The following is a 288358-nucleotide window of genomic DNA, read 5'->3' on the forward strand; positions in this document are numbered from 1 at the left end:
TACTTACATTGTCTGATGACTCTTTCAAAGATTGTGGTGGGGCTTTAAGCATAATGCAATGGATTTTTATATGGACCTGTAGCTCAGAAGGAATTGCTTAAGAATTGAGATGTACCTCAAGCAAGGTGCTGTTAGTTGAGGCCTTGCACTTTACTCTGTTCTTAAAATTGTTGGTAGAACTGTTCTTAAGTGGAGAGATGAAGTGTCCTTTTCCTAAACAGTTTCAGTTTGAACTTTCCTGGCTTTTGGTATTCCAGGACTACCAAATCGTTTTTTAAAAATGAACTGTTCTAACATAAGGCATAAAGTATGTTCAGCTCATCTAGAGAGCAGTGTCTATGTTAGACTTGAGGATCAACACAAACTGCTTCAGAAATCTTACACATACAAAATTTGCCTGTGCAGATTTATATTTAAATAAAAGTCACTGGTGGCAGGCGGAACTGGGATAGTTCTGTACAATCAGTCTTTGACTGAGTTTCACAACTTCTGATACTGCACTTGGCTTAGTATGTTACTAAGGGAAGATGAAATTTAGAATGGGGATGAAAATAAAGGGAATAGTGTATTAGTCTAAGACGACAATCATAATGAGTTAATATTGCCATGTTGTTTTTTCCTTGTCTCCCGTTTCATTGTCTCAACTTATGATGTGTATTTTTAATGTACATGTGCCCTCTCACCAGGGCAGTGTGCATATACAAATGAAATTAGACATACATTATTTGCCTCTATAGAGAGAACTAACGCTATATACCAATAAACCTCCACCAATATAAACAAACGTTCCTTTGCCACTAATCCTTCCACAGCCCCACCAAGCTATGTTTGAGAAATAGGCCTTGTCGTAATCTTCCTAAAGATCCACCCTCGCACCAGTGGGGGAAATAAGTTCCATAGCTGAGGGCCACCCACTGAGCATGGCTGGCCCACAGGGATTGTTAGCTTGAAGTCAGCTACCACTGCAGAATTTGAGAGGCTCTACTTCAGCTACGCTAGGCTTTATGGGACAAAGCCTTGAATTGAACCCAGGAGCCAATACTGTTGTTTTAGAACGGGTGCCATAAGTTCCCTCCATCTGTCACCAGCTGATATAGCAGCAGGGAGTAACTAATGATCTCAGCTATCATAGATGAACTTGATAGCTCCCCTCTTTACAAGTCAGCAGAGGGGAGAGAGTCCAACGTGTAAGGTCACAGGCCAAGATTCTCTAGAACCTTAGTCAGTGAGATTGGTCAAAGCATGTTTGTCTCCATGTCCCAGTCTCTGTTATCAATCTTATCCTGGAAAATCCCTCATGGTCTGAAGATCAGATGGTTTCCAAGTGGGAGCTAGCCAGGGTCGACTGTTCAATACTAGAGCTGTGCAAATAATTGAGCGTTTTTGGTGGTTCTCTGGCAATTCTGAAAAAAATTAATTTTGGGTTGATCCAAAATGAAACATTGTCAGTGAATTGAAAAGTTGAAGAAAACCTTTGTTTTGGGTCAAAAGAAATGTTCTGTTTGATCCGCAGCAAAATGTTTTATTTCAGCTTCGAGCATTTTTTTACTTTAAAAAACCCCAACCCATTTTAAATTGAAAAATCAAATTGTTTTTGTTTCAAAGAGGTTGACACAAGATATTCTGATCTCCCCTCCTCCCAAAATTGTTTAAAGGCTCTTTCAATCAATTTGGCACAATCTACAGGAATTCATGAAAAGTTGACCCACCTTTTTCATTTATTTTTTTTTTGGCAACAGAAAATGGCTGAGAAACTTCACTTGGCTGTACTTGGCACCGTCCTTCTGGACATGACAGAGCATGTGAAGAAATATGGGCTTCACGGCTGCTGTGCCACAGGTCTTCAAGAACTCGCATAGAAAAATCCTGAAGTATTTAAAAATAAATAATAATCCAAGCCATTTCTATTTCCTGCCCAATATCCTGGGCAGAGTGGCAGCCACCATCTTTTTCAATAACTTATTAACCAGTGTGGAAAAGGGGGTTGAGGGTGAAAGACACTGGTCCTTCTCTCGCCTTTTTCTTTGTGCTCTGATTTTTCTCTTCAGGCAACCAGGCTGCCTCCGAACGCCTCTTTAACTAGGGCTTGTCAGTAAGAAAATGAGCTATTTTAACTGTGCAATTACAGTGCCTGCTGAATGCTTGTCATCACAGCGGTAGGAACCTGCTCTGAAGTGTATATCTGCTGGAGAGGGAATTACAGCAACCAGGGCAGAAGTTATAAATATGCAGTGAGACTCGCATACCAAACCCCATCTGTTTGTGTAAGTATCCAAAACACTGACAATAAGACTTGGATTTTTTGGCCAGCCAAGGAAATAAATGCTCATAAGACTCCATGCTTCTGATGGAGTTATACTCAGGAGAAATAAATAGCTGTGTTCATAAAAGTGGGTAGGATCAAAGAAGTAATAAGTATGTACTGTATAGTGTAGGCAGAGGTATGTAAATACATATGTATACTGTCTGAATAAGGTCTCCAGTGACCTCTTCATGAGCAAATCTGAGGTCGTCTACACCATCCCCATCCTCCTCAATCTCCTCCTCTTGACATTGTGACCTCACTGAGTTTGAAATCCTCTCCTCTCTACCTGTTTTTTCAACATGTTTGGTGACTTAGGGCAGTATCTATAGCAGTGTGTGGTGGTAGAGAGAGTAGTACAAATCAGAGAGTGAGGGAAACGAGATAAGGAGCCTAAAAAGGTTGGGAATAACAAATGGTGAGGAAGCCAGGGAAAATGAAAACAGATCTAGATGGTAAGTGAGATTATGTTGGGCCTTATGAGGCTGAGACATGAAACCCACTTCTGGCACCCTCAATAGCTCAGGCTATCACTTCTGCTTTTCTTCTGCCTGCCTTCTCAGTTGCCTTCTCTCAGAAGTGTCTCGCTGTGCTAATCTCCAACATCACCTATAACCTATAGTTAGACAAACAATGCAGTAAACTTAACTCACTAGGTCTGGCTATTTAGTTACAATCGAGCAGGAAAAACTTTCATGCCCTCGACTCAGACTGACAGTGCATGATTTCATCCTCTTTTTTTTGTCATGCCCTAGCATCATGTCGGTCCCTCTGTGAGCTTCACTTAATTGCCCCTATCTCCATGTGTTAGCAATGATCATTTTTGCCCCTCGCCCCTATTTATAATCTCTTGGTCAGCTCAAGGTATTAAGTCTTGATTAGCATTGTGCACTTTGCTGCTTCTGTTAGCTCAAGACTCAGCACCTTGCATTGTCAAGTTACAGTCTGTGCTTTACATCAATTATCCTCATGAAATGAAATATTTAATTCATGGCCTCCTAATTTCACACAGGTGTATATTGAACCGTGCAATGGGCTTTTTATACACTTCAAAGAATTCTTCTGAGTCTATGTAAAGGGCTCTTGAATAAACAGACCTTGCACATCACAACCAATTCGGTGTTTTGTAGGAGTTACCTCTGACACTCAGAGCCGGCTCCAGGCACCAGTGAAGGAAGCAGGTTCCTGGGGCTGCCAATAGAAAAAAGCAGCACTCTGTCCATTATTGGGGCAGCACGTCCGGGTCTTCGGCGGCAACTCGGCGGCGGGTCCTTCACTCCGACTCTGCCTCTTCGGCGGCAGCTCAATCGGGTTTTTCTTTTTTCCTTTTTTTTTTCTTTGCCGCGTGGGGTGCCAAAAAAGCTGGAGCCAGCCCTGCTGACACTGGATCTTTTCAAAAGATCTCTATACACCCGTTCTCCTCTCCAGTGTCTCTGGGTAAACATCCCGCTTTAGGAGAACCTTTGTAGGATGTTAATGGCTCCTACTACTCCTCAGGTTTTTCAGGCTCAATTGTCAGATAAAGTATCAGAGGGCTAGCCGTGTTAGTCTGGATCTGTAAAAAGTGACAGAGTCCTGCGGCACCTTATAGACTAACAGAAGTATTGGAGCATAAGCTTTCGTCAGATAAAATCACTTCTTTAGACTCAGTATTATTTTTTTCTTACCTATTTATAGCAAATAGTTTATAGCAGTTTGTCAGGGCTCTGAATGTCACAACTTGTTTGACTTTCCTTAAGCAACCCTCACTAACTTTGGGTCTGATACTGAAAATTGAGATTTTAACGAACAGAGAAGGAGTGTAGGACGGGTAAGTATTTCCAGATGTACTGCCGTGGTCCCAGTTCGTAACACTGACACCAGCTTCAAGCCGGAATGCTAAAGGTTTAGGTGCTACCCCAGGAATGGGATGATATACTAAAGCTGACCCTTCTATGCTGTTCCAGTAGGTTGTTGTTACATTACAAGTCTCCTCTTTTGGAATAAGGCTTAAAACCTTTCCACCAGCTTTGGTGGATATCCAAGTGGAAGTAACGAATAGGCGCTGCTGCAAATAAGTACAGAAGTTATTGGCAACAACCCCCCAAAAGCCCAGCTGAGTTTCAGGCCAGAGTGTAGAATGGAGATGATCAAAAAAAATTTCTTAAACAGCTGCTTTCCTTGTCTCGAATCACCCTGGCTGGCTCTGGAAATCGGAAACCGAGCAAGCAAATAAATAAATTAATCCTGAAGTAGTGTGGACTGACAACCAGATAAGCAGGGCAGACTGGACTTGATCCAAAAGCTTCTAACAGCAAAGGTTGCTTCTTGAGCCTCCTCATTTAACAGATGGTGTTGAAGCGTATTTCAAGAACAAAGAAGATTTTAGACTGATGTTGCACAGTGAAATAATGTTTTGGCATCTAGGAGGAAAATCTTGTACTTTTCATTGTGAAACAAAAAACGAAGACCAATATGCTTCACATTTGCTCAAGGCTCCTGCAGTCCAGACAAGCTAGTTGTTTTAAATGCATGAGAAGCAAGTGATAAACTAAACTGATTATTCTTCCTAGTCTTGTTTTGTTTATTTGTTTCCAGAAGATGTCACTGTTATGCAGCTACACACGCACTTTCTGTCTGTTAAAAGCTAATGACGATATAAAGAGATTTGTTAGTGTTAGATTCTCCATATTAGTAGCAAGACTCTGGCCCTTCTTCACAGCCTTACTGGAAGAAGTTTGGTGAGGTAAGCTTTAACAGGGAATTGCTTTTAAAAAACATTGATGAGCAATTTTTTGCTCATGCTAAAGTATAGTGTTGTCCAGTGGTATGAAGCAGAATGACTATCAAGGCTCTTTTACTAACTTTTTATGTGGCCTTGGGCAAATTCTGTTAATTCCTCTGTGCCTCAGTTTCCCTATCTTTAGCAGTAGTATTAATATACCTTCCTTTCTTTCAGGCTTCATTAGTGTTTCTAAAACTTTGAGATCCCCTGAAAAGTGCTATAAACATGCAAATTATTATGGCTGCATTACCTAAAGCCATCACAGATTGGATGAAATCCCAAATTGTGCATAGATTTCAGCAATCTAAAAATAAACTCAACACTGAAAATAGATTTCCTCTTTCTCTGTAGTCCTCTCCAAAGTGACACAAATGTGACTTGATTTCCCCTCATCAGGTGCCCATCTTAGAAGATTCAAGGAAAACTCCAAAAGCAACAATCTTTTACATGGGTCCTGCCAAAAACTAAATTAACATCACCGGGGGCAGCGTGGGAGGCCTGCTCTAATGAAGGCAAGAAACCAACCCCTCCTATGTGAACTGTGGGTCTGTAATGTGGGTACTTGACCAATTTATGTCTGATAAAAGTTAGTGACAAGATAAAGGGATTTGTTAATGTGTTAGATTCCCCGTATTATCAACAAAACTTTGGGATGACTTTGCCTTACTGTGAGAATGGGGGTTAGGCAAGCTTTAACAGGGAATAGCATAAACCAAATCATGAGCACCAACTTCTTGCTGCCTTACAACGGCATTAAATGTTTGCACTTAATTCCTCCTGTGCCTGGTTTATCTCTGTCCTTCAAACTTGATTTGGTAGGATGCTCCGTTTTCAGAGTTGTTAGCCAGCATTAAACCCTAGCTTTTACTTTGCCCTCTTTTCCCCCCCCCCCGCCCTTTTCCTTCCGCCTCTAGCCTTAGGCCTGGTCTACACTTTGAAATTAGGGCAGTATAACTATATTGCTTAGGGGTGTGAAAAATCCACACCCCTGACACGCAGTAAAACGAACCTAACCCCTGGTATAGACAGCGCTAGGCCTGTGGGAAAATTCTCCCGTTGGCCTAGCTGCCACCTCTTGGGGAAACCCTCCTGTCGGTGTAGGTAGCATCTTTACTGAAGTGCTACAGCGTTTTAAGTGTAGACATGTCCTTAGCAACTGTCTTCTCACATTGCTTTTGGTAAATTGTTGAAAGATTTCTTCAAACACTGTGAAATAATATATCATTAGTGGTATACTATAACTGTTAGTAGTTCTAGTTTGAAAGGCTATGGGAAAGATGGTAGTACTACTGGATCTGATATTTATACCATTATACGCTTCTTAGCTGGAGCAATAGGCCCACTCGCCATTGAATCAAGTCTGTGGCAAAAAAATACATGGGCACTGATTAGCAGTTCTTAATCAAGGGGGACTGGATTATCTTCTGTCACTTTAAACTTCAGGCCTGTAACTCCAGTCATTCATCATTTTAAAGGACTCTCCCATCCACAACAGACATGCTTTAGAGGCAGAAGGGCTATCTTCAGATTCCATGTAAAGGTAGGGGTGTGTGTGTGTGTGTGTGTGTGTGTGTAATTTCTGGGGAGGAGGGGGTTTCACTTTCTAATCTGGAGGTTGTTTCAGCTGTTGGGACCCCATTGTGACATCAGGCCTGAGCATGCAATGATGTCATCAGCATTCAGCTGTGAGCAATCTTGAGGCACTTCTGAATCCAACAGAGAAGGAGAATTTTCTCTCTCATTCCCCCTCAACACCAAATGAACCAGTTGGGAAGTCGCTGCTTCAGTGTGACTGAGGAGGCCCCATTGCCTGAGATCCAAGCGCCGCTTATCCTTTCCCTGATAACACCTGAAGATGGGACCTTTTTTCTTTCTGCTCTACGGTAAGAAATAAATTGAGGTGCTTGCCTTTCACTTCATAGTTGGCATTACAAATAAATGGTGTGTAAATATATATATATATTACAGATGATGAGAAATGTATGCTTGCTGCAGTATAGTGCTGTGTACAGGATTCAGTTTGGCACAAGTCTTAGAGATGATTCCCTGTTGTTCAGTCCTGTGTGGATTTCAGCTGAGAAGCTGATTGTTCCTTTTAAGGCCTTCATGGCCACTGAAAAGAGAACCAGTGACTGCATGGGGCACCAACAAAGCACCCAGAATCCAAATTTTGTTTAAACCACACCTGGATATATTTCAGTAGTGTCTTACTGGGCTAGCAAGATCGTTTGACCTTTGCTGGATTTATTCTCCACTGAGATTAGGAACAACATGAAATCATCAACTAAATGTTAATGAGACACACAAAGCAGCTGCTGAGTAGGAAAGGAATCCCCTTTAGGAAACAGCCATGAGTGAGCACATTTACAAATACTCAATTTTTATGTAGTGCTGTGCACTTACATGTGGCTGTACGTTAATATTGACCAACTCTCAAATTTCCTGTGTGGGATAGATAAGCATTATCCCCATTTTACAGCAGAGGAAATGATGGCATGATATGCTGCGGTTGAGTCTTGCCTGAGAAGCATCCGTGCAAAACCGGGATTACAGCTCCAGGCATGGATTGGTCCTTGAGCCACATGGAGAGGAACTTCCCCCTTGTATGCACGTGTGCTAATTGCTTCCACAGCACCTTCCTTGTGCTTCCATGGGGCTGGGAATGAGACTGAGAGTGGGCTTCCCTCTCGCAACCCCCAGGCCTCCCTCTAGCAACTCTGCAGAGAATTCACTACTCAGGCACTGATATAGCCAACATCTATATTACTTCATGAACCAGAGCTGCTCTGTACTGACGGAAGGTACAAGAGTTTTTGGCAACATGGAAGGAGTGGATCCCAAATCCAGTGTGGAGGCACAAGGCCTCCATGCAGATAAATCTCATTCTCCAGCAGATCCCTGATTTCTACAGAGTTTGGCTTGCCACAGGACACTTTCCTGTGGGACTTTCTATGGAAGAGGGTGGCTGGGCCCCAGGAGTTCTTGGCTCTTAGGTCCATGTCAACTAGACCTTGCTGCCATTTCTAATTTAAGTGCGTGTTGTCCCATATGGTCAAAATATTGACCAAATCATCATCGGATTGTTGTGTGTTCTCAAAGAATAACATTAAGAAATGCTGAGGATTGATACAGGCTCCCTCATGAGTTATAAAGTTTAATAGCAGAACCTATTGATATTGGCGTGAAGGACAGCTTCCCTGATTTAGCAGCAGCGAGACTGCTGTGTTCTTCCACTGCAGGAGAAAGGGGGTGGAAAAAATAGTTCCCATAGGATACTATAGTGGAAATTTAACTGTTGTGATTTACTGAGGTTTGCAGTTTCAATTTCAAAGCAAGTGGAACGACGTTATTGAATGTAGGGAAAATTAATTACTGTGTGGAGCATTTTAATAAATAATTTTAAAAAATCCATGCAGGTCTGTTGCTGCCAACTCTTGGTTTTTAAATGGGGATTGAACCACTCTGGTTTGATTCTCCATTTGTATGAAATAAACCTGAGACCTGGAAGCCAGATTCTGGTCCCCACTCTGGCCTCTGCTTGTGCTGCTACCATGCCATGTAGGCTGGGGCTGTAAAGGTGCCACCTAAGCCCTACAGCGATTCCCCCAATGCTGGAGCTGCTTAATGCTAGTTTACATGGTCCTATTTTCATTGATTTCATAGAGTTTAAGTCCAGAAAGGACCATTATAGATCATCTAGTCTGACCTCCTGTTTAACACAGTCCATGAATGTTCACCCAGATACCCTTATATAAAGGCTAATATTTTGCTGAGTATTAACGGGGAGTGTTTTATATAAGACATGGGAGGTAATTGTCCCGCTCCACTGGGCACTGGTGAGGCCAGACACATTAGGAAAGAGGCAAAACAAAAATGATAAAAGGTTTAGAAAATCCTACCTATGAGGAAAGGTTAAAAAACCTGGGCCTGTTTAGTCTTGAGAAATGACGATTGAGGCGAGACCTGCTAACGGTCTTCAGATACGTCAATGGCTGTTATAAGGAGGATAGTGGTCAGTTCTCCAGGTCCACTGAAAATAAGATAAGAAGTAATGGGCATAATCTTTAGCAAGGGAGATTTAGGGTAGGTATTAGAAAAAACATTCCAACTATAAGGGTAGGTAAGCTCTGGACTAGGTTTCCAAGGGAGGCTGTGGAATCCCCGTCATTGGAGGTTTTTAAGAACAGGTTGGATAAACACCTATCAGGGATGGTCTAGGTTTACTTGGCCCTGCCTCAGCGCTGGAGCTGGGCTTTGATGACCTCTCCGGGTCCATTCTATCCCTACATTTCTATGATCTGATGCATTGAGATTGAGCCTAATGATTTTAGTTAGACAAAAGCATTTCAGTCCTCAGGAAACAAAACCATTGAGTGCCATAGGCAGAGAACAGGAGAGACCGAGGTACCACTGCCCGAGGCCCCTGCAATGGCAGGAAATAAAATAGGTAAGACATGCCCAGTTGATCTATGAGCCTTGCTGAAGAGAGAGGCAAAACTTCCCCAAAGTCCCAGCCAGTCTGACATGGGGGGAAAACTCTTTCCTGATTCTAAATCTGAGGATCTGTATGACTTTGAGCATGTCAGCAAGAAACACGAGCCAGGCATCTGAAAAAGGATTCTCCATGCCACCTGAGAGCACTGCTCCTTCCCATTTGTCATCGTCGCTCCAGCTGTGGCCAGTCTCAGGTGCTTCAGAAGAAGGCAAAAAATAAATAAAATTTCAACAACCCTAGAATACATCTGGCCAATTGTGTATCAGAGAAAAAATTCCTTCCTGATCCTGCAGGCAATTGAATGAATCTCTGACGCATGAGATCTGATTTGTTGCTCCTCTCCCTGTATTTCAGCCTCCCTGCTGTAAGAAACAGGGCCGGGAGCATGGCATGGGTGAGGCAAGGGTGTTGGCAAAAGGAAGGGGAGTGGATATAGCATTGAGCACTTCTACCATTCTAGGCTGCAAAGATCCCTGCAGATAACTGTGAAAATGCTGCCATAATTTGGGGTTTGCATCATTGGCTGCAGGCACAGCCTGGGTGGTACAAAAGGGGATTAAAGGTACTTTGGCACGCCCTACACCCCTTGGGGGCATCTTCTGGGCTGCACCTCTTGGAAGATGCAGCACTGAATTCAGCCTTAGATATTCCACCAGAAGAATTGTTCACAATGCTACTTTAGAAAGAGGCTGGGTCTGGCTCAGAAACCAAGTTTCTTCTTCGAGTGCTTGCTCATATCGATTCCAAGTAGGTGTGCGCGCGCTGCGTGCACGCTCGTCGGAAGATTTTTACCCTAGCAACACTTGGCGGGTCGGCTGGGTCGCCCCCTGGAGTGGCGCTGTTACGGCACCGGATATATACCCATGCTGACCCAACGGCCCCTCAGTTCCTTCTTACCGCCCGTGACAGTCGTTGGAACTGTGGAGCGCGGCTTTGCTGATCTCCACTTCCCTAGCTTACTCATTGGTTCTTTACTGTTAATTGTGTTTATAGTTCGAGTTTTACAGTTGTAGTTAGTGTTAGTTGTGTGTGTATATATATAGTTAGTGTATATAGTTGAAGTGGGGATCGGGGATTAGCCCCTTTCCTCCACCCCGGTGCCGGGCTCATGCCCAGGTCACCGGGATTCAAACTGTGCTTGGCGTGCCAAAAGCCAATGCCAATAGGGGATCCCCACGACGCATGCCTCAAGTGCCTAGGGGAATCCCACCTTCCTGAAAAGTGCCGCATCTGTAAGTCGTTTAAACCAAGGACGAAGAAAGAGCGGGACTTTCAACTGAAACAGCGCCTCATGGAGGCAGCACTTAGTCCTACAACGTTGGTACTGAGAGCTCAACAGCCTGCATCTGTGAGGAGTGCTCCTTCGGCTCCGGACTGCTCCGGTACCACGAAGGGGCCACGGCACTGACCCTCACCGGCACCAACGTCTGCTCGGCACTGCTCCCTGTCCCCACGGCCCAGGAAGCAACACAGCACTCCGGCGGCTTTGGCACCACCTGCACCACAGAAGGAGCGTCCGTTGACAACGGATCGCTCGGCACTGTCATCTGCCGCGGCACCCCCGAGTGCGGCACAGCAGAGTGTGGCATCGTCGATTCCGGTCCCGCAAGGACCATTGAGTTGGTGCCCGAAAGCTCCCCGGCTCACGCCGTGGTCGAGCTCGCTCTCCCATCCACGCCGGAGACCACCTCCACGGCACAGGAGTTGATCGAGATGACGGAGACCGTGTTGCCTCAACTCCCGGCACCACCAGTGTGGATCATCCAATCTATTGGCAAGCCTGCTTTGCTGAGGCCGCCCTCTGTGGGAGCCGCCGAGAGGTGTCGTTCAAGATCCCGGTCCCACTGACAATCCTGGTCCCGACGCCGCTCGCAGTCCCAGCACCGCTCTCCATCGCGGTACCGGTCGCACTCGCAGCACCGCTCGGCCTCCTGTTCGCCTACCAGATACTCATGGTACCGATCCGACTCCCGGCACCATTCCCGGCACGGCGCATCTCGCAGCCATTCCAGGCGAAGGGACTTGAGATCCCGGTCGACCTCCCGGCACTGCTACGGTCGCAGGTCCCCAGTCTCGCTCGCGGTACCGTTATAACTCCTGGTACCACTCTCTGGTACCGCCCTGGGAAAGAACAACCAGAACTGGGGCTCCCTCTCCGGGTCTGTCAGCACCACTGTGGCTGTCGAGACACACATCGGTGTCATCACAGGCTGGTAGCGCTTCCTATCCACAGGAGCGTGACTTGGATGTCCCCAGCCATATATTTCCAGAGAGCCAGAGCCACAAGCAAGGACCCCATCACTGGTCCTTCTGGACACCGTGGGCATACCACCAAGCACAAGGTGCTCCTTCAGTGGTTCCACGATTGGCCCCGTCAGAACACCGGGTGCCAGAGGCGACAGTAAGCCGCTCCCCCCCCGTGGGCACGGATGAGGCTCCGATACCACCTGCAGATGCCCAGGTCCCACCTGATGCAAATGATGATGCTCAAGAACAGGAGCCCCCACAGGACCCTTTGGTCCCTGGCCTCTCCTCTTCCTCCTCGCCAGACGAGGCGGTGGCGGGAACATCCTCCTCAGGCCCTCCGCCAATTGATCTAAGGGCCCATCAGGACCTCTTGAGATGAGTGGCTCAAAATATGAACTTACAGGTGGAGGAGGTCCCTGACATAGAGGACCCTGTAGTGGACATCCTTTCGGCTGATGCACCTACTAGAGTGGCTCTCCCATTTATCCGCACCATACAAGCAAATGCGGACACCATTTGATAATCCCCAGCCTCGATTTCCACCACAGCCAGGGGAGTAGAGAGAAAATACATGGTCCCCTCAAAGGGGTATGAATATCTCTACACTCACCCACCTCCTTGCTCTCTAGTAGTGCAATTGATGAATGAAAGGGAGCGTCATGGCCAGCAAGCCCCTGCTCCTAAGTCGAAGGAGGCTAGGCACATGGACCTCCTAGGCCGTAAAATATACTTGGCCGGGGGCCTTCAACTTAAGGTGGCAAACCAACAAGCCCTCCTAAGCAGGTATAACTTTAACACGTGGACGTCCTTGGGAAAGTTTACGGAGCTTCTCCCCCAGGAGTCCCGTCAAGAATTTACGGTCCTACTTGAGGAGAATAAAAAGGTGGCAAGAACCTCCCTCTAAGCCTCTCTGGATGCAGCGGACTCTGCAGCCAGAACTCTGGCGTCAGGAGTGACAATGAGGCGTATCTCCTGGCTCCGGGTCTCTGACCTTCCTCCTGAATTACAACAAACTATTCAGGACTTGCCCTTTGAAGGCCAAGGCCTTTTCTCAGACAAGACTGACCCCAGATTGCAAAGTCTGAAGGACAATCGCGTCATAATGCGCTCGCTGGGAATGCACATGCCAATGACCCAATGCAGGACATTCTGGCCACAGCCACACCGACCTTACGCCCCGCCTAGGCCGCATCAGGACTTTAGCAGAAGGCATGGTAGAGGGAATCATCGGAGGCAGTCTGGCCCCCAAGGGGGTCAAAATCAGGACCCCCTAAACCACCAGCGGGGCCCAAGCAGAACTTTTGATGGGATGCCCGAGGATGGCCCATCAGTTACTTTCCTGGATCCTTTTCCTCCATTTGTCAACCGCCTCTCCCATTTCCTCCCGGCTTGGTCCCAGCTAACTTCCGATTGCTGGGTCCTGTGCACGGTGGAATTGGGATACCACCTCCAGTTTATTTCAACCCCACCTTCCCACCCTCCCTCCCCGTCCCTCTTCAGGGACCCCTCTCACGAGCAATTCCTCTTACAAGAGGTCCAGTCGCTCCTAGCCATGGGAGCCATAGAGGAGGTGCCAAAAGACATGAGGGGCAAGAGGTTTTATTCCCGCTACTTCCTAATCCCCAAGGCAAAGGGAGGTCTACAACTGATCCTAGACCTGCGAGAACTCAACAAATTCATGATAAAGTTGAAGTTCCGCACGGTAACCCTGGGGACCATTATCCCGTCCCTCGATCCGGAAGACTGGTATGCCGCCCTCGATATGAAGGACACATATTTCTACATCACAATTTACCCACCGCACAGACGGTACCTCCGTTTTGTGGTCAACCATCAACACTTTCAGTTCACTGTACTTCCGTTCGGCCTTTCTACGGCCCCACGAGTGTTCATTAAATGCATGGCCATAGTCGCCGCCTCCCTCTGGTGTCGTCTGGTACACGTCTACCTGTATCTCGACGACTGGCTCATTCGAGGGACCTCCCAGTTACAAGTGTCACGTCACCTGTGCATCATCCAAGACCTCTTCAGGAGCCTAGGCCTGCTGATCAACACAGAGAAGTCTACTCTGACACCCTCTCAGAGAATAGACTTCATCGGAGCAGTTCTGAACTCCAATCTGGCCAGATTCTGCCTCCCACAGTCGCGTTTTCAAGCAAGGGCTACAATTATTCGAGGTCTTCAAACGTTCCTGACAACGTCGGTGTGCAACTGCCTCAGTCTAGTAGGTCACATGGCCTCCTGCACCTTCGTGACCAAACACGCCAGGCTACGTCTCCGTCCCCGTCCCTTTCAAACCTGGCTTGCTTCAGTATACCGGCCACGCAGGGACAGCCTGGACTCGGTGCTCACTATTCCCCAGAAGGTTCTGGGCTCCCTAACCTGGTGGCTAGACCCCACTCTAGTCTGTGCAGGGATGCCATTCCACCCGCCTCAACCCTCGATGGCCCTAACCACGGACGCATCATCTCTGGGTTGGGGTGCTCACCTCAAAGGCCTACACACTCAAGGCCTCTGGTCAACTCAAGAGTTAGCCTTACACATCAATGTGCGGGAACTGAGGGCAATGCGTCTAGCATGCTAGGTGTTTCGAGAACATCTCCAAGGCCATCGTGTATCAGTATTCATGGACAACACAACGGCCATGTTTTACATAAACAAGCAGGGAGGAGCACGCTTATCCCTCCTTTGTCAAGAAGCCTTCCACCTCTGGGACTTTTGCATAGCCCACTCGATCGATTTGGTAGCATCCTTTCTCCCAGGAGTCCAGAACACTCTGGCGGATCACCTCAGCAGATCCTTCCTGTCTCATGAGTGGTTGATTTGTCCGGATGTCATCCATTCTGTTTTCTGGAAGTGGGGGTTTCCCCACATAGACCTTTTTGCCTCCCGAGAGAACAGGAAATGCCAGGTGTTCTGCTCCTTCCAGGGACGCTCTCTGGGCTCCCTATCAGATGCTTTCCTCATCCCGTGGAAGAAGCACCTACTCTACGCCTTTCCACCATTCCCGCTGATCCACAGAGGCCTACTCAAGCTTCGCAGGGACAGCGCCCACCTGATCCTGATTGCTTCAGCGTGGCCGAGGCAGCACTGGTACACCATGTTGTTCGACCTCTCAGTGGCAGACCCGATCCCCCTGCCACTCTGGCCGGATCTCATAACACAGGACTTCGGCAGACTTCACCATCCGGACTTGCAGTCTCTTCACCTCACAGCATGGTTGCTGCGTGGTTGAGCCAGTCTGAGTTGCGTTGCTCTGCCTCGGTCCAACAGGTGCTCTTGGGCAGTAGGAAGCCTTCCACTAGGATGACATATCTGGCCAAGTGGAAGCTTTTCTCCTGCTGGTGCGCTCAACATAACTCAGTCCCCACACAGGTGTCAGTTTCCACTGTCCTGGACTACCTCTGGTCCCTGAAAGAACAAGGCCTAGCGGTTTCTTCCATAAAGGTGCATCTGGCAGCCATCTCCGCCTTCCACCCAGGGGAAAATGGCCAATCAGTCTTTTCTCACCCCATAGTTTCAAGGTTCCTCAAGGGATTGGAACGTTTGTACCCACAAATTAGACGCCCGACCCCTACCTGGGATCTCAACCTGGTGCTAGCCAAGCTTATGGGTGCTCCTTTCGAACCACTAGCCACCTGCTCGCTGCTGTACCTTTCCTGGAAGACAGCCTTCCTCGTCGCTATTACTTCGGCAAGATGAGTATCTGAGCTTCGGGCCCTGACAGCGGACCCCCGTATACGGTGTTCCATAAGGACAAGGTACAGCTGCAACCACACCCCTCCTTCCTCCCTAAGGTGGTGTCCTCCTTTCATGTCAATGAAGACATCTTCCTTCCAGTCTTTTTCCCGAAGCCGCACCTATCGCGTCTGGAACAACAGCTGCACACGCTAGACGTTCGCAGGGCTCTCACCTTTTATATTGAGAGAACAAAACCCTTCCAAAGGTCGCCTCAGCTCTTTGTAGCTGTGGCAGACTGGATGAAAGGCCCTACCGGTCTCATCCCAACAAATTTCATCTTGGGTAACGTCCTGCATCTGTACATGCTATGATTTGGCTCACGTTCCGGCTAGTCACCTCACCGCCCATTCTACTCAGGCTCAAGCTTCATCTGCCGCCTTCCTGGCCCATGTTCCCATCCAGGAAATATGTCGGGCAGCTATCTGGTCATCGATTCACACCTTTGCCTCACATTACGCATTGGTTCAACAGTCCAGAGATGATGCAGCCTTTGGCTCAGCAGTTCTGCATTCTGCAACATCTCACTCCAACCCCACCGCCTAGGTAAGGCTTGGGAATCACCTAATTGGAATTGATATGAGCAAGCACTCGAAGAAGAAAAGACGGTTACTCACCTTTGTAACTGTTGTTCTTTGAGATGTGTTGCTCATATCCATTCCAAACCCGCCCTCCTTCCCCTCTGTCGGAGTAGCTGGCAAGAAGGAACTGAGGGGCCGTTGGGTCGGCAGGGGTATATATCCAGTGCCATAACGGCGCCACTCCAGGGGGCGACCCAGCCGACCCGCCGAGTGTTGCTAGGGTAAAAATCTTCCGACGAGCATGCACGCGGCGCGCGCACACCTAATTGGAATGGATATGAGCAACACATCTCAAAGAACAACAGTTACAAAGGTGAGTAACCGTCTTTTCATGCTATATCCGAAAAGGAAAGAATGCAATTTCAGCATGCAAATGAAATCATTCCACTCAGAAAAAAATCACTATCAGTAGCTCAGCCCTTGAAAACCCCCTCTGGTGAAATGATGAATGATTTGATACATTCATCATAAGGATGAAAGGTCTGTGCTAGGAACAGATTTCTAGCGTTAACATTCAAGAGGTAAATTGCAGTGATTTGGCTGGTGGATGCTGAAACTTGTATGGATATTGTATATTTGCACTTGAAGTACTTGGTTTCTGATCATTTCTTTGTTTGCTAGAGACTGAAGGGCACTGGTGATCAGCTATATTTTCTGCTGCACTCTGAGAGGATAGAGAGCAGCAGCAACAGAAGCAGAGAGAAACGAAACTGCAAAAGAGGCTAGCCATAAAGCAAATTGGTAGCACTAAAATAATGAACTCCACTTTTTTTTTTCTGTCAAACTCAGGATTGCTTCGTTTATGAGCAACCTTGGTGGTAAAAGCCCAGCCTCCCTTTTTTATTTTATTGTTTTTTTTCAATCAGGAACAAAAAGCCAACAGAGCCTGTGACAACTCAGCCGACTCGTGGGGTTGGCCTGTCCACCGTCGCAACAGTCATACAGACCGGAGGAGATTGGACCACTGGCCTCTTTGGTATCTGCAGTGACAAGAGTGTTTGTAAGAGTTTGCAGTGTTTTATCATTGCTTTAATTCCTCCTTTGGGGATGAATTCAAGTAATACGGGGAGGAAAACAAAATGAGACTTTTATAGACCAGTTACCAGACACCGGAGCTTGAAGATCAGACCATCCATCATGGCTGGTTTAGGGGTAATGAAATTAATATAACCGAGACTCCCAATAAATCAATAGTCAAATCATAAAAACACATAACACATGTGGAAGCCTCTTTCATGGATTCTAAAGGTTGGGTGTATTTTATTGTCCCATTTTGTCAGTGGGGAAACTGAGGCATCGGACGATTAAGTGTCTTACTGAGGCTAACACAGTGAATCAGTGGTAAAGTCAGGAATAGACCAATTCTTCTGACTCCAATTCAGGCGCTGAAAGCTGCAGAATGTCTGTCACAGGGGCTTAGTTGTTCCATGTTTTTGTTGCTTTCTGGTGCTCCATGTAAATGGGTGGCTAACAGAACAAAGTATTAGCCTGCGTAATGCAGGAACTCATTAAGGACTTTATCAATAGTTACAAAGAATCTTTCACACACGCTTTCCCCTTTGGTTTATCTGGTGTGTCCTGCAAGCTTCCTCTCCACAGCCCTGCTAATGAACTCCATTGCTGACTTACGTATTGTTTGTTGAAGTAGTTTGTAGTTTCTGGTGCCAACTCACTCAGTACCAAAGGACCCCCGAACCAAGACCCCCCCCCCCATCTACTTTTCTTCCATAGTTGCAAAATAGCTTTAAATATTGGATCAGTTCTTGAAGATAGTTTCTGGAATATTGAGAACAATCCTTGTCAAAAGAGAATTGATTCTGAAAGTTATCATTTTAAGAGGAGTTACTCTCACCAATAGGAAGGCATGATATTCCATCAGATGACTAGAATGCCCCATTTTGTAAGATAGGGTATGTACCATGAGAGATGCATGTTACTGGATTACCTGTGTGTTAAACACATTTTGAACAGACGTTCAGAGAGGAAGGATGGTCTAGTGGTTAAGGCACTAGCCAGAGACTTGAGTTCAAGTCCCAGCTTCTCTTCTCCCCTGCCCCCCCGCTGCATTCCTGTGTGATCTTGCACTAGTCAGTGTATGTCTGTGCTGCAAAAAGAACAACCACCCAAGGCACTGAATTCTGGCGCCTTGGGTCAGTAGACTCTGGCTCAGGTTGTGGGGCTAAAAATAAAAGTGTAGATGTTTGAGCTGGAGCCAGGGCTCTGAGACCTTCCTCCCGCACCAGGCTCCAGCCTGAGCCTGAACATCTACACCGCTATTTTGAGCACCTTAACTTGAGTCTTGCAAGCCTAAGTCAATTGGCCTGGGCGCCAAGACTTCGTGCTGTGGGTCGCAGTGTAGACGTGTCCTTAGTCTCCCTGGGTATGTCTGCATTGCAGTTGAGAGCAGGTCTCCCAACCAGGTAGACAGTTGAGCTAGTGCGCTGAAAATAGGAGAGTGGCTGTTGCAGCATGGGGAGTAGTTTGGGCCAACTGCCAGAGTCCAAGCTCACCCGAATCCCTGGGTCCAAGCTTGGGTGTCTAGCCTGAGCTGCTGCCTGTGCCACAATGTCCACACTGCTCTTTTTAGCACGCTAACTTGAGTGGAGCTTGTCTGTCTACCTGGCTGGGGTACATGCTCCCAGTTGCTGTGTAGAGGTATCTTTTGTGCCTCAGTTCCCCATCTGTAAAATGGGGATAATAGCACTGCCATTCTTTGGGAGGGTAAATACGTTACAAACTGTGAGGTGCCCAGATACTCCGGGGATCGGGGCCAGACAAGTACTTTTAATTAGATAGAACTTGATTTAAAAAACCCGATGAATTGGAAAAGGTCCGTTCTCCTGAAAAGCTAGTTTAATTGTGTGATTTTTCCCTGAAGGAAGGAGGCAGGGACTGTTGAGTGGTTCAGGTGCAGCACTCGTGGATCATGAGTTCTTCTCCTGGCTCTTCTAAAGACATGCGGTAGCATGATCCTAAGCTCGGGCAAGTCGCTTACCTTCTCTGTCCCTCAGGTTCCCCATTTGCAAAGCGGGGATGATATCTTTGCCTCAGGTTAGACTAAATTCCTGTATGTCTATCAAGGGCTTTGGGGGCCTCATTTAGGAGGAGTGGAAAGTATTCATTTCTATTTGACAACCGATCCTTGAACTGGCCCAATATTAAATTAGCTTAATGCTGCCATTCTTTTCAATGAGTGAGAATAAATTTACGTACATGGCGGTGCATTGACATATAGCGCTTGGAGCACCTGGTGCTACCGAGGGGTTGAAATGATAGGCGCTAAAGGCAGAAATACAGCCCCTTTCCTCCTCCTCCCTTATTTCAGTTTAATTACATAACAGAAAAGTAAAAACTCATTATTTTCAACTTTCCATTTTCTTTAGACTTGAGTCCCCCTTCCAACCAACCGGATAATGGTAGGATAACCCAGAGCTGTAATTTGTGTGTGCCTATGGGCTTGCATGTGGTGGGCGGAAGACACATACTCTCTTTACTCTCTTATTTAATTTGGTCATAAATTATGTTAAGCGCGCAATAGAGTAGATAAGCCCCTCTCTACTGCAGTTGTGTTAAATCTTGGCTGCCGAATGAACTCCTTTTGCTACAGCCGCTCATAATGTCACAGTTATTAGCCGTCATGCGGGAACATTTAAATCTAGTTGGGCTAGATCCCTGAACAGCGTTCAGCACTGACGTCATCCATGGAAGTCAGCTGGAGTCAGGGATGTCAGCATCAAAAAGGATTTGGCCAGCTAGTAGTTCTCCTGTCATCCTCATCTCCTGTGTTACAGTGAGAGTTTGCATTATCCCCACGGCTTATAGCACTAACTAGGTGCCATTAATCAATGGCTTCCTGCCATCCCTGACAAAGAGAGAGACGGTTTGTTCGTAAACACAGATTTTTTTTTTAAAAACCAAACTCTTTTGTATATAAGCAGTTGCTAAAAATTAAAAAAGGCAATGAACCTGCCTTCTGTATCTTAGTCTGACACACCATGGAATCCTAAACATGCATTATTTTCCCTCTGATCTTTAAAAAGAAATTGTTTCTTTGCCTTAACTAAAAAAAAAGAAGAAGAAGAAGAAAAGAAAAGAAATTGTTGTGGAAATTTCTAATCCTTTAAACAGAAGGTAAACAACTAATAGCAATGTTTTTTCTTTGTTTCTTTTGATGTTTTGTTTCCTTAATAGCACTTCAGGTTTTCTTGTCTTTATTTTCTCTCGCTTATTATTTTCTTCTGGTTTCTTTTGTCTTTTTATCTCTTTCATAATATGTCAACAGTAGCAAATCATCACTCTTAATTTGCAGTAAGAATACAATCTGGAGCAAAGCCAGATTCAAAGGCACAAGGTGCTTCATATTGCTATTGTGAACTAGTTCTCTGAATTTTTTTCTGAACACAACTCTAAAGGCCAGGGCTGCTTATTTTATGGAAAAAGTATTTATAATGCCAGTTGGAGGAATAAACTGGCATATGTATGTGTTTGCAATTGTTCAATAGATCAATGACCTTAAATTCATAGTGGAGCAGCTGAAACAATTCAGCTGATATGCATGTTCTCAGAAAACTGCTACTGCTTTGACTTATTTGTCTGAAGGTAGCTCAGCTGAACTTTGGATGCAGGTATGAGGTCAAACTATGCCCTCGTTTACACCTGTCAACTCTACTAAAATCAGTGGAGTTCTACGCTGAGGGGGCAGGGCTTTTTAATTCCAATTTCTGGCTGGGTTGATTGGGCCATAAAAATGGTTGCAAGACCTGGTTGGCATCACTAGTCAGCTGAAGATAGAACTGAGGATTCAGTTTTGGCTTTCAAGTTTTGCTCTCAGCCACATGGAGAAAATACTGGAGAAAATATCCTTCTGGATGAAGAACTCTGTATAGTTTCTCCTGCTGTGTCACCTGGGATCATTTGCATTGACTTTGTTGTCTTAGCCAGTACCCTGCTCCCAGATTAGGTGAGTTGAGGGCTGTGGCTATACTATTTCTTTCAGCTTTTGTCATCTTCAGAACATAATATTTAAAGTAATTACAGATTTAGGCTTCCACTGAGATTAATGTGACGATTTCCCGAAAAGGGGACTATGGACCACTATTAACAGAACAGGAACTAATATATTTTATTGAAAAATACTGTATCTACTGTCACTAGGGTGACCAGACAGCAAATGTGAAAAATCGAGACGGGGGTGGGGGTAATAGGAGCCTATATAAGAAAAGACCCCAAAATCGGGACTGTCCCTGTAAAATCAGGACATCTGGTCACCCTAATTGTCACCAAAGAAATTAAATGAATGATTCCCTGCAATAGGCACTTGTGCTATAATTCTGCTGTAGACAACTGCTATCCTAGGTGCTTTTACTCCTGATTTGAGAACAAAAGGCATTTAAATGAATTGCATGAAACTGTGATAACAATGCTGTTGAATTTACCTTTTTCAAGCATTTTAAAAAGAAAAGCAAATGAAGCCAAATGGGATTCAGTGCTCTCTGGAAAGATATTTTGAACACAATGCATTTTAAGCTTCGCTGTCAGTTCATCCCCCTTGTTGTTCATAGAGTGACACTTCTGGAGAGTTAGGGCCCATTTGCACTAATGGGGAGCTGTATCTTCTGACTTGGTTGGAACAGTAGTATAAAAAGGCCGTTAGTGTTAGAAAAGTGTTATATAGACTACTTTTATGGGGGTGGGTGATCCATTGTATACCTGTGTTGGTTATTTTAGCTCAAAGATTAAAATCCCTATCCACGCTGATCAGCAAAACCATAGCAGCATCCTGCTAGCAATGGTTGGTTGAAGATAGCATAGTTCATAGATCCATAGACGTTAGAACCAAAAATGACCACCTGGGCCCAGTAGAGTAGTGGTTATCAAACTGTGACTTCTGAAACCCTACCTGGTGTTCTGCAGAAAGCTACATGTTGAGAACTAAGCACTAGGGGATTGGGAAGAGGAGATGGGACACATTGGAAAGCCGCCACCTCCCTGCTAGCGTAGGGTTCGCTAGAATTCTGTGAAGTCCAGTTTAAAACGTTCTTATCCCAGAGGGGGACAAGGTTATTAGAATAAAATGAATGTTCCAGGTTATTTTCGAAGTGCCGTTTGCCTCTTGTTAAGTGTGAACCTACAGCACTCCTGTGATTATGGTTACTGGCAGGTGTCTGTGGGGCCTTGTGTAGTTCGTGTCTAGAATGCAGCCTTGCAAGGCACTATGGGGAGTGCCTCTGTTTCCCACTGCTGCCAGGTTCCACCTTAGCGATGAGAGTCGGCGCCAGAGAGAAATACAAGATACGAGTAAGTCTGTGTGTGTGTGTGTGTGTGTGTGTGTGTTTGGGAGGGTAGAGGTGGGAGACTGTTTTGTGCAGCTTACATAATGTTAAGAGGCATGTTCCTCCTGTTCCCAAAAGAGAGACTGCAGAACAAGCTTAATATCTGTAGACGTGGTCAAATGGGATTAGTGTGCTAGAGTGTGCTACTGAATATTGATGATCTAGAAATTATGCAAATGTAAAAAGTTCATTTGGGGCCTGATCCTGAGAACAGAGAGCTCAGCACCTCACTGGCTTTCCTCCTCCCTTATTTTCAGCTAAGGTTTGAACAGGGTCCTCTAGCCAAACTCCTTTGTGATCTGCGAATCTGTTGTTCAGATGCCTTAATGCATTTTTAAAGCAGAAATAATGCATTAAACCTCAAGAATGCCCTTTCTCTTTGCACGGAGGCAAAGGCAGCATTTGATTTATAATAGAATGCCAACTCCAAGCAACTACTCGTGCTTTTTAAAGTACTTTGGAAGAACTGTGGGGCTAGGTGAGTGGGGATTGTTGTTTTTGTTGCTGTATATTTACATAGCCCAGAGCTGATGCTGTAAAATATTCATTGCTATGTAATCAGGATGGCAGGGAACAAAGAACATTGTTCAAACCATGTGTAGAGTCACTTTAAAGGCTTATGAGGTACTGAGTATCCTCAAATCTCATTGGCTTTAATGGGAGTCATGGGCACCTTGCAAGATCAGAGCCTAAGGTTATATCCGCACTGCCATGCGGGGGTGTAACTGCCGCTCGTGTAGACATACCCAAGTTAGCTTCAGTCTAGTTAGCTCGGGTACTGACAGCAGCGAAGCTACAGCAGCTTGGGCTTCAATATGGTCTGTACAAGCTTGCCCAGGACCCTCAGCAATTACCTGGGCAGCTAGCCTGTGCTGAAGTCTATGCTGCCGTGGCTTCACTGCTATCCAGTACCTGAGCTAGCTGGATTAATGGTACGCTGCTTGCAGTGTAGACAGATCCTAAATCTTCTGTAGGCCAGTAGATTAGAAAAGATCCTGTTAGACACTGGGCCCAAATCAGAGCTCATTTATCCCAATGTAAATCCAAGGTAACTTGTTGATTTAGGTCCGAATCAGGCCCAACAACTTCTTCTTACTGTAGGGTGATTAGAATAGGAAACACATAGCGAGGTGGAAAAGCTGCTTCGTGATCATTCCATTTGCATGAAATGATTTTCCTGCTTTCCCCAGGGAACCCTGTGTGAAGACTGGATGGCAGTTCATTGTTGCTGGCCTTTTGCTGTTTGCCAAGTGGCCCGAGAGCTGAAGAGGAGGGCTACGACCCAGATCTATGAAATAAACACTGCTCCTACAGCTAAAGATACCCTAGTTTAAAAATTCCTATACAGAAAGCTTGACTCATGATACTTCCCCTCCTGCCACTGTAAAATACCTTATTTTTAGAAATAAAATGCATTTGTGTCTTACAGCAAAGGCTTTCTAATACTCCTGCAAGGCTGTATATGTTAAACTGTGATATAACACCTAGTCGCCTCAGCTGCAAATTTCCACAGTGCAACCATATTATGTGGTTCAATGATCTCTAGGGCCTGCTCTGAAGTATGGCACTGTTGACCTCTCTCTCTCTCTCTGGGTACAGGGATCTGGAATCTTGATGCAAAGTATTTTGCATGCAATTCCTTAGCAAACAGGGGCGGCTCTAGGTATTTTGCCGCCCCAAACACGGCAGGCCGGCTGCCTTTGGCGGCTTGCCTGCGGGAGGTCCCCGGTCCCGTCGATTCAGCGGCACACCTGCGGGAGGTCCGCCGAAGCCGCAGGACCAGCGCACCCTCCGCAGGCATGCTCCTGCCTGCTGCCCTCGTGGCGACCGGCAGAGCGCCTCCCGTGGCTTGCCGCCCCAGGCACGCGCTTGGCGTGCTGGTGCCTGGAGCCACCCCTGTTAGCAAAGCAGCAGTGGCAAAATCACTGCAACTGAAAAGGCTATAGGGAAATAGGAGCACATTTAAGGGAGGAAGCACAGTGCCATGAATAGGGCATGAATCTGGAAGTGGAAGGAAATGGATTCTTTCTCCTGCAACTCACAATGTGACCTAAGCAGCTCACTTAGTCTCTCTGATTCCATTTCCTAAACATGAGACTAATGATACTCACCCTCCTTTGAAAAGCACTTTGAGATCCTTGGAGGAAAACTCTCTTAGTACTAAGTATTATTAATACAGTCCTTGGTAGATTACTGCAGTTTTGCTGGAGGCAAAGACTGGAGATAGATCTCCCTTTAATCGGGTGTCAAAATGGTGGTGGGTAGAGGGGGACAGCCATGGTAGTCCTAGCCAGAGTTCCAAACTCAAACCACAGTCCCAGAGTAGCTGGGAAAGGAATGGCTGAATTTGGAGTAGATCTGCTAAGTCCCCTGAAACCAGCACTAAAATAATTCTCCTGTACAAAGTAATTCCTTTCATGCAGGCAACTGGAAAGACTAGAAGTAGAATTCAGTTCAAATAAATGAAAATAAACATTGTTTTATTGTTTCATGCAAAAACAAATTTCATGGCAACACAAAATCTTTTACAGAATGGAATCATATACATATTTGGCATTGAAAACTTGACCAACATCTATACTTTCCATCTGCTGACCTCCACCATCTAATGAGCTAATTTTTGCAGTGCACTCATTCTGAAACCCAGTCTGTCAATTACATTTCCAGTGTATAAGGTGCTGTAGTCCACTCAAGTCAAGGTAACCTTTTTTTTTTAATTGGTCTATAGACAACAAACCTAAACATTAGAGATATAAACTTAAACAAGTACATTTGTAGTAACGTAGAGCATTCTAAAACCAGAGCCTTTCAACTGATGAAATACAAAATAAATACCTCAGTGGTTAATACAAAACAGAAGATGAAGATACATTTTGTTCATCTACTTTTCACTTCCTCCGCTGGAGGAAAGTGAGTTAAATCGAAAAACCTTTTAAAAATGAACTTCACATAACTGAATTTATATAACAGTTATTTTTAAACAATCGACGAAAATTATATGTTCTGTCCACCTCCCCAAAGCTCTCCCCCCATCACAAAATTAGGGAAGAAAATATATTCTACTATCTCTATTAAAAAAAACAAACAAAAAATGTTTCTATTCTATTCATTTATAACACAATGCAATGTTATGCCATATTAACGGCTATTGGGTTCAATACAGGAACAACTGGATGAAATTCTCTGGCCTCTGCTATGCAGGAGGTCAGACTAGATTATCTAATGGTTCCTTTTGACCTTAAAATATATGAATTTTGGGCTGAAACTTGGCCTAGATATACTATTTTTTCCCATGTTTATATTTTTACCAAGTTTGATCATTTTTATGGCTATCAGGAGCCACTCCAAATAGTGGTTTCTGCCATCAGTAAAATTTAAAAACCAACCACACAAAAGACCAGTCTCATTTACAAAGTGGAATTCAGAGTAAATGACTTGTGTATGGTCTCACTGAAGTTTCTGGCTAACCTCTCATTGGCTTTAGCTGGGCAGGGTCAAGCCCTGAACATGGACTACTTTGGGTGTTCTAAACTGTTACTTTTTAAACAGCTGAGATATTGATAGAAAACAAACATTTTAAAAAGCCACTGTGCATGAAGGAGAAAACACTTTCTATGGATTTTATTACATTTAAATATTTATTTACACAATAAACGGTAATGACTCTATTTAATAAATGATTCATATTATGAAATCACTTGTGTGTATAATCTGTGGGCCAAGCCCTGCATTACTGCTTTTCTGTACTAGGCATGGAATAGGGGGAGAGAGAGAAGGGGGAGCATAAAACCCACCATCGTGCTCCCAAAATTCTGGGCCCTGTTGGGCCTTGAGCAATTTAGAGCAGCCCAATGGCTTCTGTAATTTACAATTGCTTTCCATGTGGTAACTCCTGTGGGTGGTTTCATCACTGAGAAGAGTTGAAGGGTACCATGCTGTGGACACATCCCCTGCACCTCCACAGTGGGAGCTGTGAGGAGAGGTAGTGTGTCCTGTGCTACCAGAAAATCCTCCTTATAGTGGGGGTATTTCCAGGGCAGGAGCGGTTGTCTCAGTAGTTTGCAGTCCCTTTGTGCCACCCTAGAAGACTAAAGGGGCCACAGAGGATTCAGGAAGCTGGTCCGGTATCTATAACACTACAGTGACACATTTACCTATAGCAACATCAAGAGATTTTATACAATTGGCATGTGGTGTTGATTTGGCCTCACTCCTCATACTCTCTCCTATTTCTTCTTACTCTTCAACTATATATTTGATGCCTCTGATGAGTTTTCATTTAAAAAAAATACTTGCTATAAAGCTAACAAACAAAAAAGAGCTACAGAGCCCCAGGTTGAAGTAACCCCTCAAAGCAATGACAGGTCAGAGGCCAGAATGAAAAACATAGGCTGACACCAGTCTTATTTTGCATTATGCCTCTTTCTATTTGCCACATAGTAAATAACTGCTATGTAAGGTAAGGGCTGTCTATCCTCCCAGACTTTTAGCCTTTAACCTGGATTTTGTGGATTTAGGTCAGACCCATTAGTGTTTTAACTTCTTTTTTGTAGTTTATGAAAAATTAACAGGATCAGGGCAGAACATGAAACACTGGGAAACAAGTGACCTATTTAAAATACCTCATGACTAAAATTACAGAACGGATTTGATGTCTAAATGCGCTAAAGCTAATTGCTCTTCCTAATGCTAGTTTTAGAAAATGACCTTGCCTATTCAGGGCAAAATATTTGGAGCAGGAGAAGAAGGGTGCATGGCTTGTCATTTGATCATGACATGTAAATAGACTGTATGCACACGTTAGATAAGATCACTGCTGTGGATATATCATGCTAAGTGATGAGGGATGATGGTAAACTTTGTTGCTTGTTCTGATGCAAACACAAGATTCTTCCCAGTTTTTCTCTGAGCACTCTTGAGATGGATCCAACAAACGTTTCCTAACGTCATCCTATATTTGCAACACTGCTCTACCTATCATGGAAATTGGTCACTAGTCACAACCTAATTCTCCTTAGCATCTGATGCTATTTCTTCTGCACGCTGTTTTCCTGGATGCTAGCCTGCCTTTCCAGTATCAAGACACCTGGATTGTGTCTGAAAGGAGGAACCAAGCATGAGAGGGAAAGAAACCAGGGTTTGGTATTGTACACCTTATTCTCAACTTTGACTAATTTATCACAAGATTTATGATATCTGGTGTCTTTTCACAAAGCCCCAGCTTCTGGAGTCAAGTGATTAAGTGACACTAAGCTTTCATTTCCAGAACGTTTCCAGCGCTACTGGTTGTGGAGCAAATATGAACACTGAAGGCTCAAAAAGAAGAAGGCAAATAAAAGGAATCCCAACTTATGTAGCCCGTGATCTGCATATATACCTCATTTGCATGTCTCAGCTCTTCTCAGCTCCCAGTAAGCCTATAATTCTGAATCTACTTTCCATATGATTGGCCATCCTCCTTGAATGTGACCCATTTATAATCCCAGCCCATCCATCTCATCGAGTGATAAAACTCTCTATTAGGCACCCCCTTCATGGGGCAGATGCTGTCCCTCTGCAACTTCTCTCCCTTGTCCCAACTTCAGTTGAGAACCTCATACTAGAAGGGACCGTGACAGCAACAGAGTAAAGGTGGGGTTGCCTCTAAAGTAGCCTTGCAAAATGTGGCAGATAATGTTTTGATCAGGAGATTTTAATTTCACTGCTTTTGAAGGGGCACGTTTTGTACCTCTGCCACAGCCCTGGGGCTGGAGGAGCTGTCAGCTCCCACTGCAGCCCCTAGGCTGGAGGAGTTCTGGGCCTCCACTGGTTAGCAGGGGCCGCCTTTGTCCCTGCCTGTCCTCCTTTGTGCCTGCCTTTGGTTTTGATGGGTCAGAGACTCCTTTTTTTCATTATTCTCCTCCTTGTGGTAACAGGTGGAAGAGCAGATTTTGGCCCTGGACTGGTAAATTCTCCCATCAGTATTACAAAGCTGTTTGGTTGCCTCTCTGCAGTCACTTCTAGCTAGGGCCATAGTTGTATTCTGCAAGAGAAACTGGTGGAAACGATTGGTTAAAATGTTCTGGTTCTCGCCTTTGCTCTCTCTTCTCTTTTCTTTTCTCATCAGGAAACATGACTGCAGTTCAAGCTCAAGGGGTTAGGTTACTTATTGAAGGACTTCCAGGTCCTTGAGCAGCTAGGCAGGCAATTAAAACAGGGCTGATGAATGATCTGATCTGAACTCCAATTCATTAACTAATCATACAAAATGAGCTGATACTGTGAGCTGAGGAGAAGCCCTGTTCACAAACTTGAGAGAGGTTCATTAACGGTCCCTTTGTCCCCAATGTACTACTTTATTCACTATCCCAGGGCTCCTTTCTGTGCACTTCAGACAATCAAGGCACTCTATTGATGGGGGAGGCTCTGTGCGACCAGCCTGCTCTTTTACATTCAGCTTGTTAGATAAAGAGCAATATATTTTCATTATCCAAACCCCTTATGCTGCACTGCATCGGGAATGATATTCTGACGTTGCTAACTTTTTTTTCTTTGTACTTTTTACATTGTCTGATAATCTGTGACCAAAATGAAAGGCAACGGAGTTATCAATACAGCAAGTTTTGGTCTTGCTATTTCAATTTGCAAGAACTGAGTGCTACAGAGACATCATGAGGGACTGCCAGCTGGGATCTGTTGTGGTGCACCTACATCCAGTATACTGCCTATGACCGCACCAGATGCTTCAGAAAATGGAGCAAGAAACTCCACGGCGAGATAATCTGCCTCTCCTACCCCACCCTCAGAAGCTCTCATCCTAAACCCTATTAGTTGAGATGAGGCTAAGGACTGAAACGTAAGAGTTTCTCTTTTCCTATGCTCTTAAGCACTAATTATCATGTCTCTATCATTGTATATAGCAGGGCTACATGGGAATGTTGTGTATATGTTTGAACAAGCCAGGTTTAGTCATAGGTGCTGGGGGTGCTGCCACACCCGCTGGCTTGAAGTGATTTCTATTATTTACAGGGTTTATGGTTTGGTTCAATGGCTCTCAGCACCCCCACTATACAAATTGTTCCAGCTCCCTTGGGTTTAGTAGCTCATCATCACATTGCACAAGTGCTAGCAGCTGGCATCTGCTTTCACAAATTAAAAAAAACGCATTCAGTGGCCAGAGGCCACCAATGGCATAGACAAAAGGCCTGATCTCCACTGCCTTGTACGGTGTGCTGTCATTTAGGGTATGTCTACTCTTGGAGCTGGGGGCACGAGTCTCAGCTCGTGGAGACATACATGTTCTCTCTCTGATCAAGCTACCACACAAACAATAGAGTCTAGCCACATTGGCGACCCGGGCTAGCCACCTGAAGTATGTACCTATCTGAGACAATAGGCACGTACATGGGGGCGAGTAGCCCCTCCTGCCACCCACGCTGTTGTGGCTATGCTCTGTTTTTAACATGCTAGCTGCATCAGAGCTAGCGTGGGAGGGTTCCTTGAGCTGGGAATTGCACTCCCCGTAAAAAGTGGAGACATTGCCTAAGACTTGTGCAAAGGGGATGTACAATGCTACCAAATGAGAAGTAGCAATGTACCCTCAATTTGCACAGACAAAAACGACAACACAAGGTGCAAACGAGTGGAAAAATCAAGTTGTTTGGTTTTGCTAAAAAATGTCACTCCAATGACTAATGAACATTTTAGAGACAATATCCCTTAGCTAAAGATTCATAACCCCTTTTAAAAAAAACGGCACCAAAAAGCACTAGGTTTCCCCAAATGCATTCAAGGAGACAGAAGAGCCTAACAGACATGGCCTGGATCAGATCTTTTAATAGTTTATACCTATAGCTGGGCAGGTTTGCTTGCTTATGCCCTACCTCCGAATGATGATTTACAGCATACTGATGAAAGGCTAGGTGGCTTTCTATGACCCAGTCTGAAATCTGCTGATATACTAACCAACAGCTGGCTCATCTAAAGCAGCTATGTCAGAGCACCGGGGGAGGGCAGGGGGAAGCCACCCAGGAGAATTAATTATACAGATAGTCACTGGCAAATGCTGCAGGTGTGGAAAACAGTAGAAAGTGGAACCTTGGGTTCAAAATAGAGAGGCTATGGGGGAAAAAGCCATTTTACCCATTCATATGAGCACACTAGAACCAAGCCTAGTGTGATTGTCTTGATTAGGCCATTTGTAGAGCCAGAAGTGTAGTTGCTCTGAACTGTATGTGACCCATGGGCCTGACGTCCGTGATGAAGTGGGTTTTAGCCCACGAAAGCTTATGCCCAAATACATTTGTTAGTCTCTAAGGTGACACAAGTACTTCTGTTCTTTGCTGATACAGACTAACACAACTACCACTCTGAAACGATATGCAATGGCAGCTATTCTTTGTAAGGTGGGGAGTTAAACTTCCGCTTCCTTGCCAGTACGGCAGGACTTGGAGCAGGCATTTCAGTTCTCTTCCAATGCATGCATTTGACTCAACGCTTCCTCAAGTCCATAGGAGGAAGTTAAAGAGAGAGAGAGAGAGAGAGCGCTATGTCCACTGAAGATAGAGAGATAAGGTTCCTAAGGTGCTGAATGCAAGTGCTGGAACAAAATGGAATATTGTAAAGGAGACGCTCTATTTAGACTTAAAAGCTTGTTGCATCATGAACTAGTGGGATCAAGGTGTTTTGTTCATGCACACACATTATGTCTCTGCACTAGATGGACAGAATGATTCTATATAGGATGTTACTGATGGCTGATGCCTTTCCCAGCATTTCAGCTAAAAAACCCCAGTCAGGTTTGAGGCTGTCAATTCCAATTTTGCCTGGAGCATGATTCATGACACCCCACATTTATCAACAGCCAAGCCTGATGTGATAGACTGGGAAGCCTCAGGCAGCTCCAATAAAGATCCTCTCGGATTACTGGCAATTAACCCCTGGCTTAGAAGGCTATGGTACTGTAATGCAAAAGAGCAGGGTGAAAGAGCAAAGGAGAGCCCAGCAGTAGTTATGTAAACTCAACAGGTACTTTAGAACTGTCTGCGTGCAAAGAGAGATTTAAAGAAGGAGAACAGAAAGGAAGCAACACACTAATTCACCAGTGTCTTCAGACTGAAACATATGTTGAGGTAAAGTCACCTTGTAAGGTTAATCTGTAGCTGGGGCAGATTTTCCCACAAGAGACTCCATTCAGGCAGAAAGAGGTTATGGGAATGATTAATTATTAATAACAGAACGCTGTTCATTCTGGGGATACAACGTTAGGTTCCCAGCTAGAAATCTGTGCAATTGTGGTGAAGCTATATTCTCTTCTTCCTTTCCTGAGACCTGCCATCCATGCAAAGGCATGAACATTGGTAACATGAATTTTTTTGTGGCCTGGTTTTTCAGAGATGTGGAGCATCTGCAGTGCCCATGGATATATCAGTGAGAGCTGCAGGTGCTCGGCAGCACTTCTGAAAATCAGACCATTACAATTGAATAAACCACTAAAGTCCTTCCTCAAAACTATACCTATACTAGCCAGATCCAGCTTGTATTAGCATACTGCTAATCAGCTTCCCTTTCATGAAGAAACCACCTCTCTCCATGTGGATGATAAGATACAGTGAGATGAGTGAGGTTTCATATCACCTGTGGAAAACACGAGTTTGCAAAGCCACACAACTATCCATTATATGATACTGAATATGGAATGATGCATACACCCAAACAAGTGCCACATATTCAACGTGATCGAAACACTTATGAACTTGGACCTTGTTCCCATTGCATCGTGACAGCGCTAGCAGAATCAGGCTGATCGAAAAGAAGGGGGCTTTTTGCTTACACACACACACACATGCTTTGAGTCCTGAGCAGTGACAGGGAAAGGAAATACTGACAGTGAAATTGGCACTTTGGTAAAATAGCATGTAGTTATTTTGGGCCAGGAGATATCTCAATCAGAGTTTTTGCGCACAGTGTTTCAGTGCTTTGATGCCATGGTGATAGGTATCCTAAATATACCCAAGATATATAGAGAGATACTGATGTGAGGAGATCAAAGTGGGGGTGGATGTACTTTAAAGTGACAGCTCTAAAGACTGGTTCTGTTGTCTTTGTCCAACCCCTTCCAGTTACTAAATACACCCACCTTCCTGTTTAACACCAAACCCTGTTATGGTGAAAGGGTTGCAAAATATATTATATGTATCCTTAGTCACCTAGCCCTTCACATTTGGGTCTTTGCTGCATACCTAGACATCACAAACCTCAACATGGACCCGGAATTTTAAAAATCCATTTAGGATTTAAATAGGGGGAAATAGCATTGCAGCTGAATCACAGGCATCTAGTAGGTGCTGCCTATACTGTCCAAAAATCAGAAAAAAAACAACCAATCAGCAGAAGCAAGATCCAAATCACATGACTGCAAGGACTCAATGACTGTCGTAAACAGCTGCAGCTTAGTGCTGATTGCAGGGCAGGGTTATCTCCCCAGAAAATTACCTCTACTCTCAGGCTCAAAAACTGAAGCAAAAACCCATCAAAGGGGAACTTGAAAATTCATCCACGAACTGCCTGAATTTGATTTATGGTTTCTTTATCCTGTAGAGCTGAGAAAGGTAATGAACCAGAGTTTTGATCTCTATGGGCTTTCATAGCAGAGAGGAGACCAAAAAGGTTTAACTATTTCTGATATATTCACACTTCTTCCCTCTTCCACTTTTCTGTAAGGCTGGCTGCAAGCTATCGGAGGATACCAGAGAACACTGGTTTTGCGGGGACCACAGACCCATTCCATGTTGATCTGTGGTGCTTGCATCTACTCACTGGGGCAGTGTGGGCTGATGACATTGGATGCATTGCCATGACATACAGATGGATGTGGATCATATGCATTTAAAATGAGACTCTACCATAAGATTATAGAGAGTTGCTGACCCCATCCCAGTTCCATAGAGACCCCCCCACAAGTTACTGGCTGGCCACCTGCTGCTGCAGATATCGTGAGTGCCTGAAGGAGGCCTTGCTCCCCATGGAACTGGGGTCTGGTAAGTTCCTGACTGGATCTGTAGCTCCTGTAAGGAGAAGCGGGAGTGGTGGCAGGTTGGTGTGAGGTCTGTGGGGGGCTTGTTTTATCACAGAGGGGAAAACCCCATTTGAAAAGGAAAGCAATTAAATGGAAAAAACCTGTCAGTTCTCAGAAACGCTGCTGTAGTTCTTTTTGGTAGGGAAGGTCAGTTGCCCCGCCTGGGCGGAAAGATCCAGCGATGATGTCTTTGGGTGCAGCGTCCTCCTCGGATGCACTGGGCTGGAGCTGACTCGGTGTGAATAGAGAGCTGTCATGTCAGGGCCCAGGGTGTTTGCTTCTGGCTGGGCTGCCTCTGTGGCTGCGCCCTGCTCAGTTTTGCCACCTGGATGGTTTGGTGATGGCTGTGAGCTGTGTCGCTTGGACGGAGGTGGGCTGTAGTTCTGAAATCTCACTGTTTTCACTTGCTGAAATGTGAACAGAACCAAGAGTTACTACTGCTGAAACACAATGAGTCTCTGCCTTTGCTTTGATCTGCTGTGGCATTGTGCTGCTAGGATGGAGCACAGATACTTTCCCTGCAGGGGACTAGGTACACAACAGAGGGTGTGTTAGGGTGCCCCACGCCTGGGATGGTGTGCAGCAATGGAGTGGTTAGAGGCTTTACAATGTGTACTGTACCAGGCGGGAAACATCAGAAGAGCATAGAGGGTACCAGAATAATTGGATACCACACAATGGGGGCGATATGAGAACCTAGAGAGGCAGGATTGGATACAGTATGAGTTAAAATGGAGGAGAATATAGGCTATGGAATGGTGGGGAGACCTCTGAGAGAGGCTGACCTCTATCCCGCTGTGCCATTCACCCAGAATACATGGGTGTGTTCAGAACCTGATTTCCATCCTCTGGCTCTCTTTTACCTGGGACTCTGGAAAGATGAATCTCTAGCTAATATGCTACCCAGAAACCTCTGGGCTGGCCTCATTTTGTGGGACTTGGGTGGCTTTTACAAAGTTATTCTGCAGGTGCCACCTCTGGGGAAAGTTGTCACCAGGGTAGTTTCACTCCTCGAATGGAATGATTTGAGGTTTTTTACTACAGATGTCAACCAGAAAACACCCAACCTATTCCACAGAGAAGCAATTAACACACAAGCAAAGGAAGCCAGCCAGGAGTCTCAGAAGCCCTGGCAGGACAAGCCTGAGTTCTAATACCCAGATTCGGAGGTTCTTACTCATTTCTCACTCAAGCCCTCATGGACTCTTGCCTGGATTAAGGTCTGGGTAAATTTGTGAGGATTTGGCCATAAGTGAGCAGGGGCTTTTGCAGACAGAAGAGTCCACAATATCTGTGCCCTGTGAATGGTTTCATTCCAACAACAATAAACTTGGGGTGGGGTTGGGTGTAGAAGGGGGGCAAAATCCTGAGAACTTGGGCACAAATCTCAATGAATCACATTAGGAGTCTTGCCTGAGTATGGACTCACTGAAGTAAGAACCTCCTGGGATCTGAACCATGGTGAATAGTCAGCTGAAACCTAAGGTCGGTCCCAGCAGGATTTTCTGGACTTTCCAGAGGTGGAGGGTCAGTGTACCGCTCCTTGCAATGACTCAGCCTTACTCTACCTTTTCGGTGCTGTTCCGGGAGGTATCTGGTTTCACCAGGATGGAGGGCGGAGCTGATGGAGGTGGCTTTGGAGCTGGTTCACTTTTTGCTGGGGATTCTTTGGCATCCAGGATCACTGAGCTACATACAGAAGGAGATCTGCTTTCACCCGCTCTGGGCACAAGCAGCAATGAAGCATCGTGGGAGGCGCTTGGCCTGGCTCCTGGGTCCACCATGCCAGGGGTGCCATGGGGCTGAGAGGAGACATGCTGGTAAAGCTGAAGTTGCTGGGGCCGCACCGTGGCAGCTGGAGCGCGACTGAGGGAACCGACAGCCTGAGTGAGAGCTCCGGGCTGCACAGGTCTCTGCAATGATCCATCTGCAGAGAAAGATCGTTTTGAAGTCAATAGGTGATGAAGGTTAAAATAAACAGGTGCCAATGGGCAAATATGAAAATTTAAAAAGAATCAGAAAAGAGAAAAACTCTCATGTTTCATCCCCTTCCACCAGCTCTTGTTGGTTGCTGAGACTCTGCTGTCTGAGGCAGGCTCGGACTGAATTCCTACAGGTCTGCAGGGGCCTTTGCAAAGTTGGGGGCCCAATATAAATGACAGGTGAGCAAAAATGACTTCTTCCACTCCCCGCAATTCCACAGGGATTCCCTAAGCAGGCTTTGCAGGTAACGGATCGTGCCTTTTATCTGAGAATTTCAAAGCTTAATGAATTCATTTTCCCAGCACTTCTTTTTATTTGTACAGCACCTAGCACAATGGGGCCTCAGTCTGATTGAGGCCTCAGCATGCTGGGGCAATACAAACAATAAGGTGTGGTATTAGATAAGTACTGTTGTCATCATTTTCCAAATGTAAGGAAATGAGGCACAGAGACAATGCGATTTGCACTAGGCAACGCAATAAGTCTGTGATGGAGTCAGAAATAGAACTGAGGAGCCTGAGTCTGGAGTCCCCTGCTCTAACCACTGGACTTTACTCCCCTCCTCTTTGTCAGTTAATGTAGGCTGAACTCAATCCATGGACTTTAAAAATAAAAAAGTTCTTAATTCTTCTGCCTTCTATATGGCAATGGGCAGGACAGGCTTGACGTTCTTCAATCTGCCTGTATGCTGCAGGACCATTAAGGTGACCAGACAGCAAATGTGAAAAATCGGGATGGGGATGGGGGGTAATAGGAGCCTATATAAGAAAAAGACCCAAAATCGAGACTGTCCTTATAAAATCAGGACATCTGGTCACTCTAAAGACTACAACTATCTCAGGCTTTGAGCCATGTTAACACAGCATAAAAATACTGAATTTCCATGTTGACTCTTGCATCAATGACACGTCGCACACTGATTCACCACAAAATTCTTCTACTCCCCCCACTCCCCTCGCCCTGGACAAATTGAAGTAGGTGGGTAGAACCCCAACCTAGAAGGATCTGATCCTGCCAGGTGCTAAGGTCCTTGGGCGAAGACCTTGCTTGCTGTGTGCCCTCAACTACCACTGACTTCACAGAGGTGGGCTGTTTTTTGCTAGTCAGCTACTAATCCCAAGCATGAGCCCTATACTTAGGGTGACCAGATGTCCCGATTTTATAGGGACAGTCCTGATTTTTGGGTCTTTTTCTCATACAGGCACCTATTACCCCCACCTCCTGTCCCGATTTTTTTGACATTTGCTATCTAGTCAGCCTACCTATACTGAGCCCTCACTAGCAGGTCTCTCAGCTGTGTGACATTTGTTGTTTACACATCACAGCCTATTCCATTTGAATGTTTACTTTACAGGTGATGCATGCTTTATTCCTTCTGCAATTTCCCACTGCTTGAAAGATTGATTTGAAACAGAACCACAGTGGGGGAACGAGTCCTTTAAGGTAAAACAACTTTTAAGATAAATCCAATTTTGAGCCTAAAAACATTGCCTGTGTTCTTTGCAAATGAACCTCACCCCCTGCCAGTGACTCTGCATAGCTCAAGTAGCAGTTCAGGCTGAAACAACTGAAAAATGCATTGCTTAGTTGCTTAAATATAGCTGGAGATTTATTCCATGACAGTCTGTGCTGTCTGAAATAAACCTTGCCAACCTCATGGAAAGAATGCAGCACACTGAGCTCTGCATAAGCCCCTGGAAAGGATCCTTTTGTGTGTCAAGTCAGGAATTTGGAATAGCAGGAGAAGGGAGAAAGGATGGTCTTGTGGTTAAGCCAGGACTAAGAACAGGAGCGTTGGGTTTGATTGCCAGCTCTGCTATAGACTTCCACTATGACCTTATTCATTCTGTGCTTGTTTCCCCATCTTTAAAATGGGTGCAATAATACTTTCTTATCTCCTGCAGGCTTCTCTGAGGCCTGATTTGGTGATATTTGAGGCGCTCAGCTATTACAGTTATGCCAATAAATAGATCATACACTTCATCCTGATGAAGTGTGAGTATGCCCTCTGGACTGAAATGCAGCCACTTCTGGAGTAGAAGGCGGCAATCAACCAACATATAGAGCAGTAAGGGAAGATTAGGGTCAAGGACATGGGTCAAACACCTACTCGGACTCAGAAAGTGACATCTAAGCCCTTGTTTGCACCCAAAAATCCAGTAGTGAGATGTCTAAGTGCTGTCAAATGGACCCACAATTATGTCTGTTCACAAAATTTCACCTGCAGTTCTTTGCAGGTACAAAATCAGAGGTCATGTTGAAGCTCTTTGAAAGATCAAAGCTTTACATTCTGGAAGAGCCAAATTGATCCCTCTGTAACTCCCAGGACTCCAGCCTTAGGGTCTCAGTATTTAAGGACTCCTGCAAACCCCACCTTCTCTTACTTTAAGCAGCCTGGAGATCAGTTAATTTAACAAGGAGGAACAAGGAGTGGGAAATGACAGTGCAGATCTAGTCAGTCTATATGTTTTAATCAGGACATATTTGACCGTCAAACCCTCTCTCCTGACTGACCCCCCAGTCCATCCATCTGCAGGTTTTACACAAGACTAAGGCCTGGCCTACACGTAAAGGTTAAGCTGACAGAGCTATGGCATTCAGGCATGTGAAATATCCACCCACCAGACCATCAGGGGAGGTGCAGCTGGTCACCAGACGAATGCTTCTGTTGACTTAGCTACTGTCACTTGGGGAGGTGGAGTTCCTACAGCAATGGGAAAAACTCCTTCCATAGCTGTAGGTTGTGTCTATGCTATGGGGTTACAGCAGTATAGCTCTAGCACCGTGGCTATGCCACTGTAGTGCCAATCATGTAGACATTGCCCCCGTAGGCTTCCATCCCAGCTGGATGCATTCTGTAAACTCGTCGCACACTCTAGGAACTGTAGCATGTTATTTATCACCTCATTCCTGAGTGTGTGTGTTAATTAAGGGCTCCCAGTACCACTTGCCCAGCTGGGAACACACTCACAGGCCTGTCTTCACCCTCCCACCAGAACTTACTCTTCCTAGTACTGCCACGTCCTCGCCTCAGTGACGTTTGTCCTGAGGTGGCTGGCACAGCTACGTTTCTCTGTGGCGAGTTCAGCACAGTGGGCGTGAAGGCCGATTTCAAAGGCCTGCTTTGCCTTGGGCCATTCTCTGAGATGCTCCCCTGGGAGGAGAGTGAGGCAGTGGATAACGTCCAAGTGGCATACAGGGAAGGCATCCTGGATTCAGAGAAATTGGGTGACTTCCTGCTTGTATACATTGGAAAAAAGGTGGGGGGAAGGAGGAGAAAGAGAGAGAGAGTTAATTAAATATAGCTACGGAGAGGCACACCTCAAATCCAAATCTTCAGTTCCACACACACACGGTGTCTTTTTGTTTTGGTTCAGCCCATTATAAAGAAAAGGACTGTTTGCAAAACTGTGGAGCCAGAGCGGAATTTTTAACAGCCCACCCCTCCCTAAGGTTCATCAGTTTTTTAATAAAACCCTTCTGGAATCCCTGCAGGGTTCCATTAGAACAAGCGTTCTCAGCCCTATTGCTCCCACCACTCACACATGCCCACTTTGTACCTGGGCCTTCTCAGACACGACCTAGACTCCTTTGCAACCATTCCCATGGGGTGCCAAAAGGAAGGGGGGCTTTTAGGTGCCAGTGTTCTACCATAATGCCGCAGGGGACATGCCAGGTAATTGCTGTGTGGAGCTGCAGCATTTGTCCTACTTATTAATGTGTTAGGCAGCACAGAAGCCATCAAAATCTTGCAGACGCTGTTAGGAGTCACATGTAAATAAATACTCCTTATTAGGTTTGCACTCCGCCCATGGAGTTAGGGAAGGAAAGCTATTGTGCTGTAGTTAGCTTAACATGCTCTGAAGCGAGCTTGGTGAATTAACCTCACCCGGTGTTCTGGTCTGATCTGTGCCTCTCCAAAGGCACATTTTTCATTTCAGTGTTACTGTAAAAATTCCATGCCGCTAAAAGATGCTGGTTTTGTTCATTCGGCCTGTCCCCGACCCCTTGTCTTGCACTGAATGAGCTGGGCAAGAGAGCCCGTTGGCTCGCTGACATCCCACCTTGGCTCTCGGTACAGCTCTCACCAGAAAGCACGAAGGGAGCGCAATGATCCTTAAGGAAAAGGCTGTGGCAGCTTTCGCACTCCTGGCCCTTCTGACTCCAGTTGCCTAGCTGCTGTTCGGGCCCCATTGTGAGCAGCCGCCACTTCCCATTATTCCTCTCCTCATCTGTTTTCCTTGGAGAGGGCATGTTGGGCTTTTCACCTAAATCCGTTAAATTGCCATAAAGGCCTTCGATCTCCCACATCAGCCTGATGCTTAAATAACCCTCTCAAATGCTCCTAATTCAATGGAAAAGTCAGCCAGGGTAAAGGCTGTCTGCTAACTCCTCTGAAAGGGGGAAGACGGTTCCTTCTGACTTTTCTCTTTCCCTTCCCATGGCTTTCTCGGACAGTAGAAGAATGATTTATGGTTTAATAACAGGTGATTCATCAAAATAACTGGCGCGTCAATTTAGTATGATGAACTGTCCAAAGGAGGATACAGAAGAGCAGCTCCAAAATTGGTGCTTCTGGCTGAGGCGACTTTAGGGTAGCTGGGGTTTGTGTTGGACTGTTTGTTTGCTCTGTTTAGCGGGAAGGTGGGACCATGGTATTATCAGAGGCTGTATCGCAGCGAAATGAGCCAGAGAGACAAAGAATAATCACTGGCTCCCTTTAAATCAGGGAGGATGTTTGGAGGGCTAATGCTGGGATCAAAGCGGCAGCATCGCCTTCAGTCTGAAGTGAGAATTTAACACAGTGAAATATAAGCAGGAAAAGAAAAAAGGAGCCAGAGTCTATCTGTCAATGTCAGAGATAATGTGGCGTGAGTTAGGCCACCATTAGGCTATTTCAGCGGGTCAAAGCCTGAGTTTCTTGATAAGTTTTCACATAGTCCAAACTCAGGCACACTTCCATAGCTGAGCGGCTGCTCGCTCCTTCATCAAAAAGGCATCACTCCTTTGTACCATCCTGGGGCACTGGCTCAGCAGTGACTCGCTGGGTAGGGAGCCACTTGCAAATCCCAGTACCTGCTTCTGACACCACCCTGGAGTTTGTAATGTGTCTGTGGCTTTCCAGGACTTTGCAGTTTCTAGGGCATGCTAGCTGCACAGGACTTCATGGCCATAGATTAGCATAGAACTAAGCTTCTGCTGTTGTTAAAGCACAGGCATCTTGGGCAGGAGCCGGAGGAGAAGCTCACGTTATCAGTGTATCAGAATTCTGGCTTGTCTCTGCTCTGCCACTAGAGGGCAACACACATCTTGAGCTGGTCTGACCTTCCCTCAGTGGTGAGGTACTCCGTTCCTGGCAAGGTTTCTGAGGTAGGGCATGCTATCTTTTTGGAACTGGGAAGTCCCGGGCAGTTGGGTGGGTGGCTCTAGCTAGGATTAAGTCCCCAGGCCTCATTTTCCCTGTCATGTGTGCAGAGTTTTTGAACTAGGCATGAAGGATTTAAGCAGTTGGGAAGCAGATCCAGATAGGGCTTGGGAACCTTCCAGGCCTGGCTGCTGCATCTCAAAAGTGGGTGCAACAGTGAGGGAAAGTCTAGAGGACAGAGGGTCATTCCCCATTGCTCTGCACCACATAGGACTGTTTACACCAGTGTGAAATGCTCCTAGATCAGGATGGGAGTGTTTTACTTCACTTTGCAGTTTGTAAGGGACTGTGCACAGTGCAGGGCAATGGAGAATCAGGCCCTACGTTACGCTGCTCATGCTCCAGGAAGGATGAGCTTTCTCGTTGGACCCATTTATACAAAATCAAGATGGAGAGAACATTTGTTTGGGGAGCTACTCCTAGTGCTGGTGTGGGGCACCCCCTCCTGTGACAGTCTCCTTTCTAAGTGCTGACCAACCTCATCTCGAGGTGCTATCTATTGATATCTATAAATCAGTCAATCGGATGTGTATGGCACCTATCACCGTAGTACCAAGCACCTTGCAATCTTTCATGTATTTATCCTCACAACACCTCCCTGGAGTAGGGAAGCAGTATTTACCTGCGTTTTTATGGCTGCAGGTACATGCTATAGTGCTTTCTCCAATCCAGTTTTGAGTAACCAAAGGGTGGCACTATTCCCTTTAGCAGACTCCCTCCCTAGCAATCCCTCCCATCTCTGACACTCAAGCTTCATTTTCACATGCATTACTTCATCTCCCTGTTCCTTGGATCAGCCCAAACAATTCCGCTCCCACCTTGGCATTCACTCCCTTGAGTGACAGGCTGTTGCATCTGCAGAAAGGGCTATGCTGCTTTGATGTGATCACATTTGAAAGGAAAGTGGGTAGGTTTGGAAATTATCCCCACAAGTCCTTTGCTGTTCATCTCTGCATATCGCTCTCCCACTTTTCTCTGATGTCCACCCCTGCCTTGCTTGTACGAAAGAAAAGAAGCTGTAGCAATCCACAATGAATTTTTCAGCAGTGGAATCTCTGCTTTAAAAAAAAAAAGCCTCGATGTTCCTAAAAGATGTTGCCTAGGTACTGACTTGTCCTTGTTCAGGGAGCAAGCTATCGATTTGTGGAAACAATTTAATCATCTTTCTACTTTGTCCCTTTTGATTGTCTACTTATCCTGAAGCACCTCAGAGGGGACTAAGTGTGCATCCATGCTGCCTCTCCCAGATTGTAACCTTCCAGTTACTACTCTACAGGGTTGCTAATGCACATTTATATGGCTAGGTCAACACCTTCCAACGTTTGGAGAAAACAGCTGCTCTGAAGACAGTGCTTTGATTTCAGTAGGGTCTTGAAACAAATATAAAGGGGATTCTTTACTGAGGCCACTGGGCACGGAGAGACCCTCTGGTTCCTGATGGCTCTTTAGCTCCCAGAATAACTAAGCATGTTGCCTCATGTTACTAAACAGGGTTTCCTTAAATCTTGGAGTAGACTAAGCAATATTGAAAAGGGCTTCTGACTGCATTACACTGTTGAAATTTCAGATTCAAAAGAGATGAATGAAGGATGTCGCCATACTGCTCATCTGTCCATCTTATCTGGACCATACGGCAATTCCTACAAGAACACTGATCCATCCAATTGGGTATCTTACAGCTGGTGGTGGCCAGTGCCTGATCTTCAGAGGGAGGTGAAAGCACATATAGTGCATATGGCCAATGGCATAGTGTGAAATGAGATCCGGTTATTCTGGAGGGGTGGCAGCAGGACAGCATTCCATATACCCATGGTGTTGACAGCCATGATCAATATTCTAGGAACATTTCACTGCCCTGGAGCCAGGCAATGGGCTTCTTGCATTATATCCTCCCATGATGAGCAGATATCAGATTATCCACTCGCCACTCCCTCTACAAATAAGTTATTTCACATAAGGAAATCAGACCTGAAAAGGGGGACGACATAGTTACTGGGGAAGATCCCAACTCTTCCAGTGACCAACGACATCCCCCTGAGCCAGCCTTCATGGTACTTCCCGAAAACACGAACACCTTCTCCCTTCTGCAAATCCAGCTCCTCCGGTCCATGAGCAGAGTAGGAGTGTAGAGCGACGCACCTGGTGATACACAGGAAATTAGAGAAGTGCAGACATGCACTATGGAAAAGTAGCCTCCCCTGTGTGCTGTAAGGATAGGAGATGACACAACAATCCTGTTTCTAATCTTTCTGGGAGCTGATGCTGTTGGTTCTATGTGAGCAGAGCCTATTGCCTGAAGCATCTTCAGATGGCACTCACATCATATATCTGGGTGCTGTCATGAATGTGGAAAGGCTTTGTAGGAAGGAAACTGCTTACATCTTAAGGCCAGGGGGGATATGAATAAAAGAGAAGCTGCCAGGAATGAAGAATTAAGCAGTCTTTGTCAACTTTTTTTGACCTAGTACTGTCAGTCTCAGCCAAAGGAGCCCAGCAAGTATTGGGGAGGGAGGGAGGGGGCTGTTTTTGTTCTCAAACCATAAATACTCCACTGAAATACCCAATTAGGGACTGAATTATGCCTCTTCCAAAGCAGAGCAGCACTAGAGCGCAGGTGAGGTGCACCACCCAAAAGACTGTGTCAAGGAGGCATTATATCTTTGAAAGGCACAATGGGATCAATATGTGGTCAGTAGTAGGACTTGCTAACCTGGGTCATCCTGCCAGCATCTGTTGGCTATAATCTCACCCAGACACATCCAAAGGGACTGTGAGCTCCATAGAAAGCATTAGCCAGATACCCCCCCTTCTACTTTGCTTTCCCCAGCATGTACTGCCACGTTATGGCTGTCTCCTGTACAAGTGTTTGGGGGCTCCCTGTACCCTGTCTCTCCTGCTTAGCAAACCTGGTCAGAGAGCTGTGTTTAAAAAACAAAACAAAACAAAAAAAACCCCACTGATTCCAATTGTGTAATGAGATTGCTTGTTCTCAGCAGGGGGGCCTCGTGAGACAGAATGGCAAAAAAAAAAAAAAAAAAGGAAGACAAAACATCAAAAAATCTCATTCACCCTGTTTTTCAATTATACCACTTTCCCAGGGCCCTGTGGCTTTTTTTTTTAAAAGAACTTTTATTTGTCTCAAGGGAGACACATTTTATCTAATTGCATTGTTTTTTCCCCCCCAGGTGGGATGTCTGTTCTCAAATATTAATCTGAGTAGCAGATGCTACAGCAACGATCATCCCCTCAAAACCAAATGTTATTAAAAAAAAAAGGAGACTGTCAAGGACTTTTTGCTAGTTCTTAAAAGCGATTGTTCTCTCTGTTGGTCATAACAACCATTTGGAAGTTTGAAATTGAAATGTCTTTCCTTAAAGAGGATTTTTCCTTCTATTATTTGTGCAGACCTGCTCTCACTCCCCAGTGGTTTATTTTTTTTAATTGAAGTACCACTCTTAGGCGGTAGCTTGCACTCATGCTAGTTTGTTCCTGTAGGTTCTGAGCAATGAACTGAGCAAATTAGGGACCCAATCCTACTAACACTTCAGTATGGCCCTAGTTCTGCAAATTCTTCCACATGTGCTTAACTGCAACCCCTTGTATACTCCCATTTCAGGTCATTAGGATTACTCATGGATCTAAAGTAAGCCATGTGTGTAAATCTTTGAAGGATCAGGGCCTGTGTATGTAAGTTTATGCGTGAGATTAACTCAAGTTATACACCTTACTAATATGTATTTATCTTTGCAGGATCAGGATCTAGATTTTCATTGCAGAAGTGCTCATGAAAAGTAGACTGCATTCATGCTGGTTTGTTCTTGTAGGGTTGCTTATCATGAGAGCTAGGCTGCTGATTCTTGTCCAGGAGACAGACAAACAAAACGCTGCAATATATTTATTTGCAAATTTTAACTCTACATATATTTTTGTCTGAATGATTTGTTTTAAAAATCAATTAACTTTTAAATAATTTCTTCAGTCAAATAATTAGTTAAATTTAAAGCGCATTTCAATTCACTTAAATAATTTGGTTTGAAAATGTAGAAACACATGAGTAATTCAATGGGCATTGGAAAGAGATAAACAATCAGAAAGGTATTAAAAACCACAGTGTTAGGATTGTAGTAACTGAAATATGATGATCATACTAATTTAATTTGAGCCAGAGCACTCAGAATCTATGAAAAGCCCTTGTGTGCTGCCAATATTCTATCTATGTTTTCTGCTGCTCTACGTCCTTTCACTTCCCTCAGAGTCAGACTGTGAGTTCAAGAATTTTACTAGGGCTCTGGTGGCTAGAATGCACAAGAAAGAACTATGAGTCCATAGAATTGCAGCTTCTAATCGGGTTTTTGCTCCTCATCGGTATGTGACTTCAGGAAAACACTTAGTGTCCATTCTGCCTTGGCTGGGTAACCCCCAGAAGTCCCAATGAAAATGAGACGCCATATATCAAGATGGGATTTCACGAGTCAAGCTCCCCGCCACCCTCTGAAACAAAAGCAACAAAGTTTCAATACTCCTACGTACATGTTAGCTGATATGTGTTGCTGAAGATGGGGAAGGGTGACGATGGCAGTTGAGTGCCCCAGGGATCCTGGTGCAGTATAATAAGAAGCGCTGACCTACAATGAAAAATGGAAACAAAGTAAGTAGAATAAAATGACCTTGAGTTTAAGCTCCTTCAGCCATCAGAACCCCACTGTGAAGAGTGTGAAATGACCCCACAATCATTTGCCACCAAAACAAGGAAACATGCCATGTTCCACAGAAGTGTTCTGTTGCTTTATTACCCCGATGGCCTTGAATATCACAGAACGGTTTGTGTAGGGGCGGGGACATACTGAATTCCAGCCCAGTTCAGTAGTGATTGCTGTCATCTTTTCAGTGGACTGTTGTCTCAATTCATTTCCCAGTGGACAGGTTATCTACATTCCAAACCTCTTGTCTACACCACAGTAGATGCCCATTGGCAACCTTGCTGCCAGTCACAGAAGAGATGTCCAGAGGCTGCATGGGTCATGGAAACTTAAGCTACTACCCATTCATCTCTCAAGGTGGCCTCTCTACATCAACGCTGATGCACCTAGGTGGATCAGTGAGGAGGAAGCTTGCACTGTCACTGCTCAGGCTGTACCATTCTGTGAGTAAAGAGTGGTGTCTAATTTCGAGGGTTGTCAGCCCGGCACCTTTCACTAGCGCCTATTGGACTTGCATTCACACACAGGGCTTGATTTTCCCCTGACTTACACTGGTTTTACAGCTGTGTTACTCCACTGACTTCAGGGGAGCTATTCCTCATTTAAACTGGTCTAAGTAAGAAGACAATGAGCCCCACACATTTTAAAATGGAGGCATAGTAGGGTTTTGCCTAGTTTCGGAATTCAATACATCATCATTTTTTATTCAGTTCTCCGGCTTATGCTACCCTTAGTGCTACTGCTGCATGGCACAGAAAAATGGCCAGGTAGATACTTTCCCATTGCTGGCAAGGTGCCAAGCTACAGGTTTATTAGGAGGGCTAATCTTGTGTTTGTGGAGATTTTCAGCACACTGATTAAACAGGATAAACATCATCTAACTGCCATGACTTTCAAATGTTATGTCTGAGCCTCAAATCCCCTAAATCTGTAATCACGGCTGATCGTATAAATATGAGATCCGCTTGAGGGCAGTGGAGTTCATTCCTCTTTTTGGTTTTTTTCCCCTCTTTCCTTTTGGATTAGTCCTACAACAGGGCGAGTCCTCGATTCATTTGTTGGGACTGATATGTACTCCAGGCATGAAACCTAGAAGGGAAGAGGAGCTGGCAGGGGTTGACAAAATGTTATTTAAAAATCATAAGTGTGATAACCAGGGGGAAGAATGTCACCTCAGTCAGGTGAGTGGGACTGTATAATTATAATTTCATTTACTAAACTTCAACCAAGTGTTTGGCTCTGTATGATACACAAATAAGACAGTCCTCATGTCAGGGAGCTTGCAGCAATAACAGTATTTATTATTATTATCTGGTATTTATAGGGTGCATATCATCCTAAGAGCTCAAAAAGCATTTCATGAATATACAAAGCTCCACTGACATGCAGCCACTTCTGGGGTGGCAGGTGATAACTATGTGGCACACAGCAAGCTGCAGAATAGTTTGGGAAGTGGGGTCTTTCAGAGGTCATAATTCCACAAATGATGTGACTTTTGTTGAGGGAACACCTCCTTCCTGCCACGTTCCCAATGTACCAGTCATCCTAACACCCAGTTTGCACTTTCCTCGTGTGATTCTCATGTTGAGGCGAGGGCCCTGAATCTGTGACTGTTGTCAAAACAGTTGTTGGTGGTCCCTGCCAGAGCTGCTGTTGAGGCAAAAGTTCCTGCCTAGAGATTTCCAAACGCTGCTGCTGCTTTCACCACTGATGTCGGGCTGCCTGTTTCATCTCCCATAAGACTAGCATTCCTGGAGGCTGTGCTGCCAGCATGACTGCTAGGAGATGGGCCGCTATTCACAGTGTAAGTGAAAAGAAAGTCCAGGAGAAGGGAAAGAAGAAACCTTTATGAATCCCAACTTTCACCAGTTATCTATCAATCATACTGATCTAGCCCCATTACCATAGGATGTGAGTGCCTCTCAATCTTTAATGTATTTATCCTTACAACTTCCTGGTGATATTAGGGCTATGCTGTTATTCTTTCCTGGGGAATTGAAGCCCAGAGAAACTAACAGTACCTTTGCACTGCAGTCAGAGGTGTGATTGCAGTACGTATAGACATAACGAAGCTAGCTTTAATTTAACTAGCTCATACAGCAATAGCAGTAAAGCCATAGCAGCACAGGCTAGCTGTCTGAGTACATACCCAGGTGGGCTTGTATAGCCCAGGCTGCTGCCTCTTCACTGCTATTGGTACCTGACCTAGCTACATTAAAATTAGCACAGGTATGTCTACAGGGGCTGCAATTACATCCCCAATTACAGGGCTGACATACCCTTTAGTGACTTGTCTGTGGACATTCAGGAAGCTTTTATCAATAAATAGATCACTGTCTCTTCCCTGAAATGCCCCTTGAAGAAAAAAGTCATGGGTTAAAGGGATACAAGCCCGTTAGCCAGAAAGATTATCTTATAAAGTAACATGATCTGTTTTCCTCTTTTCTCAGCTTCTCTGATTCGCCTCTTTGGTGAGTAGAGCTGCATCTTTCTTAGCACCAGTCCTGAACAGTGTTAGGCTCACTCCTAATATTTACAGCATTGAAAAGTATCTTTGGTTCTTCCCTGTTTCCATGCCCCTATCCTGCCAACGTGAGAAACCCCGAGATTGTCATATGCTAAGGAGTGCAGTGGGATTCACCAGCGCAGTAGAGGTTAGGTCCTTAAACTATCACAGTATTTAGCAGCCCACATTTTCTCTTGGTGTGAAGCATTTTGTATTCGATATGAGTTAAGGCAGGCATATTCCCACACATCCATTATCTGTAATTCTTGAACTTCCCACCCTCACGCCACCGCCACACAGCAGCTACAGAAATGACACATTCTTCCCAGCCACGAATCCCTCAATATCCTGCCCTTAAAGATGATTCAGTAAAAACAGATTTCAGAGGGGTAGCCGTGTTAGTCTGTATCAGCAAAAAGAATGAGGAGTACTTGTGGCATCTATGCCCAAATAAATTTGTTAGTCTCTAAGGTGTCACAAGTACTCCTGTTCTTTTTAGTAAAAACTGAGTAATCTTGTCATGTCATCTGTTGCATGGGAGGGATTTGGATGATGATGTAGAAAGAGAGGCAGAGGCTCCTCTTGAGAAGAATGTCAAGATTTATTGACTGAAGAGTTAATCTAGAGCCGAATTTGCTCAAGGGACAATACATTTTGCTGGTCCTCAAATGTTTTGTTCCAGATGTTCTGAATATTTTCACCAGAGAGCTCTGAAAATCTCTCCTATTATGGTCATGAATTTCTTAAAGTGTAAACGTTTCTGTTTTTTTTCTTTGAGGTGACTTGCTAAGAGAGGATGAAATTACAGGGCCAGGGCAAAACCCCAACCCTACTGTTGGCTTCTAATAAGCCAGTCTAGAGCAATGTCAGGTGTCAGCCTGCAGCATATCCAGCCTCCTGGCAACCCAAAGGAGCACTGCTGGCCCTGATGGAAGCTGTCTGATAGACTGGGCTACCTGATTGGCTGCCGACTCCTGCAACCTGATATTTAAACTCTGTGGTGGCAGCAGCAGTCCATGCTCGGTGTCCTCTTCGGATTCCCTTAGTTTGACCCTTTGACCTTCACACCTGCTTGTTACATTTTTGGTTGTCCTCCATAATTATCCGAGTTCCTGGACATTGTGGATCCTCCCCTAGGCTAGGGGAGGGTCCTTTAGCAATGGGCAGTTTCTGAAACCCAATAGGAGTAGCAGCAGTCCAGTGGTTTCTCAACACATTCCTAGCCAGCAGCTGCTCTTGGTCCACTGCCTCTAGGCTTGCTCCTGCTTCTGCTCCAGCCCACAGCAACTTCCTGACTTCTGATACCCAGCCAAGACCCTCAGCTCCATTTTCTGACTGCGACTCTGGTTAACCCTTTGGCTTAGGCTTTAGTCTCTGACTCCCAGCTATGACCCTTGGCTTCACTCCTGGATCTGCCACATCTAGCTTCAGCAATAAATGGCAGACTGGACTCTTGCTTCAACTGCTAGGCCAGATCGCCTATGACTTCGTTGCTGACAGTCTGAGAAGCTCAAAAGATTGAACAAGGGTGGGTAAGTGGTTGGACTTCCCTTCAGATGGATTCTGAAGAGGCAACTATGCTCCTGCCAAACATTGTGGGAATCTTGCAGACCCTACAGGCCCAGGTTATGGCCTTGCAGCCCTATGGGCTCAAGCCATCCTGGCAGTAGCTGCCATCCTGGCTTCTAGGGAGTCAGAGATTCCAACCCTGGATAAGTTTGCTGGGTACCATAACAAGTTCTGTGGAATGCTGGCTCCTGTTCATGCTTTGGGCCCAGTTGTTCCCCACTGACCAGACCTAATTCCACCTGTAAAGCCACCCGACATAGAACACGCTATGCAAACTATGGCTCATTTAAGATCCTGGAACAAATTAACCCTATAGCATTTAGGCTCCAGTTGCCGGAATCCTTGAAAGTACACCCAGTTTTCCATGTGTCCTTTTTGAAACCTTATGCAGAAAATCCCTTTCCTGCCTGTTTCATCTCCCATTAGACTAGCATTCCTGAAGGCTGTGCTGCCAGCGTGACTGCTAGGAGATGGGCCGCTATTCACAGTGTAAGTGAAAAGAAAGTCCAGGAGAAGGGAAAGAAGAAACCTTTATAAATCCCAACTTTCACCAGTTATCTATGGAGGGCTATGGGCCAGAAGGGGAGTCATAGGAGCTGTAGGAAAAAGTCCATGCTCCAGAACTCATATGTGCCTTTCATCGGAAATACCCACTGAAACCAGGTCCTGTGGTCCTTAGGAGACACCCTTGAAGTGGGGGAGGGTATTGTCAGGGGCCAGCCTGCAGCAGAGCTAGTCTCCTGGGAACCCAGTGAGCACAGCTGGTCCTGATAGAAACTGTCTGACTGCACCACCTGATTTGCTGCAGACACCTGTAGCGTGATACTAAGCCTTGCTAGCAGCAGCAGCAGTCCAGTGGCTGCTCAATGCTTTCCTAGCCTGCAGCTATACTCAGTTCTGCCCCTGCTTCCACTGTCTCTAGTCTTGCTCCAGCTCCTTCCTGACCTCTGACACCCGCCTCAGACCCTTGGCTCTGCCTTCTGACTGCAATTCCAGCTAACCCTGCAGCTAAGACTTTGGTTTCTGACTCCTGGCTATGACCCTTGGCTTTGTTAATGGAGCTACTCCAGCTAGATTCAGCTCTAACTGATAGGCTAGACTCTTGCTCCAACCATTAGATAAGACCACCCATGACTTGATAGCTGGCAAGTAAGATATTTGCGTATGTTAGAGGACCTTAATAGTTCTCATTGCTCTAAGCCACAGCTAGTCAAGATGCGATCTGACTAATAGTAAGCCCAACCTCAGAACTGTTCACCTTTGAGGTAGTAATAAAAACTTACTGATTCACCATCTGGCTATTTTTCAGCATCCATAAGCCAAACTTTCTTGTATGTAGCAATTTTTATTTCCTTCTTACCTATTTGCATATCTCCACCTTTTCCAAGTACTGTATGCCTTTTGAATTTAATTTTTAGCTCTGCCTCACTTAAATGGTACCGGTGTGAACCAAACTTCCTTTCTCACATAGGGGTAAGAGGCAAACACTTACCTGTGTGAGGGAAGGCTTTTGGGGAAAATTCCATTCTCTGTTATACCCCATTGGCTTAAGAAGTGCCGGTACACTCTGGCGTTGCCTGCCTGTAGTTGAGAGCAACATTTTGCCTGCTGTTTGTAACAACCTGGGGCTTAAACATATTAACCCTTTATGAGCCCTGTGCTTAAGAGGAGGAAACAGGAAATGGTGTTGAAATAGTGGAATCTGGAGAAAACAGGTTATTACTGCCCTGTTCACCTTCAAACTTGGGGTCCGCTTGAACCCCAAGGTGTTTCGACCTGGTTACCTTGTGCTTGCATGGGCTGCAGGAGTATGCTAGCATGTTATTGGCAGGTAACTCATATATCCAGCTGTTTGTTAGTGTGCCTATGTTGGGATATCCTCCATGGGCTTTGTCACATGCTGCTTGATAAACAGGTCTGAGGAGACAAAACTTTAGAACGGAGCTGATTAATTCGAATTTGGGAAGGGATAAGCTGTGGAGGGGGTCATCAACCCAAGAAGCTATGTCACTATTTTTTCTTATCAGTGTTTGTCTCAGAGCCAGTGCAGTCTGCTAAACCAGCCTGTACTTTATTACCTACAAGCAGATAACTGATGTCACTTGGTTGCCTTCAGAGAAAAATTTTCACTGAGCAACACAGCTGTTTTATCTGGACTAGTGAAGGGGGATGGGAGCAGTCAGGGTAGGGTCTCTCTCAAATATACCTCTTATAAATATACTTCTTATAAGAAGTGAAATAAGGAAGATGGGTTGTACAGATCTCTCAAGGATACTTCCACTATTGCCCATAACAAATGCATAAAGGACGCTGTGATTATTCAGCTAATTAACTGCAGCCATTTCTTTCGTAAGTTTATGCTTAGGCAAATAGGATTGGCTCTACGAATCAAATAAAACCTACACCTACAAACTCAAGCCTGTTGCACCTGTATACTGAAGGATAGGGTGGGGACTCAGGGTACAGCTAATGCGATCAGAGACTTTTACCTCTAGGTAGTTTGATGTCAGTTAAGGTGGATAGTGATTTAAAGGGCCATCTAATAGCTGTTTGATTAAATGAGTTGGTGGTGTTAGTCCATCCCTTAGTGGAATTGACATCAGAGCTGGCACTAGAGCTGGTTGGGAATTTTTTTTTCTCCCCTGAGGAAATTTGTGACTTTTTGGCAAAAAATAAAAAACCAAAATAATTCAATTTAAATGTTGCCGCAATGTCTCATGCTCCCATTCTCCTCTATAGAGTGGACTCTTTTGCCAAACAGCATCACTCACCATACACCATAGTCTCCTTTCTTGGTGAGGGGAGCTGATGGATCATGGGAGTCCCTGGCTACGGTGCATCATGGGAGATGTAGTGTGGCTATGGAGCCCAGCCCACAGGGGAGAATGGAGACATAAGGCAACCAAACTACAACTCTCATCAGTGGCATGTCTTAATTGAAATATTTTGTTTTCTTTGCACAAATGGAAAACTGTAGATTTTTGGGCATTTGATTGTTTTGATGAAAAAATCGAAATTTTCCTTAGAAAGCAGCCACTTTTTGTGAAACATTCTGTTTAGTTGGAAATCCAATTTTTGGGGATGAGAAAAACTGTTTCAGCAGAATTTTTTTGACCGGCTGCAGTTGCTAGGCTTGTTTGCAGCTTCAGCAGAGAGACAAAGGATTAAATGAGACAAGGAGAACGAAATCTCTCTCCTTCAAAGGTGGTCCCTTTGCACCTCTCTAACACCTTGCTTTGGAGGCTCTCCAAGTGCTTTATAGACACAATGAGATTAATGAAGTCTCACATCACCCCGAGAGGCAGGGGGATTTTGTTATCTCTCTTGTACAGATGAGGAGGCTGAGGTCCATTGCATAGAGTGGTGGGGGAGAAGCTAGCATTACTCCATCTAGCGTTGTATCTGCTCTATGCATTGGGGGGCTGCAGTCTTCTGGGCTCTCAATCCACTCACTGTCTTTCACAGGGACAAAAATTCACTTCAGAAAGAATAACAAACAGGTTGTGCTGTTGAGCCCTGGTGCATGAAGGTCTCATTTATTTAAGACACTCATCTGTGCATCTTGGGATTCTTATAAGGTGGCGCTCGGGCAGTTTTTTGTGATCCAGTCCTTGTGTGTAACAGCAGTACAGCAGCAAACCAAAGGCTTTTGTAAAGGTGATTTCATGTCCTTTTCCACTTTCCTAATTTCTACTTATGAAGTTCAAGTTTGTTTTTCCTCTTGCCCTCTATATTTGCAACACAGCATGCCTCAGAGACAGAGCTCTTGTACTCAAGCTGACATAGAGCAGGCAGCGTATTGGCACTTCTTCAAAGTCAGGACACAAGTAGTTGAGGGAGGTGATAGGCAACCTTCATTAAAGAGTTTTAATTATAGCCTCCTTTTGCAGCTTTATAACTTGATCATAAACATTTGCTCTGGGATGAAACTAATACAAGAATCAGTTCATCCACTACTAAAACGCAGCCACTTGCAAGCTGAAATACAGAAGCCATATTGCACCATTCACCTGGCATAGCTTTTCTCAGGAGGGGGAGTGAAGAATAGCTTCTGCAATTCTGCTAACATGGGGAAGTTTAGGTCAGCAGAAAGCATTTAAGCTGGAATTTGCCAGGACTCATCCTCCTACTCTGGAGAAAAGGGCCACAGGATCTTTAATGATGAAAATGGTCAGAGCTTTAATTTCCTATCCCATCTTAAAACTAACAATTCCAGTAGTAGTGCTCCTCCCCCCCGCACTTAGTACCATGCCCGGGGCATTTGTTGACTTAAAAGAAAACACTGCTTATTGAGTTACCAACTCCAATCCTTGTAACATATTAGCCCTGATTTTCAGTTCCTCTGTTCTGAGCTTTGAGCATGAGTGGGGGTGGGGGGGGAGGTGGGAAGGAAACAGGTAGCTTTAAGCAATCTTTGCTCTCCCTGGGCCTTGGGGAACTGCTCAGCCTCTGGTATAAGTGTCCAGCCATCTCTAAAGACAATTCTGTTTTGTGACAATTTTTGAGGTTTAGACATTTGTTTTAGTTCCACACTGGAATGAAAGGAAAATTGTGTCAAAACATCCATTTTTGGACTGAAAAGGTTAGGTTTTTGATCTCTTTCTCTCTCTCTCAAGTCCACCCTGGACCCATAGAAACCTCTATCTAAATAAAATATAGTTTCACAGAGTATTTCGGTTTTGACAAAACGGCATCTTTTGATTAAACAAAAAGTGTAATAAAAAAGTTTCCAACCAGCTGTAGGTCGAGAGCAACCTCAGGGCTGTTCTAATCATTTGTGCTCTGCTACCCATGGATTCCCCCTGTGCACCCTCGGAAACAGGGAATAACTGTGTCCTCTGCTGGCCCTTGGCCCACTCTCTCTCTTCAACTCCTGCCATCTATCTGCAATATGCTGTCTACACTGGGTGCTGATGTAAAGCCCTTACACCAGCTCCACATTGGTCCAGGAAGCCTTCTTAGCAAGGGGATACTTGCAGGGGGCCATTTCTGCCAATTTACAGTGTAAAGTGGCCTTAGTGTAACTGAAACCCAAGTCCTACACGTTTTGTATAACGTCTGATATAAAATGCGATGCTGGCCATCACGTTTCTTGAGCACCTCCGCTTTCATTGACCCACTTGACTAGTGGTGAAGAGTAGCAGTGGCCTCTAACTAACTGCTCCCTGACCTTGCTACCACCCAACTTGCCAGAATGGGCTTGGTTTGGATCTGGAAATGAGTGTAGTAGTTTAACAAGAGATCCCTGTAGCTTCTTTTACCTTCTTGTGGATTTGGAGGGGAAGGACTGAGATCAGTGACTGAACAATGGCTTTTTTTCCAGTTTGGGCAATTTCACAACATGCAGTGCTGCTCACTGCATGCCCGGGCAAAGTGGGCCAGAGTCTTTTAGAACTGGCTTTGGCTCCTAGAGGGTGAGTGGCTTGGCAAGAGTAAAAGGAAGGGAGAGCATTGCAGTGTGCCAGCAATTACGGGCAATGGGAGGAGAGCTGATAAGGGAAGTCTCTCCCAGTTCATTTCCTTTTATGGACTGAAATGAGTGTGACACGATCCTCCACAGTAAAGGTGGAGTAAGGTAGAGCAGCTTTTGGGAGACACTAGAGATATCCAGTGGGGATTTTCTAACATGAGTTATTTTGCTGGTATGTGCTGTGTTGTGCCACCCTTTCCACCCCCACCAGACCTCGCCTCTGCTTTAAAGATGCACATATTTACTTAACAGTGGTTGGGATTAGGGATTGATCCTCTTCCCACACTTCCAGCATCATCAGCTCCTTGGAGGCACTGAGGCCATAACGGAGACAGACTGGATGCTAGAGGGTTTCCCTCTCATGCCTTTATTTTGGACTGGAGTTCGCTTTCACCTCCATAATCCATCCATCAAGATGGGGAGGGAAGAGGTGTCGTTTCATGGATGAGATTGCTGACAGCTTCCTTCAGGACCATACTGAAGTTCTAACTGGCCTCTGAGGAGGCACTAGTAATAAATCTAGTGGCCTTCTGACTGAGGCCAAATGTAGCATCATGATAGTTGGCCAAAAAAAAAAAAAAAGGGGGGGGGAGGAATCCCCAAATTTGATGGGGAAAAAAGGAGACAAATGTTTTGTGAAGTTTTTCATGAACAGTTTTCCTATTTTAGGACCAGTTCAAAGTATAATCTTAACAGTTATTTTAGGAGATGGTGTCCTTGAGGGAGAAAAAAGATATAACAGGGTTTTGTTTTTTCAGTTTCTAATAACTGATTCTTTTTTTCACCTCTACTTTGCCCCACTCCAAAATTGCTACAGAGATTGAGACCTTTCCCTCTGTGATCCCAATTTATGCTAACCCCAACGCCTGTGAGCCTGCCCACAATCTAGTCTTTTTGTTTGTCTCTCACAAACCCACTACTTGGACTCCTGCCTGAGACAGTGTATTGCCTCAAAGGCCAAAATTCACCAGAGATCATGCTCAGGACAATTTATTCCAGCCTAGGACTGAGCAGCTGCCCAGACAGAGAAGAACTGTGAGCAACAGGGCTCAGGGATGCTGAGTGGGGAGTTTCTTTCATTGAAGGGAGAGAAGCTTCCTGTTTTGAGGTGTGGTGCCCCATGGCACTGAGTGCTCCCGATCTCTTTGTATTTCAAATGGACGCCTCAGATACCTGAGTGTGGACTTTCCCTCGCTCCCAGCAAGGGAGTATGTCTGTCATGATTCATATCTCCCATGCAGGCAACTCCGCCTATTTGCCAGTGTGCCTGGCGATCCTAATGCTTTCACTCATTGTCTTTCATTCTGTGATGAATTTTTGCTCCATGTAAATAAACCCATCCTTCCTCCCTTATAGCAGAAAAGCATGTTTCCTGCACTCATCTTAGGACAGCTAGAAACTTCCACTAGGGGATGAAAGAGGGAGAGGTGAATATTATTCCATCTTCTATCCCTTCTCCATCTAGTTTATCTGCTACATGTGCAGTCAGTTCCCCATTTAGGAGCTACAGCTTCCATCCAGGCTCTAACTCATGAGCTCATGTTAGCCTCTCTGTGCACTGTACTCTAGGCAGACCTCACCGTCTGTTAAAGCCTTTCCTGCCAGAAAGCCAGACAACAAACTGACCTTAATGGCAGAACTCTGGAAAATCCCTCTGAGAGCCTTCACTGTTTGCAACAGGAGGTCAAGTGACTCTTTACAGCACATCTAGCCCCATCTGTGGCTCAGCGTAATTGGGTGCAGAGACTTGGCAGCTGATGGAAGTGTACAGAGATTTATACGCAGGAAGTACATGGCTGTTTCAAGATGACACTTGAGAGGCCAAACTGAGAGGTAAGGAGAGCTAAGCTGTGTAATTTACACCTTTTTCTGGCCTCCTTATGTTCATAAATTACACTAACTTACTGTACAGTATACAGAGCTGATCAAATAATCTGATAGTTGAAAAATCTGTAAACAAAAAAACATTTATTTTGACCCAAATCTGATTTTTTTTCATTTTTTTTCTCACCAAAATGAAAAACTGAAAACATGATGTTTGGAGGACCAGCATTTGGGTAGAAGGAAATGACATTTTGAAATGAAACAGTGTTTCTAAACGAAATGTTGACACAGTTGGTTTAGAAAATGTCAAAATGAACCATTTTGACTTTTTTGAAATGGCTTTCCTCATATTTTATTCAGCCACAATGATTCGCCAAATTTGAACAGATTTGTGAATGGTTTCAGTCACCCCCAAACTGCATTTTGGGGCAAATTTACTATTTGCCCCCAAAATTTCATCTATCTGTAACGTTGGCCTCCTTGAGGCACTCGGCAATTAGCGATGTGTAACTTGGTCTCCCTTACAGGCAGTGATCCCAGTCCAGAGGTGATGAGAAAGGAAGTATAATTTGCAAGCTTGGTGGGGGGAGGGGTGCTGTAGAGAGGTGTAGGTTTGGTCAGCTTAAAGTCACCTTTGACTTTGGATCTTAGACTGAAAGAAAGCTTGTTATAACACCTCCCCACCCACCACACGCTGACTGGATTTCTAAAGCACCTTTCTTCTAAAGGACCTCAAAGTGCCTTACCTGAACCAAGCCTCACAGCACCCATGCAAGCCAAGGCGACATTATTATCCTCATTTTACAGGTGAGGAAAGCCAGGCACCTGGCAGGGTGTGGTGTGGGAGAAGCTCTGTTGGACCTGCTCTGTGCATTTGAGAAGCCTTTCACTTGGGCCAGCACGGGGAAAAAATTCACATCAATCAGCAATATTGTAATAAAAGAAAATTGGTGCTGCTGCCTCATCTACTTCCTGGTGATAGTGGGAAATATTGATCATTGTGAGGCTGTCTCAGCTCCATTGGACCTAACCCAACACACTTCTAACAAAACTGAGTCATGGTTTTAAAAAAAATATCAGAGTATTTTTCACACATGCTGCATACAATAATTACATGGTTCCCCGAATATTTTCTCATCTATTTTATATAGTATATACAATAAGACCATGGCCCCAACAATCCTTTTGTTCCAAACAAAGCAAAAGGTTATACTATATCTTCACTGCAAAACTAGATTTATTTATTTTTTTCCAGTGAAATAGCTGTCTCAAGTTACCTATCTTGATGTAAAAACAGACCTATTTTTGCATTGGAGACAAAGCTTCAGTTTAGATTTGTATAAAAGAAAGAGTAGGTGAAAGGGAAAACTAACCTGATTGCAAAGAAACATTCTGAAGCTGCAAATGAAAGTCTTGACAGTAGATCCCAGGCTTGCAGTCAAGCAGAACAAGCCAATGTAACCCTCCAGTTTCCTGCAGGCAACCATCCAAGGCAGAGGTATCACCAGTCTCTAAGAATGGATTGGGGAAACTGACAGACTCCCTACTGAGTTAGGAAAGCAAATAAAACCCACACCTAAGCCCAGGAATGCTTCAAGCCCAGGAATGCTTCAAGGAATACACCTCCTTAATGCTTCCATTTCAGAGAGTGATCCAAGCTTCCCTAAAGTTTTAGGGGAGGAAGGGGATTCTGAACAAGAGATTGGACCCATCTCTAGTGAATACATTTCAGGGCTTAGCACCTCCACTGTCACCTGTCAGTTACAGCATAAAGATGGATCTGAACAGCCTCAAATTTGTGCAAAGTTTTGCATCCAGTCTCAGATTTTGACTTTGGTGTTGGGGCCTATTTTGCATCATGTCTCGGAATGTGGAAATTTCAGTTGGTTCTAATTGGCCAAGCAGGCAATAGAACAAAGCAAAGTCTCCTGGGCCACTAGGGCCTGGGGCTGCTAATAGAGAACAGGTGAAGGATTCTAAAGAAATCTACTGGAATTTCCAGTAGGGTACAACAAAGGAGCATTACAAGGAAGTGGGACCTGTTTTAATTTAGTTGGACTTACCCTTAGGGGAAGTACCTAGGCTCCTTGCACTGCTGAAGCCCAGCACTTATCTTAGCTCCAGTGTTGCCGTATAGTGTGTGTGCATTTGCTTGAGGTACTCATGGTTTTATTTCACAGCAACATGCACAGAGATGACATTGCAACATACTAACTATTGTTGGTATTTTTTTGTTTTAATACTGTTAGAATGCAGCCAATTATACTTAAAGTGGATCACACAGTTGGGTAAAATGCCAGATCTAATTGTAGTAAACCTGTGCCTCTTGTTACAGAGGCAGGTGGTCATCATCATACTTGTCACTCCAAAGTGGCAGCCAAGACATAATTATGTCACTTATCTCAAATAGTGCCCTGGGAATACAGGGTATTGAGAGGGACCATTGTATCAGGCAGTGTTCAAGTGCTTGCCTACGCTCTCCACATTCACATTTGGGGTTGTTGCTTAGATTCCACTTGGTAATATTGTCACCAATCTTTGCTACCCCCGCTCGAGTTTGATTCAGAGTATCTAATATTTTCTTTTGAGGTCACTGCCTAGCAGAAGTTGTTCTATAGGAATCGGTTGTCCAGGATCACTGGCATTTCTAGCCATTTGGTTACTCTGTAGCCTTCCATAGTGATATTTTTGGGGTAAGGGATTTTCAGAGGCAAAGCTCCTTCTGGACTTCAGCCTCTTGGTTCAATGTTGAATACTTACTGAGTCAGGTGAAGTATAGAGGAAAGTTTAAAGTACCATTCTGCTCTGAATAGTGATGACGTAAACCCTGGCTCCTTCTAAATCAACCAGTCTGCTTCCTCTGTGTATTCAGAGCATTATCTGCTGACGTTAGTGATACAACTATGCTTTTACGCTTCTTAGGCCTGCAGGCCCAACACACCCAAGAGGGACTGAACTGTAGGTTTGGTTTCTTTTGGTGCATCATCAACAGAATGGCTTATTGAGTCCCAGTCAATTCTCCCTCTGCAAGCCTATTGCAGGCTACAGAGCAACATAAATTAATTGGTTTGCAGAACTTTTATTACCGATGATGATGTGCAAGAAGGAAAGAACCTTGCATGACTCTCAGATCCCAGGTTGAGTTTGCAGAAGAACCCCCCACCCCCCATATGCCTTTACTTGCAAACAGAGCACGTTTGATCTGGAGTAATTAAATCTGAACACAGAACACCCTCTCTCAACCACACAATGCCATTTGTATACAGACAATTGTTAGGATACAATCACACTTTAGGGGATGCACTGATGACCAGATTTTCAAAAGTTCTCAGCACCTAAGTCAAGGCCAGATTTTCAAAAGAGTTTACCCAACATGATGACCTAGCATCAAATTTTATCTACAACTTTGGCTCTTATCATTCATGACCTTGGCACAAAAAGTGGGAATATGCTAATGAAATTTGCAGATGACACAAAGTTGGGAGGTATTGCCAATATGGAGGACTGGACTATCATACAAGAAGATCTGGAGGGCCTTGAAAACAGGAGTAATAGAAATGGGATGAAATTTAATAGTGCTCAGTGCAAGGTCATGCACTTTGGGACTAACAAATATCCCAAAACCAGTTGTTATTGCAAACTGAGATGAGGCAGAACCAGAAGAGAAAGTAAGTTTCACTGAAGCATCTGTTGCTGCTCACTTTGCATTGTCACTTTGAAGTGTGGTTTCTAATATTGCTAACAATAACACAGGGGACATGGGGAGCCAACAATATTTGGGACTAACAACAAGAATTTTTGCTATAAGCTGGGAACATATATCAGTTGGAAACAGCAGAGGAGAAGAAAGACCTGGGTGTATTGGTGGATCATGCGCTGACTATGAGCCGTCAATGTGATGCAGCAGTGAAAAAAGCTAATGGAATCCTAGGATGCATTAGGCAAGTTATTTCCAGTAGAGATAGGGAGGTGTTATTGCCATTATACAAGGCACTGGTGAGACCTCATCTGGAATACTGTGTGCAGTTCTGGTATCCTGTGTTTTAAGAAAGATGAATTCAAACTGGAACAGGTGCAAAGAAGGATGATCAGAGGAATAGAGAACCTACCTTATGAGAGGAGACTTAAGAAGCTTGGCTTGTTTAGCCTAACCAAATGAAGACTGAGGGGAGATATGATTGATCTCTATAAATACATCAGAGAGATAAATACCAGGGAGGGAGAGGGAAGTTTGGATCTGTACCCACACTCAGATCTGAACTTTGCACCTCAGGATTGTTCTAATTAGCAAATATCACAGCCCCAAACCCAGACAGAAGATAAAGAAACAAAAAAAACCCATAACCTCTCTCTCAACGTCCCCTCTCCAAAACAAACACCAGTCAAGCAAACCAACCAGCCAAGGCTGGCTTAGAAAAAAAAGCCAATTGAGAGCCATTATAAGGCAACAAGGTAACATACTTGCTCTATGGCTTATGCTGTTGAGAGCAGTTCCCAAGAGACCTTTTTCAGTGAAATGACATTGGGTTCATAAGCCATGATACAATTTCAATTGAATTATGATCCCACTGTAGAGCTTTACTTTCACTCACAGTGAAACAGGATCTAGCCTCCAACGCGCTGTGCAACGGATTGCTGAGTACAAAATACCTGCTGGGTTTTCTTGCATAGCCACTGCACTACCAAGAACTCGCTTATTGCTTATAAAACCTTTGGAACTACCTTCAGTGTGAAAGGTGTCAAATAAATCTTAACAACCCCTTTTTCTTTTCAGATGATTAGTAAACAAGCAGGGTGGAGACCTCTGCTCAGAGAGTGGGGATCTTGGAACCTTTCGCTTCCCTGAAAAGGAGAGAGCTTATTTTGAAACGTCTATTTTAATAACACTGTTACACCATTACAGTCCCAAATTCAGTCTGTCTTGGGACAATCCTGGGGTAAGATTTGTAAGGAGGCAAGGACTCTTAGGCTGCCATGAGAATTTACTGCCATGGTAAATTCCTCTTTTGGAAGTAAAGGGATGCAGGCAGCAGAGTGACGTAGCGGAAGGGCAAAGACCAGGGCTCCTTTCCAAAGGAAAAAGGGTTCTGGTCTAGATTATTGGATTTCTTTGCTAGCTGGCTTCATAACAGTCATGGAATGTAGGAGTGTGAGGTACGTGTGTGTGTGTGTGTGGAGGGGGGGAAGCAGGTGGTATCCAGGGTCGCCCAGAGGATTCAGGAGGCCTGGGGTCTTCGGTGGTGAGGGGCCCCTGCCGCTGAATTGCCACCAAAGACCCGGCACTTTGGCGGCGGTGGGTCCCGGGGCGAAAGGACCCCCCCGCCACCAAATTGCCGCTGAAGATCCGCCCCGGGACCAGCCGCCGAAGTGCCGGAAGGACCCCCCGCCGCGGGTCTTCGGGGCACTTCGGCTGTGAGTCCCGAAGCGGAAGGACCCCCCCCGCCACCGAATTGCCTACAACGACCCGGAGCAGAAGAAACTCCAGGGGCCCGGGCCCCGCGAGAGTTTTCCGGGGCCCCTGGAGTGAGTGAAGGAAAACTCTGCGGGGCCTGGGTCAAATTGCCCCTCTTGCCCCCGCCTCTGGGCGGCCCTGGTGGCATCATGTGTAATCAAGAGACAACCCAAGCCTTACTAAGTTATGTTTAGGTTGATAGGCTAAGATAATCTTTCAGAGGGCATCATGTTTATTGCTAGCAAAGTCTGAGTTCATTACTCTAGTACCACCTCTCTTAACTTCCTGGAAGGTGCTTTTTACTATATCATTAGAGCAGGTTAACCTGTGGCCTGACCCCCTGCCTACTGAAGTCAGTGCCCTCAATGATGACAGGTTTCCTTTTTAGCTGGTAAGTTACAGCATTTCTTGCTTTCTCCAGCTTATATACTGAAAGAGGGTATCTTAGGGCTTCTCTACACAGCAAGTCAGTGTGTGGCAAGCCAGGGTGTGAATCTACAATGCACACTAGCCTGTGGTGCACTAACTGGCTATCTAGACACTGCTACTGCACATAAAAGTTCCACTGTGCGTTTTAATGTGCTCCTGTTTCAAACTCCTGATTCAAACAGGAGTATGTTAAAGGGGAGTTTGTCAAAGCACACTACAGAACCTTTAGTGTGCAGTTGCAGTGTCCACATGGTGAGTTAGTGAGTGTGCTGCAGAGTCACACCCTGGTTTGCTGTGCACTAACGTACCAGGCAGACAAGCCCTTAGACAGCGTATTTAAGTACGGTATTTATACAAACAAACAACCTCCACACCCCCATTGATTTGTGGTCAAATTCAAGTTTGGAAAACCATATTTTTCATAGTTAAATTCACCTGCACTCTCAGCTGGGTATAGTATTCCTAAATCAGAGCCAATCCTCTCAGGTGTTGAGCACCCTCAGCTTCCATTGATTACAGTGGGAGATGAGTTGGTTCATTTCCATGGTGGGTAAAGAGATACCCCTATGCAGATTGTGGATTTTTATGGCTGAAAATTGCTACACGAGGTCATTCTCACAGTCTGTGACTTCCATAGTGGAAGTAGCCATTACAACTTCTGCAATCTACCAGATAAAATTGATCTGGTAACTTTTCAAGGCAGGCAGGCATGCTGCAACACCTATCTTTCCTTGTCAGCATTTCGGGATTGAGTCAGTAGGGGGCGGGCAGGGTGTTGTAACATGACTGAGTAGAGTGTCTTTTAGTTTTTGTGGACAAGTCTCGTAAGTGGAAAATTTGCCTTTAGGAGAAGCTATTGCATTAAAATATTGTATTGCACATTTTAGAGTATGTGTACACAGGGACAAAATATCTGTGGCCTGGGTCAGCTGACTTGGGCTTGTGGGGCTTGGGCTGCAGGGCTAAAAATCATTGTGTAGGTGTTCTCAGGCTTGGGCTGGAACCTGAGCTCTGGGACTCTCCCCCGTCACAGGGTCTCAAAGCTTGGGCTGCAGCCGGCGTGTCTACATAGCGCTTTTTCAGCTCCGGAGCCTGAGCCTTATGACCTTGAGTCAGCTGACCCAGGCCAGCCATGAGTTTTTTATCCCTGTGTAGACATAACCCTGGATGCCAGGAGTTTCCTAGAACTCTGGAAAGATGACAGAGATATTTAAATAAATAAATACATTAAAAAAAAACCAAGGTTTTTGCATACATTTGACATTCAAGCAAAGAGACAAGAGAGAAGCCCGTTAAAACATCTGCCATCTAAAGGATCCCTAAGGAACTGCAGCTTTTTCATTAACCTAGCAGGACTTTCAGCTCCTCATTAAACATGATAACTTGAGATCTGACTTTGCAGGTCCTTCCTCACAGGGGCTAACCTCACACTGAAGTCATGAGGGGAGAAATCCTGGCCTCATTGAAGTCAATGGCAAAACTTCCAATGACGTCAATGGAGCCAGAATATCACCCTGGGAGTTCAGGCAGCACAGGGAGTGCAGAAAACAGGCTCTTAAATGGGTCATCAGCAACACTTATGCAAACATGTACCAATATTTACAACCTGAGGCTGTGTGTGTGGTTAGAAACATCAGTGAGGTGGCACCTCTGAACTTGGCCCATCAGTGTTTTTAATTTTACCTTCTATTTTGTTGATATTGTTTGTTTCTGTCTGTTTGGACTATACCTTCACATAAAGCAAACCCATAGTTTTGTGTGTGTGTGTGTGTGCGCGCACCCCCACATGCATGTTTATGTGGTACACATTTCTCTGGAAATAAACTGAGGCTGAGTGAATTGCCCAAGGAATGCACATTCCATGTCAGACTTTCCAAACTGGAAAGTTTTTAATTTTTTTAAGAAAACCCTCTTTCTTCTCAGTCTCCGCCTCTGCAGTTTACCAAAACAATGTAGTCATTCTGATAATTTAATCTCCCCTTTTATGAGTCACATTGGCATGTGTGACTCAAGAGCTTTCCATTTCCAAAGGAGGGAAGAAGTCCCTGGCTTCATGGATGACATATTGTCTTGTAGGCGTCTCTAGCACTGGCATTCCATCTCCCCTCCCTCCCGTTTTTTTAACATGCAATCCTTATAGGGAGTCTTTTACCTTTATCATCTTCCTGTAGTATTTACAGAAAGCTGCACTAAGCTGTGGAAAAGAGTTTAAACCATTGTAGATATAAAAATGTTTAAATGCCTCAAAGAGCTGTTTAATTCTAATGTGAGTTTTGGCTTTTCAAGTTGCTATCTTAATAGTGAAAAATGTTTCCACCTAGAATTTACTTTTCAGCCTATTGTTTGCAGAGCAAACAATGTGTGTGCTCAACAATCAGCAACATGAATGGTTTTCATTTACCTGGACAGGGGTGCCATATGGGAATTCTACTTTCTCACTGCTCTGGGTTGCCACAGTCGGATTACTGGAGCTGATGAGCACTGGTGAGCTGATTTCCAGTGTCTGCCGCTCTGTGGGTGAGTGGACCATCCTGTTGAGTGAATTCAAGGCGCTCGTGATAGAGAATGGTCTCAGGCTCTTCCTCCTAGATTCTGACACCTTGCGGAAGGTTGGTGACTCTGTGCCTTTCGCTCTGGGAGAGGCTGTCCTTAAGGGTGACGAATATTTAAACGGGGAGGATCGATGGCTTTTCTTTGTCTGTAGGAGTTGTCTTGCAGTCATGTTTGGCTGGGACAGAAAGAAGAGAAGTTTTATGGCACCATCTCAGAAGCTAAGCTTTGCATAGACCCCAAACCCAGTGAGCATAGACCCACATTTTATACCTCACCCTAACAAGGAGCATAGCCGAGTTTGGGCTTCAGATAACATTATGGTTAATCTTTGCAATTGAGTGGCTCAGCTTTGTTATATTTTCAGTGACAAATCCCAGAGGAATAATTACTAACACAAAGCTGACCACCAAATTAAAATGGATCGGAAGAAGTCTGTCACCAAGACACCATCTGATTAAGCTTGGACGTCTGGTTCTCTCTCTCCAGTTGGAGTCTTACAGAAAAGTTTGGCTTCCTTTCCTGTCAAAACTTGAGACTCACGGAGCTGACTAAGAATGCATCTCAGCTGGTTTCTTCCACTCAGCTCCGGTGCACAGTATGATAAATGGAACGCCAAATTACAATGGACTAATGGGCACATCTTCCTTAATTGCATTGTGTTGGCAAGATTGGGTGCATTTCACAGCAGGGGGTCAAGTCTCTCCAGCTGATATAAAGGCCTTCATACGGAGAAGTCCTCACTGAAGTTAGCTTTATGAGCTGTGTTGTCTCCATTCAATTAGATCAGTTTAGACCAGTGGTTCCCAAACTTGTTCCGCCACTTATGCAGGGAAAGCCCCTGGCGGGCCAGGCTGGGTTGTTTACCTGCTGCATCCGCAGGTTTGGCCAATCGCGGCTCCCAGTGGCCGCTGTTCGCTGCTCCAGGCCAATGGGAGCTGCTAGAAGTGGCGGCCAGTATGTCCCTTGGCCCATGCCACTTCCAGCAGCTCCCATTGGTCTGGAGCAGCGAACTGCGGCCACTGGGAGCCGCGATTGGCCAAACCTGCGGATGCAGCAGGTAAACAACCCGGCCTGGCCTGCCAGGGGCTTTCCCCGCACAAGCAGCAGAACAAGTTTGGGAACCCCTGGTTTAGACCAAAACATTCACAGCTTGATCCTGCTCCCATTGAAAGAAGTGGGATTTTTACCACTGATTTTGAGGGGAGCAGAGTCAGACCCTCGGTTTGCCTAGAGATTAAGGGCATATCTACATGTACGGTGCTGCAGCGGCGCCGCTGCACTGGTGAAGACGCTCCATGCCGATGGGAGAGAGCTCTCTCGTTGGCATAATAAAATCACCTCCGTGAACAACAGAAGCTATGTCGTCAGGAGAAGCTCTCCCACTGACATAGCCCTGTCCACACTGGCACTTATGTCGGTGTAACTTATGTCACTCAGGGGGTGGTTTATTCATACCCCTGAGCAACGTAAGTTCTGCCACCATAAACTAGTGTAGAAATAGCCTGTATTTCAACAGGGTTTCTTAGAAACTGCTGATTACCTCAATATTAATAGCAAAGGGCATGTGGTGGCAATGTTTCTTACCACAATGGCTGCCAAAGAAATTAATCATGATTTACTGCTGACATTAAAGAATTGCAAAACTTTGAGATTCTCGCCCACTCATTTGAAGCAGTATGCCTAATGCCTAGGAGGAAAAATAATCAATCTAGCATGGAGCAGGTAATTGCCCCTACAGTATCATCATTTAAGAGCATAGGTTGTTTTTATATTCCCTCCTCTTCAATCCCAAAGACACATTCTTAAAACAAGGTTTAAAACAGGTACTGTGTGTGTGCGACACCTATACTAGACTCCTCTCCAAGTACTTACAGAAATAAGTGTGATGTATAATATTCTAATTTCTGTAAGTAATTAGAGATGAGTCGAAAACCTAAACCATTTATCTGAATTCCCCTAACACTAGGTGTTTGGTTAAAGTGGAACACAGATCTGATCATTGTCTGTAAAGCCAAAGCCAAAAGACGTCCGGTATCTCCCAAACTAGCCCCAGGTTTGCCCTTCCCATAATTAATTTATTCCAGCTAATGCCAGATTAAGTAAGTAATTACCCGAGTCAAAATTATTTCATGAAATGAAGAGACATTTTACAAAAATCTATTAGAACTTCAAGTAATATTTTTACTAGTGTCTGTCTATAAAGTAATTGTGGAATAAGTAACAAATGTTTTCTGTTATTAATTTAATAACATCTCCATTTTGTGTCTATTTTGATTTGTTTGTGTGCCATTTACAGTTTATAGCCCAAGCTCAGCTTAGGGAGATCATTAATGACCAATTCAGTATTAAACAAAAAATGTTGTGGCTGGGGAAAGACTAGAGGGCCAAGGAGATTGATAATGCAATAAATCTCTCTAAATCTCTGCTTCGAATTTGGGGCAGGTTGGTAGTGACATAAGGCTGTTACTATCTAATAGATGTTTTGTGCTTTATGGAAAATCAGTTGGTTGATCTCATTACAGTTCCTAGTGGAACTGTATCAGGGCCGCCCAGAGGATTCCGGGGGTCTGGGGTCTTCGGCGGCGGGGGGCCCCCGCTTCAGCGGTAATTCGGTGGTGGGGGGTCCCTCCACTCCGGGACCCGCCGCCAAAGTACCCCGAAGACCCGGAGCAGAAGGACCCCCGCAGGCGAAGACCGGGAGCAGAGGAAGCTCTGGGGGCCAGGGCCCTGCGAGAGTTTTCCAGGGCCCCCGGAGTGAGTGAAGGACCCCGCTCCAGGGGCCCCAAAAAACTCTCGTGGGGGCCCCTGCAGAGCCCAGGGCCTGGGGCAAATTGCCCCACTTGTCCCCCCCTCTGGGCGGCCCTGAACTGTATTAATAGAGCTGATCAAAAAAGGCAAGTCTAGTTTGTCAAAAAATTAGCAAGGAATGAAAATTTTCCACGACATTTTTTGGATTTATTTTTTTGCCAAATATATGTTTAAAATAAAATTTAGAAAAACATTTGAAAAATGTCATTTTGATGGAGAAAAACAACCCTATTTCATTTCCCCCCACTGGAAATGATGAGTAGGGGGGCAGTGAATGTGAAAGAAAATGTTGTTCCTCCCCCCAATAAACAACACAAAACAAAATGGAACTTGGATGAATAATTTTGAGAATTTTCGCTTTTAACATTTTTTGATCAAAAATGATTTTTTTCCATGAAAGTGTTCAGTTTGGTTGAAAGGGTCCCTCCTCCCAATTAAAACAGAATTTCAATGTACATTTTGCAACTGTTTCTAATTATTAACATCACAAAACCCATCATGTCACCCTCACCCTTATGCATAGTGTCAGCAAAATGCCAAGGACTGAATAGGCCATGAAGACTGAATTACCCCTTCACTGGTAGTTTTGGTCCCTCCAGTTAGGAGGTGAGATACATTGACCGGGCAATGTTTGAGAGTATCTCCTTAGCTTCCAACTACCATTCTTCACTTAAATGAGATGTAAAAGAAACTAGAGAATACCCTCCAGGATCATGGACCACATGAGGAGCATCATTCAGTATGGTGGGAGTGAATACGTGTCGACTGCTTACTGTGGTAATGGATTGAATAAGTGTTTTTGAATGTGCTTCACTTACCTCCACAAACAAGATGGGGAAGATCCCTATTTTATCACCTAACTTGCCCTCTGCCCAGTTCTCATCAACTCGGCTAATCACTGTGATGATATCACCCTGAAATACAGAAGTATATTGTTACCAATCTTCCTGTCTGGGATAGGCAGATAGTAGGTGTAAAGATGGGTTTGACCCGTAATTGCTGCAAAGCAAAATCATTAAGCAGCCTCAGAGGTATGTCCACTGTAGAGAACACAGGTCTTCAGCAAAGCTCTTTGGCACACGCTTAGCCTTAAGTACATGTTTAAGTCCATCTCTATTCAGCTCTATGCTTAGCATGCAGTTAACTTAACTTTAAATGCTTTGCTAAGTCAGGACCATGAAACAAAAAATAATGGAAAATGCATGAAAAGCAAGTGAGCTTATGGCTTTTTAAAAGACTTCCTTCATGTGGAAATTCTTCTTTAATTACTACGCATGAATAAAATAAGGAAAATGGCATTCAGATATGTACCAAATATAAACCATTATAAGTTTCCAGGCAACTGGCACTGTACTGCCAAGAAACTCATATAAACCAATATTTCAAGAGTTGAAATACCCTAATATTATTGGACCTGCAGTACTTCAAATACTCTGGAGCAAAACTAGTTTTGTATCGACTGGTGGCTAAAAATCCTTTGGAAAGATCCATTTTCTGTGCAACCCAGCAGAAATGAAATGTTATTCATTTTTAATATATTTGTATTTGATCTTTTAAAAATACCTGCAGGGAGAAAAAGTCCAAAAATGCATGGGACCAAACTCACGTTTTTCTTTCCTTTGAATGAATTTGAAGTTTTAGAGTAAAATTTGATTGATTCTCAAATTCCAATTGAGAGCAGAATGGTCTTGGCCTAATTCCCCTCTGGCCTGCATCACTTGCATCTATGCAAAGTGGGTAGATGAGGATTCCATTAAAGTTTGGTAGAACTTTGCTTTCCTTTTGCGCAGGTGTAAATGACTCCACAAGATGAAGGAGAGGGGATAATCAGGCCCCTTTCCAGGTGTTTCTTTTAATAATAATCCATTGCACTTTGATAGCACTTGTCATCTGGACTGTGACTTAAATCACTGCATGAACATCCAGGGCCAGATTGTTATTCACTCTGCATGGGTGCACAGAACTTCTCCTTTCTTGCATCACCCATAAGGGTGCTTGTCACAACTGCAGTGCCTGGGTTCTGCTGACTACTAGCACCCACTGGGGTGCAAATAACCTCAAAAAGGGAATAGAGCAGCAGAGAGGAGGGTATGCAGGGTATGCTGAGCTTTGAATCCTCCTGCTGCGGTTGGGTGCACAGAGGGAGCTTCATAGATCTCGTGCAGCCTGATGGGTGATATTAAAGGGAATCACTGCAGCAGCTGGTACCCTTCTTTGAGAACATACAGTGTGAGCTGTGTGACTAACATTGCAAGGGACGGGGATGTGAGTGAGTGTGTTGTCCCCTCCTTGAAGAAGCATCTGCCTGTTTTATATGTACGGTAATGCTCCGTGTGCTAACTGAGCTGTAGGCGTGGAAATGGAGTGCTGTCTCCAAAAGCAAATAAATAGAATAAGTAAGCAGTGAAACAAAGACAAATAAAGCAAAAAAGAAAACAAAACCAGACGGCATGAAAGAGAGGAAAGCATCTGCAGTTAAAAAATATTGTTGGCTCCCCATGTCCCTGTGTTATTGTTAGCAATATTAGAAACCACACTTTAAAGTGACAATGCAAAGTGAGCAGCAGCAGATGCTTCAGTGAAACTTACTTTCTCTTCTGGTTCCACCTTATCCCAGTTTGAGATAAGAGCTGGTTTTTGGATATTTGAACGTTCTTTCCCCCAGCCTTCCCCTCACCCAGCCCTATCCATCAAGCCTCTTAACTTTGTCCCTGAGCCACTCTAGAGAACTGCTTGTTTTTGTCACTGATTAGCAACAGCACTGGGGGCTGAGTTGCCAAGTGAAAGGAAAAACAGGTGACTTTTCTATTAGGACATCAGAGCCCGTAGGCGTTGGTTTCTTAGCTAGATTCAATATGCTTCACCTAATTTTGACATACTAGGAAGTGTTGACATTGCTGTGAAGCACAGTTACCTTGAAAAATATCTCTTTTAAAAAGAATAAATGCAAGTCCTGTAATTTCAGTAGAATACCGTGACAGATGGCAAATGTCTGTAGAACCATGCAGGTGTTGCTTCACTAATGTATATTCCTAAAGGAATGGTTGAATATGTTGATGGTGCATAGATGACCTCTGGCCCCTGACTATTAAGTCATTCTCCTTTTATTATATAACTAAGCATCTTTCAAGGCAAACCCTCCCATAGTTTAGGGAATAATGCAGCTAATCAGTTATTAGCTAATTGACTAAAGGAGCATTGTTGGGTAGTTAAAGCAAAGGACTGAACATCAGGCTTCTCGGTTCTGTTTCCACCTCTGTCAAATTTCCATTCATTTTCTAAATATCAGTGTGTGTCCTTGGGGAAGTCACTTAGGTGGGACTTTCAACCATTGACTTCAATGCTTGGTTAGAGTTGGGTTAACACTGAGGACTTCTGAAAACCCCACCCTCAACCTGTCCATCTTGGTTTATCTATGTGTAAAATGGGGATGATACTTACCCCCAATGAGGTGCTGGGAAGTGTAATTCTTGTTTGTATAGAGCTTTGAGATCTTTAGATGAAAGGTGCTATAGACCTGCAAGGTTCTATGGTGCTGACAACAGGACCCAGGGTTGAGAAACTACCCAGCTGTTAAAATACCTGCCCCTGACTTGCGGAAAGGCAACCTTACCTTATGAAATGTCAGGCAGTCCTTATTTTCATTTTTATCTCTCTCTCTCAGATCAAAGTTGTAAAGTGCTCTGCACAAGGGTGGTGGCAGTGGAAGTTGTTTGATAACCTGCACTGAGCTGGTTGGGAAAACGCCACTGACCCCATTGATCTCTCCCAGGTACCATTTTTCATCCAGCTGTTGGTGCAATATGATGATGTCCCCTTTATTGAACCTCAGTTCACCAGGGTTTTGTCCTCTGTAGCTATACAGGGCTCTGGCCCGGGGAACCTGCAGGATAAGAAACAAACATTAGTTTTTACTCATGACCTGCTGACACAAAGTTCTCGGCTAAGCTAACATGACTTCTCACATTTGCATCCTTAATTGATGTCATTTTCTAGTAAAGACAAGCCCCAAAGGAGAACTCCTGACTGACACCAGTGCAGCTAACACATCAGGTTCAATATTTAGGAATTTGATGAAATGAGCAATTGCTTTCTTTGTACTGTCCTCCTTGTGGGGCTTAATTGTCTCCCGTGAGTTTGTGATCCTCTCACAATGTTTTCATATTAATAAACCCACATCATTTGGCTTTTTATTAGATAGATTTTTATTCAGTATCCTATGCGCTATGATTTAACTGTTGGCTTTAGATTATATTTTACCTGCTCAGCATTTCAGGAGGGGGCACGTTATTAATAATAATTATTAATATTATTATTGTTTGTTAACTGTTCAATCTGGGTAGGAGGGAGAAATGTACTGAAATCAGAAGAGATGAGGGAACCTTCCCGCATTGTTCCCTACAACAGTCTCCTAAGTAAAACTAGAGTTCACTTAATATATCCACTTTACTGACCTGAATCATATTTTATCCACTCCAAAAATCCAATTTAATACACAGTGCAATGGATTGTTTGGATGGTTGAATCAAACCCAGAGCCATCACTGGCCTCGCTGCCCTGAGCCTGGGAGCTACAGTTTGAAAGCAACCTTGCAGATTTTTTCCTGGAAGAAGACGAGTACAGATAAGCCAAAGGCTGCTTCTTGCTATGCAGCAGTTCCAGGTGTGCAGCGCTTGGTGTGACAAGCACAGGGAACAAGCATCTGCATCAGCTCAGAAAATGAGGTGGGAGGCTTGTGTTCCAGGCTGGTGGAAACACCTTGGGTGAGCAGCTTTATTAGATAGTGTACTGTCCTACTACACGCCACATAACACAGGTGGACTTTGGGTTTCACTTATATTTACTATAATTTGTACCGTATGCTTCTGGTTGAAGTGCAAAACGAACTAAAAAATTGGAAGTGCAGTAAGGGTTAAGGCTTGCAATCTACCCACAAAGTAACCCTGTGTGAGGGCCAGCTGACTTAAGTACTGTATAGGCTCTCTGAATAAGGGTGAATTTCATTCCAGGTGCCTGAGTGTTGTAAAAAGCTGTATTACGTACAGTAAAGAGCACTGCCAATAGACCTCTGCAATCTCTAAGCACAGAGGGAAGAGTGACATTAGAAGCAGCTGCCTTATTGAATGTCCTTGTTTTGGCTTGCTAAACATTATTTATTTAATAATGCTATTTTAATACAACGTCTTGGTGCTATTTCATACAGCAGTTGCCATGCTGTATCAGACTAATAGTCGGTCTAGTCTTGTGTCCAATTTGCAATGGTGGCTGAAACCAAATGCTTTAGAGGTACGTGAAAAAACCCTTATGCTGCACAATTTTGCAATAGCATGCCTGTGGGAGAGGTTTCTTTCTAACCTGAGCCAGTTAGTTGTTGGTTTTATGCTGTGAAGAAGGAGGGTGGATATAGCTGATAAAGTGTATCCTAGCTAGTGTAACTGCAGATGTTATTCTTCTTATGATTATAAATTATTAATCCTTTCAGGAATCATACAGTATTTGCCTCAATAATATCTTGCAGCAGTGGGTTCCACAGGCTATGCATCTTATAAAATAGGTTTCCTTTAATACATTTTCATTTGCAACGGTGCAGTTCCTAGTGGAATATGCTCAAATACCTTCACTGCAATTGTTATGCCTCTTGAAATAACGGCAGCTCCATTCTCTGTGGAAGTATATAGATCACTCACTCTGAACTTGAGAGAGAGTTCTGGGGGTATCCTGATTTCCCCCAATGCAAAGATTGGAAAAGTACACCTCTGCCCCGATATAATGCAGCCCGATATAACATGAGTTCGGTTATAATGCGGTAAAGCAGTACCCGGGGCGGGGCAGGACTGCGCACTCTGGCGGATCAAAGCAAGTTTGATATAATGCGGTTTCACCTATAAGACGGTAAGATTTTTTGGCTCCCGAGGACAGCATTATATTGGGGTAGAGGTGTATAAGTAAAAAATATCCCACAGATCCCTTGTGGGTTATAGATACAACATACCACAGTGGCCCAGAGTGCTGAAGCTAAGGTCTAAAGACCAGGAAAAAAAAATTAGAGATGAGATTTTTTGAAGTTTTTCATGGGGGCCGGGGAGAGGGACTCTCAGAATAGCCAATAGCCCAATAGTTAGGGCGTTCACCTGGGATAGGTGAGAGCCTGGTTCAAGTCCCTTCTCTGCCTGGTTCAGCAGAGGGACTGGAACTTCAGTGTCCCACATTTCAGAAGAGTGCCCTGGCTGTTGGCTGTTCTGAGGTGGGTCTCTCTTCTGTTAGATCTGTTCCACTTTGTATAAATAGTTAAATAGTCACTGGGCCAGAGAGAGAAAGAGACTATAGCCTAGTGTTTTGGGCCCTCCCTTGGGATGGGGGAGATGCAGGGACTGGAAAAGAGATTTCCCCCCTCCCACTTGCAAAGGACCCTATTCTATCATCCATTCCACAGTCATTCACGCTGAAAGAAAGCTAAACTGTTTAGTGTCAGATCAGTTAGGAACGTTAGAACATTGGATCAGATTAGTCATCCATGGAGTTTGGTATCCTGTCTCCATTAGCGGTCAGTACCAAGGTACTTCAGAAGAAGGTGCAAAGAACACCACCAGCCCCCAGGGGAAGTTCAACCCTGGGCTACATATTACAAAGGCTGGGTTGTTTCCTGACAAGCAGATGTGCCAGTATTGGGAAGATCTGTGCAAGAAGGTGTGGCATTACGTCCTATATTCTTCAGGGAGATATGGTTATGATATGATTATGGCATAACTAAGATGTATTTTATGCAAGATGGGTCATGTGAGATATCGTTGGAAAGGTTATGATTTACTGAATATGATTATCCTATTTGTATGCATGTATCATTTTTGTATCTGAAGTTAGGAATATTGACTATACATCTATTACAAATGTGTTTGCACCTGGGGAATGCTCACCAGACAGAATGCAATCAATCTGGGAAGTACCATTAGGGAAAACAGTAGGTCTTTGAAGATGCTAATCTCCCATTGGGAAGCATTCCTGAGGACCCTGCAAACAGCCTCTGAGTTATGGCTGCAGGGTCATGTGACCAAGTCACCTGGTACTGGACTTCATGAAAATACAAGTATTTTTCCACTAACCAGGGGTGGGAACCACACTGGGAGACAAAGGATTCCTGCCATATGCAAAAACTATTTAAGGCAGGGGAGTGACATTATCGTGATTCGTTCTTCACTAACTCCCTGCCCAGTAAAGAAGGCTGCTGGAAACACCTGAGAAACAAAGAGACTGAGCTGGGGTGATGAGGGGAAGGGCTGAGCCCAGGCTAGACTGTCTGGCTTGTGAAAGGAATATCTGGAGTTTTAAGCTGCAAGCAAGTCTCTGCAATCTACCTAAAACATCATTTAGGGTGAGAATTTGCTACTTGTAACCAATTTCTTTAGTATATTAATCTTAGATTGCGTTTTGTTTTATTTTTGGGGTAACCTGCTTTGATCTGTTTGCGATCCCTTATAATCACTTAAAATCTATCCTTTGTAGTTAATAAACTTGTTTTGTTTTGTCTAAAAGCCAGTGTGTGGAATCCATAACTGGGGGGCAGAAAGCTGTTGCATCTCTCTCTCCACATTGAGGGAGGGGGTGAATCTGATGAGTTTACACTGTACAATTCTCTGTGCAGCACACAATGGTACAAATTTGGGTCTACCCTTTAGAGTTGGGGGCATGCACTTGAGTACTGGGAAATTCCTTAGCTGAGCCTTCCCATGCAGAGCTGATCTTAGCATCTGTGTGTAAAGCTGCAGCTGGGGTGTGTCCCTACCTGTATGTGAGGGGGAGCGCTTGGCTGGCTTGCATCAGCAATACAGTGTCAAGGGAGCCCAGGCTAGTCGGTCAGGTGGGCTCAGTGGTACCCCACTTCCAGTGGCACCCTGAAGTAGGGGGGAAGCTGTCACAGAAGGATCCACCACTTGGACTCTTCTGCCTCTCCCCTCACAGTGGCTGGGCACAGCTGCCATCCTTACGCTCCCCAGACACAGGAAATGTCATCTTCTAGGGCTTCCATGGGGAGCCTTGAAGTGGGCATGGTGGCGGCATGGGTGAGGACTGTTCCTCCTCCTCTGTGTTGATAGCAGAACTAAGAGCAAAAGAAAGGTGCATTGCTGTTCCCTCCCCTCAAGGGAGATTGTCACAGGCACCTCCCTCCGCACATGGTCTGGGGTTCCACTGTTCTGTTGAGGCTCCACAGCCTCTAATCCTCACGATTACTCAGAGCTGTGCCTGTCAGGCACAATAAAGCCCCAGATGTTCTGTAGTCACCCCCCACATGCTGTAGATCAAACGTTCTGAGGGAGGACCACATTCTGGAATTGCTGTCCCATCGCCTTGGCTCCGGTGTCCAGATCAGAGATACATGAAACTGCTAATGCTAAAGATAGCACCAGCAAATGCCTCTTCGTCTCTTTTATCTTGTCTCTGGAGCCCTAGATTAACTCTCCCCATCCTTTCGGTTTTGCAACTTAATGTGCAGTTTCTCCCCCTACATAAAGTGTAAAGCAGCTGGCAAATGTGCTTAATTCATTATAGGTGCTTTTTGCAGCGTCACCGTGACCTGGTTTATTAAAGTGGCATTCACTACTGTTAAATGTATTGACATGAGCTGTTCAAAAGTGATCTGCTGCCATAGGCTGAGAGGCCAAGGATTGTCTGGTCCAAAGAGACTGAATAATTCATATCACTATCTAGAAGTGGACTAGAAGTGGTGAGGAGCAAGGCATATTAATTGGGCAGTGGGGAGGATTTAAGTGGGGAGCTTCCACTGCTACGGCTCAGGCTGTGCCCATTCTATGGATAAATTGTGGATTTCAGTCCCTAGGGCAGTCAATGGCTGGGTGACAGTGTGCCCTAGTGGCTAGGGTACTGCACCAATGACTCATAAGACGGGTTTAATTCCCGGCTCTGCCACTGGTTTGCTGGGTGACCTTGAGCAAGTCACTTCCCTCCTCATGCCTCAGTTTCCCCATCTGTAAAATGAGCATAATGATCCTGACCTCACTTTGAGATCTATGGATGAAAAGTGCCATGTAAGAGCTAAGTCCTATTATTAAATCAACTTACCTTCATGTGCCTTAAATTAAATCTAAACTGAACTCTGCTAGTATGAATGAAAAAAATTTAAGTCCCTGGTTCCTGCTCCCAGATCCTGTCTTGCTTCTCACATAATAACCAATATGCATTAAATCATCATCATTATCATCTTATTGGAGAGGCAGCACAGGCTAGTGGGCCAAGCACAGGCCTGGAAGTCAGGAATTTTGGAGTCCTAGTACTGGCTGTGCTGGCCTGCAGTGCCTCATTTAACATCTCTGTTGTTTAGTTTCCCCATCTGTAATGTGGGAATCACCACTCGCTGGGTGGTGGTGGTGGGGAGTTAAGGCTGATTACTGCTTGCTGTGGAAAGTGCTTAGTGGTGGTGTTCTCTGCTGAAAGAGGCTATCGCCCCCAAATCAGAGCTAAACTGTTATTTTAAACAATGTTTTTATCTTGACAATTGTGTTCCTTTTTAGATTCTGCTGAGCTGCTCCCTCAGTGATTAATGAAATTGCTCTCCCACCATCCTTCACCAGCACCGTCTGTCAAAACTGAAGCTCCGCGCGGCTGTAAAAAACGCTCTCCCTCTCGAGAGCGTAGCTCAACCGCTAATGCTTCCAACAGGCCAGCTTGGTTCTTTCATTTCCGAAAGCTTCCGTGGTGCCAGAGCAAATATTCCGAGCTCACCTCCTATCTTGAGGCCCAAGAGCTCCCGTGGAGGGGAATGGGATCTGTGGTCCTAATTCAGCAAAGTACATAAGCATAGCCTTAAGTCTCATTGATTTCAATGTGACTAAAACTCATGCTGTAGAGCAGTGGTTCCCAAACTTGTTCTGCTGCTTGTGCAGGATAAGCCCCCTGGCAGGCTGGACCGGTTTGTTTACCTGCCGCATCCGCAGGTTTGGCCAATCGCAGCTCCCAGTGGCCATGGTTTGCTGCTCCAGGTCAATGGGAGCTGCTGGAAGTGGCGGCCAGTACGTCCCTTGGCCTGTGCCGCTTCCAGCAGCTCCCATTGGCCTGAGGCAGCGAACCGCGGCCACTGGGAGCTGCGATCGGCCAAACCTGCGGACACGGCAGGTAAACAAACCAGCCCGGCCTGCCAGGAGCTTTCCCTGCACAAGCGGTGGAAAAAGTTTGGGAACCACTGCTGTAGAGCTTGGCTGAATCAGGACCAATATGTGAGGAGAATTTGGCCTCTGGTATGTGTGATGGTTTGGGGAACCTGTATGAAATTCTGGTTGATTATTAAGTTGTTACTATGAAAACTGCTGTATCATTGAATTCCCCATATGTAAATGTGCTAGTGGGGGGCTGGGTCTCTGGCCCTGCCAGACCAGGGCAATAACTAATTGGCTAATTGGACTATCAGCACCTCAATAGGCCTTGCCTGGGGAGAACAGAAGAGTTACTGCTTCCTAGGGCAAGACAGTTCTCTCAAAATTCCCTCAACAGGGAGGGGAGGAATTGGAGAGGGTGGAAAGGGAAAGACTCAGGGACGCACACAGGAAGTTTGAGCTGGAGAGGGGAACGGGACAGGCCAATGTCAGAGAAGAAGAGCCAAATACAACCATGCACTGCGACAGAAGGATGGTGGCCAGCCCCAAAGGACCCCTGTGCAAAGAATGCTTCAGAGAGGTGAGGAAACTGGGGAAGGGAAGTGTGTATAACCTTTATTGTTCTTGTAGAGACTTGTGCTATTAAAGAAATAGCAATAATGTTGTAGAATCCAGTGGCTGGGTCCCCTCACAGCAGTCTGGTGAGTGGCCAAGAGGAGGGGCCTGACTGGACTTGTGATAGAGGATAACTAGTCTGTGGAGATGGTGTATGTGCAGATGGAAAAGACCTTTTAAGTCAACTTGCTCCTGTCACTGCAGGATTGTTCTCTACTCTTTACATTTGTTAGTGCTTTTTCTGGTCTGGTTTTAAATATACCAGGGGTGTTGGGAGGCAGCACTGAGCCAGCTTCTAACAGGCAACACACCCACACCCACATTATTGCAATTTCACGTTTGTTCTTGTTTTTGTCATTCAGACAGAAAGTGTTTGGTTGCTTTTTGTGTGTGGAGAAATACAGGTTTCCACAACCACAAATCTAGCAAAGATATGTCAAAGCTTAGGATTTGGCTAGCAGTTCATGTACACAAACCTGTCAGTCCCAGTCAATAGTTTTTAGGAGGAAGGTAAGATACCAGAGGAAAATTACACTCCAAGTTAATTAGAGCTTGGGGAAGATCAGAAAGTGACCTAGAACTTGGGAAGAGAATGTTCTACAAGAATAGTTATGCAATCATTGCTACTTACTGCAGAGAAGGGAACCAGGAAAAGAAGAAATGCCTGTAATACCATCATAGCTCTTTACGCCTTCAAAGTATTTTGAAACATGAAGAAATTAATATTAATGCTTAATGCTAATTAAGTAATTCATGTTGTACTGTAATAGGTGCTAATGGTAAACATGCATGCACCTGGCTTAGTAATACTTGAAGTGCATCTGTGCAAAAGGAAAGGCAATGAAAGAACTCTGTGTGGCCTTAAAGTTCTTTGACAAAGTCCAAACTCTGCAAGCTCTGTTTCTTTTCAGTCACTAGAATCTGTTGTTTAATATTAATCTTCTGAGCACAGTCAGTCAAAGTCTCTCTTTCTCTCCCTCTGAGGATGTAAGGGCCAAACAATCTTATACCTGCAACTTAAAAAAATGACCCAACAGATACAAGGCTTCATTTGTCAGAGGTGCTGAGTACCCACAGGTGTCACTGGCTTCAGTGGCAGGTGCTGAGCCCCTATAAAATTCTGACTTATAGTTTTAGAAGGTTCTGGAGGCCTCAGTGCCCTTTACTTTGTGTTTCCCTTTGTCCTCCCGCCCAGGAGCTCTCTATGACTTGGCTAATCCATGTTCAGTTATGTCCTTGCAAACCTAAGAGAGTCCACAAGATTGCATTTAAAAACTCATTTTGGCACCATCCAATGCACAATCCAGCCCTGGTTCTGCCTGGAATCCCAGAACCTCATCTGCCTAACCCTGGATCCAATGAAGAACTGAGCAGTAAGTTGCCCTGTTAATCTAAGTTGATCAATGAAAACATGATGTGAAAAGCCTGGCTGCCTTGCAACAGTTTCACTGCATTACAGCAGATGAGCCCAATACCGTCAACTGTGGTGCTCAAAATGAGATGGCTGCAGCCACAGGTGTCCCCAGTAATTCTTGCCTTTGCTAGAGCTGGCCTGAAATAGAGAGAAACCAGAAATATCTGTTGATGGGTCCCATGCACATGCAGCCTTGCCACCATTTTTCACTAGCCGGTCTCAGTAGGAAATGCGTGTGGCATCTATTAAAAAGAGCTCAGTGAGGGCCTGGGTCATTAGTGGGGTTTAAACCCCAGGAATTTGATCAAGGCTGCTACCACTTGAGCTAAACCAGTGGTCCCCAAACTGTGGGGCATGCAGGGGGGTGTACAGCGGGGCTGGGGCCAGCCCCCATGAGGGATGTGGGGAGGAAGCACCACCCAGCTCAGCTCCGGCCCCATCTGCAGCTCTAGTCTGTCCCCTGCTCCACCCCGAGCCCAGTTCCAGCCCTGGCCACAGCTCCACTCTGCCCCCTGCTCCACCTCTGCCCTCATTCCCTCTCCACCCCCAGGTTACCTTCACCTCTAGCCCAAACTCTTCTGCTGAGCCAACTGTGCAGTAATGGAGGTGGGGGGCATGGACAGATTCCATTGCTGGTAAGGGAGGGGCACGGCAGGAAAAGTTTGGACACCACCGAGCTAAAGGGATAACTCCATTAGCAGGTAGCAAATGGACCAGGCCTTAGCTGTTCCTAAACTTTGTACCTGCATGACCCCATTTAGGACTTATTGATTCCTGTGACCACAGACAGCAACATGGGCCTACAACGTGATCTCGCGTGTCTGATGCCCTCAAGGTTAGACTGTTGAGCAAAATGGCAACCTCTGTGCAATGTGACTTTGCACGTATGGTGCGTGCAAGGTCACGCCACTGGAGGATGCCATTTTTGTACAGCAGTTCAGACGTGTTCATGACCCCATCCGTTGATGACTGGGGTCACAATCCATAGTCGTTGAATCACTTAGGGAAAGACATGACCCACATTTTCCCCCAGGTGTTACACACATGTCCTATGTGCTGGGAACCTCTGGCAGGTATTGTGACTGCCCGAGAAACCATGCCTCCCAATGTACCTGCTTGGCACCCTGCCCCCTACAAGTAGGCCATTGTTTAATGGACCTAACTAAGCCTTTAAGTTCATAAGCTCTTAAGAGTTGGGACCTTGTCTTACTGTCCATAGAGCACCTCGCACATCACTGGTGCTGTCGGGAAGAAAATGCTCACAACAAAGCTCTGCAGAATGGTTCTAGAGATAACCAGAGACTTCATGTTGAAATGTCAAGCTCAACCTCTCCAGCCTGGAGTCATTTTTAAAAAGCAAACATGGAAGTGCTGCTGTTAGGTTCTTCACTAAAATGAAGTTTTGTGCACGTGTGGCAATGACACGCAGGGCTTGGTTTCACGTGCATAATTTAAGCATAGTGCTTGCTCTGATTTTGATCTATTTTAAGAACTAAATACACCTAAGCAGGAGGGACATCTGTTAACTGAAGATTTAACTTTCAAGGTATATCAAATTGTCCAGAGCCAAAAGTGACTGTCAGTCTCCCTTAGATAATACATGGCTGCAAAGGCCCTGGTAGATGTAGCTCGAAGAACCTAGCAGTTCACTTTAAATTCAAATCTGGACACAACAAGGGTCTGAAATATCTGAAAGAAACAGAGAGATTTGTTTGTGCAGAGCCCACATGAGGTCAGCTTATTTTATACATGCCTTGGTACTTAACAAAGAGAGTAAATTTTAATCTGATTGCAGAAGTAGTCAGATCAGGCCAGGATGTATCTGCCAATGCAGCTTTAAATGTCAACAGTCTGAAAGAAAGGATCAAAACTGTCATCTAGTTTATTCACTGAGGAATGTCATCAGACTTCTCACTGGAACCTCTGTTTAGTTACCTTCGTAGTGAAGTGTGTATTGATACCAGACTATTCCCTTCACACTCTGGAAACCAACTCTCTGGGTTGCTGTCAGCAGATGAAATTTCCACTCTCTTCTGGACAGCATTAGTGGTGCTGTACTAAAGAAAGCTCTAGTAACATTGTATGATTGTGGTCCTCTTAGCAGGGGTTCTCACCGTTTTTCTGGCTGAGCCCCCACTCACATGCTATAAAAACACCAGGGTCCAGCGGGGATCAGAGTGGGGGACCCTTGGGCATAAGCATAGTTTTACTTCTATTTGGGGAGGGCACGGGCGGGTGGGGCTCATGCCAGCTCTGCATAGCGGGGTCCAGGGAGGGAGCGTCACCTCCACCCCCTGACTCACTCAGGAAGCCACCCAACCTGTCTGGGCTGTGGGGGGATGCAACCAAAAATATAACTCAAAGTGGGGACTTGGTTCAAAAAGTTTGAAAACCAGGCAGGGTGCAGGCAGGGGAGTAGCTCAGGGTGCAGGCAAAGGGTAGCTAGGGGCTGTGTATGGATGTGGGGGGGCTCCCAATGCAGCTCCCAGCTTCAGCGGGGATGGGGGGGGCATTGAGGCTCCCATCTTCAGCCCCCCCTGCTGCTCCTGGCTTGGGTGGAGGAGGTTTGCCCGCTTCAGCCCCGTGCTGCTCCCAGCTTTGGGGCTGGGGCTCGGGGCACTAGGTTTCAGCTGTGGGGCTCCATGCCCCCCCTGAAAGGACTTGTGGACCCCCAGAGGGCCATAGACCCCCAGTTGAGAACCGCTGCTCTTAGCACCTCATGAACACAAGATGTGGGTCAAACCCATTAACCACTTCTGTTAAATCCAACAAGGCATCTAGAAATACTCAATATAGGGTAACAGGCTGGCAATGTTTGAGTGAGACCCCTGGCTTTGTCAGTAGCTGTTGATCCTGCTAGAAAAGGATTAAGCAGGGTCTGCTGACTTGCTGAGTCAGGCGACTCATCACCCCACCTAGATATGTGGGAGACAAGAGTGACTCTCTTAGGAGAGAAGATCTAGGGAGTGGGTTGAGCAATCTGGAGGGAGGCACTCCGGGAGCAGCTAAACCTGGGGAGGATCTTGATATTACCTCATTCTTATTTTCTTTGTGAACAAATTCAACCCCCAGGAAGTGGAGGAGTTTGGAATTTTCATAGTGTAGGGATTGTGACTGTAGAGTGGATTGGCAATGGCACCTGCTCAGTTAGATATAGAGGCTTTCCAGTGGGGCGTGGGTGTAGCTCACTACTTGTTTTGCTCACAGTCAGTCTAGTTTCTAAAGTTAATGCATATTAAAAACCTGCAGAGGCCTGCCATGTGGGAAAGAACTCTTTGGCTAATCACTACCATGGCTCTTAATCCATCTCCAGGTATCGCCTCCTATACTAGCCACTCCTTTTACTTGTGATCAACATGCCCTTCCTAACCTTGTCAATATCATCACATGGTCTCTCTAAGGCTTTGTCTTTGAGGGGTACAGTAGATCCTGACCGTATACTTCAGTTTCTCAAGAGCTCCCAGTGTAAAAGAATTATGCTGGATTGTCCTCCCTGCATCCCCAGCTTCATTTCCTCAACACCTCTTTGTCCTTCCTCACCCTCATATCCAGGCTCTTGTCAAATCCTGCTGCTTCTTTCTTTGCATTGCCTCTAAAATACAATCACCCCTCTCTGTCCAAATTGTTAAACTTTGGCATGTACATTGATTAGTTCCTTTACCTCTATCTCTATGGCCTTCTCAGTTCCCCAGTCTACTCAAAACATTACAAATGAAATATCGTCTTGTCCTGATGTTCTGACCATATCTCTCCCCATTGAATCCCTTCTCCAGCTTTTTCTCTCTCTCTTTCCAGATTAAGTTTAAGGTGTTCATTTTCACCTTCTTTTTCAGCGTCTACAGCTTTGCCTCCACCTACATTGTTGATCTCCTTTCCTCCTACATCCCCTCTCACACTCAACCCCTCCCCTCAGTCCTTAATGTTCCCCTTTTTCTCCTGACACTCAAAATTCAGTGCCTTTCTGCCACACCACGTTTTTCACTATGGCTGGAACAGATTCCCTCTTAGTGGCCTCCTTTGTTCAAATCCCTCTTTAGACCTCTTCTTTTGCTTACCCTTCCACTAATCTCTTCTCCGGCTCTGTTGCTCCTTAATTGGTGTAGAGAATCTAATGCTGACTGTAAACCTCTTGGGGCAGAGACTTTCTCTCTCATGGTTTTATATAGCTGAGCACACTCATGGCCCTACTGGCCAGATTAAATGCCTATTGATGTTAGTTGCAAAACTCTTATTGACTTCTATGGTAACAATAATTAATGATGCTGCTGACGTACTTCTTAGTTCAGTATCCACAGTACATTCATCCTGTCTCTCCACAGCTGGATTTTTCACCTATTCATTGGTTTATGGTTAAGAGTACATCCAGAGACTCGCTGATGAAGTGCATTTGCCTTCCACTCAATGAGATAGTGACGAATATCTGCATTTTACAGGAACCAGTACTCATCCTAAACATCACGGGAGCAACAGTAGTGGGAAGTAGCTTCCTTCACCTCCATCTGGCCAGGAAATGATGATGATAATAATGACCCCGAGGGCTAACGTGTAGATTTCACAGTGATCAATGGCTGCCACCTCCAGACTTTATAACTCACTGTACATAGGGCTAAATGTGAAGCTGCAATGGAAACTCAAACCCATGCAGAACACAGCAGCTCCTCTCCTTGGCTGGAAAAATCATTGAGAGCATGTACGAGAGTTCTGCATCTGCCACTGGTTCCACTTCAGGGCATAGATCAACACCCTGATGTCAACCTTTAAGGATCTCTGTGAGCTGTGGTACAGCAACATCAGAGACGGCCTGTCCAGTCATGGCCCACAGAGACAGCTCTGTGTCTCTGGGAGAATGCAGCTGATAGTGCTCAGAGTGACTTTACAGAACCAGTGATAAGATGTCCTTTGCTGAGAGTACTGGGATCCTCCTACTTTTGAGGGGCCTAGAGCCCAGGCTCCAGTTTGAGCCCCAATATCTACACTGCAATTAAGCAGCCCTGTGAGCCCAAGCCCCGTGAGGCCAAATCAGCTGGCATGGGCCAGCCATGGGTTTTTAAAATTGTAATGTAGACACCCCGCTCAGCCGTCACTTGGTTTCTGCCTGCTTTTAGGGTTGTATCAGCAGCATCTAAGAATAAACCTGTTTAGCCTGTTTTTAAATGGGTTAAGTATAACTGCAGAAATCAAGTCATTGGTAGCGCAAAGTAATGAAGAACATGCATCTAGAAGTAGCATCCCCTGTGTATCCTAGTGGGTACCTCCAAGTTTCTAGCCAGAGGCCCCGCTCCCTAGTTTGAGGTACTCTGAGAACTGCTGTTAATTTTCACAGAGTATCAGTAGTGGCAGAAAGTTTAACCCAGATAACTTTGGAAGTGGCGATACAGTTGAAAAATTCCCTACATTCAATGTTCCTTTCTGTGTGTCTCTCTCTCTTATGTATACATACACATACAGACTCTAAGGATGCTGAACTTTGCTATAAAACAGGAACACAGGCTGCAAGAGCACCTTTTATTCTTATGCTGCGTGTACCTTTTAAATTTATCTAGACGTAGATCTTTGATTCAAAACTTTAAAATAAATAAAGGACAAAATGTAAACGTGCCATGGAACCTGGGGCCAGATTACATTCTCCTACTTGAATGCTCCCAATCATTACTGGGGGGAGGAGAGGGTTGTGTGGAAGAAGAGGGTAATTAAGTATGACTGTTAAACTCTTTGCTCACATTTTTAGGGCGCCAAGTAGAAATGGATGAATGTCATGTCTTGCAAACCTTGCATGTTCTTTTTGGGCTGTGCAATCATGGTTTGTGTTTGTAAACTCATTTTCCCAAGATTTCAATGTGTGTGTGTGTGTGTCTTTCCCAAGTAGTTTCTAAAATTGAATCATACTTTTTTTTAAGCTACAGGGAACCTGTGCTGGACATTGAGGGGAAAATTCCCCTCTCTCCCTTAAAAGAAGCTAGCTAGAGGCTCCCTCTTCCCCAGTCTCTCTGTTTTTCAGTCTGTCATAACATTGCCTTATTCCCACCCCCTTTTTTCTATTTTTGTTTTCCATTTTCTCTCTCTAAGCTCCCTTTTTCTGTCTTGCCTATGTGGAATGTGACCCTTACACTGCACTCACGTTTGAGTTGGTATTTTAAAATCACAGTGTTTGAAGGATAGAAATTATGGCAAATGAGCTTGCCCACCACTTGTAGTGAGCTAGTCCAGTTATATCGGGCTGGTAGGTGTCTTTAATGCAGTCAGTGTCTGGTCTCAATGTAAAGCATTATTTTGAGACTTCAGGAGATGGGGAAGAGAGAATGCAACAGGCCAAAACTAAAGGCTATGAGATTCAAGAGCTCCGTGATTTATCACTACAATAAGCTCTCTGGGCAAGATGCTGCCCTCACTTGTACTGTGTGCAACTTCACTGGCTCCAGGGGAGTTATACAGGGTGTAAGTGACAGCAGAATGTGGCCCTTTGTGCTTTCCGGAATACTGGTGCATTTGAGACGGAAGTGGGAGAAGTAATCTTTTGGGCTGAATTTTGGTTTTTGTTTGTTTGTTTGTTTTGCATCTGGCTTTAGCGGAGCTGTGGCAGTCATCCCAAACATCTGAATCTCCCACCATACAAAACCGAGAGGCAAATTAATATCTTATCTTATCTATCTATGTGGAAGCAGTTCAAAGCATCTCCTCATAGCTGGGATAAATGTGCACTATAATTATGTTAAATGAGCTAGTTATAACTTCCCCATTATTGATGCTGGATTATTATAAGATTGCATAACTCATATTATTGGAATTAAAAGAAAGGAGGGAGGAAGGCACATTAAAAATGCCAAGAAATAAAGACAAATAAGGAAGAACAATGAGGCAGATGAAGACAGATTTCTGGATAAACCAAGTCTCAGGCAATTCCGTCGAATGCCATTCATGACAAGCAACGTGATCTGACTTGTGGTGTCCTGCCAGCTGGATGAACGGAGCAAACAAACTGGCTGGGATACATCAGGATGAACACGTGGTTGCTTTAGGCATCAGAACAATGCATTTCCACAGAATTTCCCTTTAATCCCATTTCCAAGGGTGCACGTTGCCAATGATTTAGGCGGAACCAAGCTAAGGACCCTAGTGTGGATTTCCCCTCTTTCGCAACAACTGTATTCATGGAAAAGGCAACAGCTATGTAGGTAAACATAAAGAAATGAACAGCACCTTCTCTCTCCAGCTTGTTGTCCTTAATTACTGCATAGTGTCTGCTTACTGCAGGGCCTCCAACCAGTTGGTGATCTTACATGCTTGGACAGGAGACATTCAAGAATGACACAGAGTGTTGCAAGAAGCAGTGACCTTGTTTAAATAGGTGGCATCCTTCCCTCTGCATCAATACTGAATCCATCTCACATTGTGGTATGAAGGGTCACTGTGGTCCTGGACTTAATGCCTTTGGGCTGATATAACTTACATTCTGCTTTCCCATCTCCTCTGTGGGCCATGCCAGAAAGGGAATAGACAGAGAGGATTGTGCTTCAGCCAAGTCCCTTCCCCCCGCCCCGGATGCTCCTTCTCTCCCTTAACATGGGATCAGTGTTGGCACAGAACTATGCCACAGAAACCAGCTGTAGGCCAACTGGGGAGACCCTCTGCATGGGAGATATTCCCAGGGGCCTTTGCTGTCCCCTTTGCCAGAGCATCAAAGTGGATGTAATGTTAAAAGGATTTAGTGTGCTAGAGCTTCAGGCCCCATATATGTGTTTGGAGGAGAGCTGGGGCAAAGAGGTCTGTTAGTACCTTCTCTTGGGAAATTTTTTGAAAACTCCTCCTATTTGGTGTGTTTTGGCCCATTCCAAAGGGAAAAAATGCTGTTCAATAATTATGATCCTCAGAGAATGCCTTTTGGTAGGATCCAGTGTGCAAGTGAGCTTAATTGAAGTAGGAAGTTCACTACAATACTCCTTTCAGCTTAGTGGCAGGATGTTAATTAGAGGCCTCTCGGAGTCCCCCTTCAGCACATTACTGCTCCGCTTGCTAGAGCCAGATTCACAGTGCTTAGGATGATTTGGGCAGACTCAAACATGGCTTGGTTCAGGTACATTTGGATTTTCACTCAAGTGACTTTCCCAGCTGCAGTGTTGATAATTCTACACGGGAAATGCCTTGGAATCTCTTCTGCCTGCACCTGTCCGCTCAAATACAGAAAACCATCCAAACCACGTAGTCTCCTCCCAGACTGGCATAGTTTCCCTGGGCTAAATAACAGGAGGCTGATTCTGATCTCGGTTTCATGGGTGTAACTTCACTGTCAGGAATGGAGTTAATCCTGAGTCTTGCTGGCACAATGGAGAGCAGATTCAGGCCTGAAGTATCTTTAAAATGCTGGCCTCTGACAGGGGGACTCTCAAGAGCACGTTCGAAACTGTTCTGACCAGTGGGTGTTGCAGTCATTGTCAGCTAGCTAGACACAGAGGACCAGAAATAGAACTGGAACATTGTAAATGAGCTGTGAAAAACAAATCTAGACCCAGATGTGCCACCCAAAAGGTTTGGCAGGACATCGAGAAGCAGAGGTGCTGCAGAGAAGAGGCATGACGACTCTTTAGTGAATGGGCCAGAGAGTCAACGTAAATGGCTGCACAGATCCAAGCTGTGCTTGTAGTTCTATTCTGCTTCAAGTACTGGATTATTTGTACAATAGCATGGAGGGGGGGGGAGGGGGTTAAAGGCAATGGCACGCTGAGGCAGTGGCTGGTCTGTTCGTTGATGTATATGTACCTCACTACGCTCTGCTCTGGAGCAGTGATTTATTTCTAGGAACAAGGTATTCATCACTAGGAAAAAGAAACCCAAATCTGGAGATCTTCCAAATTGACTTCTTGCCCACTGGAGGTTTTTGATTCAGTTTGTAAATGTCTGTTTAATTCTCTTTGGCGCCATTGCTCCTTGGTCCCATTCTGTGCTGCCCTGACATCAGTTAGAGATGGGCCAAAATCTATAATCCGGATCTGTATTTTGAACACATCAGTGTTCGGAAGTGTTTGGATCCAGAGTTTCTGTTCAGACCCATTCCTAATGGAAGCATGTGAAATTGAAGCCCACTTGTCCCTAACTCCTCCAGACTGGCTCTGTGCCTTGTGCTCCATCAAAAGTCTGAACAAAGTTTAGTCAAGTGTTCAAACCATACTGAGGTTTTTGAAAGAACATCCTCCTCCCACTCCCTGCAAAGCCACAGAGGAGTAAAGATCGAGGATCAGTGTCAACATGTGAGAAAGGGGGAGCTGCAACTCTGCCGCACCAGTTACTTCTCCTTATCATAAGAGGTGCAAAAGTGACATCTCTGGAGAAAAGAAAGGACTTGTCTTCATTGCCTAAGACAATGGTGCCCAACGTACAACCCACGGGCCATACACGGCCCACTAGAGCATTTCATAAGGCCCACGGCCTGCCAATCGCCTAGAGACACCAGAGGGGTCTTGAACCCTCAACTACTCTTTCAGTGAACAAAACTCCATTTTTAGTTAAACATGAAACTAGATACAACCAAGTGGGTGAGTTTTTTGCCTGACTTCACCTTTTAATTAAGATTGCTTTGCATGGTTTTGCTCAGTAGTTTTCACCTCCTTGAGGACTGGTCTGAGTGAAGTTTAGTAGTGACCACAGGCCACTGACAGCTGTCGGGTTTTGGGTGGTCTATGTGAAATGAATGGATTGACCATAATAGACAGGAGGCCCCATCACTAACCCACCACCACAATTTACAATCTTAGGTCAGGTCGATACTCAAAGGTATGTCAACCCAGTTACGTTGCTCATGGGTGTGAAAAATCCACACCCCTGAGTGACATAGTTAAGCTGACCCAACTCCTGGTGTAGACAGCACTAGGTCAACAGAAGAATTCTTCTGCCAAGCTAGCTACCACATCTCAGGGAGGCAGAGTACCTGTGGCAATGGGAGAACCCCTCCTCTTGCTGTGGTAAGTGGCTACACTGAAGCTCTTGCAGCACTGTAGCTTTGCCACTGTGGCACTTTAAGTGTAGACACAGTCTTGGTTTCAATCCTGCCAACCTGTACTCACCTCAGCAGTCCTGAGTCATATGAGTAGGCCTATTGACTGCAAAGGTCTGTTTATCTGAGTTAAAGGTTTTCAGAATTGTTTTGCAGTCTCATTAGAGAGACAAAGGCTGACTCAACACAGTGAGCTATCTACTCATCTCTAGAAGTGATTTCTGTAGATTATATCTGAGGCACACAATCTGTGCTCATGCTGCACATGTTGTACCCATTTCGGTTGGCTAAACTGTTTCTAGTTTGGTCAATCCATCGTATCTCACCTGCACTAAGTCCCCCTTTAAAACAAAAGAAGTAGCCAGTATAGATATGAATAGGATGATCTGTTGACCTTTTCTCTTATAAATGCATCTCATTTTAGCCATATTCCCTTTCCTTTCAACCTCTGTGACACACAAGCATGAAGACTTCTCAATTCCGAATCATTGTGCACGCTATGCAATAACTTACAAACTCCCATTGTTTGAGACCAGGGAAGCGTATTATATCTTGCCGGACCTACTTAACTTTTTAACAGATAAGTGAAGCTGTCATTGAAGTTTCAGGACTGCAACTTGGCACGATTATAGGCTTATTACAGATAGCTTGCTGGCTTGGGCTGTGTCTACCCTAGCCTTTGTCTTAAATTCTCCCACTATTGCACTTCTTTGATAGCAAACGTTTACTTACGCCAACTCTACACTCCAGACTTTTGCCAGCATAGTTATGTCGGTCGGGCATGAAGTGTTGTTATCCCTGACTGACATAGGTGTGGTCCCTAGTGTAGAAATAGCTATCCAGGTACCAGCAAAACTTCACTTTTACAGGAATAGCTTGTTCCATTTGTGAAGGGTTGCTTTGCTCTTCTGGAACAAAGTGCAGCTTTGCTGTTATAGCTGCATCCACACTAGGAACGTTGCTGGTATCAGGATTTCTATTCTGGTAAAGTGCTCCTAGTGTAGACATGGTTTCATACTGCTTCAATCACCTCACTATTGTTATGGATTTTTTGCTGTTCAAGTGGTAGTGCACATCATTTTGTTTCTCTTACATGTAAGAAGTGAAGACATGGCATGGTTTGGAACAGGGGTCGGCAACCTTTCAGAAGCGGTGTGCCGAGTCTTCATTTATTCACTCTAATTTAAGGTTTCGCATGCCAGTAATATATTTTAATGTTTTTAGACGGTCTCTTTCTCTAAGTCTATAATATATAACTAAACTATTGTTGTATGTAAAGTAAATAAGGCTTTTAAAATGTTTAAGAGGCTTCATTTAAAATTAAATTAAAATGCAGAGCCCCCTGGACTGGTGGCCAGGACCCGGGCAGTGTGAGTGCCACCAAAAATCAGCTTGCGTGCCACCTTCGGCACACGTGCCATAGGTTGCCTACCCCTGGTTTGGAACGTATATGGTACTTGTACTAGAATTCTGGCAGTGTGCAGACAGACTATTTTGTTATGCAAATGAAAATATCAGATACAAATACACATGTGGAATGAGTGCCAAAACTGGAAGCGTGAGCTCTGAAACAAATACCCAATCTAACAAGTCTCCTTTACAATGACTTTGCTGCTGTCAGTCATTATTATGATTTATATTACGGTAGCACCTAGAGGCCTCAACCAAGATCACAGTCTCATTGGCTAGGTGCTGTACAAACACATGGTAGCAGAAAGTTGCTGCCCAGAAGAAATTACAATCTGAAAAGGCAAGTGAGACAAAGCGGGTAGGGGAAGAAGTGTTGTTATAGATGGGGAACAGACGTTAACTGACTTGCCTAAAGTCACACAGGAAGCCTGTTGCAGATCTGGGAACTGAATCCAGGTCTCTAGCATCCTCGTGTAGTGCTAGAACCATATAGAAATAGAAGGCAGGTTTTTATTGCTGTATTGACTTCCATCCTTCTGAGAAGAAAGACAAAGAATAGAAACTCCATTTCAATAACTAACCTAAATTTCCATTGCTACCCCTATTTAATAGTATGTCTCAGAGGGGACAGAATTTCAAAGGCAGGAGAAGTGATTCCTACATCTATAGAGTTTGTACAATCACTTCACAAAGTTTCCAAAGCTCCTTGGATCCAACTCGTTGAAAGGAACCATTTGAAGGTAAGTTCATTACCATTACAATTCTGTTTTTCTTCTTTTTAACAGCATTAACGTCAGCCTTGTCACATAGAACAAAACCATCAAACTTGTCATTTCAATCTCTTCATATAATTATGTTCTGTGAATTCAGACGGTTGGGTAGTTTTTTTGCATTACTTCTCCCCTCAGGAGGAATGCTAGCATCTCCCCAGCAGCCTGTTTTTACACCAGGGAGAATAAAACCATGCCCTGTGAAAGTACTTTCATAGCATTCACCCAATCTGCCTTATTTTCTCCTCATTCATTTTAGACGTTAGGTGAAAGCTGCTTTGTGGCTCAAGTTAATGAATGAGCCATGTTCAGACCTGGTGGGAGCGGATACAACTCATGTGGAAGTTGGTGATGTAAGTGATGTAGATTTAGCAAAGTATGGAAAACACCGGCCTAATTTACGCATTGGGTGTTAATTGGTCAGAAACCAGGTGTAAGGGGGTGTAACAGACCAAAGAAAGATATCAAGAAAAGCAACCAAAAGTAGTATATAAAAGCATGTCATATAAAGTAAAGAGCATGTAAATTATGCTCACTGGGTTAATTTCTACTTTGCTGCAGCTGTGCGTCTCCACGTCAGCCAATGGTGCTTCACCAATGTAGATCAGAGCACTTCCCTAATTTGCATTCGATACACAACCACACCTACACTTACATCATTTTGTGAATTTGGTGTATTGTTGTGGCTATTTACTGGGGAGGGGTCGTGACTGAAACAGCGCAGAAAAAAATGATTAAAGATAATACTTTGCCCCTCTTATCACAAAGGCTCTCAAAGCTTTTACACTCCGAAATTACATGACTCACTACTGAAATGCACCCATCCTGCGGGTAGAACACATCAGCTATTTAACAGTGCACAGTAATACCGCACAACAGGTCGGGATGATGACATTACCATATTAAGTATTACTGCATCTGAAATTTTTAAATAGGCAGAATTAATGTCAAAACCAAGTATAATCCAGGGATTATATCGGAATCTGGCTTCATTTGATGGTTACAAATTCTTTTGTGCATACTATGTTATGTAGGTGGTAGGAAAAGGTGAAGCTGGATTAGGGACAGGTCTGAAGAAATCATCCTATCTTCTTTCTTGGGGAGGTGGAGGGAGGAAGTCGGGGGAAGAATTATGCATCATCTTGGTCCTGTAGTTTATGGGAGGCAGAGTATATTTGCTGCTGGTGGTAGCTATGACAGACATGTGTGAGCTGTAGCCTCTGCATCAAACTTTTTACAGCTGTTCCATTCATGGTTATTGCTATTGGATTTTTTCCCCACCAATGTGTCAGCAATCTGGGACATTGTTTAAATAGTGTGTCATGATTTTTAAATGGCATCAGAAACAAAATGTGCCAGCCCTCAACATGTTCAATCCTGATTCTTTGTACTTTAGAACCACAGTTTAATCCTCACCCAGGATTATTGTCAACAGCAGTGGGAAGTTTGTATTTTGCTTCTGTTCCTCTGATTTAAGAATCTGATTGCTTGTCTCTGTAGCCATCAGTATCCTTAAATTGCTAGAGTAGGGCAAATTAATCATCGAGTCTATCACCGAGGGAAGGAAAATATTAGGGGCAGCAGTGTTTAGTAACTGTTTGAGTGGGTGACTGGGCTTTTAGGGGATGGACATTTGATAGTTTGCTTATTGCAGCAGCGATCACTAGAGGTGGTCATATGCTAATGCTCCACTAGCAGGAAAGCTGGTTACCTGTATAATCATAGGAATTATATATGGAAAAGATTTATTGGGTACTCTTGTCCAAGTCTTTGCCCATGGAAGGTATGAAATCCCATGGCATGAGCTACTCAGAACCTCTGCAGAGTAGAAAGTTGGCCAATGTGCAAAACGCCAGAAATTTTGTTTAGAGAGGTCCAGTGGAAAAGGGAATTATCTGAAAGGTCTCTGGTCACCATTGTAAGAATCATTGCACAGGGCCCCAAACTCTCTCTTCATAGGCACTGCAGCATGTGATTTATTTCTGCAAGTTAATTCAGAGCAGAATATTGTTAATGATGGCACATGCTTCTAACCATCAGCTTGGAACTCCAGGAGGGCAGCCATTGTGATGTGAATGACTGGGTCTACCAGACCCAGACCCAACAACAAGAAGACCTTGATGCTCATACTCTACATCGGGGTGGTCAATTGATAGACCACGGACCAAATCCAAACCACCAGATGCTTTTGAATAGACCCCAAAATCTTTTTATTTACTTATCGTTGTTGTTGTTTTTTGTATTATTTTCTGTGGAGTCTGGACCTCCCCTATACCTTGACCAAGAAATGTGGACATTGGCAAAAAATAATTGACTATCCCTGCTCTACATGGTCTCTTGGCTGCATGCACTCTTGACCAGGCCCTTAGTAAGTACTGCGACAAGCTGGGTGGGAATTTTCATTACAGAGTAGGTGCCTAGAGACTTTGAATCTAGCGGGGTGGCCTACATAATCCAGATGACATGTTTGTGCCTTATGTGGTACTTGAACAAGGGAAGGAAGATGATACTGCTCATAGACAGGTAAGGCTGCCAAAAAGATGGCAGTATGTGTCTAGGTAACCAATGAATGTAGTAGGTCAAGCAGCGATGGAACCATTTGGAAGATCACAAAGACATTCCCAACTCTCTTAAAGGAGAAGAGACCATCCCCATCATTCTGGGCCCTAATGATGGTGAGTGTGCAGCCTGACACTGCTGCCAAGATCACTCTCCAAAGTTCTTCTCTTCTCTCACTAGATTATTTATGTGCCAATCTGATGCTGGGGAAGGATAGTATGTTGCTATCTCATTCCGCTACCTATCTATATGGAAGACTGTATCAACGCTACTCAAAGTGCCTGCTAAGGGAGCATCTTTTGGTGTGAATGCCTCATAAATAATAACTACAAAACAAAAGCCAACAATTAACTGCAAATGCTATAGTTTTCTTAGTGAGGAGGAGAACTGAAGGAGACCAAGAGAAGAGTTTAAAACTGAAGCAATGAATCAGTGTTCTTCCTGTCAAGAACTAGCCTCAGACTGCTCAGGTCATCTTTTAGAATAACCCCAGACTAAAAGCAAAACTGACCCAGGAATCTGCCTTTTCTTTCCCCTTTCCTCTAGCAATGAAAATTACAAAATCAATCCATTTGACTTGAACTCTGTGATCACAGTCCTAACCAACCACCAGTGTGGAATATTTGATAGGAGAATAAAAGAATCTAAGATTTTTCCCCATCCAAGCCTCCAACTGCAGTATTTAATAGATGAACATAACACACTGCTGAAAACCTGGGTTAGTCTATTCCTGACTTATTGCCTTGGTAACAAATTAAAACACTTTTTTTTTTGCTGTTTTGCTATTCAGGACCTAATTTTGTAAAACCAGGGAAACCAACTTCTGAGATTTAGGACAGGTCATTTTGCTATTTGTCAGTGCACAGCACTACCCTAATCCAACCTCTTTTCTTTCTTATACCTAATTAATTTATTGCAAACCCGTGCACGCTATGTGTCACTCTCTCCACGCATGCCCCAGTTAGAACTCCGCTCATGCTGTGGGATGGGAAACAGCTGAGAGCTTGCATGGAACATAAATTGGCTCATGTATAGTCATTTTTGTTCCCCTACCAATTGCTTGAACAAGCATGTAGGGTGGCCTGTAATGGATCAGGGATAAATATCTTTGCAGTCTTTCCAAGTTACTGATAGTTAGCAGCACAGCTGGATTAGATATTTCTAACCAGGTAAGCGATTAGTAGATTCATAGATCTTTCAAAAAAAAAAAGTCATTCAGTCTGACCTTCTGTATAACACAGGCCAGATAATTTCATTCAGTTCCCCCATACTGAGCCCGTTAATCCCAACTCACATTTTTAGGTGAATTTGTGCGCTTCATCTGTTCTCCTGCTCCAAGATTAAATTTGCCTCTCAAGTTCTTACATGAATGGCCTTTTTAGTGCGTTCCTAATGCTGCACAATTCAGAGCTAAAATCCTCTCCACTGAGGGTGTTTTTAGCTATGGTTTTGGTTTGTTCTCCCCTCTAATAAAAATGACGGAAAGTTTTGATGTCTCCTTGTAGACACTGGTAACTATATTTTTCATAGGCTAGCAGGAGACATAGCAGGCTCTTGAAAGCCTGCTGTGTCTCTAGGGCTAGCCTCTTTTACTGTTCATATTGTCAGGCTCTCTGCATTTCAGCGAATTGCTTTCTAATGCCAATAGGCAGCAATTACCACACTAAGACCATCTGAGGGAGGGTCGGGCAGGGGTGGCTCCAGGCACCAGCACGCCAAGTGCGTGCTTGGGGCGGCAAGCCACTGGGGGCGCTCTGCCGGTTGCTGCGAGGGCGGCAGGCAGGCTGCCTTCGGCGGCTTGCCTGCGGAGGGTCTGCTGGTCCCGTGGCTTCGGCGGACCTCCCGCAGGCATGCCTGCGGAGGGTCCATTGGTCCTGCGGATTCGGAGGCCTGTGGAAGGTCCGCCGAAGCCGCGGGACCAGCGGACCCTCCGCAGGCAAGCCACCGAAGGCAGTCTGCCTGCCGTGCTTGGGGCGGCAAAATACCTAGAGTTGCCCCTGGGGTGGGGACAAACAGTGTTGTGATGCGCAGAGGGTGCACAGTGCAAAGTGCATTATTTGTTCTGGCACTAGGGAAAATCATTAGTTAAGTCACATGTAGGATACCAGTGGTGCCAATTCAGATTTATTTTTTTTTGGTGTGGGGGTAAATTCCAGTTTCCTCTCCACCTCCTGTAGGGACCCCAGCTCTCCCTCTGTAGGGGAACCTCCTGTCTCTTACCCACATTGTGCATAAGCCAGTGCTACCAGGGGTCAAGTTCTTAATGGACTCTTCTGTGCTCTGCCATTCAGGATCAGATCCCATGGGCGAGGTGGCAACATCACTCAATGAAATTTGGCCCTGCTGCCCCTCCATCCAGATCAAATGTCAGTGGTGCTGAAATCCACACTGCTCTAGTAGCAGCTGTACTAATTTGGTACAGGACCACTGCTTAAAGGTGTCAGGCCATGCCCCACCCCTCTGCTCAGCAGCCTCTGGAACTCTGAAGAAGTGCAAAAGCCTTGTGGGGGAGTAGGGTGACCAGACAGCAAGTGTGACAAATCGGGACAGGGGGTGGGGGGGTAATAGGTGCCTATATTAGAAAAAGCCACAAATATCGGGACTGTCCCTATAAAATTGGGACATCTGGTCACCCTATGAGGGGGGAACGTTGGCTCCCTGGACCTCCTAACTGATGACACCGTAGGATACCCTGTGCTGTTCTGGTCACCATAAGCCAAATCCTGACTTGGGGCATAGGTTGCACCCTTTTCCAGCAGCATAGCCCAGCCCCAGGAATGGAAGGAGAACTGACTTCATCTCTAGCTGGTGGACAATGGGACAGGGTATGGCAGCCAGCGTGGCATGAACAGGTTCCCCAAGTGAGCAGCACATATACCACTGCCTGCAGTAGTTGCTAGCCATGGAGAAAATGGTCCTTCATTTAAAAGCAGCGTGTGCCTCACCCTGAGTCAGTGTGCATTGATAGGAAAGTTCTTGTTCCTAATGCATGCTCAGCATCTATCCACTCCTTTCCCCTCCAAGCACAACCTGACTCTAATCAGTAAGGACAGGATTTTGCCTCGTATTGTTAGGTCATTCCTGAGACTGGAAAGGTCCAGAATGCAGGGGGAGGAAAGCTAAGTAGTGCATTGGGTCAATAACTTGTTTCCTGCTGCATTTGTCTCCTCTCTCTGGAATCCTGGGTGCCAATGCAAAGAATGTTGGACATATAGTTTTAAAAGAGCTGGCAAAGTAAACCCTGTCTGTCAATTCAAAGAGGAGTTGGAGATGATTTCAGAAGAGAAGAGAATAGCAAGGCATAGTCACTATATATAGGACTCAGTGTGAAGGTGGCGACGTTGGAGTATATTGTATTTTTATCTCAATAGAGGAGGTATCTGTCTGTCTCCCATAAAATGCTGTGTGTGTGTGTGTGTGCTCCTGTTCATGCACTGAGACAAGAACATAGGCTTTAGGCGGACTAGTATCTATTCAAGTGACACCATCATAGGACCTAATCACATCAGCCACGCCATCAGGGGCTCGTTCACCTGCACATCTACCAACGTGATATATGCCAGCGTGTGCCAGCAGTGCCCCTCTGCCATGTACCTTGGCCAAACCGGACAGACTCTACACAAAAGAATAAATGGACACAAATCTGACATCAGGAATCATAATATTAAAAAACCAGTGGGAGAACACTTCAATTTCTCTAACCACTCAGTGACAGACTTGAAGGTGGCAATTTTACAACAAAAAAACCTCAAAAACAGACTCCAAAGAGAGACTGTTGAACTTGAATTAATATGCAAATTAGATACAATTAACTTAGGCTTGAACAGAGACTGGCAATGGTTGGGCCATTACACTAATTGAATCTATTTCCCCATGTTAAGTATCCTCACACCTTCTGTGGGTCATCTCGGTTATCACTTCAAAATTTTTTTTTTCTTCTCCTGCTGATGATAGCTCATCTCAATTGATTGGTTTCTTACGGTTGGTATGGCTACTTCCACCTTTTCATGTTCTTGCTGTATGTTCCAGTCTATGTAGCCGATGAAGTGAGCTATAGCTCACGAAAGCTTATTCTAAAATAAATTTGTTAGCCTCTAAGGTGCCACAAGTACTCCTGTTCTTTTTGCGGATACAGACTAACATGGCTGCTATTCTGAAACCTAGTATTTTCTGTGTTTCTAAGGGCAGACTTTCATATTCTCTGGATATTTTTGCCTGGCTCTGGCTTTTTTTTCCTTGTATTTTCCTTGCACTATAATGTTCATCACCCAAATAGCAGTTTAGTGGCATGATTCATGAACAGGATATCTGTGTCTGGGGTATAGTTTGGCCCTGCTACACTTTGGAGGACTACGGAAGCTTCATGCATAGTGCTCCACGCAGAAACTTTTCACGCTTCTCACGGCTGTCAAAAATGTATTTTATTTAGTGTGTATCCACGCTGTAGCTTTTCCCTTGAGCTGTAAAGTATGCCCTCACCTAGAAAGTAACCATATATTGCACATGGAGAGGATGGCTTTTAACAGTCTAAAGTATCCAGGTTAAATTATTTACACTCCCTTGCATTCAGTTCCCAGCAAATCCTTTAGTCCTCTGTTAGAGTGAGTTCCATGCAGTTTATTGTGTGGGGATCTTTCAGATAACACTTTTAAAAGCAAAAGTCTTATGCCTTCTGCATAGGCATTAAAGATCTCATGGCACTCTTTGTAACAGTTGAGGTTTGCCCTGGTTTCCGTTGCAAAAATTCCTCCTACTCCTGGCTCTTGAGCAGTAGGCTCTGCACTATTAAATTGCCTGTATCCTCCACTTCAGAAGTGGCTCCATTTCCGTGGTGTTTGTATAATGATTCACATATGTATTATATATATATATATATAAATAAATACACACAACATACTACATTGTATTCACAGGTGCAGAGCATGGATAAAAATGATTTAGGTACCACCAGGTAAAAAATATGTAGAGATGCGCTGGAACAATAAAATACCATTTCCCTTTGTAGGAGTTTGGCTCTGGCTGTAAAATTCTTGGCTACGGTCTGTCTCTAGATAACAATATTTCAGGAGCTCTGCTGAGGCTCGTATGCGCTTTGCGCTTGGAATGGTTTGAATTCTTTGCTTGCTCTGTGGTGATGGGATTTGTTTTAGTTTTTTGGCTCCATGGATGCTCCTCCTGAGCTCAAGAGGCAGAAGAGCAACAGCTTGCTGAGTATGAGTGGCAACAAGAGGCTTCTTTGCCAGGAATTGAGAATCCAGGCAACTGGTCATGTTGTGCCCAGCTCTAAGCTCTTTCCATCTGTCTCAGCGCCATAGTGTTAAAGGGGGTGTGTTTGTAGGATGGCTTCCTAAGTGGAAGAAAAATGTGTTCCATATTCTGCCTTTCATGACACATCTCAGATGCAGTGAGGCATGGAACAGAGTAGATTATTTTATTAGCCTTATAAGAGGAAGTAGCTTGAGGCTGATGCACAGCTTCCCATGGCTGGGGAGGGAGATGACTTCCATTGAGCATCACTGACCTTCACTACTACAGTCATACATGGACACTGCATCCATGCACACACAAGCAAGTGACTGATGTTAGCCTTGTAATGAACTATTGTAGCTGTCCCCACTAAAATCCTCACAAAAATGAGATGCTAATCTCACTGAGCTATCTCAGGGCCTGATCCAAAGCTCATTCATTCCGATGGGAGACTTTCCATTGACTTCAGTGGGCTCTGGATCATGCCCCAAATGAGCAACATTTTAAAATAATGTTCTCCACTCTCCCTCAAGAGCTACCTTCTCAGGAATTCTAACGGTACCTACTGAATGTGCCCCAAAGATGTCTGGCTTACCCTCGACCTCCACTGTAAAAACAACGCTGAGGTGAATTCCTCTAATTTCACCGTGTGCAAAACTGTTCTCACAGACCCAGTCCATAAGTGGGTTGCTTGCTGAGATCTGGAAGACAGTTGTTTATTATACTGCAGGAATGTGTCGAGTCTGCCTGGTGCTGATGAAGGAAAGGATTAAATATGATTGGGGAGGTGTTGGGAAGGATATGGAATGACAGAAGAGGTATATAGGCAGGTGGTTTCTCTCCTTGTGTATGTGTGGCAGGGGCAGGAGAGAGGAGGGGCGGGGAAGGTTAAAGTGATAATAAAGATTCTTTAGGAGTTCTTAAAAAAAAATATCTTGGAGAACGGCCAGGGCAGCCTCACGTGTTACTCTGCATCAAATGGGAAATTTCAGTGGTGAGAAGGTATTTGGTGAGTTTTCTCCTAGGAATTACTCTTTATCACCGGCTCTAATGGCTTGTTTTTCAGAAATCTTAACCTGAGAAGAGTCACCAATTTGAATCATTGTTACAGTTCATCTGAATGCAAACAGTGAGCTAGAAATCAATAGGCTTCAAGAGATTTCTCCGCATCTTCCCAGAGGTTTTCACTACTCATTGTTAAACTTTTTTTTTTTTTTTTGTAATCAAGTCATTTCAAGAACATTATGAAAGCCACTGGAGAGGGTCAGGAGAGAGGTAAATCATCTCAGAAGTTCAAACTTGTTCTTCTACAGCTATGAGATCTAAAAATACCCAAGAGACCAGGCAGCTGTCTTTCAAAATTCCTTCATCCTAGCTATATAATAATCATGCTAGTCACATCTAAGGCTTGATCCAAAGCCCATGGAATGACTCCCCGTGACTTCAGTGGGCATTGGAAAAGGCTCCTTCAGCACCTTCTAGCCCAAGGTCTAAAAGTGCTTTACAAACATCAAATAATTTTAGCTTCACAATGTACAGGACCTCTGAGCTAGGTAAGGATCACCATTCGACAGATGGGAGAACAGAAATGACCTCCCGATTGCTACTCCTGTACTGTGACCAGAAGACTAGCCTTCCTCCTAATCTGCTTAACCAGAAAACCATTTCCCTCTATATAGCTATGTTCACAACATGGGCAAGATCCACATACATTTTTATGGAGGCCTCAGATTACTGTGATTTATCTTGGTGTTTAGAGGACATAAAATCAAACACTCCCATGATGGAGACAGAAGATCAGCCATCATTTCTTAGTCTTGAATTTTTATACTATAAGCACACCTGAGGTTTATTGTTACTGTTTTAGAGTTAACAGCTTCTTGTCACTAAGGGCTGGTTCAATTAGGGGTATGTGTGTGTGAGTGAGTGAGAGAGAGTGTGTGTGAATGACCCGGTACAGCAGCTAAGGAAATATGTCAGTGCTGTATATATACTGAGCTACCAAAACATGTTGCATTCTGCAGCACGTTACTGCTGAGGATCTCAAAGTGCTTTATAATATGAATAAATTAAGCTTTACAGCTCTCTTGTATAATATGTTGTTCTACCCTTTTCCCAGATGGGTAGACTAAGGCATGGAGAAGTTAAGTGACTTCCTCAGTCTTACTCAGTGAGGCAGTGCCAGAGCAACGTACAGAACATCACAATCCTGTTGTCTAGGACTCTTCCCTAGCCAGCAGGAAAATAGTCTAACCAGCTATTCTGATTCCCAAGGATAATTTCATTTTAACTGTTTTGGCAGCAGCAAATAGCTGAATGACACCACTGCACAATATCAGTAACAAGTTTTTACTTGTCCTGAGAGCTAAGTAAAATCTAAAGCATACAGAGAAAAAAAAAGAGTAAGATGATCATAAAAAGGAATTAAGCTTTTGAATGGAGGCTGGATTACACAAGGGTTCTGAACAGGATAAATTATGAAACTTTTCACCGCAAGGTGCAAATTCAGCCCATAGTGATAGTGGCTGAAAACGACTGCTATTTGATAAGTGACTAGTAGCCTCTCTGAAATAAATTTGAAAACCCATCATTGGCCATGCCACTGATTGTCATTCTCATTGGCAGCTTTTATACAGCAGCCAAGGGTTACATGGTGATGGAGGCTGAATGCCCAGGCGGTGTTCTCTGGGGTGAGGAACACAGATTTGGGTATTGTCAAAGGAAGTTTGCACGTACATTATCTAATGTATTTGTTCCATGGCTAGAGAACTTCAGTCCCTAGGACTAACTAACTCTTCACTTGCCCTACGTTCACTCATACAATAATGTAAAGAATGAAATGATAAAGTAAACAGCAGGAGATTGATGTCTTATGGTATTGTGCCTTCCACTCAACAAATCACACTATGAATATTGCAGTTTAGGCCATTTGGGCTGTGATTAGTCTACGATGGTTGGGACTGGGTTTGAGTTGCAGCCAGAATTTGCCTGATCTGGGTTAAATATATTTTGTGGCAAAACTGGTATGTGTGCAAGAGAACTAGGTGATTGATTTCCTCCATGCTGACTGGCACTGGTTTCTTATCTGGCCAGCTACCTAACGGAATGAAAATGAAAGACGACTACTGGCAGCGATAAGGCCAGTGTGCTCGCTTAATAACCCCATTGGGATTACAATAATAGCCACAGATAGGCTACCAAGTCTGCTAATGCTCTCCAGTGGGATTTGCATCTTATAAAATGTCTTTTTTTTTTTTTTTGCAAAGAATCTGGTGCTTGAGCAGCCCTCACCTTTCACTTTTTACTGTCACAAGGAGATTGCAAGTGACCAAACAATTGTAAAATTTCATTTGCTGCAGCATGCATGATGAATGTAACAATATAATAATGGAGGCCGGTCTTCTAATTTCCCTCCTCTGTATGTGTGTATGTATTTATTTATTTACGTATTTATCATATGAATTTAGGGCTGATGAAAGGTTGTGGATTGACAGCCTTGGAACCACTAGCCCTTCATTTACTACAGAACAGGTCAAGAACACACAGCAGTAATGCACACTTACCCATACTAATAAATAAATAAATACTGTCCCTGTGATGTATGTCAACCCTGACCTTAAAGAAACAGACTGCTATAACTGAGGGAAATTCAGACTCTTGGTTAAGGCTGCAACGGGATGCCACTAATGTCACTGTGCCACATTAGTCCATTGGAAATTGGAATGAAGATACACCCAACAGCTCACACACACCCAACAGCTGCAAGGGAGTAGGAATTCTGGATCACTACTACCAAACTGTGCTGGATTTGAACCATTGACTGATAACAACAGCCATCCATTCCCCTGAGCAGCACAGGTCTTTGGTGGCCACATCAGAAGGAGGTCTAGTGCATAAACTTCTCGGACAATGTCACATTTTCTCACACTCAGGGAAAAATCTGAGATTCATTCTCTAAAGATCATTTTTTAAAGTGCCACACATGCAAGATGAGTTTCTAACTCAACAGAAGTTGAGATTCATCTACCAAATTGTACTTATATAGGGTACAGTATAACAAACTGTACCCGGTTCTAAATGTATACAGAAATATGCTTGAACATAAATATTACATAAACACTATGCACATGCAACTGTGTGTTTCTTCACTGTATATACATTTGTAAATTCATGTCTGACAATCATTCTACCCTGTGCCTTTACAACCCTTTGTTCTTGAGTATTATGAAAAGGATTTAGATTAGCATTATATGAAGAGTGCTTAAGAATCCAAGCGATGACAAATTAGGGACAGGAATCCAGTGCAGGTAAAATAAAATCTAATGTCAACCTGTACACCAAATTCAGACAGAAACAAACCTATTCAAAGGGTCAAATAACATGAGTTGAATATATAAGAAAAAACTGCTCTTATGGGATGTGGCAAAAGCCACTTGGGACTTCTAAAATTAGACTGGTAAAATCACTGAAGGGGGGAAAAAAAAAGACCAGCCTCAGTCAATGGATAAAATGAAGAGACTTCAATCTCTAACTTCCATGATTCTGCATTTCCCGAGTTAATCTCGGACGGGAGATATATGTACCAAAATATCGCCTGCAAGTCAGAGCACACACTATTTCTGGCCCAACTGAAACTAGCAAGCACCAGAAAACTGATAATTTTTTTCTTGAAAATTTTGCAACCTGATTTTCAGAAAGACAAGTTATTTTTTGATAAGCTTGAGATTTGATGTTGTTACTGCAGAGTTCAACTCAAAATAGCCAAATATCACAGGGAGACAGCAGGCAGATTTGTAATCAAGTGACTTAATCTCTCCTATTTTTAAGTATTTCTGCAGTGTTACTAACATGAAGGTTTTCATAGTTCTTGACACATAATGATGCAACTTTTTCTGCCTATGAAGATATTAAGAAACATGGACTCTCCTTACCCCTTCCATCTGGATCCTGGGATTTGGTGCCAGCCTGTACTGATTAAGTTGTAAACCTCTTGGATCTCCCCTGTCTCTCCTGATTGAGGCAGGAGAGGTCAGGACCCGAGATCTTTGGACTGAGCCAAACCTCATAACATTTTGTCCATATCTGACACCGTCCAGTAAGCGAATTAGAAGCAAGTTGGATGGTAACTCTTCAATACTGCAGAAGACTAGAGTTCTGCACTCCGGGCACCTCAGCTCATTTTGGGATTTCAGTATCCCCTGTAGACAAGGCTTGCAGAAGGTATGCTGGCATGGTAGCACCTTGGCCGTGACATCTAGCTTTTCAAAGCACACAGGACATTCCAACAGGTCAAGTAAAGCGAAATCGTCCATCTTTAGAGAAGAACTCCAGTCTCATGTGAGGCCAGGAAAGTCCACATGATACATTCACCAGAACATTGGGTAGCAGATGCTTCAGTACCTTCAAAAACGACACTGAAATCCTGAAGTCAGAAAACCATCCTGCATGAAGGAAAAAAGAGGAGGAGGGGGAAAAAAAAGAACTGAACTTGACTGCTACAGTATGAAACCTATCCCACCTACATTGCAAAGCAATGCCTCACGAGCCAATTTGCAAATGTATACTTTGCTCTCACATCCAAGTTTGAAGTGAGTCATTTGTGATTCAGTACTAGTGAGAAGAATTGTATTCAAGCTCAAGATTGCTGCAGGAGAGACCAAGCTTCTGTTCATCAGGGTAGATAAATAACTGTAGCTCAGATTGAGGCAACCATACTAAATTCATGCCTGTGACCCAAAGCAGGGCAACTCAATCAAGACAGGAACATTCCTTCTCACAGGTACTGTAGGAAAACTTTGCTGTAATGCTTTGCAGCCTATTCTAATGTTAATTATGAATAATATAACAATACTTCAACCAGATCAGGAGCGGAGATCCTCTCGTAAATATCCCATAGAGTCGAGAGTAAATATGTTCAATCTTAACACAGCAGTTTAGTTACACACAATCCCACACCCCCCCACGCTGTTTCATTTTTAACATCTTTCCTAATTAGCTTTCTTTCTACTAGTTTTGGCAGCAATTCTATATAAAAAAAAGTCACCCAAATACAAACATAATTCTTGTACCTTGAGGAGAGACTTTAGTTAAGGAGTTTAGTATTACTTTAGTTAAGGAGCTCTGCAATTTCATCCTCACCTAGACTGGTTGCTTCGGTTATCCAAAACAGCCTGAGAAGTCGTCATTCCCTCCCACAATGTAAAGTCACTGAACCGGTTTAGCTCCTTTTACAATTGTATGTTGGTTTACACTGAGATATGGATACATTTTGGATTCAAGTTTATGGCTTGTGAAAACAAGTACAGTTCTGTAACACACAGTAGGTAGGTGTGTGTGTGTGTGTGTGTGTGTGTGTGTGTGTGTGTGTGTGTGTGTGTGTTAAAAAAAAAAAAAAAAAAAAACCTAACAAGATCCCATTTACCAGGAATCATTTCCCCTCCGATGCTGAAACAAATATTGCTAACCCTGAAACCTCCTCTCTGAAAATCCAGTGTGGTACCCGTGCCACGTTAAATACAAAGATTTTGTAGGATACTTTTCCTAGTAATCCTGATCAATCTATACTGGAATATTTCCCCATGGATAAGGAACATTATAAACAGCATAACTTCATTTGTTAAGCTTGTGTTTGAAGATGTCTTCCCCAAAAGGAAACTAGAGCAGGTTGCTAATTCTTGAAGTACCACTAACCTTGTGTTTTGTCCCCCTTCTAAGGCAAAATCAGCTCTGCACAGCTCAAGAGATAAGCGCGTTCTCTCTCCCCGCAAATTGCAACCCTGTTGAAAACTTTAACATAACTATGTACGTTACTCACTGACAGATCAACTTACGTGTCCAGCCCTGTTAACTCTCTCACTGCCTGACTGCTACTCATAAACAAGTTTCAGAAATAAATTCCTGTACCATGGTTCTGGTTAGGAGCCAGATCCTGATTTGATGTTCTGATCTCAGTGGAGTTTATTCTGGACTTGCACTGCATAAATGAAATCAGATTTTGGATTTTCCTCTTGTCTATGCAACTGTGCTTGTTTCTGGGAAAAGGCAGGAACCACTTTTAAAGCCTCAGAGGGGTAGCTGTGTTAGTCTGGATTTGTAAAAAGCAACGAAGAGTCCTGTGGCACCTTATACACTAACGGATGTATCGGTTGCATCCGACGAAGTGGATATTCACCCACAAAAGCTTATGCTCCAATATGTCTGTTAGTCTATAAGTGCCACAGTACTCTTCGTTGCTTTTTAAAGCCTCCTTGCTAAACTCTTTAATCAAAATGAAGCAAAGAACATTTTTTATATGTGGAGATATACCTATCTCCTAGAACTAGAAGGGACCCTGAAAGGTCATTGAGTCCACCCCCCTGCCTTCACTAGCAGGACCAAGTACTGATTTTGACCCAGATCCCTAAGTGGCCCTCTCAAGGATTAAATCTCAACCCTGGGTTTAGCAGACCAATGCTCAAACCACTGAGCTAGCCCTCCCCCCCCCCAAAATGGATGCAGTCTCAGAAATAGGCAGCAGTCAAACTTAGCATTGAGAGTTTAGATTTGCCATATTGGAAAAGACCAATGATCCATAGACTAACACCCTGTTTCTAGCACAGGTTATGGAGGCAGCAGACCCTCCAATGGCACCTCTCTTTGTTATATTTTATCAGAAGTGGGAATCCACTTTCTGATCTGCTCTGGTGATCAGCTTTGTCTTCAAGCCTGGGCACTGTGATATCTTATCACTTACATACAGGGGGCTAAAGTCACACAAGTCACAGAGGAACTTAGACTCCTAAGTCCAACATTTAGGTGCCACTGGCATGTAAAACCCCTGCTCAGCTGCCGCCTAACCCAGTATAAATTTTCAGGCTAAAAGTTTCCTAGATGCCTATGTTTCTGCCTCTGGGCATTTGCACTGATGCCTCACTCTAGCCATGAAGATGTCTAAGCCCCGGAGTGATTCACAAAGCAGGGGAAGATAGGAAAGGCATCTGTGGGGCTTGATTCTGCATGCATGGTCAGGGGCTACCTACCAGACTGCATGCCATTCAAAATCCCTTTGGAAGAGGAGGTGGCGGTGGTGCCCACCATCTGACTTTTAGCCCAGTGGTTAGGACATTCACTTAGGATGTGGGAGAACCATGTTCAAAACCTAACTCCCTAAGAGGAGCAGGGCTTAGGATATATCTCTCACCACAGCATCTCCCATTGGCTAGCTTAGGCAGCTCTTAACTCACTGTGCTGGCTTTTGTGAATCCCATTGTTAGGCACCTCTCTCTCCCCATTCATTGTACAGGGAGCCTAGTGCCTACTCCAGGCTCTGTGAATCCCAGTGATTTTCTAAGCATCTAAAAGGTAGGTGGTGTGATGCTCTGGTTTGCAATGCCGAAGTCCCTTTGTAACTCTGGCACAGTCAGTGTAACCGCAGGTGATCGTCTCATTCAGATCAATTCTTTTAAGGAAACTTGGTAAGCTATTTACCTCCATCCCATCATAAGTCAGTGAGTTCCACAAATGATATATTGCTTTTAAAAAAAAGCTTATTTATACCATTCTAAATATTTAAAATTCATAGAGTAAGAGAAAAAAGGTAACATTGTGACATGTTTATTTCAAAGGGAATAAAGCATTAAGGATACAGTTTCCACATCTTTAAGGTATTATAGGATAGTTTAAAAACAAAACAAGACATGGATCTATGAACATACTGGTAACACTTTTTAAGGTTCCCAAATGCATATTTAATTTAGATTGGGTATTACAGTTATGGTACGTTAAACACTAATCAATTATTAAAATAAGTTTTGAGAATTTATCACAGTGTGGTAGATATTACATTTTATATGACCAAGTTATTTAGTTCAATAGATACATTTTACGCTTCAATTAGTGCTAATTTATTGCAAAATAATGGGCCATATCCTGTTGATGTGGAAATCCTATTGTAGTCACCAGGAATAAAAAAAATCGTTATTAGGGTATGTTTTAGTCACTTCCGATTGAATCTAGGTTTCATAACTAACTTTGCACGTATTCTCATTTGGAGGGATATATGACTCATTTTTAGACTCAAATTTACCTGAGCTGTCTTACATTATCCTTATTTGTATTATTGTAGTCCCAACTGAGATTGGACTAGGAAGATTGGACAGAAAGTATCAAGCCCAGAGAATTTTGGAACTAGGGTAGCAAGCTCTGTGCTGGGTATCTCCGCCAGGACCGGCACCAGCAAACCAGCCTGTGCTCGGGGTGGCGCAATTCCAGGGGTGGCATTCTGGGAGGGTTTTTTTTTTTGCGCTTCGGGGTTTTTTTTTGTTTTGTGGGTTTTTTTTTTTTTTTTGCTTGGGGCAGCAAAAAACCTAGAGCTGGCCCTGATCTCTGCAAGTGGGTTGGATGGGAATGAGTCTTTGCTTTACCCTCATCCTAGACTGCAGTGACTTCAGAGGTGCTCCATGGGAACTACTCAGGGCTGGCCCACAACATTTTGGCACTTGAGGTGGGAAGTTCAAATGACGCCCCCATACTTCCTCGCTTGGGCCAAAACTTTGAAAGGTGTCAATTCTGCCTTCTTCCTGTTCTACTCCTCTCATGGTACTGCTCTGTTACCAACCCCAATAAAGGAGAACTAACAACTTAAAATGCCTTGTTAATTTTTAAGTAACACTTAACTTCCAAACACCTGAACAACAAATGTAACTTTTCTTGTCTGCATAGTAAACACTGGCATTTTAATCTGTTTGAATAATCCAAGTGGTGCTTTCCCTGCCTTCTTGGTTGCAAAGATTTGAATTCCTTCCTGCTGAAGGTCCACAGTCTGAGCCAGCTCATGGTCTATTGAGATGGTTGCAAGGCCAACCAGCCTCTCCTGTGTCATTGTGGAGCGTAGATGTGTTTTTATTAACTTCAGCTTGGAGAAGCTGCATTCTCCACTGACAACTGTTACAGGAAGTGTTAGAAGTATGCGCAGAGCAACAAAAGCATTTGGAAAGAGAGTGGTCATCTTATTTGAGCACACATATTCCAGAACAGCCTTTGGAGTTGATCCTGCTGAAATGTATCTTTCAGTTCATCACCTAAATTACTCGCCTCAATATTGCACATCACCATGTGTCAACACTGTCTCTAATGCCCTGCATTGCTGGTGTAGGTCTTCTTCTGGTATAGTGAGGAGTTTTGGAATATCATACAACATCCCAAATATGCTGCTGTGTTCCTTGAGCTGCATGAAACGTTCTTCAACTGACTGTATTGCACAATCTAGCACCTGGTTAAAGAATTCAACTTTGAATTGTTGTTTGAGGTCTTTCATGGGATTATCCCAAGCCTCATAATCAAAATGTCGTCTTCTTCGGTGACTCTTGTTTCTTGAATGGGTGGGAAAATAGCTTCAGTGTGAAGTTCCTCTGCCAACTTCTGTGCACTCTTCATAATGTTTTGAAATCCCTCATCTGACCGGTAAGACTGTAGGTATGACTTTGCTTTGTCCAGTTGTTCCATTGCTCCAGATATATCAAGGTGAACACCTTGGAGTCTCTTGCTTAGAACATTTATTTCAAACAGTATGTCATGCCACAACACTAAGCCACACAGAAATTTGAAGTTATGTATGTTTCTGATGATTCCATTTCCCTCTGCCACTGTTCTCTCACGAAGAGTTTCTGTCATAGCATTATCCTCCATAATGGCAACTATGGCATCATCTGACTTCCCAATTTGGTGTTTGATAGGCTTTATCGCCTCCACTCGAGTTTCCCCATCATGTGGCACTCAGTGGTTTCAGTGTCAGAGAGGATGTTCCCAGATGTTGCTTCAAAATTTGCCATTGATGAGTCGATGCAGAGAAAAATACATAGATGCTTTGAGTTACATTAAAAAATTCAGCAGTCTCAATAGAAGCTGATGCTGCATCACTGACCACCAAGTTCAATGAATGAGAACTGCATGGGACAAAAAAAGCTCGAGGGTTTAACTCTTGGATCCGTGTCTGCACTCCTCTGTTCTTTCCTCTCAAGTTGGCACCATTATCGTAGCCCTGACCTCTTATGTCAGCTATCGCAATTCCTGTATCTTCCAGCTTTTTAAGAAGCACATTTGTCATACCAGCTCCTGTAGTATCATCAATGTCAATACATTTTAGAAAATGTTCTGACAGTCACCATTGCAGGACATTTTCACTAGGTTCTGTTGTTACAAAATACACTATTAAAGTCATTTGTTCCATATGGCTGATGTCAGGTGTGCAGTCCAGAACAACAGAGTAATATCTTGCTGACTTCAGATCTGCCATAATCTTCTGTTTGACTTCTGTTGCCAGTAATTCTATGATCTCATTTTGAATTGTTTTTCCAAGGTAGTGGTGTGTGTACATTTTTTGGGTGGTGACTCTTCTTAGATGCTCTTGGAGTACTGCATCAAACTCAGCCATCAGCTCCACAATTTTAAGGAAGTTTCCATTGTTTGGCACATACAGTTGATCTGAAGTGCCACACAATGCTAGGTTTTGGGTAGCAAGCATTCTCACAATGGCACTGAGCCTTTCAGAACATTTTGCCAGTAAAGAGACTCTGATGCAATCTTCTCTTGATGCTGATCATCTATGGTGGCCTTTAACCTTAATCTCATCTCAAGCTCTTTCCACCTATGGAATGCTCTCTGGTGATTTGCTGCCTTCTCATGGCATGCCACATTTCTAGCCAGATTTTTCCAGTCCTTTGTTCCTGTAGAACCCAATGTGGCTGGAACACTAGACTGGAAGAGTTTGCAACAAAACCAGTGTGCAGCATTCTGAATTTTTGAGGACATAAACCATGGCCTCTCCACTTTGTCATCACTGGGGATTTCATGCCAGTAATGTGTTGGATGGGAACTTCTATTTTCATTGTCTTTGAGGAACATGAAATTTTTCACTTGCTGTGGCCCATGCAGTACAAGGAAGTCCCCCAGGCTACTGCTCAAGTGGATCCACAGTCCTGGATCATCTAGACTTAAGGAACTAAACTCAGCAGCAACTGTTTCTTGTACCTCCACCACACTCTTCTCTGATCTACACTTTTTTCTTCAGGAATGTGCATGGTTACATCCATTTGAGATGGAGATATGGATGCTGCAATAGCTGTCATGTCACCTGCACTCTGACTTACTGGAAGATCCGGCATCTCCTCACCACTCACACCCTCACTGGGGACGGAAGGCTCACCGTGAACATTTGTGTCTGTGTATCTCAGGAGAGCGCCTTCCTGCTTAGCTAGAAAAGCTTCCTTTGCTTTCTTTCTTTTTCTGAATGCTGCCCCAGAGGGGTGTTTTCTTCTTTCACTCATGACTGCTGTTCTGTGCCAGCTGTAGTGGCTCTCAACACTCATTTGAAGGGGACAAATAAGCAGGCTGGTAGCAGGGCCTGAGTGAGGGAAGATATCAGCATTTTAAGGCCTAACTGGCTCCTACTATTTCAGTTGACTGCCTGTTCTTCTCAAGTGGGTTCAGGGAAGCCGGAGGAAACAGGAAGCTCCCTGAGAAGCTAGTGTTAATCAGTCCAGGCTCCTGGGGGTGTTTAGAGAGGTACATAAGAGGCTCCTCCTTCTCTCTCTCCCTGCAGCTCCGGCTGCTTTCTGTTATTCCCTCTCACCTTTTCTCCTGCCTCCATGCTATGTCTCTTGTGCCCTCCTTCCTCCAGCACAGTACTCCACCATATGTGTGCATCTACAGCAGAGAGAATACATATGCACCAGCAGCAGACCATTTTCTACACTCTGGGTTCTAATGGCATCCCCCCCTGCCCAGTTTGGCACCTGAGGTGGCCACCTCAGTTTGCCTCATGGTAAGGCCAGCCCTGGAACTACTTCAGCCCACACTTCCTTTTTCTAGCAATACTTGGGTTCAGAATTGTTAGTGGTCTTCTCCCATGAGCCAAAGGGCCTGCTCCTACTCCCACTGAAATCAATGGGCATATTACCACTAACTCTAGTAAGAGCAGGGATGGGTCCAATATGCCTAGGGATCATTTCGCAGATTTGCTGTTCTGCAAGGTTCTATCCTGCAAGGTGCTGAGCGTTCCTGTGGAGGTGAGCACTCTTGTCTTCCCTTTACGTCAATGGGATTTGTGGGGGCTCGGTACATGGGAAGACAGCCCTACAATAATAGCATATAACATTTAAGTAAACACTTCCTCATTTTTCAGTTCAATAAGGCATCATATAATCATGAGTGCTCCCCTAATTATCTGCTAGTTCTAAGTCATAACAAAATGTCCTATCTGGATGTGGAACAGGAAGGAAGTTAATAGTACCTTTTAATTTGTGCTGTTGGCATCAGTGTCCCTTGTTTTATCAGCTGACCTTCTCTTTAGATGCCTGCTTTTGATCTAACATCCTGATGTGCCACCTTTGTAGCAAGGGGAATAATGGCCTGCCCTGTATTGAAGAAACCAGATACAAGGAAAAGCAAAATAGATTCTCCCCCCACCACCCCAATTCCTGCCATACCTCAGTTGCATGTTTCTAAGGGAACACTAGAGATTTCTTTTCACTCCAGTTCTATCCAGTGCTTCTGGTGAGTCTTTATGCCCATAATACTCCCTCACTCACCCCGGAGGAGGGAGGTCACTGAAGGGCTGGCTGTAGCCCACCACCAAGCTTATCACAGCTTAACAAGGGCCACTGGCAAACAACAGCCTCAAGGGGCTGGCTATAGCCTGGGCGGGGCTCCGGCAACCAGAAAACACTACAGTCTCAAGGTAGGCTGGGGCCTGGGCTTGCAGGGCTCAGGCAGCCAGCAAACAACAGTTTCAAGGGGCTGGGGCCACTCATCTTCAGAGCGAGAGCCCCTTGCAGAGGCACAAGGGTCACCCGGGGGTGGGGGGGGAGGGGGACATGGGCCCTCCCTACTCCACCGTATCCCAGCCCAGGGCCCTGGCAGGGGTGGAATCAGATGCCTCAGGATCAGCAGGGATCCAACTGCAACACGCCGACACGGGGACTGCTCCTGGGCCACTTCCTGCCTCCCCTGGGGTGGGTACCTCTGACATCCAGTCATCATCCGGTTCCTCTGGGTAAACGGTGGCGGGCACTCCAGGCCAGTTGTTGTTGTTGTTCTTGTCAGGGGCTTGGGCTGAACCAGGACATCCTTCCCCTCTGCAAGCTTCCCCCTGAATGGACTGCGGGTCTGGCCTTTTATACTGCTAGCCACGCCCCTGTCCTTTTGGCAAGGGGGGCAGGGCGGCCTAGGCTCCGCCCCCCCAAGGAGCATGTAATACTCCCTCACTCACCCCGGAGGAGGGAGGTCTGTCCACCTCTCTACAGCCCCAGTCATATTTCCCCCTCCTCCCCCCTCAATTTAAACAGGTATATAATATGGGCTTGACTTTCAGTAGTGTTGAGGACCCACATGTCCAGTATGGTTAATGAGAGCTTCAGATGTTCAGCACCTCTGAAAATAAGGGTGTGTGTGTGTATGTGGGGGGGTGAGCACATGCATGCACGCTAGATAGTGCTAATTTCCCCCCCCCCCATAGATTTTGATTTTGTTAATAAATCCATTTTAATTGTTCTTAAGCCACATGTAACCTCTCATCTGCTTTGGCTATACTGGTAAAATTGCACTGAGGACTGAACATAAAAGCACCTGAAATAAGGATCTAGATTGTAAAGACTCTATCCCTCCAACCCAACCCACTTACTACTTTTCCCCTTTGCAAATCTTTCTAATTTGGTTCAAACAATTGGAATGAAGGTTTCTGAAGTTTTAAAAGCTAACCTGAAAGTGGGGTCTGATCCTGTAAGGTGCTGAATACCCACAATTCCCACTGCTTTATGCAGGAAGCAAAGTAGCACAACAGCTCACAGGATTGGACCCTTTAATATGGCAAGTGTTCTTTGTGGTTCTGTGGCAATATGCAGACTACTCAACCATCTCCTCTTTTAAACTTTCTGCTGTTGGAAGCACCTGTAAAGATTGCAGTCACATGGCAATGACAGTATATACTTAGGCTTTAGGCATGTTGCATAATATCCCTGTTCCCCACCTATAAAATCATTTTTTCCCACCCTTTGTCTGTTCTGAGAATTTACAGTCTAAATATACAAATGCAGGGACTTTCTCTTACCAAGAGTTTGCCAATTGCCTAATGGGACCCTGATCTCAACTGGAGTCTCTAGGTGCTACCATAATAATAATAATACTTTGCATTTTATATAATGCTTTTAATCTTCAAAGCTCTTTCCCAACAGTATTTAATGCTGGTACTATTCCTGTGAGGTAAGTAAGTATTATCCCCATTTTGTATCTGGGGAAACTAGGAAGATGTGGATACACTTGCATGAGGTCACACAGCAGATCAGTGTCAATCTGGGATTAGAACACAAGATTTGACTAGCTCCCAGCAGTGCACCATGCTCAGCCTACTAGCCTAGACCATCTTGCCTGCCCATTGATTTAGCAATGTTCCTCTTATAATTATGTGTCTGGAGCTATAAATCTGTCAGGCCTCCCCTTTCATTTTAAATCTTCCATTTGATACTTATAATTAACAATGGTCCTGGTCCTGCAACATGCTTAGTGCTTGTGAGGTGCTGCATGCCTGCAGCTCCCATTGAAGTTAACAGGAGCTGAAGGCATGGCAGCATCCTGGCAAGAAGCTGGGAGAAATTACCTGTAGTTATCACAAAGTCTGGTTTTGTTTCACCCAGTACCCACCTGTTCTGTCTATTTTTCAATTCCTGTGTTACAAAGGGTGCCTTCCACTGAATGACAATATATATTCCTAAAGTCAAAGCAAACTTTGTTCTTCTTTAAATTGAACTTTCTCTGTTGTAAAACTTTCATTTTGGGAAACCACAGTTAGGGCAGGAATCGCCGTTCTGCTTCAATATACCTAGAGCTCAAGCAGGTGGTTGTCACAATTTACTGTAGCCACAAGTCTTTGCACACAAACTTGTCTGCCAGAAAGCCATAATCTTTTGGCCTTTCCCCTCTGTCTCTAGTGCACTCAGCTGGCTTTTTCAGAAATTAGATCAAATAAGTCCCAACATATACATGTTTTGTCCCTTCTGCGTCTCCAGATGCATCATCGCTAGTGAAAGTTTCTGCCCTCCCAGAGAGGAGAGTTAAAAGTCAATTACTGAGGACAGAATGAACATGCCCAGCTTCGTAGGAATTTGTCTTCCCACTCCCACAAGGAGAAAGGATTGTTGTTGTTAGGAAGCAGGACAATGCCCTGCTGACTGTCAAGGCTTAATGAGCTCAGTTGTTGCAGCAGGCGTCACCTTTGTTTTCTTTAGGCTGTCAATGCCATTGGGGTGTTGTAAAGATAAACTACAACAGCCCAAAATGTCCTTAACCAGCCCTATGTGAAGTCTTTCCTTGAAGAACTTTGCAAGATTTCTGCACATCTTTGTATGTTCCATAACATAGGAACAGGTACACTGATTCAGAGTCGAGGTCCGTCTTTCCAGTATCCCACTGCAAACATTGGCCAGCACCAGATGCATCACAGGAAGGTGCAAAAAACCCATCTTGCACTAAATCAGTGTGGGATAATCTGCCATCTGGTTAAGGATTAGGATGAGACTAAGCATTGGAGTTTGTGTTTAAACCCTGAAGCATGAGGTTTAATATCTCTCTTCCAAAATTCATCAGCATTAATTATTGTAACTCTGGATATTCTTGTTATCCATATAAATATCCAGTCCTTTTTTGCACCTTGCTGAGTTTTAGGCTTCAATGACATCTTGTGGCAGTGAGTTCCACAGTTTATTCCCATGTAGTGTGAAAAATACCTATCCTTCTATGGATTTTGAATTTGCCACCTTTTCATTGACCATCCCCATGTTCTGACGTTATGAGACAATGTCTTACATAATAATACTTGTGTGAAGTGCTGTTGTAGCCAGATTGGTGGGTGAAGTAATAGCTTTCATTGGACCAACTTGTCTCTCTCACCAACAGAAGTTGGTCCAATAAAAGATCATGATACTTGGCACTTCAAATATATTGATGGATGATATCATCCCATTTTACAGAATGGGAGAACAGACTGTGTGCCTTTTCAAAGTCATACAGACAATCAGAAGCAGAGTCAGGAATAGAACCTAGATCAATTGACCTCCCTTTTGTGTTCAGCCTTGCCTCACTAGCAGCTTCACATATCATAATGTATATTCATTCCTATATATTAAAAAACAAAAATTCCACTTAACTTTCAGATGCTTGTGTAAGCAGAGTTAAAAGACTATGGAGAGATCATATAAAATGTGAAATTCCATTCAGTGTATATACACCTGCATGCTCAGTGTCAATGGAACACTGGGAGATGATTAGTGAAAATCCTGCTATTGTAAAACAACAATCAGTGCACATGGGCAAAGCAGTCTTTTTTTTAAAAGCCCTTGTACATTGCCAAATCAGAATTGATTTTCTCAGGACCACATCCCACTGAGTTCTACAGATACAGAGACTATGTCCCTGTGTCTACAGATAGGTATTTCAAACCGATTTGACCCCATATTTCAACGTTCTACTGAAACAGAGACACTAGAATTTCATCTTTTCTTTTTTTATTTTTAAGTTGCAAACATTTAAAAATAAAACCAAACTGTACTGCCATTCCTTCCCTGCCCACTCGTTATCCTCAATAATGCCTGTGCCATTTTTTACTCAAACTTGCCCCAAAAAATTCACTCTCCAGCTGAGCATAAATGTGGATGATTTCAGCCCCAAATGGAAATGTCTGAGAAAGATATGGAAAGGAAATGCTTGAGCGTTAACTTAGAGGAGTCTCTCTGCACTCTGCCTGTAATGACAACAATGCTTGCCAAGTGATTTGAATAAGTAAAGTGAGCCTCCACCAATGCTACCCTGTCCCTCTTGTGCAGTGACTGGCCACAGTAACAATCCCCAGACCCTCCCGAGCACAGGGATTACTTCTTGCTTGTGCCCACTGGGCTGTCGCCAACCCAAAGAGCTGGCGATACAGAACTTGATCGCTAATTAGGGGAACGTAAGTTGCACTCCCTGCATAAACATGAGCTCCAGAATACCTCTGCATAGCCCTCAACACAGGGCTGTAACCAAGGGAGCTATGTATGGGTGGTGTCACATACTAAAAGTGTGTGTGTCAGAAAGAGGTGGGTGGTGGTGGGGGAGAGAGCTGGCAGAGGGCATGTGCATGACAGCGTTTCACTTGGGAATATAGAAAAAAGCCTGCTGTTATGTTGTGTATTGTAAATGGATGTCACACTCCTCCTCCTCTGGGGAAAGCATAGAACTCTGACTCTTTTTTTAGCTTGTGGACGGCAGGGAGTGGGGGTGCCACTTCCAAGCTGCTACAAATTATAGATCTAACAACTTGTCCTCCTACTCACTCACAAACACATCACACAGACCTGCTATTGTTGTTGTCTCTGAAGGCTGGCAACCGAAGATCCTACTTGTGTTTCCAAAGTTCAAAACTAATACCTAGGCTGAGAAGGCTGGGGGTGAGTTGTCTGTGTTAGTAGCCGTCTCACACACTTTGGGTGAACTCACTCTGTGCTTCTTGTAGGACAATGTGTCATGTTGGTCTGAAATGTGGCCAGAGCAACCAAGTGTACATAGCTGCTGTATTCTGGCGATGGATACTGGACATACAGCATAGACAATAAAACATGCATGTACATGCATTACATTTGCTATAATAACATAATAGGACAACACGAAACCACAGTAATGGACACAATAGTGGAACTTGGACAGAAGAGAACAGAAACTCCCAAATCCCACAAATCTTCCAGATCAGAAACCAATATTTCGTAGTTTATTATATATCATAATTCTCGCAGCCAAACACAAAACGGTCTGCCTGTTTAATTGTGGTGTCTTCAGTCCAGAATTGGGGAAACAGTAAAAAAAATATTGTTACCAAAAATTTTGTCTTCACCTCCTGCCAACCCCATGATATAGTGTGAACCTTTCTGCTAGCAAAGCTCTGGTCCTGTGAATGTTCCTAGAAAGAAAATTTTGTTTCTGCAGCTGCGATTAGTCACAGATTAATTGAAACCTGATCATGCAAAGCACAAGCATATGCATAACTTCGCTCATGTGATAGTTCCACTGAAGTCAAAATAGGACTCCAGGGGGACTTAAGTGGCACAGGGATCTTAGGTAAGCTCCTCACAGTGGTGCATTTTCCCCTAATAGTGCATTGTCTTTCTGTTGTAAAGCTAAACACAAAGAAAAGAAGGTTCAGAAATATTTCCACTTTGCAATGTCAAGTCTTGAGACCACTCTTTGGTGACAGAGGTTCAGGGACTTGGGTCTCTCTATTGGTGACTTCTTCAGAATAAAGCATAGTTGGAGAAATCCGCACTTGGCCATGTTCTTTAGTACAAGGATTTGCCTGCATGTATTCATTTTAGATTTAATAAAAACGGTTATACTGCATGTTAAGTAGACCTGGCCAGGAATCGGATTTTTCATCTTGTGGGACATTCCAAATTTGTTGTGGTCCAAACCAAAACCAAAACATTACAAAATTTCCTGTGAAACAAAATTCCCAAACCCCATTTTTGATCATTTTGATTGCAATGTTTCATTCTGATTTAAAATCCAATTAGTTCCAATTTTGATCTTTTAAAAACTTTAATATTTTTAATTTAAAAAATTAGTTTTGGAACAAAAAAAATCAAAATGTTTCCATTCAAAAAATTATCAAAGTACTTGACTTCATTTTATTTCAAAACTGACAAATTTTTATCAAAATTGAATCTTTTCAAAAAATGTCATTTTCAATGAAAATGACATTTTTTCATTGAAAAGCTGTTTTGACAAAAAATTTGACCAGCCTTAATATTAAACATATATCAATTGATTCCTATATATAGCCCTATATATATATATATAGGGCTATATATAGTCTTAGTCTTAGCAGCAGCTGGATTGTGTGTGTGTGTTAGAGATTTATTGAACCTCAATAAGTATTTAATAATCAACTATTGTATTTTACACATAATAACAGTCTTTTTAATCTATCTTCAGTGGACATTTGGGAATGTAATGTAAACCATATGGAGGTCAGTTCAGAATAGAATTGGCATAGGTTAGCATCTGTCCAGAAGGGAGTGCATTATTTTAAAATGAAATGTAAATAATACTCCCTTGAGAAAGCATGTTGGAGATTGTTAAAGTGGAATGAAAATAGGATATTGTGCAGTCAAGATGGGCAGAGATGATCTTGATTTTCTTCTGGATATTTAAAGTAACATGTATATACTGCAACAGATCCATAGCCAGTGGCTCCCTGTTGCTTCAGAATTGCCACATGCTGCATAGCTTGGCTTCTTGGGACTTTATGACAGCAGCAGAGCAGAACTCAAAAGCAAATAAAAAGAACACCAAATGTATTATTTTTTTAAATATCATAATTTTTAAGCCAATCTCTTGATGGCGGGGGGACTCTTGATTTTTGAACACTTGGGGTTGGCAGTGCTGAGTCTCCATTAGTTGTTAACAATAGAGGGCCTACGCCACTCATTTGAGAAGGTCTCATTCCATTCAGTAGAGGGCAGCGTGCACACCCCCATCCACATTCAAGTACTTAATTTGGCAAGAGAAAGGCCAGTGGTGCAGTCACGTGGCTGAGAGCATCGCTGGTGCAGCACCTGGGTTCTGCTCTGCGTGTGGGGTCCTCAATGTGCTGAAATGGCAGCAGAGACTGGGAAGTGAGACAGACTTGAAGCTTGCCAGCAGGGAGGGGTAAGGAGTGGGGATGGGGATGACGGAGGCTGGGGCTCCTGGGGGGGGATGGTAGGGAAGCTCTCTTGAGGGAGGGAGTAGGTGTAGAGGCTAATGGGCCAGAATGATGGGGTGGACATTGAGAGGGGAAGAATCCTAGGAGCTGATAAGCCTAGGTCAGGCTCCTACTTCAATGCCAGACGTTTTCTTTCTCTTTCTACTTTTTGGCTTCTTTCTTTCCCCTGCTTACAGAAAAGAGCCCTGCTTTCAATAGAGTTATCTTCCATCCCCTTTTAAGATAAATAAAACAATAATATAAGTTGTTGGCCATTCTTCCTTCATTCCCAGAGAAAGCAAGTTCTGACCAGGCCCTGGAGAGGACTAGCATGACAAGCTAACTTTGTTTCTTTGATTGTATCATTTCTTAATTATTTTTGAGGGGTTTGTTTGGGCAAACCTTAAAAATCCCCCTCATTAGCAGGGAAATTTACCCACAGGAAAAAAAAATAAAATAAAAGCAACTGATTTTGTTCAAAACATTTCTGGAGAATTTAATGCTGGCAGCCTATCACAAACTCATCAGCACCCCCACTACAAAAATTGTTCCAGTACCCCACTAGGGTTGCCAGGTGTCTGGTTTTTGATCTGAACACCTGGTTGAAAAGGGACCCTGGCAGCTCTGGTCAGCACCGCTGACTGGGCCATTAAAAGTCCACTTGGCATGGGGTTGGCAGGATCCCTACCTGGCTCTGTGTGAATTCCAGAAGCATTGAAATGTCTCTTGGCTCCTAGGCAGAGGGATGACCACGGGGGCTCTGTGTGCTGCCCCCACCTCAAATGCTGGTCCCACAGCTACCATTTGCTGGGAATCACAGCCAATGGGAGCTGCAGGGGCAGTGCCTGTGGTTGGAGGCAGCATGCATAGTCTCCTGGCCGTGCCTCCGCCTAGGAGCTGAGGGTCATGTCACCACTTGCGGGGAGCCACCTGAGGTGAGGGCCACCTGGATCCCACACCCCAAAACTCTTCTGCATCCCAACCCCCAGCCCTGAGTCCCCTCCCACACCCAAACTCCCTCCTGGAGCCCGCACCCCATTCCATGACCCAACTCCCTGCCCCAAGCCCTGTTCTGCATCCAAACTCCTTCCCAGAGCTTGCACCCTGCACCCCCCATGCCTCAACCCCCTGCCCCATCCCTGAGCACTTTCCTGCACCCCAAACCCTCAATTCTGCCCCCACCCTGGAGCCCGCACCCCCAGCTCAGAGCCTGGAGCCCCCTCCCACACTCCAACCCCTTGCCTCAGCCTGGAGCCTCCTCCTGCACCCCAAACCCCTTGGCCCCAGCCCAACCCCAGAGTCCACACCCTGGCCCAAAGCCAATACCTCCTCCCACACCCCAATCCCCTGCCTCAGCCCGGAGTGCCCTCCCACACTCCAAACCCCTCACCTCCCCCAGCCCAGAGCCCCCTCCTATACCTCAAACCCCTCATCCCTGGCCCCACCCCAGAGCCTGCACCCCCAGCTAATGCTCTCACCCTCACCCCCTCCTGCACAACCCTCTGCCCCAGCCTGATGAAAGTGAGCGAGCGAGCAAGTGAGTGAGGGTGGGAAAGAGTGAGCAACAGAAGGAGGGGGGGATGGAATGAGCAGGGGCGGAGCCTCGGAGAAGGGGCAGGGCAGGGGGCAGGGTCTCGGGGAAGAGGCGGAGAAGGAGGTGGGGCAAGTGTGTTTGGTTTTGTGCAATTAGAAAGTTGGCAACCCTACTGCTCATGTACTTCTGGGGATCTGGGCCACAATGCATTCTCCCCTCCCTAAAAATCTTGTTGCAGTCAAGGAGGGGATTGGATGTGATTTAAATTAAAATGTAGAGAGACCAGCTCATGAGGTTTTGTCACTGTTGAACCCAAACCCTGAAATCTCTCTGTCATTTGGCCTCACACTTAGGCTGTAAACCCAGTCTAAACTCAATCCACTGCAAAGATCTCTGGCTTAGTCCATACCTGACTACCTCACATTTCTTACACTACACCGAAGCCATTGCTGCTCTGTGCATAGGGTGACCAGATGTCCCAGTTTTGTAGGGACAGTCCCGATATTCGGGGTTTTTTCTTATATAAGTGCCTGTTGTCCCCCACCCACTGTCCAGTTTTCAGCTGTGTTGTGAGCTTTTCTCGGACGTCATCTTCAGAACTGCAGCCCTTTCGTCAGGCCTGGGGATGGGTTGTACTAATTGCACTAATACCCAAAGCTTGGGATAGGAAGTAGAGATGAGGGAGCTTGTTAGTTTTTCTTCTTGCCAGCCTCTTCCTTTTCATGCCTGTTAAGGCCCCATCTCTTTCTCTATTTTCTGCCTCCTGCCATTTTTTTTCCTTTGTGCACTGAAGAATTACAAAATATCCCCCTGGAATTACCTAACAAAGCCTTAACCTATACTGATAACCTTTATTAAGAAAAGAACAGGTTTCCAAGAAGCAGCAGACACGAGCAGCTGTCTAACCAGCTTCTGCAAGCTGGTCTCAGCTCTCCTCAGCAATTCTTTGCACAGGTCTGACCACAGACTTCAGTTACCTAATTAAACCCAGATGCAAATGAGAGCATTATTTGCAACAATATATCAATGTTTATGGTTCCCAAGTGTTTCTAGCCAACAGGAGCACAACAATTCTTATATTAATGGCCCAGGCTTCTGTCTAAAACGGAAGATTGGCCACTGAAGGAAGCATATTTTTCAAAGTTGACTGAAAAACTACAGTTCCTGACCACGTGGTGGAAAAGCTCTGAGTGGGAGGGTTGTAATGGGGTAAAGCCCCCTAACTCAGCATTGAGGTACAGTTTATAGGAGAGTTGGAGTTAAAGTAACTCAAATGTATCCTTATTCCATTGCATTACGAGACCGGAGGTTCAGATATCTGTTCCTAAGTGTTTCTTTTAACCTATTACTGTTATGTAAATTAATCCTTACAATTTAGGGAGATTTGGAGAATTAGATACAAATGATCTCATATCAGTCTAATAAATAAAGACAGAATAGAGACACAGAGAGAGAGAGAGAGAGAGAGAGAGAGAGATGTTCACATGGTTGAAAAATACACTGTATTTGGCAAGATTGTAACATAGGTTCCCTGACTGGCATAGACAGGTTACATTGTCTGGACATCATGTGATAATCATGCTCTAAACCCACGCCATGTAAGGGCTAGGCTATATCATGCCTTGGTCCTTAGGGAAAAAAAAATCAATGTCCATGCTGGTAAGGGAAACTGCTCTAGAACCTTGCTAGCAACAGGTTGTTCTGCTAGCACAATTTACTGATAGTGGAGCATGTCACTGAGAAAATGAAAGATTGGAGTATCTGATTTTGAAAGCAGGCCTCAGCCTGATGCCTGTTTTTGTGGATGCAGTAACATGCCAACACAACTGATGTCACTCAGGTCCTGTCTACAGTGCAATTGGAGGTGTGATTGTAGGCCTATCTGTGCTAGCTTTCATCTAGCTGGCATGGCTAAAAATAGCAGTGTAGATGTGGTGGTGCCGGCTTCAGCCACCTACCCAGAGTTCCCTTGTACAGCCCACACCGAAGCCTGTGCCACCGCAGCTTCATTGCTATTGGCTAGAATAGCTAAATATATCAAGCTAGCTTAAAGCTAGTGTGGCTATGCCTACCTGAGCTGCAATGACACCTCTGATAGCAAGGTAGACATACCCTTTGATGTCCACCTCCCTGACTGAGGATTGCATAAAAACTACATTGTGAGAACAAAATTAAAATTAAGCTTGAAAGGTACACAAAGGGAAGGCAGGTTTTTATAGCATGGCTGAGAGAGCAGCAGAAACACTATTTGTTTGGCTACTCTAATCAGCTGCCCCAGGCTATTGGAATCAGGAGTTCAGGGGGAAGAGAAATAGAAAAAGCAGAGAGTTACTCAAGGGGGCGGAGATGGTCCATCATGCTGGAGGGTCAATCAAAGCCCAGGAGTGTGCATTCAGTTCACACACAAATGGAGCAGTTTGCAAAGGATGGAACTTATTTTGGTTTTCACAGATGCTCACTCTCACACTGAGGGAAAGGTAGGTCTTTTTATAGGCGTTTATTTTAAAGATAAAGAATATCAGAATTTCCTCTTGCTAGCCAGCTGGCAGCATTCTCCCTATGCTTGTATGCAGGTCATTGCTGAACTCTGAAGCAGTTTACATTTTCCTTCCATTGCTCCTCCTTGTGTACACTAAAGGAATCGACATGTTCTCAGAAACACCCGAATAGGACCCAACACTTCCTCATCTCTCTGACTATTGTTTAACTAGCTCTGATGTGTTTTCTGAGTTAGGTTTCTTGCCACTTTGAAATAATTTTCACTGATTTCTGTTTCTTAGTGGCTTTAAGCCTGTGTGCTGTAGTTGCAAATGTGGTTTTTTCCCCCTTCTCTGCTGTCATGAGCATAACCTCTCAAACCATGATGGGTTTCACTTTCACCAGAGATACCTCCAGTTTCTGAGGATGGAACTGGAGTCTCTCATTAGGGGGTTGATTCTGCCAGCTGCTGAGTGCTCTCAACTCTCTTTGATTTCAGATAGCATCTTGCAGTTCCCTCGTTGTACATGCATAACCAGGGCAATGAGCAAGCGAAGATAAGGAGTTATTTTCTAGTTGTCTCACTGGATCAGATTCTGCGTTTGATTACACATGTGCCCTTTAATAAGGCTGCATGGGGATAATGGGGACAGAATGTGGCCCTTTTTCTAACAGACATGAACAAAAAGTTTGAATACGAAGGATCTGGGGTGTTTAAGCAAATCAAAGAAAAAGGATTAGCAGCTACTAATAATCATTTAGTGATCTTTTTTTTCACTGCCATCAGGACTCGTTGGGCATTTCTTGGGAAACTGAATATATCTAATCAGTAGCTACCACTATATAGTAAGACGTTTCCATAAAAACGTGGGAGGAAAATAGAAGACTAATAGCCACACTTTCAAAAATCTTAGCAGGAGGTGCACTTTAGGAAGCTTTGGCTTGGGCATGGGGTGAGCATGTATATTTTTGTTTGGATGGACTGTCCATTTCAGCAGTACATACTATTGCTATTAGGCTTTAATGCAGGAGAAAAGCTACCTACTTGCAACTACTGGGATTTGCTTTTGTAACACTTTCTGAAGTGCCGCTCTCTGCCCCGTTTCCCTTGGTTCTTGTGCTCTGCTTTGGACCTTCTGCAGTTACTCTTGTGCAATTTCACATAACGTTTTGCTTCCAAGGGGAGAAGCCCCCTTTTGATGGGGAAAATGCGCGGAAGTGCACCGTGAAGAGCAATCCATTTTCTGTCTGCAAAAGGGGCAGAGCGCCTGCAGCTCCCATGGACTTTGGACAGAGCTGTCCCTAGGGTACAGCGAATCAGAGTGGCCACCCCGGACCCCACGCTTTGCGGGGGCCTGCGGGAGGGAGGCGGGGATGTGAGGCTGGCAGGCGAGTGGGTTGAGGAAGCAAACTGGGGGGAGTGAGGGGCAGGTGGGCAGGGGGGCAAGGAGGAGCCTCCCCTACCAGATCCTCCCCCTAATGCCTCCTGCCCACCGGTGGGCCCCACCGATTGTGCCACCCCCTCCCTCTCAGGGCCTACCGTGGATCAGATGTTTTGCCTGGAGTGTCAGGAGATGCTGGGGGTGGGGGGAGAGGTTCAAGGGCTCGGGGGAGGGGGGCAGAACTGGGTAGGGAATAGGTGGGGTGGGGGCAGGAAGAGGCGGGGGTGGGGCCTTGGGGGAAGGGGTGGAGTGGGGGCAGGGCCTGGGTGCTCCCCCTGGCAGATTAGAAACTCAGCGCTTATGTCCCGGGCCCCGCGCCCTCCCTAGGGACGGCACATCCAAAAATCACACTGCCTACCGTTAGGTGCCTAACTTTAAGCATCCAGGTTTGAAAATTTGGGCTCAAGTTCCTTTCCGGAGCAGCGCAAATACTGTAACACATTTTCCAGGAAAATTATTGTCATGCTATCTGGAGTGACTCACACCTGCGACTGCCTACCTTAGGCAGACTGTCAAAAACAGGGCAGACCACCCCAAACTGGTGATATGTTCTATAATTAGATTTCACCAAGCCAGTAACAAATGTGAACTCCTGGATCACATAAGTCTTACTATGGAGTCCCAGACTCTCCAGTCTATCTTGCCACCCCAGCAAGCTGGACTTAGTGATAAATGGTCCCTTACACCAAAAATCACAACTATTCAGGTTGCTTCCAGTCCCAAGAGACCAGTCACTTACCTTACATCAGTTTGTATCTTAGATCACACAACAAAGACAATGCCTGCAGCCAATTCTGTAATAAACTAACTAAAGATTTAGTAACTAGGAAACAGAAAAAAGAGAATCATTTACAGGTTAAAGCAAGCAAATATACGCACACAAATGAGTTACTATCTCTTATTCCTTAAAATGACAGAGATGGTAATCTGTTAATTCAAAATGTCTTTCCAGGGAGACCCAGGGCGAACCCCGGGGGATCTCTGCCTTCATTCAGTGTCTCTGGCCCTGTGAGAGTTCAAACAGCAAAGAGACAACACATTGTCTTGTGACTCTGTTTTATGTTTGCATTCGGCCTTCCAGTCCACAAGACGAGCTTCCTTGCATGTAGCATTTCCAAGGTGTGATAGGGCCATTCACCAAGCCTTGTACTGTGCTGTTTCTTAATGGCCCGTTTAATCTGGGTAGGTCTCCTTAATGGGTGAGTGCGGGGATGATTCCTGTGCCTGGGTTCACAAGATCAGAGCAAACATGTTCAAAGTTGTTATAAAGCAAAACTTCCCTGTTTCCTTATCGCATAGAATACCAGCATGACAGGTGAGATTAATGCATGCAGCAACATACAAGCATTTCTGAGAGTCTAAACCAGTGGTCCCCAAACTGTGAGGTGTGCCCCCAAGGGGGTGGGAAGGAGCATTCAGGAGGGATACGTGGCAGGGCCCAAGCCAGCTCCCATAGGGGGTGGGGAAGAAGTGCCACCCAGCCCTGCTCTGCCCCCAGCTTCACTCTGGTCCTGGCCCCAGCCAAGCTGCAGCTCCACTCCACCCCCAGTCCAGCTCTGCCCTCATTCCCTCTCTGCCCTCAGGCCCCAGCTCCTCCCCCATCCCCACTTCTGCCCCCAGCTCCATCTTCAGCCCAGGCTCCTCTGCTGAGCCACTGTGCTGTAATGTGGGGGAGGGGGGAAGTGCGGACAGATTTCATTACTAGTAAGAAGGGGCGCGATAGGAAAAGTTTGGGCACCACTGCTCTAAACGCTACATACATTCTTATAAGACTCATACCTGTTTTGAATAAAACTAACATACAGGTGAGCTGGTTAGATTTCCAGCTATGAGTTTCTCAATTCTTAGCTAATGCCTATGGCCTTGGCCAGAGCTGGCATGTGGTTTACCAGTGTCACAAGCATCAATTCACTTCAACCCAGTTCACACAGCTTTTGTGCGCCCTCTCCGTTAATGATAACGAGTAAATTCACTGGCAGGAACGTTTGTGGAACCAACAAAATATTAGAGACTATTCAGAGACACCAGCTGTTGAAGGTCTAAGCTGTTGAAGGTCTAAGTATTCACATGGGAAAACTCATTCCAAGATGTAAGGAATTATCCAGGCAGGAAGTAGAAATAGCAAGAGGCCTGGGCTATATAACCAGACCTGGAAGCCTGGGTATGTACTCCAGCTGTTAGGACGGTCATGCTGCCAGGGCTTCACTGGCATCAGGGGCGGCTCCAGGCCCCAGCACGCCAAGCGCGTGCTTGGGGTGGCAAGCCGCAGAGGGCGCTCTGCTGGCGCCGTGAGGGCGGCAGGCAGGCTGCCTTCGGCGGCTTGCCTGCGGAGGGTCCGCTGGTCCCGCGGCTTCGATGGACCCTCCGCAGGCAAACCGCCAGAGGCAGCCTGCCTGCCGTGCTTGGGGCAGCAAAATCCCTAGAGCCGCCCCTGACTGCCATTGTTGTTTGAGCTAGTTAGATCAAAGGTAGCTCAGGCATGTCTACATATGCTGCAATCACATGTTTGATTTAAACATAGACATACCCTTTGACTCTGTAAAACACCTAGCACAAAGGGATGCAGATCTTGGTTGCTACTTTAATAGTAGTAATAAAGAGTAATGATAATTTTTGAATAAATTATTTGCTCATCTATAGTCCTGATGTGTGAACATTTAAAGGTCCCATGACACTCTGTGTAAGGGTAAAGCTTGCAGTGATGTTCTTAGCCTAAATGTCCTCTACTTGCACTGAACTTTGCACTGTTTCACGCCTCCTTCCTAGGGCAGAAGTGGCTGCATTTCACTGATACTATATTATTTGGGGGGCATATTTGGATGAAATGTATTATCTACATTTAAAAGGTGATTTTCATGTGGCTACAGCTAAGTGTGCCTTGGTGGGGTTAGTGATTATATTTAGTGTTCTATAAGCTGATCCATAGAAGCAAAGCTGATTTATCATCTCATCGCTCTAATCTAGCACTGGGCAAATGTTTTAAGAGAAAGACCTAGTCCACTCAAACCAGTTGTATTCATGTAGGAAAACCCCCAACTTAACATTACGATTGAGGTTCAGCACTTGTTCTGTAAACATCACAATCTCATCGCACTAGGAGGATCTCTGAGTTGTGATACATTATGTACAAATTATGTACAGTGTTTCACCTACCTAGTCTGATGGGGCCTCATTCCTGGAGCATGTGGTGGAGTTCCGGCTCAGTTTGAGGTCTGCTGAAATTAGCAAAGAATATCCACATTTCTTCTAGTTCATTTTACTTTAGCTAAAAAGGGTCTGATCCATCTCTCTTTGGGCCAACTGTTGCCCACCCTTACTTAGAGGAGTACTGTACTCTCTCAATTGGATCATTTTCTTCAATATAAATATATGCAGAGTAATACTACTCAGCATGAGTAAAATATGGCCCACTAAAACAATGGCAATTCTCTCATTGACTAATGGAAGCAGAACTGGAGCCAGAGTGAACATTTTGCTTCTTCAACTCCTACTAAAAAACACAGAACGATGTCTGTTGGGTTAACCTGAAATGGGAAACTGTTTTACAGGGTTTTCCCTGATGCCAAACGGAGGTGTAATATGCTGAATCACTGTGTTTAGGAAGAACAACGAGGAGTCTTGGTGCCACAAGGACTGCTCGTTGTTTTTGCTGATACAGACTAACATGGCTACCACTCTGAAACCTGGGTTTAGGAAATGACTCTCTTTGGTATAGCATTTTGACACATGTACTGGATTTCTGGTTCAAGTCTGAGCCCATCTATAATAATGGGAGACCCCCTTCCTTGGCAGAGAAGATGGCTCCCAGACATCTGTTGCACTTATGCCTTCCTTGGGCAGGTGGGTATAGGGACGTCTGAGATGAGTCATTCCCTAAGTACATGCTCTGGTATTATGAGATAATACAAAATTCTTGTAATCAGCATAATATCTTCAGCAAAATTAGCTTCAATGGGTAAAGTGAAATTGTCTCATCCTGTTTGACAGACAAGTCACCTTTTCCTGTTTCTGATTCGCTGAGTGTCAGAACAATGACATGGTCAAATCTGATAGTCCACAGGCTCAACGGCAGCTGAATAGTGGGGTCAGTTTAAGGATGTCAGATTTTGCCAGTAGCTGTCTTTAAAAAGGAAGTAAGCTTTTTCTTTAATTCTTGTCATCATCCCTGTGGGATCAAATATGCTGGGAATTTTCTTTTTACTGGGTAAGGATTCAGAAAGAGGTAAAGATTAGATGCTTTAAAATTTAGTGACTGCAGAGAAAAGCCTCTTAAAAAGTTGGTTAGTATCCACCAGGCATAGTAGCAAAGGTGGTGATGGTGAGACAGTCCTGGGGTTTGGGGAGAATGCTAAGTATAAGGTATCTAGGGCTAGAGTTGGGCAAAAACCAGTGTCATTTATTCAACCCTCCATCCTTCAAACTTGGAGATTTTAGGTAAAATTGGACCCAGATCCAGACACATCACCATCATTTTGACTGTGCAAAACTAAAAGCATCCCAAATTTGCTCATCTTCATTCTGACACCACTTGCTGGAAGCACATTATCCTAGGAATAAAATGGAATAATGCACCATTATTCCAGTGCAAGACTAGCTGAGTGATTTGAAAAGGCCAATTCTGAGAATTCAAACCCTAACTGTTAGAAGGTTCTTAAATACACAGAGCAAATACAATAAAAAGATGATAAAGGGAAACTGCACCCAATTCCCTTGGTAAAGTATCCAAAGTCCACACAGGGCAATAAAAATAAATTTCTTATAACGTATGAACAATGAATTGCAATTGAAATCTAAGTGTAGGGTATTAAAATATGCACAGTGGGTAGAGTTTTCAAAGAAGTGCTCAAGGAAAATTTTTAAAAGCACCTAAGTGAGTTAGGAGCTAAAATTTCATTTAAAGTCACTTAGGTGCATTTGGAAATGCTATCCACTGGTTCTTCTTGCGTTTGCTACTGTATGTCCCACTTATACCCTTCAGGAGTGAATTTCACCTCTCTGAGTAAACACCTTTCCTTAACTTAGGATGGTTTGTCCCCTATGGCAGAGGAACCCGGAGGGGAAGCTAAGAGTAGAGGAATCTCTCTCTTTCTCTTACATCTCCTCCTCCACTGACAATTTAAATTTCCTATGGCTAAAATCGAGTGCCCTCTATTTCTTCCCAAATGCATTTGCATTTCTCCCATTCTCTAACACTGTTAATACCCCATCCACCCTACCCTTCAGCCTCATAACCAGTCATTGACTCCTTCCTTTCCTTCTCCCCACACATTCAGGTTATACCAAAACATTGACATTTTTTCTCCACATTTCAAAGATTCAACCTTTCCTCTTGAGCCTGACAGCTAAAACTCTCGTGTATGCCTTGATATGGTGTCTTCTATCTCAGTTACTCTAAACTTTTCCTTTCTGGCCTCCTCAATGCCCCCACTAGCCTCCTGCCCTTCCATCCATCAGACATGTAACTGCTAAAATTAGCTTCCAGAGCACTTCCGGATCTGAACACTTTTAGGGCTTGGCTACACTTGAGAGCTACAGCGCTGGTGGTGGCTTTACAGCACTGCAACTCACTCCCCGTCCACACTGGCAAGGCACATACAGCGCTGTATCTCCCTGGCTACAGTGCTGGCTGTACTCCACCTCGACGAGAGGAATAAAGAGAACAGCGCTGCTCTTGCAGTGCTGGGGTGCCAGTGTAAACAGTGATTAATCTTACTACACTGTAACTGACCTCCGGAACCTTCCCATAATGCTTTTAAAGTAAAGATAACACTCTTTGTTTTGTTGTGATGCCTCTCTTTGTTTTGTTGTGAACTCGGGGCTCCCGGAGCTGCTTATCTAAAAAATAAACACAGCTCCTGTTTGCTCGAGCAGAGGCAGGCAGAGGGATGAATGTCCATAGCTAGTGATTGCTTGAAGAGAGAAGCAGCCTGGGGTGGGGGGGGGTCCATTTTGGAGCAGCTGCTTATCTGGTCTGAAGGCTATTTGCATTTAGTGAATGAGAGAGGGGTGAGGGAAGGGGTCGAAACTTTTAAAATGATTGAAGGTTGGTGCTGTGTATCTTCCAGTCCTTAGAACTTGCAAGGCAGGGAGCTGACACAATGTAAGCTCCAAAAATCCACTCTCTCTCTGTCTCCCCAACGCTCCCTGTCACACTCCACCCCACCCCCCTCTTTTGAAAAGCACGTTGCAGCCACTTGAACGCTGGGATAGCTGCCCATAATGCACCACTCCCAACAGCGCTGCAAATGTGGCCACACTGCAGCGCTGTCAGCTGTCAGTGTGGCCACACTGCAGCGCTTTCCCTACACAGCTGTACGAAGACAGCTTTAACTCCCAGCGCTGTACAGCTGCAAGTGTAGCCAAACCTTTAGTCCCTCCTTCCCCACTGCAGCAAGTTCTTGCTTTCAAGCTAGCTTTGCTGCTTCCTACAGATCTGAGCTAGTCTCTTATCACATTACCCTTTATCCCCTCTGCTGGGCCAGTGATGCCAGCCTAGATACCCCATTTATCTTGTCTCCCATAACCTTTCTTCATAGCACCCACTATGCATAGGATAAAATGCCAAGTGCAACAGGGCCCTGATCCTCATTGGGTTTTTTTTAGAACAACTGTAGTAATGGAGAGGATGAGGTTATAATTCCATTCCTAAAATAATAGGGCCAAAATGAATGTGTGGTGTATTTAGCTAGACAATAATGATGACTCTCTCATGAATCAGACAGCACCTATAAATGACTATGGAGTTTATCAGCAACCATTTTATGTTCAAGTACAGATTGTTACAGAAGGGATGGTCACACTACACTGTGTCATGGATTCTTTACTTTTGTTTCCTGTTCTCTTAATCTAAAATAAAAATCATCAGACTAAAGTGCCTTTGTAAAGTAAGATTCATATCAAATTAATGTAAGTTGGTCTTTGTGTATAAAGAAATGGAACAATACCGAGGCTCAGTTTATATGGTATGTATTTTAAACACAGGTGGTGACATCTAATTTGAAATAGAAATGCACTAGGATCTGAGCTGCATGATCACAAAGCACATTCATTCTGGGCAGAGAGGTTAGATTTTTAATTTTTATGTGAAGTAGGAGGTTGGGATGAAGATGAATATTACAGTCTTTTTAGTGTGTTTTTGAAATGAATGGGGTGTATGCATACAGTATGTGGGCAGAATATTTGCCATTTAAACCTATGGTGAAGGTGATATTTGCTTATTGCAAGGCTCCAGAAGTGCAAAGGAACTCACTAAAGCAGCACTTGTCAAAATGGAAGACGCTTTCGATACATCAGGGTTATACTTGTAGGAGGTCTCTACTGCACAATTTTTTCTCCAGGCACCATTTGAATGCTTAGCGATTCGTTAATATGTAGCCTCCTGGGTTGTCTTTCTAATGTTTCATAAAGTAGTCATGATAATATAATATAATGAATCTGTTGAGAACATGTTGCTTTAAAAAGCTCTATTTTTCAGCCATGGGGAAGATAGTCTGGGAAGGATGCAGACAGAAAGCTTAGTTTAAGCACCACTCAATGAAATCACATTTAATTATGAATACAGTTTACTGTAATATCAGGGATTCTAAGCAAAAAGTCAGAGATTGCAGCTATTGCTCCAGGTACTTCATGTAAGTAGATTGTTATAGGATCTTTAAATGCCAGGTGACAGTTATTCTGCTGATGCATTTTGCTACTTAGCGTACATCTCCCTGGACATGAAAGAAAAGCCTGAAATGCACAGTTGGGAATGGGAACAGTAAGGCCTAATACCTACTTTACCAGAGCAGTGAAGTGCATGCCACTAAGACATAGGCAGAGATCCTTGACAGTGCCCTCGTACTGAAAAGCAAGAGACCTGAGGCTAGCTGCAATATGGACGGGGGGCATTGTGAATGCCAAGACGTTAAAGGTGCTTCAGTTGGAGGCTAAACTAGGACTCCTATCAGATACTGTAGATATTTGCTACAGTTACCAGTGCCTTACTGTTGGAGCTACCATGGGGAAAAAAAATAGCTGCATAACAGCTGTAGCAATTGCTGTTTTTCTGCATTGAAGAAAAGAGTTCAGGCAGTGAGGATCTTGGGCCTGATCCTCCAATGCCTTGCACCTTGTGTAGTGTAAAGTGAGTGCACCAAATCAGACCTACTGTACAGGCATAAATGACTACACAAGGTGCAGGGCAGTGGAGAATCAGGCCTCCTGGGTTTCTTGTGGTGGTGGGGAAGTTGCCTTTAAAAACAGATGAGCAAAACCAGACTGGTTAAAAGGCCCAGCAAGCCAGTGAGAATTACAAATAGGGATTTAAAGCTAAAGAAAGAGACAATCTTAATTAGATCTCCACCAAACTGTAGAGAAACACATTTGGATTAAAATGAAATAGAGCTTTTTACTTCTAGGTTTTCAGAGCAGGAATGGGGAGGAGAACTATTTACATATGCTATTGGAGTAGATGGATTGCTTTTCCTGAGAACTTGTCCTCACAACTTTCAGCCTTTTCAGAAAACTACTAAAAGCTGCCCGTGTGGTATATTTGGGATGATTCTGATCACAATATACAGAGAGAGGGTTCCCATGGCTAGAGACCGAGTGCGGTGTGTCCCAGTTTAATTTCATGCTTCCCATGTTAATGCCTGTTCGTGTTTGTGAACCAGCTCATCCATCATTCAGGGGAGTTCAGTGAAACTTCCTTATATTTCACCACCACAATTACATTCCATTTCATGAGCATCCATCAATATTTAATACAGTGGTGTCAGCTTGACTGTAACACAAGAGGACCTAATAGGAACCCTGAATTATACATTGCATGGTAGGGAGAAAATAAAGAGGCTTTTCTTGTAAACCCAAAGATCTCTTTGCTGAGTCGATTTCTGGGAGACACTGCATGAAATCCATATCAATGGATGAGGTTCAGAAGAAACTAAGCCAGAGGTATGAGGCAAGACCCCGCAAAGTGAGGTTCAAAATCTCTTCAGGATACAGTGGCCGGGTATTAAAGCAGGTCTATGAAGATGGCCAGGAACTGGAGCCTCCAGAGGAAGAATCACCTCACCGTTTTCTCCACCACAGCTTTGGGTCAAGGGACCATTTCAACAGGGTTGGAGAGGCACCAGAATCTAGGTTTTATTCATCAGCCAAACTGACTGCCCAAAGGATCAGTGTATTCAAAGAGGGTAGCAAGTACAATCTAGCAAGTCACCCTCCACTCTTCAGTGACTACCAAGCAAGTGATAGTCATCACAGGGTAAGTAATGTTCATGCTAGGTTTTCACACTGGCTGCAAAGTGGTTTTAAAATGGGTCCACTTTTAGACAATGGAGTCTGGGTCTTTGCCTGAAGTGTCTCAAATCAAAATGTAATAAATAAAGTCACACTGTCCATAGCTTTCACTAATTTGCGTTGAACTTTGCAGGTTTGGTTTAGCGCACAGAAGTTATATGTATCAGTTATTCTAGTCTATTTCATTCCATATAGGCAAGGTTCTACACCACAGCGTCTGCACATCTTGCAGTAGTGACTGACATCTGTTGTGTGTGTTATGTGCGATTCCTTTTCTCTCTCCTCCTCTCTCTGGTGGGGAAATTGTGTGTGTAATGTAGTGTTTTGGTAGGGTACTATATAAATATTTACATGGTAGTGTGTGTTTATCTACCCGAATTGCAGGCCCAAGTGACTGCAAATGGTAGGTGACACTAGGCTAAACTGAAACCCTTTTAAAAACAGTGTACGAACTAATTAGCAAATGATTGATAGATTTGGGGAAGTTTAACAACTGTGTAGACTGGGCTTTTCCAAAGAACCTAAGGGAGTTGAATTTCAATAGGCTTTGGATACCTAAAACTTTCTTAGGCTACTTTGAAAATCCCAGGCTTAGTTTGCACCAGCTATTTAATTAACATCATTTTGTAGAGTTTAAGGTCAGAAGGAACCATTATATCATCTAGTCTGACCTCCTGTAAATCACAAGCCCTTAACAACCCAAATACTCCTACGTTAGGTCCAAAGGCTTTAGTTAGATAAAAACATTTCAGTCCTAAGGAAACTAAACTGTTGTGTACATCAGAGAGAGAATGGGAGAGACCAAGGTGCCACCAATGCCCGAGGGCTCTGCAATGACAGGGAATTGATTAGAGGAGGTATGCCCAGATGATCCAAGCAGGCAAACAATGCTCCATGCTGCAGCAGAAGGCAAAAAAACAAACAAACCCTAGGTCCCAGGCAATCTGACCTGGGAAAAAAATCCTTCTCTGCTCCAAATCTAGGGATCAGCTAGACCCTGAGCAGGTGAGCAAGACACCCCCCCCCCACCAAGCATCTAGAACGAGGATTGTCCGTACCACCACAAAGCACTGGTTCACTGTGTCTGGTGTCTCATCTCCAGCTGTGGCCAATCTCTGATACTTCATAAGAAGCCCAAAACAAAACAACTAAACTCCAAACTACATCTGGCCAATTGTGCCTGAGGAGGGAGAAGGAGATACTCTATCCTGGCCCCTGCATGTGACTGGATGAAGCAATTACTAGAGATGTGTCCCTTTAAATATTATAATGAACACACACACACTAATAATATACAGAGATTATGTTAAACTTCTCCTCTTGATGAATTATTTATTTGCCAAACTTTTCATTACCAGTTTGTTTGCCTTAATTTTTATTAGCAACTAAATATTGTCAAATTCTGAGAAGCCTACTAATGAATAATACCTGAGGAATCATGCTGTAGTTACACTTGTCATATCATAGCTATGTTAAGCTAATAAACACACTAAGACTGAGTACAGTATTTGATATAACAAGTAGATATCTAAAAAGTAAGATGTATATTCCCTGGGGAGAAAGAAGAATAACCAGAAAAGGTGAATGGGACTAGCTAATTTGGTGGCTTGCTATTATGATACAGAGCCTTTCACTGGTAGGTTACTGATTCAAATCCAGCTCAGGTTGATAGTAACCAGCTGTTACTGACATCAGACAAGTGTTGGGTATCTGGTGGGATTTGGCACTGTGCGCTCCTTGCTAAAAACTGGACTGACATCATCACAAACCCAACGTAACTAGCATCTGAGCCTTAGATACAAGCAGAGAAACCAAGGATTTGGTGGGTCCCAAGACAGAGATACCTTGTCACCCCTTCGGGGTCGCTGAGGTACTCTGACAGACAGTTGCAGTAGGGGGAAACTTGTGTTGCTGCCTGTGCTGTTCTGTGTATAAATGGGGAGTGTCTGACTCCAGAGTTGACAATCTATTGAACAAGGAATGGAGAACCAGTGGGAGAAATGTTCTAAGGATGTTGAAAATTGCAAAATGGTTCCCTATGCACCATCAGGAATACTTCAGAGAAGAACCTATTAACACTCATTGCTAACTAAACTCATGAGATGAGAAAAGTGTAACTCCAGAGGGCTAGCAGTGTAAAACCACTAACCTATGTACTAGGTGTTTAGCTAATGCATGATTGCCAAACCACCATGAATATTTGACCAATGGATAGGGCACTGGAACGAGTATTGGGAGACTTGGGTACTACCCATCACAACAACTACCTTGGTCTGTGTCTTTAGGCAAGTCACCTAACTGCTCCATGCCTCAGTTTCCCCATCTGTAAGAATCAGTAGTAGTAGTAATCTTCCTATCCAAAATGCAACTGGTATTCTATCAACATCCATTCAATATATAGTTACCATGCTTGCATCATAAATATGCAGCTTTTAAAATCCCTTACCAAAAGGAAAGGGCTTAAACTAATCTGAAAATGTTGTGCTTCTATTGGAAGGGGAGAGGATGGGCTGGGCCATCAGCTGGTGTAAATCAGTGTAGCTCCATTGGCCAATTTGCATCAGCTGAAGGCCTGGGATGGTATCTCTTAAAAATGTGACATTTCCTATTGCTTGATGTTAAGACACACATACCTACGTAGAGCGGAATGTCAACACAATGTGTAAAATAACAGGGTAGGGAAGCTACTCTGTAATACTTGTAGAAAGAGAAGAGGAACTGGGCCAAGTGAGAAAACTTACTGCTCTACTAGAAGTGCTTGACAGTCCCCAGGTGAACTTTAAAATCGGTAGAAAAGAATATAAATTCAAGGAACACAAGAAGATTTATTTAGTTCCTCTCTTCATTGTTAGGGATAGAATACAACAGACTCTGGATTTAGTTGGTTTTGTTTCTTTTCCATCCAAGAATCTCAAAACACTTTACAAACATTAATAAATGAAGCCCCTTCTTCCCCCAAGAGGGAGGTAAGTATTTTTATGCCCGTTTAGCTCATGCACAGCCTTGGATATTGGAATTTACATTGAAGAGAGGGAGTATTGTCTAGGACTAGAGTTATTCCTGGGTGAATTTATATTCCTTTGTTTGGGTGACTGCCCCCAAACTCTTGTCTACTCATCTGTACCTTTTAAAATCTGTGAAATTGAGTTAGGAAATGCTAAAAGTTATGGACTCTCCTGACATCATTTGGCACTTCCATTTCTGGGCAGGATCAGAAAGTGAAGACACACTTGGAAATATGAACAATCATGGGGCGATAAATTTCTGCAAACTTCTCAACCGCCAAAAGGTGCAGGTCATTTGCTAATGCAGAGATGGTTTTCCTCCCTAATCCTCCCCTGCTGATTTCAAACCGTGGTATTTTTACTTCCGTTGGGGCTGAAACAAACAGATGGACTCCAGGATGCTGTCCTGCCCAAAGATGCAATTCACGTACGAGGCTTATAAGGCCTTGTCCAATGCCCACTGAAGTCAATGAAAGATTCTCATTGACTTCAATGGGTTTTGAATCAGGCCCATAGGATCAGATTTTCAAAGGAGTTCAGGGCTAGATTTTCAAGTGCTCAGCAGCCGGAACTGGGGCCCAAGTTTTTAACAGCGCTCAGCACCCAGGGTGCACTCAGTGTTTTGAGCTCTTCTTAAAATCTGCAGAGCAAGCCTATTGGGTGAACTGCAGTGAGTGTTATGGGCCTTATTCCTCTGGAAATCACCAGGGCAGCAGAGTCTGCTGCTGCCTCAACCTTGTACTATGTGATGGTTTTGTACAGCCGAGGTACTCATGTGTCCCTTTTACAGCCCTCCCCCATTTTAGATTTTGGCAAGATTGTCATCTACACTAGCAACCTGAAAATCATCCGCACTCCAATGGACAAGAAAGAGCTGATGAGAAAAATCATCCAGAACGAGGGCACTGATGACTGGTCCTTCATGTGCCGAGATGGGAAGGAAGGGGATAGTCATCAAGTCAATGGGCGTGTGAAAGATGCAGAAAACCAACTTGCTGGCAACCAGTATGTGGAGGTAAGGCAAGATGGGCTGCAGTGCTTCCTCCCCACTCCTGCTGTGTCCTCCTAGGGCCCTGAGAATTCCCACATCAGCCCCACTTCAAAGCTCACCCATCTGCAAGGTCACCACTTACTTCAGCTGAAAGCTGGAATCATTGGCATCAATGTTGTTCTCATATCGACTGTGGGAGATCACTATTTATGCAGCAAGGCATCCCTGACACCCAGGGGATAGGGGCTATACTTCTGTAGTGCTAGTTGGTCCTGAATCTTCTCCCTAGTGAAGTCAATCGGTCTTCCATTGACTTTTCTGGATGTTAGACCAGGCCCTTTGTCCCTGTCTCCCAATGGAACAAGAGCACAGGCCTTAGAGTTGACCTTGAATCTCCCCATGCAGAGCACTATTACTACATGGCTGAGCCAGCCCTGAGGTTGTAACAGATATCAGCAGAAATATTTCAGATTCAGGTCCTCCATTTTTTGCACAGGTCATTCTTTCCTGATCAGGATGCCAATTAGTCTGACCTTAATGGGCTGCCGGAATGCACTGCCACTGTGCAGTGACACTCCTGAGAATTACAACTTTTGCAAATCAATAACTGACTCTTTATGCTTGGTGTAGTTTTACTTACAGAAATTCTCCAAACACAAAATCTGCTTGTGGCTCAGATGTATGAGTGTATAGGGAAACCGAATGCTGTACCTTCTCTGGAAAGTTTTAAGGTGGAGGTTTTCCAAAGTGACTTATGGATTCAGGTGCCTCAGTTTTTGGGTGCTGAATTTGAGGCACCTAAAAGTGGCTTGATTTTCAGAGGGCGCATGCTCAAAACCAGGGCATCCTTAAGGTGTTTCAAAATCATCACCCAAAATTGCAGACACCCCCAAATCAGTAACACGTACAGTAACATGGAACTTGTTTTGGTTAGAAACAGGTAAGAGGAGAGCAGTTTTTGAATGTGGTCACCTAATTTATGTATCTAAATTCAATATTTAACCTCCAAAGTTCTGAATGGGTTTGGGATCTCGTTACTTGGGAGGCTACCTCCTTCCCTACATGATACTCTCATAGTTGCAATCCATGGAGGTGCTCAAGGTGGAGCTCTCTCAACGCAGACAGAGGGAGCTGCCATAAGGTGTTGTCCTTGAATAGTCTAACCTTGAAGAAGCTCAGCAAAGCCCGTGAATTTTCCTGGTTACCTGGGATGAAGAAAATATGGTAAAAGGTGAGGTTTTCATGATTAGGACTGGTTCTTTTTGGAGGGTAACTGTGGGTCAGTCTATTTGAATAGATAGATTGTATTTGATATTGTGCAAGCTCAGAGCCCTGGAAGGTTTCTATTAGTATAATCATTACAAGTTGAAATACACCAGTTTGGACTTTCAACAGGTAGGCACCTAAAGCATGTATCTGGCACCAAACTACACCTTAACTTAGGCCCTCATATTTCATCATTTGCTCTGTAATGCTATGCAAAGTAGAAGTCCATGAATGATGCAAATACCTGACCTTGACTATCCTTTTTGCAGTAAGGTATTTTCCCCATGAAGATATTTAATAATTTCTGGGATCTGCAGATGCAGGGAATTTTGAGAGGGATTTGAAAGAGAGCGTTTGGCACACACAGATGGGGAGGCAGTTGCAAGTGCCTGGGGCAACATGGAAGATGGCATGATGGTGTGTGTGGAAGAGGGAAGAAAAAGAAGGAGATGAAAGAACAGATGAGGCAAGATTCATTGGTGGAGAGACAGAGGGGAGAGGAGTGGTGAGAGATGCCAGCAGAAACAGATGGAGAGCTATGCAGAGCCATGAGGGAGAAGAAAAGAAGGTTGAACTTCATTTTCCACACAGCCCATAATTATTATTTGTGGTAGTAGCATCACAGGCATGTCCCACAAACATGGGAAGACACAGTCCCTGCCTTGGAGAGCTCCCTGTAGGCAGAACAAGGATAGGAGACCCGAGCAGGTAGCAGCAGAGAGAGCAATGTATCAAAGCCATGAGCTGTTGTACTGATTTGAGGAGAATTTCACCCAAAGTTGGGCTCTTCTGGTGACAGTTCTCTGCTACTTTGTGTGTTACTAATTAGATTTCTGGTGTTAAACAAAGGATATTTGTTTGATTCTTTTCTTTCAGGAAGGAGACACTGAGCACAATTGCTCCCAGTGTAAAGGATCAGGCTCAGCCCCCTGCTCTCTGTGCCATGGAAGCAAGTTTTCAATGTTGGCTAACAGATTTAGAGAGTCCTACCGGGCTCTCCGATGTCCTGCTTGCAATGAAAATGGCTTGCAACCGTGCCAGGTCTGTGCCCAATAACCGTATCTACCATCCCTTCAACTACCTATGTGTCTCCAGGTCAATGTTTCACTGAAACCTTAGTACACATTGTCTATTCTTTATATAAGAAAGCAACCAGTGTATAATAGCAGGTTATTAAAAAGTGGCAAGAGTGCATTGTGCACACCCCTAACTCTACATGTAAACCTACTCCTATTACTGTTACTCCACCCCGCCCATCAGTTTGTTTGTACATGCACTTGTTGCGTCTTCTAATTAAATTAGGCCCCAATCCTGCAAACACTTATACATTGTGCTTAATTTGACATGTGAGTAATGCAGTGAAGTCAAATGAACTACACGTATTTATAAATTAAGCACACGCTTAACTCTAAATTAGAGGTCCCTTCCAACCTTGATATTCTATGATTCTATAGGGTGGGGACTGCATGTTTACATAGTGCCTAGTATTGTGGGGCTGCAATGCTTGTCTGGGCCCTGTAGGTGTTCCTGTCATAATAAAATACTACTAATAAATGGCAGAAGTAGCTGTACTTTAAGTGCGTGAGTAACTTGTCAAATTACAAAATGTTTGTATAAAAACAATGCTGCACGTTGGCACAACCTCCTCTTAGATTTAACTTGGTGGACATTTTAAAATGATACTTTATTGTGCAATTCACTCTACCCTGCGGTGGATTTCCTGCAGATTTCAAATATAGTCTTATGATACACAGCAATTCTTCCAGTGTATGATTTAAGTAGCAGACTAGAGCCTTTCTCCCAGTCTGAAACATTATTATTGAGAAATTACCATGGGGAAATTAAAAATAGAAAAACTGGAGCATTTTATAGCCTGATCCCGAGAAGTGCTGACCCACAGCTCCCATTGATGTTAATGGGAATTGCGGATGTTCAGCACCGCTCTGGATCAGGCTGGTGGTGAACAGGGCTCCTGTTGCTTCGTATTAATCCCATGTTGTCATTTGCAAAATATAAACTCTAATTAGTTTAGCTGAAGCAGCGATGTTAAATAGTTAGCAGGCTACCAGTAGCAGCACAGGACACAAGGGCTTCATAAAAAGTGGAGGCAAACAGGGGAAATGCTTTTTGTTTTCTAAAAGCTTATTACACTTGATATTCTTGGATAATGTTAATGAAGGTTTAACTTGCACGTTACCTCTGAGACTCTGAATTAAGAGGCTTCTTACATGCTCTACATGCTGAGGTTGCAAGCTTAGACACAGTAATGTATAGCTGAGTTTGTACTTTGGCATGTGTATGTTATAAGATCTCTCTGAGACAGCTGGATTATTAGAAATAACACCATCCTAGTTTTCAGATCTTCTGATGTTTGTAACTGATATCAAAACTATGCTGTTTAAAAAATGCATAATAATATCACAGATCATTTAGTTTCCTTAACTTGGTGCATTACCATTCTATGCTGGGAATTTGAATGGATGGGGTCCTGATCTGTGCATGGACTAATGGTAAAATCAACTCCAAAAGTCAAGCATATATCTGTCCTCAAATTTTGTTTGGTTTTCATTTCAAAATGCTTTTCTTGAGTTTCGTTGGCTTTATTTACAGTTTCACCAGTGTAAAATAAATGAACCTGTAAGTGATTTTGCCTAGTATACATAAGCTGAATACTTACAATAAAAATTAGCTGAAAATGTAAATTTATAAAGTAACTATTTATTGTTCTTTCTCATTGGACAGATTCCTTCCCCAGCACTATTATCAGATCTTCATGCCTCTCCTTGTCAACTATCCCCATTCACCTTGACCCCTCAGTTTAACATTTCCATTGTTCGAAACACTGGATCTAGTACTGAGATCTATTCTTTCCTATTTACTTCAATAGGAACATTGCCTAAATAAAGACTATGGATTTCAAGATCTGTGTCTATGTGCATTGTGAGATAGGTATATGAATGACACATAATATTAAGTACTGTGTTGTCCAGTTATTTGGGTTTATATAATTTTTTACCTTTCAAATTGATTCAGCTGATTTTGGTTACATATTTCCCTGAGTAACTTAATAAATGTTCTCTTACTTTGCTGAGTAAACAACACTGAATAATGTGTTTGCTCTTTTTTACAATGCCACATTCAGATGGACACAGTGGGATTAATTTACTATTTATATTTCCATCGGGCACAGGCAACTCGGCCGGATAGTTGTCCAATTGTATTAGGCACCATATACAGTACCTGTCCTGTCTGGACGAGCTGCTGGGAGATATGGGTTCTGATACTACATTTTTCTGTGATTGTAGCAGAGTCTTTTCACCTCTCTGTGCTCCCACTTCCTTTCCCTCCTTGTGTGTGTCTTGTCTATTTACACCAGGGGACGGCAACTGTCATAAACAGATAGTTAAGGGTTAATGCCTCTTTTACCTTTAAAGGGTTAAGAAGTTCACCTAGCCTAGCTGACACCTGACCAGAGGAACCAATGGGGGAACAAGATGTTTCAAAAGGAAGGAGGGAAGTTTTCCTTTATTTAGTCAGTTTTCAGTTTCAGCTGGAGTGAAAAAGATCAAGGAACCAGCCTCTTATCAGTGTATTAAGTTTTAGAAAGGAATAAATAGGTTTATGTTTATTTTCTTTGTAACTTGTCTTGGTACCATTAAGGGAATTATCAAATTTGGGTATTCTTGTGTGTATTAAAGTTTTTGCCCAGGGGAACATCCTCTGTGTTTTGAATCTGTTGTCTGTGAGAGTAGCTGGTATGCTAATCTCTCCCAGAGGGTTTTCTTTTACCTTTCTTTTCTTTAATTAAAAGCCTTTTTTCTTAATACCTGATTGATTTTTCCTTGTTTTTTAAATCCAAAGGGGTTGGATCTGGATCCACCAGGAGTTGGTGGGAGAAAGGAGGGAGGATGGTTAATTTCTCCTTTTTTTAAGATCCAAGGGGTTTGGATCTGTGTTCACCAGGGAATTGGTGAAGTTTCTCAAGGCTACCCAAGGAAGGGAGTGCTTGTGAATGGTGGCAGCGATACCAGATCTAAACTGGTAATTAAGATTAGAAGTGTCCATGCAGGTCCCCACATCTGTACCCTAAAGTTCAGAGTGGGGAAGGAACCTTGACAGCAACCTATGGCACATGTGCCAAAGGTGGCATGCGAGCCGATTTTTGATGGCATGCGGGGCGGGCTGAGCCGCTCAACCTGCTGCCGCTCTGGGGTTCCCGCTGCTGGCCCCTTGCCAGCCAGGGTCCCGCTGCCGGTCCCACTCAGCGCCCACTGCTGGCCTGGGGGAAGGAACCCCAGGCCTGCAGTGGGCTGAGACCTCGGCTGGCAGGACCCAGCGGCTGAAACCCCAGAGCGGGGTTTCTGCTCAGCCCACCCAGCTCTGAGGCCCCTTGCCAGCCGGGGTCCCCGCCGCAGCCCCACTCACCTTGCTTCCGGTTGGAGTTCCAGCGCAGGCCCCCTGCCAGACAGGGTCCAGGCCTCCGGCCCTGCTCAGCCCTACCAGCCGCCAGCTCCATTCACCTCAGCTGCCGATCTGGGGTTCTAGCCGGTTAACAACTGATCACTTAGAAGTCTGTGTGCAGCTTAAAGTATCCAGGTACATGCCACCAGACATTGGAAAACTCAGCAAGGAAAAGCAAGGACAGGGATCACACTAAACTAATAAGATCAGCATTTTAATTTAATTTTAAATAAAGCTTCTCAAACATTTTGAAAACCTTGTTTATTTTACATATAACAGTAATTTGGTTATATATTATAGACTTATAGAGAGACCTTCTGAAAAAATGTTCAAATGTATTACCGGCATGCGAAGCCTTAAATTAGAGTGTATACATGAAGACTCGGCACACCACTGCTGAAAGGTTGCCGACCCCTGATTTACACGGTAACTTCTTCTCTCTCATTAGGTGATAGTACAGTGCCTAGCACATGCTCTGTGAGGTGGGCTGGGACTGTCTATTTGTTCACCCTGATCCATGACTACAGTTCCTATGTGATACAGCAATGCAAAAAATAATGATTCATAATATAGGGCCCTGATCTTGGCTAGAAGCTGTAGATCCACTGTTCTATGAATCAGAATAATAATGAAGAGGACAAGCCACATAGGAGGGTGAGGTCAGCCAGTGAGGTCATCAAATGTAAAATCTTTATGTATTTACATTGGTACTATCTTTGTGTAATTATTATAAAAAGTTACAATAAGTGCCAGCTGTCTCCCCCTCCCCCAGTGCTCAATGTAGCCAATGTTATGTTGTGGATTTCTTACGAGTGTTGTGCCAGAGGTGGGTCCTGAGCAGAAATTTGAAGGAAAAGAAGGTAGTGACCTTAAGGATCACTTCCATGTTCCATGCATAAGGAGAGGTATTAAAAGAGGAGAGATATTTGCATGAATTGAAAAGTAGGTAAAGGAGGCTGACATTACAGGCACATTGGAAGAGGCAGGGTCTTGTGATAAGAGATGAGGGAGAGGCAGAACTATGATGGCTCTGGAAGGTAAAGAAAAGAATCTTGAACTTGAAGCAGTGAACCGAGGAGACAGTGATGTGATTATAGTGACAGCCAAGGCAGGTGATGGCAGCAGTTGTGTTCTGTATGGTCCTTGGGATGGGCATGGGGGAATGTCGATGTTATAGAGCCTGAAAAGGAAGAGGACATAACAAAGAGATGATAAAGAGCTGGACAAGAATTGGGGTGTTTGGATAGAAAGTCAAGGACAGATATACAATATGATATGGCAGAAGCCGCATGAACATTTGGATGCAGCCTGAGCGTGCAGGGCAGCAGAACAGAAAAGGCCCAGGAGGAAAGAGCAGGGTTACCAGTGCTGAGGCCTATTATTCCCCACCCCACCCCACCCCACCCCGATTTTTCACACGTGCTGTCTGGTCACCCTAGGGCCAGGCGAGACATTCGGAATGGCAGCCCACTAGTGACGCTCCAGGTATGGTGAAGTCACGTGGCCAGGGAACCTTTGCCTAGAGCGAAACAGACTCCTGCTGCCTGGGGAAAATGGCCCAGCAGGCCCCCGCCCCCGCCCAGCTCTAGGGGAAAGGGGCGTGGTCTGAAGGCCGGTGGGCGGAGCCGGGCCCAAGCATACCGTGCTATAACTGGCTGTTAAACCCCAGCCTGTGCCAGGGTTGTAGCCCCGCCCTTGCAAGTTGGGGGAAGTTGTCGCGGGACCCGCTGAGCTCCCCGGCGCGGGGCATGGGGGTCACAGTGGACGTGCACCAGGTTTTCAGATACCCCTTCGAGCAGGTGGTGGCCAGCTACCTCCGCAAGGTAACGGGAGGGGGCGTCTCCCGCCGGGCGCGAACCCCCGACTCCGCTTCCACCGCCCCGTCCCCACCGGTTCTGTCCCGGCTCCCCCGCTGCGCCTGGCTCCGCGTTCCTGCCCGCAGGCAGCGCTCTCGGCCGGCTACTGTGTCTCCGCGCTGCTACCGGCTCCGCTCTGCGCTGCAGGCAGCTGCTGCTGCTGCTGGGCTGCGCGGGCTGTCGGGACTTCCTTGCCGTGCTGGCGAGCGCACCCCCGCCCCACGGCCTCCATTTTGGGGCCAGCTGACTGAGGGGAGGGGGCAGCCAGCGAGGGTAACGGAGGTCGGTATGATGCCGTGGTCACAAAGCGGTTATTTATGTCCCCGTGGTGTAGCGGGCCGTGATCTAGTTCATTTCTGCTGCGCCTCTTGCTGGGGAGACGCTCCCTGATCTGAGGGGCTTTCATGGCAAGACCCCCCAAATGACAGTGGGGCTTAGTGATTTCTCATTGCCGCCTTCCGCTCCAAACATGGGGAGGGGGGGCTGGTTTTCCTCCCAAAGAGCTATTAGCGGCTGTGTTTGACATCGGTTTCACTCCGTGAAGTTTCACTTTTTTTTTTCTACTTTGAAAATTCCTCATCCCTCGGAGCTATTTCCCAACCTCTTTTCCAGCGCCAATATTTATATTCGCTCTTTTCTTGGACGTCTCTAGTGCAAATCACTTCCCTGTCTTCAGTTAAAGTTAAATCCATATGTAGGACTTGAATTTCACTATTCAACATTTTTTTTTCTTTTAAAAAAGTGAGTTTACAATAAATAGTAGGCAGTGATTACCAGGGTACAGTTAGGGGACCCTTTAAAATGGGGTCATGACCCACAGATTAAGAGCGATTGCCATATACTAAAAGTTATATAACCAAATGATCTGCCAGTGACGCATACCCTTAGGACACTATCTTCCCCTAATTGTCAGAGGGGTAGCCGTGTTAGTCTGGATCTGTAAACGCAGCAAAGAGTCCTGTGGCACCTTATAGACTAACAGATGTTTTGGAGCATGAGCTTTCGTGGGTGAATACCCACTTCGTCTTGCATCCAACGAAGTGGGTATTCACCCACGAAAGCTCATGCTCCAAAACGTCTGTTAGTCTATAAGGTGCCACAGGACTCTTTGCTGCCTTTCCCCTAATTGGTTAGTTTTATAAGGCAATTTGCAGTGCAAGCCTCTTCCCTCTCCTGCTTTTAAGGAGGAGGGGCAATTTTTAAAGGAATACTCATTGTTAAATGTACTGTACTTAAAAAAAGTTTTAAATAGTTTCAGGTACTACTACAACATCTCTGGAGTTCCTCTGCCAATTATTGTGGTTATATGTGCTTAGACATATAAGATAGAGAAAATATTTTTCTCTCCTGTGTTGCTGTGTGACAGACCTCTACTGTAGATAGGAAACATCTTGACTGTATAGGGAAACAACTGAAATTGACTGGACCCAAAGATTCATCAAATGCTCAAAGTAAACAGTCTGGCAGGGGCAGAGATTAGAAATATTTGTTCTCTGATCTTTCTGTCATAGTAATGTTAGGTGTTATTACCATATCATGGGGGTCTCAAACTTGATTGTAAGCACCCTGGTGGGCCGACCCAGTTTGTTTACCTGCTGCGTCAGCCGGTTTGGCCGATCGTGGCTCCCACTGGCTCCAGGCCAATGGGGGCGGCGGGAAGCTGCAGCCAGCACAGCTCTTGGCCCACGCCACTTCCAGCAGCCCCCAGGGTGCTTACCCTGACGAGCCGCGTGCCAGAGGTTGCTGATCCCTGTAATACATCAAAATATTCAGACAAACATGTGACTTGTAAATTGCTATTGTTCCTTCCACTATTTCTTTTGAGGCCATGTGGTCTCATACACTTGTTTGACTCAATGTTCTGGTGGGTTTTTTGGGGGTCATGCTCTCCACTTCCTTCCATTTACAAGGCTGCAACTATTGGCTGAAGAAACTGTTAGTTGTCAGCTCAGTATTCAGTAATTTTCTCTCTCAGTATAATTATGTGCTTCTCACTTGGATGAAAGCATACTTTTATGTAGACCTGTGATCAGGGCTGGCTCCAGGCACCAGCTGAGCAAGCTTGTGCTTGGGACTGCAGATTCTCAGGGGTGGCATTCCGCCCAATCCTAGGGTAGCATGGCCGCCTTTTTTCCTTTTGTTTTGCCGATGACTTTCAGTGCCCCACTGTAGGGGGCGGCGGCGCAGAGTTGCTGGGAGCGGGCTGCGCGCTCCGTCTGACCCTGCCAGGTCTGCAGCACGCCCGGCATCCCCTTCCTTCCCTGCCGACCGACAACTTTCAATTCACCTGCAGGTGGGAGTGGCATGGAGCCCTCCCGGCAGGTGGCGCGGCAGGAGGGGCCGAGTGGCGAGCGCCCTGGCTGAAGGAAGCCCTGGCCGCCCCCCTTCTCTCTCTTCCCCTCCCCTCCCTCGCTAGCCGGGGTGCACACTCCGCTGCCCAAGGCATGTCTGCAGCGCAGGGAGTCCCGCTAGCCAGAGTGCAGCCACTGCCCACTCAGAGGCTCGCCAGCGCAGCCGGGAGAGGCAGCCGCGAGCTTGGGGTGGCAAAAAAGCCAGAGCTGGCCCTGCCTGTGATATTGATTTGTCTGTCATTTTGGGAGGAGTGTTTTCTCCAGCACTGCCTTAGGTCTCTTTAACTTTCAGTAGTTGTCTTCTTGTGACCTTACCGACATATCTAATCTACACTGGTGCTTTAGGCAGTGCAGGTTGGTACCTGATAAGTAACCAAGTAGCCGCATATGGGAGGAATTGGAGAACATTTCTATTCAACTAGGAAAAATGCTTTCAGGGCTATAAATATGCTAAATTGTGATGTTTTAAATCATACTTTTCTGTGCATCTGTGGAAGATTCAAGTCTCCATGTAAACATCTGTGGAGTGTAACCAGCTCCATTTACTTTATAACATAGGCTGCACTCCTGCAAGTGCATACCCATGGGCATCCTGCTGCTCTGAGCCAGAATGAAGTCTGAGGAACTGTGAGCATAGGGTTCTGTTGACAGAATGAATTTGCAGGATCGGGCCCTTAAATATCTGTGTTCTTCAAGGGACACTGTTGAAGTGAGTGGGTCCAGACTGGATTTTCTTTAAAAACAAAGGTCAGTAGAAATGTTTCCATTCTATGATATGAATAATTAATAGTGAAATAATTTTCTTTAGCTGTAGACATCCTCCCAGAGAACCCGTAAACCAGTTAGTCTTTTACATCAGAGATGTGAAACTGGTTACTCTCTCTGTTGTCCAAAATGATGACTGTGCAAAAACTACATATTGCTATGGGAAGTAGATTTATAAAAGTGAAATAATTTTAAATAATTGAAGGTGGTGTTCAAATGCAGGTAAATGTCTCATTGTCGGAGCTAGGCTTGGCCATGTTGCATCCTAGCAAATTTCCCGTCTGTGCATTACATTCTTGTACACATAAGAACGGCCATGCTGGGTCAGACTAAAGGTCCATTAACCCAATATCCTGCCTTCTGACAGTGGCCAGTGCCAGGTGCTTTAGAGGGAACGAACAGAACAGGATCAAGTGATCCATTCCTAGTTTCTGGCAACCCGAGACTAGGGACAAATTCCTGAGTGTGCATCCAAACTCTTCTTTTGCTTGTTGTTTTCCATTGAATAAAAAAACTTGGGGGCTGAATTGTAATCTTTGTCTAATATGTTGACCCTGGTTTCATTGCCCTCCAGCAGTGATTTTTTTCTTATAAGAATAAAGGGGAAATCCAGAGCAGTGCCCACAATATATATATATTTTTGCAACATATGCTTTAAACATTGACTTCACACTGACAGTAGAGAAACAGCTGTGTAGCACAGGGCAGCTCCATGACTCCAGTCTCCAGAAACTGTTTGTTTCTTCAGAACATCTTACAGTGATAAGAAGTAGAGTGGAGAACGTTCTGCAAATTGCTTTCTAAAATGCAAACTCTCACTAACGCCAAGCATGGGATCATACATTTTGGTCTGAATTGGCTGAAACAGTAACTTGCACATCCCTTGGGGCTCATCAGAAGAGAGCAGCTGCAGTCTCCTCAAGAAAAAGATGGTCCCTGAGGAGAAACAAAAAACCCATGCGTGCGCTTAAGAAAGCAAAATCTTACTATGGTCGGGGGTGCTGTGAAAGCTAACAAACTGCATGGTTCCAAAGTCCAGTCTTATAACTGACAGAGCATGTGCAACTTGCTGTGGCCCTGTGAAGTCCTGTCAGACCTAATAGGGTTCTGTGCCAGCACAGCCGTCAGTCCATGCACAGTCAACTGCAGAAAAGGGAGGGACCTAAATCACTTTCTGCTATCTGAATCAAGAGTGGGCTGCGCTACTCGTTAAATAAAGATGTGCTTGCTAAAGCTGCAGGTGTCCTGTGCCCCCGGGAACAGAGGATGTCTACTTCTAGGTTGGGTTTTTTATTTTTATTAAGGATTCTGCCACCTCTTTAAAAACCTTAGAGATGTTAGGGGTGACTGTTATTGCTCTCCTTTCAAAAATAATGTGGTTCCTTTTTTTGTTTTGAAAACTCATGGGGGATCTCCTGGGCCTATTCAAGTCAATGGGAATTTGGCCATTGACTTAAATGGGGTCAGGATTTCATCCTGTGTAGTTCACCAAGGAATCACTGTTCGGATACGTGAATAAGGGCCTATAAAAGACATGGTCATGCTTTGTATTTTTATTGACCATATATTCCTTCCTCCAAAACGTTATGGCTCAATACTAAATTGCACGGACTCACTGCAATGATAACCTGCTGTACTCTGAAACCCCATACAAGCCATTTTTGGTTATGTTAAACTCTTCAATTATTATTCCACAATCTATTTCTCAAAAACCTCCATGTCAGAATGTTGAACAGCAAGTGCAGACAAAAGTGCACAGCGTGCAGTCTCTTTCCTCTTCTGTTCTATTAATCTTCCCCAGCTGTTCCTTTCTTAACACAAAAACAAACACAAAAAAACACCCAGTACACACACACACGACTCTCTGCAAAGTTAGAAAAAATAATATATTGTCCCAGTTTCTGTAGTCTTGATCTGTAAGGCTGGCAAGCTCAAACAGACATATTTAATAACTTTGCATTTTAGAATGATGCAGAACAGTTAACTAATCAGAATGGGATGTGCTTTGAAATCATAGAACTGGAAGGGACCTTGAGAGGTCATCTAATCCAGTCCCCTGTACTCAAGGCAGGACTAAGTATTATATAGACCATCCCTGACAGGTGTTTATCCAACCCGCTCTTAAAAATCGCCAGTGATGGAGATTCTACACTTCCCCCCCCCCTCCCCCCAAGGCAATTTATTCCAGTGCTTAACCACTCTGACAGGAAGTTTTTCCTAATGTCCAACCTAAACTGCCCTTGCTGCAATTTAAGCCAATTGCTTCTTGTTCTATCCTTGGAGGTTAAGAAGAACAATTCTTCTCCCTCCTCCTTTTATGTACTTGAAAACAGTTATCATGTCCCCTCTTTCTTCTCCTCTCCAGACTAAACAAACCCAATTTTTCAATCTTCCCTCCTAGGTCATGTTTTCTAGACCTTTAATGATTTTTGTTGCTCTTCTCTGGACTTTCTCCAATTTGTCCACATCTTTCCTGAACTGGACACAATACTCCAGTTGAGGCCTAATCAGTGTGGAGTAGAACGGAAGAATTACTTCTCGTGTCTTGCTTACAACAATCCTGCTAATATATCCCAGCATGATGTTTGCTTTTTTTGCAACAGTGTTACATTGTTGCCTCATATTTAGCTTGTGATCCACTATGACCCCCAGATCGCTTTCTGCAGTACTCCTTCCTTGGCAGTCATTTCCCATTTTGCATATATGCAACTGATTATTCCTTCCTAAGTGGAGTACTTTGCATTTGTCTTTATTGAATTTCATCCGATTTTACTTCAGACCATTTGTTCAGATCATCTGGAGTTTTAATCCTATCTTCCAAAGCATTTGCAACCCCTCCCAGCTTGGTATCGTCCGCAAACTTTATAAGTGTACTCTCTATGCCATTATCTAAATCCCTGATGAAGATATTGAACAGAACCCGACCCAGAACCGATCCCTGCGGGACCCCACTCGTTATGCCCTTCCAGCATGACTGTGAACCACTGAAAACTACTCTCTGGGAACGATTTTCCAACCAGTTACGCACCCCGCCCCCATAGTAGCTCCATGTAGGTCGTATTTCCCTAGTTTGTTTATGAGAAGGTCATGTAAGGCTTTTGATACTGTCTCACTAAAGTCAAGATATACCACGTATACTGCTTCCCCCATCCACAAGGCTTGTTACCTTGTCAAAGAAAGCTATCAGGTTGGTTTGACACAATGCAGACTGATATTTATCACCTTATTATCTTCTAGGTGTTTGTAAATTGATTGCTTAATTATTTGCTCCATTATCTACAATATATACAAACGTTCACTACAAACCAGTGGTGTAAGTAGAATTCATTTCTTATGGGAACGCTGCACTCATGGGAGGGACACAAAGTATGACAAAGTATGTGACTTCCCCATGTAACCGTCCACATGACCCCTCCCCCAGCCTGGGGTCCCCATGCTCTCCCTGTCCCCACCCTGTGATCCATCCCACATTACCAGGGAGGGAGCTCTGTCCTCTTCCCGCTGCGCTGGAGACTTCCAAACTGCAGGACTCTCTGGAACTAGTGGTGAAAGGAGCAGAACGTGGGGCCGCTGGGCGGCCCTGCACCAGCAGCTCCTCTGGCACAGATGTACTGCCCCCAGCCCCGTCTCAACCCTGTCCTCTGGTGGGGCTGCTGTACAGACTTCAGACAGGAGACACAGCTGTGTGGAAGGGCTGAGGGCAGTACAGGCACGCCAGAGGAGCTGCTCCTCCTGTGTCTTTCCAGTACGGAGTACTGGCTATAACTATCTTACTGGTACGGCGTACCATACCGCCGTACTTGCACCACTGCTAGAAATGTTGAAACGAGGGACACGGACCAGAGTTGATTTTTAGTTGTTCAGTTGCTTTTCTTAGGTGTGGGGCAATTCGAGGTCAGAAAAGAGGCATTGTTAGAATTATTTCTTGTTAAGGATTTGAGCCACAGACGCATTGCAAATAGAAATAATATTCTGTAGTATACGTCTTCATGACCTCAGAGGAAAGCCCGTTGGAGGTACAGAGTGAGCTAACTATGGTAGCCAAAGGCATAGAGCAGAAAGGTTCAGTTAGAAACTTGATCCAGGTAAAGAAATAACTTGAGTTATAGTTGGCTTCATAAATCCCATAGTTCAAGTAGATTGTTTCCTCTTTTTTCTTTTTTTCCCTCCTCCTTTTATACTTTGCAAATAAAACATTTCACTGCTCTGGTGTTTTTGTGTTGCCTTAAACATAGGATGAGGAAGTGAAACCAAACTTACTTACAAAGCTGTTACAGTCGGGATTTGTCAAGGGGGCCTCCATGCCTAAGGCACTGAACTCCCATTGGCTTTTAATGAATGTACGGAGCCTCATTCCCATTAGCCCTTCTGAAAATGTGTTGCTGGGTTCATGGACTGTAGCGCATGTATAAACACTTGAATATGGTATCTTGGGTTGATCATACAAACGACCTTTAACCTACCCAAAGTGTCAAATTGTTTTTTCTCTCAATAATGCAAGATAGTAGTTCTACAAAACCAAAAAAATGGTTCACAAAAGCAAAATTTAAATTCAAGTCGCTTCTTCTAAAAACATACTAAATTTACAGGATTGGATCATGATCATCACGTGGAATCAACATAAGATCCAGTGACCATAGAGAAATGTATGACAACCTTTTTCCTTCTGCAGACATTAATACACCTCTATCCCGATATAACGTGACTTGATATAACATCAATTTGGATATAACGCAGTAAAGCAGCACTCCAGGGGAGCAGGACTGCACACTCCGGTGGATTAAAGCAAGTTAGTTATAACGCGGCTTCACTTATAACGCAGTAAGATTTTTTGGGGAGGGGGGCTCCTGAGGACAGTGTTATATCGGGCCAGAGGTGTATATATTGTTCTTGCATGTGAATTAAATAGCATGGCACATAGTATTTTACCTCTGAAAGATGATCTCAAAGCCCTGGGTCCAAGCGTTGGAATTGGAGCAAAGCCTAGAAGCACATGGAATGAAATGGCAGCTCCATCTTATGCTTTAGGGGCTGTCTGCTGTGGTGTAGGGCAGCAGCAGCATGCACAATACACTGCTTCCTTCCAGTGGAGAATTGAAACTACAAATCTACTGACCATGCTTACTCCTCTCTGGTTGGTGCTCTGTGGACAGCTGCTGGGAAGGCATCAGTAATGTGCATGGACTCTGCTACATGGCTATCCAATGTAGTGCAAATGCTGTGTTTCTGGGATTGTAAGGTTTAGGAATATGGTGATACAATTAATAGCAATAATAATAATTTTCCACTGCTTTGGAGGCTTGGGTGGGCACAGATGCCAACTCAGCAGCTGCCTCATAAAGCAAACATTTAGTTCAAGTGTGACAAATGGTGTGATTAAAATAAACATATCCATATGTGAAAAGGCTTATGTAGCTACTGATTATCGCAGATTACTTGATGTGCTGGGGCTTTGCTAGACCTTTTAAAAAATTTTTATATATATTAAAAAAAAAAATGTATTCGCGAAAACACTTGTGAAGCCTGAAAAGGTTGAGCTGATTTGGCAATGTCAGTGTTTCATTTCTCTGGGATAAAAAAGGAGAATCAGTCAGAATATATATTTATTTTTATTTTTGCCAGCCTTTGATGTTGCCATGTTGATTTATTTGAGCTCCATTTGATCATGCATGTAAAATCAACTCTTCCTTGCTTTGAAATACTTAATTTTTGTATATACCATTACATGTAAGCTTCATAGATTTCTCTCTGCAGCTAAACACTCCTAGAAGTCTATTCTCCCGACAAATAACTCCCAGTAAGTAGCATTGTGGTTAGAATATATCTCTTTAATTCTGTAACTTATTTTTATGCACTTTATTCAGTTTACTTTGTTATTTAGGATCATTATTTCAAATTGCTTTGGCTTTAAAGGAACAACAAAGTGTGGGGGTTTTTTTCTCTTAGTTTCTAAACGGAAGTCCTATTTGAAAAGAATATACATGATTGATTTTTGTGATTTTGTTTTTTAGAAATCACTGGATTTGCAGAAAGACAGAACGTTAGGAGTTAACAGTTATGCAATCATTATGCATTGTTGGCATTCTATAAAATGAGAAATGAATTAATCGTTTTCAATAAATAACAAAGCGGGATAATCACCAGTACAACTCCTCATTGGAGATTTTTAAGAGCAGGTTAGACAAACACCTGTCAGGGATGGTCTAGATAATACTTAATCCTGCCAGGACTGCAGGGGACTGAACTAGATGACCTGTGAGGTCCTTTCCAGTCCTATGATTCTGTGTCCAGTTTATTTATTAGAAATGGCAAATGAATTTGTAGTTCATGTGTGAAAGCCAGCATAGCATGGGTAACATTATATGCTATCATATCTTTGGCTCCAGTTCTACAAACTGGACCCATAGCTCTTCCTGGAGCCTCAATGACACCTAAGGAATAATTGGAGATAAAAATTTCTTCTCCCCACCCCCGGTGTGCATTTGACAGCTTGTGAAAGTCAGGGCAGGTCCATACTCACCGCGCGGGTCGACGCGGTGAGTTCGACTTCTCGGAGTTCGAACTATCGCGTCTGATCTAGACGCGATAGTTCGAACTCCGGAAGCGCCGCGGTCGACTCCGGTACTCCACCACTGCAAACGGCGGTGGTGGAGTCGACGGGGGAGCCGCGGAGTTCGACCCCCGCCGCGTCTGGACGGGTGAGTAGTTCGAATTAGGGTACTTCGAATTCAGCTACGCTATTCCTGTAGCTGAATTTGCGTACCCTAATTCAAACCCCCTTTTTAGTGTGGACCAGGCCTCAGTTTCACTGTTTCTCCTACCTAATCAGTTAATTTCTCTCATTATTTCTTTGGGCCTTTCACACCACAATAGAGGGCTAAACAGTGTTTTTAAAATAGGAAAACCTGTCTGTAAAACCATACAAATTGACAGAGGAATGCCAGGGCAATTGTAGAATATGAAACTACTTTAAACTCACTTTTAAAAACTGACTAGACTTCAAGTCAATCAGCCACCATTACAATGAATCACTTATTTACTTTTCATGCAGGAATAGTATTTATCAATTACTGTCCCCCAGTACCCAAACACTCCTCCCCATCAAATGTACTTTGAAGTGTCTATGGCATATTTCAGCGTTGTACAATATGCCATAGACATATTGGGTAAATATTATGGGTAAATATTATGCCTAAACTGAGACGCAAAAGTTCATTGGCCAAGCACAAAGCAAGTGAGGATATAGAATCCAGATCTCTTCTCTCCAGGTCCCTGCTCCAGCCTCTTGATATTGCTGCATCCATTTGCTGTCTTTTACCCCTTTAAAACGATCATTTAAATGAAATCTTAGCAGCCCTCGGCTTTATATACTGAGACCTACTTTAAAGGGTGGGGTGAAAGATAGCAGCAGTCTCACTACATTTCTCCCCACCTCATTTTGTCATGAAACCAAGTAGCAATATGTGCAAATCATCCTGCCTCTGCCAATGTTTTTTATCTCCCGAAATTCACTTCTGTCTCTTCTGCACCCTCCCATTCCGGCCTCAATAAAAGTACTATGGAGTAGACCGATTCAGTGCCTTTCTAGAATTAACCACAAGATGGCATCAAATCATTTCATGGGGATGGTAGAGATAAAGGAAACAGTCATGCTTTATAAATATGATTTCAACCCACATTTTTTAAACTTGGAATTAAAGTTGCTGCCCTGCATAGCCTACCACCAGAAAACCAAGGCGCTAGCAGTCAAGTCAAAGATAAGAAGAGGCACTGCATGTGGACCATTGAATGACTATCTCCCTTTCATCACCCATAGCAAACATATCTCACCTGTATAACCATGGACATTTTCTAACGCCAACCATGATGATTGTTCATCACCCTTGAAGATTCTGTTTGTACTGAGCATTCTCCATCTGAGGGTGGGGATGCAGGGATTGAGCCAGACTTTCCCCATAATTGCTCTTCTTGGCTGCTGCGGGCTACTGGGGCACCATGAATGGGAAATGGAAGTAAAGAGACTGTCTCTGTAATTTGCTCAATGCCTTGCCTGCTTGGGTCCAGGCAGTGGAATTTAGAGGGCTGAGAAATATGAGGATGGCAGGGAAGGAGAGGAGTGGGGATTGAAGGAAGGGGAAAGGGAGAGGAGCTGGTGATGGATGGGAATAGAGGAGGTGGGAAGTATACAGGCACACAAGCGGAGGGGACAGGAGCTAGGGGTCTGGAAGAAGGAAAAAATTAATGTGACTGAAGACTGAATTGTAATGGATATGCACAAGAGGGCTGAATTAAGGTTGCACAGACAACGTTAATTCTGGCACTTCCTAACTTTTAACTTTGCAGCTTTGACTTTTTTTGAATTTGCAGACTTAATGTTCTTTTAATGTGGGTGGGTGGGTTGATTGGTTTTTGGAAGTAAAATATGACTAGAGAGAGCAAGCTGGGTCCTCTCCATTATTTTATGGTATTTAGCAATAGCTTGCAACGCAGAGATAATGTTTGCTTAAATGGTTGTAGTGACGAGGTGCGCAGGCCCCGCCTGATCGCTGGTGTGCAGGAAAGTTGACTCCAGCACAGTTTCCCCTTTCCCTTGAACTCGTGCTCAAAGGCAAGAGCCCTCGGGTTAATCAGAGAGCCCAAGAGGAGGGCTGGAACCACCATACCTGCAGTGGTGGGGACCAGTGCCTTGGGGCTAAGCAGTTGCCCCACAAAGTCACTCCAGGGTTGAGGAAATAGCCAGAGTGAGATTTTTGCTCTCTGCCGTTATTGTACTTGAAGATCCTCAGGAAATAAAAGCTTTGGGGGAAGAACATGGTTGGCTTAGAAGTCTATTTTGTTGTGACTGTTAAGCTCGCTGAACCATTCCATCTGCTTATAGGCTCTTAACACCATTTCTTATACTCTGCTGTGTAGGAAATTGAGTCTGTTTCTGTTTTAAATACTTGGGTAATAGAGTCTGCTATTTAGTGAAAGATTTATGTAAATGGCTTTTTGTTTCACACAATTGGGCCTTACAGAGTGTAAGTTACATTGATAATGTAATTATACAACTACTTGTGCCATTTCAAAGCAGCATGTTGCATAGAAGCCTCTGATTTAACTACATAATAGGAGTCTACAGATTTATACTTCCTTTTTTAAATCCAACTTTTAGTCCCAGCAACAAAAATAATTGTAGTGGTACTGCAGGGTGAGTCGATTAGCCTCTGCTGGGATTTTTATCCCTTTACCTCCAGAATTCCTGGTTACTTTAAATCAGGATGTTGCAACACCTGTTACTGGTAATCACTGCATTATCTTAACTCGTTTAGTCTTAAAATATAATTTTCCCACCTCCTTTCACTCTTTATATTTTTTGTCTAATGCTACTCTTTATCTGGCATTCAGTATTTTCTCAATACTAATCTGGGATTTATGTTAGCTCAGTTCCTTTTGAGTCGTGTTGGATTGCAATGATTTATCTTTGCTTTGTTTTTGATTTTCCACATCAATTCATGTGAATGTTGGTGCTTTTAGCAATGGGTAATGTAGTTCTTTTCGTCTTCTCAAGCCAACAGGGAGTCCAAAATGGCTTACTCATGCATTGCCTTTATTTCTCCACATAAAACATTCCTTATTAGGTAGCGTGTCCTGCAGAGTCCATATATTTCAGACATTTGATACGTCTACATAATTCTTGCACACACTCTCTTGGGTAATCAGAGCTAGAGTCTCATTTCTTCAGCTCTGAAATGACTCTGCTACTTGAGGTAAAGGAGATTTTCCTTAGCAGCTGCAGGCAGTAGTGGTGGTTCTGTTAGCCTCTCTTCAAGCCAGCCGCTGGAGCAGAGGGATGTGCACACTCACAGGTACATTACTGTATGAAGTGACATCTTCCTTTCTAGAAGAAATCTTAAAGATGTTGCAGGACAGAAAAAGCTCACATACAGTATTTTGCATTCCAGATGCCACTGTAAACCAGCTTTCCTGCTTGCTGCTTAACTTTGGGCTATGAACTGTATTGTAAACATGCTCAGCAGCATTTACAGGTGCTGTACTGCAGGAACCGTAAGGTCCAAATTATCACTGGTAGTTCCTTAGGGATGAATTTGATTCGTGGAGTTATGGCACTTCTGCAAGCTATAGTCAGCTAGAACCATGTGATACAGGTCAATTTTACTCTGTTTCTGCTTTGAGGGTATTCTGTATACTGGCTCAGGCTTTAAAATCTCTGTTTAATATGAGTGTTCTGTAGTGAGACTGAAGGTTGAGGTGGTGTGTTTTGCAGGCTAAGCAAACCTCACCACAATAAATGAAATGTAAATTTAAAAAATATTTTTAATTTCTCCTCTTAGCAACACTGCACACTTTTGACACAAACCTGCTCTTTTTATCTATTGAGAGACCATGAAAATGCTTATTGATTTAACAAGTGAGTGTTAGCAATTTTCTCTTACCCAAGTGACAAATATAAGTGGTTTACACTGTACATTTTTTTTTTACCTAGTATCCCAGTCCCATGGAGAAACATGTCACAGCTATAAAAACCATGGAAGAGAAAACAGGTGAGCTACCTATTCATGTTGTCATAATTATCACTGTGTTTCAGTAATGCTGTGGTTACCCCATTGTGCAAGGGGCTATATAAACACAGAACAAAAAGACAGCCTCTGCCCCAAAGAGCTTAACGTTTATTTACACTCTCTTTTTAGATTGGGAGCTAATTCAGAGGGTGTTAGAAGCATGACTTGCCTGTTCTCCTTGTACTACTTGCTTTCAGTGTAGAGGTCTGTAATGACTCCAATCTGTAGCTCTCTCAGTGAATTTCTAAAGCACACTGAAGTCAATATAGATCAACCCTAAGTGATCCAAATCAACAGGCATTTGATTACTTTGGTTTCGCACTGTGTGTGTGAAAGGGAGGTATGATTGTTCCATTTTAAAGATGGGGAAACAGTCACAGAGGTTCAGTGACCTGCCCAATATCCTATAATAAGACACTGGCAGAGTCAGATATTGAAACCAGATTCCCTGATTCCCACCCTAGTTGCTTTAACCACTGGAACTTCTAAAATAGTGTAAAGCATTTAGATTTCTCCAGTTGCTAAACATTCGTGATACTGTCTGGAAAAGGGACACTTGCTCAGGTGGCAGAATTTTGGGGAGACGGATGCCTTTGCTGCTGTTAATGGGTAGATAGTGTTTGTGTTTGTAATTTAAAAGAGATTTACTGGTAGGCACACTGGAAAATTGCTACTTAAGCACACTGGCTGATATACAGTGTATGTAGACTTGGGCCATTTTATTTTAAAATATGGGGGAATAACATCCATACAAAAGAGTTGTTTCAGCACAAAACACAATCTATGTTTCTGCTCTTGGAAATGCGCTCAAGCTCTCATTTAGAGAGAAGGACTTCTGTATTTCACCTTATGGCCCAAGCTGCTCATGAGTGCTCTAATAGAGAGACGCTCTGTCTCCTAGATTAGTGTGATAACTTTCTGGGGAAGAGATACAACCGAAGCTTATTGATTTTGATACCATTTTCAGTCAAATGGAAATATGTAGGGCTAAACTCTGGCCTCGCATTGAGAGGCGGGATGGTCCAGTGGTGAGCCTGGGAGATGTGAGATCAGTTTCCCTGCTCTGCCACAGGCTTCCTGTGTGACCTTGGGCAAATCACTTGGTCTCTCTGTGCCTCGATTCCCAATCTGTAAAATGGCCATGTAAGTACCTAAAATAAATCTACATGGTGGGTCTTAATTCCAGTATTCTGCTTTGTACAATCATGGCATCACTGAGCAGCCCCGGCACAGAGAAAATGGAACACTTGCAAAAGTGTATTTTTGAGGGTAAAATTGTACCTGTAGGCACTAAGCAGCCCTTTTCTTGGGCAATACTGGTTTATATGCCATGTAAGCATCTCATATTGAATATTTACCCAGTGTACCATCAGAGCCCTTTCAGAGCCCACAGATCCCACCAGATAAACTTTTTGAGAAGACATTCTTTTATCATGGAGAGCTTTCTTTAAACTGGGCCATCTGCCAGTTGGCTACTCCTTTCGCAGCATACTAAGGTTTCTGTACTTAGTCTGGTTCATTAAATATTAAAATGCAAAGAGATCTTGAAAGCCAGTCACGTTTTTGGTGATGCTAAATAACTATCATTTGATTTTTTAATAGATAGCTTTGTCCTTGTCATTGGGCCCAATTCAATATAAAAATAAATGAATAGTCAGAAGAGCTTGCTGTAGACCACCAATGCAGTAAGAGGAAGGAGTGTATTCTGTGTGCCCGTAGGATGTATTTGAGAATATTAAGTGGCGGAATGGAGTAAGTAGAAAGCAACGTTTCGGTCCCGGCATGGACTGACTGTTAAACAGTCCATACAGACTAAAATACTTGCACTCTACTTTTTCCTCTGTTCCCAGATCATCAACAAAATAGTGCCACTGAAAAGGAACTCCTTTGCTGCTATGTTCCAAATCCAGCTCTGACTTCAATGCTTTCATGCCCACTTATGTGAGGGCTGAGTTTGGCTGTGTGTGCAGTGCTGTGCCCCTTACAAGTACTAGTGTAAATGCCAATAAAATGTTTGTAAAATACCATTTGTTCTCTGGCTGGTAGGGGGTGCTAGAGTGTAGTGATGAGTCATTACCCTCCTAATGAGACTGAGCCCAGATTGTCAGCATCTGTCTTGTTTACCACTTTGTCTGGCAAAGGAGAGAGAATACTGTGGCTACTCTAAATAACAATAATAATAATTAATAAAAAACACAGTCTATGCATTGTTAGTTTGCCAGCCTTCCTGTCTGCAGTTTCATTCTCTTGCTAACATCTCCAGAGATTTTATTTTTATTGATAAAAGGCAACATTTGCCAGGCTAGCTATTCAATATGTCTTACTTTTATTCTTTTATGATCAGATTTGTCCACAGGGATTATTTACAGAAGGAGAATTGCAACATGTCAGAATGTAATTCCGGAAATCTTAAGAAAGGTAATTACTTTAAATCCAGGTTAAGCTTGGTTTTGGATTATATTGATTTTTTTTTTAAAGTGATACTTAAAAAACAAAACAAAAACCAAACAGCAATCCTGATACAGGCTTGTGATGCAATTTACGTGAAAAGACCAGATTTTTAGCCAGAAGAATGTTAAAACTTTTTTCTTTGAAAAATAACGAAAAGGTTCTGTATAAATAAATCTTACATTTGGTTAGGAAGGACAAAACTGCAGTCTTGCACAGATTCAGATATGGGTGGTGGCATCTCTTGTGTACCTGTAAAATAGTCAAGATGAATCCTTCAACAATTTCAAATTGTTTTCTCTCTTATTGAAATCTCTTAAAGCAAGCTGCTGTCCTTTCATGGAAGCAGGTTACTGAAAGACCTTGGAATATATCTGTGTGGCTATTACTAAAGTGTGATTTTGAATAATTGTATATGTTTTATAAAATGTATGTAATTGCCATTTTTAGTGTGAACTCAGGGTTTTAAAGAGACGTTACCCCCAAAAATAGGTTTTGTAGAAACATCTTAAAGGTTGCCAGCTCCCTTGTAGTATTTTTTCTTTTTTTGATAAAGCTCAGCTCCTAGAGTCCTGTGATTACTTGAAACTGTTAGCTTTTGTTTCTAGCCCTCTTGATAGAAGAGGGGTCACATTTTCAAGATTCTGAGTATATTCTGAAGTCTCAGAAACCAAAATTCAAGTAAAAATAACCCTACATTATTATCTTAAAGTGAATCTCATGATTTTTTTTGGGTGGTGGGGGAGGGAGACCTTGTGCAAGACTTTTCAGTACTTGAGTTTGGCACTTCTGCAGTCTCTTACAAAACCTACCACTCCAGAAATGATGCCATGGATTTTTTGTTTAAATACCAAAAAAACATATGGGGGAAAAATGAACATGGCAAGGAAGTGTTTTGAATTCCAAACGCTGTGAGTGTATTTTCATTGGCTGTATTCGTGGTCAAAGCTGAAAGAAATGCGAACAAAGAATACAAAGAGCATAAGTAGCAAAAAATACGCTATCTTTAAAAGAAAATCATTTTGATTGATCCAAGACACTTTTGTCACAATCAAAACCAACATTTATAACCCGGCAATGTCACTTCAACTCCACACCATTCCTACACTCCTTCGCCATCCCTAGAAATATTCAGTCTAGAAAATATGAGGTATCCCCACCTGGTGAGTGGGAGTGTAGCAAATTCAATATAGGTGATCTAAGGAATCTCAATTGCGCTGCAGTGATGAGAGAGCCCTCACTTAAATTTGTATGCAGCGATGTTGTGGTGTCAGTCTCAGGATATTCGAGAGATGAGGTGGATGAGGTAATATCTCTTTATTGGACCAACTACTTCTGTTGTGAGAGAGACATGCTTTCGAGCTGCACACAGCCCTTCCTGTGTAGCTCAAAGCTTGTCTCACTCGCCAGCAGGAGTTGGTCCAATAAAAGATATATTTCCTCACCCACCTTGTTTCAATTAAATGTCAGTTGATGAAAATTAGCTTTAATTTTATCAACAGCTTGTAACTTTTCTTATAGTTAGTACAAGAGCATTTATGCCCATTATATCTGTGTCTTTATTCTACATCCTTCTTCCACGCAGGAAAAAGTAAATTTCCACCTACCGGACACGGAATGCAAAATGATCCCAGGGTGCGATTCTCACTTTTGTTCTGTCCTTTCTGCACTGGGTAGAAGGGAGAGCAGAGTAAATGAGTTCTAAAAGCACCAGGTCTGGCTGAGGAGGAATTCTCCCAGTGTAGGAGCTGAGAAAGACAGTCATAAGCTGGCTTCTGATGATCCCCTGAAACCCCATGGTAGAGCGCATGATTCGGCAGGAGGGGTGTGTTGGAGGTGGAGACACAATATACAACTCTGTGGGGATTTTCGGCAGTGCTGCTGCCCATAGGCAGCTGGGAACACTCTGCTGTAACTTAAGTAGCACCTCAGGGGGTAAGCAATTTTGGGGGCCAGAGCAGCCCAGAAACAGGAGGGTGCAGACATAGGTTTGTGCTGCACGTCTTAGTTTTATCTGATTGTGTCTTGCATGCAATAGTAGTGAATGGGCTCTGTTAGAATCCATCGTTTTAAATAGCCCATAACCAGTTAGAAATGAAACATGATGTAGCTAGATCATTTATTTAGCAGTCCAGGAAATCTGGCTGGGGACTGAGCAGTTTGCATAAATCTTTGAACATTTGCATGACCTCACCGGCATCTGTTAAGGTCAATGTGTATCATTAAGGACTGGCTGCCGCTGATGTGCCTTCATTCTCAGTGTTAATCCTCAATTTTAGCATACAAGGATAAAAATAAATTCTAAATATGTGAAAGTGTTTGGTCTCAAAATACTGAGTTTTGAAAGTTATCCTTACACTTGACAGGTCAGTGTCTTAAAAGTGTCTGACATCTACTTAGAGGAAGAATCTTGGCTTAATATGCAGGAAAGAAATATGGTTATGAAGTCTCATTGCCTTACCTGGACACAGTATGCATCTCTAAGTGAAGAATCTGTCTTCAGGGAAAGCTTGGAAAATCCAAATTGGTAAGGTTAAACACGTGTGTGTGAAATAAATTAAATAAATAAATATAATGTCTATTATACTCAATCTAGTTGGCCAACAAAGACATGTAGCCCTAAAAATGTTTTCCACTTTGCTTTCTGAGCTGGTAACTAGAGATGGGCCTAAATTAAATCTCTGCACCCAAATACCTTCAGATGTTGGGAATGTTCAAGTCCTTTTTTCTAAGTCGTCTTGGCTTGGTCTCATCTCTACTAATGACCAGTTGAAATTTGTCCCTTACGTTAACACTGTTCCATCTTAATTCACTCTTAGTGTGCAATGTAAGTATTGCTTATTTATTTATTTATTTTGCCTTGTGGTGGTCTCTGTGAAACATACCATGGTATTCTGGTACAGCCCATGTTACTGCTGAAAATTGTAAAGACATTTAAGAAAGGCCCCATCTTTAGCCTAAATAAATGCAGTTTCTTGCAAATGTGAGCAGACTGAATATGGGGGAGGAGAACCTTGCTATCAGAAGACAAACTTCTTGTCCTTACCAATCACAAGAATGGTGTAGAAAGTGTCCTGAGGCCTGTGATCCTGCTTTGGGGTTTCTCAAGTTTCCTAGAAAAGTAGTTTGTAGCTGTACCCCCATATTGCATCCCACATTTGGGGAACAAGAAGATTGCCATGAAGACTACATCGTACATAAAAGGGATCTATAATTTGGTCCTGTCAGTCTTCAGTATAGAAGCCATTCCCTCTTGAATCAGGCATTAAACTGAGAGGCCTTGAAATTAGAGGCTGAAGTTGAGGAATTACCCCAGCCTCAACATGATCCAGCTGTTTCTCATAGGTCACAAATAGAATAGGTGAGCCCGAATGATGACTGCTGCACTCTGCTGCCATAGGATATGGTGCAGAAATCAGGAAAGTAGATCTTACATTAAGTTTAACAATTCCCAGCCTGTGAAATAGAAAAATCTAAAGGCAAGATCTTGTCTGAATGAGTTTCAGCTTTGTGTAGGATGGGCATGGTGGAATTTGCATTTGAATAAGTAGAGAACTTATACAAAGGAAATAAAAGAACTTATGTGTTAATGTACAATCTCTACAAAAAGCACTGGAATGTGTTAGTAAGATAAACACTTAACCTTTGAGGGTTTTGGACCTGCATTAGTTTATTTCTGTGCTCAACATGTCATGTTGTGTTTATGACGAGCCTGCCTATGCTGCTGTTCCCTTAATGTGATATTTAAGGTTATGACTATACAAGCTGTATCTAGCATTGAACATAAAGTGGTTGCACTTAAACATGAGCAGAGGGTATATGTGGACCCAGGTAAGGGTAAATCATATTTATGCTTTTATACTGAGTAGTGGTAACCCTCAAGTCCATTGCATGTAGTCCCACCTATGGTAAATTGCCAGTGGATAATGCCTAGGTATGTCGCCAGCTGGAATTACTGATTTCATTGGTGGTTTTTTTTGTTTTGTTTTTTGGGTGGGGGAGGGGATAGGTAGTCTTTTGGGTGATTTTTAAGTATAGAAATACTAAGAACCTGTGACTTCATTTAGCCATGTGTTCCTATCACCGTTGGCTTCTCAGCAGTGTTGTGGTTAATGCAGAATTGGGGTTAACTTGTACTTCTTGTCCTGTCTTCACTTTCTGCACCTTCCACTTAAATGTGCAACTTGCTGTGTGGCGGTTCCAGCCCAACATGTAACCCAAGCTTACCAGCCACATTTGTAAGGACCTGTTCGATTTCAACCAGGAAATACGAAATGTACAAATATAAGAAATTTGACTCCTCTTCCTTTCCTTCTTTATATCTATCCTATCTATCTAATAGCTCTTTTTTTTTTCTGGTGGAGCCATTTCTTGGTGGGAGATCCAAAGGTGTTCATTGAATATTTCCAAGCAATGCAACAACTTTGAACAGCTCTACAGCGTTTTGCTATAGGGCTATACTAAAATTTGAAAGTGTCAACTTTGTATTTATTGTGTATTCTTGGCTTATTTATCAAGAACTTTGCAAGTAGACTGCCCACCTTCTTTTCTTAATTTGTTTTGCTTACACTGAAATGGGCATTCTAATAATTTATTCTGATGAATAGACTTGTCTGTCTAGTGTCACTATGCCTTCTGGAACTACTTCAGTAGCCTCTGTAGAAATGCTATGTTGTAATGTCTAACAGTAACTTTTGTGAAACAAGTCATCCTCTCTACTGTCCCTGTTTAGTGTCGTCCTAGGAGACATTGCTCCCCTTTTCTAGAGTAGTGAAATCATACCGGAAGACAGGTCTTAGTCCTTGGTATTCTGAAGTCTCAGATGGCTGTTCGTGTTTCCTCTTGTGCATTTTATTTTATATTCAACCCCCCTTTCCCCACTTCCCACCTTTACCAGTAAACACTGAGCTCTAAAGATTAATCTTTGACTCCCAGCTTGCAGTTGCTCCTGTAAATCTGTAACTCTTCTTGGGAGTGGATTTGCTTTACCAATGGGTAAGTTCAGTGCATCAAACTTTCTCTTTACAAACTTTTGCTTTGTAAAATAATTATATTCAAAACCACTTTAACTGTCAAAATGGATGCAAAACAGATGCTTTATGCTTAAAGTTCATATAAATCTTTCTAACTCTTTCCCCCTAAAATGAGAACCCATGTGTAACCCTATAACAAACCAGTTCAGCCAGGGTTGAAGCTGAAGGAATAGATTTTTGGTTTCAGATATCCAAGGAATTGGTAGAAATAATGGTGTGTTTAAAAAATATGCCATTCCACTTTCCTTTCATCTTGTCCTCTTTAGTTCCTTCTTGTATAGCCTTGCCCAGTCTTCTAGAACTGAAATGGTAACTCAGCATCAGTAGTGCTGAAATGCAAGGGAGGAAAACTGCAGTGGAATATGAAATAGTTAGGAATTGCTTGATCCATTGCAAATGTGATCAAGTCACCAGTAATTATTTAATTACAATGCCATATATTTATTTATTTTTACATGTGAAAGAATAAAATAGGAATTGACTGCTTTGTCAGGCTACCAGAGGAGAACGTTGGAGTTGCAGTCAGACACAGAACTGCAGTGAACTCTTACAGCTCTTTTAAAGCAAGTTCAGTTTCTTTCTGGAAGTTTTTTTGTTAGAGCTACATCTGTGCTGTGCAATTAACATGCTGTTCTTTTGCCTTTTGGCTACAGCTCATTTTGTTTTACTTGCCTATAAGCCATGTTCCCTGTCCGTTATCATTAAAATGGCTGTCCTTAGTGAGTGCATAAATGGCCAGTTTATCAATAGGGATTCTGAAATATATCAAGTGGTTTTAAGTATTGCATTATAACTTCCTTCTATAAGTGAAGTTTTCTGTAGTCCTCTAGGAGACAGAAATCACTGCAATTTCCCTTTAAATCGCTTGTCTGCATAAGTCCAGTCATGTGGATTTTTCCATCATACAAAGAATGAGCTCTTCAGAGTTCAGTGCACCTTAATAAGATGAGGCTGTGGAAGGTTCTGATGAAAAGTTGAAAATTTTTTGGAGGTGACATATTTAAATCTGTGGAGGAGACCTGCCACTGGAGATAAGTAGGAAAGCAACGCATGGTGAAGAGAAGGTAAGTGGTGCTGATTAGTAACAAAATTGTACATTATGGCCTAAAGTGGGAGATGTTCTGAGAATGAGAATCCATCTCAATCTAGATACAGACAGAAACCTGTTGTATTATTTTCTGTGGGAGCAAAAAAATCTGGTACATAGAGACTGTTTTCATGGGCAAATTCTTGAAACTCCTTAAGGCATTAAAAGTCTAAAGAGAAGAATGGAATTGCAAACCTTATTCGGTCATCTTGTGTATATTGTGGCTAGATTGTATTTATATAATCTGCTTTAATGTGATTTAGTTAATGATAGGGTCATAGCAATAAATGAAAGCAAAGTCCTCCTTGCTAGTATGAATTGTGATCTGCTTTTCCAGCAGGTTTCGATGACAGTGTGCCTTGCTGGCAACTCTAGGGTAAGTGACCAGCCCAGGAATTTAAAATGTAAAGACACTGGGCTGTTCTGATTAAAAAAATAAAAATTGCATCACCTAAAGGTTCCGTAGGTCAGAAGCTGACCCACCGTGGGACTTGTTTAAAGGCCCTCCTTACATGGAAATTCTCCTGAATTGGTGACTTCCCCAAAGTCACCTACCTGCATCCTTTGGCAGGGTGGGTATTGCTTTGCTGTGACAAGAGAACCCTTCCTTTCAGATGGATGTTTTCTGCAGTGGCCTATTCTAGAGGCAACTTTGGTGTCACTACTGTATTGAGAGTGGATGGCTACTCTTTAGGGGCTAAGTAGGGGCAAAATATCTCCTAAGTGTTAAATACTTGGTGTCAGATTCTGATCTCCATTGTGCTGGTGTAAAGGTAGAGTAGCACCACTCAAGTCACCTAAATTAACAGTGTTGGTCTCTTGACTTGAGTAGAGCTGCTGTGGATTTATACCAAGGTGACTGAGATGTGACTGAGATCAAGATGATTTATTATTTGTATTATCATAGTGCCTAAGAGCCACAGTCATGGATCGAGTTCTTTGTGCTATATTCTATAGGAACACAGACCCAAAAGACAGTCCCTCCCGAAGGACCTTACAACCTAGATAGAATCTGCCCTGTAGCATTTTAGGGTTCCTTTTTATACACATTATCCAAATGCTCTTCCTGCTAGCCAAGTCCTTAAAAATCTACGTAGGTTCTTATATGGCCCATATCACTGTAGTCTTCCTAGTCTTTCCTCCTCTGGAGCTCTGTGGTCTCTCATTTTTAAAAGAGAGTAATTCATACTGGAACAGGTTCAGAGAAGGGCTACTAGGATGATCAGAGAAATGGAGAACTTGCATAAGAGACTTAAGAGACATAAGAGGAGACTTAAGGAGCTTGGCTTGTTTAGCCTAACAAAAAGGAAGGCAGAAGGGGAGATATGATGGCTCTCTACAAATACACCAGAGGGATAACCAGCAGTGAAGGAGAGGGGTTATTTAAGTTAAGGGCCAGTGTTGGCACAAAAACAAATGGATATGAACTGGCGATCAGTGAGTTTAGGCTTGAAATTAGATGAAGGTTTCTAACCATCAGAAGAGTGAAATTCTGGAGCAGCCTTCCAAGGGGAGCAGTGGGGGGAAAAACCCTAAATTGTTTTAAAACAGGGCTTGATAAGTTTAGAGACAATGGTATGGTGAGATTGCTTACAAGAGCATATGGCTCTTTTGCAACTGCTATTACCAAACATCTCTGGCCACTGGAGACGGGGCTCTAGATGGGAGGCCTTTGACTCAATGCAGAAAATTTTCCCAGGTGTCTAGTGAGTCTTGCTCAAATGTTCAGGGTCTAACTGCTTGCTGTATTTGGGGTCAGGAAAGAATTTCCCCCCCCCCAAGTCAGATTGTCAGAGACTCAGGTGGTTTTTCGCCTTCCTGTGCAGCATGGGGAATGGGTCACTTGCTGGTTTAAACTAGCATAAATGACGGATTCTCTGTAACTTGAAAGCTTTAAATGAAGATTTGAGGACTTCAGTAACTCAGCCAGAGGTTAGGGGTCTATTACAGGAGTGGGTGGATGAGGTTCTGTGGCATGTGATGTCCAGGAGGTCGGACTAGATGATCATGATGGTCCCTTCTGGCCTTAAAGTCTAGGATTCTCTGAATGCCTCACAAACATTAATTATCTTACCCCATGGGAGGTAAGGAAGATATATCCTCATTTTACAGATTGGGAAGTGAAGCATAAAGAGATTAAGTGACTTGTCCAAGATCAAATAGTAAAGTCTGTAGTGGAGCTTGGAATTGAGCCCAGATCTTCCTGTGTCTTAGCCCAGTGCCTTACCTACAATACCATGCTTCCTCTCAAAAGCAAAGGTGATGTTTCTGTTCAGGTACATATGGATACAGTTATGCTAAGTGCTGCAGTTTTTTTCTTTTCTTGCAAAGTAAACTTATGCTCAGAGGAACTCGCAAGGACCCTGAGTTTGGACAGCTTTTTAGCACCTACTGGGCACCACTGTAAGTAAATAATAAAGCATTTAAAATGGCATGATCAGGCAAATGGGTGAGACGTGAAATGAATTACTGTACCTGCTTTGAATTACAACAGGTATCTGCTTCAACACATGGTGTCTATGCGTTGCTTTGCTTTCCTATGCACTGGAAAAAGACATTCCTGGGCCTCTTTTGTTCTGAAGTCTACACTCTGGTATTTCTGTACAGAAATACCATACTATTGGCTAGCTTTGATTTTTTTTTTCTTGGTGTGTCTTTTGAGGACTCTTGTCAATCCACCTAAGCCATCAGAACAGTGACAGATGGTTGGGTGAATATGCTGTCATTAACGTGAATTTGTGGAGAAGAAATAAGTTATTCAATGAACTAGCCAATTGAGATGTAATACAGTGTTGGAAACCTAACCTCTGCAATTCATTAAAATGGACTAAAGCCCAAAATGTTGTCCTGCTATTGTTTTCAGTGAATGCTATGTTACTGTATAAGTGGGAGAAAAAAAATTAATCAGAAGAATGTGAACACTTAGGAATTGTTTAAGAAAACTTTACTAGATGCCAAAAAATCCACAGCCAAGGAAGGCCATATAGCTTAAAAAAAAATTGACCTGACTTAGAGGGGAAGAGACAGTAGCTATAAAAACTAGAATGTATATAACATGGAAGAAAGAAGAAGTTGATAGTAATGAATATTAATTGGAAGCTAGGAATTGTAGAAAATTGATAAGGGAAGCAAAGGGACACAAGGAGAAATCTATAGCCAGCAGAGTTCAGGACAATAAGGAGTTTAGGTATATTGGGAACAAAAAGACTCCTGACCTTGGTATTGGCCCATTACTAGATGGAAGTAGTAGAATTATCAGTAATAATGCAGAAAAGTCAAAAGTGGTCAATAAATATTTCTGTTTGGTATTTTGGGGAAAAAACAGATTATGTAGTCTCCAGATGATGATGCTGCACTTTCCATTCCACTAACATCCAAAGGAGGATGTTAAACAGTGGCTACTGAAGTTAGACATTTTTAAATCAACAGGTCTAGATAACTTGCAGCCAGGAGTTTTAAATGAGCTGGCCAAGGAGCTCACTGGACCATTAATGTTGATTTTCAATAAGTTTTTGAAACACCTGGGGAAGTTTCAGAAGACTGGAAGAAAGTGAACATTGTGTCAGTATTTTCAAAGGGTAAACAGGATGATCCAGGTAATTAAAAGTTTGTCAATCTGACATTGATCCCAGGCAAGATAATGTAGTGGCTGATATGGGATTCCATTACTAAAGGAGCATAATATAATTAATACCATTCAATTAATACCATTCAATTAATACCATGGGTTTATGGAAAACAGATCCTATCAAACTAACTTGATTTCCTTTTTTTGATGAGATTACAAGTTTGGTTGCTAAAGGCAATAATGCTGATGCAATATACTTAAACTTCTGTTAATTGTAAACAGGGAATCATTGAGCGGGGGTATTTCTAGCATGGATCCACAGAGATCCATTCTTGGTCCTATGCTATTAACGTTTATATTTTTTTTGTCAGTGACCTGGATGAAACATAAAATCATCACTGTTTAAAGTCTGCAGAAGACACAAACTGGGGGAGTGATAAATTAATGAAGAGGGCAGGTGGCAATCTGGATTGCTTCGTAAACAGGGTGCAAACAAATGATACGTGTTTTTAATGCAGCTAAATGTGTGTATCTAGGAACAAAAAATGTAGTCCATGCTTACAAGATTGGGTAATCCTGAGAAGCAGTGACTCTCTGAAAAAGATTTGGGGGTTGTGGTGGATAATCGTCCAAATATGAGCTTCTAGTGTGATGCTGCAGCCAAAGGGGCTAATGCTATCTTGGGTTGCATAAACAGGGGACTCTTGAGTGGGAGTAGAGATGCATCTTTATCTCTGTATTTGGCACTTGTGCAACCTCTGCTGGAATGCTGTGTCTGTTTCTGGTGTCCACAATTCAAGAAGGATGCTGGGAAATTGGAGAGCCGCAAACCTGCCTTGTGGTGACAGACTTGAGCTCAGTCTGTTTAGCTTAACAAAGAGAAGGATAAGGGGTGACTTGTCTACAATCTAAAAGTACCAAGATGGAGAACAAATATTTGATAATGGGCTCTTCAGTCTAGCAGAGAAAGGTATAAAACAATTAAACAGCTGGAAATTGAAGCTTGACAAATTCAGCCTGGAAATAAGGCGTAAATGTATATCCTTGAGAGGATATACATTGGAATTAACTATTGGAATAATTTACCAAGGGTCATGGTGGATTCTCCATCACTGGCAATTTTTAGATCAAGATTGGATGGTGCAACTTAATATAACAATGTAATGGAGTCAAAGAAAGATAATTTTGGAGTGCCTAGGTGCTGCCACACCCCCTGGCTTCAAGTGGTTTCCATCGTATTCAGGGTTGACAGTTTGGTTCAATGGCTCTCAGCATCCACACTATGCAAATTGTTCCAGCTTGAGCGTGTAGGAAAACTGTTCTCAAACAGGAATGTGGCCACAAGAGACAATAAGGCCACCATGATTTGCTCTAGGAATTATTTTGGGGAAGGTCTGTGGCCTATGCTATGCAGGAGGTCAGACTAGATGATCAGAATGGTCCTTTCTGCCTTGGAATCTATGAAATATGCAGCACAGCCAGGACAAAAATGATAAGGGCTATTAATCCTTGTGCTTCAGGTGACAAGTTGATAAGCAGCTGGACTCAGGAAGAAATTTCTTCAGTGTTACTGTATTACAGAATTGGCTGGGTGCAAACCCCCCCCCCCAATACTTGGAAGCACCTAATATATGCTACTGTCAGAGAGAGGATAGGGGATGGTCTACTGGCTTGTTACACTACGGTTGTTCATATGTTCCTAAAACAAAGTGTTATAAGGCTTTGAAATGTTTTGTATTCCATCTAATCAATCAAGGACACCACTTGTCTGGTAGATTTTTGCAAGGTTCAGACTTCACAATTTTCATTTCTCTTCCACCTCTTGGCCCCCGCCCACCCTGAATTTTAAAATACTTTGGCATCAGTTTATGACAGACTATCTGGAAAGTGTCCTTGTTCTTACAGAAATGGGGCTGCTTGTGTTTGAAATTACAGCTTGTAGAAGTGCTAGATTGAACTGCTAGATTTTACAGAGCCATTCCCCTAGTCTATATTCTGTGGAAGGAATTTATCCAGGTCCATAAATACTGGAAATGCAAGATAGCACAAACACTTTGACCTTCTCTCTCTGCTTTTAAGAGCTCTGCTAGTTTCCAGAATGTGGAAGGACTTTTGAAAGAGGAGAGGGGGATGGAACCCCAAGACACAACCTTTTGTTTGCTGTTTGGCTCTCAAGAAGAGTATCCAAATCCCCTCAGATGAACCTTACTGGGATTGTTTGACCCAGAAATGACTGGAGAACCACACTTGTTCCATTAAGATGTACATACTTGCAAGCCCCTTTGTTTTCAGTGTAAACCAATTTTTACCTAAAAAATTCCTGGGTTTTACAAAAAGTGTTTTTTTTCCTGATTTTTTTTTCACCCTACTTTTGTATCATTTTATTTATCTATATAAACTTGTTTTATTAGGAAAAATACATCATGCAATGTATTGTGTTACAATAATACACTAGTCTCTGTGTATATGCAAAGCTGCATGTTGAAGTAAGACTATGTATTAGTCTAGATTAGAAGATACACACAATAAGCAAACAGGCACATACGCAAGCTCTGAAGGGTGAGCGCATCTGTACGTACTGATGAATCTCATGCCCACCACGTACACACTTCAAGCTGTTGGCAGATAACGGTTTAAAGATTTGACACAGTAAAATGGGAAGAAAATGAAAATCTGTATCAGAATGTTTCAGAACAGTAGTCAAAAATTAAAAAAAAAAAACTGGAGAAAAGGATGAAGCGAGTGTATGTGCTGCAAATGGTGTGGCCCAATTATTAAATGTAAATATAATAGTTCTAAGTCTAAAACAGTAAACTGTTTGTTCAAATGAAAAGTTTTATTTGGGGATTAGAGAGAGTGTTTTCTTCAGAGGTGGTGTTCTGTTTTTGTTCTCCAGGAAACCACATTGATTAACAGAATTCAAAGCATTAATCTACTGAATACTCCCCCCCCCCTGTTTTTCCATCCACCACAATAAATGCTGATATTTCCCCAGAAAAATTAAGTTTTTAGCACTGATTTTCATCTGTTTTTGTTGTTGTTGTGGTAATAAACACTGGGAAAAGTTAAATTTAAATAAAAACTGAAAATGAAGGGCTCTAAACAAATTTCAAATGCACTCATTGCTCCATGTGTAGACACTTTTCATAAATTCTCACATAACAAAAGCTTCCTCGCTAGAGGACCTCACACGATCTAAATTTTAATTTTACTTTTGAAAGCCCAAGCAAGCTGTGAGAGCATTCCTTGACACTGTCTAAATAAGAATATTGCTAGGCTTTTTGTACTAAAGACACTTTAATTAAACTTCCATCACAAAAACAATTAGGCCAAATTTGCAGTACTTAACTAGTCAATAATTTAGTAGCTAGATCTCATTAATAGACTTCTCCCTGTGACTGTGTTGTTGTAATGATGTGGTATTGCCAGCTGTGTGCTACAAGAATCAATCAGTGATCAATATTTTCCATGAGCTTTTTTTGTTGTTGTTGTCTCCCAGAGCCATGAAAAAGAAAGAAAGAAATAAATCTTGACTGTATGGGGTTGGGTCTTCATGGTGGCTTTATTGTCTCTTGTGGCCACATTCCTGTTTCTGAGAACAGTTTTCCTACACACTCAAGCTGGAACAATTTGCATAGTGTGGATGCTGAGAGCCATTGAACCAAACTGTCAACCCTGAATACGACGGAAACCACTTGAAGCCAGGGGGTGTGGCAGCACCTAGGCACTCCAAAATTATCTTTCTTTGACTCCATTACATTGTTATATTAAGTTGCATCAATCTGAAGGACAAAAGCAAACGAGCTTGGTTCAGCTCAGTTTACAGATGTGGAACTAAGGCCCGGAGAAACTGAGCGAGGTCACATCACCACAATTGGCTACCTGGTGGGCAGCCTCAGCAAGGTCGTAGAGGCTGAACTACACTCAGACATTTAGAAGAGAAATATCCAGGTTAGGATTGAGGCTTGCTGGCTTGCCAGTGTGGAAGTTAAGCTTGTTTTGCTGTTGCTTGTTTGTGGATGCAAAGGACCTTTAGTGTTCAAAGCTGTCAGTATGGCCCAACCTCACCAAGAAAAGGGGTGTGTGTCTTTCACTGGGGTGGCTTCACCCACCATTCCTGCTACACCTTTCACCACCATTAATTTTACAATAATAACAAAACCATTCTGAGGAATAACAATGTCAATGTCTCCCCCGATGGACAAAAACACTGTTCTTCCCTGCCCACAATAGTACCCTGTCTGATCCACTTGTCTGAATCTAAGCAGTGAATTTTGATTTTTTGTGCCTGTTTCTAAAATTATAGTTTATCATAGAATTACTGTCCATGCATTTAAAGAGAGGAATACAATCGTTACGTTCCTGTTTTATAGGACAGAGTTCATCCAGAAAGGGAGGATATCCATTACTGGAGCAGGGTTGCTCAATTGTGTATTGGAAGCTTTTGCTCAAACCTTTCTAAATCAAGGAGTCAAGAAGGTAGGTTTAACTTTTTATTTATATTTGTTCCTAAAATTACATTTGAAATCTGTCAAATTCTGCCAATCCCTAATAATCCAGTTTGGGTTTTAAAATCTTAAGGAGTTGAAACTTGGCTTCTTTACCCATCATATAAAAATAACTTTGGTCTTTTCCTTTAATTGTAAATAATAGAACAAGAAATGGGATACAGTTTGAATATGTAATAGTGATTTTCCAAACGTATTTTTAAATCTTTTTGTTAAATTCATTCTCATTTCCTCTAGATGTTGAAATGTTTTTCCTGCTAACATTTCAGTGTACTAGTTAATATAATCTAATAATAATAGCTTATCGTTTTATAGCACTCTTGCATCCAATCAGCTTACAGTACTTAACGAACATGCATATATGGCTGCACTTCCCCCTCAGTAATGTTGGATGCTTCAGGCATCTTGATATATTTACAATAGCAACAGTCAATCTTCTTGTAACAATTTTATATGGATCAATAATCCTGTCTTTTTGGTAAGAATTATGAAAGGAAATAAAAGCCACTCTGGTATCCAGAAGTGTATCCCAAAGGAAATAATATTCCAACATCATTAGCTTGAGGAAGGCATGTCATATTGAAGATCTGGGTTTACAAACAAAAATCTCATGCAAATTATTCACCATAAACTGAAAGATGTAGAATTCTTACATTCGTTGGATGTGGGGGTTTTGAGGAGGAGGAAATGTTGGTGTCCAACTGGCTCCATATGCAATTTTTCATCAGCTAGAAATGAAAGGGATGCTTAATTAAGCTTTTTCACTGAAAAAATACACATTGAGTGTTTTGACAGGTATGTTGCTTTGATGTACATAAATGTGGGTGGGTGACCAGTGGTGCTGCATTTTCATATTGGGATATAAATCTTACATAACGCAAAAAATGTAACTGACCTAAATTTCCATTATTTACAGCATTTTTTTTCTTTACCAGGAGTAATTTCACTTTTTAAATGTACTTGAAGGACCTGCATTGTCAAACGTGTATTCACTTGACTTCTAATTAGGAGCAGATAAAAATGATAGACTTTTGGGGTGTAAGATTTTCAGAAGTACCTTTTTTTTGTGTGCTATCAGGTCCCTCTATTCTCGGAGTGAGAGCTGTGTTTGTATTCTTGTCATTACGTCAAATTCGTTCAGGGTGGGCGTTGGACTCCGCCAAGGGTTGGACTCGTCCCTACTCCTGTTCGTGATTTTCCTGGATAGGATATCAAGGCGCGGCTGAGCTGTGGAGTGTATCTAGTATGGGGATGCGGAGGTGGCATCTGTTTGCAGATGTCCTTCTTGCATGTTCAGATTGTGATCTCTGATGTTTTTGCTGCTGAGTGTGAAGCGGCTGGGATGATAATCAGCAACTCCAAATCGGAGGTCATGGTCCTCTCCCAGAAGAGAGTGGACTGTTCCTTCCAGGTGAGGGGGGGAGCAACTGCCCTTAGTGGAAGAGTTCAACTATTTAGGGGTCTTGTTCACGAGTGATGGTGAGCGGGAGTGTGAGATTGACTGGCGGATTGGTGTGGCGGCAGCAGTGATGTGGGTGCCATACTGATCTGTGGTGGAGCAGTGGAAGCTTAGTTCTCGGACGAAGTTCTCTCTTTACAGGTCACTCTACATCCCTATCCTCACGTATGGCCATGAACTTTGGGTAGTGACTGAAAGGACAAGATTGTGGGTACAAGCAGCGGAAGTGAGGTTTCTTCGCAGGGTGGCTGGGCTTACTCTCTGAGACACAGTGAGGGGCTTGGCTATTTGGGAGAGCCTTGGGGTACAGCTGCTACTCCTCCGGATTGAGAGGAGCCAGCTGAGGTGGTCCAGGAACCTGATTAAAAAATGAGAGGCTGATTTGGAAAATATGGCTCCAGGTATTACTCTCAGAGAAATATTTCAAACTGGTTTTTCATTTCTCTCCCCCCCCCCCCCCCTTAGGTTACTCTTGCTACCCTAAAAAGCCTTATTCTTTTGAAATAACTACTGTCCCCTTTTTACACCTCCTATAAATCTTTATTTTGTAATGGGTTAAACTTTAAGCACATTACTAGTATATCACAGCTTGGTGTCAGTGCACAAAAAATCCAAATCACAATAACTGTACAATGCTCCACTGGCATCTCTTTGAGAATTTTGGCTAAGACTGCAGATCTGTGGATAAGAAAAGCCTAAATTAAACAAAATTGACTTACACGCTTGTGTGCCTTTTTTGCTTCTGTGCTCTTCTTGATAAAGCAGTCTCTCCTAGTGCATTGGCTTTCTTTAAAACCCTTGGATGGGGATTTTTACTAGAAAGAGCTGAGAATGAGGTAGTTCCAATTATACTCAGCTAAAACATGCTCACTTTCAGCAATAGAAAGATAATCTTCTAAAGTGGTAAAGCAACATATACTTAATAAATGAGCACTCTTGCGTTCGAAAGATTCCTATAGCTTTGGGTTTGCTGTATTCCCAAATGCAGCACTAGGTGAAGATCAATTCATATAGAAATATCTGCTGTTCAGAATTGTGCCAGTAGTAATTCAATTAATCCTAAAGACAAAATCTTGAGACCATTAATAAGGAGAGTCACTTTACCCCTAATGAATTGCTTTTTTCTGCATTGGAGAAGAAATGTATGAAATAATTCATTAAGACCTAATCAATCTTCTTGAGATGCAGATTTGTATCTGTACCAAATTTGTATCATGTAGCCAAAAAGAGAGACTTCCTCGTTATACCTGGTATTTGTAGTGCTTATAATAAATAGAAGTATAATACGGTCAGGATTTTGAAGAGTTTACAGAGAACATACCCATCCCTACCCCCGATCCCCTGCCACTAGTCCACATTTAAATCCTACATTTTTAGAGATTAAAATGAGAGAGGTGGTTATGGTGGGGTGGTGGGAAGTGGAATTGAGGGACTGGAGGGGAAAGCATTGAGAGAGAGCATAGGCTTCAGATGGAGCAAGAGAAAATGCTGTCTTAATATTTATAGTTATGAATAGACGACAATCAGGTGTCTGTTTCCCACACAATCAGTATTCAATATCTCTGAATTTCCGATCGTAATAGAGTAGAAGGCACTTCTCTATTCATGGAGCACTAGAGAAGGTGATTTTGATTTTTTTTCAGTAGATTTCATTATTGAGATATGATGTCAATAACTGTTAAACTGTGTTTTTAAAAAAATGGAATGACTGTGAAATATTTGACTCCTACCTCTAGAATTTCTTCTTCGATTTAACTGAAACGTTGACCAAAAATTGTACCCTGTGATGTGTCAGAATTATTCCTTTTTGTTTTGTAGAAGTTAGGAGTTGGAGCTTGAAAACTAGCCTTTAACAGGAAAGTGAACTTTAAGTAGAGAGAGATGTTGCGGGGGGCCTGGGTTTTTATTGCTGCCCGAAGGCTCCTTTATGATACTCTGACAGTGTACATTCATGGGTTGGGGCTCCTTTATAGGGGGTTCCCTTGCTAGCATAGAACTGACCAGGTGGCACAGGGTGCATGCTGGGGAAGGGAGAGGGAGAGTCATTGGAGTTACTCTCCTGCTATTCTCTGCTTTCCATGGGCAACCAGAGTGTAAGTTATGGCAGTTTTGAGACTCGGTGCTTTAAGCCACGTTTGCACTCCCTAAGTGCAGGATTGGAGCAATGGAGAGTTGAGGCTGAGATTTCTTTATAATCTAGTGAACGGCGATGTATCTGCTTGAGGAGTTGGTACATTACGGGGGAGGGATAGCTCAGTGGTTTGAGCATTGGCCTGCTAAACCCAGGGTTGAGAGTTCAGTCCTTGAGGGGGCCACTTAGGGTTCTGGGGCAAAAATCAGTACTTGGTCCTGCTAGTGAAGGCAGGAGGCTGGACTCGATGACCTTTCAGGGTCCATTCCAGTTCTAGGAGATTGGTATATCTCCTATTATTATTTATTATTATTACAGTCAATGTAGAAAGTAAAGAACATAAATAATTTTTTCCCCTGAAAATTTCTCTGCAGGGGAAAAAAATAATTCTGTGGCTAGTGTGCATCTGCCTAGTAGCCAATAAGACTATCTATAGGAATAATTCAAAAATCTGGACAGATATGCTCTGGGCATCCCAGATATCATATGTCATTCTGGCACTAGTCAGACAGAAGGCGTCTCCAATATTAGAACTCTTGTCTCCAGTTTATTAAATATTGTGTAGACATAGCAGCTGGAAGATGCTTACTAGCTTGAAGGGGAATTGGTGAGCAACAAGTCATCTTATTTTTATCCTGCTTTTAAACAACAAAAAAGTGATCTAACTGGTTTGTAGGTTCATTGCTGATCATCTGCAGAGGTATTTGTATACAATCTGCCTTTTGCATATTAAGTAAAACTGTTTTAAGATCATTTTATAAAATGACCATGCATACCAGTGTGTGTTGGTTCGAGTCTTATCCAATGTCTCTTAAGCCCTGCAATATTTGTAGTATTGCCCATTCTTGGAATCTATTTTTAGATTAATTTTTGATGCCAAGAACAACCAAAAAGCATAATGAGATGGAAAAATAAATGAGTTATGTTTTCATTGATATAATTAATCTAAAATGATAGAATTACAGTACTTGGCATGCAAATAATAACCAAATATTTGTTTAATCTCAAATGTTTTTGTTGTGGTTGCAAAAAGAACACGCAATATTAGGATGCTGTTTTTTATAGGTTTAGCATGATAGAGGAGATTATTGTAAGAAGCGTCTAGTTAATCAAAAACATCCAGGTTACATATCTTTGTACTGGAAGTGGGGATAAATTTTACATTCAGACGTGGATTTTTTTTCCGATCAGAATCAAATTTATGGTTTCTACTTAAGATAAAATTCTCCAAACAGCCACTTAATCTCATATTTTATTAATATTATACAGTTCAATAGTTGTATGTGGTACACTACAGACATGATCGCTGTCCAAGGTAGCTTGGAGACTATATTAGTTTCCACCTAGGTTATAAATTACCAGGGAGGGATGGCTGGCTCAGTGGTTTGAGTGTTGGCTTGCTAAGCCCAGGGTTGTGAATTCAGCCCTTGAGGGGGCCACTTAGGGATCTGGGGCAAAATCAGTACTTGGCCCTGTTAGTGAAGGCAGGGGGCTGGACCCAATGACCTTTCAGGGTCCCTTCTGTTTCTATGAGATAGGTATATCTCCATACATTATATTATTAGCTAAGGTTCCTTAACGTGGTTGTTTCTATGGTGTTGGAGAGTCCCATAGATTGCCATTCATCAGACTTTCCTTATTTATTTTATCAACCACCTTCTTGGTTTGTTTTTGTACCTTCTTTGATATCAGATGTCCTGTGTGAGATTTCTAAAAGAACATAATCACCCAAAAAGTTACACTTCTGAGTTTTGGAATCCATACAACTTTGTAAGCTTTTGGCTCCTATGCCAGCTAATACAGTAGTATCTGGATATTTGCAAGAAAAGAGAGATTCTTGCAGGGGGGGGAAAATCTTTACCTTGGAAAAAATAACTATTCTATGGCTTGTCAATCAGAAAAGCTTTTAAGCTATATCTATAAAGGTGGACAGCTTAATGGGTAAGCAATGTTTGTTCTGCATTTCAAGTGCATCATTGCACTGTAAGCAGTGTAAATTTAGCCCCTTTAAGCTTGATCTCCTGGGGCTGAGATTTAAGTGTTTGAACTTTAGTTGAAAGGCATATATTGATTAGTCTTTGATTTAGTCATTCTCCACTGAAAAGTTACTCAGTAATGACTTGTACCTGCCCTTTAGTATATATTTTTTTAAATTCATTTTGTAGATTCTCTCCCCACCCCTCAACAATTCTGCTTGAAAGACTGCAATGCTATGAAGAGGAGAAAAGAAAAAGCAGCTGTCACACTGAACATAATTGATTCAATAAATAACACTTTTAAATTCCCAAGGCAAACCTCGGAGTCTTCACTTATGTCAATTAGTGCTCTATTCTGTAAATGGTGGCATGCTTAATTTAGACTGATAGGCTAAGCTAGCCAGTTCTCGCTTCCTATAGAAAGAATAGTCCATGGAAGGCGAGCTATTATATACAATTCAAAAATTTCACCTGTTTTTAACGTAGAGCTGTGTAAAGAAGTGCTCTTAAACTTTTTATTAAAACTAGCAATTGCTTTTTATTCCCCCCGCAGCGACTTGACCTGAGCAAGAATTTTCTCAGCTTGTTGAACAGAAGAATACACAGGGTGAAATCTTGGCATCATTCAAGACAATGGCAAAACTCCCATTAATTTCAGTGGGGCCAAGATTTCGCCAACAGGATCTGAACATGTAGTAGCAAACATTATATATAGTCTGGCAGGGCGTACTCCATTAGGGCCCTGCATCTTCACCACTCTCTTCCTCCTTAGCACTGTAACAGCCTGAGTTGGTTAGCATACAGGTGCGCTGTAAGGCCTGCTTTTTGTCCTTTGCCTGGGATGACCTGGATATTGGGCTAGGGCTCGTTAGTGGCGACATGGGGAGGCTAACTTACTGTTCTTGTCACTGACGTGTTTGACTTGAGCTGGGTTTCTTTGCTTATTTAGCATCTTTCTGAAAGTTTCAGGGGCTCCCAGAACATTGGATTATTATAGTTTAGTAAAAGTTTGAATGAATCAATAAATAGAACAGGCTAATGTATGTTGCCTAAGACATTTCCTGTCCTGAGGATTAACCCCCATTTCAGCAGTCAGTGACAAGTAACCTGTGTGTTTTGCTCTGCTGTAGTTCTTTAGTGTAGATAAAGCAAGTGTCATATGTATTAGTAGCGCTTACCCCAGTTTCCAGCAGTGTTTATCTGATGCTCCTTTATTAAAAATAATGCCCAGCTCCTATGCAGCATGTTTCATCCATAGAGTTCAAAGCCCTTTACAACAAAGGTAAGTGTTATCCTCATTTTACAGATGGCGGTAGAGGGAAGTGAAATGCCTTGGCAAAGTTCACCCAGCTACTCAGGGGAAGAGCTGGGAATTGAACCCAGATGTATGGAGTCCCAAGCCACTGCTCCAGCCACTAGGCCAAGGTGCCTTCCATTAGAATAGAATGCTGTGGGCACAATATGATGTAAACATTCCCTCTCCTCATCTTTTCACTGCCCCATATGCACACACCAAGCTATATAATTGCACTGCTACCCCAGTATTGCTGCAGACAAAATTACAATGGAGTTATTGCCATTTTATAATTGTTTTTTTCCAGATATGACCATCGTCCCGTTGTTTGGATGATCTGAACAAGTCATCTGCTTGCATGTTGTAGTGTCTGTTTTAATATATGTGATATATATGTAGGTTGTGATTTGTCTGTGTTCTTTACAGGGTATTAGAATAATGGAGACTCTTCTTCAGGAACAGTGTGGGTGCCCGTTTTCCTGAGAAGGAACTGTAAGTGTCATCAATTTAAAGATTCAAAATACAATATGTATATATTTGCACACACAAAATGTGTTTATAAAACAAATTTTTTCAATTGGTAATTTTTGCTTATATACATTTTTTAACTAATATACTCCACATGTTAGTACATACAGACTTTATATAGAATTTATCATCCATTTTGAATAATATCTAACACTTACTCATTCTGATTACAGGAAAAAATAATGAACTGCTGCTTTGTAAAACTTGATAATACAGCAGTGTTCCTTAATATCATGTTAAGACCTCTTTTGTGGGCTGTCTTTTTCTCCCCCGTAATTTATCTGTCACTAGACCATGAGCGTGATAGTCAGACTTAATAAAACAAGATGTTCGCTTTGTCTGGAGATCTTTATTGCTTGCAGAAAAGTAATCTCTTCAGAGATTGCCCATAGAGGCAAGATTTGGCCGACTTTAAAAGTAGCTTCAGAATGAGAGCAAATGGCTATTGATTAGCTCCTAATAAATATTCTTCTAAAAGCTGTTTTCTATGCTTTTTACAGGAAGAAAAGTGTCATCACAGCAATGTATCTTTATTACTGTCACTGTTTCCAGGGAAGTTATCCAAATTTTATTGGTACCATTTTATTGAGGAAACTGAGTATTCAATATGCACAGCTTGGAGAAAAGATGACAATAGTCTATACATCTTTTGGATAAGATTAAGGAAAGATACGCTGTTGAAAGGGACTCTGATCCTGAGAGATCCTGAAGAAGCAGATGTAAATTTGGAAATAATGTCTTCATGTGGATTTCTGGTGAAATTTCTAAGAATTCACTGAGACTAAGCATTCACTGAGAGAACCAACATCAGCAAAAACATAAATAGCCCTTTTTGCTGTGAAGAGATCTTCTACCATTTCAACCAGTTATCTTGAGTCTTGCCAAGAGAGGTATGAATATCCTCTATTAATTTTAATAGTTTATTTTGAAGCTTAGTTGTTAGGGACAGTGATTCTATTCACAGAATGCATAATCTAATAAGAAGCATCAATGGAAATGTGTGCCATCACAGTTCCATGCAATTGTGTGGACTCAGCATCTCTCTGCAGGTATTTGGTATTTCCAGCGTGTCTGCAAAACCTGAAAACAAACAACAAATTAAAGCTTCCTTTGAAAAAAATTGTCTAGTCCTTCCGAATGTGAACTAATGCAAAGCTTCCCTGCTGAGCCTATAGAAACACAGAAACAGTAGTTCTGGGAGATGAGACTACTGTACACCCACTTGAAATCATCACCCCACTGAGGAGAAACCTAGTAATGGTAATTTAAGTGTCAACGTTGCTAATTATTTCACTGCTGAGACTTTAGCAGAAACATCCATCTAACATGCCCATGCCAGTGTGGTTGGATTCATTTCAAAGGATGTCCCACTGCTATAAAGTTACAAGTTTTAAAGTGAAAATATTTGATTGTCCCCCAAACATTTTCTTTCTTTTTTCTTTTTTTGGTCCTGATAGGAGCCTGTGGAGAAGTTTAAGGGGATTAGAAGATTTCTCAGTAAAATTCTTAAGGGAAAAGAGAGCTCGCATGGATGAGGGATTCATTTTGAAAGAGCAATTTTATTTAAAACCTCTTATTAAAAATACAAGTAATTTAGGACCAGATTTGGATACCCTTGCTCATGCTGAACAATACCTCAGTCCACAAAGAGTCCCACTGAAGTCAATGGGTGTCAGGTGGTACTAAGTGCTTTCAGCTGAGCATGAGTGTGATTGTTTTCACTACTGAGGCTTTGGAGGGGAGAAATTATGGCAAATCCACACTGTGTACCATGCCAGAGGATCTTTAATATCCATGGAGAACAGGCTGGGCCTCTGCTTTTAAGACCTTGTTGGAACAGCTTGGGGGTGTGTGTGTGTGTGGGGCGGGGGGAAGTAGACCTAGTACACACTTTTTTAATGGCAAGATCAACTAGCAATAGAATCATTTGATTAGGGAGATACTGAGCTGTTGTTGTTAGTGATGCTTAACAGTCAGTTAAATAAAGTTCTTGTAGCAACAGTGTGGAGCCAAATCTTATTCAGTGTGAGGAAAATTGGAGTAGGTAATTTAAGTCCTTTCTAACCCTATCAGATATAGTTTTTTATCAAAATGGCTAAAGCAGCATGGAATATAATCACATTTACTGTCTACAATCAGTATATCAAGGCATGTTTAACTCACTGCTTCCAGAGGTTAACCAACTTGTCTGGTCATCTGGAAAATTTAATTTTAAGGCACCCCAGGATATAATCCAATATACTAGAATCCAATAACAAAATTTAGTCAACTTTTGTAATTTGTGATTGAGCCGAAAAGGAATTTGCTAACAAGGGGTTGCTCTTATGTTTAAAAGTTTGATGAATGATTCCTGATGGCATATGGCATCATACTACCTAGTCAATATAAAGCCCCAATCCAGCAGAGTACTCAACATGAGTAGTGGCGAGTAGCCCCAGTGTCTCCAATAGGACCACTTGTGACTAGAGTTATAGACATGCTTTCCTGGATCTTAATCTTTATGAAGTGAAGACAGAAACAGAAATGAACAAATATATCCTGCACAACTCTTTAAAAAAAAATAAAACATTAAAAAATTAAAAGCTACACTTCTGAAAAGCTGGGCCTTAACCTGTAATTCGTATGGTCAATATTTTGGCATGACAGAAATCTGATTGCTCATAACACTAAAGGCATGACATAGACAAGCATTTGTAAGTGAGAAAGTGGGTTGATAAATTGGAATACAACCGTGATGTTTTCTATAGTAAGTACATCTCTGAAACTAATTGTTCTGTTTGATTTTCATTTTGGAATGGTGTATTTTGAGTTTTTGCATTGTTTATATTCTTCAGAGATACTATTGATCTTATCTAGGGCATATTTTGGCTTTGTCCCTATGTAATTTTGCAGTATATGAATGAATAATTTACATACAATGTGCAAACAAAATCTTAGAGGATGACTCAGACTGGACGACGTAGGAGAAAGAGACCAATATAGTAAAAGATACTTATGTGTCCTGTTAGGTTCAATGATAGTGATGCATCTGATGAACTAATCTGTGGGGATGACAGCTCTGCTTTTTTCCCTCTTGGCACTGTTTATCTTCTGAGATCATAATCCTGTAGATAACATCAGTTTGTTGAATAAACTAACATTCTTTTAGAAGTGCAGCATTAAATGTTTTCTGGAGATTCAAATAGGTAGAGTATATGGGATCTGGTAGAAAATCCTTCTTTAACCACCCAGAGGACTGGTTAGGGAAAACTATCCAAATAATTAAGTTTTAGTCTAATGTCCCAATATGAAAGTTTTTCTATATGTATTCAATGACTGATTAGTGATTGAGAATAGTTGCTCAGGTACATCACGGTGGTAGTGGTATATAAATACATAGGGATTTTTTTTTTTTTTTTTTTGGTAAACGTATAGGCCAAGATTGTCAAAGTCCTGCTGTGTCCTTAGTAGGTCCCTAAATAACTGGCTCAAATTTTTTTTTTCCCCAAGGAGCCTAATTTTATGCACTGCAGGGTATGACTAAAGGCTCACTTTAGTCAGGGGAAAGTAATATATTTGCTTCAGTGGGCTTTGGGTTGGGCCCACAGGTTTAATAATCTTGGCCATCAGGACCCCCTAAAGTCACGTTCCCTCATACTTGTAAACTTTCCTCTCCTAGATAGTGCTGCATATGCTATCCAGTGAAACCTTTTAAAAGTTACATAAAAGTTAAAAGTTTTTTCCTTACTCTAGACCAATACACCTGGGGCAAAATAATTTTTGCTTATTTTTTTTTCTCTAACTTTCTGTCATTCTAGATTAAGTCTATGCTTCTAGGCAATTTAGAAATTCTCTTTAAGCGTTGCTTATTGCAGTTTTTATTACTGGTTGTTTTTAAAATCTTTTTTTTGTTCTTTTGTAGATTGTTCTAATGCTCTAGGGGGGAAGATTTTTATACATGGTTAAAAACAAATTTTGTTAAGGAACAAGATAAACAAACAACTCAAAACTAATTGGAACAGTCCTAGGTAAAATGATGACTCTAAGCTCTCAGCAATGAGAGAGTCTTTGGAGGTGAGGAAGGGCAAATTGTATTTCAGAATGAACTAGATCATTTGTCTTAAGTATATTGTGGTTATGAGCTTTGTCATGATAGGATGAAAATTTGTTAATCTAACATAGCAGTAGCAGTCCTTTTTGCTAATGCACTCATTAGTACATTTCAGATAGTTAATAGTTTATGGCAGCAGTAGCAATCAATTTTGTGTGTGTGTGTATATAATATAATATAATATAAATTTTTAGCCAAGCCAACTGCTACTATAGAATATAAAAGAAAATCATGAATGTGGAACAATGATTCAGGGACTTTATTTCAGCCAAGTGATCCATTATCAGTTTAGCCATATGGTGAGGAAAGGTGCTGTATTTTTTTATATCTATGTGTAGTGTGTATGAATGTATGTTAACTGTTGGATACACAATGTTTTTATATGCAAACTATTGTACTGTGAATACTGAATGTATTATCATGCCATTGTACATATGCTGTGTGATTATACAAAGGCTACTTGAACACAAAGGAAATGTAAAATGTCCGCTAACTACAACAGCAAATGACATCACCCCTCTATACAACCTTGAAATAGTGCACCTCATTACATTACAGTTTTCTAATAAAATACAATAGTCTGGAAACAGGAGTTCTAATATATGTTCTGTTCTGTTTGGAGGTTCCCACCACTAGGTTTGCTCAGATACACGGGGAAAAAGAACTCTGGAGTGTGTGTGTGGTGGGGGGGGGTTCCCTTCCAGTTCTTCCATCCAAACAGAATCAACTTTCCATGCGTGAATAGGCTTTTTTCAGTCTGGATACTATAGCATTGATCCTATGAGTACTTACACTTACATCTAGCTTAACCTGAAGTCAAATGGGACTACCCATGTGAGCAAAGTTATGTGTATGCATGTTTACAGGATTAAGCCATGTGCTAGAGTCACAGCTGGCTTAAATTTGCATTGCTCCATTTTAAATCAGTAGACCTACGTCAGTTTATCAGTTGAAAATTTGGCCCCAATAAGTCTTGTGTGGAAAACCCTGACCAATCCATGGATATTGGCACAATGGACTGAACTGCCTCTAGTTCTGTTTCTCATTTTACTAGTTAACTGAACTCTTTTATAATTTTGGTCTTTGAGCACTGAATAGTAAGCATTTGTGAAATGTGAGAAGCATGTAATGACAAACACAAAATGCAATTTTCTAATATTTATAGGTATTCTCTTGCATGTTAATTCTTTGTATTGCTTAGAAGGAAACAATACAAATATTTCTCATAACTTAAAATCCTTCACTGCTTAGAACAACTGCTTGGAAATTTGTGACTAACATTTTGATTCTCGATCAATAGCCATATTATTTCAATGGATTTTTTTTTTAAAGCAGAACACATCAGTGGGAGTTCAGACTAAAAAACAAAACAAAACAGATACCATGATCTAATCCCCAAATTTTCATTTGTTACTCAGTCTGCACAAGTGCATGGAAACATTTTTGTTCTTGGAGGTAGATGGTTTAAAACTCTTGCAGTATATGTCAGGAAAATAGACCAAATATAAAGGTAAGTTACATTTTTGTGCCCTACAAGGTTTGCAGTTATTGTCATTTTTAAGATAGCTGCAAAGACAAATCGCAAAATATTGACAAGCACATTATCCAGCTGAATATCAAGTGACAGAATTAGACCTTTGTGGTGCAACAGACATAGAAAATCTCCACCTCCCAGAGGGTCATGAAAGGCAATTGAGGGGTTATGAGCCATTGACAATTGCATTGCGATCAAAAGCAAAGAAAATCTTGCTTCCTTGTCCCCCTTTACACCCTTCCAGGTCAACCTCTTGAAAAACACATCAATAAATTATACAGGCTTATCATTGGTACAATTTTATAGTAAATGTAAAGGGGCTGTGAAAAATTCTCAGTTTCAGTAGAGGGTCGCCAGCCTGAAAAGGTTGAGCATAGGGCTGTCAATTAATCGTAGTTAACTGAGGCAATTAACTCAAATTAATCACGATTAAAAAATTAATGGCTTAATTGCACTGTTAAACAATAGAACAATTGAAATTCGTTAAATATTTTGGATGTTTTTCTACACTTTCAAATACCGATTTCTATTACAACACCGAATACAAGGTGTACAGTGCTCACTTTATATTTTTATTGCAAATATTTTCACTGTAAAAATGATAAACAAAAGAAATAGTATTTTTCAATTCACCTCATACAAGTACTGTAGTGCAATCTCTTTGTTGCAAAAGTGCAACTTACAAATGTAGATTTTTTGTTTTGTTACATAACTGCACTCAGAAACAAAACAATGTAAAACTTCAGAGCCCACAAGTCCATTCAGTCCTACTTCTTGCTCAGCCAATCACTAAGACAAACAAGTTTATTTACATTTACAGGAGATAATGCCTGTTTCTTATTTATAATGTCACCTGAAACTGAGAACTGACATTTGCACGGCACTTTTGTAGCCGGTGTTGCAAGGTATTTACGTGCCAGATATGCTAAACATTCATATGCCTCTTCATGTTTCAACCACCATTCCAGAGGACATGCTTCCATGTTGATGATGCTTATTAAAAAATGTGTTAATTAAATTGGTGACTGAACTCCTTGGGGGAGAACTGTGTGTCTCCACTCTGTTTTTACCTGCATTCTACCGTATATTTAATGTTATAGCAGTCTTGGATGATCCAGAACATGTTTTGTTTTAAGAACACTTTCACAGCAGATTTGACAAAACACAAAGATACCAGTGTGAGATTTCTAAAAATAGCTACAGCACTCAACCCAACGTTTAAGAATCTGAAGTGCCTTCCAAAATCTGAGAGGGACAAGGTATGCGACATGCTTTTAAAAGTCTTAAAAGAGCAACACTCAGATGTGGAAAGTACAGAACCCAAACCACCAAAAAGAAAATCAACCTTCTGCTGGTGGCATCTGACTCAGATGATGAAAATGAACATGCATCGGTCTGCTCTGCTTTGGATAGTTATCAAGCAGAACCCGTCATCAGTATGGACGCATGTCCTATGGAATGGTGGTTGAAGATGAAGGGACATATGAATTTTTAGCGCATCTGGCATGTAAATATCTTGCGACACCGGCTACAACAGTGCCATGCAAATGCCTGTTCTCACTTTCAGGTGACATTGTAAACAAGAAGCGGGCAGCATTATCTCCTGCAAATTGAAGTAGAACTGAGTGGACTTGTAGGCTCTAAGTTTTATATTTTATTTTTCAATGCAGTTATTTTTTTGTACATAATTCTACATTTGTAAGTTCAACTTTCATGATAAAGAGATTGCACTACAGTACTGTTAGGTGAGTTGAAAAATACTATGCACTGTAAAAAAAAAAAAAAAAAAAAAAAAAAAAAAAACCCAAAAGGAAAAATTTGTAATAAAAATAAATATAAAGTGAGCACTATTCACTTTGTATTCTGTGTTGTAACTGAAATCAATATATTTAAAAATGTAGAAAACATCCAAACATTTTAAATAAATGGTATTTCTTTATTGATTAATCGCATTGTTAAACATGATTAATTTTTTAAATCACTTGACAACCCTAGTTGAGAAACACCAATTTTTAATCTCGCCAGAAACACTTCTACCGCGCACATCACTAAAGTATCTAAGCCATGTACAGTACATATAGCCAATGCAGTCTAGTCCAGCTTGTGTTTTGCCTGTATGAACTCTGAACCATGAAAACAATGGGTAAGATACAGTTCAAAATTTTTACAGCTGTGCATCAATAAAAATTATCAATTTGTCTGCTGTTACAATTTCTGTACTGACGGACTTCATGAATGCTGTATCCCTCAGTGCCCAGGTTGAACCGTTTTGTTGCTGTAACTTTACCCTTTGCCTTTTCTCTGATGAGCAAAATCGTTAGTCACACGGAAATCAAAGAAACTCTTGTCAACAAGTCTGAAGAAGTCCCTTAAGACTCCACAAAGTGAGTTTAACAGAAAAGTGGATCTGACCGATTAGTTCCTCAGGGAAGCTACTTACAATAGAGACGGGAGTGTGGTGGATATAAAAGGTCACATTTAGTATAGTGTAGTGTGGAGTGAATGGTATAAAACTTCCATATTTTCACAGGTAATAATTTAAGGAGCAGGGATGGCAATTCCTGGATTTCATCAAGCGGGGAGCAAAGAATAACATTATAGAAGATTTTTGGTGGCCATAGCAGATAGAGTCTCTTGTGAAGCACATTTGGAAGCTACAGTTTTAGGGAGTGTCAAAGACTAGTATTATTTTTTTCCTTTTAAAAATATTTTTGAGTCTCTCTGAACAATTCAGTTAATATAACCCAGCCAGGCTTATTTCAGGAACAAATTTTTCTTTCTGCTGTAAATTTATTTATATGGGTTGTCTGACTTATATTGCCAGTCCAAGACAAAGACAAACGTTTTGAGATAAATCAAGGGAAGTGAATGTGTAAATATCTGTTCTCTCCTCTCAACTGCTCAGTAAATCTGCTTGTCTCATTATAATGATTGCAAACATGAAGAGTACACTTTTAGTCTCCTGGTTAGAGAGTATTGTAACTAGAACTGAGTGAGAGAGTGGGGAGATAGGTGTGTGGTTTTTTGTTTTTTAAAGGATCTAATTGGAACACTTAATTGCAGAATGTTTCTTCCACAGAATCAGTCCCTCTTAATTTAGGAACCAAGTGTTTCCACCCGCTATTCCTCAGCTGTTCTGCAAGCATGTGCATGTTTTTACATAGGTGCAATATCCAGAGTATTCTTTCTGCAGACAAGACCTATATTCCCTTCAATAAGGATTATTACATGAGACCCAAGTAAATCTGTTGTTTATATAATATATATATATCAGTGTGAGCAACTGCAATGTAACTTGTTATAGACACAGAGCCAGTGTACATATAGTAAGGGACATGACCCTGTCTGGGGATGGTCAAGGTATTTCTCCCCCTCACACACACACACTCTGAACTTTAGGGTACAGTTGTGGGGACCTGCAGGAATAACCCCTAAGCTTATTGTTGCTAGCTTAGGCAAAACAGTTGCTGCCACCACCAAATGTTTTAAAAAAACATTTGAGGGAGAGCCATTTGGGAACTCTGCCATTCCCTCAATTTTCCCCAGTCCTTATCCACCCTTTCCTGGCAGGATTTGACTAATTTTCCTCCCCCAAGTCTCTATACCCTTTTTCCTTGGTAGACTCAAGACCATTCCCCCCACCAATTCCTGGTATGCCCAAATAAAAAAAACAAAACACCTACCACATTTTTATCTAAATACTCACTCACTAATTTAAACAAGGCTTAGATGGTTGTTTTCTGGATCTCTGACTCCCGCAAAAAGTACACACACAACGGACAAAAGACTTTTTCCCTCCTCCCTCTTTGAAAATATCGTCTTATTGGTCCTTCTGGTTAGGTGTCAGCTAGGCTATGTGAGCTTCTTAACCCTTTAGAGGTAAAAGAGGAATTAACCCTTAACTCTTTGTTTATAACAGGGATATATGATTTAGGGCAGAGGTTCTCAAACTGGGGGTCAGGACCCCTCAGGGGGTTGCAAGGTTATTACAAGAGGGATCGCGAGCTGTCAGCCTCCACCCCAAACCCCGTTTTGTCTCCAGCATTTATAATGGTGTTAAATATATAAAAACGTGTTTTGAATTTATAAGGGGGGTTGCACTCAGAGGCTTGCTATGTGAAAGGGGTCACCAGGACAAAAGTTTGAGAACCACTGAATTAAGCTTCATGTTCAGAAGTGACTTAGGTTCCTACATGCCTCAGTCATTTTTGAAAATGACACTTAGGCTTCCAAGTCATTTAGGCACATTTAAAAAATAAGTGTCACATTTAAAGTTAAGCATGTGCTGTAAATGTTTTGATGAGAGATAGGAAGGTAGGCCTGGTATCCCAAAGTCTGTTTGGTTTTTTTTGTTTTTTGTTTTAAATGGCAGGGCGAGCGAAGAAGGGCAATCTCATCTGTATTCACACTGCTTTCTTAAGCAGCTCGATACACAGCTGTTTAATTCAGGGTATACTATAAAAATTATGAGAAGAATTGCTGTATATTTGGTCTCAGAAGGGTAAAAATAACAAAATACAGAAAGTTCATATTTCATTCTTTTAATTATAGTGGTGTTGGTGTTCTATTATAGATATCAGCATTTCCATTCAAATATCCTTGTCTTTGTCTAATATCTGACACTTCTATCTCTTGTAGATGAATATTGTATACCAGCTGTCAGAGAGAATGCATTTTTATTGTTTACAAAAAGTGTTTCTAAAAATAGGCCCCAGCCTGTTTACTTCGAGATTAGTTTTAACATCTTTGCTGACCTTCATTCCTGACACTGTATGAACCTCCATATATTTATTTTAAAAAATCCCAAGCGGAACTAACTGAATGTAAATAACACGAAGCACATCTCAGGATCTTTGACTGTTGTTCAACTATTCCCCCTCTCCCTGCTGTATGGAGTTGTGGCAAAATACCTGCCCCTCTGCTTGTTAGCTCAGTCCGTCCTAGCTTCAGAGGCACAGGCTAGGCACAAGGGAAAAAAAAACCCTTCTCAATCTCACAAGGCCGTCTCTAGCAACTGGCCCTGATTACAGGTAGCTAATTGGCCTGAATTTGCCACATATCCCCCCCCCCGCTCAACACTACTGTTGAGACCCGCATCCATTGCAACGCATGGTCCGTGACTAGGGCAAATCTCCGTCCCAGTAAATAATAGCGGAGGCTTTCTACGGCCCACTTTACCGCCAGACATTCCTTCTCCACGATGGCGTACTTCCGTTCTCTAGGCAGGAGCTTTCTACTGAGGTAGAGGACGGGGTGTTCGTCATCTCCGACCATTTGGGAAAGCACTGCCCCCAGGCCTACTTCCGAGGCGTCCGTCTGGAGGACGAACTCCTGCCCCCAGTCTGGGGCTACTAGGACAGGGTCCGTGCAGAGGCCGTTCGTAGATCCACAAAAGCGGCTTCAGCCGCAGCAGACCATTTCACTATGTCCGGGCCCCGAGCCCTGGTCAGGTCCGTTAAGGGGCATGCCCTGGTGGCAAAGTGGGGAATGAACCGCCTATAGTACCCCACGAGTCCCAGGAACGCTCGGACCTGCTTCTTCCGCAGTGGCCGGGGCCACTTCAATATGGCGTCTAGCTTGTTGAGCTGGGGCCTCACCACGCCCCTCCCCACTACATACCCCAGGTATTTGGCTTCAGCTAACCCGATCGAACACTTGGAGGGGTTCGCGGTCAGCCCGGCCCTTCTCAGGGTATCTAATACTGCCTCTACCTTTCCGAGATGCGTCTCCCAGTCGGGGCTATATATGATGACATCATCAAGATAGGCAGCAGCGTACTCCCTATGGGTCCGTAACAGCTTATCCATTAGCCGCTGGAAGGTAGCGGGGGCCCCATGTAATCCAAAGGGAAGAACGGTGTATTGATATAGTCCTTCCGGGGTTGCAAAGGCCGTCTTCTCCTTGTCGGTCTTCGCCAGGGGGATCTGCCAATAGCCCTTGGAAAGGTCCAGGGTAGACATGAACCGGGCCTTTCCTAATCTGTCGATCAGTTCGTCGATCCTGGGTAAGGGGTAGGCGGCAAACCGGGATACCTCGTTCAGCTTGCGGAAGTCGTTGCAGAACCTCAGACTGCCGTCTGGCTTTGGCACCAGAACCACGGGACTGGACCACTGGCTATGAGACTCTTCAATAACCCCTAGGGCCAGCATCTTCCTGACCTCTTTCCGAATTTCCTCTCTTTTGGCCTCCGGGATCCGGTATGGCTTGACGTGCACCTTCACCCCGGGCTCTGTGAAGATGTGATGGTGCACTTCCGTAGTTCGACCGGGCTTCTCCGAGAACACGTCTTGGTTGCGTTCGACCAGGCTGACCGCCTCGGATCGTTGTTCTGGGGTCAGCTCCCGGGATATTCCCACCTGGTTGGGCCGATCGTCTTTAGGGGGTGGCGCCCCCAACCCCGTTACCAGGGTTTCTCTATCCTGCCAGGGTTTCAGCAGATTTATGTGATAGATCTGCTCCAGCTTCCGGCGACCTGGCTGCCGGACCTTGTAGTTAACTTCCCCTACCGCCTCAATTACCTCATAGGGTCCCTGCCATCTGGCCAGGAGCTTGCTCTCTGCCGTGGGTAGGAGCACCATCACCCGGTCCCCCACCTGGAACTTCCGGGCCTTTGCTTGACGGTTGTAGTAGGTCCGTTGTGCCCCTTGGGCCTTCTCCATGTGTTCGCGTACTAGGGGGGTGACCCTGGCGATTCGGTCTCTCATTTGTAGCACATGTTCCACAATGTTTCTCCCCGGGTTTGGCTGCTCTTCCCAGTCTTCTTTAGCCAGGTCCAGTATGCCCCTGGGGTGCCGACCATATAACAGCTCGAAGGGGGAGAATCCCGTGGAGGCCTGAGGTACTTCCCGGACGGCAAACAGCACGTATGGTAGCAGGGTGTCCCAGTCTTTTCCATCGCAGCTGATCACCTTCCGCAACATGTTTTTCAACGTCTTGTTAAAGCGCTCAACGAGGCCATCGGTCTGGGGGTGGTAGACCGACGTTCGGAGGGTCCGTATGTGGAGCAGGTCGCACAAGTCCTTCATCAGCTTGGAAACAAAGGGGGTCCCTTGGTCTGTCAGGATCTCCCTAGGTATCCCTACTCTGGAGAATATCTGGACTAATTCTTTGGCTATGGACTTGGACAAGGTATTCCGCAGGGGGATGGCCACGGGGTATCGGGTGGCATAATCCAATACTACTAGGATGTACCGATGGCCCCGGGCTGACTTTTCTAGTGGCCCCACTATGTCCATAGCTATACGCTCGAACGGGATCTCAATGATTGGTAGAGGGACCAGAGGGGCCCGCAAGCATGGTCGGGGCCCATGTAGTTGGCACTCCGGACAGGAGGAACAATACTGCCGGACGGCTGCATAAATGCCAGGCCAAAAAAACCTCTGTAGAACCTGGTCGAGGGTCTTATCCATCCCTAGATGGGCCCCGAACAGATGACTGTGGGCGAGGTCCATTACCGCCCTTTGATGCTTCCGGGGGACCAAGAGTTGTTCGATGACTCGCTCTTGGACCCGGACTACTCTATACAGCAAATCCTTTTTAATCATGTAATAAGGTCCTGGTCCCTTAGCTCTTCCCTCCACCGGGACCCCGTTCACCTCGACTACTTCTTTAAAAATGTTATGGTATAGGGGATCATTGGCCTGATCCTGACCAAAAGTCCCACGTGCGGCCCCTATGGGCCCCATTTCGGGGGGGTCCTCCTCCCCCTCTCCCTCAGAGATAGCCTTCGGGGAACCCGGCCCAACAAATGGGCTGGAGTCGGTGGGCCTGGCCCCGCTGTCAGCTGCGCCCCTTCTTTCCCCCACCAATGTAGGCGTCAGGTACCGGGTCAGGATCCTCGTCCCCCTCCTTTTGTCGGCCCTCCGTTCCCTCCGAGGTTTCCTGGGCTTCCCCGGTGGGGAGAACACGTCCTGGCCAAACTCGTGGAAAGCGGGGAGAGGGTCCCCCATCTGGGCCGCCCCTGGGCCCCCAGGGTTCTCCCACCCTTCCTCCTCTTTCCCGGGGAGTAGGCCATCAAATCCCGGGAAGTCCCGTCTGATAAGGACAGGGTAAGGGAGTTTCGGAACGACTCCTACCGTCACCTCGGTGGGGTTTCCGAGCACCTCAATGCGTACAGGGACGGTCGGGTAGTAGCCGACATCCCCATGTACACAGGATATTCCCGAGCGCGGGGCCTGGGATAGTTGGCCCGGCTTGACCAGCTTCCCAGAGACCAGCGTAATTGCACTGCCTGAGTCTATTAATGCTGTGGTCCCTATCCCGTTCAGCTTAACGGGCCGAGTGTATCTATGAGGGACCATCGTGTCCCCGACCAGACTGATTAGCCCGCACGGTCCCCCTATTTCCCCTAGTTTGCACTGCATAGGCTCCCCAAGGTTAGGGCATTGGGCAGCAATGTGCCCTAGTTCACCACAGGCATAACATCGGTATCCCCCCTTGGGCAGCCCCCTATTTTTCGGGCTGCCGGGACGCATTCCCGGAGCCCTTCTTCCCCAGTCCTCCAGTCTTTCCGGGCCTGCCGGTGGTTCCTTCACCTCCTGCCTCCCCTCCATTTTCCGGCCCGGGGCTAGGGCGAACGGGGGCCTCGGCGTAGAGGCTGGCCTCTGATATTGGCGCCTCCCTCCCCCGGGGGTCTGAGATAGTTCTTGGGCTGCCAAGTGTCTCTCCACGAGAGCAACCAGATCATCATAAGAGGAGGGGTCGTTTTGGCAGACCCACCCCCGTATGTCCGGCGGCAACCCTCTCATGTATCTGTCCAATACCAGTAGTTCTAATACCTTCTCCGGACCATGGGCCTCGGGGCGGAGCCACTTCCGAGCAAGGTGTATTAGATCGAATAGCTGGGACCTCGGGGGTTTGTCCTCCCGGTACTTCCACTCGTGGAAGCGCTGGGCCCTTATGGCAGGCGTCAGGCCTGCCCTCGCCAGGATCTCCGCCTTCAGCCGAGAGTAATCCATGGCTGCTTCCGCGGGCATGTCAAAGTAGGCTTTCTGGGCCTCCCCGCATAGAAATGGAGCCAGCAGACCGGCCCACTGGTCCTGTGGCCAGGCCTCCCGCCCGGCCGTCCTCTCGAACGCGAGGAGATATGCCTCTACATCGTCCTCTGGTATCATCTTCTGCAAGTAGTTGCTTGCCCGTAGCGGTTGGGTCCCCTGGGCCCCCTGCGTCATCGTGGTCAGGGCCTTCAACTGATTCACTACCTCGGTCAGGTGTGCTCGATCTTGGGCTGCCTGGCTCATCAACAGCTGGTTGGTCTCCTGTTGCACCCGTACGGACTCCCGCTGGGCAGCCACCTGCACTTGGGTGGCCTCTTGTTGGGCCGCAGTGGCCTGCATCAGTGCCTTCAGCACATCCTCCATTTTAGAAGAAAAAAAAATTTTTTTTTTTTTTGTGGTCTTCACCCTGCCCAGTTACGGCTTGCCATGGAGCCTCACTCACTGGGCGATCCCACTCCTGACACCATGTGTGGCAAAATACCTGCCCCTCTGCTTGTTAGCTCAGTCCGTCCTAGCTTCAGAGGCACAGGCTAGGCACAAGGGAAAAAAAAACCCTTCTCAATCTCACAAGGCCGGGCTGATTCCTTCTCAGCCAGCCTCCTAGTTCTAGTTTCTTTTCCCCCCCTGGGGAGAATGCCCTCCGTCCTGCAGCGAGTCTCAGAGTTCAGCTGTCCCTCCTTGCTGGCAGCTGCCCTGCTTCTCTCGTCCTCCTTCCCCCCTGGCTTCCTTGTCAGGGAGGGTTTAAAAAGGTCTCTAGCAACTGGGGCCAGCTGAACCTGATTAGTTTCTTCCCAACCCCTGCCCCAGCTGAACCTTATTTTGCTGGCTAAGCCTTCCTGGCTAATTGTTACCCCTCTCCAGGTAGCTAATTGGCCTGAATTTGCCACAGGAGTCTAGTCTAATTTTGGCCTGGGGTAAAATTTTCAAATGAGATCTGGGTTCCTAAATGCCTAAGTCAATTTTGAAAATGAGACTTAGGCTCCTCAGCTACTTCAGTGCTTCTGAAAATGTTACTCCTGGTCTTCCTAAGCAATCATGCTTGTGTACGAATTGGGACCTAATTTTAACAATAGTTGATCTGCTGCTGACTATGACTGTGCTGAGTGAAGGCAAGAGCAAACCTAGTTCAGCATTGTGTAAGTTAACTGTGATTAAATCCATGTAAGGACAATGGGGGTCCTGCCACTTATTTAGCGGGAAGGTGCCTGGAATGTGTATGGTAGTGTATACATGGTTCTGAAATTGCCATCACCATCACCATAGCATCTAAACATCATTGGGGGATTGGGGGGGCAAGGTGTTCTGAATCTGGAGTTTGCCTCTCAAATAGATGGGGAGCCCAAAGGGAAAAGAAAGGGCTCTTAGGGTTAAGTTTTTTCTCCATGTTTACAGCTGCCTTTAGTTTGCTTGTTACATTTGTCAGCTGTTCTCTTCCTTTGTCCACTGAGGCAAATGAGTCATACTTTGTAGCCTATTTACTTGTAAATCTGAACAGGTGACTTAAATATCACCCACTGATTTTTTTTCTTTCTTTTTTTTTTTTTTTTGGGCTGGGTTAAGTAAATCTTCAACAGTGTTAGGACACTAGTTACCCAGAGGAATTCGCTCTCCTCCAAATCAGTCATCAAGATTAAACTAACTCTTCAATTCTGTGGAAAGCATTGGCTGGTAAGCAAACTGTCAGCCTTGTGAATGTCTTGTCTCCTTCTGAAGAGCATGGTCAGCCATTTGTAATGGAATATTTTTGACCATGCTGCCTGAATGAAAGCAGTGGGCAGTGACATCTCTCTGTAGGTCTTAAAAAATTCCTGTTTATAAAAGATATTTCACTTTCTGAAACAAAAAAAGTATGATTGATTGTATTATACTGTATCCAAACAAATCCCCAGTGTGAAGTATAAGTTAAGACTATTGTATGGTGAGTCTTTAGGGAGACTGTCTGAATTTTAAAAAATAAAAAGGGAAAAAGGCTGATTTGCAAACATTCACTAGTTGCTGAATGGCTCAGTGGTCTGTTTCACACAAACTCAGTGGGGCCGATCCTGTGTTCTGTGAAGGCTCCTTTCTGTGGCTCTGGGAATGTAAACAGACCTTAAACAACCCACAGGAAATTTCTCATGTGCAGGGATGGGATGGAAGGGAGGGGGAGTGGCTGAAGAGCTCTGCAGGAAGTGGTTTCTGCCTGCTACAGAAATTTTCAGTTCAAAACATTTGTCCGTTCAGCAGTCCATAGAGCTATGACAGTTTACACCAGCCATGGATCTGTGCCTCTGCGAGCTATGCAGGTAACTTAAAGCCACCTGTGTTCCCTTTCGTCCACATACTCTAGGTTACATCTCTGGGGAGGTGGTGCACTGAAACTGGCCTTGTAAGACTGGCTCTCAGGGCGGATGCTACAGTTTTGTAAAATGCATATTTGAAGTTCAATTGGGACCCACCTTTGTTTTCAATACATCTGATCCTACAAACTCTTACTTGCATGAAGAACAGGAGTCCTTGTGGCACCTTAGAGACTAACAAATTTATTTGAGCATAAGCTTTTGTGGGCTACAGCCCACTTCATCCATTGTATGCATCCGATGAAGTGGGCTGTAGCCCATGAAAGCTTATGCTCAAATAAATTTGTTAATCTCTAAGGTGCCACAAGGACTCCTGTTCTTCATGCAGATACAGACTAACATGGCTGCTACTCTGAAACCTGTCATTACTTGCATGAGTAGATCTTATTCACGCTTTAGTTCCACTGAATTCACTCCTGCTGCTTGTGTGGGTACTTTACAGGACTGAGTTTTGTAACCACAGAGGGACAGTCCCACCCCTAACCCCCTCCTTGCCAACTACTAGGCGTGGAAAAGCGGCTCCGTCAACTACTGAGGCTTTCTACTATAATAGAATAGAATGTGTTTGAAAAATTATCCAGGCATCCACACATGCAAGTTACAGCAGACAAAGCAAATAATCAGCAGTTTTTTAAAAGCCAGTGTCATTGGGAATTTTTTTCCCTTGAGAATGTTATTTGTCTGTGTGACTGAAACGCATTATGTGAAAGGATCATCTCTTCTGTTGGTACATGTAGAGGTTCAGCAGTACCTGAATGCTTGATATTTTGTTTTTCTTCTTTGCTTCAGCTATGAAACTGATGACAATTTATTTATTTTGAAGGCTCTTTGTACCAAACAAAACCTCATGGTGAAACAGAGAGGATGGAGCCATTCTCCCTTCAGTCGATAGGTACAGATATGTGTATTACACATACTTTTGCTTCCAACATCCTTGGTGTTTGGGAGTGTTCATTCATTTAATTCAGGCAATACCCGTTGTCAGGAAAACTAAACTCCTGGGTTCTGATCCCTGTGTCCCACTAAGCTGGGCTCGGTACAGCGCCAGAGGGAGGTAGACTAAAGGGCCGGGCCTGCTGCAACTGGGTTGGTCTCTGTTGTAAATTAGAGCAACCCGTTAATTTAAGACCAACTGCAATAGCCTTCAGAGGTCCAGTAAACCAGTCAGAGATGAATGAAGTGCAGTAGTACTCCGGCCATGCCCTCTTCTCTTGACACACCCTCTCGGTGAGTGCTGCAAGAGGAGGTGGTATAAGGATATCTGTTCCTATCCTAGGACACTTCAGGCTTCCCATCACACGATGCAAATCCAGACATTTTTTTAAGTCTGCTTTGTGATCAGATCTCTGATGCGAAGTATTAACATTAGTACATAATGCGGGAAGTCTTTGCCAGGGGTTCTTGCAACAAATTTCTCAGAGTGTGGCCACTAACTCTTGCTGGTGGCCGCTATTTACAATTTTAACTAAAATTCTTAATTAAGTTTAGGAAAGACAAATAAATATGCACATATACATGTCCAAATCATTGCAATTTATTTATGTTGGAATTTTTTTGCAGGCTTGATAATAAAAATAATGTACACTTGTCTCTATTCTTTACCGGACCTAAACAAAATAGAAACACAAACAAGGGGCTTTGCATGTTCTTGTGTTTTGTTGTTGTTTGTTTTGCTTTTTTGGTTGGTTGCTTTTTTAAAGACTTGCTAGCTAGTTAGTCTGCTGCTGTGAAATGTGATAACAACAAACATACAAATATCACTTTTCATAGCAGCAGACTTACTCAGCTCTAGCAAGCCCAGGGACAAATTAAGCCCTGGATGAGGAGGTGGGCATGGGGTCAGTGGGGGCCAGAGGTGAGAGGGAGAATGGATGTGGAGCCGGGGGAGGCAGTGAGAGCCGGGGGGAATGGATGGGGGTAAGCACAGGGCCGGAGACTGCTGCCTGCCACCCCAGGGAAGGTGGGGAACTCACTAGCAGCCTGCTCCTCCAGCATTTGCGTCTCCAGAGCGGGGCAGGACCCAACCCCTGCTGGTGGCCTCGGGGGAGGAGCCACTGCTTTGACCCCTTCCCCATCACTGCCCAGGAGGCGGTGGCCTCAAAGAAAAGCCCCTGGTGGCCACATGTGAGAAATAACAGGTCTAGGCCATATTATCTGCATTCTATAATGCTATGCCAGGGAATTCAGATTTCTAGGAAAATCACAGCACAGTGCCCTTAATTTGCCCCCATGCTTTCATGTTCTGTTACACTGGTGTAAAACCAGAGCAACCCCACTCTGTTTTGTGGAGTTACTCCTTAATTACCTTGAGGTAACAGCACAGAACTTCTGTTAGTCTATAAGGTGCCACAGGATTCTTTGCTGCTTCTACAGAACCAGACTAACACGGCTACCCCTCTGATACTTAGCACAGAATTTGTATTTGTAATATTGTCACTTTCCAGACAGTCTTGTAGCTCCTTCCATCTTTTGTGTAACCACCACTCCTCTCTCCTGATGGTGGCATCTGAAAGCTAGAAAGCCTGTGATTAGCTATGTCCAGGCTGATAGCTCACTAAGAGATGGTGGATGGTACTTGCACTCCTTCTCACCTCTGAGAGTCCATAATTACCCTAAGTTGGAGACTATACAAGCCACATTTTGACCCCCACCTGCAATGCTGGGAGGTACTGGAGATGTCTACTTCTCCCTCCACTGCAGTACATGGCACTGACTAGGATAAGAAGTGCTCTGATTCCACATGCTGCAGTGCTGCTTCCACTGTAGAAAACTGCCTGTGGAGAGCAGGCCAGAAGAGAAAAGAACGGGGGCAGGGGAAGGAGGGTGAGAGAGGTGGGAGAACAGTGTAGCAATAAAGGAGAAAAAGGGGATGGGGAGAAATTGGGAAAGGAGAACTAGGAAAAGCACTAGCACTTACAAAAAGAGACTGGAGAACAGGAAGTGGCTTGAAGAAAGAGAAATGAGTTTCTAGGGGAAAAATGTTGAAAAGCATAAAAATTACAGAAAATTAATCTGAGGTAAACATGGGAAAAATATGCATAAAATGTAGAAGACTAGCTGACGTGTAAGAGGAGAACAGGATAAAGGAAGAAACACCATGCAGACAGAATAAGAAATCAATTTCATACCAAGTTTGCTTGACAACAATAATAAAAAGTGCTGTCCGAGTGCTCAACCTTGTTATTGCTGTTATTATTCAGTCAGTGTTTTGAATATCTGATTTAATAGTGGTGGTGGTGTTTACAGTAAAACAGATGTGGAAGTTTGTACTCCCCAGACTCAGTGCTCATTTTCATTCTGACAAGCCGACAGCTCCAAAGTATAGAAAATTAATTAAATCTACAATTGCTTTGCAGCAATCTAAGTGATGGCCAGTGTTTAAAGCTGTGTGTATTCCCAGCACTCAGGGATGTATTTTTTGTTTATTTCTTGTTTTGCACATTCTGCTACTTATTTTGTTTGGCTAATGATACAAACATCGTCAAGATTAGTGCACTTCGGTATTTTAATATTAATCAGTTACCTTATTTCGAGTTCTAACTGGGCCTTGGGGAAAATTGGATATCTAGTTACCTTTATGGCTTTGAAGAACTCTTCCTCTCAATAGAATGCAGATGAGGAGAAAAACCCATATTCTGTTTTCAACTTCACTGACCTAAGTAGCTTTAACACCAAATTAAAATAATCATGATAGCCTCTTTCCCCCCCCACCCACTCACCTTTAGTTTCCTATCCATGATGGCAGAGGGAGGTTTGCTCTGATCCCTATGTTAGGTATAGGATCCTCAACCTTTGCCCTTATTAACTTAGCCCATGCTCTGTGTTGCAGCTACCAGACCAGATTCTCTGCTATGGCAACAATACACTGTTATTTTTCTGCCTGACTTGGCCTTAGATCCAGCATAGGATACAGAAGCCTGGCTCTTATCTACAGCAATGCCAGTTTTCCCAAAGGGTCAGCCAGCTGTCAGCTGAGAACAGATGGAGTGCACCAGTACTGTTCTGGCCATGCCCCTTTACTCCCCCACCACTTGCTGTTTTATTATTTCTATTACAGTAACACCTAGAGGCCCCCACTGAGCTTGGGGGCCCCACTGTGCTAGGCGCTGTACAAGTACAAAGGGTATGTGGGGGGTTAGAGCTATACCAACAAGTTTATAGTCTCAGTGGGCAAGACAGGAAAAGGATGGGAGAGAAAGAGGCACCCAGAGGTGAAATGACTCATCCAAGAGCACACAGCTGGTTAGTAGCCGAGCTGGGACTAGAACCATGACACCTGGCTCCCAGTCCTATCCACTACACTGCTCTGCACTTCCTCTATAATATTTTACTCCAGCTCAGAACTGGGAATTCTCTACTGTCCAGATTCTGGCCTGTTTGCACTGTTCTGGTACAAAGAGATGAGGGCAGCAGCAAGGCGGATTGCACAGGGCTGTCTTAAGAGCCTACATTCTATCCATTCTCATATGCAGAGTTGCTGTAGCCATGCTGGTCCCAAGACTGGTCATCTTGCATCTGAAGATGAGCTCTGTGTAGCTTGAAAGCTCTCTCTTTCCAAAAGAAGTTGGTCCAATGAAAGATATTACCTCGCCCACCTTGTCTGTCTAATGTCCATTCTCAGGCAGATGACTTGCTCTCAAACAACCCACCTGTAGTATTCACATCACCAAGAATGTCCAGCTTGGAAGCACATAACCTGTTCTTCTATGCCTACATTTTTTACTATTCACTTCCAGAGAGAAAAAAAAATCATGCTCCCTTTAATATAATGAACATCTTGGCCTTGTCTCAGCATTTATTATATTGTAGGAAAATTAATCATTTTGTAATGTTCATTCTGCCATCCATTAGCTATTAATTAGATGTTGACTAGCTGAGTTTCTTAGTAATGGTTGAATGAATTTTTCTCTTCTTTATAACGAGGTACCTTTCTGAAGACAAAAGACGTGCCAAATGTCTGCCAAGTTTAATGATTAAAGCGCTTACTTTTCTCAATGTTTTAAACAACCTGGTGACCGAGTTGTGATTAAAACCCTCTAATGCCACATAGAGCCAAACCTTGAAATCCTTACTTAGCCAGCCCCCTGCTAGAGTCATGAATTGAATACTCTCATACATTAGATGAGCCTGGCACCTAAGACCATGGAAGTGCTTTAAATACAACAAGGAATTAAGACTCTATTACAATGACCCTGATGTAGCAGAATAGGCAAAGTGTGCCAAAACTCAGCAACTTAAATGTTTGATAATAAAAGGGTGCACTGAATGGAAAATCTCGGCCGTTCTCTGCTCTCCTTTCAGTCTCGGGAGTTGTACTGGCACATGCTCTTGAATCGGCACTGTAGTCACTGCAAGTATTGCAGTCCCAAACAGAAGCAGAAAAGTAGACTGGTTGATTGATTAAGATTGCAGGAATCCTTTGACTGAAGTATATATGTGGAAATATGTAGTAATTATAAGGGAAATGTGAGCCTGGAAGACTGCTACCTTGAGCTGCATATTCAGAGCCTGCAAAGATTAGGTACCTGGGCCTTGAGCATATTCTATGATTTAGTAAACAAGTGTAAAGATCCATTGTAAAGGGGATACTGTACTACAAACTTTACTGTACCAGAGCATCATGCTATAACATGGTAATGCTCTGACCATTTTATAACATTGTCAGATCTTGTCAATGGGAATAGGATAAAACGGTGTTATAAGCATGTTAGGAAATTATACGATTGTATAGGGGGTCAGATTCTGGTCTCAGTTACGCTGGTGTAAATTTGGAGTATATCAATAGTCAGTAAAGCCCTCTAGTAAAGATTTTCAAAAATGAGCACCTAAAATTAGGCTCCCAAATCTTCATTTAAGCTCCTAAATAAGTGTCTTATTTTTTCAAAAGTGCTGATCTTCCAGCGGCTCCTGGTGAAATCAGGCCACTACTTTAGGTGCTTTAAAGTGAGGTTCCTAAATCCAGATTAGGCACCCATTTAAAAATATCTTGGCATCTGCGATAGATATGGCAATTTCCTGCAATATCCTCGACAATCCTTATTGAATTAAGTTTAAATATCTTAGGCATTCATTTGATTAAAAATGCAAATGTGTGTGTGTGATTGTGTGTAACCTCTCTAGGAGGGAGATGTGACTAATGTAAACCCTGGGAAGTGTTATGAGCTTCAAAGGACTATTTGGAACAATGTGAACTTTTAAAGCTAAATGGGTTTCCCAGGAAATCTCTAGAGGGAGATGTATGCAAATGTAACCCTCTGGTTATGCAATAACTCAGCCTTTTGAAGCTTTGCCCTTAAGGGGGGAGCCTCTGCGAGCTGACCAGCTGCTATATGAGGTCAGATCAAAGACCCAGATTGTATAAAGGAGTGACTCTCAGATTCAGGGGTGTGCTTCTTCTGAGCTGAGGTGGTTATGACTTGTGTGGAAGCAGGGAAAGCTTCAATAAGGATTTGAAGCGGATTTTAATGCGTGTCAGTCAGTTAGCAAGAGTCAGGCCATACTGTAACCCTAATGACGTGAGACTTGTAGGAGCAAAGATAGTGCGAGGCGACAGGACAAGAACTGTGTACAAAGTTATTACGACCTTGCAATCACTAACCAAAATGCAGGCTTGCTTTTCTTAAGAGAGAGACAAATAAGATAAGCCTTTCTGCTATGTATAAACAAAATGTATTTGTTGCTTTTTACTGTCTCCATGATTGCTAGAAATTGTCTGTAACAAAGGTATAAAGGCTTGATGTAATTGTTTACCAGTTGAGAGACCTGTCCAGGACTGGGGCGACCCTGTGTCCTATGGCACTCTCTCCCTCCATTGTAATTACTGGAGAAATAATAAAGTATTTGATTTTGCTGCACCCAAACAAAAAGCGAGAACTGAGTTTTTCTTCGACACTTGTAACTGCAGGAAACCCCCTTGGTAGGGTTTAAAGAATTGTTTACCAGCCCGAGCCCTTGTCAGAGTTGGAGGTGATCTCTGGTAAGTTTATTAGGATGTGTGTAGGTTCTTTTATTGTTTTTAATGTGTTCTTTGACATTCTTTTACCTTAAGAATAAAAGTGCTTACTTAGAGCTGAGTGTTAACTCAAATATGGGCAATTATGTTGTTTATAGCCACCGAGGAAAGAAGGCAAAGCAGGCCCGCTGAGGCAGTCTGATTGCTAAGGAATTTGCAAGGAATGTAGGCAAGGAATTGTGCAGCCTGGAAACACCCTGGTCAGGAGGGCGGGAGACACAGTTCTTCGCCCAAGAAAGGTGATGGCTGAGGAGCTGGGAGTCTAAGGGTATGTCTACACTACCCGCCAGATTGGTGGGCAGCGATCGATCCAGCGGGGATTGATTTATCGCATCTAGTCTAGATGCGATAAATCAACCCTTGAGCCCTCTCCTGTCGACTCCTGTACTCCAGCGCCATGAGAGGCGCAAGCAGAGTCGACGGGGCAGCGGCAGCAGTCAATTCATCGTGGTGAAGACACCACAGTAAGTCAATCTAAGTACGTCAACTTCAGCTACGTTATTCACGTAGCTGAAGTTGCGTAACTCATATCGATTCCTCCCTCCCCCCCACCAGTGTAGACCAGGGCTAAGAATAGGTGTCGTTGCTGGACCATAAAGGGGGAATACAGGTGCAGTTGCCCTGAACTGTGACAGCATCCACCTTGACACTAAGGTACCTGAGCTCAGTGTCTAGCCCCAGAGCTATAACATAGTTTTGTCTCATAATATAGCCTCAGAGCTATAACTGATGTGACTAGGACAGTACCACATGGTGGCTTGATGTGATAATATCTGTGGAGCAGAAGGGGAATGAAATCTGTGGGACATAGGTGTTCAGAGCATGAAGGGCCATTGCATTACATTTTGTGTTAACATGAGAAACAGGGAGTCCAGATAGTGGATTGCCACTGTTCTTTGTATCATTTAGAAAACCCGTTTAAAAGAGGTGGTGATGGTGGCACTTAGTAAGTGATGCACCTTCTTTCACAAAAAGTTCTCTTGGATTTTAGAAGATGTAAAGGATAATCACAGTAAATCCTGGGGAAAATAAGTAAATTCTCCTCACTTTAGAAGGAGCCAATTAGAAGGGATTGATCGAAAGGACACCCTCGTATGAAGATGAACTCAGAAAGACATTCTGCCAGGTTTTATAGAAGAAAAAAAAATCACATTCTTTGTTACCTTGTCAACAGAAAATGCTTTAAAATGTTACTGGCATTTGAGGTGACATCACTAATCTCAGGTCACTAAAATATTGTCTTTGTAGTGAAGAGGCTGTACAATTCCACTGATTTTATTGCCAGATGTCAGGCATTTGAAATATAAAGTGTTTTAAATGTCAGAAAATGTCGTTTCGCTATGTGCCGCAAGTATCAAATATTTCATTCTTTAAAGGTTCACACTTTCTGTTTTCAGGCCCCTACCCAGTGTAGATTATTAATACTTGTGATTTCTTTTTCTGGCAACTTTTACAAAAGGTGGCATCCATTTACACATTACCTGTGTAAATGGATGATGTGTAGGAAGTGTAGTGGCTCTGGCCAAAAATTTAAAACTTGGTGTTTAAAGGTAGGCACCTATATTCATATTTAGGTGCCTAAATAAACATGGAGTAAAATTTTCAGAAGTATTTAAGTGACAGAATTTCAAAGTATTTAGACACCTAAAATGCTGATAGGTGCCTAGTAGTATTTCCCATTGAAATCACCTTAAAAAATCCCATGAGGTACCTCATGGGATCTTTAGGCACATAAATACTTTTAAAATCTATCCCTAAATCCCATTTTCAAAAGTGATTTAGGCACTTGGAAGACAAAGCATATTGACTTTCAATGACACATAGGTTTCCAAGTGCTTAAATAACTTGAAAATGGGACTTAGCTGTGTTTTGAAAATTTTACCCATGTTCTGATTTGCTGAAGTGCTGAGCACTTGTATCTTGTAATGTTGTTAATAGGCTCAGCATCTCTTCTGCACCCCCACTCCTCCAGAATCCTGGAGCATATTACTTCTGTACTTAGTACATGTCACAATCAGTCCTGCAATACTCCACCAATTACTGAACATATCCTACCTCCTTCTTTCTATAAAACTTTCCTGGTTAGTCTTTATAGGGAATCAAAAAGACATGAGGATCTACAAAGATCCAAGCATTTAATTTTGCAATTACGTTAATGAAATATGTGAAGAGCTAAACTCTGATGTGTCTATATTTCAATTTATTTTTGTCAGATCATATTAAACCTAAGAGGCTGCATCTGCCTCCTGAACTCAAGTTTTCCTTGCATGTTTTATGTCAGAATTTATAAGAGAAAACACATGAACCCAGACTTATGACTTTTTGCTAATAGAAAACTTGAAAAGAAGAATCCGTTTTCAGAATTAACAGGAGGAAAATGAATTCTTCGGCTTCCTTTGTAGCTGGGGAGTCTGAGTAGGGGCTCTTGCAGATCCGTTTGAGTTTGGCAAGGGAAAGCATAGCACAGGCTTGGTTGTTTTCTCATAGCTGGTGTTGTAGTTCCAAAAAGGATTTCATTTGCTTTTGCAGCTTGACTAAGTGATCTTGATGCAGAAGTAAATCATGGTGCCATTAAATGCACAGCTGGTAAGGTTGGATTTAATTTCCATAGAGTTCTGTATGTGGAATTTGTGCAGTACCAGGTTCACTGCATTAGAGCACCCTTAGTTCTTTAGGAATTCTTTTTAGATCTCGTACTTTTGACAAGGCCATTTTTTACAATCTAGTGTTAAGAATTTCTGGAACCTAAGATCTGAAAAACTCCACTACATTAACACCTTCAATTCTCTTAGGTAAGATTTCAATTTCTACCTTTCCAGGAGCATTGTGGTTGGCTCTAGTGATCAGTTTGCTGCTCCAGGTCAGAGAGAAACACATTTGCACTGGTCTCTCACACATTTTAGCTTTCTCAATGTGAAGATTCTTTCCTTATACTGTTAAAAGTAACAGTCTCCATCCTTGCGTAACTTTCTCAAATTTTCCATCAGGCAATTTTGACAGCTGCCATCCAAGCCTCTCTCTCATGGATTTGGCAAAGGCAACTGACTTATTTTGGTAACTATTTAAAACCACTCAGACCTCAGTGGTTCAGGAGCCAAATTAGCGCTCAACATTACCCAAAAGAGCCACAGTAGTGTGACTTCATTGTTTCATTTACTGTTTTTATATATATAATTCTCACAGTAAAATGACTGGCCAAGTATTATTATTTTGTCAACTACAATTAGTTAATAACATAGTAAAAGCATCCTGATTGGTTAATAATAAATCACACAGTATTTTAATAACATGCTTCAAAGAGCCACAAGAGACACATTAAAGAGCCTCAGTCTGAGTATCCCTGGATTATATGATGCATGGAACTGCCTTTTCAAACACCCCTTTTTCTTTCAGTGGATATTTTTTCTGATTGCTTTCTTTCACCCTGTCTTGTGGGGTTCCTTCAAGCTGTTGTGTGATGTCCTCTCCCCTCGATTCCCTTGCTTTTTAAACCTCCCACCGTCTTCTTCCTAAGAGAATTGGACAGACTCTTTTTGAACCTTGGTCTTCAGTGTGGCCATACAGATGAAACAGTTAGTGCTAGGATTTTATATGCTTTGTTGATCCCACTTGAAAGGGCCTTGCCATACAATAGCTCTGCCTTGATTGATTCACTCTCATTAGCATCCTTGTATTATTTGTTGAAGTAAATGACAAGGCTTTATTTTCTTATGCCACTTTATCTTTTTACAAAAAGCATTCAGCAAAAGTTGGTAATGGAAAAGCTTTTAACCTTCCAAGGCAACGGGTGATCTTTGTTCATTTGTGTTAGCATAGTGACATATTGAGGAACCTACTAATGCCACAAGCTGTGGAAAAATCCTGTGGCTTGGTCTGCATTCCACCCCCCTCCCTGCCAAAGGTTTTAGAAAATTTAATAGGCGGCCCAAAGAAACTAGCATAGCAGTGAGGATACAATTTTGTTTTTGCCTTTTTTGCTTAAAAATTAAAGAGACTGAAAAGGATAAATCTGTTTCCACATTCTGAAATGCAGTGATGCTTAACTTGCTTAAATTTTGTTTCCTGACTTCATTGATGGATTTCAAGGGAGCCCAAGCATGCTGACAAGCTGGTACTTGAGTTACATATTTATAAGAGGGAAAACATAGACCAATTCCCAGGAACACAGGTGTAAAGTAAATGTCACTTTAGGGCAGTGGGAAAGTGACTTGATCTTTAATAGAGTACCTTTTTTGTACAGACCTCTTATTCTATTGATCATAACAAAATTATAACTGTGTGATTCAGTCTTCTGTTAAGCAGAGCACAGGCCATAGGAATTCTCTGAATTCATTCCTTCTTCAAGTCCAGCACCTGTAGTTGAACTAGTGCCATGGGTGGCAAGTTTGTAAAAATTTTGGTGGGGCCCAGAACCCGCCCCCAACTCCGCCCCCCCCAACTCCGCCCCCACCTGCCTAAGGCTCTGGGAGGGGGCTCGGCGGGGGAGGTCTGGGGTGCAGATCCTGGGCTGGGGATTAGGGTGCAGGAAGGGTGCTGGGTGCAGGCTCTGGGCTGGGGCAGGGGGTGGGTGTGCAGGAGGAGGTGAAGGGTGCAGGCTTTGGGATGGAGTTTGGGGTTGGGAAGGGGTGTGTGGGAAGGGGGAGGGAGTTTGGGGATAGGAGGGAGTGCAGGGTGAGGACTGTGGGGCTGAGGATGAGGGGTACATGATGCAGGAGGGGGCTCAGGGCTAGGGAAGAGGGTTGGGCTGTGGGGTGAGGGCTGTGGATGAGGGGTTCATGATGCGAGGGGGCTCAGGGCTAGGGAAGAGGGTTGGGCTGTGGGTGAGGGCTGTGGATGAGGGGTTCATGATGCAGGAGGGGGCTCAGGGCTAGGGCAGAGGTTTGGAGTGTGGGGTGAGGGCTCTGGATGAAGGGTTCATGATGTGCTCAGGGCTGGGGCAGAGGATTAGGGTGCGGGGGGATGAGGTTCATGATGTGGTGCTCAGGGGCAGAGGATTGGGGTGCGGGGGATGAGGGCTCTGGCTGGGCTGAGGGTGCAGGGATGAGGGGTTCATGATGTGGGGGCGCTCAGGGCTGGGGCAGAGGATTAGGGTGCGGGGGATGAGGGGTTCATGATGTGGGGGCGCTCAGGGCTGGGGCAGAGGATTAGGGTGGGTGCTCAGCTGGCTGAGGATTAGGGTGCGGGGGGAATGAGGGCTCTGGCTGGGGCTGAGGGTTTGGGGTTGGAGAGGCTCAGGGTAAGGGCAGCCTGCCTTGCCAGTACTGGCGGTGGGCAGGCACTAGGACCCTGCGGCAGCAGACAGCAAATCTGCTGGGAGCCCTCCGGGCAGCAGGCAGGAGAGGCGCGCTGCGTTCTGTCAGGCAGGGACGCAACACAACGCATATATAACCTGCCGCCCATGACTAGTGCATACGTTTAGAAAAACATCTGATCTTGATTTAAAAAAAAAATCAGTGATGCAGACTCACCACAACCCTTGATAATTTGCTCGAATAATTAACCTTCACAGTTAAGATTTTGTTGCATAATTTCCTGTGTGAATTTATCTAGCTTCAACTTCCAGTCATTGGATCTTGTTATACCTTTGTCTAGTCTAGAGACAATCCCAAGGATTTAAAGAGGACTGGGGGAGGAGGGGGAGACTATTAATTGGGAAATACCCACCTGCCTGGATGGGAGAGGTGAAATTCTATCAGAGAGACACTGAGAGAATGCAGCCGCATGGTTTGTTTCTCCCAGCCTAGAAGGGGGCCTGGACTGAGTGGCACTTACCCAAACATTGCAAGGAAAGGATAAAGTTTTGGTAAGAACCAGGCATGTAGGCCTTTTGTACCTTTGGGGGAATAAACACTACATTTGCTTTGACAAAACTGTTTTGAATCACTTTACTCAGTAGAACTGGTCAGGAGTTTTCCAAAGAAACTGGTTTTAATTGGAAAATGCCGATTTTGTTGAAAATGAAATGTTTGAAATGTGTTTTGATAAACTTCCAGTGAAGCATTAGTGGGGTCCCAATGGACTCGGGGGCCCTGGGTCTGTGGCATCTCCTGCATGTGGACTTCTTCCAGGAGCAAGGCTCTCAGGGCTTCCAGCCTCCCTGCCACAGGGAGCCTGCTTGCACTGGGGCTTTCAAGGCCTCCAGGTTCACTGCCATGGAGCTGGAGCATGCTTCTGCTGGAGCTGGAGCTTAAAAGGGAGACAGACAGCTCAGATGGAGGCTGACAGAGCAGGGAGAAAGACCTGTCCTGGGAGCTTCAGAAGAAGGGCTGTGCAGAAAATCCTAACTGCGGAGCCCAGAGGGGCTGAAGATTCAGTTGTTCTCCTTTTCTTTACTAGTTTGTGTCAAGCTGTAAGAGTTTTTGGCTGGGAGGTAGATGATAAAAAATGGCCTATGAAGGCAGCCATAAGGTACTCTAGGATGCAGAAGCCTGGTCGAGTGGGAGGGCCCAGGCTCTGCTACCAGTCACCCTTGTTACGAAGAGCATAAAAACCCTCACTTCCATATAGACTTTGAAAATGCCATGGCTGGGACTAGTCTGAATTTCCCCCCAATCGTGAAGCATGGGACCCAATATTTTCCTTGGGACTCTGTTACTCCAAAGAGGAACAAGGCTAATTGGTGAACTGATCAAAGGGACAAGTCAATACCCACCAAAAGGCAGACCAGCACAGTGTGGGATAGTGGCTACTGAGAGATGTAGGAGGAGGGACAAGTAGAGAACTTGTGTCTTAACCACTAGGCAATGCTTGCAGTGAGCACTGTCCATCATGGGTTCTTGTGTTTATGTGGTTTGGAAACAGGAGTCTGCAATCCAGAGAAACAGTCCAAGAGTGGTTGAACCACAGGGTTCCACCTTTTCTGAGGGAGATGAGGGAAGCCAACTCTATCACCATATGTCAAACACATCTTCACCTGTAACCATGACAACCCCCAAAGTCTTTATAGTCACTGCCTCCCCGGATAGAGTCCCCCATCCTGTAAGTATGACCTGTGTTCTTTGTTCCTAGATGGGGCACCTGGCATTTGCCACTGTCAGAAGACAGGATACTGGGCTAGATGGACCTTTGGTCTGACCCAGTATGGCCGTTCTTATGTATGATCTTACATTTGGCTGTGTTAAAGTGCATATTATTTGCATGTGTCCATCTTATCAAGCAGTTCAGATTGCTCTGAACAGTGACCTGTCATCTTCATTGTTTACCACTCCCCCATTCCTTGTATCATCTGCAAATTTTATCTGTAATCTTTCTTGCAGGTCATTGATAAAAATATGAAATAGATAAGGGTCAAGAACTGATCCCTGCTGGACTCCACTAAAAACACACCCACTCCGTTATGATTCCCTGTTTACAATTAGTCAGTTTTTAATCCATTTATATGTGCCATGTTGATTTTTGTATTCTATTTTCTTAATCAACACATTTGCTTCAATGGCTCTTTTTATTTGCTTTTCAGAAATATTTATGCAAGAAAAATGGTTTCAGAACCAATTTTGCATTTTGTTTTTTAATTTAAATTGTTGGTGCACACTTTTTTTTCCCTTGCCTTATTTTCCCAGGTTTATTCCTATTCCATCTCTCTGCAGCAAACCAAGACTAGAGAGAAACCTGGAAATAATGTTAGTGGGTGAGTATCTCTGAGAGAAAAGTGCTAGAAAAGAAAGGATTAAGTTAATAGCCTTTGGACAAATCCTAATGCTTAATTTTTTCCAGGGATAGCACGGTACTAGACTATCTACAGAGAATCATGTTGTCCTGCAGAAATGCTCCCATAGCCGCTGGTGTGGATAAAAGAGCAAGTATTCCTCACCAGTGACACAACGCAACAGCAGTTTATAGATGGGCAGGGGGAAATATAATACTTTTTATCTAGGAGAATCAGGCATAATGGAATACCCAGTTGAGAAACTGGCCAGGGCATTGGGGCTAACAGACACCTCTTAGTGCTTACTGTACTATTGAATTAGAGACACAATACAATTGTTTTTCTTACAAGAAAATAATATACTCTGAGTGGCTGGTAAAGGGAAAACTTTTTCAGAAGCAGATTTTAGTGCAGAGGTAAACAACTCTAGGAAGCTACTTAAAGTGTCAAGGCCAGGAAAGCTCTTGATTGACACCTCAAAAGGCAAAAAAAAAAGAAAAGAAAAGAAAAGAAAAAGATACTTAAGTACCTCACCATAGGCATCCATTTACCTTAATGTTAATCACTTGCACAGCAACATTCCCCCCAACCAGTTATAGTAAATAATGGAGGTTTGATAGCCACCTTCCCATTAAGTCGAGATTATTAAGATAAGTTCACTTTGGAGGCAGCCGAACATGACTATAATAGTTAGGCTAGACTATTCTTACAGTACATTGTCAATTTCTTAAACCCAGCTTTCTCTAATAAATGTAGTCTTCAACAGACATAGCTCCTCTTCTGTGGGATATCTGATTCTTTTTTCGTGTGCTTTTAGCAGGGCCAGCTCCAGGGCTTTTGCCGCCCCAAGCAGCGGAAAAAAACAAACAAACAAACAAAAAAAGTCGCAATCAGCGGCAGCTCCACTGCGCCGCTTTCTTCTTCGGCAGCAGGTCCTTCCCTCCGAGAGGGACCAAGGGACCCGCCGCTGAATTGCCGCCAAAGAGCCCGACGTGCCGTCCCTTCCCCTTGGCCGCCCCAAGCACCTGCTTGCTGAGCTGGTGCCTGGAGCCGGCCCTGGCTTTTAGCTTCATTCCATTTGTTTCCGCCCATATAACTCCTAATGTGATCAATGCTTGCACAGCACGTCCTCCAGCATCTGGGGCGATTGCCTATCTGGTTACATAAACACGTCACTGAGTTGTACTACCATGATTATCGTACAAATTAGTGAGGGAAAAGTCCTTTTGATCATCCATGCCACCCTCTGCAATTTAGCCTATATTATGTTATTAACTATTCATAGTACATTGATGTTGGTAAGAAGTAGTACGGTTTCCCCTATAAACTCAGTTGTAAGATTACTCTGTTTTTCTGGCTATTTCATAGTATTGCTCATCACTGAATTTAAATGGCAAGATGAATTTTGAGTAAAAAATAATCTGTAGTTATTTCATTTCCTTTTGTCCTTAGCTCTCAGGGAGGCAATTTGTCCTGGACTGATGGAACAAATGGGAAAAATATTAGGAAAATTAGACCAAATCACGGTCTAGTGCCATAAAAATGACTCAGTTCTATGATGATGTACTTTTACAAAAATGATAGGACACCGAACAAAATGTGATTTAACTAAAAATAATTTTTTTTTTGGTTAAAATTTATTTTTAAAGCTGAACAAACACTCCTCCTGATCTATAATTTTACCAGATTTGGGGTATTTTTTATACTGACACACTAATGGTGTGTCTAAACTGCCCCACACTTTGGACTACGGGTCTGAAGAGTAGTGCTCACCAAAGTTCTGCTCTCTAACTCCTACGTGTAGATGCTGTAGATGCCAGCTAAAAGGTGTTCCTACTTCACATTAATGTAGTCGTCTTCAGACAAGACTGTGTTAATGTGCACTTGTACCATCCACGGGTGGGGTTGAGGGGAGTTACAGTGAAGCATTTTGTTGCACATGCTTATTCACATCTATAGTCTAAAGTGCGCGGCAGTGTAGACATGCCCTAAGAGATGGCTTCTTACATTATCCTAGAAGAAAAAAACAACATAGACAAAAGTTAGGGAGCTGGACTTGAACAGGCAATACCTCTGAATTAGCCACCTGAGTAGCCTTTGTAAATCGGCATGGATAGGACAATGTGAAAACTCTTCTTCGCGTTTTCTTCCTTAGGCACATGTATTCCTCCACTCCTTGTGGGTCTTGTGCATAAGGACTGCATACTGTTTGTTGAATGCTAAGCTACTATGATGCAATGTGCCCATAGTGAATTTGCATATGGGTGAAAGATGGATTTCAAATATTTATATGTATTTATATTTAAAACTATAAAATAACAGCTATCCAAGACTCTAGACATCTTGACATCTTCATTACTAATACTCTTCATTACTAATACAGTATGTGAAAATTGCAGCAGCATTGAAATAATCATAAAATATGTCAATGGTGATTCCCCCACTGCCATCCAAAGACCATAAGCTCTATTATGGCTCAATTTCTGTCCTTAAACTTGTCTGCAAGACACCTGTCAACCTCAGTGGGAATTGTACATATGCATTTGGCTGCCAAATGTGGGTCTTTGTGTGTGCATTGGGACCAGTTTCAATGTCATTTTGGTTGTTGTCACAAGCAGGCATCCTCCAAGAATGAATAATGATCAGGAAGAATTTGAATTCATAAGGCATTAGTAGAAAGGTTACACTGACATTGCTCCAGCCATGCTCCTGATTCTTTTGATGCTTATTTATGATTATTCTCTTTAGGGGGAAGAACCTGGCATTCACAGGGAAAGACCTTTTTAGTCATCTGATCACACTCTCTAACTTTTAAGTTTTTTGAACATCTTGTTGTATGTGAACTGTGCATCAGAGATTTGGAACAAGAGGTCCACTCTGTACTTTCACTTGCTGTCTGAGGACAATTCCACTCCAATCCCCATAAAAATGTGAATGAATGTATATGAAAGAGCTGTGCACTGGTGAACTTGTCAGACGGAAGCATAGCTGATATGATACAAGTGTGTAGTCAGGCAGGCTGAAAAAAAACCATTTAGATCCCTCTAATTTTGTCTTTAAAATGACAATCTTTCAGCAACTACAGCTGTTTTTCCCCCATAATGCACTCTGCCAATGAAAATATTGAGTTTGGAACAGGCAGCTATGTATTGCAACTTTGAAATCTTATGTTTACTTCATTCCCAACTCTTGATGCAAGCAAATCATCTTATGATGCAACTATTTCTCTGGGGGCCAAATGGAAGGGTAATCTGGTCTCTAATAAGAAGCTATTTATTTTTAGCATGATGGAGCACAATGGGTATGTAATGAGCCATAATCAGGTACATGTTCATTTTCGCTTGAAGCGCATGCTGTGCTAATAACCTCTTCCACATTTTTATAGTTTATTTTATTTTATTTTTCTTAGCCTACAGCATTTTCTTCATGTTTAGTGTAAATAAAAAGCTGGGTTTCTGGGCACTAAAGGAGAAAGATGTAAAAACAGTAAAAAGGTCTCTGCAAATGCTTATATGAAGAAAAACCATCAATAAGTAATGAGACTCATTTTAAAAAGAAACAATTGTATATTTTTGTATGGATGTAATATTTGTGTTTGGTTGAAAACTGTGAGCCACACAGGCCACAGCAGTTACAAGCTTACCCCATGGTGCCTCATCAATGCCTTTTGCCTGTGTCTTGGAAGAAGCCACCTCTGTGTACGATAGGACAATTTAGTCATACTGGCTTATTCTGTCCTTGGCTCCTGGGCACAGGTTGTCAGCTAGGTTTACAATTAGGACCTATTCTGATTGTGGAAAATTGTCCCCTGGGAACTGGACTGAAATATCCGAGCCATCAGATGATAAACATTGGTCCCTTTTGACAAGAGGTGGGTGCAAACCTATTCTCAAAAAAGTTCGTGTCTCTGCTACAGCTGGTCAGGGGAGATTTGTGTTTCCACCAAAAATTCCAATCAGAATAAAAATGTTTATCTTGCAGATTTTTAATATTTTTCATCAGGTTTTCAACAAAAATTAAAACTCAGTTTTAACACCTTTGTTGGTTTTGAGCAAACCCCAAAACTTTAGGAAAAAATCTGAGCCATAAGCTTTTCCATTTTAAAAAAAAGTTGTAATAGAAAAATTTCAATTAGTTATTTCATATCCCACTGCTGAGTCACCCACTCCCTCAAAAGACTCCAATTAAGTTCTCATCAACCAAATTTTACAAAGCACACACCCATAAACATTACATGAATCCACTTGGGCTGTCTGTTAACAGGCTGAACATTGTATTGCACAGTGTTGTTTCAAAGCCCACAGACATTTTATATACGTAAATATCACAAACAAGATGTGTTTCACCATTATAAGTGAAATCTAAAACTGAAGTTCCTTGTCTGTGTCTTTGGTGGCTGCCCAGGTAGAAATTCAAACTCTCTTGTTACTTCTCCTCTTGAAAGCATTGGTCAGGAGGACACTAAGGTTCAATGACACTTCTACTAAAGTCTGAGGCAACCGCTACTAAAGTCTGAGCTCTTCCTAGCAACATGATGGAAGCTTTGTTTGCCTACATAGTCATGGTACTGCCAGTATGTAATGTTGCTTCATAAAGTGTTCTGAGATGAACTGGGTACAAAAGACTTTATGGAAAACCCAATTCTATTTTATTCTAAACTCTCTTGTAAGCTGAATTCAGAATTGTTGGACAATTTGGATTAGTTTGATAAGCACCATCACTCCCATGGTCGGTGGACCTATTTAAGATATTACAGACCAGGTTGGATGAAATCGTATTTCATCAGATTATGAGAAGTAGGCTATTTAAATAGTGTGTGTGTGAGAGAGAGAATAAGATTTATAATGAAACTCAGATTGCCACCTAAAACAATTAGAATATCACCTCTTTTCATTCAATTTCAGCTATGCAAAGAGTAAACATAAACTACTCACAGCAGAAAGGGTTATTTAAACCAGTGTCTCAGAGCACCTGCCTACCTAGAGCTTAGTCTAAGTTTTTGTTCTTCTCTTTCTTTGTTCACCTCCATTTATTGAACTTTGGCCAGAAACAACCTCTCCCCTTTTGTCTTCCCCACCCTTTCTGCTTATTTTGGCCAATGGTGGGTTTTGTGCTCTTATAGGACAAAGATTATAGAGGAGAAGACTGATGGCTCGTGTTAACTGCTGCCTAGTTTCTAATAGGAAAGAGGTTATTCAAACAGCTACTCTGCTTTTACAAATTTCTGTCTACACTGGCATCAAACGAAATGTGTGTGTGTGTGTGTGGGGGGGTGTCCTCAAGAGTGTGGCTCTCACATGGAGTGTGTACCTTAGCTTCTAATCTTATCTCTTCTTCCATATCCCAACCAATCTTAATGGCTACTACCATTTATCTTGTTAATGTAGGTTTTCGTTATAAGCTGCCTCCTAGGTCAAGGTTTATTCTTTCTATAGGATTGTTGAGAAGGGGATATGGCTGAGCCTCCATCCATAGGCTACCCTCATTTCTTTTGTAGATTCCACTTTACCAGCCTCTTCAGACATTATGGAAATGGACCACACCTATGTGTGTAGAATCCCTAAAGACTCCTTAGACTCTTACCAATATTCTCCCCATCCTGTTATCCTCACTACTCTATGCAGAATATAACAACATACAAACATTCTTATGCTAAGAGTTCTGGGATAATAATAATTCTTATTCCTTTTGCCCATCCCCAAGGAGATTCCAGTGGGAAGGCTGCTGAAATAGAAGATAGGAATGGAAAAGTCAGTGTTGGACCTCTGAGTTCAACAGTTCTGTGTGTAGGTTATTGTCCCTTGAGAGGAGGGATCTTCCACAAAATCTATCAGCACCTCTATCTGTTGAGCTGAATGCTTAATTAAACCAAACCCCTCGAGGGGCCTCCATTTATGCTTTGAACTGGGCCGGCTCTAGCGGTTTTGCCGCCCCAAGCAGCCCCCCCGCCAAAAAAAGTCACGATCTGCGGCAATTCAGCGGGAGGTCCTTCGCTCGGAGTGGGAGTGAGTGACCCTCCGCCGAATATCTGAAAGTGCCGCCCGCTCCGGAGTTGCCGCCCCAAGCTTGATAAGCTGGTGCCTGGAGCCGGCCCTGGCTTTGAATTAGAAGTTGTCATGCATCCCTTGTGTATGTTACAAAAATGGTTGATTTTAATTGTCAGGAATGCCAAATGTGCGTTTAATGGAAGTTCAGCATACAGCACTCTGGAGTGTGAAGTCTTAATTCAGAAAAAGAACGGGGGAAAAAGGCTGCTAGAAGCCGTTGGACGCACCAAGCCAGCAGCAATGTGTTCTTTCTTCAGCCTCTGGGAAGAAAGGAGAGGTGGGAGAGAACCATGAACCAGTGAATGACTGGCTTTTGATATGAAGAGCAATTCTTCAGACAGGTTATCAAAGGTAGGTGAGCTATGAGGGAGAGGCCAGAAGGTAGGAACAAGTGTAAGTTTTTATTATGAGGAGGGTGTCATTGGAATTGTCAGAGGTCTCCGAGGGTGATGCATAGGAAGGGAGGTGAAATCTGAAGAGCTTAATTTTTTTCCACTCACAGTAGGGTAAATCAGTATTAGTCCCATTGAAGTGACTGGAGTTATACATCATATATGCTCAGGCCCCAAGGCTTCTGTGGAGAAGCATCAGAATTTGTTTAAGCCTCTGATTCTCTTGCCATTTTCCAGTCAAATTTCTGAGAATATATTTTGAATATTCATGCCTAAATCCAAATGAGTTTACACAGCCACACACTCAAAGAGACAGTTACTTATTTGTAACTCTCTATAGTTTGTCCATAGCTGAACTTTTCTTTCCCGGCGTGTATTTAGCTTTCTCCTTCTTAACAGCTCTGAGAAGGGGTTTTAAATATTTAAAACTGACCAGATAAAAGCTATCATTTAATGGCTATGGAGGCTCTGAATCAGTGCCCTATAAATAAAACAAAATACCAAAATAAATCTCATTAGCAAGTAAACATAATACATTTTATTCAGGACGCCCCATACATTCCCCTCTGTCTGTCAGACAAGGAGTCCAGATTTGCTTGCCTCTGCAGACAATACAGCGATTCGTAAATTGCCCTGTACAATGAAGAAATGTACAATAAACGAGTGCGGTAATTAATAACAACCTGGAATGACTAAAACTGTTCTGAAATATTGAAAAGTGAGTTTTTAAATACAGATCTGCTCCGTCTACTATAGCAATAGAACTTGAACTGCAGGAGATGGTGGAGTGCAAGGCAACTTCATGAATAACAATCACGTTCAAAAGCACAGCAATAAATTACTAACATTTGCTGTGCCTAAAAATGCGGATTTTATTCAGTTGCTTATGTTTTCCTTGACCTAATCTAACCCATCTGACTCCACTGTTATATAAAGTGCCCTACCACTAGAAATAAATAAATAACTAAAGTGTGTGTGTGTTTGTAAGTCGGACATTCGTGTCTTAAAAGTTCTTTGGGAAGAGATTTAGGGAGCCATCTTCTGAGCGTGTGTCCAGCTCTGTCGCAGGAACTGGACACAGACTACCAACTCATTTCACCAGATGTTCATGAGATGGTAACAGATTGTAGTCACTTCTGACTTGAGTGAGGATTTTAAAAACTCCTCTTCACAGCTTTGACTTGATGCAAGCTTTTCCCTAAGATCCCCCACTGCAGGTGCAGCTCCATACGATAGAATGGGAGAGGTGGTGTAGACTGGCCGCTGGTGCTTTTTTGCCACTGTATTGAAGATGTAAACAACACAGTGGTAAAAATGCCAGCTGCATGTCTAAACCATTGCTCCTACCAGTGGAGCAGCACTGGTGGCAATGCAGCTGGAAGAGGTACAAGGGAGTTAGACCTCCAATATGTAAAGGGAAAAAGAAGGAACAAATGTAAACCCCATTGATTTCCAAAAGGAAACTGCTTCTGGTTGCTGGCCAATGAGAAACAGATTGCAAAAGTACATGAAGTTGAGATGCTAAGCCTGGAAAGAAAGAATTGTCTTCAGGCTGTCATTGAAAGACAAGAAATGTATATCTTTTAGTCAAAGGCCTGGAGTTGCATCTATTCCACTCCTTACCCCAAAACAAAGGATGTTTTTAAAATGCTGGTTTGAAAAGTTTTGGTTGATTTCTGTATCTAAGGGGAGAGTAGTTTAGTTTAGTTTAAATTTTTTCACAACTCCTAGATATTTCTCAGTTTCTCGGTGGAATGTAGGAACAAAGTAGACTCTTGGGCTGCTGACTTGTGGGGCTGAGTGGAAATTTGTTAAATGAATTATTTTGCTCAAAACCTCTCTCACTTAAATAAAAACTGCAAAACTTTTCCAGCTGTGGTAGTGAATGGGATTTGAAGAAGTCAGTGTGGTGGGAGGGCTAGGAAGCAATGGAGACCTTCATTTTTCAAGTAGGTCCCAACAGGCTCAGATCTGGCCTAGGAAAGAAATTACTAAAGGTAATTACCATTATGACGTCTGTTTGGCCTTGCTGAAGTGTGTGTGTTTGTGTGTAACAGAATGTACATAGCCTCTGCGGCTCCCTACAGGGGGCCATGCAGTCCTGCTGCACCCCAGGAAAGGAACAGTGCAGGTGGGTCCTACAGACCTCATGGAAGCAGCCAATTAGAGCCCAGAAGGCTCAGATAAAAGGTGCTGCAGGGCTTTGGCAGTTCAGTTCCTGGCTGAAGGGCAAGAAATGGTGCTCCTCTCTTGCTAAAGGAGTCAAGGGATAACTAGAGTTTTATTCAGTCTGCATTTGCTTAATTTGGAAGAGAGAGGACCCGAGCACTTTACCTTCACCCATTACTTCAGGATTAAAGGGGCCAGATGAGAAGAGGCCCAGGAAAATAGCAGAAATGTTTATAGGGTCCCTGGATTGGAACTTGGAATAGTGAGTGGGAAGGCCCAGGTTCCCCCAGCAGCCACTGGCTAAACAGTTTAAACCCCAAGAAGGGGATATGGCTCATTTGGAAGCTTGAGTGAACGGCTGAATTTAAAGGGCCCAGAGCTGGGGCTGAAGAAGGGGGTGAAAACAGGTAGGCAGTTCAGTTTGACTTTAGCTACCCCAAAGGTGTTTGTTTGGACTTTATGACTTGGCTGGAGGACCAAGCTGTTGAAGATCCACCAAGGTCAGCTGGCAGCTTGTAGTGGGTGGCAGGAGTGAGAAAATGACTGCAGTGCAGCACGCACCAGCCACTAGGCGGCACTCAAGAGGTGAGTGCTCCCCTTCCCCATTACAGTGGGTCTTACGCCATTCTAGTGAGAAGTGCCTCCAATTCAAAAGCCACCACCAGAGTGTTGGTTGATGCCAAGTGGTGATCTCACCTGAAGGGACACTGGGTGAATGGGTTTGGAGACTGAACTGCCCTTTGGCCCATATAAATGATCCCACAGTTACACAGCTGAGGAATATCCATAGGGCCATCTTACTTCAGTGCTGTATCAGGCAGAGGATGAGGCGTTCTGGGGGTCTCCATCATCTGCCAGAGCAGGGGGACTCCCATCTGGGGACACTTTCCCTTAAGGGGCACCAGACCACAAAACCCTTTCTTCCCCTAGCCACATGAGCTAGTACCGGTGGAGCAGAAGTTCCCATTGAAAGAGAAAACCTCAGTTCCTGGAGATTTTCCAGGCCAAGCAACAGCTACTACAGGGAGTGAGATCCAGCTGCAGCACCTTGCATCCATATTTTTAGATGACATGGAAGCCAGAGACATCAGCATTCTGCATTAGAACAATCTGAACACTAGTTTAGTTTTTATTTTGTCTGCTGATTGACTTTTCCCCAACTCTCTCCTTCCACTGCTAACTTCCCTTCCCCAGTCTCCGTATTCCTCGCCTTCCTCTCCTCACCTGTCTCTGAATGATCCTCTTACTTTTTTTTCTTTTGTTTTTTATATTTATTCCCAGCCATTGCCCTTCCAACTAGACATCCGTTCTTCGTAATTAAAAACATACCAACCCCCCAAAATGTAACATTTTGCTTGTATGTGGTATCCCTTTCCGTAACACTTTAGATATTGTGACAGACCCAGACCAGTGGGGTACTGGAGTCTGGTAGAGGGCAAATATACTGGTCACTGGATGAGTAGTTTTCTGTTACCTGAGTGACCAGAGCAGGGGCTGCACTAGAGTAATCAGGAACCTGCTAGAACCAATTACGGCAGACAGGCTGATTAGAACACCTACAGCCAATCAAGGCAGGCTAATTAGGGCACCTGGGTTTAAAAAGGAGCTCACTTCAGTTTGTGGTGCATGTATGAGGAGCTGGAAGCAAGAGGCACAAGGAGCTGAGAGGGAGAGGGTGTGCTGCTGAAAGACTGAGGAGTACAAGCATTATCAGACACCAGGAGGAAGGTCCTGTGGTGAGGATAAAGGAGGTGTTTGGAGGAGGCCCTGGGGAAGTAGCCCAGGGAGTTGTAGCTGTCATGCAGCTGTTACAGGAGGCACTCTAGACAGCTGCAATCCACAGGGCCCTGGGCTGGAATCTGGAGTAGAGGGCGGGCCTGGGTTCCCCCCAAACCTCCCAACTCCTGATCAGACACAGGAGGAGTTGACCCAGATTGTGGATTCTACCAGAGGGGAAGATCTCTGAGGTGAGCAAATCCGCCAATAAGCGCAGGACCCGCCAAGGTAGAGGAGGAACTTTGTCACAATCTGTTTCTGTTTTATTGAGGGTAAGGTCTTTATGGTAGTGATCAATTGTCTTATGTTCGTGATATCCTTACAACATTTTGGGCACTGCCTGCTGTAAATAATGGATAATGAGAGTTTAGTACCCATGTTGACATGGATATGTAAAAAAACCTTTAACTTCCTGTGTTTTCAGTAGTACTTTTCCATGAGAACTATATTAATATTTTACACAGGGAAGCAGAGGAATCTAAGTAGAGAGAGGCCTAGACATTTTTTTTTGTTGGTTTATGTAGAGGAAGACTCTGCAGCTGTGGTTCTATTCTGATTCTAGATAAGAAACAAGTTTTGGAGAAGGAAATAATCTGAGATACCATATAATGGCATTTATTTGTCTAAGTCTTTCCCCTAAAGACACAGATTTACTGAAAGTGCTGTCACCCCTGTCATCAGAGATTTATCTTTAATTCTAGATCCCCAGGAGTCAATATGTTAGTTCTGATGCTTGACATTTTCAATGGCCCTATAATTTTGTTTCCCATCTGGAGGGGGTTTACCTGCAAAAACTTGCAGCCTGGTGAGGAAAGGATAGCGATCTCCTAAATATGCTGGGAGGCCTAGTAGTTAATGAACGTGTGTGTTGTGCAGAGATATTGGTGGTAGGAGAGTGGAATGGCATAGCGTTAAAAGCAAATGTATAATTGAACATGATCTCTCAAGGCTTCTTCCCCTGAATGGTAAAAGAGGTCATTTTACAGCTCCCTGGTCTTTCGGGTTCACGTCTTAAGGGTTCACCAGTCCCCAAAATGTGGGTATCCACATCACTACTTCCTGAAGAATGTTTTTGTTACATGTGCAAAACTGCTGCCAGAATTTCTGATAAATTAAACCTAATACAGTGTCACTTGCTGTCTACGTAATGTTTTATTGTTATAGCATTGGTGGTCATAACAACCAGCTTGAAAGGCATTTTGTAATTTTAGTGAGCAAGTACATGCTTTCATTCTGCATTTAAAATATCATGAGCAGTGTTTGTGGAGGTTCAGTGACGTGAGCAGTTTGGCTTGTTCCATGAGTGTTAAAGCCTCCCTTTTTTGGTAACCTGAATAAAAATGAGTACAACTCCTTGTTTGCAGGAGTTAATGAGAGAGAGATGCAAAGTAGTTAGATTTGCAAGTAAACTCTTGCTTTCGCAACTAGCACTTGTTTGTAAACTAATGCCAGCTGAAATCAACCTGGGTAGACTTTTAGGGCGGCAAGCTGTGTGTAATAAATTATTGCTGAACAACACCGTGAACCAAGGAAAAAATTGGTGAGGTACTGAAGGCCAGACAGACTTGACAGGATTAAGCCTAAATGCATCAGGTTTTTCTCTTTACCTTCACCTTGTTCAAACTGGTTGTTTACATCTGTAGAAACTCTACACACAGATCCAGGGCAGGAAATGTGGTCATAAGAACATAAGAGAGGCCGTACCGGGTCAGACCAAAGGTCCATCTAGCCCAGTATCTGTCTACCGACAGTGGCCAATGCCAGGTGCCCCAGAGGGAGTGAACCTAACAGGCAATGATCAAGTGATCTCTCTCCTGCCATCCATCTCCATCCTCTGATGAACAGAGGCTAGGGACACCATTCTTACCCATCCTGGCTAATAGCCATTTATGGACTTAGCCACCATGAATTTATCCAGTCCCCTTTTAAACATTGTTATAGTCCTAGCCTTCACAACCTCCTCAGGTAAGGAGTTCCACAAGTTGACTGTGCGCTGCGTGAAGAACAACTTCCTTTTATTTGTTTTAAACCTGCTGCCTATTAATTTCATTTAGTGACCCCTAGTTCTTGTATTATGGGAATAAGTAAATAACTTTTCCTTATCTACTTTCTCAACATCACTCATGATTTTATATACCTCTATCATGTCCCCCCTTAGTCTTCTCTTTTCCAAGCTGAAGAGTCCTAGCCTCTTTAATCTTTCCTCGTATGGGACCCTCTCTAATCCCCTAATCATTTTAGTTGCCCTTTTCTGAACCTTTTCTAGTGCTAGAATATCTTTTTTGAGGTGAGGAGACCACATCTGTACACAGTATTCGAGATGTGGGCGTACCATGGATTTATATAAGGGCAATAATATATTCTCAGTCTTATTCTCTATCCCCTTTTTAATGATTCCTAACATCCTGTTTGCTTTTTTGACCGCCTCTGCACACTGCGTGGACATCTTCAGAGAACTATCCACGATGACCCCAAGATCTTTTTCCTGACTCGTTGTAGCTAAATTAGCCCCCATCATGTTGTATGTATAGTTGGGGTTATTTTTTCCAACGTGCATTACTTTACATTTATCCACATTAAATTTCATGTGACTTTCTGTGACTTAGGGTACGGGCTTTCCTTGGTCCCATTTAGGGAATACTTATGACTGTCACTCTGGGAAGCAAGATACCAGGATAGGGTGATTATTTCACCTCCTCTTACCTTTCTGTTTATGGATGAGTAAATCTTTTGCTTCTTGAGTGACTACTTTAAGCAAGAATCTATTATTTTTATTCAGGATATTGCCAGGGGGGTGGTGGTGGGGTGAGGATGACAAAAGTACAGAAGGGAATAGCAAAGAATTTAAGATTTTCAATAATGTGATGCAGTATTTAGATTTCCAGAGGTGTCTCTTCACTTAAAAACCCAATGGAAAAATATATAAATCATGTCTTAAGTATGATATATGGGTTAGTATTAAAAATCGTAGAACGTAAGAAAAGACCTATTACTAGGCCATCTAGTCAATTCATCTGCCAGCCCAGGATTCCCTCTCTACAATATATATTTTTAGTGCTTAGTCTGTTTGGTGAATTGAAACAATGGGAGATGGCTTGCTTATGTCTTGGGAGCTGTGTGCTTTGGGTAAGGACTAGAAGAATAATCTTGCACATGTAATTTACACAGTTATCAGCATTCCTAAACTACATTTTTATCTGAATTACTTTGTGCTAAATTTATAATCTCCAGTCCCAGAAAATCATTTGTTAGAGAGCTGTATCTTCCATATTTCTCTATATATCCCTTTAAAAATAAGAACATTTGAATATGGAAAGATAAAAATAGCTATACAAATTCACTCTTCATAATATTTGTTGAGGGATTACAGGACTGATTTACTGACTAAGTCGTCCTCCAGTCTTTGTATATGTTGCTGTTTCAAAGGAGTGTGTACATTTAAATTGACTACTTTTTGCTGGACGAAGCATCTAGTGTAATGTGATACCTTTTGTATCATGTTATTTATCTTGTCTGCTATCTCTCAAAGTACAATGTGGATACAGACTCTCTGCATATATTATGATTGAACTGAAATGTACATGAGGGCTGGATAGATAAATGCTTCTCTTGTTCTACCCAGAAAGGTACACAAAACACTGTGTGCACACCACTCAGCACAGCTATGTCATTTAACACACTTTGTTGAGAGTCAAGGCTTTTACTCCCCAAATATCCTTGTTTCATCTTTTTTATTCTTGAAATATATTAATCATTTGCTATTATAAACTATTTATTTTCTCTTTTAATCTGATTGCTCTATAAATCAACCCGACTTTCTATAGTCATAATAAAAAAATCTCCATTTAAAAAAATATACTGTACTTAAGAATCTACAGTATCTTGGCACTTGGTTTTATAACTGCATTATTTAAAACCCCATTGAGCAGCAATACAAATACATGGCTCCCCGGGATAGCTCTTGTAAAGAGACTGAAATTTAATTTCACAGGATTTGTGATCTTTGTTGCTACTGTCATTCAAAAGAAGAGGAGGGGGGAAAAGTGTGTGTGTAGGGGGTGGGGAGAGTTAGTATGGTGGTGAACACAGTTAGCTGAGTACCTCAAACATTCTGTTAATGTTTGGTTTGTGATGAAGTGAGGGGGATTCACTTCACCTGTGGGTTTCCATGCTGTATTCAGTCTCTGAGTTTATGGCAGGAAAGTTCATATAGAAACAGCTCATTTTAATAAATATTCACAAAGTGAATTTTGATCCCAAACACAAATATTTGCAGTAGAAAGCTGACTCTACATGTTATTCCTATCTGATTACAATAAAGAAATAATACCAGGTGACCCAGCTGTTCGATCCACACTAAACAACATAGCTCAAATGCTGGATATTGAATATTTGCCACGAACTGCTCAAAGCAGTTATTGATCAAGGATTATTCACAAACAATGCTGAAATAATGAATAAAACAGTCATTCTGTGTGGACAACACACAAACAAAAAAGAGGCTAAATTAATGTATTCTGTATCAATATTTGCTCAGCTGTATTAATGTCTCCATGATTTTGGTTGATCAGATTTCAGATCTAGCTGAGAATACTTGGGGACAGATCTTAAATCTGATCAGATACAATGAAACAGAGGTCTCTGAATATCTTCTTATATAACATAAAGCAGTTAAGTTTCGGGGGACCCCAAAGGGTTTTCACTAACCCTTGCCAAAATCCTCAGGCTTGCCATGTGCACAGTGAGGGATTAAGGTGAAGAGGAGCCAGTTAGGGTGGGAACGGTAGCGCTATATGAAAAAAGTGTTTCTCTGGTCCACCTAAAAACACTGACCTCAGATGAGGGAGCAGTGAGGGTCTGTGTACTCATGGTAAAGGTGAACAAGTTCTTTTTACTTATAGCATAAACCCTTTCCCTCTGACAGTGTATATATAACATGCTGCCAGTATGTGGTGAGGTCCAAATATCTGGAAAACTCTTTATTGTACAAAAACCTGCTTAGAGAATTTTTTAAAATACAGGAAGAGGTGGGGTGCCAAAAATTTAAATGCTTATTTTGGGTCCACTAGCTTCATTTTTATCTTATAAAAATGAAACAGGTGGAGAGGTTGTATTATCATGGGCCATAGGAGCCTTGACCATGGACCTGCACCCATTGTGATAAGTGCTGTACAAATGCAGAACAAAAAGACAGTACCTGCCACACAAAGCTTTCAATCTCAGTATAGGGTAAGAGATACAGAGGAGTACAAGGAAACAATGAGTACAAGGAAACAATTAGGCTGTGGTCTCCGTACCCAAGCAGCCTCACCATTGTCATTTTTTGTAGGCGTTATGGCAAGGGAGAGCTTTAAGGAGGGATTTGAAGGAGGATAATGAAATGGTGATGTGGATGTTTGCAAGGGGTGGTACCTCACAAGCATGAGAGACTTCAGGGGAGACATCATGACAGTGCATATTTGAGGATTTAGCAAGTGGGTGATGGAGGCTGGCATCATAGGCCAATCAGAGGTGGGCATTGACATTTTGATAGTGAATGAGAGAGAGGGTGGGGATAGGTCATGAAGGATCTTGTAAGTGGCCTGAAGATAGTGTGACCAGATGTCCCGATTTTATAGGGACAATACCGATATTTGGGGCTTTTTCTCATATAAGTGCCTATTACCCCCAACTCTCATCCCGATTTTTCACACTTGCTGTCTGGTCACCCTACCTGAAGGACAAGTAGCTGATGTTTGATATATTCTGCCTCTAAGCCGCATAATATTGGGGAGATGCAGAGGGATCTGCAGAAAGAGCACTTTCAGTGAAGGGACTTCATCAAATCAGGAGAGAATTTTGGAATTGAAGCCCAAGTTTGTTCTGCTGCAAGGCAGGTATACTTAGACTACTTGAGACAAGTGGTTTATATGAGGATGTTCAATGACAGGGATGCACTTTGGTGTATTTGGATCTTGAATTCTGAGCTCATCTGAAAAAATGGAAAAATATAGCAGTCACTTCAGTCTACTTAACAGGGGTCCTATCAGTCACCGAAAGAAGGAATGGTCTAGTATATTCTCTTCACAGATCATTTGGTATTTTCTCATCCAAAATCTGCTGCTGCTGCTGTTTTTAATTAATCCAGAGTTAAACTGTTATTATTCTCCACAAGACAAATCTACAGGGAATAATAAAGATAAATACCATGGCCAAAAGTCAATTACTTGGTACTTTGAGAACTTTCCCCATCAGAAAGTTTCAAGTTTTTATAAGTAGAAACTGTCCCAGGATCAAAATGAGCAAGATGTCTACAACTTCTGCATACCGCCTACTGGGTATTAAGACACTCTTATGTTTATGAGCGGTACGATTTCCTCCCCCTCCTTCCTTGACTCTAGAAAGTGGCTTTCCCAGGCCATAAAGATGTGCCAGCAATTGCTGTGTAGAATTTCTATGTAGAAACCTCTTTGTAGAATCTATGTAGAATTTCATCATTGCAATTGCAATGTGAAGGCCATCCATAGAGAATTGTTCACCTTCCCTGGGTATTTCATAGGCTTAACTGAATGTACGGGGAAAAGATTTATGGATGGCAAAAGTCATCTGTGATAGACTCCTAAGAAATAAATGTGTAACAATGGAGAGTTGTCTACATGACTGGCTTCCTAATAACACAGCTGTCTGTGAGCATCATTTATTAGCTCAGTAGCTGGGTCATATTAAGATCAGTGGGGTTGAGATGAAATGCTTCAGATGTCATTATCAATTACCCGAGCCATCCACTGTTCTTTTTCATAAAGTGGAATATTCTTAACCAATTTATTCTCATAATAATAAAAAAATTAGGGATAATTAAGAAAATTACTCAAGTCATCAGTTCCCATCAGGGAAGAAACTAAAAAACTCAAGAACTATGTGATCACTCCAGTCTAAAGACTAATCCTGAATATTATTTATGAAAGAAGGAGAAAATGTTGGTCATAAGGCTGAGATATATTTAGTAGTGCTGACAGCATTCACTAAGCTAGAATAATGATAAATTATATCGGATAACATTGGCTTGGAGCATTCACATATTGGATGTGACATTTATTAAGGTTTCATTGAGAGAGGCCTTAAGTTTATTTTGATTGTCAGTCGAATTTACATAGTTCCATTATTCTACCAAATAACATAAGGAAATTAATAAAGCATCGAAGCAGTATTGCTTTGAAAAAAATGGTTTTAAAAATCAGTGTCATCTTTATATAATAGTGGTAATAAAATTACATTTATTTAGTACCTCTCCTACTGCAGGATCCTAAAGCATTTTACAGAGCAGATTATGAAGAACTGACAGATGCTAGAGGCTGAGCTTTGTTTAATTGTTTCAGTTTGTGTACCATTGCCCTCTGTTGAAGGGAATCAGAACTGCTGAACTGTGTGTCATATGCTGTATCTCGCTAACAGCGATTTCTCTTTTACCTGAAATGGTTGTCTCACCTGTGTTGTGGGTGTTTTATTTTTGTTTCTTTTTTTGGAGTAGGATCTGAGTTCTATCTTTGCGGTTGCTATGAAGTTCCTAGTGGCCATGTACATTATAGAGCCGGTTGTGGGATTCCTTGATTTGTAGGTTCTCTTGGCTACAGTCTTCTCATTTTGATTCTTGATCACCTTTTCAATCCTGCTTTAATTATAATATTTTAGAGCAAGACACCTTAACCATAGTAATTCATTGATAAAAGAAAATGCTTTCCCATGGCCACACTTTTCGCCCCACGTCCTCTCATTACCATGTCACTGTGTCTTCTTCAGACTGAAAGCTAGAGCTGTTTGGAAAATGATTTCATTTTCATGGAAAAGTTTTAGACTTTTGACAAAAAACTATATATTCAGAAATGGTGCTGTGCTCATTCCCACATTCCTTTCTATGGACTGGGTTCCTTCTTGCAATACATCATAGATGTCTTCAGCCATGGTGTGTCATGGTGTAGTCTGGCTGGCAAACCCAGCCCATAGAGATTGGGGACATCAAGCACTGCAGTGTCATGTGAAGATTGGCGCTGTAAACAAACACATTTTTGCACAGGAAACTGATTTTTTCAAGTAAAAATTTCACTTAGCCAAAACCCCATTTTCCCCATCAAAACACTAGTTTTGATGGAAAAATTTCAACCCGCCCTACTGGAAGCTCCCTGGGGAAAGGGACTTTGTCTGATGTGTATTGTTTGTATTGATGTGGAATCATCATATTAACTGAATGTAACTTTGACCAATATGTAAAATGGCTATAATACTCATTTTTGCTTTTGGCAATTGAGCAAAGCCTTTAATTTCTTAGAATTTCCTTCTGGTCAATGGAAAATGAAAGCAGGACCAGGCCCAATGTCTGTAATCTGGGAAAAAATGCTGCACAAAAAGTGTTTACTTACAATTATAGTAAAGTAGTATTAGCTTATCATTAGGCCTGACCTTATAATTCAGAAGTAGCTCCTGATTTCTGAGATGGTTCAGAAACACCTCAGTGCCATTTCTACATTTCCTCTGTTTCTCTGAGGAAGGTGGTGATTAAGAGCCTGTTCAACAGCTACTGAAATCAGTGGGGGAGTCTCCATTAATTTCAGTGGGTAATGAGCCGATCAAACCATTGACTGTGCCAACAGCAACAGAATATTTTGGACTGAATTTATCCAAAGTAAAGTAAGTACCAAAAAAGGCAAATTCCTGTCCACTCAGAGCAGAAACTGGGGTCAGATTCAGATCTTGGTTACAATTGGGCAAGATTACAGTATACCTCTACTCAAGTTAATGGAGTTATACCAGGTTTGCACTGGTCAGATGAGAATCTAGCTCTGGCAATAGGAAATTAAATGGGTAACTCCTAAATAGGGACCCACTAGAACAATACTGCTGACACTTTGTGCTGCATGCTGTAGTAGTGAGAATGGAAATGGTGCTCCAGGCACCCCTCTAGCACATTATGGGGCTTTTGCTATGCATTGTGTGACAACATCTGCCCCAGAGGGCTGTCATAGGGAGCTTGCTTTCTGCTCTGAGCTAGTGGGTTTTTTCAGATTGCTCAGTGAAATTGAGAATCATTTTAAAGGAGAAATGTGCCCGGTCTGCCAATGAAATTAATATTTCGTATGTCAGGTATGTTGCTGAAATGCAGCCCTAGCATTTAGTTAGCTTTCTCTTGAGAAATAAAATAGCGCTATAATTGCTGTGTTTTTTACAAATCATCAGAGGTGTTTTCTGTAGCCATCTTTGAATGCCATTGGAAGCAAAAATGAGCGGTGGGCAAGAGTTAACTAGTTCCAATTAAACAGTTGCCTCCAGTTTAAATGCATACACTGCAGGTAATTTATATAAAATACTTGCAGTACTTGTGATGTTTTAGCTTGATGGGGAGGAAAAGGAGGTCAGTGTTCACCTGAAATATGCCTGTTATTAGCAGCACTTCTTAGCATCTCTGCAAGGCATAATTTAAAAACAATTTTTCTGAATTGCACCATCTGGAGGAAAAAAAATCAATAATGTATTTACATGAGGTTCAGTAGCTCCAGCTACTTTGATAGCTTCACTGTATGTAGCTTATATTGCTTAGCCATTTACAGACTATGGATCCAGATAGCATGCTGTCTGGCATGGACACAAAAATCACAATCTTTATTTGAAGACAGATGCACAGGCAAGTGGGTAGTGTCATCAGCATGGGTGGAAAGGTGAACTTTCTTCCTGTGACTTCTTTATTATGATTAAAATACCTTGTGCTAGGGGCCGGTCTTTCAACCAAGGGTGACAAAGTGCTTTAATTAATGAATTATGCCTCACAGTACCCTTATGAAGTAGATATTTCTTAAAGATTTTATAATGAGCCAAAATGCTAGAGCCAAACACCATTGCAATTGAGAGAAATACATATCAGCTTCTGAATGTAATGGCTATAAAAGCATGGATCTGAGCACCCCAAAATAATCCAGATTTGGAGCCAAACCTCACACCACAGTATATCTCTAGTTTTAACGGTTCCATCCTTTGCAGAGAGATTGTAGAAGTCTTGAAAAGTCACTGCTCCCTCTTTGTAATCAATGAGCTAGAGTCTATAATCCCATCCCAGTACTAAGAATCCTGAAACCTTTCCTACTTAAACTAGCAGGGGGAAAAATCAGTGGACATATAAATCTTCATTCATAGGCAACACTGAGTTGCCATAGTGAGTATATTAATTTTGCCAATTTAAAAGAGCAGTAACGTTGCAGTCATGCATCAGTGCTAATGCTAAGAGAAACATGTAAATCTAAATCATGGCTGTAGCAAAGAATAACACGCAAGCTCAGCTTCTGCAAATCAGCTTTGCTTTTGTATTGGTTTTGGAAGGTCTCCCCGCATCCCCCCCACCCAACTGCCCGTTATTCCAATGTCAAACAGCTAAAGCCTCCAGAAAAGAGCAAGACTTACAATAAAGTGTGTTTACCTTTATCCCTTGTGATTCGGGGGAGAGGAGGGAATGGAGGAGAATTTGACAGGTCTATAATAGAGAAAATTTTGGCTATAACAAGCAATCAGAGCTTTGTGTTAAAAGGTTATCTGTGTCTCACATTGTGCTGCTTCATGAGTTGAGGGAGGAGGGAAAGCAATGCTTTTAGAAGTTAAGTTTGTGTTTAACTGGTTCTGACAGTCCTGGAGAAGATTAAATCACTTGGTGACACTTTTATGAAAGGCCTCCAGATGGCAGAAGTAATGCATTGTACCCTTTACCTACGTGTGTCCGTTGTAGCCATTTTCTCCCTCATTAGCAAGATGCATTTCCCTTTCCCTGCAATAAGACCTGGAATAAGTTTAGAAACAAAACCAAACCACAACAGTCCTTAGACACTTGGGACTCTCGAAACACATTGTATACAGTTCAAATCTGTTAGTGGGACCACTGACTCCTTCCACAATAAGTTGGCAATAACAAATGTCTATGCCAAAAAATAAGGCAGATGCTCAAATCATCTGTAAGGATTCACATTACAGGAGCTTTTTTTAGCTATGAATTTACTTGGAACCTATTCACTAGGTGAGAATGTCACTTTTCAGGCTTTAACGATCAATTCCCCTCCCCCCCCCCTACTAACATGGATTCCATTTTTTTGTCATAACAGGAATCGCTATTGTACAGCCTCTCAGAGAAGGGACATAGATCTCATCAGACGTTGATTACACAGAACACATTGGCATCTGCTTAGCTCGTTCTTACACTGAGCTAAAACTGCAGCTGTTCAGCATTGACTGCAGCTGCTTGTCACTTTGGAAAATACTGTGAAATCTAGGGTTGCATTCCCCTCATAGCTCAGAAGGCAAATGAAAGGTAAAATGGAAAGTCCCACCTGCTAGTTTGGTTGTCAAATGACCTTTCACAGGCAAAGACACTAATCTATTGTTCAATATATATTACTGAAGGAGGAATCTGGCTGAGAGAAGTTTTACCTAAGCATGTATCTGCTATAACACATAATAATATATATATATATAATTAACTCAGTATAGGTGCACTCATCAAGGTTTCGCCTATATGTCTATCTGACATCATCCAGGGCTCATTAACTACCTGTCACAAAAGGTGTAACCAAAAAACCACTATACTTCAGGTCTTTCTCCAGTGCTTGAAGACACCTGACATGCAGTATCATGTTTCATATCTGTTCATCCCCTTTATGTTATGTTAATGCTTCCTTGTAGTACAAATATCTGACACTGTGCTGATATCACCCTGAAGAATCAAAGTGTTTTATTGTATTAAAATTGTATTGTATTATATTCATGTTGGGCCTAGGAGCCCCAGTCACAGAGCAGGTCCCCGTTGTGTGAAGTGGTGTACAAAGACAGAATGAAAAGACAAGAGAGTCTCTGCCCCAAAAAGCTTGCAATCACTTCACTTCAATCAGCAGAATGCACTCTGCCAGAGCACTGGAGAAACACACAATCTTGAAAGTGTCATGAGTTCTTTAAAGACCAAAAATAGTTAGGATTTGTTTGTGTCTCTTCCAGAAGATGACTAATCCAGCAACATAATGCCACAACACTATACGTTGGCGTGAGCTCAGAATCACTCACACCATGTCCTACAGCACATGTCCTACAGTCCCTCCCCCCCAAATTAGTCCCCTAACTAGTCATTAAAGGCACAACATTTTTGTTTGTTTGCATATCACTAGTACCTAGAGGTTCCATTCAGGATCAGGGCCCCATTGTGCTAGGTCATGTACAAATATATAATAAAACACTGCTCCCCACAGTTGGGTTGCTACCCTCGGCATGACTTAAAATCAGTCCCACTTCCTTTTCTTTGTAGTCTTGGGTCTATCACTTTTTTGCCTTGGCATGAAGTAAAGCTAGGGTGTGAGTCATGCTATAAGCAAAACACAGTATCTTTGGATGGGCCCGAATCAGAGAGAGGGTCCAGCCAAGTTTAAGAGCTTTTTAAGGAGATGTACTTGATTTGGATCTAATTAAATATGAATGATTCTCAGTATATTCCCTCCCCGTAGTCATTCTTTCACCTTCAATTCTTAATCTAAGCTAAATCCATAATAGTCTCTTCTTTCATTAATACCCTTTCATGGTAGCTTTTCAAGAACTTAACATTTGGGGTGACAGATGGGATGGCACAGAATTTGCCTCTGGGAAAGGGGCCATATTGCACAAACCCTACCCTTATCTGCTGCTGAAATGATTAACTTTTAAAGATGAAGCCATTTGGTATGTTTTATTAGTTGTTTATCCTGTGAATTAATATCTTAACAATCTTACCTTCCATGTAGCAACTCTGATCCTGAAGGATCCTAAAGCACCTAACAAATTATAAATAATGTACAGGCATGGCATCACCTACCCCTAAAATGCACTTACTTCTGGGGCAGAGCCCCACTCGAACAGCACACAGCAACACTACAAAACAATTTAGGACACACAGTGAAGAACTTTTGTATCCAACTGAAACTTCATAGAATAGCCTGCTCCCATTAAGGAAATGGGAGCTTTGCTATTGATTTCAGTGGGGGAAGGATTGGGCTCTTATATAGCAAATGTTTATAGCTACTAGGAACACTTGACAACCTGTGTAACATGGGGTGCTTCCCTTGTTATGTGTTACGGCACTCAAGGTGCCTGAACACTGGGCCGGCATAGTGAAGCCACAGATTGGGTTGTGTTCTGGGAACTGTGAAAAGGTGACTTAGTGCCACACACTTCCCTCCTATCTTGTGCTGCATGTTTCTCAGCCATGGCTCAAGAGGTGGGTTGTATGCTGGTGCTGAGATCACAGTACTGGCAGGAAACGTGGCCTATAGGAGGGAGCAGAGACTGGGGAGTAAATAAGTCCTAAGCTCTAAGCCCAGCTCTAACAATCACTTGCTATGTGGCCTTGGGAAAATCACTTAATCTGTCTGTTCCTCCAGCTATGAAAACAGGGATCATTATTTATCTGCTTCCAAGGGATGGTTGGAGGATTAATTAGATCATGTGTACAGTGTCCTGAACATGTAAAATGCTGCATAAGTGCTATTTTGCAGTGCCACAGGCAAATGTTGTCAGAGAACTCTTTGCCTATCGTATTGATAGGAAGAAGAAGAAACAGTAGTCACTTAGTCAAATGAGACAGAAAGCCAATGGCATCTGTTTTTGGGAGATATGAGTAGTGCTGCTGATTTGATAGCAATGGAGTGCACTTGTGCATTATTTTTACTTGAGAAATCAGGAGAGCGAACAGCGTGGTTTTCTGATTTTATTGATAGATAGCTTCCTGACAGCATGTTGTCTAGCGCCTTTGTCAGCCAGAGCAGGCTGGAGGATTTGTAGGAGATGATTTGAAATGCCTTTCTAGATGTCACCGAAATATCACTTTTGCTCTGTGGTGTGGGATTTTGGTTTTAGTGGAACTGCAGATAAACTAAAGGTGAACAAAAGAAGGATTTGAAAAGGCCTAAATCCAGCTTTACCTTTTGCTGCCTCCCAACGTATTTTTTTAAACCGATAACCAGCAAAAACCAACTATGAATATGAACTATACAATTATAATCGTGTTTTTAAAGATTGAGTTCTTAAGGTGTTAACTTGATGGCAAATATCCATCTGAAAAGAAAAACAGACTGAACAAAAGTTGAATGTAGCTAACACACTTTTATGGATGTTAGGGAACTTATCCGTGTTTGAATGAATTTCGTACAGCTGCTTTTAAGCCTATTAATTTAATTTGATTTGCTAGCCCACAAAGTAGCTGGGAGGAAAACTGTTTTCTCTCCCAAGAAGAGGTTAATTTGCTTTTATTTTTTTTCTTTCTTTTGCTATGTTTTTTGTTAAATTATTAGCAAACTATTTGCTCTTGTACTTTCTGACCTATGTTCGCTGCAGGAGTGCAACTTGATTGACTACAATGGAGTTGTGCCTGCATATGTCGTAGTGAAACTGGCCTTCCATATTGCATGCTGTTCTTTTCTGCTCTCCACCAAACTTGTCCCAAAACAGTCTCTGATGGTTCTCTTTCCCTCCGCCCCATCAGTTGACACCACTACCTACCTCATAATTTATCAAGCACTGGACTCTAATCTGTTACTCCTGACTTACACTGTTGTACATATCAATTTCAGTGCAGTTACTTCATAGTTACCTCAGCATAACTGAGACCAGAATCATGCCTCCAGAGAGGAGCTAACAAGTTGGTAGTTATACATATAAACTAAGCACTAGGGCAGTGACAGGCTTGTAGCACTTAGGTAAGCCAGGCATAATGCAGCTTTCCTTTTTGCACAGCTCTGTCAGTATCATGGGAGATGAGTGTCTTGAGACTGCATTCTTGTTAGTACAATCTTAGGCCATCTAAGTCTACTATAATGAATAGATTCTAGAACTCTACTTTGGATAAGAAATGCATTATTTACAATCTCAAATGCTCAAAAACCAGAAATCAGCCCAAAATAATGAGACTGGCTTAAAATCCATGATAAATTTAATATGAGTTCTTCTGTGCCTTTTGGTTTCTGGGCCTGGTTTCTGTAGGGTATGCTGTGGTGGTTCTTTGAGTGCTTGCTTGTGTCAATTCCATTCTAGGGTGTGTGCGCACCCACATGTACGACCGTTGGAGATTTTGGCCTTAGCAGTATCCGTAGGATCAGCTGTAGTGCCCTATTGAGGCCCTATGCCCTCTCGGTTCCTTCTTACTGCCTGTGGTGGTTAGTCGGAGTGTCTTTCCCTTGCCTCACAAGGGCTAGTGGTTCTTCTACTTCAGTCTTGGAGCCTTAAGGCTTTGTAAATAGTTTGTTTAGAGTAGTTAGTTAATAAGTAGTTGTAGTTAGAGTCTGAGTGGGCATGCCTGGGTCTCTGGTTTTTAAGCTCTGCTCTGATGTAACAGGCTTATGCCTGTTAGTGACTCCTGTAGCAACTGTCTCAAATGCTTGGGGGAATCATACGTGAAGGAGAAGCGTCGCATCTGTAAGAACTTTCGTCCCAGAACTGAGAGAGAGCGAGACATCCATTTGAGGGGCCCTCCTCGTGGAGGCTGCTCTCTGCCCAGTGTCCGAGCCTTCCCAGCCACTTTGCCCTTAGCACCTTGGCCTCAGCGCACTCCCAGCACCGGGCTCCACCTGGAACTGCTCCCGGTCACCAGTGCCTAAGTGGAAGAAAAGTGACTCTCCAGCACCGAGCAAGAAGGGCAAAAGACCCAGTTTGGGCTGACAGCCCCACCGGAGCTACATGGGGATGCCTCCCTGACTCCGGGGAGCAGTAGGGGACCTAGACTGGTGGCAGTGCCAATGCCTTCCCAGGTTCTCCTGGTGCCCAGAGAGCAGAGGCCTTTTCCAGTGCTGCTGGCACCACATGTATTGCAGGTTCATGGCAAAGGCTCCTGGTGAGGGCAAGCCAGCCATAGAGACCCCCCAGAAGGCAGGCAAATGACATGTCTCCAGAGATGAGACAGCGCTCTTCATCTCCACACCCCAGGTCTCTGTCTTCTGTGGGACATCCTACATCGCCAGCACCATGCTCATGATCTCCACCCTCTGAACGTGGATTGCCTAGAGGAAGACGCCGGTCACCATATCGCTGGCAATGATCATCCTCCCACCAGCTGTCTCCTTGGCGCAGATCCCTGCTGTGGGAGCGTTTCTGTCACGGTACTGATTTTCCCGCCCCCCCCCACCTGCCCCCGGCCCAGCATTGATCCTCCTACTTGAGGCACTGGTCTTCCATGGCAATGGTTAGCCGTGAGACGCAAGCTAAGACAGCCCCTCTACAGTCACCGGAAGGTGCTTCCTCCGGTTTAAAAAGGGAATTCAGTCCTTTACTGCAACACCACCGATATAAGTGGGCACCTGAGGCTGCGCTGACCTCCGCAATCCCGTCGTGGCAGTAATGCCATTGGCTGGTGCAATGGCCCTACTGGAGCGCTTGGGGCATGCCTGTGATGCTGCTGCCTCAGTCAGTCCATTCCTCTGCTGCTGCCTCAGAGCAGCAACAAATGGCTCCGGCAGCACTGAGCTCCATGCGTGTGATGCACTCAGAGGAGCAAGTGCCCACCCTGAAACCCTCTTCCCCCTTGGGGCCTCCCCCCAGTGACCCAGTCGTCATCCTCATCCCCAGATGAGGCAGTGATGGGTCCCTCCTGCGCCAGCCCGCCAGATGATTTCAAAGAACATCAGGCCCTGCTTTATAATGTGGCTATGAACTTGGGCCTGGAAGTGGAGGAGATGGCCAAACAGGTGGACACCCTGGTCAATGTGCTTTCAGTGTTTACCCCTGCTCATGTTGCTCTACCAGTACACTATGGGGTCCTAAAAATAGTAAAATCCATTTGGCAAATTTCTTCTTCCTTCCCTCTCACCTGCAAGAGAGATGAGAGAAAGTATTCCGTCCCGGCCAAGGGGTTTGAATATTTGTATACCTACCCTCCTCCAGGCTCACTGGCCATCTCACTGGCCAATGAGAAGGACAGACAGGGGCAAACCAGTTTGACACCCAAGAATAGAGAGGCCAAGAGGCTGGAACTGTTTGGGAGAAAGTTTTATTCAATGGCCAGCCTTCCGTTCCAGGTGGCCAATCAGCAGGCTGTCTTGGGCAGGTACAACTTCAACTTATGGGACTCCGTATGTAAGTCCAAGGACTCATTGTCCCAGGACTTGGCCCAGGAATTCGGGGCCCTGGTGGAGGGAGGGTACAACGGCTGCAAGGTGCTCCCTCCAACTGGCGTGGGACGTGGCCGATTCGGCAACTAGGGTGGTCGCGTCTGCAGTGGTCATGAGTTGCAGCTCCTGGCTTCAGACTGCTGGCCTGTCCCAGGAGATGCAGACCTTGATCCAGGATTTTCCCTTTGGTGGGAATGGTCTCTTCACAGAGCAGACTGATGCAAGGCTGCACAGACTGAAGGACACTTGGGCCACCCTTTGCTTGCTGAGTCTGCATACGTCGCAGTTGGCGAGGAAGCAGTTCCAGTCACCTCCACCACGAAGGCTTTGGCAGCCTTGACAGGGGCCTGCTCACACCTGCCTGCGGTTGTTGGGCCCCATGTACGTAAATGGTCCAGCATGCCCAGCTCCATCTCCAGCCACTGCAAGAATGGTTGGCATTGGTCTACATCCCCAACAGACACGATATAAACCAAGTGGTCAGGGTGCTGGTTCACATCCGATACTCCCTGGATTGGTGGTTGAGCCCCGAATCAGTGTTGGAGGGAGTTCCCTTTGCGGCCCAGTCCCTGTCGCTGACCCTGGTTTCCAATGCCTCAGACCTGGGCTGGGAAGCCCACCTGGGTAACTCAGCACACAGAGCCACTGGTAGTGGGATGATCTGTCCCTCTACATAACTGTCACAGAGCTCAAAGTGGTTCACCTGGCCTCCCAGGCTTTCCTGACCCATGTGAAGGGCAAGGTGGCGCAGGTCCAGACAGACGATACTGCCACAATGTATTATATCAACAGGCAGGGCAGAGCCAGGTCGTCAGCCCTTTGCCAAGAAGCCCTCCGCTTTTGGGGCTTCTGTGTGCAGCATGCTATCCATCTGATGGCCACACATCTGCCCAGGGTCAAGAATGTGGTAGCAGATCACCTCAGCAGGACCTTCTCATCTCCCCATGAGTGGTCACTCCACCTGCAAGCAGTCAGTGTGATCTTCCTGAGGTGGGGGACTCATTAGTTGGATCTGTTTGTGTCCCATTAGAACAGGAAATGGCACATGTTCTGGTCATTCTGGAAATTGGACAGGGGCTCCCTGTCAAACGTCTTTCTGCTCCCATGGTTGGGGTCTCTGATGTATGCCTTCCCACCGGTGCCGCTAATCCACAAGGTCCTTATGAAGATCAAACAGGATACGGTGAAGGTGATACCTCCTGCGTGGCCTTGGCAGCATTGGTTCAACATGCTGATGGACCTTTCAGTAGTCGCCTTACTGCAGCTGCCTCTCTGGCTGGACCTGCTGTCTCGGAGCCACAGCCGTCTTCTGCATCTGAACCTGGCAGCGCTGCACTTGACAGCATGGCTAAATGTGGAAGAATGAGAATGCTTGGCCTGGGTCCAACAGGTCTTGTTGGGTAGCAGAAAGCCCTCCATCAGAGCAACCTACCTGGCCAAGTGGAAGAGGTTCACCTACTGGGCCTCGGACTGGGGTATCCTGTCTAAGCAGGCCTTGCTGCAGGTGATCCTGAGCTATCTTCTGCACCTCAAGCTCCAGGGTCATCAATCAAAGTTCACTTGGCCACTATTTCGGCTTTCCACCCTCTGCTCCAGGGCAGGTTGGTCTTCGCTCATGTTTTTGAAAGATCTGGAGTGTTTCTACCCACATGTCAGGGATCCCGTCCCTCCCTGGGACCAGAATCTCGTGCTGCAGCTTATGGGTTCTCCCTTTGAGCCTCTAGCTTCCTGCTCCCTTCTCGTCCTCTCCTGGAAAGTTCCTTTCTTGGCTGCAGTAACGTTCACCCATAGGGTCTCTGAGATCTGGGCACTTACTTCAGAGCCACCCTATACAGTGTTCTACAAGGACAAGGTCCAACTGGGGCCACATCCAGCATTCCTGCCCAAGGTAGTTTCACAGTTTCATACTGGCCAAGACATACTTACCCATCTTCTGTCCAAAGCATCATAAATCGGAAGAGGAGCGCAAATTGCGTGCTCTGGATGTCAGGAGGGCACTTGCCTTCTACATAGATAGGACCAAGCCATTTTGTAAGTCAGCGCAATTGTTCGTTGCGGTGGCAGACTGGATGAAAGGTCGCCCAGTGTTGGCACAGAGGATTTCGTCCTTAATCACGGCCTGCATTGGTTACTGCTATGACCTGGCAAAGGCACCTCCACCGGTGACCGTGACTGTCCACTCAATACTGTGCAGGCTTTGTTGGCAGCTTTCCTGGTCCAGGTGCTGATTCAGGATATCTGCAGGGCTGCTAACCTGATCATCTATCACACGTTTGTCTCATGCGCTCATCCAGCAAGCTCAAGACAATGCTGGCTTTGGCAGAGCAGTGTTGCAAGCTTCACAACCATGAACTCCAAGCCCGCCACCAGGGATACCGCTTGTGAGTCACTTAGAACGGAATTGACGTGAACAAGCACTTGAAGAAAAAATGGTTACCTACCATTTGTAACTGTTGTTCTTCGAGATGTGTTCTCATGTCCATTCCGTTACCCACCCTTCTGCCCCTCTGTCGGAGTTGCCGGCAAGAAGGAACTGAGAGAGCGTAAGGCCGGCAGCGTCTAATATACTGACACATGGACAGAGCACTCAGGAGTGCGCTACAGCCGACCCTACAGATAGCGCTAAGGCAAAAATCTGACGTCTGCACACATGCACACCCTAGAATGGAACATGAGTAACACATCTCGAAGAACAACAGTTACAAAAGGTAGGTAACTGCTTTGTACATTTTCAAGCTTTTCTCAGCAACCATAAGGTCTAGAAACTTCCTTTAAAAAAAATCAAACAAAAGCTAAGATTATCACATAATTATAGGACTCCAGTAACTGAGGGCTTTAAGAAAAATTCAAACATCACAAGACTCTCAATAAATATGCCGAGAACAGGTAATACTGGAGATGAGGGAGGTTTTTAATAGTTGGTTTCCATTAATTGCTCACAGGATGGGGAAATCTATAACTTTTTGAAGTCTAGTCTCAGTTCTTCTAATCTTATTGCTGTATGGCCTTCTGGGGGGTGTCTGTGTGTGTCCCCCCCCCCCTCCAGACTCTAGCCTCCACTTTAGCCTGCACAGTCCTAATGCATGAACATCTTCTTAGAATTTTCCAGTGTCCAAACGTCTGAACATTCAAGTGACAGGTTTTTGTCTCTGCTAATCCAATTTGTCCAGATGAGCTTTGCATATACAAACCCTATTACCTGCATTCACTGGTTTTAACCTCTTCCTGTTGCCTGTGCACCTGTTAGGACAGTAGAAGTGCTCAGGTATTCATGCAGGCAAAGCTATGTACACACAACAAAAGATGAGTTGAGGGTCCACTGCACATGGAGCCCTCTCTTCTTGGTTTGCCCATCTATAAAATGGGGATTGCTGTTCTCTATCTGTACAATGGGCATTGTTCACTCACTGAGAAGTTTTAGGTATTATTTTTGAAGCTTGTAAAAAGCTAAGTAAGGGATAAATAATATTACTAAAACTTTCAGACAAACTATCCCCGCAGGAACACATCCTGTCACCTTCTCTCTTGGTCACACTGGGGGACAGAGACATCACTGGGTAAGCAAAGGATGATGAGACCCAACAACTAGGCTGAGGTATCGCACAGGTGTAAATCTAGAGTACTTCCCTTAAAGCCAATGGAGCTGCATCTCTGTAAATGAGAACATAAGCAGGGCCTGAGATTGTGCTGCTTTCTTTTGGTTAGTCATAGTCACTGAGAACATCTCTGTTTATATCAGCTAGTATAAAGGGGTAACAGCAGCTTGAACTGGGAGCTGTGTAATCCTAGAATGTATCTGCCTACTGTAAGATGCATATATATTTTCTTGGAGGCATCTGGCACTGACGACAGTTGGAGACAGGATACTGGACTAGATGGCCATAATGTCTAATCCAGTCTGGTGATTCCTATGTCCCTGTGCCCTGTGACTGTCCTTTTCACCTTGGTTTCCTGCAGGCCCCCTTATTTTGAGTGTCACCTTTAGCTCCATTGTGCTATTCCTGTCATTTGCTGTCTTAAATGGCATTAGTTCCAAATGATTCCATTCTGTATTTGGAAGCATGGTGCTCTGATTATTAACCTATGACATACAGGGAAAACTTTGCTCTTCTTGCAGATTAGAGTTTTAAACCACCAATTTTTTATTCTGCCCAGGACAAGGAGAAAATTCCATGTAGAACCAGCAAAATAAATGTAAAAGTCTTTCTCCCGCTATCTCATCTTCAAATGCTCTTGCACTTGTTGCAGCTTCACAACATAATGAACTCTTTATCTTGTTCTTTTTAGAAAGAATTGCAATCACTTTGAAATTATTACATTTTTTTTCTTTATTGGAAGATTATACTGCTTTTTAATATCACTTTAATTGAGGGGCCAGATCGTGATTTAAATAATGATCCTGCCATCTTCAATTTTCCTCACATAAAATCCTCCATTAATGACATGAGATCAGAGCTCATCCTATAAGAAAAAGACTTTGTCAAAGAGAACCTGTGATCTGGGGGTTATTTTCAGCTGCAGCAGGTGATCATTCAAAATCCTATTAAGTGTGCAATTTCAGAGTGTGCTTCACGTTCACAAGCAAAGAATATGCACCAGATAAGAGATTCTTTCGTTTCACTCACAGAAAAATGTCCCCTAGAGAAAATTACGCTACGTGCTTAGTGTTATCTATGCTGATCAGCTGAATGAATTTCATTGGCCATGTTAACATTGACCCATCGCATAATTCCTAGCAAAGTACAGAAAGCGATTTCCTTTTGACCTGTTCTTTGCAAGGTATGGAACATGGGCTATATTTCAAATGAACATTTAATTTATTCAAGTAATCTTTAAAAAAAAAAAACAAAAAAAAAACCCTTTAGGTTTAGGATGGGTTCAGAGCAATTCCAGAGATCCTTCCTAAAATAATACCCTTCCCTCTTTATGCAAAGCCATAACAAAATGTCTTCATTTTGTCAGGAATATTTATATAATTAATGTTCTCATTGACTATGGAGTCCATGGGACTCGGTGTGGGAATCCATCTGCACGTATGATGGGACAGGACTGGTGCCCATGTCTATGGCTCCCGTCTATGTAACTGGGTTTTCTTAAACATGGGAGTTTGCCTTTTTTATGTTACAATTACTAACTGTTGATCGTAACACGTCACTATTATTTTTGCAGCAGCCAAAAGTCTGAAGGGCATTTTACAGAACAAGTTAAAAGGCAAGGTTGCTGTCCTGAAGCACTTGCAGTCTAAGGCCCCAGTTGTGGAAAACGATGGGCATGGAGATTTTAGTGAATTTTAGTGGGAGCTCAGCATGGTGCAGGACTCTGTTCCGTGGGTCATTTTGCAGGAAAAGGGATTGCTTTGATATGTGATGCAATGAGTGATACCACCTACCAAACTATGAGGAGAATAGAGGAAGGAAGATACTAAGTTGCAGTACTAAGATAATGTGGTGACCTCATAACAGTAATGGATCAGTAAACTGAAAAGGTTAAGACTGATGGGCTCATTTGTAACATGCCCTCCAGGGGAGTAAAGGGCTTTGAACCCCTCCTCACTCCCCTTAATGTCCTACCTTCATCATTGCTCGGTGGGTGGGTGGCAGAGGAGAGTAGTTGCTGCTAGGTTTCTACTTTCCATCCAAGTACAGGTAAGCAGGTGGCTGGTGGATCTTTTGACTGCAACCCCACTCCTATATGCCTGCCAAAATAGCTGAGCCAGCATGGAGGGTGAAGTAAGTGGCACCATTAAAAGGACTAGTGTAGATTACTTCTCTCCCCTTCCTCCCCCCGCCCTCCCGAAAGGAGGAAGCTGGGCCTGAATTGTGACGGAGTGCTCTAACTCCTGGAGCAATGCAGTTGCACACTGCCTCTTACCCTGCCTGCTTTGCAAGGTGTCAATCAATCCAACCCCAAATAAACAGCAGGCTAAGAATCAGTAACATTTGTTCTTGGCTATTTCTTTAGTTAGACACATTGGGGAGGGGGGAACTTCTATTTGAAAAGTATTTTGTGCTCCCTGTGTTCTCAGCTGCTATGACACAACTATTTCCAGAGCTATGCAGACATTAATCTGTGATGCTGGTGCACAGACAAAGATGTTTTGGCATGCAAAGACATTCAGAAGATGATGATGTTGTTAAATCAAAATAGCCATGCCGATTTCAACTCTGAACATAGAGGGAAAACATCTGTTCCCAATGGAAAAAAGCCAAAATCAGTTGGGGGTGAGGGAATTATGACATTTTTAAGCCTCTTAACTGGACGTAAAACAATATTTAGAAAAAATTCTACACAGATATACCCTGTGGTGTTTCTTTTTATGTCCCCATCTGCTTCCAAGTTCTGATCTTTCCTTTTACCCTCTTTATGCGCTCCCGCTCCATAAGTTTGTCCCTTCTGCCATCTTTACTGCCACTTCACCAACTCTGGGTCCAATCTAGCCACCACGATGATATCCCAAGTCTTTTTTTTTTTTTTTTTTAATTAAGGCTTAGAACCCCCTCTTCCACCCAGCCTGCGACCACAACAGCAAATATTATCAGCCACTTATGACTGTCCTTGACTTCTGTCCCACCTACTCTCAGGCCTTCTGATTCTACCATATTACAACATAGGTTCCGACTACAGCTGTAATATTGTATGAATAATGTGTTTGTAAAATGGAGTTCTACTGAGTAGAAACTATATATATCAATTACCTACTGTGCTTTCTGCATCTTAGTATCAACTGTGGAGACTTTCACCTTCATGCTCGTTGTCTCTAACCTTTCAAGGATAATGTGAATGGTGCAACTGGAGCAGTGGTATGCTACAGTATGCCTATGGTTATTTGTGTAGTAACATGGTTTGGACTCTGTAATATAGCAATTAGGGAATGCACGGGTTCTAGTAATTGTTTACATTTCTTCTGACCACGCTGTGATAAATAGCTCTGCTTTGGATCCCTTTGATTGGAGGAGGCAGGAAGGAGTGGAACAAATGCACACAGACAGAAGTTCTGCTGATGAATTGGACAGCTTAATAGAAACTTCATCACACCGACAGCATTTCTCAATCTCTTACCACATGCACATTCAAGATAGACAGGATGCTGAAGAGCATATATAATAAGCGGCCACTCCCATACAACGGGCAAGTTTTTATTCTAATTTAAATTGCATGTAATGCAGAAGTGTAGGGCTATGGTGGTGAGGGGGAAGGAGTGGGAGTGGTATGAAATGCTATATATTTATTTGCAAAGTGTCATAATCACAGGAGATCGACAGATGGTCTAGATGCTACTCTTGGCCTCGTGCAGCATGAGATTGCATTGGTGGTGTTTCTCTACAGTGCAGCAATTAAGAAATAAAATAGTTTGCAGGATGGGGGCTACTTTTATTATGCTTAATGGAGCCTGTTGTAGGTAAGATGATGAAAAGCTTGAGTAATGGAAGGCTGAGCAATCCTTGCAGGATAGTGTATCCACTACAAAAGCAAATGGTATTTGTTAATGCTTGGTTGAGGGCAGTTTTTGTGACTAGACTAGCTCGTTGGTGAAAGTCAGCGAGCTAATGAACCTAGTGTTTAGAGCATGAGGCTGGAAGTCAGGAGACCTGAGTTCTATTCCTGGCTTTTGCATCAAGTTGATCTCTTCATATGCCCCAGTTTTCCCATTTGGAAACTGTGGATGATTGCCTAAACAGAAAGTCTTGATGCCACAGTTCACTGTACATGGGTCTACCAATGTACCTGTGTAGCGCCCTGCTCAAGATAATGAGGCTCGGAACAGGGGCAGCAGCGTGCCTGCATGCAGCAAAACGCAGGATCCAGGGTTAAGTCAGCACCCTCTGGTTTGTTTCCTACACAACAACCTCAGCTGGCCACGTTATGCTCCCTCTCAGGATGATAAAATGGTAGGAATAAACTTTGGAATTTGAATTTATGGTGCCATAATATAAGAAATAGGAGGGGAAATAGACCTTTTAATAATGTCAATAAATACTTAGTACTAGAGCTTGGATTTATGGGCCAGTTACGGGCTCCATGTTGATTCTTTGCTAGTGAATTAGGTTTAGCTTTTCAACTTCTTAGCAGTAACTGGGACCCCCACATTTGCTTCTTGATTTGGGGGTGTGTATGTGGCAGATGATAGATACTTTTTGAACAATAGGAGCGTTGGATCTCTGTGTGGCACTAGTATGATCCCTGAATAACACTTTTAATTTCAAGTGGAGTTAGTCAGAATTGACACCAAGACAACATATGGCCCACGGAGGTTACCTCTGAACTGTACTTACAATTTTAATTTGCCTTGTTATCAGGAATTTATAACAGTTTGAAGCTTTTTGCAAAACAACTGACCTTTAATGGCATTTGAGTGTGCAGTGTGGCAATATCTGATTTTATCTGAAGTACAGTAAAGCCATTTCTTTCAAGCCAAATCTCATTTTTCCTTTAAAAAATAGCGCACATTTTCCCCCCTTGCTTGAGCTTAAACCTCTCTGGAGTCCCAAATTTTTAAGTAGCGCATTGATCCTCTGTACTCTGTTGATGATGGACCTGAGCTGAAGTTACAGTCCAACCTTTTCAAAAGCGGCTTCTAACTTTGGCCCCTTTTTCTCCTGCCCAGCCTGAGTGATTTTCAGAACTTGCTGAACACCCACGGTCCGAGCAGAAGTCAGTGGCAGCTTTGGGTGCTGAGGCATTAAGGGTAACATTTTCAAAAGTGCATAGATAACCTAAGGGTCGAAGTCCCATTTTCAAAAGTGACTCAGGTCTAGCTCCACAAAGGAACTGAGGTGCCTAACTGCCATTTTAGACCCTCACTTACCTGTGTTTCCACTAGTGTGTACATGCCCAGAGGCAGACATTTAGGCAGATACTTAACTAACTCCTGACACCCAGGCACCTAAGCCCCAGTGGCAGGGGCGGCTCTAGTGATTTCGCCGCCCCAAGCACAGCAGCACACCGCGGGGGGCGCTTTGCCGGTCACTGGTCCCGCAGCTCTGGTGGACCTCCCACAGGCACGCCTGCGGATGCTCCACTGAAGCTGCGGCACCAGGGGACCCTCCGGAGGCACGCCTGTGGGAGGTCTACCGATGCCACCTGCCGCCCTCCCGGCAACCGGCAGAGCGCCCCCCGCGGCATGCCGCCCCAAGCACGCGCTTGGCATGCTGGGGCCTGGAGCCGCCCCTGCCCAATGGAATCCTAAAACTATGCATTATCATACCTATCTTGCCTATGTGGCCTGCTCTGGTAGGTGTGCTCTGAGCATGCCTACTAGTTCAAATCTGCACAAAATGGTGATGGTGCCCTTTTACCCAACAGCCTAGTAGCTAGAGCACTCTCCAAGGCTGTGGGAGACCCCGGCTCAAATCCCCACTCTGCCTGACATGGAGCAGGGATTCGTACCGACATCTCAGGTGAGTGCTCTAATCACTGGGCTATGGGATATTCTTGGGCGGGCCTCTCTGTTAAAGCAGTTCCATTTTGTATGACAAAATTAATAGTCATTGGGCAGAAACAGTGTGAGAATGACTCTGCATCCCAGTGGCTAGATCACTTGTCACATCCTAGGGCAATCCAAGTGCAAGTCCCTGTTCTAATGGATATTTGAGTATTTTATGCACAGTGGAACAGCTTCGACAGGAGAGTTTGAGAAAGCTCTATCTTAGCATACACTGTAGACCAGTGACTGGGGCACTTCCCTGAAGGGTGGGAGATCTGGGTTCAAAATCCTTTCTCTGCATCAGATAGAGAAAGGATTTGAGACTGGGTCTCCCATGTATGGAGTGAGAGCTCTAGCCACTGTGCTAAAACTGTACGGTAGATAGTGCCACCTCCTCACTCTTTTGCAAGAAAAGGCTTAATGCCTAAAACTCTAGGACAGGGTTCACAGCTATGAATCCTGAGCAGAGGAAGGTACCACCCTCCAGCCTGGACTTAGGTGCTTTAAGTCCCTTCGAGGGGTGGGGTTGATGCTGAACCACCTCCATGAATAGCAGAAGCTATGTCGGCAGGAAAAGCTCTCCGCTGACATAATGCTGTACACACGAGTGCTTATGTCGGTATAACTTACGTCGCTTGGGGGGGAGGAGGCTGTTGTTCACATCGCCGAGCAACACAAGTTATGCCGACATACATAGGCTGTAGTGTAGAGCTAGCCTCAGTCTCCTTTGTGGATCTAGCCCTTAGAAGCCTACGTCTCATTGAAAGTCAATTCCTAAGTGGGATGGAGTCATCCATCTGCCGCCCAGACCGGGAGACTCGAAAAGTGTGCTGCTTGCCTGGAGCTAGAATCCAGGATGTGACGGAGTGTCTGCCAAGACTGATCAAGACCTTGGACTGCTACCCCTTCCTTCTCCATGTGGGCACCAATGATACTGCCAAGAATGACCTTGAACGGATTGCTGCAGACTACATGGCTCTGGGAAGAAGGCTAAAGGAGATTGAGGCGCAAGTCATGTTCTCATCCATCCTCCCTGTTGAAGTAAAAGGCCCATGTAGGGACCGTCGAATTGTGGAGATGAATGCGTGGTTACGCAGGTGGTGTCAGAGAGGGCTTTGGATTCTTCGGCCCCAGGGGATGATCCGGGAAGGAGGATTGCCAGGAAGAGATGGGATCCACCTAATGAAGAGAGGGAAGAGCATCTTCCCAGGCAGGCTTGCTAACCTAGTGAGGAGGGCTTTAAACTAGGTTCACTGGCCCGGGGGATGGTGACCTAAGCTCAGAGATAAATGGTGGAGTGGGATACCGGGAGGAAACACAAGGAGGAGGGTACAAGATGGGAAGCCTGATTCATACTGAGAGAGAAGGGCAATCAGCTAGTTATCTTAGGTGCATGTACACAAACGCAAGAAGCCTGGGAAACAAGCAGGAAGAATTGGAAGTCGTGGCACAATCAAGGAACTGACTTGATTGGAATAACAAACTTGGTGGGGCAGTTCATATGACTGGAGCACTGTCATGGATGGGTATAAACTGTTCAGGAAGGATGGATGCGGGAGGAAAGGTGGAGGAGTTGCATTGTATGTAAGAGAGCAGTATGATTGCTCAGAGCTCCAGTTTGAAACTGGAGAAAAGCCTGTTAGTCTTTGAGTTAAGTTTAGAGGCGAGAGCAACAAGGGTGGTGTCGTGGTGGGCATGTGCTATAGACCACCGGATCAGAAGGATGAGGCAGGTGAGGCTTTCTTCGGACAACTCACTGAAGTTTCCAGATCACAGGCCCTGGTACTAATGGGGGACTTCAATCACCCTGACATCTGCTGGGAGAGCAATACATCAGTGCACAGACAATCCAGGAAGTTTTTGGAGAGTGTTAGGGACAACTTCCTGGTACAAGTGCTGGAGGAACTGACTAGGGGCCATGCTCCTCTTTTGACCTGCTTCTTACGAACAGGGAAGAATTAGTAGGGGAAGCAGAAGTGGGTGGCAACCTAGACAGCAGTGACCATGAGATGGTTGAGTTCAGGATCCTCACAAAAGGAAGAAAGAGTAGCAAAATACGGACCCTGAACTTCAGAAAAGCAGGCTTTGACTCCCTTAGGGAACTGATGGGCAGGGTCCCCTCGGAGGCTAATATGAGGGGCAAGGAGTCTAGGAGAGCTGGCTGTATTTTAAAGAAGCCTTATTGAGGCCACAGGAACAAACCATCCCGAAGTGCTGAATGAATAGCAAATATGGCAGGCAACCAGCTTAGCTTAACAGTGAAATCTTCAGTGAGCTTAAACTCAAAAAGGAAGCTTACAAGAAGTAGAAATTTGGACAGATGACTGGGGAGGAGTATAAAAATATTGCTAGAGCATGCAAGGGTGTAATCAGGAAGGCCAAGGCACAATTGGAGTTGCAGCTAGCAGGGGATGTGAAGGGTAACAAGAAGGGTTTCTACAGGTATGTTAGCAACAAGAAGAAGGTCAGGGAAAGTGTGGGACCCTTACTGAATGGGGGAGGTTACATAGTGACAGATGTGGAAAAAGCTGAAGTACTCAATGTGTGGGTGGTTTTTTTTTTTTCCCTTGGTCTTCACAGACCAGGTCAGCTCCCAGACTGCTGCACTGAGCAACACAGTATGGGGAGGAGGTGAGCAGCCTTCAGTGGTGAAAACAGGCTAAAGGCTATTTAGAAAAGGTGGACATGCACAAGTCATAGAATCCAGATCTAATGCATCCAAGGGTGCTGAGGGAGTTGACTGATGTGATTGTAGAGCCATTGGCTATTATCTTTGAAAATTTGTGGTGATCAGGGGAGGTCCCGGACAATTGGAAAAAGGCAAATATAGTGCCCATATTTAAAAAAGAGAAGAAAGAGAACCTGGGGAACTACAGACTGGTCAGCCTCACTTCAGTACCCAACAAAATCATGGAGCAAGGAATCCATTTTGAAGCACTTGGATGAGAGGAAGGTGATCAGGAACAGTCAACGTGGATTCACCTGATTGCCTTCTATGATGAGAACTGGCTCTGTGGATATGGGGATAGCAGTGGATGTGATATATCTTGACTTTTTAGCAAAGCTTTTGATATGGTCTCCCACAGTATTCTTGCCAGCAAGTTTAAAGTATGGGTTGGATGAATGGACTAAAGGTGGATAGAAAGCTGGCTAGATTGTTGGACTTAACAGGTAGTGATCAATGGCTCTGTCTAGTTGGCAGCTGGTATCAAGCAGAGTGCCCCAGGGGTTGGTCCTGGGGCTGGTTTTGTTCAACATCTTTAATTTGAATGATGGGATTAATTGCACCCTCAGCAAGTTCGCAGATGACACTAAGCTGTGGGGAGAGGTAGATACGCTGGAGGGTAGGGCTAGCATCCAGAGTGACCTAGAAAATTGGAGGATTGGGCCAAAAGAAATCTGATGAGGTTCAACAAAGACAAGTGAAGAGTCCTGCACTTAGGATAGAAGAATCCCAGGCACTGCTACAGGCTGGGGACTGACTGGCTAAGCAGCAGTTCTGCAAAAAAGGACCTGGGGATTACAGTGGATGAGAAACTGTATATGAGTCAGCAGTGTGCCCTCATTGCCAAGAAGGCCAACAGCATATTGGGCTGTGTTAGTAGGAGCAATGCCAGCAGATGGAGGGAAGTGATTATTCCCCTCTATTCGGCACTAGTGAGGCCACACCTGGAGTATTGTGTCCAGTTTTGCTACCCCCACTACAGAAGGGGTGTGGATGAATTGGAGTGAGTCTAGCAGAGGGCAACAAAAATTCAGGGGGCTGGAGCACAAGATTTACGAGGAGAGGCTGAGGGAACTGGGGTTATTTAGTCTGGAGAAGAGAATAATGAGGGGGGATTAGATAGCAGCCTTCAACTACCTTAAGGAGGGTTCCAAAGAGGATGGAGCTAGGCTGTTTTCAGTGGTGGCAGATGACAGAATGAGAAGCAATGGTTTCAAGTTGCAGTGGGGAAGGTCTAGGTTGGATATTAGGAAACACTATTTCACTAAGAGGGTGGTGAAGCACTGGAATGGCTTACCTAGGGACATGGTGGAATCTCCATCCATAGAGGTTTTTAAGGCCCAGCTTGACAAAGCCTTGGCTGGAATGATTTAGTTGGTGTTTGGTCCTGCTTTGAGCAGGGGGTTGGACTAGATGAGCTCCTGAGGTCTCTTCCAACCCTAATATTCTATGACTAAATTTCATCACTTTTTTGAAAATTTTACCCTTATGTCTAAAAATGAGCACCCAAATTGGCCCTGATCCAAAGACCATTGAAATCAATGGAAAGTCTTCTATGGAGTTCAGTAGACCTTGGATCAGGCCCAGTATGAGGCAGCTAAAATTACTAGATATCACTTCTGAAAAGTGCCTAATCGTCAAAGTGTTCACTCACTTTCAATACTTCAGTTTTCATCTCATTCATCAGGTCACCTGAGGTATGTTGACTCTGGAATTTGACACCTCACAGGTCCCAGAACCTGGGCTCCAGTCCGAACCCAAATGTCGACCCAGCAATTTTTAGCCTGCAGCCTGAGCCCGAATCAATTGACCTGGGACAGCTGCAGCTGTGTGGCGGGTCTTTATGGCTGTGTAGATGTATCTCTAGGTCCTGATTTCCATAGAGCGCATCTTCCATTGGCTTAGGGTATGGAAACTTCCAGGACTAATCCTGATTATTCTACCCTACTCTCCCAATCTCTTAAAAATGAATGGTTTGTTGGATTGATTGAAGTGATAAGGTAGTAACTGAAGGACTGTACAAGGGCTATTGCTTTTCTCAGTGCATATTCATAGGCAGGTAAGTGGTTAATTCAATACTGGATAGTCAATAGTGGAACATCACGCCCCCAACATTTTGGATGGAAAAGCCTAATGAAAGGACATATTAATTATTATGCCAGAGCAATATGAAGCATTTACCAGCCTAAGTAGCTGTTAGGTCATTTTAGATCAATCCTCCTGCGATTTTCCATTAACCTAAAACTAAAAGCAAACCTGCCTAAATCACCTGTGTTCTGTGAGAGATAAATAGAAATGTAGTCATGCAGGATATAATGCTGAAAAGCATTGTTCCACTAATGACTATTCCAAACAGCAAGTGGCATGTAGCCCATTAAAGCTCTTGCTGGGATCCCAGCTAGTGAGCCAAATTAAAATTACAGGTAGTTAGTAAAAAGAAACCTGCCTCACAGGTTAAGGAAAATTTGACGAACTTGTTGATAAAAGCCTGGAAATTCAAGACAAAAGCTGCAGACTCTGTGTCCTCAGTGCCTAGACAGTGTAGCCTTGGATAGTATATAAATACAGAACAGGGTTTAAAGAAGGAATTTTGGGGTGCAGCCTGTACAGAGGCTGTAGATGAAACAATGATTCAAGGCAATGGGCAGCAGTGCAACTCCCTTGTGACAGACGCCTGCTAATATGGTTTGGGCTGCTTTATGGGGTAGCTGATGAAGACCTCAGGCCTGGGAGGGAGGTAACTGCTCATAAGGGTGAATGGGGATCTCGGAGGAAGAGTTGGGGCAAGTCTGCATTACAGTACTACGCTGGCACCGCTGTAGCCCATCTGGTGAAGGTGCGCTATGCCAACAGGAGAGCGCTGTCCAATCAGCATAATTACAGTAACTCCTCCCTTAAAGTTGTCCCAGTTAACATTGTTTCGTTGTTACATTGCTGATCAATTAGGGAACATGCTCGTTTAAAGTTGTGCAATGCTCCCTTCTAATGTTGTTTGGCAGCCACCTGCTTTGTCCACTGCTTGCAGGAAGAGCAGCCCATTGGAGCGAGCTGGCGGGGGCTTGGAACCAGGGTGGACCATCAGCCCCCCATCAGCTCCCTGCTCCCCTAAGTTCCTTGTGCTGCAGCCACCAGGCAGGCTATCAATTGCTGGGCAGTTCAGCTGTCCCCCTCCCACACTGCCATGTGCTGCTCTTGCCCTCTGCCTTGGAGCTGCTCCCAGAGACTCCTGCTTGCTGTGCAAGGGGGAAAGTTGGGGGCTAATGTCAGGGTGTCCTCCCTCCCCACTGCTCCTGCACCGCACTTACCCCTTCTCCATATAGAGCAGGGGGGGGGGACACGGATGGAGAGAGACAGAGCCTGGGGCAGCAGCTGCTGTCTCAACTTCCTGATCCACTTAAAAAGACAATGCACTTAAGAGAGGGTCAGCTTACTTAAAGGGGCAGTGTGCATATCTCTCTCTCTCTCTCTCTCTCTCCCTCCCCCACACACACGGTGTGTGTTCGTACTGCCTTGTGTGAGAGGCTACATTAACAACAATGTGTTAACCCTTGAGGGCTCAGCCGAGTGCTAGTTCATCATTTAGCAGCAAGGCATTTCCTGGGAAATATTCCCTCCCTCTTCCACCCCCTAACTTCACCACCTCAACCAAGCTTCACAATCATCATCAGCTGTGAACAGTATTAAATTGTTTATTTAAAATGTATACTGTGTGTATATCTATATAATATATAGTTTTTTGTCTGGTGGGGAAAAAAAGTCCCTGGAACCTAACCCCCCATTTACATTAATTCTTATGGGGAAATTGGATTAGCTTAACATCGTTTCACTTAAAGTCGCATTTTTCAAGAACATAACTACAACGTTAAGCGAGGAGTGTAAGCTATGTTGGTAGGAAAGTGTCTCCCGCTGACACAGCGCAAAACTTGTGTCACTGGGGGGGGAGGCTTTTTCATACCCCTGAGTGACATAAATTAGATCGACTTAACCAGTAGCGTAGACCCGCCCTTTGTCTGAACTGGAAGAGTCTGCCCAATGCTATCCAAGGCTTTGGTGGATTCATACCCCATTTAACCATAATCTACTTTTGACACTAGCTAGAGATTTGGAGAACGAGATGGTGTGTAGAGCCTGGTTTTCATATTTTTGCCTCCCAATATTGGTAAAGACATTTTCATGTGGCTCTGAATTTTTGCTTTCCTGTGACTATCTTGTGTGTGTGTGTATTTGTGTGTATTTGTGTGCATTATGCACACATTTATTTTCTCCACCCTTTCTTCCTTTTTTAAATTTTTTATTGCATTAATCTGAGTATTGCTGGCTTGGCTGGGCTACAGGCTGAAATCCTCTGTTAATTTACAAAAAGAGACTGCATGGGCAGCAGAAGAACAAGCTTCCCACGCAACAAATTGTCCTGCTAGTGTTCCCTACCTATGACCTACATGAGCGGCTTTTAGCTGTAAGAGGATAATTCAGACATCATGGCCCACTCAGTCCCTAACCTTTGTGCTGAGAGTGCTATCAACAGAGCCCATTATCATCCATTGTTTTGATGGCATAGGCATCTGCATTATACATTCTGAAACATGTGGCACAGGTCAGTGGACTTCACCTCCTACAAGCTTTGCAAAGTGCCACATCTATCCCACATCTTCCCTTTCCTCTCAGAAGTGTGGTAACGTAACAGTAGTTTGCAGCACTTATGGTGCCACTGGGAATGAAGCTGTCACCGGATAGAACAAGCAACCGAGGCTGAGTAATTGACAAAAGGTGACAATAATTGACACTGGGTTTAAGACTTTGTTCTGTGAAGGCTTTGGCATATCACTTACAGCAAAACCCTGTTCTCCCAAATATCGCCCACACAGCACAAACTGATGATGCCTCTAAGAATATGGCAGCAGCTGCTTGACTTTTTTTTTTTTTGGTGTGGGCTGCCAGTTGTTTCGATGGAGACAATCAGGGCCATCTTAATTGCAATTAAACAGGTTGCACACCACCATCTTCCCAATAGAAAACAGGCCCTTTTCCTGTGTGGAAACCTCCCATGGACATATTTTCACGTGTGTTAGAACCTTGTACAAAATTAGTGCTTCCCTAAACCCTGCTAACAGGCTAGTTTATATTTGGCTAATTAATAGAATGAGTTGTAAACATGCTTTCTGACTTACACTCCTCGTCATGTTCTACAGTGGAGAAGCAAACAAAAGATTCCCTGCTTTCAGCAATACTTGTCACTCTCCACATTTTGTCCCCTGATCCCCTCTAAGTACAATGACACGGCTTCAGATATGATCTTCTGAAAGGAAACGATGTGGCTATTAGAACTGAAACTTTTTCCTTGGGACTGTCCATATTTCATCAGACCGGCACCCAAGGATGGAAAACATATTAGTGTCAAATATTCCGATCTTTCTTTTTCATAAATGTTCAGTTTAAAAAATAGGGTGATTTGGCTCTATAACTGTATTTCCTCTAATGTTAGATAGTGATTACCAAGTGTATATTTTTTTCTTTTTGGTGTAATTGCTTCCCTATTACTGGCCACTTACTCTCTTTCTGCATGGCCTCCCCCGTAAGATCCGAAATGATGAATTTAACCAAGTTAAACAAGAATCTTAATGCACTCTGTCATATATAATCACACGAGGGAGAAATGGTAAAAGCCCTGTCAATATCCATGTCAGCTGCTAGCTCGGGGGGAGGAGGGGGTGTGTGCGTGGGGGAAAAAACACACCCGGGCCCTTTAACAAAGAAGCAGGCCACTTTGGGTGAAACATGCATGGTATTTTTTTTGGCATCAAATTGATTAAATGTATAGAGGTGTGTGTGCTTCTCCTCTCTCCCCTACAAAAGGGCTGGTTTGGAGGGGTTAACTTTGGAGATTAACAAGTTTTAAAGGATAAATGATTAAAGTTTGAGTGCATGTCTCTCTCATTGAGACATTGTCTCAAAACATTTTCTGTATGATGGCAACTGTTCATAGAATTGCTCTGGTATGAATAAAACAATGATTATTCCTGATGCTGTTTTCTTTTAATCCGTAATTATTACAAGTGCTCTTCAATATGGTTGAAATTCTTCCAGGAGCAGAGATCTGGAATGGGACCTATGCATCACTTGAGGCCCTATTTTCAGGACTTAATAAGTTTGTCTTAGCCTAGTGTGTTAGAGATCTCGACCAAAATTCTGGCTATGAAAACTCACAAACTTTGGAAAAGTTTGGATAAAGCTTACTTTGCATTCAGTCCTGTGTTCATACATTGTTTACAGTGTTGTTGTAACTGGCTTGGTCCCAGGATATTGCAGAGGCAAAGCAGGCAAGTTAATATCTTTTATCTGACCAATTACTTTTGGTGAAAGACAAGTTTTTGAGCTTTTGGGTCTAGGGTGACCAGACAGCAAGTGCGAAAAATCGGGACAGGGGTTGGGGGTAAGAGGAGCCTATATAAGAAAAAACCCCAAATATCGGGACTGTCCCTGTAAAATCGGGACATCTGGTCACCCTACTTGAGCTGCTTCTTCAGGTCAGACCCTGTGTAGCTTGAGATCTTGCTGCTTTCACCAACAGTAGCTGGTCCAATAACATATATTACTTTACCCACCTGATCTGTTTATATACAGTGAAACCTGCACAAGGGATCTTTATTAGGCAGCCTCCCATTTTACAACACTGCCCCAAAGCATTTCTAAACTCTCCATTTATCAACCTCTTTTTGTCAGTGCTTTGAGTAGTCACTTAGCACAGGCATCTCTGTTTACATGTACATCAGAATTTAACTTTGCAGAGCGGCTTCTGCACCTGAGCAGCAGCTGCTTTTCCCCGTGTTGGTTTTTTTTCCTGTTTTTAATCTTCATCCATGCTGTGATTCTCCACACGGGATGCGTCTGGCAGGGATGTTGCTTAATGTCCTATCCGGTGGTGTAATTCACCTCCTTTTGGAAGAGCAACCATCCTCCCTCAAATGCTCGATGTGGGAGGCAAATGCAAATACTAAAAGGTTTCATCTGGAAATGAGAGAGAAATGCAAAATGCCATGTTGCTTTCTCGTGGTGATGGTAAAATATGTGCCACCAGGGTTCATAAATCTGAGCTCCCTGGTGGTACAACATCTTGTCCCTTTGCTTTTTCCAGTGACTCTAGTGCCTCCCCATGAGCAATAAGCTTGCATTAACGTGTGCACAATGATTGGCTGCTTGAATTGTTCATAAATAAAACCAGCTGGCTGCAACAAAAGTCAGTGTTCCCAAGGCTTCATAATTATTTATGAGTCAGGCCAGCCAGGCAAATGCTCTAAAAATACAATGATAAACAGGCTTTTTTTTCCTTGGAAAAAACTGCTGACTTACACAATACACCTCCCCCACCCCAAAACCCCCTCCCTAATTGTTATCTTTTTATGCTTATAGATGATAAATCACATTGTTCAGGCCCTGAAAGATAGATTTGACCAAATGAACTTGACACATAATAGCGATTTTAATTAGTCCATTGGTCTAAGAGTGAAGCTTGGTATTTTAATATCAACTGGCATGTGTCTGAATAATGCTTGAGTAGCACAATATTGAGTTATATTGCCAGTTAAGTTTTTAAAAGATAATTTCTGTTTAATATCAATTAGATGTATATCAGGGATATCAAACAAATTATATTTTTATATATAAAATTGCTTATGTTTGCCTATTGCAGAATCAACATTCAATCTTACCAGGGGGAAGAGAGACTGCTGTGTCTTGCCATACTGCCATGCTGGGCTGTGAAAGGACGTGCTTGCTTTACCAGTTTGAGAAGCCAATTTGGTTGAAGGCCTTTTTTCCTGTGCTGCATGTCTTATTCCTGCCTCTTTAACATTTGTTTAATTTTAGCTGTCACTGGTTACGTGACTTTACTTTTTGCCTGCAGTCTTCAAGGTCAGATTAAGTTTTTGCTTGAATAAATAGTGAAGCATCCTTATGGGAAATAGTAAAGCTTCTAGTATACTTATAGCAGACAGAAAGATCAACAATATAGCAAGTTTACTAAAAGCCTAGATGGTGTAATAGGTTAATGCACCTATGCTGTCTCTGGAGACTTGGGTTTAGAACTGCACTTTGGCTACATGTGTAAATGAATCTGAAGTCTCATCTGGGTTCCAAGACCATATTTATGCATCTCTTCTACAGGAGAAGACCAATAATGGGCATTAGGATTGCTGGGAACTGATCTGTTGGAGACCCAGAAGTGGAACAGCAGGAAAAGTTGTAAATAAAGGCCCTGAACCTGCAAACATTTACATCCATACTTAACCTTTAAGCACATGAGTAGCCCTTCTGACTTTAATGGGGCTACTGGTACTTAAAGTTGAACACACAGGTAAGTGATTTTGGGATCCAGACTGCACTGCATCTGAGGAAGCTTGCACAGCATTTGCCCACATTACTAGGGCTATTATTCACCATAATACACACTATAAACTCTTCATAGCAGGCAGTTTGGCATGTGTGAAAATTCCCATGAACCACCTATGCCACTATATCAGTGTTTCCCAAACTTGGGACGCTGCTTGTGTAGGGAAAGCCCCTGGAGGGTCGGGCCAGTTTGTTTACCTGCTGCATCCATGGGTCCAGCCAATCGTGGCTCCTACTGGCCGCAGTTCACTGCTCCAGGCCAATGGGAGCTGCTGGAAGCGGCGTGGGCCAAGGATCAAGGGAAGCAGGAGGGTTCTGGGGGTCCATGAGCAGAGATAGTGGCTGTGCCCCCTCAACTCACTGGGGTCAGCGGCACCGGCTTGGGACTGCCTTCAATGGAGTATAGGGACACCAGTTTATTAATACTGCATAGGCAGTATTAATAAATTCTAAGGACGGCCCTGAGCCCAACTAATTTAAGGCCTGTTCTTTAGAGATGCTGAGTGCCTGTATCTCCATCTGAACTCAGGGGGACTTGCAGAAGGTCGGCGCCTTTTGGAATCAGTCTCCTAAAGGTGTGGTAGCTGCTGCACCTAGTAGGAAAGACTAGAAAGAGCAAGCAGCCTCGAGGACCAGATGAAACAAGAAGAGGTCAGTGGGAAGATTCAAATGGACTCTGTGGAATTTCCACCATAGTAAGGTTCCAAGGAATCACAGGAGTAGAGACAATAGGATGGAATGATGTTTTAATAACTTAAAATGCTAACCACCCCCTCTTTTGTTAATTGTTTTGTGTCTTTTAGCCCTCAAAACTTGGGCCGGGTCTACACTAGAAGCAGTACATCAGAGCAGTTGCACCGATGCAACGGTGCTGCTGTAGAGAGTCTGGTGAAGATGCTCTATGCGAACGGGAGAGTGCTCTCCCATTGGCATAATTACTCAAGCTCTGCGAGAGGTGGAAGCTATGTTGGCAGGCGTCTCTTGACGAATACTGCTGGTGTGGATAGCACTTAGGTCGCTGTTACTTGTGTTGCTCACGGGGGTGGCTTTTTCACACCGTTGAGCTAAGTAAGTTAGATTGACTTAAGCGGTAGTGTAGACCTGCCCTTGGTATGAATCCTCTTTTTGCAAACCTCTCTCTCAGTATGTTTTAGCCCATCATTTTAATGGACACAAAATTCAGAGCTTCCTTTAAGCATGCTAAGATTAGCAACCTTCACATAAGTGCCTAAAACTTAGTATGGATGACTTATGGGACACTGCTCTTTCCTTTTTCGACATGTTGCAAATCTTCCCAGCAATCATGTGACTTGGGATTTTTGTCTGTCACCCTGTGCTGAATTATCTAACAAAATAACATTAATTGTGATACTAAGAATGAGCTCAACACACACACTTCTGATAGGGTGCAGAGCTAAGCTTTCTAAAGGTAGGGCTAGAGGATTTCACACGGGGTCATTATATATATATAGTGGGTGGAGGGCAGCTGAGACGTTCAGATGCCTGACAACATCGCTTTATTCTTCCCACTGTGCAGCTGTTTGGTCTGCTCGCTGCAAGTTGATTGACTGACTAGCTTGAGGGGAGAAGACTATCACTCAAACTTTCTCCCACTCATTAGCCCTAAAGGAACAGCATGATAGATGGAATTTGAACCATTTCCAACTGGGAAATCTTAAACTTGGTGGTGTGTGGCTTGCTTGCAAAGGATCTACCCTAGCTGAGTGGAGCCAGTGCTACTAGTTCCTCATCTTCAAGAGCACTAAGGATCCAATCCTGAAATGAGTTCTGCATGGGGGGTGGAGCTCATTGGAGGACAGAACCTAAATGTTCACCATTTTTAAAGAAAACAAATGCCCTAGTAAATCTTTAGTGGCCTAGATAGCATGGGGTCTGTATACGCTATGACAGACACAAACTGACACAATCATAGAAGAAGAAATACTGCCCCATTGAGGTCCATATAACTTTGCCATTGGCTTTAATGGGGCCAGGATTTCACCCAGAAATTGTAAATGTCATCACAGCACTTTAAACGTAGCTCCCTGTATATTGATGCTGAGCTACACCAAGTTGTCTCTCAGGACAACGGATGATCTTATGGGTTACCATAGGTAATTAACGTCCTCGGCACAACAGAGCTAAGTCTATACTGCCACAGCAAACAGAATTTCTTTGCTTTTATTGGTTTTGTCTCATCCGTAACACATTTAAGGGTGTGTGTGCGTGTGCGCACCTTTGTGTGCACAAATGTAAGCATACAAGCTTTAACCATATATATCTTGTGATTTATTGGAGACTGTTAAAATTACAAGCTATCACTTTAAACTGCAAGGGGTTTACTGCTTGCAGGCTGTATGTATGTTGGGGTGTCCCTCTGGTGGAAGTCATGTGATCTGGGTCTGTTACCGTGGCAGTCTGTAAAGAGCCAACTTACAGCAAGGTGGGTTGTCATGTCTCTCACTGGCTTAGGTAGCAGCTTGCTATGTCTCTTTTTTTTATGGTGGTTGTGTGGTAGGGTTCTGAATTCTAAAACTAGCATAGCATTGCAGCCTTCCAGAAAGAGTCTCTCTCCCTGCAAAAAGCTTCTCTGTGTGCATGCTGTGAACATAACATATCTTGTATATAAATATTATGGGTTAAAAACACACAACTAACAGCAATGAAAATACTGAAGTGTAGTATACTCTGCCAGCATGCTATACTTTATCCAGAACTCTGCAGCTGACAGCTCTCTGTTTCTAATAACCACCGGCACGATAGAATTTCAAATCACTTTGTGTCTCACCAAGAGTCCAAAGTCTGCAAGAATAAGTTAGGGTTGATTCATTTCCTCCATCTTTCATATTTCCCTAATGAGCAGTGCAATGTCATGGAAATTAGGATGGAATGGGAAATAAACAGCTGCACCATTTCCCTCCTTCTAAGACTATGAAGGTCAAAGACACCTTCATTCTTTTTTGACAGTTTTCCTCCCAAACGGGTTGTAAATAAGATGGCAGTCCAATGCAATTAATTGAGAAGAAAACCAATTCTGATTGCCTCTCAAAGGGGTTGATCACCAGTCTACTTGATTACATTGGACTCTGCTTTATGTTGCTATATTCCCACTCTATAATGGACTTCGAACTCATCGAGGTAAGAAGGGACTAAGTTAGAACAGCTTCTGGCACACTTGACCCTCATTGTGTAAAATCTCCACTTGCTTTCTGTGCTGCATAGTCTTTAATGTGGATAAAAACTTCTGAAATCTCATTGTCAGCCAGACAACAGAAAATCTTTGCTGCCATGTCATACAATCTGTCAATTTATTCCCCTGCTTGCTCTTTCTATATACCCTGCAGTGAAATCTGAGATCACCCTACATAGCTGCTAGCCTGCTACTCTTTTCTGGATGTAACTATTCTTTTCCCTCTTGTACATGGCTCATTCCTGAAGTCCTTATTCAGGCAAAATTCCCATTCAATGGGAGTTTGTATGAGCAAGGACGTCAGTACTGAGTCCAGCACACAGTGAAAATTGCTCTCCGGGATGTATCAGTGGAAACCTTAATCTCTGCTGCTTCTTCCTCATCTGAAGTCATAATTTTGTTTGTAGCGTTACTTTATTTTCTGCAGCCACCAAAAGTGGAGACTTGCGCACATGTGTGCACTCATTCACAAAGGACTATGATTTTGGTTATGGACTAACCAGCAGGAGCAGATGAATTGTTCAAAAACCAGACACTGGCCTAACTTTATGCCTGATGTAAACCCTCCATTCTGGGGTTAAGAATGGCCAGCAACCACTTTTTAAAACACCTTTGTCTACACTAGGTACTAAATGGTGTTTAAAAATATGTTCATTTAAAAGACATTAGGCTAAATAGCTCTTATCTTCTCAGTACAGATCAGTCCCAGGGGTGAGTCTAGTCTCTGAGGGAAGCCAAGCACAGAAGGTATGTTCTATAATGCAGACTATTTCTGAATACAATGTATTTTGTAATTTTTGAGAGGTATCATGCAGCTCTTTAAAAATATGGCCTTATTTTTCCCATTGCTGTTCAAGATCTAGGAAGAGTCTTCAAGCCTCACTACCTCATGTTTTCCTCATTTGTTTGAAATAAGCAGGAGTTCTGGAAGCTGCCTCCCTAATGTATTTGAAACATATGTTATTGACCAGCTTTTGCTTATTGGTACATTTGTGACTTAGTGAACCAAGTTAACTCAGACTTCAAGGCTACTCACCATTAAGAATACAAATATAAAGCGTTAAAAAAAAATTCAGACTTTATCCCTTGATCTACTGCAACCTTATGATGAAATCAACCATACTGAGCAAGAAAGGGTTAAGGCTCCTGAGCTCTCCAAAATATCTTCTAAGCCTGCTTTTGTAAAGAAAAGGTGGATTTCTAAGCAATGTGTTACTTGAGCTCATTTTAGCCCTCAGCATATCTTAAAGCAAAACCCATCAACTACGTTCTGAAGTATACATACCAGTCATTATTGAAGGATTTTAGACTTCTCCAAGGAGGCATTTAACTAATAAGAGGGTTACAAGGGCACATACACTTGTCAATCAAATGAAAGTTAGCCTACAAATCCTCCCATGGAAGAGAAAAGGAAGAATAAAACATGCAATTTCCCACGTACAAAAGGCAAAATTCTTTGTCATTGGAATATTCTGGCCCACATCAACTAATCTAAACCTCATATCATATGGCTCTGTGAATGAAAGTGCTGTCATTAGTATGATTGTATCTGTGTAATGTAGCATGTTATACTTTGTGACACTTTCATCTCTTCCCTATTATGTAGTAATTATGTCTGAGCTTAATCTTTGGCAAACTGTATATTTCATTTAAGATATTCATGCACAATTGGGCCTCACGTTTACATATTCTATGGCCTGCACTCCTGCCCATTAGCATTTAATATAGTTTTTCTTCACTGGTATATAACAGGAAGATGTTTCACAGATATAAAATTAAGCCAAGCCTGTTGCAATAAATTCAGATGGAGAAGACTCTGAACTTCCATATCCTGGTTTGAAAGAGATCAGAATCAGGACTTAGAAGTGCAATACTTGGTTAACAGAAGAAGATTGAAATTTGTTTTACATGACATTGAATCTTTGATTAAATACCCATGCATAGAAAATTAAGTTTCCAGAATCCATAATGTGGACCAACAATTTACAGAACACAACTGACCACATAACTTGTTTTAGAATTGTTAATGTGCTGACACCCAACAAGTCTCACTTATTGAAGCATTTGAATGGGCTGGGGTGGGTAGAGAACTTCTCCATATTTTTGAGAAGTCCCTACTTTGGAGGAAAAATCAGAGATCCCTAGGAACCAAATTACAAGGACCACATTTTGCCTTGGATTGAACCTGAAGGACTCATTAGCTTACTTAGATGGGGTCAAGCTGATTCAGAGCCATATTTTGAACCTGAACTTCTGGTGTATTTGGATCCAAGATTTTAGTTTGACACGTTAGAACTCTTGAAAAATGAAGATCTGGAGTCAGATTTAGATATATAAACACCCCCAAAATCAGTGGTCATGCCATGGAGTTCACCTAGTGGGTTGTGAAAAGGTTTCTGCAGTGAAAAGTCGTACTTAAACATTTGGCTTTGAAGATTCTTTCTACTCTAAAATGCCCCCTTTAAATGTCACAAGCTAATACCACATTCAGGCAGTAGTCATCTGAGTTATTCATATCAACCGCATCTGCTCTAACCCCACAGACAGAGACCAACACCTACAAAATCTCCACCAAGCATTCTCAAAACTACAGTACCCGCATGAGGAAATAAGGAGACAGATCAACAGAGCCAGACGTGTACCCAGAAGCCTCCTACTGCAAGACAAACCCAAGAAAGAAACCAACAGGACTCCACTGGCCATCACATATAGTCCCCAGCTAAAACCCCTCCAGCGCATCATCAGGGATCTACAACCCATATTGGAAAATGATCCCACACTTTCACAGGCCTTGGGTGGCAGGCCAGTCCTCGCCCACAGACAACCTGCCAACCTGAAGCATATCCTCACCAGTAACTGCACCCTGCACCATAGTAACTCTAGCTCAGGAACCAATCCATGCAACAAACCTCAATGCCAACTCTGCCCACATATCTACACCAGCGACACCATCACAGGCCTAACCAGATCAGCCACACCATCACCGGTTCATTCACCTGCACGTCCACCAATGTAATATATGCCATCATATGCCAGCAATGCCCCTCTGCTATGTACATCGGCCAAACTGGACAGTCTCTAAGGAAAAGGATAAATGGACACAAATCAGATATTAGGAATGGCAATATACAAAAACCTGTAGGAGAACACTTCAACCTCCCTGGCCACACAATAGCAGATCTTAAGGTGGCCGTCCTGCAGCAAAAAAACTTCAGGACCAGACTTCAAAGAGAAACTGCTGAGCTCCAGTTCATCTGCAAATTTGACACCATCAGCTCAGGATTAAACAAAGACTGTGAATGGCTTGCCAACTACAGAACCAGTTTCTCCTCTCTTGGTTTTCACTCAACTGCTAGAACAGGGCCTCATCCTCCCTGATTGAACTAACCTCGTTATCTCTAGCTTGCTTCTTGCTTGCATATATAAACCTGCCCCTGGAAATTTCCACCACTTGCATCCGAAGAAGTGGGTATTCACCCACGGAAGCTCATGCTGCAAAACGTCTGTTAGTCTATAAGGTGCCACAGGATTCTTTGCTGCTTTTACAGATCCAGACTAACACGGCTATCCCTCTGATACTTCATATTTTATGTTTCACAAGGAACTTAGTTCTCAGGATCCAGGAATTTTTCTTGTTTATAGCTAGATAGATGGAAAGTCCCTCAGCTTCACTGCAATGAGAACTCAAATAGAGCTAACAACTGTTTAATGGGAAAGGTTCGGGGTGTGTGTGTGTGTGTATAATTAGTTAACTAATAACATTCAGCCCTAATAAATAGTGTCTTCTGTATTAAGATTTTATGACAGTAAAAGCCAATTTTGTTCTGTGGCTGCTTGTAGAAGTGTAGGGTTAGAAAGGGCCAATGCCTGCCCTTACCCTCCACCAGCTGAGGAGACTGGATTTGTGGGATAAACTCGTATGATTTCACACTTAGGAGGAAGGAATACAACCTGCCAGCTCTACCAAGATGCTGTGGTGGAAATTCTTTGCTGAAATGCATGTTGTTTGAGCAATTCAAACCTGTGAATGCAAGCAAGAGTAGTTTTCATGTGCATGGAAAAAGTATGCAAGTCTCTATAGTGCAAATCTTACTTTCTTTAGATCAGAGATCAGTGAACACCAAGTATACAAGATGTTTTTCCTAGGAAACCCAATAAGCTTTCAGACCTTACCAGCAGATCATTTCCAAATCAACATGTATGATATGATCAGGCCTCTTGGTTGCATTGGAACAATAAAACCCACCAGGGTCAATCAAATACTCTCCAATCAGTGTAGCATTCACAATCCTGACTTATCTTGATGTAACTTTGTCTGCTGGCATTGGCAGAAATGATAGTAGTCCTAGGAAACAATACATATGGGGCAGTGAACGTGAACATGAAATGAAACTGTAGTGTATGATAAAGCAATACGTCTCCCAGAATGAAGTTTAAAAAAGCGCTCTCATTTTTGTAAATTCCTGTATTCTACCATTTTTCAGATGTAAACACTAATACAATTTAAAACCCTCTTCTGCCAAGCCAGACTACTTTAGCTCTGGCCTTCAGAGGTGGAGAGGTATTTTGCCCTAAAGGAGTGTAAATGCATGATTTTGTGAATAATATTACATAGTGCTTATATAGGGCTCTCACACAAAGACCTCAAAGTGATTTACAAACAGAATTAATCATCGCATCACCGCTGTGAAGTAAGTAGTATTGTACTATTTAACAGTTAGGGAAAGTGAGGTACTGTTTATATAACACACCACTGTTGAAAACTGCTCAGCTTATTTGCTCCTGGAATCAGTATTACGCCTAGATTCTGCAACTAGATCTATATGGGAGTCACCTGTGCCTGCCTGGAGCTCTGTTGACTTCAGTGGGGCTCTATTCTGGCACAGGGTATGCAAGCCCAGCAGATACAATTGCAGGATCTATCCCTTAGAGTACATGATCACCTTCACTGCACTTACTACTTCAATATAATTACACATGTTGAATAGTTGGTTCTAGTCAGCTGGAATTTGAGAAACGATTTGCTATATTATATCTCCACAGGAGTATGTATGTTTATAGATGTAGAAGGACATTATATAGACAATATTTTATATATAATGTCCCGCTGCATATGTAGTATAGAAACCATGTGCAGTGGACTTGCTTGGGTTCTATTATGTATGATAGATTAATATCTATTATATATAATTAATTTAATTGGACAAAGTGGATTGAATTTATTTATGTAACACTACAGAGAACAAAAAGCCTGCTTTTGTTAAGAACTTGTAAACCTTAAAATAACTCTGTCATACCTATTCCTTGGATCCGGATGCATTTGGCTGCATTTCTCTTTCTTTCTAGCCTATCAGCACCCTCCACTTTTCCATTTGGCCTTTTCCCAATCAGTTTGTGTGTGTTTTAACCATAAAAAATATCTGCTTTCTTCGCATACTCGGGCTAACTGGAAGTGAAGAGCTATGTAGGTTGACAAAGAGACCAAACAATGATAATGTAGCCTATTGCAGCTCCCCTGTATAAGTCGATGGGAAGCTGCAATTCGGTCATTATATGGCGAGTGTGTGGCTATTAATCAGCAGCACTAGCATGTTTCCAGCATGGCATCCTTCATACAAAAATTGTTGGCTTTTCTTGGGTTCAGAGGATTAACCAAGTACTTCCCTATGATAGGAATGCCCAGGTCTCTCTACGTGCAGGAGAATGAAGGACAACAGCTCTGTAGAATGCACCTGTTTTTTGTTCCTCTATTTTCCTATTGGGACCCCTTTCAGAGAAGCCTTTTTGTGTACTTAGAATGCCCATTTGGGCTAGCCTTTCCAGTGGTTCTTCCCCTTGGACTTTCAACCTCAGTCATGGATTCTTCATCATAACATACAAAATCACATTGAGTTCTATTGATTTTAAGAATGGTCTGAGTGCTGTATTCCATTTTAGCCTGCTTCTCAAACCTTGTCCTGTTGCTCTTTTATTTCATAAACAGTTTACTTGATTTGTCTACAGATAGATTGTATTGGGCCATGTGTGGCTTGATCTTTCTATACCTAGTTTTGGATCCATGCAGTATGTGTGGTTACACAGGGTGTTCCTTCACCCCTACATTCCCCACTCAGTGTGGGAGGGTCTGGTATCTTACTAGATTCCTATGGTGGCTGCCTATCCTTGTAGCAGGCAGTGGTTGCTCTCCTGTTGCAGCTAAGTGGACACAGCTAACTGTTTTCTATGCACTGCTCCTGGCTCTTCTCATTGCATACCCGACCTGCACATGTGTCTGACTATCTAGAACATGGAAAGTAGAACAGGTAAGTGAGAGAGCTCAAAAAAAATTGTCAGTGTCTCATCCCATGTTTATAACTCCAAAAAATGGAGAAATACCAACCTGCGAACCAAATCTTTCTGGCTATTCTTTCTGTTCATGTTAAGAAATTCCTGATCTACAGAGGTTTCCAGTAGTGCTCCTTTCTACTGGGTGGAAAAATATATACTTTTAGCTTTGCTTGAAACAGATACCACTGTGAAAGTATTCACCCTAAATTAGAATGTCTGATGTAGAGTGAGTGAGTCCATCCATGTTTTGAATACTCAAGTGTGTGTTCTAAGTGGCCTTGAGAAAGTAGAGCTTTATTCTTTTTTACTATTTAAACTATGACAGCACCCACAATGTACTAAACATTGTGCGAATGTAGGAGACATGGACCCGGACCTTGTACGAAGGCAAAAACACAAACCCCACAAAAACTCCACAAAGGGTTGGGGAAAGATGCAATGGACTCGTTCAAGCTAAGTGGGCAGAGTGATAGAGGGGTGGGTGGGTGTGTGTGTGTGTGAGAGAGAAAGAGAATTATAGCTGTGCTGGCTGCTTTTATAAAATACATTTTAAAAAGATGGATCACAGTGTTAAATTTGATGCTAATTGTAAGCATGGATTCATAAATCTGGCCTTATGTTTGTGAAGTCAAAGGGCACACCCTGCTCTGCAACATTTCTTATCCCTGCCACTTTGATGTATTAGCAGTGTGAAATCATCAGTTACACAATGCATTTTTCAACCCCTGTACTGTTATGCAGCCAAACTACATAATAATGGCATTCGCAAACTAGAAATGAATTCTCCATAGAAGGCTTGAGTCAAGGTTACTGTGGCCAATTGACGGCATTTTTGATTCAGTGTTACATGCCACTTCCTTCAGCCTGATAAATCAAACCTCCTCGTGCACATTCAGAACATTCCTAATTTGCAAAGAGGGAGCAATTCACTTCCTCCTGGGATGGCAGCACTTCTCAGCAGCCATGATTTTGTAGTCTTTGCAGAGATTCACCTTCACATCATTAGCATCGACCCCTTTTCTCTCTCTCTCTTTCTCTCTTTTTATTTTTATGTCACCTTGTAAGAAACTCCAGTGCCACGTGAAATGTAAAAGGGAATTATTACACTGATGGCATTTTTAGAGACTCTTGAATGTAACTCCTTAATGGCTCTGATCCTCATCCCCTGGATATTTTCTTTATTTTAGAGTAGCTCAGATTTCTTTCCTCTGACCTAGATGCGCCTGTGCTGTCCTTTCTATTTTTTTCAGGGACGTATTTGGTATTTGTTAGCTTCCTCAGTGCATTGATTTGAATTCAATTAATAGAGTCATGAGAGGTGCTATAATTAATAATGAATGTTTCTGTCACTGGTTCCTTACCTTCTTTTTGCTTCTGAGGACACTACAAAGAAGTTGTTTTTGCCATATAGACTGTATAGTCCAAACATAGTCTCCTCCCTGGGTATATACCTTGGTTGAAGAGTGGATCTTTATGCAGTTGGCAGAGAGGAAGGGTGTGGTGTTCAAGGCTTGGGAAATTGTTGCTCAAAAGCATCATAAAAAGTGTCTTGAGGAGGGATTTAAACGTGGAATGGGAGAATTGTGCAATAAAGAACAGTCAGAGGGGAGATGAGGATAACACTGACTTCAGTGGGCTTTGGAACAGGACCTTAATTCACATGTTCAGTATCACTTCACATGGTAAGAAATACAAACACGATTACCAAATATTACTGGAGTGTTTTGTCTGTCTTCTGATTTGTGTGTGGGGTGCGAGCTTAATTCACCTTGACAAACAGAACTTGGGGCAAGTTTTCACACAGACTTAAGAGGTTAGTTAGGGTGGTGTAATGTGTAACAATACAACAGAGCAATGTTGGATGAGCAACTGGAATACACAAATATGTGTTTCACGTTGGTTCTGATATAACTTGACCGGCTTTTGAAGTTGTGGGCTCCAAACCCAAAGAGATGTTGAAATTCTCTTTAAAAGGTTTGGTTATTTTTCTTGGGTGAGATTTTTATTGCTTGTAATTACTAAGAGGTATCCTGTGAAGCTCAGGCAGCAGAAAAATATTATATGCATTGCTATTTAAACAAAAAACAGAAGCTGCTCCTGTCTGGTAAATATGTCATCCTTTCAGAGCGTGAAATTACATGATTTATCATTCAACATCTTAGAACTTGGTGTGATTCTCTCTTCTTTTTTCCTATGCTGCTGTGCTGAAGTTTTCTCTATTGTATAATTCTCAGTTCAGCTATTTACATTTTCTCTTTGCTTGAGCACCTCTGTTACATATTACTTTACAGACGCTATGAGGTATCCCTACACACAGGCAGTTTTCACAAAGAGAGCCTATTGTGTTGGTGTTTCCCTGATTATGCTATCCTCTAAGATTGTTAAAAGTGCAAAAGCCCTTAGCGTGTCAAAATGCAGTTGAATCAGCCTCCTCTCTTTCATATGAAAAGTGCAAATAATGTTTGGAAAGAGACACTGTCAGCAGAGAGGTGTGCTGTAGTGAAGTGTAGGCTTTTGTTTTCATATTGTTCACAGTCTACTTGAAGAAAGGCCAAAGGACACAATGACCAAGGCAGAAATAAGTTCTATAAAAAGGAGGTGGTAATGGCCAATTTAAATTCTCCCAGTCTCTTGTACATTTTGTGTTTTGCTTGCCATCTATGTGTGAGCTGGACAGATGGATTACAGTTAAAGCTAGTCAAGAGGATTAGTTATGTTTAGGGAAGATTACATAATTGGTAATATAAAAGTTAAGATACCTTTATCTAAGGGACTTTTTATAAAGAGGTGGGTACAATTATTTCAATGAGTTAACTTTTTCAAGGGTACAGGTCTCTGTGAATGTCTGAAAGTAAATTAGCCATTGTGTGTGTTAATAGAAGACTTGATGACATCACGGTATGCATGGACTAAAAAAACCCAACAACTGAGAATTCTAAAATCCTGACTAGATGCATTAGAATGGAATTGCTAAACCAAATTTACTAAACATGTTCTGTGGAGGATGAAGGATTGACTAGTTCAGAACACAAGCATGGGAGTTGCATATGGGGTTATAGAAGGAACAAAAGGTGAATGATGAAAAATGCACCATGTAAGTGGAGAGTGTCTGCAGGAATCAGAGTGAAGGAAGAAACATCAGTCAACAGAGAGGTTTCTGGAAACGGCTTGAAGTCCTGAAGGAGCAGGCTCAAACGCAAGAGACACAAACTTATGTGGGTTGCAACATTCTAAGTTCTGTGTGGGAGGGAGTTAGGAGGCTGTTTGCTATATTGGTGTTGAACAGTGTGGTTTGTAAGGAAAGCAGGGAGGACCATAATTCTAGAAGACAGATGAAAGGTGTCATGTAAAAGAGGTTGGGTTCCTGAGACATGATAGTCCCAGGACCACCTGTTGACATTTTCAGACAAAAACAGATGTTCCAGTATTCCCACACTGAAACTTCAGTTTCAGCTTGTTGCCCCCAAAATGAAGAGAAATTAAATGTTGCATTTCAGGTGAACATTAATCTCTGCATCTGCCTGAGCTACCATGGTGCCCTTTAGGAGTTGTAGTTCCTGGTCTCTCATGCCTCTGTTTTCTACTAAGCCCCATCATGGGAAATGTCAAACCAAAGTGAAATATTTAGCTTCACCTGGTCAAGAAATGAAACGTTTCATTTAAATTTTCCTGATGGAAAACTCCACCAAAATCAATCTTTGCCCATGATAACTTTCTATTTAGATGAAACCCCATTTTTCCAATGGGGAAATGTTTCATTCAAACATTTTTGACCAGCCCTAAGCGAGCTTGCACACTGTTGCCAAGTAGTGCTAGTTGTAGTGGTGGTTTTTTGATGCTCAAATACAATAATAGCCAGCAGCTTAGAAATGCACAATAGGGAAAACAGATATTTAATAAACTAAGCAATACATCAACTCATTCCACTGACTACCAAACAGCCATCAGTCAGACTATGATAACTTCCAATCACAACCAAAGTGGGCTAATGTCAAACCATTGACTTAAGGCGTAAAGTTCTTTATAAACCATTCATCCTGTTGTGTCTATTTCCACCCGTTAATTAATTAAACAACCCTCCTAAAACAAACACTAGGCAAAGAAATAGGATTGGAAAGGTATTTTTTAAAAACTTCATGTCATCTTGCCCAACACATATACCTTCATCTTCAAACCCCTTTATTTTTGATACGCTTAAAGCCACAATGAACATATGTAATGAACTGACATTTTTTCACTCCTTCCTCTCTGTTCCTGTCCCTTGATACAAAACCTATAGGAATTATCACTTGAATAATGGTGAGCTTATTCCCTAAGCCCCATGTCAGAACCATCTATCATTAATTTCCTCACATTCAATCCTTTGTGGAATAAACTTTACTGTACAATAATTCAGAGTCTACAGGCTTCAATACCATGTTTAGATTTAGAATATTGAAGCTGAGCCTGTTGCACTCATGAACTTTCAAGATGAGTAGGTTAGGATAATATTCAATGATGCTCTGATAAAGCCTGAATTGTGTGTCAAGTCCTATAGGTGATATATAATTATGTTGTTTTGAACAGGAAATGGCCTTTATGCATGTTTTCTTTAACAAGATCTCAAAAGGTCTACTTTTTAATTGAAGTTGCAAGCTGGAGCTACATATTGATATGCCCGAGAGACTAAAAAATAGGTGACTTGTCATACTTGTGTCTTCTGGTGGCCATTACACAGTGCTCTTCATTCATCCAGAAGGGAGATCTTTTTTCACCTTTCTGAAGTTGATGCCAAAGACATTCCAAGAGCTATAAGGAAATTAAAATAGCAGTAAGATTAAGAATAGTGTGGCATGGAACTTCTACTTTATTAAGAATCCACACAAATGGCTTTATGTTTACAAGTACAAAATACTCTACTGGTCCCCATTACCTATAGCTCTCTTATCATTTGCTCTGTTGTTAGAAATGGGTGCCTAATTCAGAGTGTGTAACTTATTAGATGAAAGTTGCCTCATTTTTGTTATCTGTGAATTGATTACAAATTTTCTCACATGTATTTGTTTAAAATTATGCACTGAAAATATTTTTCTGATTCTGAGTATAACTCCAAATCTGTGGCTGATTGACAAACAGGGCATTCTTTTAAAAAATTGAGCTGTTTTGGTTTAACCTGTTGGTCACATGGTATGTTTCCAGTCCTTGATTGAATTAATTTAAATCTCAGAGATGGATTTTTTGATGTGAATGCTCATTAAATTCACTTTCCAAAAGTAATCTGCAATATATGCGCTTTCTGAAAACTTTCCTGCCACTAATTCATTTGCTAGAATATTCTTGGAAAGAAACACAAAAGGAGGCACAAACAGAATAGAAACAAGTTGAATTACAATTTTGAAAAAATATTTGCAGAAACTTTGTTGTACTGTATGTTGTAGACTGGGTTAAGCTTTCAAAGTTCTAATTGCTACATGAGAGGTTTAACACTTACCTTCATTTCTCTGCCCTCCTATTTCCTCAGAGACCTTATAAAGCCATCTCCTTGATGCACTTGATCTCCACTGGTCCTGAAGGTTGGTGACTCTTCAGACTCTTCAATTTTCTGCCACATCACATAAATCTCAGTTCATTTATTGCCGATCTCAAGTAAAATACTTGTACAGAGAATGACTGGATAGGTCAGAGAATTTCACTTAACAGTGATGAAATGGATATCAACATTTCCATACTGATGCCAGGCCTAGTAGAGACAATGTATGCATCACATGGGTTGCCAGCATGGGTGCATCTTAGCATGTTGTGCAAGGCCCATGAAATTGTCAGCTGTCCTGTCATATACAAATCAGGGAAAATCAAACCCTTGATTTTTAGAATCTTTGTCAGCAGCATTTTTAGTCCAGGTTCACTCTTCCTCATTTAAAATGGATAAGGCTTATCTGCATTAATTTCCTAAATCATTGCTTTAGCATTTCCAAGATTTTATCCAAGCATGTCTTTTATAACCTTGTCAAAATTGCAGTGATAAAGGATGCATCAGCAGTTTTCAGTCCTATTTCTTTTTTCAGATCTTTTTTCAGATCTGCTCATCAGCTTTCTTTAACAGAGTAATGGATAGGTTCACAGATTTTTTTTATTATCTTTCATTTGTAAGGAGCTTTATTTTGGTCAATGAGACATCCAGTATAGAAACAAGGTGAGCATGAAGTTCACATTGTCTCTGTATGTCTAGGTGAATCTGATCAAACATTAAAATCATGCAGTTAATTCTACAATATTTACCACAAAAAAAGTAGCTTTCTGGGAAGTGGTTGTTATGGAAACAGTAGCCCTGAGTCCTTCCAAATTGAAAAGATTTATTTTAAGGGAACTAAAACTGTTAAATATTCAATACGGATAAAGAGGTGAGCACCACAATATTCATCATAGCTGGCCCTATATAATGCTTCAAAAGATGAAAACATGGAGGTGCTACAGTGGAGCAAGTATAGATGATTTACATAGTTAATTTGTAATGTTACTGAAAACTGTGGGGCTCCTAGATTATGGAAGCAGGAAATTCACAAATCCAAAAGAAAAGCTCACTCAAAATAGAGAAAAAAGAATAAACAGCCCCCCCAAAGCAGAATTCAGCCAACATGTGGGCATATGCAGCAGCTTGATGAAGCTCATCCCAGTACAAGCTCACCCCAGTACATTGTATCAGAGGGGTAGCCGTGTTAGTCTAGTCTGGTTCTGTAGAAGCAGCAAAGAATCCTGTGGTACCTTATAGACTAACAGACGTTTTGCAGCATGAGCTTTCGTGGGTGAATACCCACTTCTTCGGATGCAAGAAGAAGTGGGTATTCACCCACGAAAGCTCATGCTGCAAAACGTCTGTTAGTCTATAAGGTGCCATAGGATTCCCAGTACATTGAAAAATGTACCTTACAAGCTCATGTTAAGATTTTACATGTGGGCTGAAGCAGTTCAGAACACCTTTCATGGGCTTTCTGCATTTGGGTGAATTTCATTTATAACAGTTATATCACTTGTATGGTCCATAGTTTACATGTGTATATGGTGTCCTGAGGTCTCTTTAGCTAATTTATAGGGTATCTCAAGAACACTCTGTGGTATGACTGTGAAAAGGAGCTAAGACACAGTTCAGCTGAAAACAGATGCACCTTCAAATGGCAACTTAAAATACCATAATTTGTTGAACAGTATAATAGGAAAAAAAAATCCCCCCAAAACTAATAAAATAATTACAGGTAAAGGGGTAGTAGAGAAACATAGTTTCCCCAAAATGTATTCATATGCAAAAATCAAACTTCAGTTTGATTATATTTCTGTCCCTTTTGTGTTTGCCTTCTATGAGCATTTAGAACACGAGTTTTTACTATCTCAAATGCTAGTGAAAAATGAAATTTAAGCTTGGATATTCACTGGAGATAAATTTCAAATTCTGTGTTCAAATTTTGTAAAACTCAAATTCATACTGTGCCGGTTAGTTACCGGTACATAACCCACACACTTACATGTTTTGTTTCTGATTTGTCATAGTAGTCATTTACAATTTAACAGAAGAAAATACTATGTAGCTTATGTAATAAACCAACACAGTATGAATTTGAGTATTAAAACTGAATACACACTTTTAAATTTTGTTTTCTATCTGGGGACAGAACAACTAACATGTAACTAACCAACAGAGCAGGAACTACAAATACCTGTGGATGATTCATAAATTGTGGACCCAGAATTATTTGCTGAAGAAATATGAGAACAACCTTAAATAATTAATAATTTCAGTATTAGTAACAGAAAACAGGCAAAATTCACCACAAATGATTTTCGTAGCTCTAAATATGATGACATTTATTTTATTAACATTAAGATTGCTTTCTCCCTTTTAGCATATCCTGAACTTGGAACAGTCCTATAGCTATTGTGGAACAATCTAGGTGCAGTTAATTACACAGCATGGGATATCTGCTAGCTATGTGCAAAATTATCCTAAGGCATGTTCAGCCTCTTTAGCAATCTGGGTGGCTGACTATCCTGTAGTGCTTTAGAAATTACCTTTTTTTTTTGGTGACTTCAAGGGAGGAAGATGCTGTTGGGAGTCAGTTACGTTGAGAGCAGCGCAGATGATGTATATAGTCTGTTCCATTCTATGCATCCGAAGAAGTGAGCTGTAGCTCACGAAAGCTCATGCTGAAATAAATTTGTTCATCTCTAAGGTGCCACAAGTACTCCTGTTCTTTTTGCGGATACAGACTAACACGGCTGCTACTCTGAAACCTGTATAGTCTGTCACTTTGTATCTTAGTCCTTTGACAAAGAGAATAAAGCAGACAGAGGCACTTGAAATGAAGGAGTATGAGACTTACGATTGTTAACAATCAGTGAACACTCTGTGTGTTCCACCTCCCCCAATATATTACTATTATTATTGGGGTGATGATTATGTGGTGTTGAAAGGCAGGGTGAGGAACTTGATGCCTTCAGTTGAAAGGTGAAGTGTAAGTACACAGTACTAGTAATACTGGGCCCACAGAGGGAACAGGAATGCTGTAAAAACCAGAAAGCAAAGTTTCCCCAGGGGTAAAGAGTTTCTTCCCCCTTTTGGACTCCATGTAACGATAGCACTCTCACTTCACTGGAGAACAAAGCTGGAGACATAGGCGTGTTGACAAACATAATCAAAATAGCCTATTCCCAGTACCACCGAATCTTAATTAATGCTGCAATTATATGCTGACTCTACTTTTTTTCTGTGTAAGTATTTTGATTGTAATTAAGTAAGACACTGCTTACAATATCACATCTGAATCTAGCTCACAATATTTCATTGTATACTAAAATAATTTATGCTTTCAAGTCAAATGGAAACTAACACTGGGAGTGGAAACTTGAGCACGGCTCTAATTAATCTTTCGGGGAGTAATGGTGTGCTTTTTATGATGTGCTTTTGGGTAGGAGAAAAATGTCAAACCTTTTGATAAAAGTCCAAAACTGCAGGTGTGCGCTGGAAAATAACTACAGCATTCCCATAACCATTCTGGCAGTGCAGTTTCTTTTCTGTTAAAAACATTTGTTCCCTTCAAAACTAAAACAGCCGGGGCTTACATTAGCAGCTGATCAAAAATGCATGCCACTGCCATATAATGATGTGGGAAAAATTAAATATAGTTCACTATTTCCTCTGTATGGGTGAAATTCACCCCTGTGTGGAGCACCAGCATAAGACTGAAACACCAACCCCTAACTTCCACTTAACCTCTATTTTGCTGGCCTTATTCATAGGGCTAAATTTAACCGTCTGTGAATAAACTTCTCAAGTATGCACGGTGGCAAGTGAGTTTCAATTTTATATAGCTCTCATCTTGAGATAATTGAGAAGGTCACTGCTAATGGATCCATTAGATCAAGGCTTTTGCATGAGTCCACAGAAGTCATGCAATAAGCTTGTATTATATTGGCAGTCTTCTCTGGAATCTGGTTTGATGTCCCACAGTGATCCACAGCTGGGGACTACAGTCAGTGTAATTAGTTCATCATTACTTTCTTTGGAAGCTCTTGTATAACCCCAGTAAAAGGTTGACAACATCAGTGAATACCAGGTCTGGATTGAAGGCAATATGTTTCCCTAAGCAAAAAATTTGCATGCTCTTATATTTACCCTCAATACTTTTTATAAATATAGTCTATCTCATCCTGAGGCTTTCATTCTCTGGTCACTTCAGGAGACTTTATAATGCTGAAATGTCTTCAGTCTGGTTGGGTTAGAGTAAAGCTCTTTTTTAAAAACTTTTATCTCTGCTAATTATCCGTATCCTATCAGAGCCTCTCTGTGGTTTATAGCTGTTAAATATATGTAAACACATTGCCCTGTACTTTTTCAAACTGTACAGTTTGACATTCTAAGATACTGGAAGTAACTAATAATATGACCTTTTATGTACTAGCTAACTTCATAATTATGATCGTGTATAGTGTACATGGCTTTCAGGAGACATCCTTCCTTAAGACAGATGTTAATGGGTAAAGACATAGCACTTCTAGAATTTTTCTGTGTGTGTTTCACCTTGATAAATTTCATGTGCTACAGATTTGTGGCCTGGGTTAGAGCGGTCCAAAATAAAGAATATACAATTACTTTGTAAGTTAATATTTCTTGTGGAGTCAGGATAAAATGCCTTCCTCTTCCCCACAATATATAACAATGGCTCCATTTTCAATTTACATACATTCTTTTTAGTGTTTGTGAGAAAAATACCATCCATGGCTTTCTTTAAGGAAGACAGTCAATTATCTTATTTTATACATCTCTGTATAGTACATGTCAGATCGGCTATAACTTCCTGAATAGAAAGTATCAATGTTATTTCTTCTGTCAAAAAAGTTCAGGCAGGTCAAAAGAAAAAAATCCACCACTATACTATACAAAGAGAGGATATCACATCTCATTATCTCTGCTGCAATTTAATCTGAATATTCTAGAGTGACTTCTGTTATTTGTCTGCCACAAAATAAATCTACTGAAGTCAGGTGGACAAAATAAGGACTGAACATTTTAAAGGATCATCAGGAAGCTGCAGGCTGTGGTTTGATAGGAGAAGGAAGTCAGTGCCAGAGCTCCACCCAGAAAGGACTGGGACTGATGGTATCAGGTGAAGCAGATTGGGACAGAGGAAGGGCTCTGTGTGTGGCAGAAGAACCAGAGTTGAGTATGAACTTATGTTATGGTTGTGGGCTTTATTCTGGGGATTGTCTGAACTGTTTTTGTTGTTAAACCAGCCCTGGTTGGGAATGCTGTTAGCCTCTTCTTGATGGTCCGTTAAGTGCTCCTCACAGACTCTCTCTTGGCTAACAGAGGTTGGTGTCTGCAAAGTGATCCCAGCCCAGGCCATGAGGTGGTGCTCAGTAAATGGCAGCTCTGTTACTTATCCATAATATTCCTCTTCTCTAATTCCCACATCTTAGACCTTCTCCTCACTCCAACTCTTCTCAGGTCATCCTTTTAGAGCAGCAGTTCTCAAGCTGTGGGTCGGGATCCCAGAGTGGATCACGGCCCTGTTTTAATGGATCTGCTGGGTCTTGGGGCTGAAGCCAAAATCCAAGCCCCACCACCCAGGGCTGAAGCCCTCAAGCTTCGCCGCCTCCAAGGATGGCAGGGCTTAGACTTTGGCCCCCAAGCCTGGGCAAAATATTTTAGAGCCAAAAAAAAGAACTTTAGAATCATAAAAATGTAGGACTGGAAGGGTCTAAGATAGTCATCTAGTCCAGGCCTCTGCACTGAGGCAAGACTAAAGCCATATCTACACTATCACTTCAGTTAGCAAAACTTATGTCTCTCAGGGGTGTGAAAAAACATGCTGCTGAGTGACGTAAGTTTTGCCGGCATAAGTGGTACTGTGCACAGTGCTATGTCAGTGGGAGAGCTGCTCCCATCGACATAACTACCACTGCTCATTAGGGGTGGTTTAATTATGTCGATGAGAGAGCTCTTTTCCCATCAGCATAGAGCGGCTACACGAGAGATCTTACAGTGGCGCAGCTGCATTGGTACAGCTGTGCGGCTGTAAGCTCTCTACTGTAGACATGGCCTTAGTATTATCTTGACTATCCCTGACAGGTGTTTGTCTAACCTGTTCTTAAAAACCTCTAATGACAGAGATTCCACAACCTCCGTAGGTAATTTTGTTCCAGTGCTTAACTATCCTTAGGAAGTTTTCCCTAATGTCTCCAATCTAAATCTACCTTGCTCCAATTTAAGCCCATTACTTCTTGTCCTGTCCTCAGTGGTTAAGGAGAATGTATCACCCTCTTCTTTATATAACTCTTCTGCCAGGTGGAGTCAACAGCAATAAGGCCAGGTTCTGTATCTAGCAGTTCCTCTTAACTAAACAAAACAAAACAGAACGGGCTTGAGCCCCTACCCCATAATCTGGGAAAATTTAACACCACCTCAGGTGTCTGAGGGGCAGTACTTCCCCACTTGCAAGCACTGAGTCTGTATACAACAAAAGAGAACTTTTTATTAAAAGGGAAAAGGAACCAAGCATTAATTTTGGAAAACACCACAACCACATTCTAAAGCATGTGATCATAAGCGAAACTGACCCCACAGTGCATTGGGCAGTGTCCTTTTCCCCCAGTTTACCTTCTTGCAAAAGTCTTAATGAAGGAATGTCCCTTTAACTCATCACTTCCCTCTCCCCACTGCATCCCACTCAGTTGGCTATCCTTGGTTAGTGAAGACCCAGAGTTCAGAGGTGAGTTCACCTCCCACCCCGGGACTTGGGGGTGTGGAACAATGACTCTACTGCTGCCTCTGCAACTGGTTCACACCTACTGCATCTCTTTGCCATGTGTTTCTCTGCCACCACTGGCCACTCTCTCCTGCTGCTGCCTTTTTTGCTGCTGCTTCCGCAATATTATGTTCTGACACTTAACCCAGCTCGCAGTGATATCAGTGGCTAGCAGGAAATGTCACAACCGGTGCAGTCTCTCTCCATTGTTTTTCTCTGTCCCCGCACAAGGTCTTAGGCTTTTCCCCTAGACCTGCTCAGCCAGGAGGACAGCTCTAGGAATCACTAACCAGAAATAAGGACTCAATTGAGTCTAATCAGCTCTGGCATTAAATCTTGGAGAGGAGCAGGTCAAATGGAGTCTAAGACTTTTTACGCAGAGTCCACACCAGCAGGTAGAAACACCTGTCCCCACCCACTCTGAACTTCACTGGGATTTGGCATCCCTACCCTCTGCTTATCAAGTGATGTGCTGTTTAGGGTGACCCCCTCAATCAGGGCAGGCTAAGCACAGTTCTGCTGTGCTTTACTCGTACAATAAGGATAACATTTCATTGCCCCTGCATTCAAATACCAGAGTGATTTGTTAACCCCAAACAAGCCAAAATTGAGCATTTTGGCAAAGCAGCTCCATCTTCTGTGCACCAAGGCAGAGTAGGCATGTCTGTGTGACCATGGTCTGCTCCTGACGTCTTTTCCCCTAGCTCATCATTTGATGTCAGGGGAGAGCTCATTCAGACTGTGCTTATATTTATAACCACCCTGTATGTACTTGTAGACAGTTTTTTCAGTCTCACTGAGCTTTAATCGTTTTTGTTGCTCTCCTTGGGATTGTGTCCATATCTTTTTCCTGGAGTGTGCTGGATACAATACTCCTGTTAATATAGCCCAGAATGATGATCACCTTTTCGTGTGTGCAATAGCATTACATTGTGTTGACCCATATTTAGTTTGTGATCCACCACACTCCCCAGATCCTTTTCTGCACCATTCCTTCCTAGGCGGTCATTTCCCATTTTGTATTTGTGCAACTTTACTTTGATGATAAGATGTAGCATTTTACCTTTTCCAAGTTTTGTGTTAGCAGTAGGTCTTTTGCAGAAGGAAGCTTTTTTTTCAACAAAAGTTTTTTTAAGTAGTTTTTGCTTACGGCACTGGACTAAGGAAAAATGTGCGTTTTGGTTCCTGGCTCAGTGAGCAGACATCACAGAACGAGTAACGGTGCAACATTCACTAGTTGTGGAGTTCCTACCAGTTATGGTTTGTTTGTACTGGGGTAGTGCCCAGCAGGTGGTCTTGTGTAACTGAGTATGATTGATTGATTTTGATTTATCCTCCTTAATATGGGATCTTCACAGCAGCATTGAGTCTAAACTAGTTAATGCTTGTATAGCCTGTTGATAGTCTCAGATGGAAGGTGCCTTGAAAGGTCTAACATCTTGAATCACTGGTGCTCCAGCAGGATATATTTTTTGCCTTCCTTGGCCTGGCTCAGCCTTGAAGGAGGCATAATTGAGTTCTGTGGCATATCTGGAAAATGCATTATTAGACTCCAGCAGCCAAAGTACTGAAAGTTAGCCCTGATGAAAGTCTGAGTCCCCACACTAGCAGTGATCTCTGCCCATTCTTGTTCATATCTACATCTAGTTCACTTCTCGTAAACCCTTTTGCTTTATCTGGAACTTTATCAGGATTCTGTTCAGTGTACTTTGAGTCTGAATGGATTTTGAAAATGGTCTGCAGCTGGAGAAATTTGAATTATAGTAAAATTGGGAGACTTCTTACATATAAATAAGTGTGTGTGTTTGAG

General features: G+C 43.3%; 4 protein-coding genes across 10 annotated transcripts; 3 read left to right on the plus strand and 1 right to left on the minus strand.

The window, feature by feature from the left end:
• The first annotated feature begins 6716 nt into the window (after nt 1–6716).
• On the plus strand, nt 6717–23845 carry PLAC8L1 (PLAC8 like 1). Of its 2 annotated transcripts, XM_045028289.1 has the most exons (5): nt 6717–6949; nt 16994–17127; nt 19511–19543; nt 22288–22424; nt 23650–23845. In XM_045028289.1, the coding sequence occupies exons 1-5, from the start codon at nt 6825–6827 to the stop codon at nt 23791–23793; spliced, it is 573 nt and encodes a 190-aa protein (XP_044884224.1). In that variant the 5' UTR covers nt 6717–6824; the 3' UTR covers nt 23794–23845. The 2 variants fall into 2 exon arrangements, with proteins under 2 accessions (XP_044884224.1, XP_044884225.1); XM_045028290.1 differs by lacking the exon at nt 19511–19543 and having other exon boundaries at nt 6723–6949.
• A 9774-nt stretch (nt 23846–33619) lies between these two features.
• SH3RF2 (SH3 domain containing ring finger 2) lies at nt 33620–114446 on the minus strand. The gene is made up of 11 exons (XM_045026403.1): nt 114334–114446; nt 113605–113728; nt 105269–105778; nt 71848–72117; nt 69053–69148; nt 65275–65601; nt 45454–45548; nt 42892–43062; nt 38502–38734; nt 35084–35442; nt 33620–33922 (listed from the first exon to the last, which is right to left on the minus strand). The coding sequence occupies exons 3-11, from the start codon at nt 105647–105649 to the stop codon at nt 33620–33622; spliced, it is 2235 nt and encodes a 744-aa protein (XP_044882338.1). The 5' UTR covers nt 105650–105778; nt 113605–113728; nt 114334–114446.
• GRXCR2 (glutaredoxin and cysteine rich domain containing 2) lies at nt 78662–142527 on the plus strand. Of its 3 annotated transcripts, XM_045026404.1 has the most exons (5): nt 78662–78917; nt 80148–80325; nt 92374–92501; nt 139606–139830; nt 141949–142512. In XM_045026404.1, the coding sequence occupies exons 1-5, from the start codon at nt 78852–78854 to the stop codon at nt 142126–142128; spliced, it is 777 nt and encodes a 258-aa protein (XP_044882339.1). In that variant the 5' UTR covers nt 78662–78851; the 3' UTR covers nt 142129–142512. The 3 variants fall into 3 exon arrangements, 2 of the variants coding, with proteins under 2 accessions (XP_044882339.1, XP_044882340.1); XM_045026405.1 differs by lacking the exons at nt 78662–78917; nt 80148–80325; nt 92374–92501 and adding an exon at nt 135431–135775 and having other exon boundaries at nt 141949–142527; XR_006581486.1 differs by lacking the exons at nt 78662–78917; nt 92374–92501; nt 139606–139830; nt 141949–142512 and adding an exon at nt 84686–85928 and having other exon boundaries at nt 80188–80325.
• A 4695-nt stretch (nt 142528–147222) lies between these two features.
• On the plus strand, nt 147223–189788 carry PRELID2 (PRELI domain containing 2). Of its 4 annotated transcripts, XM_045028397.1 has the most exons (7): nt 147223–147356; nt 160992–161049; nt 163412–163485; nt 165882–166042; nt 177577–177682; nt 184998–185063; nt 185600–189788. In XM_045028397.1, the coding sequence occupies exons 1-6, from the start codon at nt 147282–147284 to the stop codon at nt 185052–185054; spliced, it is 531 nt and encodes a 176-aa protein (XP_044884332.1). In that variant the 5' UTR covers nt 147223–147281; the 3' UTR covers nt 185055–185063; nt 185600–189788. The 4 variants fall into 4 exon arrangements, with proteins under 4 accessions (XP_044884332.1, XP_044884331.1, XP_044884334.1 ...); XM_045028396.1 differs by lacking the exons at nt 184998–185063; nt 185600–189788 and adding an exon at nt 183831–184020; XM_045028399.1 differs by lacking the exons at nt 184998–185063; nt 185600–189788 and adding an exon at nt 178790–179532.
• The last annotated feature ends 98570 nt before the right edge of the window (nt 189789–288358 follow it).

Source organism: Mauremys mutica, chromosome 8 (assembly GCF_020497125.1).
Source record: "Mauremys mutica isolate MM-2020 ecotype Southern chromosome 8, ASM2049712v1, whole genome shotgun sequence".
NCBI classification, from domain to species: domain Eukaryota; kingdom Metazoa; phylum Chordata; order Testudines; family Geoemydidae; genus Mauremys; species Mauremys mutica.

What these genes read in the sequence shown, in the direction of transcription:
- GRXCR2 (XM_045026404.1), top strand. Translation starts at nt 78,852, where the DNA reads ATGCACTGCGACAGAAGGATGGTGGCCAGCCCCAAAGGACCCCTGTGC. An exon ending in GCAAAGAATGCTTCAGAGAG is followed by an intron (nt 78,918 to 80,147) that starts GTGAGGAAACTG and finishes CCTCCCGCCCAG; the next exon opens with GAGCTCTCTATGACTTGGCT. An exon ending in CTGGCAACCAGTATGTGGAG is followed by an intron (nt 139,831 to 141,948) that starts GTAAGGCAAGAT and finishes CTTTTCTTTCAG; the next exon opens with GAAGGAGACACTGAGCACAA.
- SH3RF2 (XM_045026403.1), bottom strand. Translation starts at nt 105,649, where the DNA reads ATGGACGATTTCGCTTTACTTGACCTGTTGGAATGTCCTGTGTGCTTT. An exon ending in CAACACATATCAGCTAACAT is followed by an intron (nt 43,063 to 45,453) that starts GTACGTAGGAGT and finishes GTGTATCACCAG; the next exon opens with GTGCGTCGCTCTACACTCCT. An exon ending in CCCGGAACAGCACCGAAAAG is followed by an intron (nt 33,923 to 35,083) that starts GTAGAGTAAGGC and finishes TTCACATTTCAG; the next exon opens with CAAGTGAAAACAGTGAGATT.
- PRELID2 (XM_045028396.1), top strand. Translation starts at nt 147,282, where the DNA reads ATGGGGGTCACAGTGGACGTGCACCAGGTTTTCAGATACCCCTTCGAG. An exon ending in TGGCCAGCTACCTCCGCAAG is followed by an intron (nt 147,357 to 160,991) that starts GTAACGGGAGGG and finishes TTTTTTACCTAG; the next exon opens with TATCCCAGTCCCATGGAGAA. An exon ending in AGCTTGGAAAATCCAAATTG is followed by an intron (nt 166,043 to 177,576) that starts GTAAGGTTAAAC and finishes CCTGTTTTATAG; the next exon opens with GACAGAGTTCATCCAGAAAG.
- PLAC8L1 (XM_045028289.1), top strand. Translation starts at nt 6,825, where the DNA reads ATGAACCAGTTGGGAAGTCGCTGCTTCAGTGTGACTGAGGAGGCCCCA. An exon ending in CTGCAGTGACAAGAGTGTTT is followed by an intron (nt 17,128 to 19,510) that starts GTAAGAGTTTGC and finishes CATTTTCTTTAG; the next exon opens with ACTTGAGTCCCCCTTCCAAC. An exon ending in GAGAGAAATACAAGATACGA is followed by an intron (nt 22,425 to 23,649) that starts GTAAGTCTGTGT and finishes TGCTTTCCCCAG; the next exon opens with GGAACCCTGTGTGAAGACTG.